The 243,949-nt window shown below is 38.6% G+C and overlaps 1 protein-coding gene, 1 long non-coding RNA gene and 1 pseudogene across 4 annotated transcripts; 1 reads left to right on the plus strand and 2 right to left on the minus strand.

The window, feature by feature from the left end:
* Positions 1-39,362: 39,362 nt before the first annotated feature.
* LOC709160 (heterogeneous nuclear ribonucleoprotein A1-like) lies at positions 39,363-40,333 on the minus strand (annotated as a pseudogene).
* A 23,757-nt stretch (positions 40,334-64,090) lies between these two features.
* On the plus strand, positions 64,091-236,686 carry ADAM23 (ADAM metallopeptidase domain 23). Of its 3 annotated transcripts, none has more exons than XM_015110784.3 (26): positions 64,091-64,612; positions 65,836-66,053; positions 101,656-101,732; positions 146,468-146,531; positions 158,532-158,614; positions 159,787-159,850; positions 163,817-163,889; positions 164,664-164,737; positions 166,777-166,842; positions 174,109-174,180; positions 176,605-176,768; positions 177,777-177,861; positions 178,851-178,941; positions 181,328-181,376; positions 183,539-183,638; positions 187,042-187,113; positions 187,706-187,795; positions 189,092-189,172; positions 202,585-202,635; positions 203,353-203,416; positions 204,662-204,767; positions 207,839-207,958; positions 209,940-210,108; positions 211,256-211,367; positions 221,309-221,399; positions 233,141-236,686. In XM_015110784.3, exons 1-26 carry the CDS (start codon positions 64,399-64,401, stop codon positions 233,187-233,189), a joined length of 2,499 nt encoding a protein of 832 aa, XP_014966270.2. In that variant the 5' UTR covers positions 64,091-64,398; the 3' UTR covers positions 233,190-236,686. The 3 variants fall into 3 exon arrangements, with proteins under 3 accessions (XP_014966270.2, XP_001106619.4, XP_014966269.2); XM_001106619.5 differs by lacking the exon at positions 221,309-221,399 and adding an exon at positions 225,438-225,528; XM_015110783.3 differs by lacking the exon at positions 221,309-221,399.
* On the minus strand, positions 180,954-182,152 carry LOC144333324 (uncharacterized). Its single transcript, XR_013401902.1, has 2 exons — positions 182,061-182,152; positions 180,954-181,138 (listed from the first exon to the last, which is right to left on the minus strand). It is a non-coding gene; the product is annotated as an uncharacterized LOC144333324 (long non-coding RNA).
* Positions 236,687-243,949: the final 7,263 nt, after the last annotated feature.

A 243,949-nucleotide genomic window follows, 5' to 3' on the forward strand; every position in this document is an offset into this window, starting at 1 on the left:
AAGATGTGGAGAGTAATTCAGACTTAAGGACAAGCAAGTGCAAAGGTCCTGGATGGGAAAAAGTCTCCAGATGGATTGGAAAAGGATCCATAGATGTAAGATTTTCCTTCCATTCTCATAAGCAAATGACATAATCTTCAGGTATGACTAAGACTACCACATAGTCATGCTAAGGATTAAATAAGGCCCAGTTATTAAATAAGTTTGTAGTATATTTCAAAATTAGGTAGTGTGATGACTGGAGTTTTGTTCTTGCTTGAGATTGATTTGGCTCTTCAGGGATTTTTTTCATGGTTCCATACAAATTTTTGAATTGTTTTATCTATTTTTGCAAAAAAGGTCATTGGAATTTTAATAGGGATTGCATTGAATCTATAGGTTGCTCTGGGTAGCATGGACTTTTTAAGAATATTAATTCTTCCAATGCATGAACATGAGATATCTTTCCATTTATTTTTGTCTTCAATTTATTTAATCAATGTTCAACTCTGTCAATTTTTACTTCATATGTTTTGGTGGTCTCTTATTAGTTACGTAGCTGTTTATAATTGTTACCTTTTGCTGTATCAAACCTTTTATTATAATATCCTTCTTTGTCTCTTGTAAACTTTTTTTTACTTAAAATTTATTTTGTATGATATTAGCATATCCTCCATTGCTCTCTTCTGGTTACTATTTTCATGGAATATTATTTTCTATCATTCCATTTTCAACCTATTTGTGTCTTTGGATCTAAAATGAGTATCTTGTAGATAGTACATAGTTGGATCATTTTTTTAAATGCATTCTTTCAATCTCTGTCTTTGGAGAGTTTAATTCATTTACATTTAAAGTAATTACTGACTAGAAGAGTCTGACATCTATCAATTAGTTGTTTTCTATTTGTCATATACATTTTTGTTCCTCATGTCTTCTTTTGTGTTTAGTTGACTTTTTGTAGTGAAATGTTTACATTTCTTTCTCTTTTCCTTTTGTGTATGTTCTATAGCTATTTCCTTTTGGTTATCAAGGGGATTACATTTAACATCCTCAAGGCATATCACTCAAATTTAAATTTATTCCAGTTTAACCTCAATAATATACAAAATTTTTACTCTTTTATATCTGTATCCTTATTCTTTTTGTTGTTGATGTCACAAAATTATACCTTTAAACAATTACAATACATTGTATTATAAAAATAAATACTTTCAAAAATGCATGTCTTAAATTATGTAGAAAACAAAATTTGGAGTTTCAAACCAAAGTTACAATAATTATAAGTTTTAGATTAATAATTGCTTTTAAAATGTATTAATCTCTTAAATCATACAGAAAACAAAAAGTAGAATTACAAGCCATTGTTACAATAATACTAGCTTCTATAATGCTCATGTACTTACCTCAACTAAGACCTTTAGTTCTTCATATGGCTTCAAGTTACCATCTAGTGTTCCTTCATTTCATCCTGTAGGACTCCCTGGAGCATTTCTTGTAGGGCAGGTCTAGTGGTAATAAACTCCTTCTGATTTTGTTTATCTGAAATGTCTTAATTTCTTCCTCACTTTTGAAGGAGAGTTTTGCCAGATACAAGAGTCTTGGTTGACAGTTTTTTTTCTCTCAGCACTTAATATATCAGCCCACTTCTGCTGGCCTCTAGAGTTTCTCATGAGAAATCTGCTGAAAATCTTATTGAGGATTCCTTGTATATAAAAGTTGCTTCTCTCTTGCTGCTTTCTCTTTATTTTTGGCTTTCAGCAGTTTGATTGTAATGTGTCTCAATGTGGGTATCTTCGAGTCAATCCTACTTGGAATCAGTTTAGCTTCTTGAATGTTTATATTTATGTCTTTCATTACTTTTGGAAAGTTCTTGGCCATTATTTTTTCAAATAGTCTCTCTTCTCCTTCTCTCTGTTCTCCTTCTGTGACTCACACAATGTGTATATTGGTTAGCTTGATTGTATTGCACAGGTCCCTTAGGCTCTGTTAATTTTTCCTCAATCTTATTTCTTTGTGTTACTCAGTCAGTAATTTCTATTGTCCTATCTTCAAGTTTGTTGAGTTTGTTGATCCTTTCTTCTGTCTGCTCAAATATTCAAATCTGCATTTGAATCTTTCTAGTGAATGTTTCATTTCAGTTATTGTACTCTTCAATTCCAGAATTTCTTTGCAGTTTGTGTTTAGGTTTTCTATCACATTGTTGATATTTCCATTTTGTTTTTATACCATTTTCTTGACTTTCTCCATGTCTTCTTTTAGTTCTTTGAGTATCTTTAAGACAGTTGTTTTAAAGTCTTTGTCTAGTAGATCTGCCATCAGGTATTTTCTAAGAACAGTTTCTGTTGGTTTATTTTTTTCTTTTGAATGAGCCATGCATTCCTGTTTCTTTATAAGCCTTGTGATTTTTTTGTGGAAAACTGACATTTTAATCTAATAGTATGTTAACTCTAGAAATCAGATTCTCTCCTTTCCTCAAAATTTGCTGTTTTTTTGTTTTGTTCTTGTTTGTTTTTTGTTGAATGTTATCTCTGTGCCAAGGATCAGACTGAAGCGTGAACTTAAGGGTATTCATAGGCCCTTTCTGAACCTGGGCCTTTCCCTGAGCGTGTACAGTGACGTTCTAATTTCCCTTATATATCCAGCTGCTTTTGAATGTCCTAGTCTTAAGTGCCTGGCTCCTAAAAAAAAGGAAAAAAAGAAAAATAAAGTGGCAGTGTTGTTGTTGAAATGGCAGCCCCTTAGTGCCCTGGAAGTCACTTCAGTCATGGGAGACAGGATTGCAATAATGGGGGGAGATGCACAAACAATGGCCACCTGCCTGTTTCTCTGCATCTCGGTGATCAGAAGCAGCAATCAGCAGGTAGAGCACAGACTCATGATATTTGGAAGACATGATCCTTTTTGCTCATCCTGGCTTCTGCAGCTTACATACAGGCTCTCCAGGAACATGTACACAGCTGTCTGCTGTGGGACTACACAGTGGGGGATGGGTAGCTGTTGTTATTATAAGAGCTGAAATTGACCAAAATTAACCTCAATTTACCATCCATGCCTTTTCCTAGAAGTTACAAGCCTTTAATAGATGTCAGAGTTCAAAAAATCTTATATCACACAAATTCTGCCAGTGCCATTGTTACTAGTTGAGGAGACAGATTTATGGTGCTTCCTACGGTGCTATCTTCCCAGAATCTTCTCTTCTCTCTCCTTCTCTCCTCTTAAGAATTACTACAAATTCAAATTTATAAAAGCAGAGCAAACATGGTGGCACATGCCACCTGTAATTGTCATTAGGCTGAGGTGGAAGGATTGCTTGAGCCCAGAAGTTCAAGACTAGCCCAGGCAACATAGTGAAACCCTGTTTCAAAGGAAACAAAACAAAAAAACCAAATTAATAAAAGCAAGTCGAGCATTGTGGCTCACATCTGTAATCCCAGCATTTTGGGAGACCAAGGTGGGTGGATTGTTTGAGGTCAGGAGTTTGAGACCAGCCTGGCCAACATGGTGAAACCCCGTCTCTACTAAAAATAGAAAAATTGGCTGGGCATCATGATGCATGCCTATAATTCCAGCTACTCAGGAGCCTGAGGCAGGAGAATCACTTGAGCCCAGGAGGCAGAGGTTGCAGTGAGCTGAGATCTCACCATTGCACTCCAGCCTGGGTGACAAAGGGAAACTCTTCCCCCGACCAAAAAAAAAAAAAAAAAAAAAAAAAAAAAAACTCAAAAAACCCCCAAATTCATAAAAGCAGAGTACAATGTTCTTTTTAAACTTAATTTTTTATTTTGGGTCTTACTATGTTGCCCAGACTTGTCTTGAACTTCTGGCCTCAAGTGATTCTCCTGCCTTGGCTTCCGAAAGTATTGGGATTACAGGCATAAGTCATCACACCCAACTATCAGTGTTCACTTGAATTGGTAATGGCTTTTATTGTTATGCTCATATTCATTCATATAATAATATTTATTAACATGTATGAAAAATCACCATAGGTTTTTCATTTGTTTGATTTTTTTCTTGTTGTAATCTTGATTATTCTTCTCAAACTCTTTTTTCTGCTGAAAATTAGAAATGAGTGGGATAGAAGGATTGTTGTAAAAATGTTTGATAAGTGCCAATATAGCCCATAAATCAATGGCTGGATTGATATGGAAAAGCTTTAGGGTGATGTGGGGTAGAAAAATCATGTAGAGGTTTAAGCTGCTATTTGAGTCTCCCACCACTTGGGAGAAGGCTAATCTGGCAAGAATTGTGGTTCCTGGGACTAGAGATGGAGTAGGGACTCCCAACCCAATTCAGTGGTAAGTTTGAAATCAGAGAAGGGCATAAAGCTGAAAACAGTTGTACAGTAGTACTGACATTGAAGGTGTTGTAAGGCAAGCTCTAGGGGCAGCTGAAGGGAGCTGGAGGCAGCAAGGACAGCCAGTTTTGAAACAGGAGTCATAGCTTCTGTGGTCTCACATTCTTTGCGTAGCAGTCAGAAGCTTTGGCTAGGCTGGATACTGCGAGTGTATTAAGAGTAGAACCAGACAGTATTACTTGCTTTCTTATTCTCCTTTAAAACTATCTGGGCTATCAGCTTCCCCTGCTCTGTCTCCATGCCTTTGCTTAATTGTATGCAGAAAGTCAAGTTATTGTGATCAAACTAGCTGACATAAGGGTAGGTAGACTTCCTTGTGTGTTCTTTGCTAACCTCACCATCTGACAGTCAGCATGCTGTCAACTCTCCATTATCCGGACTGCTGAACCACTGCAATTGAGCAATCATAAATCCTGAAATATCCCCATAGAGTAAGACTTTGGATATCCTGGTCAACCTCTGGAGAAGCAAGACTAAAGACAGGCTACTTCCTTGATCCTGGGTGTCCATATGCAACTGTATTTAGCATAGAAAGTCTTGGAGTTTGCTAGTTTTCTCCTGGAAACACAGCTGCAGTCTCTCCACTCTTAATTTTGAATGTTGTGCTTAGAGCAGAACCACCTGTCTCTGTATCTGTATTTTCTTTCCAAAGAGCTGAGTGATTGCCTAGAACAGCTGTGGGTATTTGTGTTTTATTTTTATAAACCCTAAGCAACTGAGTGAAAAGCAAAGCCGATTATGTCATTGAGTCCTTTAATATGTATGAACAGGAAAGCAGAAAACTGAGTTAGCCATAGCAAATACAAGGTTTACAAAGAAGAAGAAACACTGAATTTTGCTGGGGAATCAATGAACAAGAGGCAAAATGTTTGCATTTTGGGGAAAGACTTTTTATTTTATCTTCATTCAGATAAATGATCTTTACACGACGTCTTTTTAAATCCTGCAAACACTGAATTTATCACAAGATGTAAGAGAAGTATAGTGGAGAACATGCTACATAGAAGTCTGGCAAAGAGAGTCAGGTTTTTATGTGCACCAACCCCTACACATTTGTTTGTTCCTCTTTGCTCTGTTTAAAATAACTTCCTCTTTGTCTTTGAATTGTATAGCGTTTAAATGCCACTGTAAAGTTAAGCCTCCACTCTGAAAACTTATTTGTGCTATCAAAACATTGTCAAGAATCTAGATATCGCAAGAACAGAAAACCAAACACCGCATGTTCTCACTCATAGGTGGGAACTGAACAATGAGATCACTTGGACTCCGGAAGGGGAACATCACACACCGGGGCCTATCATGGGGAGGGGGGAGGGGGGAGGGGGGAGGGATTGCATTGGGAGTTATACCTGATGTAAATGACGAGTTGATGGGTGCTGACGAGTTGATGGGTGCAGCACACCAACATGGCACAAGTATACATATGTAACAAACCTGCACGTTATGCACATGTACCCTAGAACTTAAAGTATAATAATTAAAAAAAAAAAAAAAGAATCTAGATAGCTAGAGCCAGATTTCTGGCATTTATGCCAAATGCCAGAGGATCTTTGGCTACTGACTATCACTGGAGAGTCTTTAGGTCAGTGTAAGTGAGAAGATCACCTTATTTAGTATTGTGTAGCAACTTACTTGGAATTACAAGTCTTTTGGATCCTTGAGGGCTACATTTTGGTGGTGGTGTTGTTGTCGGTGGTGGTGGTGGTAACATTTCAATAAGTCAACCAAGTGGAATTTCTAATCTTAATATGGCAACCCATAGAATCCTTCTACCTAAAAAATTGTCACAAAATTTAGGGTATTTTATTCTCTTCTTTTCCTTACTTCCCTTCTTATTTTAAGGTGAATCCAGTTTATCTCAGTTGCATTTTTTTCTCCTTCAATATAAAAATGCTATAAAATTATTATTTCTAAAACTTTGGAAAATATAGAAAAACTAAAAATAAGAACAATCCTATTCCCAAGGGCAGGTGTTGAGAGTGTCTCTCTCAATCCTGGCCCAGGTTTGTTTTTATTTTTGTTTTGTTTCATAATTGTGACCATATTGTATGTATGATTTTGTTTTTGTGAAAATTAGCACTGTCATAGGATTTCTCCAATATTATTAAAATTATGTAAACAATTCTTACTCTTCCTGTTTCATTTCTTCTCTTCCCTTCCCTTCTCTTCTTTAAAAGTGTTTATTGCCTTCCCTCTTTCCTTAATCAAATACCATTAAGAAGACTTCTGCTTTTGGACAAGACAGAATAATAAGAACGGGGTTTTTCCTCTAGCGTATTAGGAGGTGGTGGTGTGAGTTCAAGCACGTCATGGCAATTAGAGTTCATGAGACATAATACCAAAGAAGAGAGGTCTGCACAGAGAGAAGGCTCTGGAGATCTGAAGAGCATCCCCTTTGAGTTTTCATCTGAGAACTGAACAGCATGTGTGTGTGTCAAGAAACTACTCAAGTTTTCTAAGAGGAAGAATCACTGGGGTTCACATAGGGCTTGGAAGAGTTTGTATTCCCACATGCCAGAGTGGATAGAACTCATAATTTGTGAATGTTAGATAGTATATTCAGAAGGATAATGTCTCAACAGTGGGGTGAAATTAATCCTAGGTTAAAAGCTGCTCGGATCCTGGGTAAAACAAGTATAAAAGCAGGTCTCAAAGGATCAAACTGTTTCCAAGTAATTTAATTCCAAGAACAAAGCTCAAGAATATTTACAGAAATATAGAAAAAATCCAGTACCTAACAAGATAAAATTAATGATGTCTGGGATCCAATAAAAATATTACCAAATATGCTAAGCAGCAGGAAATATGAGCCATAATGAAAAAAAGCAATCAATAGAAAGAGACTCAGTAGTAATATAGATGACAGAATTAAATAACATTAAAACAGATACTGTAATTATATTTCTTATGGTCAAGAAGGTAGATTATATCCTGAGTATGTTAAAAAGGGACATGAAAGATATTTTTTAACTGTATTTTTTAAACTGTTGTTTAACTATAAATCAAACTTCTAGAGATAAAAATATAATACCTGAAAGAAAAAATACATTGGATGGAATTAACAGCAGATTAGTCACTTTAGAAGGAAAGATTAATGAACATAAAGGCAGAGCAATAGAAACTATTCAAAAGGAAGCAAACTAAAAAGACCAATAAAAGTGAATACAGCCTCAGGGAGTTTAGGGCAAGTTTAAGCAGCCTAATACACACATAATGGGAGTTCCCAAAGGAAGTAAGTGGGAACAGGAAAAAAAATAATGGCTAAAACTTTTCCAAGTCTAATGAAACCTCTAAACCACACAGATTCAAGTAGCTCAGTCAATGCCAAGTATGAGAGACATGAAGAAAACTATGCTAAGTCACATCATAATCAAATTGGTTAAAACTAGTAATAAAGAGAAAAACAATAAAAGCAACCAGAGAAAAAGGACACATATGGAAAAAAGAATGAAGATTAGAATTATCACAGACTACTAACCAGAAACAATGCATGTTACAAGACAGTGTACAAACATCTTTAAAATACTTAAAGAAAAAAACTGTCAACTTAGCATTCTCCAGCCAGCAAAAATATGTGTCACACAGTAAAGGTGTATTGAACATATGGTTACCATGACATATCAATTTTATTCCTAGGTTTGTATTCACACAAAACTTGTACACAAATGTTCATAGCATTCCTAATGATTAAAAAGTGAAAACAATTCAAATGTTCATCAAGTAATAAATGAATAAGTAAAATATGGTACACCCATACAATGGAAAATTACTTGGCAATAAGAAGAAATGAAGTACTGATACATGCAACATGGATGAACCCTGGAAAAGTTATGGTAAGTGAAAAAAACAGTAAAAGATGACTGACTATTTTATGATTCCCCTTATGTGAAATATCCAGAAAGCAAGTCTGTAGTGACACAAAGTAGACTAACAGTTGTTTAGGGCTGGAGGTGGGAGGAGAAAATGGAAAGTGACAGATAAAACAAGTTAGGATTTCTTTATGGAGAACAGAAATGTGGCAATGGATGCATAATCTTGTGTATATCCTAAAAATATTGAAATATACATTTTAAAAGGGTGAATTGTATGGTATTTGAATTATATCTCAATAAAACCATTAAAATGATGATAAAGGTGAAATATTTTTTCAGATATAAAAAGCTGAAAGATTAATCAGCAAAAGACCTGAACTAAAATATTAAAGGAAGTTTTCAGGTAGAAGGAAGATGATACCACATGGAAATCTGAATCTACACAATGGGATAAAGAACACCAGAAATGATAAATAATGTGGGTAAATATAAATATCCTTTTCTTTTTTCTTTTTTGGAAGACAGGGTCTCACTTTTTCACCTAGGCTGGAGTGCAGTGGCACCGTATCAGCTAACGGCAACCTCTGCCTGCTGGGCTCAAGTAATCCTCCCACCTCAGCCTCCCAAGTAACTGGGACTACAGGCATGCACCATCACATCCAACTAATTTTTGTAATTTTTTTTTTGTAGAGTAAAGGTTTTGCCATTTTTCCCAGGCTGGTCTCAAACTCGTGAGCTCAAACAATCAGCCGGCCTCAGCCTCCCTAAATTCTGGGATTACAGGCGTGAGTCACAGCACCCAGCTTCCTTTTCTTTTTATTTAAAATATTTCTTTTTCCTTTTTCTTTTTTTTAAATTTTGAGATAGAGTTTCACTCTCGTTGCCCAGGCTGGAGTGCAATGGTGTAATCTCGGCTCCACAACCTCCACCTCCTGGGTTCCAGTGATTCTCCTGCCACAGCCTGCTGAGTAGCTGGGGTTATAGGCATGTGCCACTATGCCCAGCTAATAGTGTATTTTTAGTAGACCCAGAGTTTCTCCATATTGGTCAGGCTGGTCTCGAACTCCCAACCTCAGGTGATCCTCCCACCTTGGCCTCCCAAAGTGCTGGGATTACAGGCATGAGCCACCACACCTGGCCTTAAAATATTTCTTTAAAATATGACTGACTAAAGCAAAAAAAGTATGATGGACTTTATAACAATACAAAAGTAAAACGTGTAAAAACAAGACCAAGACCAGAATGGGAAGAGCTGGAACTTTACTATTGTAGCGTTTTAATGTTATACATAACATGGTATAATATTAGGTGTAAATATTTAGATGTAAAATCTAAAGCAACCACTACAAAAACCATACTAGAAGTTATAGCTAGTAAGCCAACAAGGGATATAAACTAGAATCATAATTAATCCAAAAAAGGAAGTAAAAGAGGCAAAAGGGGACAAAGAATAGGTGGGACTACTAGAAAAGCAACAAAGAAGGTAGATTTAAACAGTCACATCAACGATCACATTAAATGTAAATGTTCTAAATTCTCTAATTAAATGCAGATAGTCTACTTTTTTTTTTTAAAGCAAGACCACACTACATTCATGCATTGCTTAACAACAAGGATGCATTCTAACAAATGCCTCATTAGGCTATTTCCTCATTGTGTGAACATCACAGTGTGTACTTACACAAACCTAGATAGTATAGCCTTCTATATACCTAGGTTATATGATATAGCCTATTGCTCCTAGGCTACAAACCTGTATAACATGTTACTGTACTGAATACTATAGGCAAGTATAGCACAATGATAATTATTTGCATATTTAAACATAGAAAAGGTACAGTAAAAATGGAGTTTTATAATCTTATAGAACCACCATTGGTTCCATATATAGCCCATCATTAACTGAAACATTGCTATTTGATACATGACTTTATATGCTGCCTACAAGAAACTCACTTTAAATATAGAGACACAAGTAGGTTTGTGATGGCCTCTTATTGGGTTGACTTGGATTGACTTAACTAAATTTCCTGTAATTCCCCTTCCTGTATATACCCTATTAGAGTAGACCACAGGAAAGATTCTTATGGGCTATTTGAAGGGTAGAAGCAAGACAGCAGCCATTTGGTTGCTCACACACATTGTCTTTTATCTGCTAACTCACCACATTTATCCTGAAGCAGGGCTTCACCTGCAGTTGCTCTGCATTCTCCTGAATCATTCAGCTTCTCTGATTTCTTGGCCAGCTCTGTGTTGAAGAACCTAGCTTCTGCAGGACATCCATACCATCAAGAAACTTCAGAAACTAGTAAAAGAAGAGCAAACTATACAAAAAGGAAGCAGGAGAAAGGATATAATAAGAAAATAAATGAAATAGAAAATAAGCAAATGGTATAGAAAAATCAGTGCAACTAAAAGCTGGTTTTATAAGAATATTAATAAAGCAAATAAATCTCAAACCCAACTGATCAGAAGAAAATAGAGAAGGTAATAATAAAAAAAAGAAAATAGAAAAGATATAAATTACCATAAGCATGGGTGAGAGAGTTGACATCACTATAGGTCATACAGATAAGAGAATAATATATAAATATTGTGAGTAATTTTATGACAATAAATTCCACTTACGTGAAATAGACAGATTCCTTGATAGACTCAAACTAGCCAAACTCACTCATGAAGAAACAGATAACCAGAGCAGTCCTCTATCCATTAAAAAAATTGAATTTGTGGTTAAAAGCCTTGCTATAAAGAAAACTGCAGTGTTAGCTGCTTTACTAGTCAGGTCTACTAATAATTCAAGAAAGAAATAACACTAATTCTTCATGAACTCTTCCAGAAAACTGTAGAGGAGGAACTACATGACAACTTATTCTGAGGCCAACATTACTTTGACACCAAAATTAGACAAAGACATTGCAAGAAAAGAAAAGTTCAGACAAATACACCTCATGAACATAGATGCAAAAATTTTTAACAAATTTTAGTAAATTGAATCCAACAATACATGAAAGGACAATATGTCATAATGAAGTGGGACTTATCCATAGAATGGAAGATTGGCTGAATGGTTTCAAAAAAAAATCCAAGTTATTTATCTTATTAACTAAAAGAGGAAAACCATGGATCATCTCAACTGACAATAAAATGTGTTTGGAAAAATCCATCATCTGTTCCTGATTTTTTAAAAAAAACTGTCAGCAAACTCAGAACAGAAGGGAATTCACTCAACCTACAGGTCATTTCCAAAAACCTATAGCTAACATCATACTTAATGGTAAAAGACTGGATACTTTTTCCCTAAGATGAGGATCACATAAAAAATATATGTTCTTACTACTTCTATTCAATATTATAGTAGAGATTCTTCTTGCCAGTGAAATAAGGCAAGAAAAGGAGCTAAATTTGTCTTTATTCATAGAAGAAATGATCCTTTATGTAGAAAAAAAGTACAAAATATATTTTAAAGGCTATTTAAACTAGTCTGTGAGTTTAGTAAGATCAATTCATAATATTATACGATGAAATCATTTGTTTTTTTTACCAATAATGAATAATCACACATTGAAATTTAAGAATACCACTTATAATAGCAATTAAATATATGAAATGCTTAGTAATAAATTGAACCAAGGATGTGCATGGATTGTAAACTGAAAATTATAAAGCATTACAGAGAGAAATTCAAGGAGATTTAACTAAATGGAGACCTATGCCATGTTCATGAATTAAAAGACTAAGTACTATTAAGATGCCAAGTTTCCCTAAGCTGTAATCCCAATCAGAATTCCAACAAGATTTTTAAAAAAGTAATTGACAATCTAACTTTCAAATTTATATGGAAATACAAAGAACCTGAAATAACCAAAAACTTTGTAAAATAACAGGAAAGTTTGGGGACTGATTTCAAGACTTATTATAAAGATACAGTAATCCAGGCAGTGTAGTATCACCATAAATTTAAAAAACTAAACCAACGAAACAATATAGAGAGCCTGAAAATAGACCCATACATATATATGGTCAATTGATTTTTGACAAAGTTGCCAAGGAAATTCAGTGGGGGAAAGGAGAGTCTTTCAACAAAATGGCACTAGAAAAATAATATAAAGTAGGGCATGGTGGCTCATGCCTGTAATCCCAGCACTTTGGGAGGCTGAGGCAGGCAAATCGCTTGGGCTTAAGAGTTCAAGACTAGCCCAGGCAACATGGCGAAAACCCATCTCTACAAAAAAATACAAAAATTAGCCGAGCATGGTGGCACACTCCTGTAGTCCCAGCTACTTGGAAGGCTGAGGTGGAAGGGTCAATTGAGCCCTGGAGGAGGAGGTTGCATTGAGCTAAGATCATGCCACTGCACTCCAGCCTGGGTGACAGAGCAAGTCCCTGTCTAAACAAAACAAAACAAAACAGTTGCATGGATACCAAAATAAACCTCATCCCTTATGTCATATCATACAGGAAAATAAAGCTGAAATTGATCATATCCCTAAATAAAACAATAACATTTTTAGAATAAAACATAAGAGAAAACCTTGGTGATCTGTTTTTGTTGAAGTTTTTAAAACATAGCATACAAAGCAAGGAATAAAAAAGGAAAGTTAATTATTTGAACTTCACCACAAAATTAAAACACTTTGTGCATCACAGGCATTGTAAGAATGTGCAAGGGCAAACCACAGAATGAGAGAATATCTTTCTGAAAGATACCTGACAAAAGATTACAGTATAAAAAGAACTGTTACAACTTAAGAATATGAAGACCAAAAAAAAAAAAAAAAAAGAAAAAAGAAAGAAAGAAAAAAGCCTGTGAAAAATGGGCCAAACGCATAAAAGTTGATATAAGAATGGCAGATAGGCCCATGGAAAGATGCTTTATAGCCTTACTTACGAGGGAAATGCAAATGAAAACCACCTCACACCCACTAGAATGGCTAACGTTATAAAACCTGGTAAAATTACAAAGTACTGGGAGGGATGTGGATTAACTGGAACTCTCCTATATCGCTGGTGTAAAATGGCACGATGTGCTGGGGAGACATTTTGTTGGTTTCTTAAGAATTTAAGCCTGTACCTACCATACAACCCAGTCGTTGTCCTCTATGCATTGATCCAAGACAAAATAAACTTATGTTCACAAAATAAAAGCCTATGTAGTGAATGTTGATAGCAGCTTTATTTATAATAGATAAAAACTACAAGCAATGGCCAGGTACGGTGGCTCACGCCTGTAATCCCAGCACTTTGGGAGGCCGAGGTGGGCGGATCATCTGAGGTCAGGGGTTTGAGACCAACCTGGCCAACATGGTGAAACCCTGTCTCTACTAAAAATACAAAATTAGCCAGGTGTGGTGGTGCATGCCTGTAATCCCAGCTACTCAGGAGGCCGAGGTGGGAGAATCACATGTAACTGGGAGGAAGAGGTTGCAGTGAGCCGAGATCACACTATTGCACTCCAGCCTGGGTGATAAGAGTGAAACTCCATTTCAAAACAAACAAACAAACAACAACAACAAAAACCCACAAACAACCCAAATGCCCTTCAGTGGGTGAATAGATCAACACGCTGTGATTCATCCATGCAATGGAATACTTTTCAGCAATATAAACGGATGGACTGTTGATCCACGTAACAGAATGGATGACTCCCAAAATAATTATGCTGCATGAAAGAAGCCGAAGATGAGTGCATACAGTGTGATCCCATTATATAAAATGCAAACTAATCTATGGTGAGAGATAGCAGATCAGTGGTTGCCTGGGAACACAGAGGATTATTGTGGAGGGGGGCAGGAAGGAGAGATTACAAAAGGGCATAGGAAGCTATTTGAGGTGGATGATATATTAATTATCTTGACGGTGGTTATGATTTTATGGGTATATACATATGTCAAAACTCAACATATCGTTCACTTAAATATGTATAGTTTGCTGTATATCCATTATACCCCCATAAAGCTGTAAAACAAAAGCCATTAGGCAGATCCAAACAAGCAGTGTATAGAGGCAGGTTCAAATTAGAGTTTTGGGTGAGAGAAGGAGGGGGATGTAGAAAGATTGGACATTTACAGGATGATTCACAGAAGAGGAGCCAGGTTTTTCACTGTTGGAGTTGAGTACAATTACAGAAAAATAAAAGGAGACCAGAATGAACTTTGTGTTTTAGACTTTGTGGTATCAGTGTGAACCTCATGGTTTTTATGTGTGCAGATACAGAAATACAGAGAGATTTGATGTGTGTATACATTCATATACATCCTAACTGTATTCACAGAAAGGGACTGGGAATAGTCATGCCCCAGCTATGGTAAGCACATCTAGCATCTAGATTTTGACTTGTTAATATCACTTTTCAATGAAAGGAAGGAGCGCTTCTTGGAGAAACATCAGATTCCAGGGCTGAGGCAGGGAATGTACAAGATGAACCTGAATATGCTTCTGTGCTAGGAAGCAAAGAAATTCTCAAATAATAATGAGGAGATAACAAAAGTTCTCAGAAGCCAGTTTAAAGAGGCTTTCATTGGCCACATCTGGTGATTTGAGCATCAAGATAAATAATGACAGTCACAGATTCTAATCTACTGAATAAAACACAAATATGTGGCTCCACACTGATAAAAGAAATAAATGAATAAATAAATGGGAAGGCAAGAGAAGTCTCCCTTACAGTAGAAAGCCAACTAATAAATGTAGAAAGATTGATGATATCAGAAAAATCTCCATTTGACAACTATCACAGCAATAATTAACATTAATGGATACCCAAACTAGTCAGTGAAAGTAGGGTTTAAATGAAATTTTACAGTCTCAAATTATCTCTCCAGAAAAATTTGCTAATTACAAAAGGGGAAAAACATGATTTTCTAGTTTTAGAAGCCTGGCAGACACTGTCTTGACCAAGAAAAGTTACCACCACCCGTAATGAGACTTTTATAGGTGCAAGATGGACCACCCCTCACCTCCAAAATTGGTTAAGATTTGAGACTGATGATGATACACACACACACACACACACACACACTCACACACACACACACACACCCCAAGAGGATAAAAAGAGATGTATTTATTACTCATATACTGAGGCTTCTGGGAAGAGTAGGGCAGGCTCCCAAACAAGTCTGGAAATGGCTGAGAAAGCACAGAGGGTGACTGGTTTTGATATTTTTATTGTGGTTAATGGGCTCTGGCTGGGGTGAAGGTTACCAGTTATGAGACAGGGCTCATGTACTTTGAACCTGCCATCAGCATCAAGCAACGAATCACCCGGGCTTTCTTATCAGCTTGCCAGGATGTAGGGCAGAAGAGAAAGAAAGAGGAGTGGGGCTTGAAAGCTGTCAGCAGTCACACGTAAAAGATAGAATCTGACTAGAAACAAACAGATGCCATGCTCCATCCAATCGTTGCAATGAAAAGAATACAACATCTGTGATATCCCAGCCAAAAATGTATTACCTGGGTCTAATTATGAGAAACATCAAACAAATCCACTGTATAGACAAGAATTAACATAGCAGGCCTGCGGCTGCTATCCTTAGAAAGGCCTCCTTGCAAGGTTGCCAGTGATTGGTATCCGGGAACTTGGATTTAAGGAGTGTTCCCATCACACAGTGAGTGGCTCACTCTGTCTAAACTGCTTGTACAAAGAATGTGGATTGTGTTGAATTCTGCTTTCCTTTGGGGAGTCTGGAATTTTGGTACTTGCTGGACAGACAGTGCCTCTGTGACCAGTCGCAATAAAAACCTTGAGCACTGAATTTCTTTTTTTCTTTCTTTCTTTCTTTTTTTTTTTTTGGAGACAGAGTCTTGCTCTGTCGCCCAGGCTGGAGTGTAGTGGCACGATCTCGGCTCACTGCAAGCTCTGCCTCCCGGGTTCACGCCGTTCTCCTGCCTCAGCCTCCCGATTAGCTGGGACTACAGGTGCCTGTCACCAAACCTGGCTAATATTTTTTTTGTATTTTCAGTAAAGTTGGGGTTTCACCGTGTTAGCCCAGATGGTCTCGATCTCCTGACCGTGTTATCCTCCCGCCTTGGCCTCCCAAAGTGCTGGGATTACAGGCGTGAGCCACCGCGCCCGGCCAGCACTGAATTTCTAATAAGCTTCCTGGTAGGTAATGTTTCACATGTGTTATCAGAGCTCATTGCTGGGGAAATTAACACATCCTGTATGATTCCACTGGGGAGGACTCTTGGGAGCTTGCCTGGTTTTCTCTGGATTTTGCCCATCGTGCCTTTTCCCTTTGCTAATTTTGCTTTTTATTCTTTGGCTTTTTGTGGCCATCTGCTGAGTCCTGTGAGTCCTCCTAGCAAATCATCAAACCTGGGGTGATCTTGGGGAACCCAACACAACCACATTGAAAAATATTCTACTAAGTGATTGTCCTATAATCTTTAAAAAATGTCGAGGTCATGAAAAAGAGTCATAACAGCTGTAAACAATGTGAGATCTTGAACTGCATTCTTTTCTGTAAAGGATGTTTCTGGACAGTTGGCTAAACTTGAATGGCATCTCTGGATGATGGGTCCGTGAAAGTTCTTTATGCCAACCTTGCAAGTTTTTGGTAAGTTTAGAACTGTTTCAAAATAAGATATGTATTTTTTTCTTTTCTTTTTTCAGGACAGGGTCTCATTCTGTCACCCAGGTTGGAGTTCAGTGGCAAGATCTCAGCTCACTGCAGCCTCAACCTCCCTGGCTCAAGCAATCCTATCACCTCAACCTCCGAGTAAGTAGCTAGGACTACAGGTGTGCACCACCATGCCACACTTGCCACACTTTGTTGTTGTTGTTGTTGTTGTTGTAGAGACAAAGTTTTGCTGTGTGGCCCAGGCTGGTCTTGTACTCCTGAACTCAAGTGATAAGTGATCCACCCACCTCGGCCTCCCAAAGTGCTGGGATTACAGGCATGAGCCATTATGCCCGGACCTAAAGTATGTATTTTTTCCAAACTCTGAAAGCATTTTTTTATAGGCTGCATAATATTCTACTGCATGAGTGTCTATCATAGTTTCTTTAGCCTAGTGGTTTTCAACCCTGGCTACACATGAAAGCCACTTGGAGACTTTTTATACATATATGCCTAGGTCTCAGTCCTAGAGATTTTGATTCAGTTGTTCTGATATGAGGATTGGGCATCATTATTGTGAAAATATAGCAACCCAAGTGATTTTAATATAGAACCAGAAATGAAAATCAGTAGGCTAAGAAAAACTGTACTAGTAACCAATCTCTTAATGTTGATTATTTAGGTTGTTTCTAGCCATAGTATGTCAATAAAAATATTTGTGCATTGTGCATTTCCCTTATTTTGTATTATGTTCTTGGTACTAACCTCAGAGGTCAAAGGGTATGAATATTTTTAAGGCTGCTATTGGTATTTTTTCAAATCGATTTTAAAAGCAAATTATCCGGTGTCTATTCTATTGTATGTAGATAGAACATTCTCCATTTTAAATGTCTTTGTTAGTATGATAGAAAAAAGGTGTAATATTATTCTAATTTGCATTTTTAAACTTTTTTTAGAGGGTTAAGTATTTCCAAATTTTGTTGTGCATTAGCGTTTCCTCTTTGGGAAATAATTGTTATATTCTTTTATGTATTAGGAAGGTAGTCTTTCTCAGATAGTTTTATGTAAGAGCTTTATCATATATAAGTGCAATATTTCCCCAGTTTGTGGTTTGACTTTTAATTTTGGTCATTTTACTCTTTAAGAGAAAGAATATTTTCTTGGGAATGAGAAAATATGCTGCAGTAGCAAGAAGAGTTGGCAAACTCAAGGCTTGTTCTATATCTGGAAGAAGTTCCTAAGACAGAGGAGGAAAAAATACTGCAAGCTGTGGCCAAGAAGTTCTGTGTTTTGTATTCCTAAGGTGTTTTGAGGGTTGAGGAATATGTATCAAACCCAATAGGGTTTATTTTATTCTTATTCATAGGACTACGCGCCCCATTTTAAGTACCACCTTAGAGAGAACAACACATGTGAGAGTTATTTTTCTCCTTGGTCATAGAATATTTGGAAAATCAGATACTAAATTAGTTGTAGCACAGCCCTGAAAATAAAAACTTGCTAAAAAAAAATGAGTTCACACAAAAAGTGTAGTGTAGGTTGGCAAAAACAGATAGAAACAAACAGATCATACTGTCTATTATGGAGAAGATATTCTGGGCTAACCCCACTCACAATCACTGCAGTATTCAGTGTAATAGGGCAAGAAGTCTTATCACAAAATGTTATTTCAGAAAAGAAGATAAGTGAATCACACATAGACCTGAGAAATCTAGGCTAGTCTGCAAGAAACCATTCACCCCTTCAGGGTTAGTGGAAGGCTTCCGCCACGTGGGGGAGCTCAAATCTCACGTCCCTCAGCTATTACTCCACCCACAAAGTAGTTGATTACTAATACTGGATTGGTCAAGTCCAAGAACATGGTTTAGGTCACTGTGCTTGGGCCTGGAACTTTCTCTGTGCTAAAGGAAAGGTTAAATATGGTTTCTAGTGGCAAAATTTCTTTTTTAGCTCATTTTGTAGGTTTTCTCCCCCCCTTTATTGGCTTTTTAGGGAAACTGGTTTCCTATTCAACCGGATGATGAAACACTTTGAGGGCTTTGCTGAGACCTTTGTGCCCTGCTGCCTCCTGGAAGGTCTTGGGGGGCAATGGATGGTTTCTAAGAAGAAGAAAAACTTTTCCTTATTTCCTTGCTTTAATTGCAATTTGATTAGAATTGCCTTTTCTTTCCATTAGAGCCAAACAATAAGGATGACTGCAGGCCAGGTAACATCCTCCGGGTAATGAGACAGAACTGATTGTAGTAGATTAGGAATTAATTTCAAGGGCAAAGGAAGGCTCATCTCAAAACAGACAGAACTTCACTGTCGACAATTTTGGACTGGTGGTGCTAGCATTGATGGACAAGAAGGACAATCCCAGGGTTTTGTTTTCCTTCTTATCTCCTTTTGTTCCACCTGGACTGAGATGAATCCTGATAATGGCAGAGATTTTTGAGCACTAAATCGATTCAATAAATCAGAGTTATAAAATTCATCACTAAACAAATGAAGATCTGTAAAAGCCATTTCTTTCTTTCTTCTCTTTCTTCCTTTCTTTTTGTTCATTCATGCTTCTTTTCCTTTTGGAGGTGGTTGCATTTAAGATTTATCAATAATTGCTTTTCCTATTTAAAATTGATTTTTAACTATATAAATGATTCCCGAATACTTTCTCCTTCCAAAAAACTGGACACCTACAGCTAAAGCTACCATTAAGTCCTCTTTGAGCACTATCCAACTACCCTGATGCCATATCCCAGGCATTATGATAGAGTAGTAAGGGAGGGTTGGAGCCAGATTGCTTAGACTCAAATTAAACTAATTAAACCCTGTGCAACTTTAGGCAAGTTACTTCACCTGACTATGCCTGAGTTTTCTTATCTGGAGAATGGATATTAATGCCTACCTCATAGAGTGATTTTAAGGATTAAATGTAATAATATTTGTAAAGCGCTTAAATACCATATGGCATATAGAAGCACTTAATAAATATTAGCTATTGTTATTCTACTTCCTACTTGTAATATATATTTCTTCCCATAGATCATGCAGTGAGCTATGATCTCACCACTGCAGTCCAGCCTGGGCAACAGATTGAGCTGCTGTCTCAAAAAAATAAAATAAAATAAAATAAAAATAAAAATAAAAATAAAAAAGGAAAGAAAAAAAAAGAAAAAGAAAAAAGAGAGAGAGAGAGAGTGATATGGTTTGGCTGTGTCCCCTCCCAAATCTCACCTTGAGTTCCCACCTGTTGTGGGAGGGACTTAGTGGGAGGTAACTGAATCATGGGGGCGGGTCTTTCCCATGCTATTTTCATGATAGTGAATAAGTCTCATGAGATCTGATGGTTTTAAAAGGTGGAATTTCCCTGCACACTCTCTCTCTCTCTTTGCCTGCCGCCATCCATGTAAGACGTGACTCGCTCCCCCTTACCTTCCATCATGATTGTGAGGCCTCCCAAGCCACATGGAACTGTGGGTCCATTAAGCCTCTTCTTCTGTATAAATTACCCAGTCTCGGGTATGTTTTTATCAGCAGTGTGAGAGCAGACTAATACAGAGAGAGTGAGAGAGACAGGGAATCCTTAGGGGGAAATGGATATGGAACAACAGGAGTAAAGAGTTAGATTGTGTTGCTGAAGAAAAAGAGGTCAAGAGATAACCAATATTAAGAGTTTTCAGAATATCATTTTAGTATCATCTGTTTGTGTGTTTGACAAAATGGTGTTGTATGCATATTATTCTACAGCTTGCCTTTTTCAATTAGCAATGAGGTTCTGAGATTTACACATGTTGATACAAACAGATCTAATATATTCCTTTTAACTATTATTGCTACTAATACTTGTCTGTTACAAACAGTGCTGCCTGGAACCTTTGAATAAGTGTCTGCAAAGTGAATATGTGCCAGAGTTTCTCTCAAATAGAAATCTATATGTGGAACTGCTGGGTTGTAGGCTATGTGCAAATTGCTTGAACCAATTTATATTCCCACAGCAGTATCTGAGAGTGCCCAGTTCCTGAAAACCTTGCAAAGACTCATAAATAAAATTAAACCTTTGTGCCAATCTAAGGGAGAGAAACAGTATGTCATTCTTTTACTTTGCATTTCCCTGATTTCTAGTGAGATTGAGCATCTTTTCATGTTTATTGGCCATTTGCATTTTCTCTTTTGTGAATCATCTGTTTATAATCTCTATTCAGATTTCTATTATGTTGTCTGATATTTTCTTATTAATCTATGAGATGATCTTTTGTTAGGTATGCTGTATATACTTTCTCCTAATCAGCTTTGCTTAGCTTTCAGCTTTTTTTTCATGGAGTCTTTGGTCATACAGGCCTAAATATTAGTGCAATCAAGTTGATTGGTCTAGTTTCTCATTTTTGGGGGCTTGTTTTTCATTTTGCTTTTTGATTCTTATTTAAGAAATCCTCTTTACCACATATTTGTAAGAATATTCATTTATATTGATCTAAATACATCTCTTTCTATACACACACACACATACATATTTTAAGTGGACCCTTTCTATGCACGAATTTGTCATCTTGGAAAATATAAAGGCTTCTGGTGCCAGATCACTCTGGCTATAGATATCATATTTGCTGAGAGGCAGAAGAAAAACTACAGATGAAGAAGAAAGATTCAAAATCTGATAGATGATCAGAAAAGTATTGCTTGGGCTTTGGAAGTGGTGAGTCTGAAACATGAAGGCAAACGGGACCAGCTTTAAGAATAGACTTTTTTTCTTGAGGTTAAGTGGAAAGAGAACATACTGGGAAGGATGACATCAATCAGACAAGTGACATAAGCCTACATGTTGTAGAGAAGGAATGAGATTACTTTAGGAATAGGTAAAAATATGTGGGAAAAGATGTGAATCTACCCGAAAGAGATAGGGAATCTTAAATTAACTGGGAGTGGTAATGTGTGCCTGCAGTCCTAGCTACTCAGGGGCTGAGCAGGGAGGGTTGCTTGACCCCAGGAGTTGGAGGCTGCAATGAGCTATGATTGCTCCAGTCTGGGCGACAGAGCAAGAATGTGTGAGAGAGAAAGAGAAAGAGAGATAGGGCATCCTTGGGGAAGGGGGGAATAGATACGGAACAACAGGAGTAAAGAGGTTGTGTTGCTGTAGAAAAAAAGGTCAAGAAAGCAGTATTTCTGTTGGTCTGAACAGAAGCTAGAAAACACAGAAGAAGACGTGTTGTTTTTTTCCTGCACCGCTAAAGACTTGGGAAACATCACCAACAGTAACTCCACTTCAGAAATGTGTTGATGGAAGGATGCTCCAGCTGGCATAAGTGTGGAGGCAGAGGGAAAATCTAACCTAGGGAGGAGGATTGTTAGGATGAAACATTTCCAAGGTGTAAAACAGTAGCTTCTTCAGCATAAACGACATCGTCAGACTTAAAACAAACAAACAAACCATCAACCCAGCCAACCGTGGTATCTGGTGGGAGTTAGAGAAATAGAGAGAAGCAGGAAATTGGGTCTAGGGGAAATATAAGGTCCAGAACATAGGGTGCTTGGAGATGCCTCTTCTAAATAGGCAGAGCACTGTTGCAAGAAGGCAGAGCCTGCACTCTTGGGGCTCCAGCTCAGTTTATATGTTGTGCTGCATTTGGGCACCAGGAATATGAAGATAAATATAAAAGCAAATGAAGAAGTTTTTAAAATGCAGAATGAACACAAATAGGAAGAAAAGAACCTAAGAAATTCCTGGGGATTGGTGAGACCCTCAATGCAAATTTCTGAATTGTGCAAGAAGAAGCACCAGTGTGTATAGGAGTGATAGACTTTTCAATGAAATCTGGAATTTAGTATCACAATTAATCTCCTGATCACGTTCCTTCTAACTGGGTTTAAGATCATGAGAGTTGACAAACAGGGACCCTGGACAACTGCATGGATTGATTGACATCCTGCAATCCTGTTTTGTCTCATTCCTCCTCTTCTTTGAATATCAGTGTATTAGAATCTTACAGTGAATATGTGTTTGTACATCATTCATTCCTTAGCTGACATACCTGCTACCTTTGATTAGATAATTTTTGTGTCTTTGAAAGTGGGGCTATGATGTTCTTCAATTTCTGACCCCTGATCTACAGATTTTTCTATAGCTACACCCTTCTTTATCTTCTTTCTATACTTCCCCATCAAGTGGTGTGTGTATATCTTTAAAATTTTCTTCTCTGCTCCAAACTTAAAAGACATAGCTGTGGAAAAAACCCCAAAGCTAAACATTTTCATGGGCCAGAAATGGAAACACTCAGTGGTAAGCTGGACTGCAGTATAGGCCTGCTGGGCTGTAGGTCCAGAAATAGGCAAAGTGAGGAGGGTGACTCCTACAGGGCAATGAAAACCAAAGTGGTGCACATGTGGTGGGGCACCAGAGCCAGCATCACTGTGTAAAACCAAAGGCTAGGTGGGCCTGCCTGACCATGAAAGGAGGTTGAAACCACTCTGATCACTGCTTGAAGCTGTGGCTTTATAAAGCTGAATCTCTGTAGGGAACGGGAGGAAATAGAGCAAGCCAAGCAGCAGGATCTATTTGGCTCAGTAACTAGATCTACAACAGTCCCATCACTCTGGGCTAGGAGCACCATATCTCCAAAGCAAGACCTGTTTCTGGATTTGCATGCTAAAGTTCTCCCTAGGGGCTGAGTGGAGGCAATTGCAAAACTTATACATAAGGAGAGGAGACCAGAGAGCAAGTAAACAAATACAACAAAAACAGCTCCACCCAAGATGAGTCTACTAACCCAAATATAAATAGTTCCATTAGGAAAACTACTACCAAAAAAGACAGTAACAAAATCGTCAATCAAGAGAATAATCCACTCCTAATGAAATACAAAACAATATACAACTATCAAGTGATTTAAAAATTGTGTTTCAGGTCTTTAAGGAGATAAAGAAGAACAAGAAGTGATTATTTGGACCTAGCAACAAAAGTTATATGTCAATGAATAATATTTTAAAAATTTACTGGGGAAATGGAAAAAAACTGAAATCTCTCAAGCCCTTATTGTATACTTAGATTTGACTGGCTAATTCTCATTCATTCAATCAATCAATTCTACTTGAGATGTGTAATGTGCCAAGTGCCGTTCTAGGTGTTTGGCATACATCAGTGAAAAACACAAAGAATCTCATGGCTCTTGAGCTTATATTCTAGCAAGGGTGCACAGTGAACAAATATACATAATTAAATCATCTAGCATTACGTTTCTAAAAGTGATAGTGCTGCAGGGGAAAAAAGAAAAGAAACAGGGTAAGAGAAGTGGGGAGCTCTGGAGTGGGTGGGTTGCAAATAAAAGTCTTATTTTATTCATTTAAACAGGTTCTACAACATGCACTGGAGCCTGTCAGGAGGGTGGGGAGAGAGAGTATTAGGAAAAAGAGCTAATGCGCTAATGCATGCTGGGCTTAATACCTAGGTGATAGGTTGATAGGTGCAGCAAATCACCATGACACACGTTTACCCATGTAACAAATCTGCACATCCTACACATGTACCCCTGAACTTAAAATAAAATTAGAAAAAAAAACCAGGTTCTAAAGAACCTGTATCTAATAAAACGTTAAGCCTGATTTAAGTTACTATATATATATTAAAGCAAAACATTTCATTTAAAAATGAATTCCATATTTTCATTCATCATGTAGGCTGTATTTAGCCCGAATTAGTGTCGTTTTCATGTTTTTCTGCTTTTCAGTTGAGAGGAAGTTTGTTGAAATCATTTTTGCTTTCAGAAGAATATGTGCATGGCTCACTAATGTATGCTTGTGTTTTTCTTAGCTTGGTAGATTCATAGCAAGGCAGGACTTGTCAGGCAAGCCATAGTGCTTGGAGCTGAAGGGAACCAATTACCACAAGACAGTGTCCTGAGAAATGGCCATCAAAGCTGGAAGTCCACCCGAGCCAGCAATCTGAGGAGACATGGTAGAGAGCGAAGGTCCACATGGAAGCCCCAGGATGGGCAAAAAATATCAAGAGATTTGGAAATAAAGAACGGAAATGTCAATGAAGAGTTCAACTCTTTGTTGTGACCGGTGGTTGACACAGCCCCCAGGAGATCCTGAGAACATGTGCCCAAGGTGGTCAGGCTACAGCTTGGTTTTGTACATTTTAGGGAGATACAAGACATTGATCAATGTGTGCAAGATGTACATTGGTTCAGTCCCAAAAGGCAGGACAACTCAAAGCAGGGGCTTCCAGGTCATAGGTAGATTCAAAAATTTTCTGATTGGCAATTGGTTGGAAGAGTTAAATTATTGTCTGAAGACCTAGAATCAATGGAAGGCAATGTCTGGGTTAAGATAAAGGGTTGTGGAGACCAGGGTTCCCATTATGCTGATAGCATCAATAGAAGGGAACAGACTGTGAATGTTTCTTATCAGACTTAAAGAGTCTGTTCTGTCAGTCTTAAGGTCTCTGTGTTGATGTTAATGCTGCTCAGCTATGCCTGAATTCCAAAAGAGCGGAGAGTATGATGAGGCATGTCTGACCCCCACTTCCCATGATGGTCTGAACTGATTTTTTAGGTTAACTTTGGAATGACCTTGGCTGAGAGGAGGGGTCCATTTAGATGGTTTGGGGGCTTAGAATTTTATTTTAGATTAAAAGAAGCCAGAAAGTGGGAGAGAGAAAGAGAAAAAGCCATCTGTGACTGCTATTTACAGGGTCCTGTGGCCTGGGGTTTTGGTAGGGAAAAAAAGAGCTTTGCCCTGACCTGGATGTGTATATTCCCTTCTTGTTTAAAAAATAATACATAATCATCTTTCTGATGCAACTTGAAAGCAAGAATTTAAAAAAAAATCCACAAAAGGATTGCTCTAAGCATGGTCAGAAAAAGATGAATTCTACAAGGAAGGTGGATGCTTCAATTCTCTTGAGGCTGCTGCTTCTCCTGCTAGATCTTGATCAATAACGCTACCTGATGGGCAAAGCTGGGGCCAGTGGAATATACACATACTTCTGATATGATTTGAGGAGCAGCCAATGTCATCTCTGTCCCCAAAATTGCATCTCTGTCACTTTCCATCTTGCCTGAAATTCCAATTCATGTAGATTAAGATTTTTTCTTTAGAATATCACATTAAAATGCAATTGTGTCACATAAGAATTCATCTACAAATTAATTTGGCAAACAAAGAACAGAATCTAGAGACCAAGACATTGATCAAGAAAAAATTGGGGAAAGAGAATGGAAAAAAGAGACAAAAGTAAAACCAGAGCGAGCAGCCCAGAAGATGTCCCTTCCTGGGGAATTGTGACGAAGCCTTTTGGGACCCCAGGAGGATGTAGAAAATTATCCAAAGGGGGCATATAGGGAAATCTTACTAATACTTATTTCTGAACTGAACATTTATAGAAACTTTTTTAAAAATGTGGCATCAGTTTATAAACATTATTTTATTTTGTTATTTCTAGGTATTAAAAATATGTACTATGGAAATAAAGATAGAGTAGGCCTTAGAGATCCAGGAAGGACTATCGTATTTAACTTTACAACTTGCAAGAGAAGGTGCCAAGATCTTTGTTAGCATAACTTTAATTCCAGCTGGTCATAGAATGTTCCACGGCTTGGAAGTATTTCTGGGACAGATTCAGCATTTAAATAAAAGGAAACTTACAGATCAGATAATCACTAGGGGGTATGGATGTTGGGAGGTTGGGAGTGATCAGGGAATGGGGATGATGAGTTTTTTCTGAGATTTTAGGCTGAAGTGCCCAGTAGCCAGTTTGGAAGACCTTAGCCTCAGGTAGAACCATGAGTCAGCAAAACATATAAATAGTAGACCAGTTAGGAATCAGATGATGGCCATTTCCTGAGGAATGATAGATGACTTAGTGTACTTTCAGCTAACGCATTCTTTGGAGTTCACAAAATGGTGAAATGTCAACTTAAGAAATTGTTTAAGTAAATATCCATAAGTACTTGAAAATCATTAACTTTTTTTTTTTTTTTTTTTTTTTTTAGACAAGGTCTCCCTCTGTTGCCCAGGCTAGAGTGCAGTGGTGCAATCATGGCTTACTGCAACCTCTGCTTCCCGGGCTCAAGAGATCCTCCTGCCTCAGCCTCCTGAGTAGCTGGGACTACAGGTGTGTGCCACTATGCCTGGCTAATTTTTGTATTTTTTGTAGAGATGGAGTCTCACTGTGTTGCTCAGGCTGATCTGGAACTCTTGGGCTCAACCAATCCACCCATCTTGGCCTCCCAAAGTGCTGGGATTACAGATGTGAGCCATCATGCCTGGCCACATTTTTTAAATGTAAAAATTACTACTTTTTTTTTTTTTTAATGGCATGTTTCCTTGACTTGGTCTGCTTATTGTCCATTACCCTGATTAAAGGTGGCTATGCAGGTGGAATTGGGAACTGGGTACCCAGAGTTGGCAGCTCATGGATACCTCAGCATTTATCCTCTTCCTTTTGTCTTTGTTGGGAGGAAAAGACTTCCTCTACCCTCTTACGTTCAATAACAGGGGCCTGCAAATTAAACTGACAAAAGACAGACAAACAAGAGGAAAAGGCTTGTTATTCATATACATATAGAACTAACAAAAGAAGTAGCTAGCTTGATAAATAATTGAAGTTTACATACCCCAGTAGGAAAAAGGGAGGTGGTAGAAAATACTTCTATGAAAAGAACAAATAGATTTCTTTAGGAAAGAAAATTGGGTTTTAGGAGAACAAGTAGGAGATAAGAAAGTTTATGATCACGTTTGTTCATGCAGGAATTCTTTTGTCTTCTTCATGGCCGTGAAACTCCTCCAGAGAGGAGGAGGTAGATGTACTCTCAGTTTTCTTCTTGGGAGTAGACTTGCTCTAAAGAAGGAGTATATGGAAGCCTCTTTTCCCACAAGTTGCTGCTTCTAGTAATGTAAGGGAAGCTCCTAGAAGGCTTCTTTCCACATCTGTTAAATCTCAAATATCTTCAGCTTAAAATAATTTTCATACCAACTGTGGGGTTCCAAGTGCATCCCCATATCCCTTTTATATCTTAGACTAATCCATAGCAACATCAACATTCCTCCATGTCTTAAAAATTTTTAAACGTCTTTATGTCAGAAAACTTTCAGTTTTAATCATAGAAAACCCAACTCAAAGAGATTTTAAGTATAAGGGAGAATTTCTTGATTCACCTACCTGGAAAGTTCAAGAGTAGATGTTACCAAGCTCTCTTTCTTTAGTTATCAGCTTTGCTTTCTTCTATATTGGCTTTTTTCTCAGGCAAAATCCCTCTTATGGTGGGAAGATGGGAAGGAAGCCCCTCTCTCAGTTGCTCTAGCAAATGTGTAGAATTAGCTTCAGTGTGTTTAAGTGAATAATAGACCCATCAATGGACCAATTACTGTGGCCAGCGTGGTTCCAACTAGCTAAGCCCAGGTTATATGCCCACCCCTGGACCACACTGTGGGCTCAACTCTTCTGAAGCTCACATATTGAAAGTAGGAGAAAGATGAGTTCTGAAAAAAGTTCACTTACCAGAAGAAGGTAAAATGGATTTTAGTGGCCAACACCAACAGAAGCTTTTTATAGTTTTTTTATTTTTATTTTTATTTTTAATGTTTGGTCTATAGTTAAATAGTGTCCTTAGGATTTATGTAAAGTTAGTATTTATTGGATGTTGGAGATGCAATATGATTCAGGCCGTGTGAGGCTATAGACCTGTCTGGGATTTTCTCCACAGCTAATGGGTAAGTACAAGAGCCTCCCAAAAGAAAACAATGGATAAGACTCCAAAAGATGAGCAAAACTGAATTGAAGGAAAATAAGTTCCATACGTCTAATACACAGCATGGTGACTAGGTGACTATAGTTAAAAATACTGTTATTTTATACTTGAAGTTTGTTTAGGAGTAGATCTTAAATGTTCTCACTACAAACAAAAAATCTATGCGAAGTGATGAGCATGTTAATTAGCTTGATTGTGGTAGTCATTTCTCAATTAGATACATATCAAAACATCGCATATACTGTAAATATATGTGTATATATATAATTTTTATTTGTCAGTTATACCTCAGTATAACTGGAAAAAAACAGGTGTGTTCCCTGAACACCTACCCACTGCCCTCCCAAAAAACCCAAACTGAATTGAAGGAAATTATATTTACAGTCTCTCCTAACAATAGTCTTCCTAATTATTATTGGGTGTGGTTTGAATGATGACAGTGTTACTGGAAAGGGGTCCAGATGCAGACCCCAAGAGAGGGTTCTTGGATTTCACGCAAGAAAGAATTCAGAGCAAGTTGACAGAGTAAAGTGAAAGCAAGTTTATTAAGAAAGCAAAGGAATAAAAGAATAGCTACTCCATAGACAGAGCAGCCCCGAGGGCTGCTGATTGCCCCTCCCCCCACTTTTTTTTTGAGATGGAGTCTGGCTCTGCTGCCCAGGCTGAAGTGCGGTGGCCTGATTTCGGCTCACTGCCAACTCCACCCCCCTGGTTCACACCATTCTCCTGCCTCAGCCTCCTGAGTAGCTGGGACTACAGGGGCGTGCCACCATGTTCGGGTAATTTTTTTTTTCTTTTTCTTTTTTTTTTTTTTTTTAGTAGAGACAGGGTTTCACAGTGTTAGCCTGGATGGTCTCAATCTCCTGACCTTGTGATCTGCCCACCTCAGCCTCCCAAAGTGCTGGGATTACAGGCGTGAGCCACCGCGCCTGGCCCTGGTTGCCCATTTTTATGGTTATTTCTTGATGATATGCTAAACAAGGTCCTAAATTGGGCCTCTAACCCAATCTCATAATTTACCCGGGTACCCCACCACTTACCCCAAATCGGCCAATCAGTGCTGCAGTCTATTTCCTTTGGGGCGGGGGGGTGGGCAGTTTCCTTCAGTATCATCCCCAACATGGTTCGTCCTAAAGATGTTACCGGACCCCACCACTCACTTTAGTCCCTTCAGTGGTTCACCAGAAAGAGGTTACTAGACCCACCACTCACCCAAGTTAGCCTTTCGGTCGGGGGTTTCCTTAGTATTGTTGCTTCATGTCCACACCGACCCATGGGGTCTGGCAACATCCTTCTGATGACAAGGAGGTGACAATACTAAGGAAACCCCCGAGCCAAAGGCTAACTTGGGTGAGTGGTGGGGTCTGGTAACAATAGGAGGGAGAAACTGAACTGGGCAGGAATTGTGAAAAGTACTGTGCCACGGGCAGGGACATATTAGGTTTCTGCAAAAGTAATTGCGATTTTTTTCCATTAAAAGTAATGGCAAAAACTGCAACTACTTTTGCACAAATCTAATTCTTCATATAACTGTTATCAAAGTTGAGTCCTGGAACTTGGTATCATGAAATCAATAAAGTTTCTTAAGTATCCATCAGTCAAACTAGGCTCTGACTTCCTCGTGTTATCCTAGTAACCTCAGGGTGTTTATTAAGGAAGGTGTCAGGAGAAGTAACACAATTAACAGGACTTTTCTGTACTGTGTAAACTGGTTCTCAGTAAGTGTGTGTTTTTTGTCTTGATCTGTCACTTTCTTAAGGAGATGGTATTATTCCCCTTAGATTTCTGCACATGGAAGGTGATTGATGAGACAAATGGATTCCTCTAATAGTAAAAAGACTCATTATCACACCTCTCTCTCATCACCGATTGACTATATTTCTGGACATCCTCCCTTTGGTTGAGTTATAGCCAATGTTAATTGGGATGACTCATATTTTACTCTTAGTATTTACCAGTGACTTTTCTACCTGACATACGGCAACTGTAGTTTGACTTAAACACAAAGGGCCATTCCAAATAATAACAGATAAATCCAGAATGCATGTTTGACTCCAGTTCAGGTCATTATAACTTTTTCATTTCTTTCTTTTTTATTATTATTATACTTTAAGTTCTAGGGTACACGTGCACAATGTGCAGCCTTGTTACACATGTATACCTACATGTGCCATGTTGGTTTGCTGCACCCATTAACTCGTCATTTACATTGGGTATTTCCCCTAATGCTATCCCTCCCGCAACCCCCCACTCCCTGATAGGCCCCAGTGTGTTATGTTCCCCTCCCTGTGTCCTAGTGTTCTCATTGTTCAGTCCCCACCTATGAGTGAGAACATGTGGTGTTTGGTTTTCTGTCCTTGTGATAGTTTGCTCAGAATGATGGTGTCCAGCTTCATCCATGTCCCTGCAAAGGACATGAACTCATCCTTTTTTATGGCTGCACAGTATTCCATGGTGTATATGTGCCACATTTTCTTAATCCAGTCTATCATTGATGGACATTTGGGTTGGTTCTAAGTCTTTGCTATTGTGAATAGTGCCACAATAAACATACATGTGCATGTGTCTTTATAGTAGCATGATTTATACTCCTCTGGGTATATGCCCAGTAATGGGATGGCTGGGTCAAATGGCATTTCTAGTTCTAGATCCTTGAGGAATCGCCACACTGTCTTCCACAATGGTTGAACCAATTTACACTCCCACCAACAGTGTAAAAGTGTTCCTATTTCTCCACATCCTCTCCAGCATCTGTTGTTTCCTGACTTTTTAATGATTGTCATTCTAACTGGCATGAGATGGCATCACATTGTGGTTTTGATTTGCATTTCTCTAATGACCAGTGATGATGAGCCTTTTTTTTTGTATGTCTGTTGGCTGCATAAATGTCTTCTTTTGAGAAGTATCTCTTCATATCCTTCGCCCACTTTTTGATGGAGTTGTTTGATTTTTTTCTTGTAAATTTGTTTAAGTTCTGCGTAGATTCTGGATAATAGCCCTTTGTCAGATGGGTAGATTGCAAAACTTTTCTCCCATTCTGTAGGTTGCCTGTTCACTCTGATGGTAGTTTCTTTTGCTGTGCAGTAGTTCTTTAGTTTAATTAGATCCCATTTGTCTATTTTGGCTTTTGTTGCCGTTGCTTTTGGTGTTTTAGTCATGAAGTCCTTGCCCATGCCTATGTCCTGAATGGTATTGCCTAGGTTTTCTTCTAGGGTTTTTATGGTTTCAGGTCTAACATTTAAGTCTTTAATCCACCTTGAATTAATTTTTGTATTAGGTGTAAGGAAGGGATCCAGTTTCAGCTTTCTACATATGGCTAGCCAGTTTTCCCAGCATCATTTATTAAATAGGGAATTCTTTCTCCATTTCTTTTTATCAGGTTTGTCAAAGATCAGATGGTTGTAGATGTGTGGTGTTATTTCTGAGAGCTCTGTTCTGTTCCATTGGTCTATATCTCTGTTTTGGTACCAGTACCATGCTGTTTTGGTTACTGTAGCCTTGTAGTATAGTTTGAAGTCAGGTAGCATGATGCTTTGTTTTTTTTCTTGCTTAGGATTGTCTTTCCAATGTGGGCTCTATTTTGGTTCCATATGAACTTTAAAGTAGTTTTTTTCAATTCTGTGAAGAAAGTCATTGGTAGCTTGATGGGGATGGCATTGAATCTATAAATTACCTTGGGCAGTATGGCCATTTTCACGATATTTATTCCTCCTATCCATGAGCATGGAATGTTTTTCCATTTGTTTGTGTCCTCTTTTATTTTGTTGAGCAGTGATTTGTATTCTCCTTGAAGAGGTCCTTCACATCCCTTGTAAGTTGGATTCCTAGGTATTTTATTCTCTTTGTAGCAATTATGAATGGTGAATGGGAGTTCACTAATGATTTGACTCTCTGTCAGTCTGTTATGGGTGTATAAGAATGCTTGTGATTTTCACACATTGGTTTTGTATCCTGAGACTTTGCTGAAGTTGCTTATCAGCTTAAGGAGATTTTGGGCTGAGACGATGGGGTTTTCTAAATGTATAATCATGTCATCTGATTATACTAAATGTATAATCATGTCACAGGGGCAATGTGACTTCTTCTTTTCCTGATTCAATACCCTTTATTTCTTTCTCTTGCCTGATTGCTGTGGCCAGAACTTCCAACACTATGTTGAATAGGAGTGGTGAGAGAGGGCATCCTTGTCTTGTGCTGGTTTTCATAGGGAATGCTTCCAGTTTTTGCCCATTCAGTATGATATTGGCTGTGGGTTTTTCATAAATAGCTTTTATTATTTTGAGATACGTTCCATCAATACCCAGTTTCTTGAGAGTTTTTAGCATGAAGGGCTGTTGAATTTTGTTGAAGGCCTTTTCTGCATCTATTGAGATAATCAAGTGGTTTCTTTCATTGGTTCTGTTTATGTGAAGGACTACGTTTATTAATTCGTGTATGTTGAACCAGACTTGCATCCCAGGGATGAAGCCGACTTGATCGTGGTGGATAAGCTTTCTTGATCGTGGTGGATGTGCTGCTGGATTTGGTTTGCCGATATTTTATTGAGGATTTTTGCATCGATGTTCATCAGGCACATTGATCTAAAATTCTCTTTTTTTTGTTGTGTCTTTGCCAGGCTTTGGTATCAGGATGATGCTGGCCTCATAAAATGAGTTAGGGAGGATTCCCTATTTTCTATTGATTGGAATGGTTTCAGAAGGAATGGTAGCAGCTCCTCTTTGTACCTCTGGTAGAATTAGGCTATGAATCCATCTGGTCTTGGACTTTTTTTGGTTGGCAGGCTATTAATTATTGGCTCAATTTCAGAGCCTGTTATTGGTCTATTCAGAAATTCCACTTCTTCCTGGTTTAGTCTTGGGAGACTGTATATGTCCAGGAATTCATCCATTTCTTCTAGATTTTCTAGTTCATTTGTGTAGAGGTGTGTATAGTATTCTCTATGGTAGTTTGTATTTCTGTGGGATTGGTGGTGATATCCCATTATAATATTTTATTGTGCCTATTTGATTCTTCTCTCTTTTCTTCTTTACTAGCAGTCTATCAATTTTGTTGATCTTTTCAAAAAACCAGCTCCTGGATTCATTGATTTTTTGAAGGATTTTTTTTGTGTCTCTAACTCTTTCAGTTCTGCTCTGATCTCAGTTATTTCTTGCCTTCTACTAGCTTTTGAATTTGTTTGCTCTTGCTTCTCTGGTTCTTTTAACTGTGATGTTAGGGTGTTGATTTTAGATCTTTCCAGCTTTCTCTTGTGGGAATTTGATGCTATAAATTTCCCTCTACACACTGCTTTATATGTACCCCAGAGATTCTGGTATGTTGTGTCTTTGTTCTCATTGGTTTCAAAGAACATCTTTATTTCTGCCTTCATTTCATTATTTACCCAGCAGGTTGTTCAGTTTCCATGTAGTTGAGTGATTTTGAGTGAGTTTCTTAATCCTGGGTTCTAATTTGATTGCACTGTGGTCTGAGAGACAGTTTGTTGTGATTTCTGTTCTTTTACGTTTGCTGAGGAGTGCTTTACTTCCAATTATGTTGTCAAGTTTGCAATACGTGCTATGTAGTGCTGAGAAAAATGTATATTCTGTTGATTTGGTATGAAGAGTTCTGTAGATGTTTATTAGGTCCACTTGGTGCAGAGCTGAGTTCAAGTCCTGGATATCCTTGTTAACCTCTGTCTCATTGATCTGTCTAATATTGACAGTGGGATGTTAAAGTCTCCCATTATTATTGTGTGGGAGTCTAAGTCTCTTTGTAGGTCTCTAAGGACTTGCTTTATGAATCTGGGTGCTCCTGTATTGAGTGCATATATATTTAGGATAGTTAGCTCTTCTTGTTGAATTGATCCCTTTACCATTATGTAATGGCCTTCTTTGTCTCTTTTGATCTTTGGTGGTTTAAAGTCTGTTTTATCAGAGACTAGGATTGCAACCCCTGCTTTTTTTTGCTTTCCATTTGCTTGATACATCTTCCTCTATCCCTTTATTTTGAGCCTATGTGTGTCTTTGCACATGAGATGGGTCTCCTGAATACAGCCCACTGATGGGCCTTGACTCTTTATCCAATTTGCCAGTCTATGTCTTTTAATTGGGGCATTTAGCCCATTTATATTTAAGGTTAATATTGTTATGTGTAAATTTGATCCTGTCATTATGATGTTAGCTGGTTATTTTGCCCATTAATTGATGCAGTTTCTTCATAGCATGGATGATCTTTACAATTTGGCATGTTTTTGCAGTGACTGGTACCGGTTTTTCCTTTCCATGTTTAGTGCTTCCTTCAGGAGCTCCTATAAGACAGGTCTGGTGGTGACAAAATCTCTCAGCATTTGCTTGTCTGTAAAGGATTTTATTTCTCCTTCACTTATGAAGCTTAGTTTGGCTGGATATGAAATTCTGGGTTGAAAATTCTTTTCTTTAAGAGTGTTGAATATTGGCCCCCACTCTCTTCTGGCTTGTAGAGTTTCTGCTGAGAGATCTGCTATTAGTCTGATGGGCTTCCCTTTGTGGGCAACCCGACCTTTCTCTCTGGCTGCCCTTAACATTTTTTCCTTTATTTCAACCTTGGTGAATCTGACAATTATGTGTCTTGGGGTTGCTTTTCTTGGGGAGTATCTTTGTGGTGTTCTATGTATTTCCTGAATTTGAATGTTGGCCTGCCTTGCTAGTTTGGGGAAGTTCTCCTGGGTAATATCCTGAAGAGTGTTTTCCAACTTGGTTTCGTTCTCCTCATCACTTTCAGGTACACCAATCAAATGTAGATTTGGTCTTTACACATAGTCCTATATTTCTTGGAGGACTTGTTCATTCTTTTTGCTCTTTTTTCTCTAAACTTCTCACTTTATTTCATTAATTTCATCTTCAATCACTGATACCCTTTCTTCCACTTGATTGAATCAGCTACTGAAGCTTGTGCATGTGTCACGTAGTTCTCGTGCCATGGTTTTCAGCTCCATCAGGTCATTTAAGGTGTTCTCTACTCTGTTTATTCAGTTAGCCAATCATCTAATCTTTTTTCAAGGTTTTTAGCTTCCTTGAGATGGGTTCAAACTTCCTCCATTAGCTCGGAGAAGTTTGTTATTACCGACCTTCTGAAGCCTACTTCTGTCAACTCGTCAAAGTCATTCTCTGTCCAGCTTTGTTCTGTTGCTGGCGAGGAGCTACAATGCTTTGGGGGAGAAGAGGTACTCTGATTTTTTGAATTTTCAGCTTTTCTGCTCTGATTTCTCCCCATCTTTGTGGTTTTATCTACCTTTGGTCTTTGATGTTGGTGACCTATAGATGGGATTTTGGTGTGGATGTCCTTTCTGTTGATGTTGATGCTATTCCTTTCTGTTTGTTATTTTTCCTTCTAACAGTCAGGTCCCTCAGCTGCAGGTCTGTTGGAGTTTGCTGGAGGTTCACTCCAGACCCTGCCTGGGTATCACCAGCGGAGGCTGTAGAACAGAAAATATTGCAGAACAGAAAATATTGCAGAACAGAAAATATTGCTGCCTGATCCTTCCTCTGGAAGCTTTGTCACAGAGGGGCACCCACCTGTATGAGGTGTCAGTCGACCCCTACTGGGAGGTGTCTCCCAGTTAGGCTACCTGGGGGTCAGGGACCCACTTGAGGAGGCGATCTGTCCGTTCTCAGAGCTCAAACACTGTGCTGAGAGAACCACTGCTCTCTTCAGAGCTGTCAGACAGAGACGTTTGAGTCTGCAGAAGTTTCTGCTGTCTTTTGTTCAGCTATGCCCTGCCCCCAGAGGTGGAGCCTATAGAGGCAGCAAGCCTTGCTGCTCTGCGGTGGGCTCTGCCCAGTTTGAGCTTCCCAGCCACTTTGTTTACCTACTCAAGCCTCAGCAATGGCGGATGCCCCTCCCCCTGCCGGCTGCTGCCTTGCAGGTCAATCTCAGACTGCTGTGCTAACAGTGAGCAAGGCTCCATGGGCGTGGGACCTGCTGAACCAGGCACGGGATATAATCTCCTGGTGTGCCGTTTTCTAAGATGGTTGGAAAAGCGCAGCACTTGAGTGGGAGTGTCCCATTTTTCCAGGTACAGTCTGTCATGACTTCCCTTGGCTAGGAAAGGGAAATCCCCTGACCCCTTGCACTTCCCAGGTGAGGCAACACCCTGCCCTGCTTCGGCTTACCCTCTGTGGGCTGCACCCACTCTCCAACCAGACCCAGTGAGATGAACCAGGTACCTCAGTTGGAAATGCAGAAATCATCCGTCTTCTGGATCGATCACACTGGGAGCTACAGACTAGAGCTGTTCCTATTCGGCCATCTTGGAACAGCTCTCTCTCTTTTTTTTTTTTTTGAAATGGACTCTCACTCTGTTGCCCAGGCTGGAGTGCAGTGGCACCATCTTGGCTTACCACAATCTCTGCTTCCTGGGTTCAAGCGATTCTCCTGCCTCAGCCTGCCAAGCTGGGATTACAGGCCTGCACCACAATGCCTGGCTAATTTTTTTTTTTTTTTTTTGTATTTTTTAGTAGAGTTGGGGTTTTACCATGTTTGCCAGGCTGGTCTCAAACCCCTGACCTCAAGTGATCTGCCTGCCTCAGTCTCCCAAAATGCTGGACCACACTCAGCCACTTTTTAATTTATTTCTGATTGCCATAATACTTCTAAGCCAATACTGACTGAGACCTCTTCTGTACCAGCCATGGTCCTGGGAACTACAGATAGAAAGATGATTAAGAATATGGTATTTGCTCACTGTGATAAGTCCAATAAAGGATTCACATATGTAACCCAAATGTCTCCAAGAAGTTTCTGGCTTCTGGATGTGATGATTTCAACTGTTTTTCCCTATATGCATGTTAATTAATAGCATCACTCACCTTACCTTCTCACCTTACCTCAATCTTTCTTCTCTCTGTGAATCTACAAAAATGGGAGTTTATTTCTCATATAGTTTATGTCAACAGCCTATGTCTGCCAGCCTTCTGTTTCGGCAGCTTCCCTCATTGTCCCTCATTAATTATTATTAACGATTGTCCACATTGTCCACATTGATAGTGCCTAACTCTCTATTACTGTACTTGGAGTGTGTACCCAGGGGAACTAACCTGTTTGCCATCTTTGGTGTTCACTCCTTTCTCTGGTTTGTTGGTTACATTTTTTTTGGCTCCACTCTTCAGTAGGGATTGGGACAACGGATGAGAGTGAGGTGGAAGAGAAAAAAGGTATCTTTCTGGCAGAATTGCTTAGGCTCATGATGATAAGGTTTTTTTTAACTTTTTTTTTTTTTCTGATAATCTTGCTTTTTAGCCCCATAGTATATAGGGAACCAGGTGGATGGATGAGTGTGGCTTAAGTTGAGCCTCATTTGAACTCAGAACAAATGTTTCCATCTAGTCAACACTTATCCTCAGGCCTGGCTCACTGTGGCACACTCCTCTCTGGAGTCTGGCTTATGGTGGCCCTCTTCCCAAGCCCACTGGACATGCCTATATATTTCTGAGCCTTGGTTGTGGATAGGTTCAAACTCATTGCCATGGAGTCCTCAGGAGTCATGTAAATAAGTATGTTTTGATCATCTTTGCTGTTAACAAGTCTCTCTAAAACCTAGTGGCTTAAAATAAGCATCATTTTATTATCTCTCATAGTTTCATGGGTTGACTCAGGTGGGCAGTTCTGCTTGTTTCACTTGGAGTCTCTCATGTGGTTGCCGTCAGTTGGTGACTGTGGTTAGAGTCATCTGGGCTTTACTGGGATCACTGTGCCTGTTCATTCTCTAAGCAGACTCAAGACCTCTTCTGTTCTTATGACCACTCCATATGGCCTCTGTCGCAGAACTTCTTACGCGGCAGCTTAGGGTTTCTCAAAGCCAGCATTCCAAGATGCAGGAAACAAAATCAGTACATCCTTTTAAAGACTAGGCTTAGAAATAGTGTAGCATTACTTCTGCTTTATTCTACTGGTTAACTCAAGTCACAACCCAGCCCAGATTCAATGTGGGAGGGCTTTATGCAAGGATATGAATACCAAGTGCCATGGTACGATGGATGGCCATCCTTAGAGACTAGCCACCACAGTCCATCCTGTGTTTCTCAATGATGTATGTCCTTCCTCCATGCAAAATACATTTTTCTCCCTTCCAAGGCCATTAAAGTCTACTTATATCATGACATTAGGTTTGAGCTTTAAATCCAGGATCATGTCACCTCAATCATATCTAGGCAAGCTTAAGGTTTCTTGGGTTTGGCTTAAGGTTTCTAAGGTTCTTGGGTTCGGCTACCGTGAACCTGAAGATTGATGAAGTAAAAAGACAAAGAATCTGCTTCCCACCCAACAGACAAATACAATGGCTAGGCAGTGATGAAAAATTGAAATAGAAATCCCATTCATGAAAGGGAAAATAGGAAGCATAGAGCAGTCGCTTGTTCATAGCAATTCTGAAATTAAGTTGAGAAAATGTTGCCAATTCTTTGACCAAATTCATTTCTACTCCCTAGAGTGGTCCTCTGTGGCTCTTGGTTCCACCACTTGGGCTTTTGTTTTCACCCTCTGAGTCATCTTTCCTTTTGCATAAGAAATGGCCTATATTTACAGCTGAGTAGCTTCCTCAGCTTTCTATCAATATAAACTTAGTGCCCAGTGACTTCTTTTCATTTTTTTAAAGACATTTATTCAGCATCATTATCAGACTATTACATTTAGCAATCAATCACATGGGTGCAAAAAAAAAAAAAAATCTACATTAAAATCCTTTGTTGGAATGCTTTACACTTTCCACAGAACAGAAACTAAAATAACCTGTTCTACAATTAGTTACAAATACAGTCCTCGAGTTTTTTGCCCATACACATGAGTATTTGTCTAAACCATGTCTTCTTTGTAGCAGCTAGACCATGCCACCACTGTGCTTGGCTGAGTTCACAAATCTGTTGTAACCTGTAGCTTCCCTGTCACTTCTCTGGCTCTCCTCTTCTGCTAAGCTTTGTTTCCTAATTAAAATCTTCTGCCACTGCCATAGTTACTGCTGCTACTGGAACAGCCATAGCCACCTTGGTTTCATGGTTTGGCTAAGTATTGGTCATCACCACCACAGGGGCCAGAGCTTCTGCCTCCAATCCTTCCTTCATGGGTCCAAAATTTGAAGACTGATTGTTGTAATTGCCAAAGTCATTGTAGCTTCCACCACCTCCAAAATTGCTTCCATCATTACCAAATCCATTATAGCCATCCCCACTGCCACCATATCCACCACCACCATGGCTGCCACCAAAGCCACCACAACCATTGAAGTTTCCTCCATGACCAAAGTTGTCATTCCCACTGAAACCACCTCCACAACCACCACCAAAGTTTCCAGAACCACTTCGACCTCTTTGGCTAGATGAAGCACTAGCCATCTCTTCCTTTGACAGGGCTTTCCTAACTTCACAGCTGTGGTCATTCACAGTACAGGTATTTCTGAATGACAATCTTATCCACAGAGTCATCGTCGTCAAAGGTTACAAAGGCAAAGTCCCTTTTCATGCCACTGCCTTGGTCAGTCCTGATTTCAATCACTTCAATTTTTCCATCTGTTCAAAATAATCTCTAAGGTGATGTTCTTCAGTATCTTCTTTAATGCCACCAACAAATATCTTTTTCACAGTAAGTGGGCACCTGGTCTTTGAGAATCTTCTCTTGAGACAGCTCTCTTTGGTTCCACACTCTTCCATCCACCTTGTGTGGCCTTGCATTCATGGCTGCATCCACCTCCTCCACAGTGGCATATGTGACAAATCCAAAGCCCCTGGCGTGCTTGGTGTTTGGATTTCTCATGACCACACAGTCTCTGAGCATTCTCCATTGCTCAAAATGGCTCCTCAGGCTCTCACCAGTTGTTTCAAAGCTCAGCCCTCCAATGAAGAGCTTCCTCAGCTGTTCGGGCTCTTTGGGAGACTCTGATTTAGACATGACAGCAGGAAGAAGAGAGACTTTAATGATGCTTCTTTGGTGGCATCCACGGGCGGAAAGGAGCAAGCCGATGAACATATCTCAGACTTCTTTTCATTTTAAACTATGTTTGCGTCTTTTAGTCCAAGCTGATGGTACCTTATGAGTACAGATTTCTTAAACTGTGCAAGTGTCCTATAAATCTTACAGGGTCACTTGATTAGACAGAAGCCACATGCACAATTGTTTTTGAGACAGACCCCCCTACCTTGGCCTGGGAATCAGGGTACTGTGGAACAACGTCTTAATATTCTCAGGAGCTCTATTGTCTGGGTGAGATTGTGTATAAGACATGCCATTTAAGGTTCTTAGAAGTCTTTCTGTGTAGATAAAAGAGTCTATGAGGAATATCCTCAACACTTCCTAAGGTCTCAACAAATTAGCCACCTCACTGATGCAAAATTACTCTTGGGATCATGTTTTGCCAGAAGGGTCCTGGATTTGGTCTTTGCTCTCAGGTCATCTCTTCCAGGATCTTTTGCTGCCTGGAGGAGCTAGAAAAGAGAAAGTTTTATTTTTGAATCCAGAAAGCCCTAAATTCTGTATATTTCTCCTAATTTTGGTTAAAAACTGAAGAATTACTTTTTTAGTTCATTTTGCTCCTCTTGTATGTTAACACAGGCAGCCAAAAGAAACCAGTTGGTGCTTTCGATACAGTCGTATGTGTGGGGGGTTGGTTCCAGGAACACTGCAGATACCAGAATTTGAGGATGCTCAAGTCTCTTATATAAAATGGTATAATATTTGCATATAAACTATGCACATCCTTCCGTATACTTTAAAACATCTCTAGATTACTTATAATACCAGATACAATGTAAATGCTATGTAAATAGTTGTTGTACTGCATTTTAAAAATTTGTATTATTTTTATTGCTGTACTATTATTATTTATTTGAATATTTTCCATCCGTGGTTGGTTGAACCAACGGATGAGGAACCCATGGAGGCAGAACCCATGGATACGGAGAAGTTGACCACATTCTGACTGAAAATCTCCTAGCCAGAGCTATCTGTTTATGACATATTCTTCTTGTCTTCATGCTACAGGAGATAGTTTTGCTAATTGGTCTGCACATAATTCAGGTCATGTTCTCCAGTTTCCAATAGCAATTTCTTCGGTGTCCTTCAAGCCTTCCCTATTCATCTCCTCAAGGAGCTTTCCAGCTTCTGCCTGCCACTGAATTGCAAAGCCCATGCCATATGTTTTAGGGTTTTGTTATGGCAATACCCTACTTCTGTGAATCAAATTCTGTTTTGGTTGTGTATTGCTGTCTAACCAACTACCTTAAAACTTAGTGAGTGCTTTAAACAATAACCAGTTTATTAGCTCTCATTGCTCTGTGGTTGACTGGGCACAGCCATGAAGTTCTACTGGTTTAACTGGGGTCTTTCTTGTGGCTGCAGTCAGATATTGGCTGTGGTGGAGGTCACCTGGTGGCTGCAACTGGGCTCCCGAGACAGCTAGGTCTCTATCCTTCTCCATATGGCCTCTCTGTGTGGTCGTTCTAGTCACGCAGCTGTACTTCCTTCTTTCTTTCTTGAGACAGAATCTCACTCTGTCGCCCAGGCCCAGGCTGGAGTGCAGTGGCACGATCTCAGCTCCCTGCAGCTTCCACCTCCCAGGTTCAGGCGATTTTTGTGCCTTAGCCTCCCGAGTAGCTGGGATTGCAGGCATGTGCCACCATGCCCGGCTAATTTTTGTATTTTTAGTAGAGACATAGTTTCACCATGTTGGCCAGGCTGGTCTCGAACCCCTGACCTCAAGTGATCCACCTGCCTCAGCCGCCCAGAGTGCTGGGATTGCAGGCATGAGCCACTGCGCCCGCCGTAGTTACATGGCTGTACTTACACTGTGGCTCTGGACTCCACAAATTGGATGTTCCAAGAGGGAGGAAGAAGCAGCAGCCAGTTCTTTTAAAGGCTGAAATTGGTGCTCTGCCACTTCGAACACACTTGATTGGGAATCTTAAGTCAGTGTAGGAGAGAACCACACGAGGGCATGGATACCACGAGGTATGAAATTTGGTGTCCATCTTAGGAGACTAGTTACCACACAGTATACGTGGCTAGATATTTGCAATTTGAAGTCAGTAGGAATGGAGAAGTTTTCCTTAATTATGGATACAATTGTATTAGAGGATCTGCTGCGGTTCAGCTAGGAACATACCTACATACATTCAGGTATGTTTATGGATGTATGTGTGTGTGTGTGTGTGTGTGTAGACAGATATTAAAAATTTTGAAAATGCATGCAGTCATTGCCTAATAACAGATAATTTACAAAAAATACTTTGCTATGTGAGTTAATATGGAGGAAAATGGGAAAGACAAGAAACAGCCTGGAAGTGAAGGAATTCCTCATCTAAACCAAAGATTGCTACAGTATAGTAGTGTGACCTTGGACAAGTTCCAGCCTCTCTGGCTCTTAGTTTTCTTATCTTATGAACCCTTTCCTGTTTAAAATTCTTGGACACTAATCACATGTTTTGCTCTTTCTCATATTTCAAGATTGAGCTGAAGTGCTACCTCTTCTGTGATGTCTTACTCCATATCTAAATCCAATCACTTCCTAGGCAGAGTGATGTGATGTTCTCAGATTGATGGCCACCAAGTTAGCAAAAACGTTTTAAATGTTTCACCACATCTAGAGAACAAGGGATTTCTAAAATCAAACAGTAATTTGAATTATTTATCTGTGGGCTGAAAACATAGATTTGTCATTTTTTAAGCTTCTGCTTTTCATCATGGACATAACATAGGTGAAGTTCTCTATGTGGATGGCTGTTTCAACAGTTGTTTAAATAGATGTAATTATGGTCGTAGGGTAGACTAACTGCTGAAACAAAGAACCTCAACATTTCAGTGGTTTAATATAATAAAAGTTTAGTTTTTGCTCATGTAATAGTTCAATATGAGCATTTGTGGACAAGCAGTTCCTGGGTAGCTCTCCTCTGTTATTTCTTCACAGTTTTTCTTTTTCTTTTTTTTTTAAATGTCATTGAGGACTTCTCCATTCAACTGGCAGGTGAAGCAAGAGAGACAGGATTGCACATGGAGGTTCTTCTGGTCCAGGTCCAGAAGTGATGTCTCTCTCCTGCTGGCATTCCATTGGCCAGAACATAGCCGTGTGACTGACTGCTCATAACTTCAGGGGAGGCTGGGAAATGTAGTTTACCTGTGTGCCCAGGAAAGAGAGCAATTAGACATTGGTGAGCAGCTAGCATCCTCTGCCACAATATCCTTTCTTCTGTTCTTCATATTTTACTCCACAGCCTTTTGACATATATTCACCTGTATACACATTCTATTTTTCACTTTAATATTAGAGAATTTAGAAAATATAGAAAGGTAAAGAGAAGAAACCAATAATTGCCCATAATAACTCAGTGTTATTTGGTTATTTTGGGAATATTCTGGTTGAAATTATAATTTTATATCACTTTGTATTCTATTTTTAATCATCTAATAGTGCAAGAGAAGTACTTTCCTATGTCAACAAAACTCTCCATAAATGATGTCTAAAAAGCTTTATAAAATTCCATCACATGATAATTTACTGTATGAGTAGAAAGAATAGAGAGAAATGTTTGGACAGGTTTCAAAAGATCTAGTGTATCAATGAATCCCTGTGTTAACGGTAGAGCAACTCAGTGTTATACCCTCAGGGTGGGATGAGGGGAAGGAGACTTCTTGATACTTTCTCTGATACACTGCATGCTCCATTAGAAAAAAATCTTAGTTTCAAATGGATAATTCATTATCAGCTAAAATGCTGCTTCAGATTAATTTCTTCTTTTCACTGTCAGCACATTAAAGCACAAAGTGATTGGCAGATTATATTCCAAAAAAATGGAAGAGATTAATTTCGCCATTTGAATTATTTTGCATTTTGATAGCCTTCTTGGTTTTTTTTTTCTGTTTCTTTTCACCCGTAAGCAGTCAGAATTGTCATAAACATGGAGCTGCTTATGTTCCAGCCCACTAGAAGTAGTGTCGGACAGTAACAGGGCTTCCTGATGCTCACACTATCAGATTTATGAAGCGGAAGAAAGATATTCCAGTAACAGGGCAAATTCACTTCCAGGGAGGAAATGCCAAGCAACCATATTGCTAGTTAACGTCAACATGGATCAGCAGAAAGAAATTCTCCCTGATTATATGCTAAAGGCTGTGTCCTTTTTTGGTAAACTCTCCACATCTGTCACTTCTTGACAAATGAATCTTAGTAAAACACGTTGAACATGAAAAAGACAATAAGGGGACATTGTATTTTTATTGTCTTTATGTCTGTTAAACAGTCTCTTGTTTCCAGAGATGCTTTAAATTTAAAAATTGACATAGCTGTGAGTTGTTGGAATAGAAAGAAAAGTCAGAGTGCCGAAAATGTCAAAGTTTAACTGCTGTTCTCAAGTCTAACAGTGACTGCAAGCTAGATTATGAAAATCGAGTTGAATGGGGTCTTTTTCAGCTACAATGAGACTGTTTTAACCTCACTGATGTTTTTGCCAAAGAGTTCTTTCTCGGATAATAATTAGGTCCTCCTCCAACTTAGCTTTCCTTAATCTTCTACTTCGAAAATTCTACCAAAATAAGCCTGAGTTAAATTTTGAACTAAAAAACACGGAATTTTATTGTTGTTATCATCATAAGATCAATACATTTTCATTGTTTGAAATTGAAAAATGCAGAAAAGTAGAAAGGAGAATGAGAATTGCTCAATCTTATTATCCAAAAACAACCACAGTTATTATTTTGGAGTTTTCCTTTCTAAATATATATTTTACAAATGTTAAATGTTGTAGTCATGCTATATATACAATTATGCATCTTAATTTGCTTACTGTTATAAGCATTTACTATCTCATTACAGATCCCATAAATATGATTTTACTAAAATATTTTATGATTATACAACTAAGGCAGTATTACTGTAGAAAATTTAGAAAATATAGAAAGGTAGGCTGAGCACGGTGGCTCATGCCTGTAATCCCAGCACTTTGGGAGGCCGAGATGGGTGGAATTACCTGAGGTCAGGAGTTCGAGACCAGCCTGGCCAACATGGTGAAACCCCGTCACTACTAAAAATACAAAAAAATTAGCTGGGTACACCTGCCTGTAGTTCCAACTACTTGGGAGGCTGAGGAGGGAGAATCACTTGAACCTCGGAGATGGAGGTTGCAGTGAGCTGAAGTTGTGCCATTGCACTCCAGCCTGGGTGACAAGAGCAAAACTCTGTCTCAAAAAAAAAAGAAAAAAGAAAAGGAAAGGCAAAGAAAAGAAACTAAGAAACCAATAATTGTCGATAATGCTATCACTCAGTGATTATTTGGTTATTTTTGGAATATTGATGTGTATATATATTTTTTAAATGGTTGAAATTATAATTTATATACCACTTTGTATTCTATTTTCAATCTCCTAATAGCACAAGAGAAGTACTTTCCTATGTCACCAACACTCTTCATAAATGATGCCAATAAAACTTTATAAAATTCCATCACACAATTTATCTAATGCCGTATTGTAGTGCAAAATAATGCTATAATAAATATCTTTAGGTATAAATTTTTATTTTCAAGTCCAAGAGTATGAAAACATTTAGGTTTATAGTTCACATTTCCAGAATAGTGGCACCTGTTTGTGTTTCTACCAGCAATGAACGTGTGCCTGTCTGACACTGTCACCTGCATTTTATTATGTTTTTTAAAAATCCATGCAAATGACACATGAGTATTAACATCAAGTTTCTCTGATCAAGCTGATTCTGAATAGTCAGTACACTATTCTGAGGACTTCGGCTATTTGAATCCTGCACCTTCCATTCCCTGGGGTTAGAAGGAGCCTGTGTGTTCATGTATGTCTTTCTTTTTTCTCTTGAGACGGACTCCGGCTCTGTTGCCCAGGCTGGAGTGTAGTAACGCGATCTTGGCTCAATCCAACCTCCACTTCCTGGATTTAAGCAATCCTCCTGCCTCAGCCTCTCGAGTAGCTGGGATTACAGGCACTCCCCACCATGCCTGGCTTATTTTTTGTATTTTTAGTAGGGTCAATGTTTCACCATGTTGGCCAGGCTGGTCTCGAACTCTTTGACCTCAGGTGATTCACTCACCTCGGCCTCCCAAAGTGCTGGGATTACAGGCATGAGCCACCGTGCCAGCCCATGTCTATCTTTCAATAAAGATTTTTGAGTGCTAGAACCCTCTGCTAGATTCTAGGGAAAGAAAGACAAATAAGCTCTGGTCACTGGATTTAAGGCAGAGTTTTTGAGCTGATGTGCATAGGCACATGGTTGTGCTAAGACACTGAGTTTCTTGGCCTTTGAAGCACCTAGGTAAGGACTGAGGTGGTTAGAACCACTGGGCTGGTCACTTCTGTCAGAGAGTGAGTGGACTTTGTTGTTTACCCCAGAGATTCATAGAAGTATTGTCATTCTCTATGCGGGCCCTGATGTGACAAAGGAGGGAAACACTGTCTCCCGATCATCTGGATGTTCTTCTAGGTCTTTGTCTTTCTCAGAACCACAGATTTATGGGCAAGAACAAATATTTTGTGAGTCAACTAGTCTTTCTTCATTGCCCTCCAACACACACACATGCCACGCTGCTGATGGTGGTGAGGGCACAATCACATTCTCTATGACCTACATACAACCTGGTAAAATACAATATTTCTTACTATGGGCTTAATTAAGCTCTTTGAAAGGCTGCAGGACTACCTTGGGCAAGATTAAAGGCACTACCTTTTATTTATTTATTTTTTAAATTTTTTTATTATTATACTTTAAGTTCTAGGGTACATGTACACAATGTGCAGGTTTGTTACATATGTATACATGTGCCATGTTGGTGTGCTGCACCAATTAACTCATCGTTTACATTAGTTATATCTCCTAATGCTATCCCTCCCCGTTTCCCCCACCCCATGACATGCCCTGGTGTATGATATTCCCCATCCTGTGTCCAAGTGTTCTCATTGTTCAGTTCCCACCTATGAGTGAGAACATGTGGTGTTCGGTTTTCTGTCCTTGTGATAGTTTGCTCAGAATGATGGTGTCCAGCTTCATCCATGTCCCTACAAAGGACATGAACTCATCCTTTTTTTTATGGCTGCATAGTATTCCATGGTGTATATGTGCCACATTTTCTTAATCCAGTCTATCATTGATGGACATTTGAGTTGGTTCCAAGTCTTTGCTATTGTGAATAGTGTGACAATAAACATACGTGTGCATGTGTCTTTATAGCAGCATGATTTATAATCCTTTGGGTATATACCCAGTAATTGGATGGCTGGGTCAAATGGTATTTCTAGTTCTAGATCCTTGAGGAGTCACCACACTGTCTTCCACAATGGTTGAACTAGTTTGTAGTTCTGCTAACAGTGTAAAAGTGTTCCTACTTCCCCACATCTTCTCCAGCATCTGTTGTTTCCTGACTTTTTAATGATTGCCATTCTAACTGGTATGAGATGGTATCTCATTGTGGTTTTGATTTGCATCTCTCTGATGGCCAGTGATGATGAGCATTTTTTCATGTGTCTGTTGGCTGCATAAAAGTCTTCTTTTGAGAAGTGTCTGTTCGTATCCTTCACCCACTTTTTAATGGGGTTGTTTGATTTTTTCTTGTAAGTTTGCTTAAGTTCTTTGTAGATTCTGGATATTAGCCCTTAGACAGATGGGTAGATTGCAAAATTTTTTTTCTCATTCTGTAGGTTGCCTGTTCACTCTGATGGTAGTTTCTTTTGCTGTAAAGCCACTACCTTTTAGTTGTAATGATTTGTGGGATTTCAGACTCTCCATAGCTGGGAAGGAACATGGTGAATTGCATTTTTCAGAGGGCACAATAAATAACTCCTCAGTTCCCTAACTAGGTTCTATAGAAGTTAAAAGACAGGTGGAGGCCAAAATATCACTCTTACTGATGGAGGACTTCTATTCTCTGTGGGTATCTCAATCCCAGTAGGAGAAAGGAAATTCCAGGTAGGAGAAAAGAAAGCTGATGTAAGCATGCCCAGTTTATTATTCTCAAATTTACCCATCAGCTAAATCACTTCTGTATACCAGAGACAGGGACAGTACAGGGACAGAGAAAAGCAGGAGTAGACTGCAGTAGACTTCCACCTCCTTGGAAAGAAGCATCAGGAATGGAAGAATCATTTCCTGCCAACAATATGTTAGAGCAGAAGGTACAAACTGGGAGATTTAAATAGGTAACCGTGGGCCAGACCATAGACACACTAAAAATGAAAGGCAGTAGAGACTTACTGTAGATACTTGAGAAGGGGCAAGATGAAGACAATTTAAAGAAAAGCATAAAACAGCAATAGATAAATTCAAAAAGATAGAGAGCAAAAACAGACTGCATGTATTAGCAAAGGTAAGAGTAAAGGTAAAGGCTTAGGCATTGTTTCTAGAGGACATTTCAGGAACAAAAAGGAAATACATACAAAGAGTAGGGTTATTCTGTGTTGATCCATAGGACAGAATTATATAATCTAAAGTGGAAGTTGTGCCAATATGAGCTTTGGTTCAGTGCAGGGAGAGCTTAGGATTAGAGCTGCTGAAATTCATATTGGGCTATTAGACAGGTTTTTCAAGAGCAGAAGTCACTATGATGAGCCAGGTCTGGTCCACTTTCATGTTTTCTTTGACTTCAGGCAGTATTTAAAAACAGTAGAATGAGTAAATGCTGAAACATTTTAAAGTTATTCAAAGTCTAGATTTCAAGTTTCTCTTGAAAAATGGGAAAATCTAGTAGCACTGGGCCCATTTGCCTGAAGATGACAATTGAATAGAGCTGTGTAAGGGTGGCCTGATGTAGAAAGGCATGTGTTTTCTTGTTTGCCACAGTCTTCACCATTCCTTATTGCCTGGTACTTTTACTTTTTAAATGACCTGCCTAGTCCCTATAGGAATTCAACTTTTCAACCCTTGTTTTACAGGGAGTCTCCTCCGTTGGGAGGGAGGATGAATTCAGTGACTCTTGACTCAGAGCTTCTGTAACTATATAACCTTAGGCCATTTTATCTAACTTTATCTATTCTTAAATATGACCATGTTTCTTTTGTGATATGCTGTGTTTATTATACACATTTTATTCTAGTAATATTTCTTCTTGCTTGGGAACAACCATGTGAGGTTTTTTATCAGGCAATAAATGCAAAAATGGCCAACAGAAGCTGCAGACAGGCCTGATCCCAGGCCAAATGGAACATGTCCAAATTTGTTGGAGGCATTGTTTCTCTGACTCAGCACTCCCCTCGCTGGGAAGGAAGGGTCCTTTGGGTACTTAGGAGTTTTGTTATTCTAGTTTGTTCTCATTAGCCACAACTTAACATGACCTCACATCACCCTCCATGGCTCCTGGTTGGCCTATTGAACTGCTTGGCATGGCTTAATTGATGAGAAGTGATCCCAAAGCCATTGGAGATGAGTGTATTCCCCATAGTCAGCCAAGGAAATCTGAGCCACAAGAGAGTAGGTAAGTCATATGGTTCTAGAGAATGCTAGGAAGAGATGCAGAGGATGGTGAGGAGACAGGAGCAATGGAGGAGGGCATGGACGGCCAAGGGGGATGGTGGTAGGGAAGGGGAGGTACTGATAGGGGTGGGACAGAACAAAGTGTGAGTGCATTGCAGAGTGGGTGCAGGATGAACTTTGTCAACAAGGGATTCTGATCACTGTTGTACTAGACTGGAGGTGGGTTACTTTTGTGTTTGCCTCACCTTGTTGACTGAGCATGGCTTGTATCTCATTTCTTTATAGTGATTGACAGCCAATAAAACATAAGAACCTTTGCTATTATGTTACAGCAACAAGGGGCCTTAGATGCTCCTTTATGCCATAAAGAATATGTATGTTAATAGTGATAAAACCAGTACAATATAACCTAGATATATGCAGTGCTTTGCTTCACAGGATGAAAGTTAGACTTACAAATGTTGCTGCATCTCTGGGAAATGTTCCAGAATAGGATATGCATCCTTGGATATCACCAGATTACAGCCTATGATCTGCCCGAAGGCTCATATTACAATAAAGCATAGTTTTCTTCTATGACATAAACATCATCAAAGATTACAGACATATGCCACACCTATTTCCATTTAATAATTTATAGTAACTAGCAAACAACATTTAACTAAATATAAATTCCCAAATATAATAATGATCATTTTGCAGTATGTTGCATTTTACCAAGTGCTTCCACATAAACCACTTTTTGAACTCCTCATAAGACTGATCCTGGACCCTTCGGTCCTGAGTTGCCTGGTCCTGCCACTGCACTTCACTGCCTTTCTGCTGCTCTCAGCAGTTCTCAAGTTTTGCTGAAATGCATTTCTTGTAAATTCTTTAATAAAACAAATCATCATAAAATGGATTGTGAATTCCCAAAAGAACAATGTTATAATGGAGGGTTGCTTTCTTGACTTAGAACATGAAATCTCATAACAAATAACAAAGATTTACTACCAATATTTCTTTTTAAAAGATAATAAAATTAAGTTCCATAAAGAGGAAAGGAGTATATATACATGTTGATTATGCAGTGGCTCAAATATGTTGTAAAGTTTATATAAAACCCAGAAAAGCTCTAGCTCTAATGATTTATTTAAAGTGAGTATGTTTGCTAAAATGTGTTCTGCTAAATATGCAAGATAGACCTACATATCTTAATGTAACAGTGATTTAATTCAATAATGATAAAGTTTCAGGTTTTATATCATAACTAACCTTTAAGAAACTGCCACTTGGGTAGTTTTAGTTTGTGTTAAAGATGAATATCTACAATTATATGGTATTATAATGAAAAGTTTACTTTTTTTCATATACTTCAACCAAAATAACAAGTTAAATGCATGAGCAGATATGAAAATCCACCAGTCTTGTAATGAGACACTCAAGAAAGCAACTTGCAAAAATTTAAAATGTAAAAGAATCCACTCTGGCCGGGCGCGGTGGCTCAAGCCTGTAATCCCAGCACTTTGGGAGGCCGAGACGGGCGGATCACGAGGTCAGGAGATCGAGACCACCCTGGTGAACACGGTGAAACCTCGTCTCTACTAAAAAATACAAAAAACTAGCCGGGCGAGGTGGCGGGCGCCTGTGGTCCCAGCTACTCGGGAGGCTGAGGCAGGAGAATGGCGTAAGCCCGGGAGGCGGAGCTTGCAGTGAGCCGAGATCGCCACTGCACTCCAGCCTAGGCGACAGAGCGAGACTCCGTCTCAAAAAAAAAAAAAAAAAAAAAAAAGAATCCAGTCTTTTCACTATCCTTTTTCTTTTGCAAAATAGTTATTTTCATGAACATATATTATTTGTATTATTATATAATGGTTATTAATATTCAAAATCAATCAATACTTTAAAAAAACTATTAAAATATAACCATCAATAAAATATTTAGTAATCATTTTCTTGTCATTTTAGACTTCAAAAAACCTTTGGGCTATTGTTTTTATAATCTGAATTTTTTAGGGCAAAACAGAAAGTTGGTGCCTTTGTGGCAGGTTCTCTGGGAAGCAAACTTTGAGATGGAGTTTCACATACAAGATGCTTTCTAGGGAATGGCCTTGGGAAGGAAGGAGGCAGGGGGAGAAGCTAGCTGATCTAAGAGCTATTTGACACACCCCACAGGGAGCTCTGGGGTGAGAATGGCCATCAGAGTTGTGTTGCACTGGGGCAACATTACGGTCACCAGAGAAAATGCCGCACATTTGAATTCCAAATTCAAATTTTGAATGAGGTTTACTTAGAGTAAAAATCATTTATCGTTTATGTGAAATTCAAATTTAAATGGGCATCCTGTAATTTTATATGCTAAATCTAGTAAGCCTACTCAATATGGCTGGGCCTTTATATCCTCACCTCAACTGGTTATTAGCTGTGGCTCATTCCAGAAATGGTATGACCCTGGGGCATCATTGCTCTCTGCTACTGAAATAACCCCATACAAAGGCTGAGAGCTGAGGGCTGTCTGCTGACAACACTCCCCACAGCTGTGTCAATGAGCCTTCCTTTAGGGGCATCTGAGCAGCTCAACTTCATGTTCATCACACCATCCTGGTGCTGTTGTTTTTAATAAGTTTCTCTAGCAACCAGAAATATTAGCAACCAGAAATATTTAAAAAATCATTTAATTAACCTTATTACTATAATTAAAGTAGAGACTATTCTTTTTCAAAACTAGTCTCTGTAATGTTCAAATACTAGATACATAAATAAATACATAAAACAGCCATTGTCCAATCCTTGCATTGTTGTGTCTTTCAGGGACTCTTTATTGGTAAGGACTAGAAGGATCACACATCTGAGTTTGTCTGAGATATTTTTAGTTTATGTATCTTATCCTTGTCACTGCAAAAGCGTCATGGTTAGGTAAATAATTTATCTGCTCTTCCTAGCCAGAACCTTCTTAGTGCCGCTCACTGCAGTAGATGTTATCCTCAACTTTTGTAGAATGGGAAACAGCAGCTGAGCTTTATATCCCATTGTATCCAGTTAAAAAAACAGTCCCATTGCACTCCAGCCTGGGGACCCAGAGTGAAACTCCGTCTCAAAAAACCCCAAAAAACAAAAAAACAGTCCCCAGTAAGGACTTCGCCCTAACTGAGCCAATCAGTTGTGGCTGGAAGATGAAGTGCCACTGTGAGTGGTTCAGCTTGTATCAGGCTCCTGACCCTAAATGAATGAGCTGTGATGGGTGGGTTGGGGGAGGACCTGGGGAACAAGGTTATGAGGGATAGACATGGACATGGGGACTTACTTTCTTATTTTTATTTTTTACTTGGTGAAAATAATGTTTATTATGTACATTATCTTGTATCACCAGACATCTAGACATTCTTTTTCAGCTATACTTAGAAAACTGTTTCACACAGATTAAATTACTACCCACTAGAGCTAACGATAAGGAAAAAATTAAAGTGGGATGTTCACAAATAATGTGTAAGTCTGTTATGGGAAGATCATACTTAATTAAAGGAAACAACACATGTAAAGCTATTCGCAGTAATCAGGAAAACAGTAAGTGTTTAATATGTCAGCTAATTATTATTATATTTAAAGAACTTCTGAGCTGATAATTTTGAGAGTTCACCTGAGTATATCTATGACTTTTCCATTCAGTATTTAAGGAGAAAAACCTGGGCCTACTTGTGATCTCTGAGCAGGGCGGGTTCCCCAAGAGAGGTCCACTACAAATTAATTCAGTACTATGTGCAGTATTGCTTGTTATGTGCTCACAGTATCTCTCTCAAATTTCAAATGCTACCCCTTCATTAAAATAGTTCAGGATTTGGATTGTTATGTTCACCTTATCTACACTGCTCATGATTATAAAGCCCTAGATAATATTCTCTCTCATTCTTTATCTTGCCAGATGGTACAATTCGTATCTTTTTAGATTTTCATCTGGCAGCAGCTTGTCGTTTAGAATGATTTTTCCTGGATTGCATCCAATTCTTTTATATGGCTTGTACATCAGAGTTTGGTGTAATTTTGATATTTTCTATTTTGTTACCAATGTTGTAATGTTGGCATTTTTTAGATGAAGTTGTTTTATCCCATTCAAGGAATAGTCAATATTAACTCCACAGTCTGTTTCCCATATTAGAGCTGACTGTGTGTGTGTGTTTGTGTGTGTGTGTGTGTGTGTGTGTTAGTGCCAGTTGTAATTTGGATAATAATCTATGTGTGCAGTGATGTTTCAAGGTGGGAATAATGGCTATTTAGATATGTAAATAGTTTAGACTACTTTTTCCAAAACTTACTTGTTATTAAAATTCTTTTATCAGCTTTTCCTTATGTCCTAAAACCTCAGAAAATCTGTTTATAGTTCATCCCAGTTCACCCAAACATTTGAAACCTGGAAGAACTTAATGTTTTTTTTGCATGACTGGGCATTTTAACATACAATCTTTTAGGTAATTTATCAAAATAGCAAATAAAAAGTCTTAGATCTAGAGAATCCTAGAGTTTATCTTTTCCTTCTGGAGAAGTGACTATTAGTCTCTCTCATTTGATGCCTGTCTTTAAGCCATGTCCAAACCCATGTCATGAACAGTCAAATCCCATGACAATCCAACAGAAATAATACAGATAGTTCAGCATTGGCCTATGCACTGGAATGCACTAAATGACATTAGGTGTACGAAAGCATGTTGTGTGGTTTAAGGAGCCATACAAATGTTAGCTGTTTTTTTCCTTAGGACAACAGCAGAATAAAAGTATTTAATTACTTCTATTCAGGACCTAAACTTTTACGATTATGTCTTTAGAAATCTAAACATCTTAATATGACAAAAGCTAATGTTATCTGATATGGGGAGGTGGTTAATAAATGTTGCTATTATAATTGATCCTATTAAATTTAATGGGTAGCTATATTGGTTAATTTAAACTTTAGAAAAAAGTAAATTATCTGGTAAGTGGAGATCTTGGTCTTCTCTTGCAGAGAGGTATTCCAATGTAAGAAACAAATTAGGTTTTGTTTTGGAATTATACAAATAACTGTATAGAATAGCTGCATTCAAAAATCTTTAATGTGAAGTTAGGAACATAATTCAGAACAGTTCTGTGTGGGGATGAATGTGTCAATGTTTTGTTTTGTTTTTGTTTGTAGACAGAGTCTCACTCTGTTACCCAGGCTGGAGTGCAGTTGTGCAATCTCGGCTTACCGCAGCCTCTGCCTCCTGGGTTCAAGTGATTCTTCTCCCTCAGCCTCCTGAGTAACTGGGATTACAGGTGCACACCAACACGCCTGGCTAATTTTTGTATTTTTAGTAGAGATGAGGTCTCACCATTTTGGCCAAGCTGGTCTCAAACTCCTGACCTCAAATAATCCACTCATCTCGGCCTCCCAAAGTGCTGGGATTACAGGTGTGAGCCACCGCACCTGTCTGTGTCAGTGGTTTTGAACAGATAAAAATAAAGTGTAAAGTTGGTGTATAGCCAAGAACCATGGTTTCAAATGTTGTATTTCCTTTGAAGACACTGTTTCAGGTGGTTTGCTTTGAGGCTGCAGTCAAATAGATTAGACAACATCAGTGTGTGTGTGTGTTTTTAACTCTAATTTTAAATGAAATTTATCACTAATGAAATGTGGAATTGGTAGAAGATTGAATTTTGCAGTTTTTTATGTGATTTTTATTATTACACTTGATAGATTGATAGTATTTGTGAGTCATTATGGTACGGTTGGGAGTTTATTCTTCAGAGCCAGGCATACACGGATTTCTGACCCAGCCCGGCTTGTTAGACTTTGGACAAGTTATTTACCTTCTCCAAGCCTCAGTTCTCTCATGAGTAAAATTGAGAGTAACATTAGTAGCTCCCTCATAAAGTTGTAAAGGGACTAAGTGACATCATCCAGCTAAAACATTTAACATAGCATCTGGCACACAGTAGGTGCTAGATAAATGATTCCTTTTCTTTCTCTGCCTTCTTCTTGTTATTTTATTTTGATTATTTCCTGCATTCTTTTGTGTTTCTCACCAAATTTGGTACTACCTAAAATAGGATTTAAGAAGCTGCAGTTGTTGAGTTTGTAAGCCATAATAAGGGTAATATAAGAAACTCATCTGATAAAAAAATTGTTCCTTGGAAATCACCTTGAGATCTTTTGTATTTGAGATACAAAAGACAAGAGAAGTAGGAGAAAGACAGGTATTTTATTTGGGTGGATTACCTCCAAACGTGGGAACTTTCCTTGCATACTGAGCTTTCTTCATGCTGCAGAATAAGACTATTTTATCCTGCCAAGTTGTGGAACTGGGCTTACAGGAATCAGTGATGTAGGGACCCAGACCTCACAGCTGTATCCTTCTTCTCTTTACAAAGCAGTGTCATGTGGAGTCACGTGGAAGACTGGAAGTGGATTACATGGCAGACTGACTGGGATTTTTCTGAGTCAAAACACTTTTTTAAACAAACCTGGTACTAAACACTATGGAAAGTACTGGAAAGCCAGAAAAAGGTTTGAATGTTAGTCCCAGCTCTGCACAAACTGTTGTGTGACCTTGGGAAACGAGCTGAAACTCTGAGCCTTTGTTTCTGTAATTGCACAACAATGAGTTTGGACTCCTAGATGATCTCGGAGGTAACTTCTGGCTCAAATGTTTTCTAATTCTATATATATATTTTTAGGTCCTCCAGCAATTATATTAAACTTGTTTTCTATCTTTCTTTATCCAAGGTTAACTTGTGATAAAAGTAGAAATAGGAAAGAAAACCTTGGGAACAGCACAGGATTCCAATTCAGGGTTTGAATTCCAGTTCTGATGCTGAGCAGCTATGTTACCTCAAGGAAATCTTTTTACCTAGTGTATCTTGACTGTGGTTGCACATTTTATTAATCTGGGAGGATTTTTAAAAACACTGATGTTGAGCCCTAGTCTTGAACATCCTAAACACTCAGGGATTAGTAGACTATCAAAGCTCTCTAGGTGCAAAATAAATTAACAATGAGATATCACCTCACGTCTGTTAGGATGGCTACTATCAAAAAGACAGGAGATAAATGTTGGTTAGGGTGTGGAGAAAGGGAACTCTTGTACACTATCGGTGAGAATGTATTATGTTGGTGTAAAAGTAATTGTGTTTTTTGACATTACGTTTAATGGCACCATTACTTTTTTTGTTGTTTTTTTTTGAGACGGAGTCTCGCTCTGTCGGCCGGGCTGGAGTGCAGTGGCGCCACCTCTGCTCACTGCAAGCTCCGCCTCCCAGGTTCACGCCATTCTCCTGCCTCAGCCTCCCGAGTAGCTGGGACTACAGGCGCCCGCCACCACGCCCGGCTAATTTTTTGTTTTTTTAGTAGAGACGGAGTTTCAGCGTGTTAGCCAGGATGGTCTCGATCTCCGTCCACCTTGGCCTCCCAAAGTGCTGGGATTATAGGCCTGAGCCACCGCGCCCGGCCGGCATCATTATTTTTAATGGCACTTTGGCACCAATCACATAGATTAGTGCAGCCATTGTGGAATACAGCATGGAAGTTCCTAAAGAAATTAAAAAGAGAACAACCAGCCGGGCCCAGTGGCTCACGCCTGTAATCCCAGCACTTTGGGAGACTGAGACGGGCTGATCACCTGAGGTCGGGAGTTCAAGACCAACCTGACCAACATGGAGAAACACTGTCTCTACTAAAAATAGAAATTAGCAGGATGTAGTGGCACATGCCGGTAATCCTAGCTACTTGGGAGGCTGAGACAGGAGAATCACTTGAACCTGGGAGGCAGAGGTTGCAGTGAGCCAAGATCGTGCCATTGCACTCCAACCTGGGCAACAAGAGCAAAACTCCATCTCAAAAAAAAAAAAAAAGGAGAAAAAAAGGACAACCATATGACCCAGCAATACCTCTTCTGGTTATATACCCAAACAAAGTGAAGTCATCATCTTGTAGTAATATCTGCACTCTCCCGTGGTCATTGCAGCATTATTCACAATAGCTGAGATATAGAAACAACTGAGGTGTCTGTAAGTGGATGAATGGATAAAGAAATTATAATTGTGTATGCATGTAATTTTTTTCTTTCTTAATTGCTGCACAACAGATGCATGTATTTCAGGGTACATGTGATTATTTAATACATTCATATAATTTGCAAAGATCAAATCAGTTATACAACGAAATTTTTATCAGAGTTAAAAAGCAAGGTGATCCTGCCATTTGTGACAACACGGATGAATCTGAAGGTCATTATGCTAAATAAAATAAGTCAGACACAGAAAGAAAAATACTGTGTGATCTTGCTGATACGTGGGATCTAAAAAAAAAAAGTTGAATATATGGAATCAAAGACTAGAACTGTAGCTACCAAGGGTGGAGGGCAGCAGAGGGCAGGATGGGAGGGTGACTTAGGGGAGATGTCATCAAAGGGTACAGAGTTGTAGTTATGTAGGATGACTAAGCCTAGAGAGCTAATGTACAGCATGAGGACTATTGCTATTCATATTGTATTGTATACTAGAAATTTGCTATGAGAGTAGATTTTAGGCTTCTGCTACACATACAGGAATGGGTAGCTATGTGAGTGATGAATATGTCAATCTGCTTGACTGTAGTAATCATTTTACTATGTATATTAAAGCATCACATTGTACACCTACAATGTATAAAAGTTTTTGTAAAAAAGCTCTCTAGGTGATTTGAATGTGCAGGGATTGAGGACCCCTACAAAGAGCTGTGAGTCTTAGCATTCTTACCTCTTAGCTGGGAGAGCTCCTAAAAACAATAACGGTAACTGCCCTCTCTGTGTCACAATGTTGAGGATCACGTAAAATAATATAGATGAAAGCACTCTGCAGTGTGTAAGTGCACAGAATAATTAAAGCAGGCGTTGTTAAAGGACTTAGCCATTGCTATTAGGCAAGCGGAAGGGATTACATTAGCATATTAATTCTGTTTGCTGGGGTTCTAACCTTTTCATATGAAATTCAGCTGCTGTAGTTTAGCCCCCACCCCCACCCCGAGTAGGATGTGGTAATTTACTTCTATGGAAACTCCTAGCGCTGCTCTGTGACCCAGTGAGGACTTAATGATTACGTGTTGACTCAGTGATTACTCCTAATAAACACAATTCTTCCAAGTTTTGCAGAGCACATATTATCACCACGAATCACAAAGACATGCTCGTGTAACCCTTTGTGCCCAGCTTATAAACACACAAAACTGTTGGATAAACAAGCCTAATGTTTTAGAGTGGGGGAAAAATTAACTGTTTTCAAATTTATCTTATACTATCTGAATTCCTAATTAAACTCTGTTTAACATAATTTCCTTTAAGAACTTAATTTTAGGTTTCTTAAGTGGTTATCTTTCTTCGGATATTTTCATGCTTGACATTGTAACACATTTTTGTCTGTTCAACTACTCCCCTAGAAATGTCTGTTGCCATTATTCCTTTGGTATTGAATACTTCTTCTTTTCCCAGTAGTGTTGAAATTAGTCACACGGTGACTTTTGAAATTGTCCCACTTTGGCCTGGTCTTCAGAATGAGCAGTGGTGTAATTAACACAGACCTGCAGACTTGCAGATTTATTTTCATGAACTTGAAGGTTGCCTATAACATGAGGTGTGGCTCTGTGTCAGGAGTGTGTATTCCCTGCCGCGTGGCCACTCTACAGGATTGAGTTTGAGGAACACAGGCAGATCCCAGTGTTGACAGGCTCTGAGAAGGACTAGAGTGCATGTGTTACTCCATTCTCTGACCACTCATGCTGTAGCATCCATTCAGCATCCCCTACTCACAAGAAAATATAGCTTGGAAAACAAAAGAAATGTCTAGAATCTCTTTGACATCTGTATTTTTTTGGTGAATGATTTCTGACTTTTCTCCCATTATCTACATCTGAGAATTGGCTCCAAAAGAAGAAACACTTCTTTCCTAAGGAATCCCTTCAAATGATGACCATCTTTTGAGAATTTAGTGACTACTTACTGATTAAACAAATATCTAAATTACAATGGGGAGCAATCTTTTCTAGAATTAGAACCCTCTATATTGTGGCACATGCTTCCTTCCCTTTTTCTGCTTATGTGCATAGGACATAATACAGTTGATGAAAAAAATTTAACCTTAAATATATATATTTAATTAATATATATTGATAGATATTATATATACACCTTAAATATATATTATATATTTAATTAATTTATTTAATTTAATATATATTAAGGTATATATAATATATTAATATATTTTATTATATACTAATATATATTAATATATGATATAGAATAATATATAAATATATAATAATATATAATATATAATTATATATATTTAAGGTGTATATATGGTATATATTTAAGGTATATTTAAGGTAAATATATATATACATATATGTATGTAGAGAGAGAGAGAGAGATTTTAAAATGGCTAGCTGACCAACCAGGTCCTGTAGGCTGCATGGTTTTCACATCCTTAAAGGTTTGTAAAGAAAAAAAAATGCAGCAGAGACCATATGGCCCACAAAGCCCAAAATGTTTATCATCTGGCCTTGTACAGAAAATGTTTGCTGACTCCTGAACCACGTGGCAAGTACCAATAATGAAGCCCACTCACTTTTTACTTTCATGAAGAAATGCATTGTCTTTTCTCCTTTGAAGTATCCACTTCCACCGGTAAAATCAGTTTTCATAGCTATTTTGAAAGGAGGCTGAGAAACCTTCTCTAGCTGGCTCTGTAACACAGGCTGTCCCAGCGAGCTCCTGGGTATAAGCAGCTCTTGAGCCAGAGCTGCTGTTTGAGGCTTGTTCGTGCCCTTGCTGTCACTCCCCAGATCTCTCTTAGTATCAGCACCATCCACTAATTTGCTGCACACCTTCTTTGACCTTGGCTTTTTGGGCAAATGCTTATTCCATTCCAATTGCTCTTGTGAGTCTGCTTTGCTACCTTCCCCTGCTTTTTTACTTTTTTTTTTTTTTTTTAACCTTCTGGACCTCTCTTCTGTCATCCCCTTCTACTTTCTCCCCCAGCATCTCAGCCCTCTTGAGGCCAATGCCTCCCACATCTAATATTTCTATTTCTGTCCTTTGCTTGCTCCCGTCCAGACCCAGTTTTCTCACTGGTTGCAAAGTGGGTCCAGTTCTAGCACTGGAAACAGATTTTGGCAAATAGAGACCTTCTGATCTCCTCCCTCACAAGACCAATGGACCATTTTTGTGGACAGTATGATGACCCTTCCTGGGTATTGCTCATATGCACCCTTCATGGTGCTTACCTAGTGTCCATATTGCCTGGCATAATTTCCTTCCCATGGACCTTCTGGCCACCTGCCTTCACGTATGACTGCAGCATTTCTCCATGTCTGCCACTTTGACTAGATCACTCCAATGGTCCTCTGATGGCCTTAGGGTCCAACACACATTTGTAACCAGGGCCATAATAGCACTGAAGCTTCTGGTATATTTCTTTATTCTAGTCCAGCTTGCTGAATCCCTCCCTTTCCTACCTGTGAGTGCCTCTCTATGAATGCTGATTCGATTCCAGCTCTGGAGTCAGAGATGACCAAGATACAGCCTTGCTCTCGGTATTTTTTGATAGAAGAAAGATGTTATGCACATACATGAATACAGAGCAAAGCAGTAGGTGGTAAGTGATTAAGCAAGTCACTAAATGTTATGAAAGCACAGAGTGGAATATTTAGAAGTAAACTCTATAACAATAAAAATTCTGAACTACCTAATAAGAATATTACTAACTCTATCAAGTTGACCAATTAAATTATTTAATCAGTTAATATCTGATTCTGTTTTTAACCTTCCCTTAAATATATGGTTTAAAGACTAAACTTCCAGTAAATTTTTTCTAAGTAATGTACTATTTCTCCGACTCATTATTTCATTTACTGATACCTTATCTTGACTCTAGCAATGTCTGTAACCATTAAAGTTCTATAAATAAATGCAGTCTTTTGATTGTAGTATATAAAACAACATCCCTCTTTGTAAATACCCCAACCCCTTATTAGAAACTATATTGAGGCCAGGTGCGGTTGATCACGCCTGTAATTCCAGCACTTTGGGAAGCTGAGGTGGGTGAATCATCTGAGGGCAGGAGTTTGAGCCCAGCCTGGCCAACACGGTGAAACCCCATCTCTACTAAAAATACAAAAATTAGCCAGGTGTGGTGGCACGTGCCTGTAATCCCAGCTAATCCCAGCTACTCAGGAGGCTGAGGCAGGAGAATCGCTTGAACTTGGGAAGCAGAGGTTGCACTGAGCTGAGATGGCACTACTGCATTCCAGCCTGGGTAACAGAGCAAGATACCATCTCAAAAATAAAAAAAAAAAAAAGAAGAAGAAGAAACTATATTGAATCCTCATTCAATACCCCAAGTGCATGAAATAATGTGTTGTAACTGGTGGGTGTGTTTGGTTAGTCCAGGCTGGCTGGTAGGTTTATTTATTGGAACAGACTTTAAGAGGTTGTCACTCAATTGCAAGAGATACCTTTCAAGTAACTTGCATCTGGGTGCTTTGCACCTTTCATTTCCCTCTCCCTTCTCATTGCTTGTGCATCTCCTTTCTGGCTTGCTTTCTGTCAGGCTCTTTTTCACAATGTATGTTGTGTCAAATATAAAATCGGAAAACCTAGCCAGAGCATGCTTGACTTGAGGGAGACACCCCTAAGAACACTGACCTGTAGTGGGCACTCTAGGGGGGCTAGAGTGTTCACTAGCCTGCCCCAAGTGTGAGTTCTGCTTGTGTGTACTACCCATTTCTTTATTCATTTAGTATATATTTTCCAAGTGATTTCTCTGTGCCTCAGACACTGTGTGAGGTCCTAGGGACACCATGGTGTGCAGAAGGGAAAACTGTTTTTGCCTTCACATGGGGGAGGTAGCATCAATTACAAATTTACAGGAATAAATATGTGATAATAATATCCTAGCTCAACATAGAAAGGAAGTTATCTCAGTATTTACCTAACAGTTCTGTAATGTGTGTGTGTGCGTGCGTATATGACTTTCTTTTTTCTCTTTGTTAAGTGTGAGTGGAGAAGATGGCTAACACTGAGTTCTGTCATGGCCATGGCACTTTATACCCACATTCTTTCTTTTAATCATGGAATTCTCCACCCCAGCCCTCACCCCATGGATGTCGGAGTAAGACAACATTGTTATGACTCGGATTGTCATTGGGAGGGTGAATAAATGAATGCTTAAATTATGAGAATTTGGGGACAGAAATATGCCACAGACTCTTATTTGAAGCCATCAGATTTAGTGGCTGCGAACCCACCGAAGTTGGGGATTTACAGTTTTTACAGTAACGACAGAAAATGTCCCCTTTCCTCTGCAGCAGTCAGGACTGGATCTCAACAGAAATGTGTCCTACTAAATGCGTGCCCACCCCCTTGGTTGACAAACAACGGATTTCCCAAGATAGCTGCCACACACTCTGTTTCTAATCTCTGTATTGCTTCCCAGCCAGAATGTCTAAGTCCTTCCCGAATATGCCCAGTCATACTTTCTGAACTTTTGAGCAAACACCGTCAGGCTTCTTGTGCTTTCCTCAAAGACACCAGGCATGGGCAGGGAGGGCACAGGCCTGGGCGGAGCGCCCTTGCGCGGGGGATTCCTGCCACTCCGCACCAGCCTACGGTGCAAACGCGCTTCTCAGCCGCAGTCCCACTCGCTGCTGGCAATCTGAATGAGGAGCCGTGCTATTTTTACCTCCCCGGCTTCAATCCTTTATATTTACATGCAGGAAGCAAATAAATAAGGGATTGAGAAGGGAATGCATGGCCTTAGTTTATCCAGATCAGGAAGGGGTTGGAATAGGAGGGAGTATGTGAAGTCTGGGGTGGTGGAAAAGGCATGTGGACTTCGGCTGGTTGTTTTCTCCCGATCATCCCTGTCTCTGGCCTGGAAGCCCCCGCACTCTCTTTCTGCCCCTCTGGCTTATCCGTGACTGCCAGCTCCCCCTCCACCGCCCCCATCTTTTGAGGTACCACCCGTCACCTCTGATGTTGCTTGGGCTGCTGCATCACTCTGCTGCTTTCCCCCCTTCCCCGCCCCCCAACAAAGCATGCGCAGTGCGTTCCGGGCCAGGCAACAGCAGCAGCACAGCATCCAGCAGCAGCATCAGCACCCGAAGCCCCGCTCGGGCGCGCTCTCGGGGGGCGGGGCGCACGCCCGCTCCGCGCGTCCCCGCGCCGCTCGCTCCCGCGCGCCGCCTCAGCATCCTCAGGCCCGGCGGCAGCCCCCGCAGTCGCTGAAGCGGCCGCGCCCGCCGGGGGAGGGAGTAGCCGCTGGGGAGGCTCCAAGTTGGCGGAGCGGCGAGGACCCCTGGACTCCTCTGCGTCCCGCCCCGGGAGTGGCTGCGAGGCTAGGCGAGCCGGGAAAGGGGGCGCCGCCCAGCCCCGAGCCCCGAGCCCCGAGCCCCCTGCCCCCTGCCCCCTGCCCGCCGCGGCACCATGCGCGCCGAGCCGGCGTGACCGGCTCCGCCCGCAGCCGCCCCGCAGCTAGCCCGGCGCTCTCGCTGGCCACACGGAGCGGCGCCCGGGAGCTATGAGCCATGAAGCCGCCCGGCAGCAGCTCCCGGCGGCCGCCCCTGGCGGGCTGCAGCCTTGCCGGCGCTTCCTGCGGCCCCAAACGCGGCCCCGCCGGCTTGGTGCCTGCCTGCGCCCCGGCCCGCACGCCGCCCTGCCGCCTGCTCCTCGTCCTTCTCCTGCTGCCTCCGCTCGCCGCCTCGTACCGGCCCCGCGCCTGGGGGGCTGCTGCGCCCAGCGGTGGGTATGGCCCCGTGCCCTTTGCGTTGGCTTTCCCGCGGGGCCCTGCAGAGGAAAACGAAGGGCGCGCGGGTCCGTGCGCTCCAGTCTTGTTCCCGGCTCGGCCTTTCCTTCCCTCCCTGCGTGTCTTTCCACCCTTCTCGTTCCCAAACCCCCATTCATCCCAGTTCACTTTTGGAAGTCCATTTCTGTTGCATTCGCTAAAAACCCATTCCAATTTTTGTTGGTTCCACTGGGAGGTGTTTAGTGGATCCTGGGTCCCTCAGCGATCTCTGTGCAACTTGCGGAGGGGAAACCAGTGGATGGGAAATACAGCGAGGGAGCAAGTTGATACTTGCGTGGTGGAGCCTTAATGTGAATGCGGGGAGGTTGTAGTGATAATAGTGGCTATGGGCTGTTTCCTCAAATTTCCTACCCGGCATATTCAGTGCGGTTGGAATTAAGGTGGGGGAGGCACACTTCAGGGACCAAAGAATTAAGGTGCTGAAGACATACTTCGTGCACGACCTTTGGTTCTGATTTCTCAAAGTGCTTGTCATTATAAGGAACAATTAATATAATACCATGTTCAATACATTGATGATTGGAAATCACTGAAAGCAGAAAGCTGGCTTTGGCAGGAAAATAAAAAGAAATTGGAAAGCTGCCAGCATCTGTATCCCTACATAGCAAAGTATGTTTGCTCATCTCAAAGTTAAAAGAGAAGGGAATTGCCCATTTTGTTAAAAGAGTCAATTAACATTCGGTATCCATGAATTCAGTACTCAAGTTATCTTAGGAGCGTTCTTAGCTCTCGGATGGGATGCCACTAGGCAGAGTAGAGTTGTGCTTCTGTGCACTCAGAGAAGGGGTGGAGATCGGGGGCAGGACCCCTGAACATGTTCATTTAATGACTCTTCTTCCCTCAAGTTCATTCTACCCCCTCCCCCCCAACACTTAGAAGTGTGGATCTGAGTCTGACTAGAAATGTATATATAAGACATAAAACAAATAGTGCACAGTTGTATAAACTTTATTGGCTATTTATTAACCTCTCCAGGCCATTTTATTGTTGAAATAACTTGCTTTACTGTAGCTGTACTTCTTAACTGCTTATAAATGAAAACTTTGTGTTTGCAGTTAAAGGAAAAATGCATTTTAGTGCTTATGTATTTATGGGGTAAATATATGTGTGTTTGTGTATGTTTGTGTTTCCTGCTCCCCCAACCCGCTACCTCCACCAGCTCCGCGTTGGAATGAAACTGCAGAAAAAAATTTGGGAGTCCTGGCAGAGGAAGACAATACATTGCAACAGAATAGCAGCAGTAATATCAGTTACAGTAATGCAATGCAGAAAGAAATCACACTGCCTTCAAGACTCATATATTACATCAACCAAGACTCGGAAAGCCCTTACCACGTTCTTGACACAAAGGCAAGACACCAGCAAAAACATAATAAGGTAGGCAGGAGGCTGGCTATGCGAAAGTAGCTATCATGAAGAGTTTTCCTTTGATTTGATTTTCTGCCAGAATCTGATTTCACAAATTTTACTGCAGCATTTTATTAAGAAAGCAATTAATATTATGATAGGGGAGAAACTGGAACGAATTAACTTGGGATCTAGTGGGATAGGACTGTTGTTTCTCTTCTCTGACTAAATTGGAACTAGAATTTTCTGATACCTGAAATGATATCCATGTATCTTTCAGGTACATTGGGCACTGAACAGTGGTTAAGTGAATGTGTTTATGATTCTGACTTGTTTCTGTGAGGCTTTATGTAAGGGTGCAGTATTCTGCCTTGATACGAAACTGCCTCCCATGATATAAAAACTGCTTTCAATCTGCACATATAAGATTGCTTCAAGAAGCTATTTGGCTGCACTGTCTCCATCAGTTTTTCCACTTAGAAACTCAATGTTTAAACAGTCTGTTTCTTTAATTGATCAGTAGGAGGAAAAAAATTTTTTTCTGTTGTATTTTCAATAGGTAAACAATTTGACATTTAAAAAGATTACGGTGACTAGACACAAATATTTGCATAATATGAAGAACAATTTTGGTTGGCATAGTTCTTCAGTACCTAATTTGTATTGATTATGAGCGGTTGCTTTACTTTCAGGTTAGTTCAGAAAGTGGGACTCATATTTACAAAGGTGTCAGTAGAAGACAAGTATGTTTAATATCCAAAGAGTTTAAGGGATCTTTTTCCCTGGTTACTATTCTTTACTTGAATTAATATTATTTTGAACCCCGAGCTGATTTACACAATGGATTATCGGTGCCTCTGTCGTTTATCTGGAGCAGAAAATAGAGTCTGTATGTTAAATGTTTCCTTTTGACCTGTACTTGTTCAGGTGAGAACAACAGTTAACAGTTAACTGTCTAAACATCTAGAATTTAAGAAAGTATCTGCAGTTTACATCATTGTTTTTATTAGTTTTCTAAAATATAGGTGAGTGGTAACAGTATTTATTCCCATTTTACAAATGGGGAGCTAGAAATTTAAGGCTTTTGGGTGATTTTCCTATGTTATAAAGCAGCTAATATAAAATTCAGGTGACCTGAATGTTTAATGTTTACTATTTTTTACAAGTTAGGTCTTTAAGAAAGTGCTTCCTTCACCTTGAGTATTACTGGAGAGGTGAACTTTCTTTCACATTCTTTTGAAGTGGCTGCTACCCACCATGAGATAAATGTGTCTCTGATCTCAGCCAGCCCTTTTCTCCATAAGCTCCTATATAACTTAATGGGCTGACTAATAGGTCATGTCTAACTCATTTGCAATTAAAGGAAAAATGCATTTTAGAGCATATGTTTTTATGGGGTAAATACATTTTATTGATAGGAGAAATACATTATGGGGTAAATACATTTATTGATGGGAGAAATGGGTGTTGTCTTTAAAGAAGAGAAATCCAGGGCCCTTTTGATAAAATGCATTGAGGCTTTTATAGCTTTCCTTATAAATGGGGCCTTTTAGAGTTGAGTGGTTAGTTCTCAAACTCCAGCACCTTTGCTTAGGGTGCTGGCGAAAGGAAAAACAGCTGCCTCGAGGCCTGTTTCAAAGAATGCTCAAGCCCTCCTCAGCGGAGACTTGAAATTTCAATGGAACTTTTTAATAATTCAGATGTTTGAGGCTATGACTAATGCTTGCCTTATAGTTTAACCTTATGTGGCTGCTTTCTTTGGTGGGACGTGATTTGACTGTAATATACCTGACTTCCCGTGATAATAAGGTTTGTTAAACCTGTACCCACCACTTGCCTAGAGGAATAGACTTCTCACTGTGGATCACCTGCTTGACCTTGGAATGATTCTATGTCTCATCCTCCCCCCTACCCTCAATTGTAGTTGGGTTTCTTTTATACTGTACTTTGAAAAGAATGTTTCTACAGAAATCATATTTGAAAGCATTTTTCTTATTAGTTTAACTCTATAAACATTTGTTTTACCTTTGTCATGTGCAAAGCGGTATGCTAAGTATTCAAAGATAAGAGATAAAGGTTAAAAGGATGAAAAGACATGATCTATCCTCCAGGAGACAGGAAAATGAGATAAGCAAGATTCTAAAAGTGCTCCTGTACAGGTATAGACAGTGTTGTTTGGTGGGTGCCCTGAAATTACCCTTTGTGTTCTGTGCTCTCCCTTTTACTTCTGTTAAGCATCTCTTGAAGTAGTTGATAAAAAGTGTTCCATCTGCTTGCTGCTGTATCTTGGGATGACTTGCTTAATAACAGTGATGAGAGACACTTGCCAGTTCTGCTGCTTTAGAAATGTTTCAGTAAGAAAGTATAGAATTTCATTTCTGCTTTCATGTAAAGAAGTTTTTATTTTAATATCTGTGTTATGTACCTTTTTTTCCCTCCCCTGATTTCATTGCACTGAAGCACATTTTAATGAAAGCCTTAGAAATGCTGAATCACTGTGCCTTTCTCATGGATCCCTAGACTGGGGGTAGAGGTGGAAATGGAAATTCCCAAATATGGGTTGCAAGGCCAAGCTCCACATTTATGTCTGAAGAAATTTCATAAATGTTCAGCGTTGATCAATCTTTATTACTTTATAGCTGTGAAAGTTAACATGTTTATTAACTCTTCCAGAATTGGTGAGTGTAAAAGCAGATTGTGCAAACCACCTCTTTGCATGCTAATGTTTCTGAATGCCTTAATGTTTCTTTGTCAAAGAATGTTGAAAAATCTTTTTTTATCTCCATAGAGTGATGTATAGCCAGTTGTCCAAACTGTGCCATTTTTTAAAGTAGAAGTGGACACTGCTAATAATTATGCCAGGATAGTAGGCATAAACCAAGGTAGTCCAGAGCAGGCAGGGAGTTTTGACACCTTGGATCTAAATGCTATATTCCTTGATTTTTGGTGCTTACCCCAATTCAAGATTCTTTAAAGACAGTTTTATTTGCTGATGATTTATTATAAATTCTTTCTTACTAGCTAGGAAGTCAGATTCCTGCCATGTAGCAGTATTAGGGTCTGAAATGGAAAAATTTAATTTTGCTTTATGTGATACTGTGAAATGTATTTGGTAATTATCCTGTTTCCTGGTACACAGCTTCGAAGACCCTTGGAATCTCCAGAGTGATGAGTGTCTTTCATATGCCAATGAGATGATGGGTGGCTGGGTGTCTCTAGATAGCTTCAGGATGGGAGCTGGTCACCAGAAAGACCAGCACATTATTAGAGGTTTAGGATTTGCGCCCCACAACCCCAAAGAGAGGTAGAAGGTTGAGTTGATCACCAGTAGCCAGTGATTTAATCAGTCATACCTACGTAAGGAAGCATCCATAAACATGCAAAAGACTGGGTTCCGGAAACTTTCGGATAGCTGAACATGTGAAACTTCCTGGAGGGTGGAGTTCCTGGGGACGGCATTGAAGATCCTTGCCCTATGTGTCTCTTCCATCTGGCTGTTCATCTGTATTCTTTGTAATATCTGTTATGTAAATGGTAAGTGTAAGTAAAGTATTTCCTGAGTTCTGTGAACTGCTCTAGCAAATTAATTTAAAGGGATTCTGACTACCCCAATTTATAGCTGATCTTTCAGGAGCACAGGCCTCCATATGGGGCTTGAGATTGGCATCTGAAGTGGGCATCTGTAGGCTTGTGGGACTAGGCCTTCAACCAGTGGATCTGACGCTATCTCCAGGCTAAGTGTCAGAATTGAATTGGAGGACACCGAGGTGGTATGTGATGGAGAATCTGCAGAATTACTTGGTGTGTGGGGAAAACCCTCCCATACATCAGACGTCAGAAGTGTTGGGTTGAGTGTTGTGTGAGACTAGAGAAGGAAAAAACATTGCTTTTTCTTATATCTCTTATTTTGTTATCAGGATCGATCTTTTTCACTTGTAGAGACTTTTATGGGCATAAATGGAATTGTATGATTACTAAATGTAAGCATTTTATTAACCATTAATGTAACATATTAATAAAATGGACTATACATTTTAAAAGCGGGAGGAACACTTTGGATTCATTCATTCATTCTGAGATAATCATATGTGGTCTGTTCCTAGGAAAGTTAAGGAAGCTTTTCCTGAAACTTTAGTCGAAAACTACTCGTCCTGCTGGGCGTGGTGGCTTGCGCCTGTAATCCCGGCACTCTGGGAGGCCAAGACAGATGGATCACCTGAGGTCAGGAGTTTGAGACCAGCCTGATCAATATGGTGAAACCCCATCTCTACTAAAAATACAAAAATTAGCTGGGCGCAGTGGTGCACACCTGTAATCCCAGCTACTTGGGAGGCTGAGGCACGAGAATCTCTCAATACTGGAGACGGAGGTTGTGGTGAGTGCCACTGCACTCCACCCTGGGTGACAGAATGAGACTCTGTCTCAAAAAACAAACAAACAAACCACCCCCCTACCAAAAAACAAAAACAAAACAAGAAAAACAACAAAAAAAAAACCCTACTTGTCCTGTATCATGTTCCCTTAGGATTCTCTTCTCTTCTGGTTGGGAAGGGATTGTGGAGATGCACGATGCATAGCACTGGGCCTTGGGGAAAGCTGACTTTAGTTGACATGTGTGTGGCTCAGTCTTTTGTTGCTTTCTCTATTACCTACCACCCCAGGTTGAAGAGAGAATAGAGAGAAGTTTAAATGAATTTAGATCTCGGTGATCATTTTTATTTCCTTCTCTTAGAACAGGACTGGTTCCACATTTCTTGACTTTCCAGAAACCAGTCGTCCCATTGTTGTTGGTATGGGACAACAGAAAGAGAAACATGGGATGAAGAGTCCCACCTGTCTCTGCCATGAGATGTTGGCACACTTTTTTACAAATCTGGAACCTATATTTTTATGACCTTTATTATAAGGAATTAATTTAAAAAATCAATAGAAAGTTTTATACTGTGGAACATGGGGAAAAGATTTCCCTTCTGGAAGTTTCTTTAGCAAGTCCAGACTTTATCTAAAGAGCTGCCTTTAAACAGCCTTCTCAAGTTTTCCAGGTCTTCCTAAGCAGTCGTTAAAAATTGTAATATATAGAATTCAGGCTTGTAATGATTTTACTTGTAATGCTTGGCATGTAGTAGGCCTTCTGTTGAATTAATTGATGATTGAACACTCATATGTTAGAGTATAGTGGTTCCCATGGAATTCATGTTATAATCAAACTGAAATTCAAAAGGACCCTCAAAATACTCTTCAGTATTTTTGGCACTGTGCCAGATCAGTAGGAGAGAGAATTTTGGTCTTGAGTTTTTAGCACTGCATAAGTCACACTAACTATATGCTTACACTACCTAAAGTAGCAAAAAATACCTATATCAACAATTCTTAAATAATGTCTCTCACTGCTCCTCATCATCAATGTGATAATCAAGAGCTGACTATCTGGTAGTTATTGTTATGGTAGAGCAAGATGTATCTTTCTACTCAAATAGTTTCCAATAAATCAGATTTACACATGGTAGGTGTTCAGTTTTGTTTGATTCAGCAAACATTTATTGAGTACTTCTTTTGAATCAGGTGCTGTGCTAGACTGTGGGGAAAATGAAGAAGACTAACACTTTGTCCCTATCTTTGCTCACTGGTAGAGTGTCAGAATCGAGGTGGCCGCTGACGTGTGGTTTATGTTAGTGCAGTTACTAGTGGAAGGAACAGAAGGCTGTAGGCATCCAAAGGAGAGAATAACCTTTGCCTAGGGAAGTCAAAGAAAACCTCGTAAGGGAGGAAACAATTGAGCTGGCCCTAAAGAGCAATTAGGAGTTAAGTGAAGAGGGTGGAGAAAGGTGGAGAAAGGAAGAGCCACAGAATCGGCAGAGGAGAGGCTCCAGGTGCAAAGGCCTGACTTGCTTGGGTAGTAGCAGGTTATTTGGGTGGTGAGTGCAAGAAGGGGAAACTCAAGTATAGGAAACTTCAAAGACAGGGTCTCGCTCTGTCACCCAGGCTGTAGTGCAATGGCACGACCTTGGCTCACTGCAATCTCTGCCTCTCAGGTTCAAGCAATTCTCCCACTTCAGCCTCCCTGACTAATTTTTGTGTTTCAAGTAGAGATGGGGTTTCACCATGTTGGCCAGGTTGGTCTTGAACTCCTGACCTCAAGTGATCTGCCCACTTTGGCCTCCCAAAGTTCTGGGATTACAGGCGTAAGCCACTGTGCCTGGCCTAGTGTAACATTTGTAATCAATTTTTAAATATCCTACTTAGTTCCTCTAGGAACCCAGTGACATAGGCATTTATAGATGTAGCAGTTGAGATTTATAGTTAGTATCTTCAGTAAGGACAAATAGCTAGTAAGTGGCAGAGAGAGTCAGGATTTGAACCCAGTTCTTCCCTTTGTAGAGCTCATGCTGGAGAAAGGTAGGGTGTTTTGGGAGTGGCAGAAAGTGAAGGTGGAAGATTGTGAAGACTGTAAAGATATGAGGGCTCTGGATTTATTCCATACCAAATTGTAAGTCCTGGGAAGTCAAGAGGTGAGCGCATATTGATTGAGCATAGATGAGTGCCCGTTATGTGACTCCCCAGTGAGCTTTACTTCTAGTAGGAAGAGACAGACCATAAACATGCCCAGAGCAGCAATGACAACCACACGAAGATTTTAGGTATTGACAAGTGCTTGCAGAAGATAAAAAGGCATGATATGATAGAGAGTGATGGGTGTGATGGTTTCTCTTGAAGAATCAGAAGGTTGGGCTTATGGCCCTGGGTGGGAGTAATTCACCTAGGGAGTAACCCACCTACAGGTAAGATGTGGCTCCTCTTCAGATAGAATGACGCATGCTATTTACTGCAGTGCCCTCATTCTTTGTTGCTAACACTAACCCTTCTGCATTTCTGGCCCCTGTGGGCATTTGAGTTTGGGCCCTTGTCTTTGATTCTTCTCTTCCATAAAGTCTAGACCATTTTTGGACATTTCATTCTGGTTTGGTCTAACTGCGACTGTGCGTTCCAGCAGCCTACAGCTGAGCTGTGCTGTTGAAAGTCTTGCTTTAGTGTGTGTCCCTAAATAATGCTTTCTGCTCACGGGTTGACTCATTCCTGCTAACTATGTAACTACTAGTGTCATTCTGTCTTCACTTATTCTCAGGCTTTGTTAACAGGGTGGATCACTGTCCTTCTCTTTACAGTTGGTCAAAAAATAACCCAGGAGGCCAGGTGCAGTGGCTCACACCTGTCATCCAAGCATTTTGGGAGGCTGAGGTGGGAGGGTCACTTCAGGCTAGGAGTTTGAGAGCAACTCAGGCAACATAGCCAGACCCCGTGTCTACAGTAAGTAGTGGTGATCTCCAGGGTTGGTGGCATCACCCAGTGTGAAGGTAAATCATGCAGGAAGAGAGCTCTCCTTCTGCCTTCCTCATCTTTCTCAGCCATACCCCTCTGTTTTCCCAGCCATCTAAGAGTGAACCTTGGGAGTCATCTTTGACTCCTCTCTCTCCTGCCTATAAATAGTTGCCGATTAAGTCTTGACGTGTCTCCCATGACTCCATCCCTCCCCCCTTCTCTGCATTGTGTTCTTGTCATCGCCTCTGGTCTCTCTCTGTCAATCCATCAGCCCCACTGCTGACAGATTCATCTTCATGGAACACTTACTTCATCATGTGACTCCCTTTATCCACATTCAACAAGCATAATTTCAGCTACATGAATTTTCCTTGTGGAGCAAGGGAGAGGATGTAAAATTCTCTTGAGAAGAACTGCTGCTTTCCTTCTTACACTACACATTTGCTGTTGCCTTCTCCTTTCAGCATTTTTCCAGGCCTGTTTACCCAAAGGTCAGTCCTTAGCAGGAGATAATTTTGGATGATTCTATTCATTTTTGTCCAAACCCTGGGGCTAGTTATAAAAAACCCCTGTGACCAGTGGCAAGAACCGAATCTATCAGGAATGTATTCTTAGGCTTTCAAGTCCAAATTCTGTTAAATTCCTGCTTCAGAACATCATGTCATCTCCATTTCTAAGATCTGAGTAATTAATTGCTTCTACAGTATGAGTTTTCTAAATGAAAATATTTTATTCCCATCAAGAATGTATACAATTATAAGGCTTTATTCATACCAAGTATTCAGTTCACAGTTGATATGGCGCCCTTTAACCTTATGAAAGACTCTTTCATTCATATAATTCATTCATTCAGAATCTACTGAGTGAATTTTCAGTTTTATAAGGGAGTCTTTGTATTTAGAATTTGTATAAATTCAGTATGATTTTAATTAAATTTAATGGTAGAAATGCTATTATAAAAAGGCTAGATCCAGTATGTTTTACTCAGAATAATGAGAAATTAAAAACAATCATGTTAATTCATGGCCAATTTGAATAAAACTTTTGCTTTCTATAAAGTGATATGAGAGGTTCATTCTCCATCACAGGGCACCCCAGCCTGGGACAGATGTGAACCTGTGAATTAGCACAATGTTTCAAATAAAGTTTTGTTATATGGGCGTCCTCTCTGGCTAAAGAATAGAGAGAGGCTAATTTCCTCATCTGGAACATTACACATTGATAAATTCAAGCCCTGTGTATTGTGAAAGATGTTTGTTACCAAGTTTCTACCTTAAGATCTAAGTGTTCTGTAAGCCTTTTATTTAGAAATGTAAAGGATGGAAATTCAAACAAGTCTCCTCTGCTGATAGACACTAATTACAGAGTAGTTAAGTTTAAACAGACCAACGAACTGAAGTGTAAATAGAACTTTTGTATGAGTCCGTTCTCACACTGCTCTAAAGAACTACCTGAGACTGGGCAATTTATGAGGAAAGGCGATTTAATGAACACATAGTTCTACAGGTCGTACTGGAAACATGGCTAGGAGGCCTCAGGAAACTTACAGTTCTGGTGGAAGGGGAAGAGGGAGCAAGCAAGTCTTACCATGGCATAGCAGGGGAGAGAGAGAGGGAGAGATTAAGAGAGAGAGAGAGAGGAGTGCCATCAGCCCTCGTGAGAACTCACTCACTATAATGAGAACAGCATGGGGGAAATCCGTCCCCAAGATCCAGTCATCTCCCACCTGGTCCCTCCCCCAACACTAAGGATTACAATTCAACATGAGATTTGGGTGGGGACACAGAACCAAACCATAACATTCCACCCCAGCCCCTCCCAAATCTCATGTTCTCACATTTCAAAACCAATCATACCTTCCAACAGTTCCCCTGAAGTCTTAACTCATTCCAGTGTTAAAAGTTCAAGTCGCGAGTCTCATCTGAGACAAGGCAAGTCCCTTCTACGTATGAGTCCGTAAAATAAAAAACAAGTTAGTTACTTCCAAGATACAGTGGTGGTACAGGCAGTGGGTAAATCCTCCCATTCCAAAAGGGATACATTGGCCAAAATAAAGGGGCCACAGGCTCCATGCAAGTTTGAAACCTAGCAGGACAGTCACTAAATCTTAAAGCTCTGAAATAATTGCCTTTCTCACATCACGTAAATGTCTCACATCCAGGGCACACTGATGCAGGGGGTGGGCTCCCATACCCTTGGGCACCTCTGCCTTTATAGCTCTGCAAGGTACAGCCTCTGTGGCTGCTTTCATGGGCTGGCATTGAGTGCCTGTGGCTTTTCTGGGTGCACGGTGCAGGCTGTCAATGGATCTACCATTCCGAGGTCTAGAGGACGGTGACCCTCTTCTCACAGCTCCAGTAGGCAGTGCCCCAGTGGGGACTATGTATGGAAGCTCCAATCCAAAATTTCCCCTGTGCACTGCCCTCATCGAGGTTCTCCATGAGGGCTCTGCCCTTGCAGCAGATTTCTGCCTGGATATCCAGGTGTTTCGTACATCCTCTGAAATCTAGGCAGATGTTCCCAAGCCTCTACTTTTACCTTCTGCATACATGTGGGCCCAATACCACATGGAAGCCACCAAGGGTTGGAGCTTGGACCCTCTGAAACAAGAGCTTGAGCTGTATCTTGGCTCTTTTTAGCCATGGCTGGAGCTGGAGTAGATGGGACACAGAGCACCATGTCCTGAGGCTGCACAGAGCAGTGGGGCCCAGGCCTGGCCCAATAAACCATTTTTCCCTTCTAGGCCTCTAGACCTATGATGGAGGGGCTGCCATGAAGTTCTCTGAAATGCCTTGGGGGCATTTCCATTCACCTCCTCTTAGGCAAGCTTCTGCAGCAGGCTTGAATTTCTCCCCAGAAAATGGGTTTTTGTTTTCCACCATAGGGTCAGGCTGCAAATTTTCCAAACGTGTACACACTGCTTCTCTTTTAAATATAAGTTCCAGTTTCAGACCATCTCTTCATTCACGCACATGAGCACATACTTTTAGAAGCAGCCAGGCCACATCTTGAATGCTTTGCTGCTTTGAAATTTCTTCCACTGGATACCCTAAATCATCTCTCAAGTTCTGTGTTCCACAGATCTCCGGAGCAGGGCACTACGCCTCCAGACCCTTTGCTAAAGCATAGCAAGAGTTATCTTTACTCCAGTTCCCAGTAAGTTCCTCATTTCCATTTCAGATCACCTCGGCCTGGACTTCACTGTCCATATCACTATCAGCATTTTGGTTAAAATCATTCAACAGGTCTGTATGAAGTTCCAGACTTTCCCACATTTTCCTGTCTCCTTCTGAGCCCTCCAAACTGTTCCAACTTCTGCTTGTTACCCAGTTCCAAAGGTGCTTCCACATTTTCAGATATCTTTATAACAGTGCTCCACTCCTGGTACCAATTTTCTGTATTAGTTTGTTCTCACACTGCTATAAAGAACTACCTGAGACTAGGTAATTTATGAAGAAAAGAGGTTTAATTGACTCACAGTTCCATAGGCTATACAGGAAGTATGACTGGGAGGTCTTAGGAAACTTATCATGGCAGAAGGCAAAGGGGAAGCACGCACTCCTTACCATGGTGGAGCAAGAGAGAGAGAGCAAGCAAGGAGGGAAATGCCATATACTTAAACCATCGGCTCTCATGAGAACTCACTCACTATCATGAGAACAGCATGGGGGAAATCCGCCCCCATGATCCAGTCACCTCCCACCAGGACCCTCCTCTAAAACTGGGAATTACAATTCTACATGAGATTTGCATAGGGACACAGAGCCAAATCGTATCAACCCTCGACTGGTGACTATGAGAGCAGCCTGGGGGAAAACCACCCCCAAGATCCAGTTACTTCCCACCAGGACCCTCCCTCAACACTGGAGATTACAATTCAATGTGATATTTGCATGCAGGCACAGAGCCAACCATGTAAACCTTGGACCAGTGATTATGTTGTTCTTGAGCTTCGATCTGTAATTATATAGCTGGGCACACTCACTTTTGCTTATCTGCATGGCTGTGATAATCCTGCCACATTAAAAAAAAAATCTTAGATGGTAGTGAGAACAAGGTAGTCACATACTCCTGGACCACCTCTTTGTGCCCTCAGTGGGGCTGAAGATTAAATTTAGATGCAGTCAAATCCAGTCACAGCTAGAGACATCATAAAGAACATTCCAGAGCCATGGAGATAGAGGTTTTTGAGTATCTGTTTAATTCTAGTGCCTGTTTTAGAACCTGCTTTCCCTTAGTGTGGTTATTTAAGAATTTACTGCATCAAGTTGTAGTCTGGATTGCTTTATCGGGTGCTTTGTGCTGTCTTTTAATTGTAAGCAGGCCTGCTAATACCATATACTATAATAGCTGTATTGCAGATGGGCTCCATTAACGATGTGAATCAATCAGTGCTTAGGAGAGTCCTCTCTCCCCATGGTTATCCTCGCTTTTTATGTTTTCAGATGAGTAGAATGCATGAAATCAGCTTCAGCTCAACTCTCCAATGCATTGGTAATCAATATAATACATAACCTTCCTATGGAACCTTATTGAGGCACTTTCATATCTATAATCTCACATGGTCCTCGCAGCGTAACTGCCAAGATGGTTATTATTTCTGTGTTCTGAATGAGGAAATGCAACCAGAGAGTGAGTCAAAAGCTCAAACAAGTCAGGTCAGTTTGCTGTAGGTCTTAAGAATTATTAGCGTGACCAAAATGACCAGGACTGCGGTTTATAGACTTCCGATCTCCGGTTCTTTTTTCACATGTCTGTGGGTTGAATGGGGAAGTTTCTGTCCTTTGTAGGCACCTTTCTTCTTGATGATAAAGACCTGTGAACTAACTGCAGCTGGACTATATGCATGTGCACACACCTCCCTTGGCCTTCCTCTGTGACCAGCTGGTTTTCTCATCTTTTTTTTCTTCCCTAAATGAGTAATCCAGATAAATAACCTTGTTGAAACTACTAGCATTTGTAGAATATTTTGCTTATCTGCTTACCTTTCCTTCTTTAATTTTCATTTTCTACTAGCAGTTTTTCCTTCTTTCTTGTATCCTGAACAAAGTGGTCATGTTTGGTGTTTCCAAATAATATGTCAGACATTTGAACCATTCTAGAAGTAGATTTTCTTTTTTTTTTTTTTTTGAAAAATATTCTAATATAGAAGTATGCTGCTTGAAGAAGTAGGTCTTCAAAATAAACTGAATTTAATTAGAACTGGTTAATATAGCCTTTATTTTTTACTAATTAAAGAAATGATATACACCCAATTTAAACTTTTTGTCAGCATGTGAAATGCAGTATAGCCAGTGTTTCTACACTGACATCATATTTTGGTGCAAAGCAAGGAAACTGGCATTTTAATGATCCAGTGTAGCCATTTATTTGTGGGATAAATATGATTGTGCTGCTAGGCTCTATAGAATGTTGGAAATCCCTTTGACTTCTCTCTTCTGGAGGAAGAATGGTTGGAGGTCAAGTTTCTGGAGGTCTGACAGATCGGCTGTTGCCAACTATCTGGAACTGGACAAGTTACTTTGCCCCTCTAAACCCCAGCTTCCTTATCAATCACATGGACATAATAATAGTGCCCATCCTAGAGACTGTGGCTGGCCTACATTGCATCCCCCATGTAAAGTGGTTTGCACAGTGCCTGGCATACAGGAGGTACACAGGAAATGTTACCGATGAATGAATGACCAGAGGCTTAGGGAATCCAAGTTGTGAACTGCTCTTTCGTGAATAAAGTATTTCTTTTATTAAAAAAGAAAGGAGATTTAAGGGTAATTGTGAGATAGTCGTGGAGAGGGGTGATTTTCAGGGTCTTCCTGGTTGTATGGCTGCAGATGAGCTTGATTGGTCTACCTCAGACAGAAGTGAACACCTAAGTAGGAGAGACTACATTAGGATGCACGTGATGTCTCAGAGACTGCAAGCCCTGGACCACATTGAGGCAGTTGTACCGTAGGAGTGTAAAGAAGTTTTCCGTAAACCTTTGCCTATAATCAGGGCACTCTAGGTCAGGCTTGGGTATTAGGCGTTTTAGTGGATTGTCAAGGTGAACCGTTTGCTTCTTGGAGCTAATTGCCAAGATGGGTATGGTATGGCCCCAAATACTTATACTATAAATAGCACATGTTCAGATGATAATTTCCCCAAGAAATATTCCAATTAGATATCCACCTGCCTCTCCTCCCTTCCCCCCAACTCCCCAGACGAAACCAAACCTAAGAAATACTTTCATCTGCCTTTGGTAGTTTTCTGGCTTTGGAATGAAATGGAACAATCATAAAACCATGACAAATAGTATAGGACATAGACCTCCCAACCCAGAAGAAATTTAACAGCGTAGAAATATCAGACATAAATTCTGTTTTTATTTGGACACTAGGATAATTGAATATGTTATGACAAGGAGATAAGATTTTGGTCTTCGCATCTTATCAGTCTTAACCAAGAAGAGTTAGTACACTGATTCCCCTCTTCTTATAAATTACGGCTAAAATTATGAGAGTTAGTAAATTTGGTAATTACTGTAGATAGCCTTGTGTAATGTAATGGACTTTCATCTCTGCAGAACGTTTAGACTGTAGTTAGAAGCATTTATCACTGTTGGGCTGCATAAGTACTGTCACTTGTTCCCTTCAGAACCAGTGTGATACTGAGATGATGCCGTCTTATTATTTTTGGCTTTGCAGTGGTTTGTTAAACAGTTTTTGGAAATGGTTAATTATTATTCTTTTTTTTTTTTTTTTTTTTGAGACGGAGTCTCACGCTGTTGCCCAGGCTGGAGTGCAGTGGCGCGATCTCGGCTCACTGCAAGCTCCGCCTCCCGGGTTCCCGCCATTCTCCTGCCTCAGCCTCCTGAGTAGCTGGGACTACAGGCGCCCGCCACCGCGCCCGGCTAATTTTTTGTATTTTTAGTAGAGACGGGGTTTCACTGTGGTCTCGATCTCCTGACCTTGTGATCCGCCCGCCTCGGCCTCCCAAAGTGCTGGGATTACAGGCTTGAGCCACCGCGCCCGGCCTTAATTATTATTCTTTACCCTTCTAATTAACTATAACTATATCCTTATTTATTCTTTTATTTGGGACATTAATACTTTTAAGACCTACTAATGCATTTTAGGATTATTACCCAAATAGAATATTTATGAATTATCTTGTCTGCCATCAGATCTTAAATTTGTTTTTCCATATAGTTTTTCAGAGTTCTTGGACTTCTATATTTTCACACCATAATGTGTTAAACATGTATTAACTTATTTGTATGAAGCACTTGTTTGTGATGTAATCATTTGAGACTCTCTATTCTTTCACAGGAAGCATAATCTCTTCCTTGATACACAGACCTACATATCCAACTATTTAACTTATATCTCCACTTGGATGTCTTATAGGCAACTCAAACTCAACATACCCAAAATGGAACTCTTGATTGTGCTGTCTGCTGCCCTAGCCCGTCCCTCCCAGATCCTTCCCATCTGGTTAAATGGAACATCACCTTCCAGTTGCTTAGACCAAAAACCTTTTCCCTTCTCTTCCTTGCAAGCATCATGCCAAGCCATCAAGTCTTGTGTTCCCTTAAAAAACTATCCGGAGATCCAACCACTTCTTCTTTGCTGCCAACCTGTTCTAACCCACTATCTCTCACATGCACCATTAGAGTGTCTTCTTCTCTTCTCCCTGATTTTGTTCCGCTCCTATCACTTTGGTTCTCCTCTGTTTCACACGTATCAGGCAGAGTGATCCTTTTAAATTCTGATTGGATCATTTCACTCTTGGCTCAACCTCCAGGGATTTCCCATTAACTCAGAATGACTTTTTTTTTCCCAGCTCCAATCATAATATGGTCACTGAAGAAAATTAGACTACTGTTAGTTGTTATAGTTGGTTGACAGGAAGTGCTCTTTATGTTTGTGTATTTAAACACATGCCCTAGAAAGACTAATGAGATATAAAAAGCTAGGCACTTGTAATTCTATTTTTAGTTTTTGGAGGAACCTCTGTAGCATTTTCCATGGTGGTTGCACCGTTTTATAATCTCCCCGATGGTGCACAAGGGTTCCAATTCTCCACATCCTTACCAGCACTGGTTATTTTCTGTTACTTATTTTTAAAAAAATATTAGCCACTCTAAGGAGTATGGAGTGGTATCTTTGTGGTTTGGTTTGCGTTTCCCTAATGATTAGTGATGTTGAACATCTTTTCATGTGTTTATTGGCCATTTTTACATTTTATTTGGAGAAGTGTCTATTTAATTATTTGCTCATTTTCTAATCCAGCTGTTTGGGTTTTTTTTTTTTTTTTTTTTTTTTGGTTGTTGCTGTTGAGTTCTAGGAGTTCTTTATATACTCTGGATGTCAATCCCTTACCAGAGATATGATTTACAAATATTTTCTCCCATTCTGTGGGTTGGCTTTTCATTCTGTGGATAGTGTCCTTTCACCATGTTGGTCAGGCTGGTCTTGAACTCCTGACCTCAAGTGATACACCCGCCTTGGCCTCCAAAAGTGCATGATTACAGGCATGAGCCACCGCATCTGGCCTGAGGTAGTTTCCTTCTATCTGCTTTTGCTATTTTATCTCACAACTTTCTTTAAAGGGGAGACCAGACTATGAGTAGAATAATTGACTGGCTGTGCATTAGAAAGCCAATTTTGGGTGAGACACTTATATCTGTAGATTTAAATTTCCTAATTTTAAAAATAAGGAGGTTGAATTAGATTTGGGAATCTCAAACTTTAGTGTGAGTTGGAACCACTTGAGGAAGTTGTTGAAAAGATTTTGAGTTTGTAGGTCTGTACAGGGTCTAGTGGTTTGCATTTTTATAAGTCTCAGGTGATTTTGATATGGATGTATTTGTTCTCTAGAACCCCGTATGGCTCTAAAATTCTGTGAAATATCCTCCAATAAAAGGCATTTGGGTATTTATTAGAGGACACGAAATGAGGGTATAGGCCATTGAATTAGGGATTGTTCGTTATTCCAAGCCATGGTTGCATTTGTGGACAAGCTGCCTCCTGAGATTTGGGCATGTTGGATGGAGAGTAGGAATTATGAAGTGAGGCATTTATTGTTTGAAAATGAAAAGAGTAGCTGGCTTCAGGAGTGACTGATGTGAGATGATTCAGGGACAAAAGAGCTTTTGCAAAATAGAAGCAGAGGAGAGGGGCTAAGGAACAGTGGTCAGAAGAGAGACTGCTGGGGGGATCACACTGCCTCCTTGATTTATCACTAGGAAGTCCATAGAGTCATGTTTTACCACCAGGAAGTCCAGAAACAAAGACAGTCTCTGGTCTGGGAATTCCAAACAGGAGTGCTGGGAGCCTAGAGCAAAGGAATGTTACTGGAGGTGAAAAACTGATGACCAATTTGCATACACATGCATACTTACACCTGTAAAATTAGTGTAAATATGTTGTATGAAATTAGTGGTTACTCTGATATATTTACTTACATGGTCTAAGAATTCAGAGTTCATAAAAATATAATATGAAAAGTGAAAATTTCTCTTCCAGCACGCCCCAAAGGCTGTTACATTTCTGTTTTTAGTTCTCACAACATTAAATAATTTATCTCCACCCTATTTTTAGATCCTTCAACCTAAGTACTATCTTTCGTCTGCCTGCTTTGAAAGGCAAAGCCTGTATCACACTGTGGTGTTCTTCCCCTTTGCGCCCTACCACTTTGATTTTTATTCTTTACTTATTTTGAATTTGCTGTGGTTTTAGCAGTCATTTTACATTTGAAAAGGACTTGGAACAGCGGGACTTAGGGTTAGAATTTAGAATTCTGTGTTCAGTTGTTGTCTTCGGCCTCTGGGGAGAAAAGTAAACTTGGAGACTCAGCAAGAACAGTTGGAACCCAAGTACCCCCATTTGAGGATTTGCCGGGAGCTCCTGCTTGGCATACAAAGCCTCAGAAAGTTGATGGTGAGGGATGAAGAGACATTTTGTGGAGGAAAAATTGCGTATTTCCTGCTCTGTTATTTTTTTTTTAAAGTTAAGAAGGGGCCAGAGGGTGAAGAGTCTATACAGATTTTGTTGTGGTTTGATCAGGAAGCCACTGATGGGTTTTAAACAAGGAAATAGCATTACCTGATTTATATTTTACTAAGATCATTATGGCAGCTCTCTGGAAGATGAACAGAACTGGGCAAGAGTGGCCCAGGGAGACCAGTTGGGAGGGGCTTGCATTTGTCCAGGCAGTGATGGTGTGGACTGCACTGGGTGATAAGCAGAGGAATTGCAGGGATGCAAGTAGATTTGGGATATATTTTGGATTATTGTAGGCTAGAAAAGGAGAGGAATTATAGTAGATTCCCCTAAAGATGTCCACATCCTGATCTCCAACACCTATGAATATGTTCTCTTACATGGCAGAAGACACTTTGTAGATATGACTAAATTGAGGCTGTTGAGATGGGAGCATATCCTGGATTATTTGTGTGGGCCCAGTGTAATCACAAAGGCCCTGATACACTCAGAGAGAAGGAGATATAATGTTGGAAACAGAGGTTTGAGTGATGTGAGGAGGGGCCCACAAGCCAAGGGATACAGACAGCGTTTAGAAGGTGGAAAAGATTAGGAAACAGGCTCTTCCCTAGAACCTCCAGATGGAGCCAGCCCTGCCAACACCTTAACTTTAAACTCTAGACTTTGATTTTGGGCTTTTGTCCTCCAGAAGTGTAAGATAATAATTTGTGTTGTTGTAAGCCCTGACATCCAGGGAAATTTGTTAGGATAGCAGCAGGAAATAATGCAGAAGTCAAAAATGACTACTATGCTTTATCCTGGGGAATAGTGCTACTGTGTCCCAATGTGGGGCCGAAAAGGAAGATTTAGGAGGCTGACAGGAAACTGAGCCTGTTCAGCTCAGGAGGACTGTTGGTCATCTCTGTGCATGTGTTAATAACCTCGTTGTCCCAGGGCTCAGGGATAAGTCAGGATGAGATGGAAATGTGGGAGCCTTCACCAGGCAAATGGTATGTAGAGACCCGGGGGTTTCACCCACGGAGAGATTGTATTACGTGAATTGTGGAAAAACAGCTTAGTAATTTCCGTCAGAGGCCACATAGAGACCTGTTCCCTCTCCTTGCTTGCTGTCTAAATTATAGTTGTTTTCTTTTGAGTCATCAAATGACATTTCAAAAGATAATATGAAGCTGCCACTTTGGGAGAAAGAAAGCAATATTAAGCAGCTTTTTCAAAGATCAAATTTTTGGACTCTGTAGATAGTTGCAGTATTTCTTCCGTTATTATTTTTTGAAGGATACATATGAGCTCATTTGACAGATTTAAACCTGTAGTTTAATTTGGAGGGAAGGCTTCTATGGCTATATGTTTTTAAAAATCTAGTTCTTTTCAGTTGGAGTATATTTAACTGTTGAAAGAACGAAACTTCCCATTTTTGTTTGCATCAGTTACTTCTTACTGTTTTGTTTCAAGGGCCTTGGTGACAGCTGAAAATAAGCTTTGAAAATAAAGTTGAATTTTGACCGGGCACGTTAGCTCACGCCTGTAATCCCAGCACTTTGGGAAGGCAAGGCGGGTGGATCACCTGAGGTCAGGAGTTTGAGACCAGCCTGGCCAACATGGCAAAACCCCATCTCTACTAAAAGTACAAAAGTTAGCTGGGCATGCCTATAGTCCCAGCTACTCGGGAGGCTGAGACAGGATAATCTTTTGAACCCAGGAGGCAGACATTGCAGTGAGCCAAGATCGCACAACTGCACTCCAGCCTGAGTGACAGAGCGAGACTGTCTCAAATAAATAAATAAATAAGAAAAGAAAGTTGAATTTTGTGTTGAGGCAACACATCTAGAGGAAGCTATACATACATCTTCTGTACATAGAGAGCAGCGGTTCTCAACCATTTTGCTCCCTGCTGCCAACGCTTCCCCATAGGACATTTGGCAGTGTCTGGAGATATTTTTGGTTGTCAGAACTGAGTGGGGGAGGCTACTGGAATCTAGTGAGTAGAGGCTAGTAATGCTGCCAAATGTACCACAGGGCACAGGGCAGTCCCCTAAAATCAAAGAAGTATTTAGCCTAACGTGTCAGTAGTGCTAAGGTAGAGAAACCCTGCAATAGAACTTATAAACTGATAAGTTTTGTTTCTTTCTGTTCTCTTTCTGTCACTCAGCATGGTTTCCTGCATTGCATCTAGTTGCTTGGTGAGCCAGCCAGGTTAGCTTTTTTCTGCCCTAAGTACTACAACATTTTCTTTCTTTGTTTTTCTTTGAGATGGGTTTTTGCTCTTTTACCCAGGCTGGAGTGCAGTGGTGTGATCATTGCTCGCTGTAGCCTTGAACTTGTGGGCTTAAGCAATCCTCACACCTCGGCCTCCTGTGTAGCTAGTACTATAGGCTCGCAGCACCATGCCTGGCTATTTTTTCTACTTTTTGTAGAGACACGGTCTTACGGTGTTGCCCAGGCTGGCCTCAAACTCCTTGCCTTAATTCATCCTCTGGCCTCAGAACCCAAAGTATTGAGATTACAGGTGTGAGCCACTTCTGGCCTACATTCTTGCAGATTCTATACTTTTTATTTTGTGGGAAATTGGCTAATTTAGTATTCACTGGAATAGGAAGCAGAAAGAAAAGAGTTTGCTTGAAGTCTTCATTTAAATGGATTTAAAAATTTTCTTTTTGCCAAGATAAAAGTGTTAAATTTATTATAGTCGTCTACTTTTGGAAAAAATTAATGTACTATAAGTAGCTTTTATTTTGAGCTCTTAATCAAGTATTAATAACATTATATTTTCTCTAATTGTGACTAACTGAATATTGCCGAGATATAGTTATTTGCTTATTTCAGGTAATTAAAAACACCATCTGAAATAACTGTAATTGAAAGAATATAAAATTGTAAAAATTGCTCTGTTTGTTTTTTATTCTTTGGCACTATTACAGTATTTTGAAGCATTGTGAATTTTTTAAAAATTCAAGAAAAGTCTCCTTGCTGTCATTTGATGACTTAAGTAGCAGCCCAGAGAACAGATGTAGGAATGAAGTGATTTATACAATGCTTCAGAATCTTTTTGTTCCTGAATTTCACAAAATAAACTTCATGAAATTGGTAAGAGATTTTGAGAAACCCTACATTATTTAGTAGGATGTGGGATATACTTTTATTTCTGTGACTTAAAATGAGGCCTCTAAGATGGGAAATATAGTTAGTAAATAAAAATAATTAAGTTTATGCCTCTAAAAATTCCTAAAATGAGATACTGTATATGACAATGTATATGATGATGTATGCCTAAAAGTAGTGACATGTTTGAAATATTAGAAGCACTAGAGATATTATGACTTCCAGAATATGGAAATGGACTTTTAGAAAATCAAAGATAAGCATTATGTTGTTTCTTAGGAATGTTTAAGATATATACATTCATGCATGTGATCCATGTGGTTTGTTAGGGAGCTGCGTCTTCATTTGCTGATCATTCTTTTGAAATTTTAACATGTATATATAAGACATGAAAGTGACGCTCTTGGACTTGAATTCTTTTTGGGAAGCTTATAGTGCATAGTATCTCTTGGTTTTCAAAGTGACACTGTTCTAATTGAAAATGTTGATTTTAAAACCCAATGAGTATATTGCTTTACAATTGACTTCTGTAATTTTTTTTCTGTTATCTTAGGTTTCATATTTAAACTCTAGCTCTGTCAGATAGTAAGTTATCCATGGAATTATATACCCTCCTTTGTTCATTTACTAGAATTTTTTTGTCCCCAGTATGCCCTCATTTATTGACTCAATAATATGCCTACTCATTTACTCACTTGTCCATTACTTTGAAATTTAATCACTCAGTAAACATTAAAGGATATATCTTTAATTAGTGTATTAGTCTGTTCTCAAATTTCTATAAGGAAATACCTGAGACTGGGTAATGTGTAAAGAAAAGACGTTTAATTGGCTCATGGCTCTCCACACTTTTCAACAACTAAGTCTCATGACAACTCACTACTGCGATGACAGCTCCAAGGAGGGTGGCTCTGCAGGCTGTACAGAAGGCATGGCAGCATCTGCTTCTGGGGAGGCCTCAGGAAACGTTTACTCATGGCAGAAGGCAAAGCGGAAGCAGGTGTCTTACATGGCAGGAGTAGGACCAAGAGAGGGGGGAAATGCGACACACTCTTAAACAGCCAGCTGTCATGAGAACTCGCTATTGTAACAACAACTCCAAGGGATTCGAGTGTTAAACCATGGGAAACAACTTACATGATCAAATCACCTCCCACCAGTCCCCACCTTCGACACTGGGGATTATAAATGAACATGAGATTTGGGTGGGGACACAGATCCAAATCATAAAATTCCACCCTGGCTCCTCCCAAATCTCATGTCCTTTTCACATTGCAAAATCCAATCGTGCCTTCTCAACAGTCCCCCAGAGTCTTAACTCATTCCAGCATTAACTCAAAAGTCCAAAGTCCAAAGTCTTTTCTGAGATAAGGCTAGTCCCTTCTGCCTATGCACCTATAAAATCGAAACCAAGTTAGTTACTCCCAAATTACAATAGAGATACAGGCATTTGGTAAATACTTCCATTCTAAAAGGGAGAAATCAACCCAAAGGAAAGGGCTTATAGGCCCCATGCAAGTCTGAAACCCACCTAAGCAGTCATTAAACCTTAAAGTTCTAAAATAATCTTTTTTGACTCCATGTCTCACATGCAGGGCACACTGTTGTGAGGTGTGGCTACCAAGGCCTTGGCAGCCCTGCCTCTGTGGCTTTGCAGGGTTCAGCCCCCAAGGCTGCTCTTAAGGGCTGGCACTGAGTGCCTGTGGCTTTGCAGGCACAGGGTGAGAGCTGCTGGTGGATGTACGATTTTGACGTCTTCAGGATGGTGAAGGTGTCCTGCTCACAGCTCAACTAGGCAGTACCCCAGTGGGGGCTCTGTGTGGGGGCTCCACCCCACATTTCCCCTCTGTGCTGCCCTATTAGAGGTTCTCCATGAGGGCTCCGCCCCTGAAGCAGGCTTCTGCCTGCACATCCAGGCTTTTCCATATATCCCCTTGAAATCTAGGCAGAGGTTCCCAAGCCTCAACTCTTGTACTCTGTGCACCTGCAGGCTTAATGCCACATGGAAACTGCCAAGGTTCATGGCTTTCACCCTCTGAAGCAGCGGCCTGAGCTGTACCTGGGCCTCTTTTAACCATGACTGGCCAGAGCTAGAGTGCCTGGGAAGCAGGGAGCAGTGTCCCGAGGCAGACAGCAGGGCCCTGGGCTTGGCCAATGAAACAATTCTTCCCTCCTAGGCCTCTGGGCCTGTGATGGGCTGCTGTGAGAATCTAAAATGCCTTGAAGGCTTTTTTTTCCCATTGTCTTGGCTATCAGCACTTGACTCCTTTTTACTTATGCAAATTTCTGCAGTCTGCTTGAATTCTTCTCCTGAAAATGGGCTTTTCTTTTTTCACCACATGGCCAGGCTGCAAATTTTCCTAACCTTTATGTTCTGCCTCTCTTTTAAACCTAAGTTCGAGTTTCAGTTCATTTCTTGACTTACGCATATGAGCATAGATTGTTTGAAGCAGCCACATCTTGAACACCGCTGCTTAAAAATTTCTTCTACTAGATATCCTAAATCATCTCTCTCAAGTTCAAAGTTCCATTTATCCCTGGGGCAGGGGCATAGTCCAGCCAAGCTCTTTGCCAAGGTGTAACAAAAGTGACCTTTTCTCTAGTTCCCAATAAGTTCCTCTTCTCCATCTGAGTTCTCATCAGCCTGGCCATCTCTGTTCGTGTCACTATGAGCAGTTTGGTCATAATCGTTCAACTAGTCTCTAGGAAGTTCCAAATGTTCCTCCATCTTCCTGTCTTCTTCTGAGCCCTCCAAACTTTTCCAGCCTCTGCCTGTTACCCAGTTCCATGGCTGCTTCCACATTTTCAAATATCTTTATAGCAATACTTCACTCTTGGTACCAATTTTCTGTATTAGTCCATTCTCACATTGCAATAAAAAAATACCTGAGACTAGTTGATTGATAAAGAAAAGAGGTTTAATTGCCTCATGGTTCTGTAGGCTGTACAAGAACCATTACAGCATCTGCTTCTGGAGAGGCCTCAGGGAGCTTTTACCCATGGTGGAAGGCAATGTGGGAGCAGGCATTCACATGGCCAGAACAGGAGAAAGAGAGAGGGGAGGAGGTGCTACACACTTTTAAACAACCAAATCTCATGACAGCTCACTACCATGATGACACCTCCAAGGGGTATAGTGTTAAACCACGAGAAACCGTCCTCCTGATCAAAATCCTCATGATCACCCCCTACTAGACCCCACCTCCAACATTGGGGATTACAACTGAACATGAGATTTGGGTGGGGACACAGGTCCAAACCATATCAATTAGCTTAAAGGATTTATTCTTTATATTTAACTGTCTATTCCACAACTCCACTTGGGCATGTAATGTGCATATCAAGCTTAGATTCAGAGTCCTGAATTCCTACCACCACCTTCTTCTCCTGCAATCTTCCCCATCTTAATAAATTGCTTGCTCCTTCTGGTTACTCAGGCCAGACATTTTAGAGTTTTCTTGTCACCTCTATTTCATTTATAATCCACGTCTAATCTGTAAGTGAGTCCTACTGACTTTGCCTTCACTATCTTCCCAGAATCTGACCAAGTCTCATCAACTCCACTGTTATTCCCCAAGTCAAACCCCTATCACCTCCTACCTGGATTATTATTGCAACAGCCTCTTAAGCCACTCTGCTTCTCCCTTGCACCCTGACCACTTTAGTGCATTGTCCACACAGTAGCTTCTGGTGAACTTTAAAAAATGGAAACCTGATCATATCATTCCTCACTCAGAATTCTCAGCACATTACTATTTCATTCAGAATAAAAGGTGAAGTTCTTACAGTGGCCCACAAGGTGCTACACAACTGACCCCTTACTGGTTCTGTGACTCTTGCCTGCACAACTCCTCTAGTCTCCCTCCACTTGACCCACACTGGCCTTTTTATTGTTATTCTTCAAATAGACCAAGAGTGTCTCTGCCTCAGGGCTTTTACAACTAGCTGTTCCCTCTGCCTGGGATTCTCTTTCCTTAGGTATTTACCTGACTTGTACCCACACCTAGTCTTTGCTCAGATATCACCTCTTCAAAGACTCCTTCTTTGACCATCCTATTTTTTTGTTCTGCAAACTCCCTAACTTATTTTGACTCTTATCTACTTTAATCTTTTTACCTATGTCACTCATCATTATCTAACTTACTTTATATTTACTTGTTGGTCGTATTAGCCATCCCCCGCAAAACACGTACCCTAAAATTAAACCCTGGAAGGCCAGGGCTTCTGCTCGAAATGTGGTAGACACACATGATTATTTGCTTAATGAGTAAATGATTTCATGTATGATGTAGAAGCCAACAAGGCAATATGTAATCTGAGGAAATAGACATATTCCTCAGATATATAATAGATATATTCTATTTTTATTTTGTATGTCTTCAAGGCTCCATGCAATTTCTAGGTTCACATTTAGAAACAAAAATGGAGTTTTAATAGGCCTAAAACATTACATGGACATGGTGAGACCTGTCATTTGTGTACGAAAATAGGAGATTCTGCATAGTGGTCAGTATTCTAAATGTTGGTTTTAAAAATTGTGCAAATACAGGTTGAGTGGTTGATATTTTCCAGAGCTCTGTGGAAGTTCAATATTAGAGAACATGAGGTCGTCTATGAATATTAGCTTTTCTACATCTAGCTTTGGGTAAAGTATGTGTACTACAAATACTTGTTTTGAGTAAAATTGTGAAACAGGACAATTGTGGGCCTCTATGTCAAGGAACAGGCCTTAATCATGTTACTTAGGAAGTCTACTGGCACCTGCATTTTTGTAAAATGGAGAAATCCATTTTTGGCATGACTCCCAATTTGAAAGTTACTCTTTTCATCCAAAGGGGTAGAATGCAACCCATCCATAGTCATAGACAAGGTCAGAATTCAGTGCAAAGGACAGAGCCAGACATGGCTAAGGACTGGAGAACACTGAACTTTTCCTAATCTGTAGTTGTAGTTCTCTGTAGATAAAAGGGATCTCTGCCCCAGTAATATGCAACTTGCCGAGGGTTGTCAAGGAAAGCAAAGACCACTTAGGAATATCATTGTCAAACAGCTGTATATTTAACATGAACTTTGAGCAATCTCATAAGCAGAGCCCGAAAAATTCTACAGATGGAAATATCAGCTCTGGTATAGAGATCCCAACACAAATCACTGGGTAGAAACAGTATGAAACCTACCAGCAAGGATCAGTGAATTGAGGTATGTCAAGAGAAGAGAGCTCTGGCCTGGACAGATCTGCTCAGCCTTCTTTGATTACACGTTTTCAGTAATTTATTGATGAGGGAGAATTGGAGGTTAATATTTGAATCTACTCTATATCATTTATGGTTTGCTAGATACAACAATGCTCAAATGAACTGTATAATTACTATACCATAATTTTCATTTTGTATTTCAGAATTACTCATTCTTAACTAATCCTTATGTAGTCATCATAAAGACCCAAGTTAAAGAACCTTCTGTTGCCTTAGATTGATATTTGCGTTGACATGAGTCCACTGGGCCGTTCCAGTCAAAATTTCAAGGACCAGAGTAGGCAGTCCAGGGAAGTAGGACTCTTTAGGAGGGTTGCCTCACATGAGGCTTTTTTTTTCTTTTAGAATAGTATTCTCATTATGTAAGCAAATTAAAAAAAAAAAACTGCCATGTAATGAGTCACAGACACTAAGCATGGTGCTTGGTGTCTTGCTTTCCAGAATCTATATTTTATTTCCATTCTTTTATTTAAATTATTTAGTGGGTGTTCAATAATTCTGGCTAGAAAGACAAAGTATGTTCTTGCTTTATGACACAAGCGTTAGCAGAGAGAGAAGTGTTCCTTGGAGTTCTGCAGTTTGGTGATGTAGGAATTGACGAGGAAAAAGAACAAAGGTGAATCACACCTCAGCTACTAGATTAATGCACCACATTAAATGTTACTATTCAGGAAGGCAGCCGAAAGAAACCGCTTCCATGGTAACTGTTGTCATAGTTGTATTTTTACTCATCTCTCAAAAAATATATGAAAGTGAAATAATACTGCTGTAGTGATACTTGTGCTGCTTTACCCATTTTAAATAGCAAGTGCTCCAAAGGCTTGTAATTCAGTCTTTCTCCTTAGTTGGCATTGCCAGTTAATATCCAGCAAACATTAATCACTAACGGTAAATGTATAGAAGACATTTCATATACCTGTCCAAGGATGCTTTGTCAGTGAAAGTGTGTTGTTACAAAGTCCTCCAGGATTGCTAAATAATCACTAGGGAAAATCTTAGTTTGACCTTCCCCACACCCACCATAAGATTAAATGTACCTTCTCTTCTTTGGCTGGCCATGAAGATTTTAAAAAGAAATATTTAGTGTGGCTAATGTGATTCACTGGAATACGTATTTAGATTACCAGTGCCTACTTCCTCTTTCTCTTCAGCATCCATCTTTTGTATATTTAAGAGTACCTTGGCCGGGCGCAGTGGCTCACACCTGTAATCCCAGTACTTTGGGAGGCCGAGGCAGGTGGATCACTTGAGGTCAGGAGTTCAAGACTAGCCTGGCCAATATGGTGAAACCCTGTCTTTACTAGAAAAAAAAAATAACAAAAATTGGCTGGGTGTATTGGTGCACACCTGTAGTCCCAGCTACTTGGGAGGCTGAGGCATGAGAATCGCTTGAACCCGGGAGGCGGAGGTTGCAGTGCTGAGATCATGTCACTGCACTCCAGCCTGGATGACAAAGAGAGACTCCATCTCAGGAAAAAAAAAAAAAAAAAAAAAAGGAGTACCTCAAACTGAGGTACATAAGAAAAGAGAGGAAGATGAATTTGGAATCTCTTTAAGACTGATTTATTTAGAAAAGAGCTCTTGTATAAGATTTGGTCAGAAGTTAAAATTCACAAATCCATAAATCCAAGCTTTCCTTTTTTCTGTCTCATCAGATTGCATAATCGAATATTGGCTAGGTTTCTTTTACGGTAGACGTTCCATCTTTTTCGGCTAGGTTGGCACAGAGAACAAAGATAAACAGTGATCTGCTTCCGTTAGTGGGAGATGTTCACCGTGGGTTGTGAGAAGAGTGTATTTTGTTGATGCTTTGGTCTTGTTTCTGTAATAGCCTTCAAAGGGTATGACTTAAGCTTCCTAATTTAGGACCAAAAGATAGATTGATTAACAAAATACATTAGCATTTTTGGGCATGTATGTCCTCCCCCTACTTGTCATTCTTGTGAAATTCTTTATTTTATGATAAACTGTCATGTTTAACTCACACCACAATCCACATTGCAGTATAACAGCCCAGAATGGAAGGCATCCTGTGTTTTACTTTAAAAGCATGTTTCTTAAGCATTTATTTGTTAGCAAATACTTATTAACACTTTATAATTTCGTTCTATTAAATAAATCCTGGAAGAGCTGTCTGAATTCTATCTTTAAATGAGGAGAAAGTCTTCCTCATAAGCCATTCTCAGCTCTCCCCAGCCCCCAGCAGACTCACTCCACAAATTCAAATACACTTATTACCCTTACTCCAAATTTAGTAATTAATCATGCTTATATTGTATGTGGTAGCTTTACAAATAATATTTATGCCAGGTGTGGTGGCTCACACCTGTAATCCCAGCATTTTGGGAGGCTAAGATGGGAAGATTGCTTGAGGCCAGGAGTTCAAGACCAGCTGGGGCAACACAGTGGGACCCATCTCTAAAATAATAATAACAATAACGATTCTTATTATTTAATTGACATATTTTTCACTCTTTGCAGTTACTCATTTTATTTCCTTAACCATATTATAATCTTTTCGATTTAAGTGTTAATTCTCGGCCAGGCACGGTAGCTCACACCTGGAATCCCAGCACTTTTTGGGAGATCAAGGGGGGTGAATTATTGAGCCTACGAGTTTGTGACAGCCTGGACAACATGGTGAGACCCCATCTCTATAAAAAATAAATAAAAATATTAGCTGGGAATAGTGGCACATGCCTGTGGTCCCATCTATTTGGGAGGCTGAGGTGGGAGGATTGGTTCAGCTAGGAGGTCAAGGCTGCAGTGAGTTGCGATTGCACCACTGCACACCAGCTTGGGCAACAGAGCGAGACCCTGTCTCAAAAAAAAACAAAAACAAACAAACAAAAAAACAAAAACAAAACTAACTCTCCTATACATCTGCTCTAGTATCTTACCTAAGTTCGGTATTTAATACAGATTTGTTGATGGTAAGCCCATAATACTATCAATTGGAACATGGTAGAAGAAAACATGATAATATTTTTCTCCTTCAAAGTACCTATTTAAATGCATCGTGGCAAGAATGTTCAGCAAATTACCCTAATTTGCAGGACTGCCTTCATGTAACATTTGCAGCTGTTTCACTTCTCAGGAAAATGATTCATATTATTTTGAAGACATGACAACTTGAACAAGGTCAAAGCATAATACATAATGATAATTAGCAATAAAAGTATAAAGTTTGCAAATTTTGCTGAGTATAAATGCACATTGGAATTTGCTAGATGGTGGCTAACTATCCTGGGAGGGAACTTTAGGGTGGAGTTGATTGATACTCTTCCAAAATGTTACTATATTCTTTTTTCTCTTTTTCCTAATTTACTGTCTCCTTCCTAAATGATTGAGCTCTTTCAGTGTGGCTGAGCTACATTGGCCACATTATTATTACTGCTATTTTCTTTGAGACTGGGTCTCGTTCTGTCACCCAGACTGAAGTGCAGTGGCATGATCTTGGCTCACTGCAGCCTCAAACACCTGGGCTCAGGTGATTCACCTGCCCCAGCCTCCTGAGTAGCTGGGACTAGAGGCATGAACCACCACGCCTGGCTAATTTTTGTATTTTTTTGTAGAGACAGGGTTTCACCATGTTGCCTAACCTGGTCTCAAACTCCTGGTTTCAAGCGATCCTCCTGCCTTGGCCTCCCAAAGTGTTGAGATTATGGTGTGAGCCACTGAGCCCAGCCGTCAGTTGCATTATTGTATTATTTAATCCTCGCAAATATCATGTTGTTAAGCCGCTATTATTTGTATTTTAATGACCAGAAAACATTGAGGCTTGCGGATGTAAGGACTTCTGGCATAAATATGGCACTTTTTTGTCATTTAACTAAAACTGACACCTCATATTTCTTCCTTTGATGTGTGACTTTGGACAATAACATTACTTAATCTATCTGTGCCCTTTAAAAATGCTTCTCTTCTATAAAAGGGTAATACAAATGTCTGCTCTACCAACTGCATGGGGTGCTGTGTTCTAGATAGACATGACAGTACTTTGAGATGATTAAAATATAAGAAATATGAGGCATTATTATTTTTATCCTAACACAAACCTGTGCAATCACCAATGTATCAATTTAGAATGAGGGATTAGAACCAAATTATAATTAAACATGGTCTGTTGATATTTTCTTTTGGACTTCAAAACTTTTAAGATATATTTACATATTTGGATTTTTGCATTATACAGAAAAAAGATCCACAAGCTGGACTTTTATGTTTCTCCAGCTACAGTATAGGTCCAAACTAGTCCTCTTTAGAAGAACCTCTGTGATTAAAAAAAAGTGACTTCTTTTCCTCAAACTTATTTCAATTTAAAGTTGACATTTTCTTCTCATTGATATTTAATTATCTGGGGTGCTGGATTCTGTGCCTACTGTTTTCATATAAAAAGAAAAACATACCAAACAGCCATGCTGATGAAAGTCTTCCTGGTGAAGTGGACTCTTGTCCTGAGCAGCTCAACCCATTATGACAAAGGCGGGGTCCCTCTAGCATCAGATTAGCGGGTTTTCCTCCTCCCATCTTGTTAGTTGGTGAATTTTCAAATCTGTCTTCTCTGAAACATTATAAAATGTCCTGAATTTCAAAAAAAGATGATTTTTATATTCTCTGACCTTTCTCCACCATATTTCTAGATAATGGAGTAGAAACTCTTGAAGGGTCTATTGAAAAACTGTAAAGGTAAGGGAAAGAACCATATGCAACAAGATAAAGAAAATAAAACACTTCCTGAAAAGGTTGTGGTTACACACACACACTTACACACCTGCCACACATATACAATGTAGATGCTATATTCAGTGTTTTAACAGACATAGAATAAACGTTGTTTTTTCTATGTTAGAATAAACAGAAGACAGGCATCTGCTTACTGCCTTTTGCTCTCTCTAATGCCCTGTTTCCTGAAGCCCAGACCTGTAGCCCTCTTCTTTACGAACTTGAGTGTCAGTCATTCCATTGGTGTTTGCTCAGGCCTGCTTGATACCCTAAAGGGCTTCTTACCTCTGTTTGTAAAACATTTTCTTGTCTATTGATATTCCTCTTTTGGCCATGTTTCCTTCATTACTTAAATGAATATCTCCCTAAATAAACTTAGTATATCTTAAGATCAGGAAACCACTTCGAAATGCTGTTATGTTTTCCACACCACCTGTAGTTTAGAGCAGGGGTCCCCACCTTCCAGGTCACAGAGTGATAACAGTCTGTGGCTAGTTTGGAACCGGGCCACACAGCAGGAGGTGAGTGGCAGGTGAGTGAGCATTACTGCCTGAGCTCCACCTCCTGTCAGATCAGCAGTGGCATTAGATTCTCATAGGAGCACGATCCCTATTGTGAACTGCGTGTGCGATGGATCTAGGTTGCATACTCCTTATGAGAATCTAATGCCTGATGATCTAAGGTGGAACAGTTTCATCCTGAAACCATCCCCCACTCCACCCCATCCATGGAAAAATTATCTTCCATGAAACTGGACCCTGGTGTCAAAAAGGTTGGGGACCACTGGTTTAGAGCATACTAAAGTAAAATATATGTCTCAGAAGATGTGATCATCCATAGCATAGACACCCAGTTACCCAAGTTGCTCATTTTCTACTAAATTTTATAGTTTAGTAGAAATTCAGCCTTATAATATTTTTTGAGTTCTGGGAAAGTGTTATTTCCCATTTTCAGTTCCAGTTATGGGTATGCTCTACAGAACTCACAAATTCTTGCCAAATAGTGAAGAACACTGTTTGAACACCTATTATGTGTGAAACATAGTTGCATGAAAACATGTATATCCTGCACATGGCTGCTTTTTATTTTTATGATTAGATATAGAGTTATTTTTCTTCTTGTTTTTATGTCTATATTAGCTACTCTAGAATATAAGTCCCAAGAAAACATAGCCTATTTAATGCACCCTACACAGAGCTGGGCATGGATGATTGCTTAATGTCATAACATCGCTTGATGATAAGGTGCAAAACAAGTCTTAGCTGAAGAACCCAACAGCCTTCTTGAAGTCATTTAATATTATACCATTAGATGCCATCTACTAGAAAGAAAAAATACAAACAAAAGCACATTACGAAGACGTGTAAATTGTTCTCCAGTGAAGGAGGTTTGTGTATATAATTGAGTTTAATTGTTTTTGTTTTTAGAGCTCCTGTAATTTCCCTGTGCCAGATTCTGAGTTAAAAGAAAAATACTAAAGTGGTTAGGCAACAGCTGTTCTCAGTCCTTCAGGGTGGTAATTCTGAGCCCAGGGACGTGCTCATTCTTGTTGTGAAATGATGTTCTTTGTCTATAAAACCCTGCATTCTTCCACAGTGCTATTATAGTGAATGTCCTTATAAAAGCAAGGCTGTTTAACAGATATCCTGAAAGAGAAAATAACTGATTTTGACCTAATATGTGGTTCATGAACTTTTCTCTGAAGCATTCCTAGGATCTGATTTGTATTACTGAACACATTTCTAAACCTCACTGCATAGTTCCTTTGTAAAAGAAGAACAATACTGTAGGTAGTATTTGTATTTTTAGTAGATTTCAGTGATGCTGGTCAGGTAATTAACTCTAAAATCTGTTAAATCAACCAAAAATGATATGACTGTATATTATAAGACTTTGTACTCATCCCAGCCATTCTTCTAACTTTTCTACCATTTGGAAGAAGCAAGCCAATATTCTGTAAAAAAAAAAAAAAAAAAAAAATATATATATATATATATATAAAACAACAATGTGGTTTATAAAATAATGATGAGAACTCACTTTACATGGTTTGAAAACATATTTTAAATGGGCATATATAAAAACTGTATAATATTTTGTTAAAGAAAAAGTGACAAATTGAAATGGAATACATAGCATCCAGAAGTTAAACACTATTTTAATTGTGCCTAAGACAATTAAATAAAATGATAGGGAAAAGTAACACTTGTCAGGTATTTATTTTGGTATAGAGAAGAATCTGTACTGTATAGACACTTGTAGAATGTATAGCAATGGAAAGAGAAACAGAATGTAAGAAAACTAACATACATCAGTATATTTAAATGACTTAAAATGGATATAAATATATTAGATGAAACTAATTCCATTTGATACATTCACAAGGAAGATGAATATGGTGAGGAAATCTTAAATCATTTTATAGAAAATGTGCTTCCTCTTAGAATTAAAATATTAAAACATTCTTACAAATAAAGGTAATAAAATCAAATTCTTTTTTTTTCCAGTGGATAAACAGATACTTTGTTGCTGGCATAATAAATTGCTTCAGTTCTGGAGAGTAATCTGTTAAGATGTTTAAATCATGATGATGTTGATGATGATAATGATAATGATGATGGCATGTGCCAGAAATGGTGCTGAGTGAGCTTGAGGGAATGGTCATTTAGGGGAAGGCTCATTGTCTTGGCCACATGTTCTTGTTTGTGATCATAAATGTCACTGATCATGTCACGTGAAGCTTGCCGGTCTCCATCCCACCTTTTCAGATTCATTGTTTGACATTTCATCTGAAAACCATTTTCCTACAGGCCATATTCATTTTTTAAAAATTTAAAAAGCCTATTTTTCTCACGTTCATTTTGACTCGATTTTTGTAAATGTTTTCCTCCCTGCCCCGAGTGTCTTTTCTTTCCCTGACACATGGATTCTTATTCATCTTTTGAGTTTTTGTTCAAATAGCACCTTGTTAGTGGATCCTTTCTGTACCCCTCTGTGCCTGGGTGGGGTTCAGCTGTGGTCCCTGTCCTGTGGCCCATTAGGCAAGCTGAGGCTGACAGTTCTACCTGCCCCTCTGGAGACCATCACTTCTTTGAGGGCAGAAGCTGTGTCCCAGCTATCTTTACATGCAAAGCAGGACTTAATATGTTTGTGTGGAATGATTGAATGCAAAAGCAAAGGAAAACCCAGTATGATTGACTAGCTCTTTGATTAAATTCTATTAAACTGAAGCTAGTCACATTGACTTGGTATAAACCTATTTTAGCATTTATCAAATTGTATAACTCCTGCAGTTCTATAAAATGAAGGTACTACATTTACCACCAGATTACCTTATTTTGCAACAGAGTGTTGTCAGTGTTTGTACTTGTCGCATCACCTATTTGCTATGAAGTACGCTTTTTACTGGGTCACTGTCAAGTTCTTCTTAGTGTTTATAAAGATGTTCAAGGAGGTATATTTAATGAACTCATCTCTACTATATAATATTCTTAAGAGAAACTATACTAAGGATTTATCTTATTCTTAGGAATTAAATTTTACATACTTAAAGCTTTTTGGATCCAGAGCTGAAAAATCTCTCCTTGTACAAATTATTCATCAATATAAATATCTTTATGCAAAAATTAATGCTTCAAGGTACAGAATGAATTTAAAGACAGTGGATATTTGTATTGAATAGAGGTTCTGTTGTGGATAACAGAGACCACACTTGACAGAAGTTTCTTTCTTTCTCTCTCTCTCTCTCATAGTTGTATGGATACAGGAAGCCCACAAGTATGGTGACCCTGTTCTAGAAGGTTGTTTGGAATTCGACTTGGCGTCCTATGGCATTAAGGATTTAGGAGCCTTCTTTCTCATTGTTTTGTATTTAAAATTTAATATTTGTTAGTTTCCTTTTTGCATTGTATGGATTATTATTGAGTGACTATCTGATTTGGCAATGTGCTTGACTGAAAGTGTAAGTCATGGTTTATTTATAGTGTTTTATGGGTTTGGTATGACAAAAAGGTCTTGACAATGAATATTTGGTGAATTACTTGGAAGGTCAGATATGCTGGGGAAGAGTCATTAACCTAGACCTGTTTGCAAGACCCCTGTCATATGTGTTGTGGAGCTCACCACCTAGGGGAAGGATGGGAAAGGGAGAGACAGGGAGGAACAAATAAAGTGCTTCCAAAGCCCTGAGCATGAAGATTGTGTGAAGGAAGACTTCCTTCCACTGCAGGTGGGACGCCTTTGAAGGATTAGGAGAGTTTCAGTCATCAAAAATACAGGGGAAGGCAAAGAGGAGCATGGGGTAGCACTGGGGGAAAGGTGGGAATAGAAAGTACTGGGAGGGGGATGCTTGGTATGTTCATGCTGGCATCCAGTTACCATGCATGGAGCACTTCACAGATGATTTGTAGCACCCACTGTGCCTTAGGAATGCAATTCTGGAGGAAGGACATTTGTGAGTTAAAGGAAGTATGCTATAGGTGTTTCATTTAGCCTTGTTCTGATAGTGTGATAAAGGAGAGGTTTATGTTAGCTAATACTTTGACAAAACTTCATTGATTTGTTAATTTGCAATATTCAAGATGCTTCTGTGAGCTGTAATAATCTTTAACACCTAGTAAATAGGATTCATGTTTAGATGGAATTATCTTTGTATTTTGAATTAAGACAAAATAATGACAATATTTGTAAACATTTGACTCTTAAAGGGGGACATAAGCTCTCAGTATTCACAAAAGGCCAGGTTCTAAGTGCTTTCTGAAGTTAGAAGGTTGTACTTTCCTATTTTACTGTCATATTCTGCTGATGCATCGTTTAGAGAAAGTTCCAGAGAAAGTTCTAATTCCTGCTGAAGAGCAGAGCACTGACATGATTTTTCACTTAGGTGTGCAGAAAGAATTGGTTAGCTTTATGCACAAAACAGGCTGAAATCAAGCTTTAATTAGTCAGACTTTTGCATAATTCATCATGGTCACTTTGGAAGTCCAGCAGAATATGCTGTTGGTTTTTATCTTAGTGGTTTCATTTTCAAGGATGGGTTGTCTTATTAGCTCTTTGCTACCCAGATATTTAGATTTTCCTAGCAAAACCATGATATTGTACCTAGTCTCCTAAAGAAATGAATTGCTGTATGAAGATACATAAGGAAATGAACTGATACATAAAAGTTATTCCTCTTAAATATCATTCTTGATAATAATCTGTCTTAAAGACAGGAAAGTAAGTTAAGATTCTTCTGTCTTTTTGAATCCATAGGCTGTCCATCTGGCCCAGGCAAGCTTCCAGATTGAAGCCTTCGGCTCCAAATTCATTCTTGACCTCATACTGAACAAGTGAGTATTTAGACATAATCCTCTTAAGTAGCAGGTGCAATAAAGCTTTGTTTTTATAATATTGGTTTAGTCAAAATAATGTCTGTTGTTTAACAACTATTTTCTAGCAGATTATGTATTTTAGACACGTAAAGTATAAAATTCTGAACGGTGAATTATGTTTTTTTTCTGAAATAAAAGACATTTAACATGTTAAGCATCTCAAACACAGCACTTACATATTACAATTCTAAATGGAAAAAATATTTGAAGTAATACCAGTTAATTAAATGTTAACTATAATCATCACTATATATAAGAAGCAATAATAAATGTACTGATTCAAGTATAATTTGACTACAGTCTAGAAATTTCTTCCATTTACTCTTTATAATACAATTCACATGACTTCTGTGGGAAGAACAGAGTAAGTGATGACTTGCAAATACCTATTTTGAGAAGATTCTTTGATTTAGAATTTGCTCTAATATGGTTTCTTAGAAATTTTGGTCCTGATGAAAATTTACCCGATTGTCTCTGAGCATGTGTTTGTTGATATTTAAATGCTGTTTCCTAAGTTGGAATCAGTTGTACAGATGTCTTTGTACAAAGTGTGAACAAGAGCTGTTGACTTAACTAAGGCTCTTCAGCCTCAAATAGATCTAGCACTGAGCCTTTCTTTGGTGAAAGAGATTTTCTATATGGTTTTCTTGAGTTACAGAAATTATAGTCAGTATTTTAAGCTTTTGTCAGTATTTTGATCAGGACTGCATCTTTGCAAGAAAAATACCTGTTAATGCTATCAAATACTATAATGTAAGTGACCACAACCAATATTTGAGAAATTGCAAAGGATCAAAAAGAACAACTATTAAATTTCTTGTATGCCAAATTCTGTGAGCTCTGCAGAAAAAAATGCAAAGTCAGCTTGGGTGTTACTTACTCAAGTGTTATTGCAGCTTTAAGTCAGAATGAATCAGCATAACTCAGAATTGCCTGTGAAAAGGTATTGCAGGTTTTCCTCTTTGGTTGAATTCCGTTTTACCATGCTGTGTCAGCGGTTTGCCTGCCTAAGAGACTTGTCTTGCCAAATCTTACACTATGTTGAGTGGCAAGATAGAGCTAATTTTAGTGTAAGTCCTCAATTCCTTTAACTCTTACTGCGGTGGAGACCATCATTTCAAACTGTAGCAAGAGGATCACAACCAACACTGTTGTGTGTTTTGAGCAATAAAATATCTCAGCCATAGCAGAGCCTCCTAGTCAATTAGCACATGGCAGAGAAAGGGTCATATGGGATGGCCAGGGTACTTAGAGGTCTGGAAATGTGCCAGAAGTTATCAGTAACACTTAGCATGCAAAGGAATCAAGTTGAGCACCTATTATGAGCAGTCTCTGACTTGAGGAATTTAGAGTCTACTTGGGTTGACTCTAAAGGTTGATAGACAAATACATAATTTTAGAAGAGTATGAAATATGCTGGAGGTTAAAATGGAATGTTATGGTAGCACCAAGGAGAGGCAGCTCTCAGGCTGGAGGAGTGTGAAAAGGCATCTTGGGAAAGGTGATGCTTGAGCTAAATCTTGAAGTGTGTTCTAGGCAGGCATGTGAGATAGTATGTCTAAAGAGGCAAGGCCACGTTGGACTATGGCATGTTAGGGGAGCATGAGCCTTTTGTTGAGCTTCCTCAGAAATGACAAGGTTGAGACGAGGGAGATGAGTTGGGAGAGGTAAGCCTAGGGACAGCTCAGCTCATGGAAGTTCTGGTATTTCACATGTAAGTGCTGGGCCATTATCCCCTAGACTGAAAAATCAAGTCAGGGGAATAAACAGAGGTCCTGTTCCCAGGAAGTGCTAAGAGGCATGGAGAGGGAATACTTTCAATAAATCTGCAGTTGATAAAAATTATTAGGATTGCTCCATATGGATAACAAGAGGATAGTTAAAGCTAACAGAGGTACCTTGATTGGTTGGTTGGATGGAGGGTGATGTCTAGCTAAAATGGGCAGTACCAGGGAACAAACAGGTTGAATGGTGAAGGGAAGAGAATGTGGCATCAGAAGAGACATGATTGATTTGAGGGGCTTTGGGACATACATGAGGCCATGTCTAGGAGGTAGCTGGATATAACCTCAGGGGAGAGATGAGAGCTAGAGATTGTAGACTTGGGAGGTATTTTTATATAAATGTTAATGACCAACATGGCTGTGAATGAGGTTACCCAGGGAGGGTGGGTAGAGCAGGAGAGAGAAGCTGAGAAGACAGGTAAGAGGAGGGGAGAAAGCTGAGAAGACAGATAAGAGGAGGGGAGAAGATGAAGAACCCATGAAGGAGATTGAGAAGGAGTGATTGGAGAAATAGGACAATCAGGAGAATGATTAAACAGAGTTTCAAAATGGGAAGGTATGATTTACAGTGTCATCTGCAGTAGAGTGATCTACTGGCACATGCTGTAGAATAATCTAATGAGGTAAGAGGCAAAATTTGCTCTTTGGATTTGCCATTTGAGCAGTCACCGGTGGTCAGAAAGCAGCAGTTTCAGTGAAGCTCTGAGGTGGAGGGAATGAGAGGGGACAGAAACCAGGTTACAGTAGGCTGGGAGTTAATGAAAGGAGACGATGTGGAGGCAGCAAATATCCATTGAGGAGGTTTGGATGAGAAGAAAAGAGAGCAGAAGACACTGGGGTCAAGGCAGGGCTTTTTAGTGATGACAGAGCAAGTTAACAGAGCAAGTTGGTAGACTGAGAGATGGAACTGATAAGAGTGGGAGGTTGAAGATGCAGAAAGGAGAGAGGAGATAATCTATAGGGCAACAGCTGGTTAGAGACTGAAGGGAATTAGATCAAAGCACAAAGGCAGAACTTAGTTTTGAACCAGGAAAGACAGGTTGTCCTGCACTGGTATGAAGCTGTAGGGTGTGTGCAGGTGGAGACTGACTTGCAGATGAGGGGATGGAGTTGAAGAAACACATTTCTGAAGTTTTTTACTGTAGGGATTGGGATGGAGAGGGAGGTTGGGTTGGGCCTTGAGGAAAATGACAAAATTGTTGGGACGAATGAGCGATGAAGCCCATCAAGGTCAAATTCAAGAATGTTTGAGCAACCTTCATTAGAAATCATGTGCTGTGTGTTAGTCTTTGTGTATTTCTTTCTGGTGGTGTTTTTTACGTTTTATTTTTATTATTTTTAAAAATCGGAGTGGTTTTTCACTGCGGAGTGTGAATGAAGGAGGCAGACTGTAGTGTGGACCCAGGGCTCAGTCTCTGTGGTAGCACAGAAGAACAACAGTGGAGGCAAAGCTCTTTGAATACTCATGAATAACTTGGATAGTTAAGTATCAGGATCCAGTCTGGGTTAGAAGGGACATGAGGTCAAGAGGAGGCTATGAACTAGGGACAGATGGAGGTCTCTGAAGGGAAAACTAGCTGCAGTGAGAGAGAGGCCGTGAGAGCTGCACTTGTGTGCTGTATGGTTTGGCTGTGTCCCTACCCAAATCTTATTTTGAATTGTAGCTTTCATGATCCGCATGTGTCATGGGAGGGTCCCGGTGGGAGGTAACTGAATCATGGGGACAGGTTTTTCCCCTGCTGTTCTTGTGATAGTGAATAAAGTCTCACAAGATCTGATGGTTTTATAAAGGACAGTTACCCTGCACATGCTCTCTTGCCTGCTGCCATGTAAGACATGACTTTGCTCCTCCTTCACCTTCCACCATAATTGTTAGGCATCCCCATCCATGTGGAACTATGAATCCATTAAAGCTTTTTTTCTTTATAAATTACCTAGTCTCAGGTATGTCTTTATGAGAGACATGAGAATGGACTAATGTAATACATCCCTCATGCTGTCCTGAGCTTTCTGAGTGCAACCTGAGTGTGCAAGGCTGACATGATGAACTGGAGACGAGGGAACTGTATTAGAACATGAGATGCATTGCTGGGGGTGGGCTCTAGTTTAGATGACTTCTGTCTGGGATTAACCAAAAAGTCTGATATGTATTAGAATAAAGGCAGAGAGTCAAGAGAATGTTTAAGTCTGTAATAGAGGACCCAAAAGAGCTTCTGAGGAAAGAGGGACCTCATTTCCACTATAGGATGATCATTGCTATATTACAGGCAAAGGTGTTAAGTTATCAGAGGAGGGAAAGGTGTCTGGTAAGTATGTGGGCTCAGGGTGTGGAGGTGTGAGCACATAAAGATGTTACCATAAGTTAATCCAGGTGGTGACCATAGAATCTGCAGGGTTAGTGACCTCATCAGGCCCAGAAGCTCAGCTTGTGAGGACTAACCCGACAGGAGTTCCTGAGAGGAGAGCCTGGTTTGCATCTGGCTTGCAGAGGCATCTCATGGCAGTGCTGTGTTTTAGTTTTGTTTTTGTTTTTGTTTTTGTTTTTTTTGAGACAGAGTCTGGCTCTATCGCCCAGGCTGGAGTGCAGTGGCGCAATCTCGGCTCACTGCAAGCTCCGCCTCCCGGGTTCACGCCATTCTCCTGCCTCAGCCTCCTGAGCAGCTGGGACTACAGGCGCCTGCCACCACGGCTGGCTAGGTTTTTGTATTTTTAGTAGAGACAGGCTTTTACCGTGTTAGCCAGGATGGTCTCGATCTCCTGACCTCATGATCCACCTGCCTTGGCCTCCCAAAGTGCTGGGATAGCAGGGGTGAGCCACCACGCCTGGCCCCAGTGCTGTGTGTTTTATTCATTTGTTCAGCAAATGTTGAGTGAGCATCTGCTATGTGCCTCTGGCTATTGTAGGTGCTGATATTGCTGAGAATAAGATAGACAAGACTTGTGCCTTCCCTTTTAGAGCTTCATTCCAGAGGAGGAGGCAGACAGTGGACCACCACATAAAGACATATGGGATGGAGAGGGACTGAAGGTGTGGTGTCCAGCATGATTTAGATGGTCAGAAGAAGCAAGAAGGCCTGTCCGAGGAGGGAACCTGAGCTGAGCCCTGGTTGTCAAAGAGGAGACACCACACGTTGCTGGAAGGCTGAGGGTTCTGCACAGCTGGGACAGCAAGACAGCCAGAGCTGAGGAAGATGTGTGATGTTCAAGAAGGGCAGAGGACATTATGACCAGAGTGCAGTGCAGGGCAGGGGATAGTGGGAGAACGAGGAGACGAGATCAGAGAGGAAGCAGCTCTGTAGCCAAGCGATGAAGGACTGTGGTCCATGGTGAGGAGTGTGGGTGAAAAGCCATTGGATGGCAGTAAGCGTGGAAGAGACATTGTCAGATTTCTATTTTATTTAGCCCCAGAGGTCCTAGTTACGGCCTTAGAGGTCCTTTAATTACACTCCTCTCAGGGTGCTCCTCTTTAAAATTTTTGTTTAGTGTTTCCTCTAAAACAGCCGTTATTCCAAGTTACAGAAGGTTTTGAAAAGATCACTAGGGTAACGTTCTTGTCTTTCTTTTTTTTTTTTTTAATGTCAAACAAGCATTTTAGGTATTTTTAATTTTGATTTTTACTATCCACTTTATTGAGGTATGATTGATACTAGATCAACAATTCTTGATCCTGGGAAATCTCAGAAGGTCTGAGGATTGATTGTCTCTTCTCTGTGTGTGATTAGAATTATGCCAAAGCCTATATTACCCATATATTTGCTGGTGTTTTCAGCAAATGTTTACTGAGAATAACCGTGATCAGAGCGGCATACTGGTTGAAAGCATGGGTAACTCTTTGATCTTGGGCAAGCTGCTTAACTTCTTCCTTTTCTTCATTTTTTCCTCTTCCACCTATTCCTCCTCTACTTCCTCTTCCTCCTCTTCCTCCTCCTCCTTCTCTTCCTCCTCTTCCTCTTTTTCCTCCTCCCCCTCCTCTTCTACCACCTCCACCATGACCACCACCACCTATCACAAAACTCATTTTTCTAAAGTTTACCATTCAGTGTTTTAAAATTGTATTCACAAAGTTTTGCAGTTATCACCACAAACTAATTCTAGAACATTTTCATCACCCCCAAGAAACCCTGTACCCATTAGCAGCCACTCCCCATTCCCTTCTCCCTTAAGCCCCTGGTGACCACTAACCTACATTCTGTCTCCATGTATTCGCCTATTCTGGACGTTTCATACAATGTGTACCCTTTTGTGACTGGCCTCTTTTACTTAGCATAATGTTTCGAGGTTCATCCATGTTGTAGCTGAGTAATATACCATCGTATGGATATATTCTAAGCTTCTTAAGCTTTAGTTTCCTTCTGAAGCTGTAGGTTTTTGCAAGGATTAGATGAGATAACATGTGGTGCTTACACATGTTCGTTAACAAGGAATTTTATTACCTCAGTGAGGCAGTCACTGCGCTGAGATGTTGGGGGATTCTGCATTGAGGAGAAGAGTCATTGATCTCATGGAGCTTATGATCTGGTGAGAGCAGCTCAGGTCGTAAGAAATGCTGCTCGTCTTCCCTTTGGCTTCAGTCAGTCTTTTTCTGACTTTAGTAAGTGAGAAGGGAGGGGTGCACTATGTAATCTTTCTCTCTTCAAAGTGGGCTGAAGAAAAAAAAAGGAGACAATTTGGCAGGCCCTGGGTTGATACGTGCTTGAGGTAGTGGGCCCTGGGGATTCAGATAACATATACTTCCATTGAGTTGAAAGCGTGCTTGCGAGACACTTGGTACTTGTCCAGTTTTCCCAGAGCTGCTCACCAGACATCCATTAGAGAACGTGATGTGACTTGCAGGCTGTTGCATATATGTGGATATTTAAGTTTCCAGGCCATCTGACTGGTCTGAGGTGAACACCCAGGCCCTCAGCATGCTGTCCTGTTTGTTGTGCAGTGAAATCCCTGTGCTGCTTTTGGCCCCTGCCCAATACAGAGAGGAAAGAATTCTTAGGATGCATCAAGGGTAATGCCTTCTTGGTTAAAAAGGCAGCATTATGTTCCTTCTTAATAGAACACTACTCCAGCGAGAGAGTGTGGGGATGTGACACGTCTTTGTACGTTCATCTTGAATGATGCCCAGGGAGAACTCTGGGTGAAATCGATGTAAGACATCCACATTGGGTGACTGACTCCCAAAACTGAGGAGTAGACCCAAAACTTGGAGAGTAAGGTAGTTTTGAATTTAGGAAAAAAATCTTTGTTCTGATTTTCTGGGAATCAGAGGTGTTTGATTTAAGATGAATATCTAGAAAATGCTAATTTAAAGAAATACATGCATGCAGTAATTTGCTTGTTAAAAGCAGTTCACGCTGCGCTTTGGAAAGAAGCAGACAGCCACACTGATGTAGTTTCAGTTAGCTTAAATACAGAGCCCAACCTTCTTGCTGACTGGCATGGTTAATTCATTCTTCATTCAGTCAACAAACATTTATTGAGCTTCTCATTTGCGTAAGACACTGTGCTGAGCAACATGGGGGAATTCAGAGCAGTGTAAAAGAATTTCTCCTCTTCAAGAGCCTGTGGTAGAGAAATGAGATTACAGTGTATACGAACAGTGTTAACACGTGATAGGAAGTGACTTGAGAGACTTGGTGATGAGGGGAGGCTTTCTGGGGAAGGTGGGATTACCTGGGAGTCCTACGGGATGCTGCCTTGGTTTTGGGTCCCCTGGTAGCAGACCCTGAGGCAAGGAGGAGGGAGCTAGGAAAGGGTGAGTTCTCAAGCTGTTTACTCCTCTGGGCAGCTGGGATTCTCACTGAGAGCTCTGGGAGTCTGTGGGCTCATGCCAGCCTAGAGGCAGGGAGCTGGAGTTTTGTCCACCAACTGTCAGGCTGTTCTGAGGTCTGATTCTCGGGGCAGTAACTGTTTACGACCTCCTCCTGGGTAGAATACAAAGCCTTCCGGTCCAGGGTCTCAGGCACTTCCAGTCAGCTGCCTTCAGTGTGTGGGAGTGAATGCCAAGGGCATAGTGGCAGGGCCCAGCGGAGCCCACAGCAGGTGCTTTAGACTTTGAAAGGCGTGGGAGGGAGAAAGATGCAGGCTCCACAGGAAGTGGCAGGCAGAGGTGTGGGAGCCCAAAAGCACCAAACTCCTGGTGTGAGTCAGGACTGATGAGGCCCCCTTTCTTAAAGAACTTGAATTACCAAGCTGGGAACAAAAGGCAAACTGCCTGTTGGGAGTCCCTGGATCCTAAGGGAGATACTTAGCTATGTTTGGCTAAATGTTTTTTTTCAGCTCTGCGGATTTGGAGATTGAACTTAAATATGGTTGTAAGAAGGAACATATGGAGAAGAAACAGGCCTCCTGCCTCATTTTTCCCTTGTGGTCGAGTGAGACCAGGACAGGAGTCAGGAGCTGTGGCTGGGGACAGCTTGAGGCAGCTTGACCCATACCAGCCTGAGCTGTGGTGTCGCTGTCTTACGTCTTGGTTTCTGAGTTTTCGTGACTCCTGAATCCAGACTGGCAGGTCCTGTGTGTCACTGCTGGCCTTTTTCTCTCCGACTAGCAGCCCATCGTGCTCACTGCTGACATTTCTCTTACATATCTGAGAGAGGGACAGGGAAGGCACCGGCCCTAGGAATTTGGAGTCAAGACTTCCAATCTCAGCTCTGCTGCAGAGAGCTGGTCACACACTCTGGGCCTTAGTCCGAAGGAATTAGGGGAGATGATGTGAACATTGCTTTCCGTTTCAGGAGTCTCGGGGTTTTGATGATGTTAACTCGAAGGTTAAGTGCTTTACTTCCCAGTTTCAAGAGATCTGCCGAAGGAAGGCTTTCTATTATGGTGATAGACACTGTGCCAAGATCTTTACCTGTAGCCTTCTATTTAAGTTCCTTTGATAACCCTGCAAGGAAGATGTGATTATCCCCATTTTACTGCTGAGTAACATGCGGCCTGGTGAGATTCAGTCACATGCAGGCACTCCAGCACGGGCTGCCTGCTTGGAGTCTCCTTCACCATGGCTGCTGTGGTCACAGTACTGGACTACCAATTTGCAAGTGAGCTGAACCTAATTCTAATGATTGCATATCTGTTCACATTAAGTGAGAAAAACAGTGGAACTATTTTGGTCAATTTGTAACCATATAAGGACAACACAGAAGGTCCCACATAGGATTGAAAATAATGCTGTTTGTTGAGTAGAACCATCTGTTATGCTCTGAATTGTGTGTCTCCCCCTCCCCATTCATACGCTGAAGTTCTAACCCCTAGTACCTAAGAATGTAACTGTATTTGGAATAAAGTCTTTAAAAAGGTAATTAAGTTAAAATGAAATCTTTTGGGTGGTCCTTAATTGAATATGACTATTGTCATGAAAAGAGAAGGTTTGGACACAGACACTAGTGTGTTGGAGGAAAAACCATGTGAAGACACAGTGAGATGGACGGCGGCTGTCTGCAAGCCAAGGAGGGAGCCCTGAGAATGAAACCAGCCCTGCTGACACCTTGATCTTGGACTTCCAGCCTTCTGAACTGTGAGGAAATACATTTCTGTTGGTTAAGCTACCAGTCTGTGGTACTTTGTGGCATCCTTAGCAAACTAATACACCATCCTAATTCACTTATTGCTTACATATTGCAGTGAGACATTCAGTATTAAGTGCTGCTTGTTAATGCGTAAAACTTTGTCCCTTATACTATGATTTTCAAGTGCTGTTTTGAGAGATTGTGGTTTCTTTTGCATTTAGGTACTTTAGGAAGATTGGAACTGTTTTGGTAGTTTTGGAAAAGTATGTGATGATAAAGAATCTTAAGAGGCAGGGATTCCCAAAGTTGCTGTAAATATTGATTGCCACTGTGCTGTGTGCAATATGATGTAGTTGAATATTGCATTTTATATGTTCTAGAGGCCCGATAGTATTCTAAGCTTTCTAGCACTGGTAGGAATGAGTTGCTATGGATTTTTCTTTCCTGAAGCCATCCTTTCCTGTCTAGTTCTAAACATTTTAATTCTAGAGTGTCAGGTAACTGTTTTTGTTGCCATATTTTCTCCGATCAGGGTGATCAGATGTTTCTGGTCTGAGTCAGCCTGTATTGAATGCCTTGGGTATTACTTGCTTTTGATGACTCATCTTTATGCTGGTAGATCAGGTCCTGAAAATCTTGAAAACATGTAAAATAAAAGAAATATCGTCTAAATTTTAGTAGATTCTGATTCTATTTATTTGGGGTGTCTATGCATCCTACTTTCAAAATGGTTTGAGAATGACTTGCACAATTAGACATAATAACAAGATTATTAAAAATAAAGTCACAACCAAACCATTGATACTTATATACTGATTCTTGATTTTCATAGATGAACAAAATCTAGCATAACTCTTGAGTGGTGAAATTCAATGGATGTTTGCCCTCTGCCTGCCCCTACCCCTGCTTGCCTATTGACAATAATCATTGTGAGTGACTGGCACCCAGGGAAATTAAGCACCAGGCTAGAGAAATGAGGAGGGCCACAGGAACCAGGTTTAGATTTTCTAGGTTCTGGGAGATGAGGAAACTGGGATTGTCCAGAAAAGAGGACCCTGTGGCTACAGTCTTTAGCAGGAGAATAAAAAGTATGGCAACTAAGAATTTCTGGCAAAATCAAAAGAATTTAATTGTTGATGGGATCATATTACACTGTTTATCTTATCTAGGATATAAAAGACACCTCTAGTGAGTCAGGAGACTATTTCTTGACTGGTGGATAAAAGGAGACCCTTTGTGGGTATCCACCCCAATGCAGAATGTGGGCAAATAAAACCTGAACTTGACTCATTTTTCAAGCACTTCTTGGACTTTCGAAGACAAAGACAAATAATGTATAAAAATTCCAGCAGAAGTTAATTGTGACAAAAAATTGAAAAGCACAGAGAATTAGATGTGACCAAGCATCTGAGATAAGTTTATTGCAGTAGTTACTGAATTTAGATCTTACTTTTCTGGCAGTTGGATTGTGTAATTTTCATTATCTGATTCAAGAATTTTATCTGTCTAGAGATATGTGTCCTTGTCAAAGAGGAATTTATCCCTAATACCTGATGTAGTAGGACATTCAGTAGAATAATGGTTAATATGTGCACCCATGGTTTTGCAAATGACTAGAAGTGTTTCTTAAATGGATTTCTCATATTGACTCTCTGTATTAGCCAAGTGCATGAAGTTCTTTCTAACCTCTGAGTTGATTGATAGATTTCCATTGACAGAAGCCGTTGATGAATTATTCCAAGCACTTTTATTTCAAAAATGTTTATGAGTGCCTGCTAAGTGCCAGGCACTGTCAAAGTTAACCTAGAAAAGTCCTTCCCTCATGAAGCTTATAGAACGGAGGAGGAAAGACAAATCTGTAGGCATTTAATGATAATCTGAGAAGTACTGTGATGGGGAAAATACAGGATGTTTTTATCCCACATAGGAGGGGTACCTAACCCGGATTAGAGGTGGAAATGGATAGCGAGCTAAACGTTTATGGAGCTAAATGTCTAAACTCAGGTCTAAAGTATGGTTAAGAGGTAGTCAGAAAAGGTTTGAAGGGAAAGAGAATGTGGAGGCCTGAAGGTAAGCAAGAAACTTGGGACATGAAGTGAGAGAAAATGGAGACTTTGAGAGGTGAACAGAACCACACAGCTAGTAAGTAAGAGAGCCAAGATCAGACCTAGGAATGCCCATTGTCAAAACCTTGGAAAGTCGATACATTATCTAATTCGTTTGTACTGTTATAACAAAATGCCATGGACTGGGCAATATATAAACAATAGAAATTTACTTCTGATGGTTCTGGAGGCTGGGAAATCCAAGACCAAGGCTTGATATCTGGTGAAGGATCTCTGCTTGCAAGATTGTGCCTTGTTGCTGTGTCCTCACATGGCAGAAGAGCCATATGGAAGGGCCAGGCAATTCTCCAAAGGCTTTTTTGTAAGGGCATTAATCTCATTGATGATCTGATTAATATCATTAATCTCATTGATAATGCAGAGCCCTCATGGCCTGATCACCCTGCAAAGACCCCACCTCTTCATAGGTGGAGTTTTAAGTTTCCACATGAATTTTGGAGGGACCTATACATTCAAACCATAGCAGACATTTTTCAGTGATAAAGAAGTCTGACTGAAAATGTGTTTGAAAAGCTCTACAAAGGTGAACCTTAGAGAAATAAAAAACTTTATATCATTTTTGTCTTAACCTTGCTTTATTTTGAATACTACTACATATTGTATTTTAATATTAAATATTTTGAATACTAAATATTTAATATTATTAAATATTAAATGTTTTGAATACTACTAAATACAAAATAAAGTACAAAATACTACTTTATTTTGAATTCATTGCCTAAATCCAGCCCCAAACAATAACTTATTAAATTTTCCTCTTGATTCTCTATAGATTTATATAAAGTAAGGGCTTGACATCACATGAAATGGCTCGTTAAGACTCTTGATGATCATCTGTTGCCAATGAGAATTGTGTTATTTAGAACCATTTTTTGGATGATTCATACACTAGAATCGCATCATCTAGAGTCATTTCTCCTAATCTTTTAAAATTAATTGTAAATTAGAATCCCCAAATAAGAATCCTGACTATGGTTTATTATGGGCTGTTTGTAAAAGTACTCTCTTTAACATATTCGTTCTAATTCTTCTTCCTTGATGATATCCATGAGCCTTAATATAATATTTAGGTTGTGTTTAAAAACAAAATAATCTATAATGGCTTTTTATTTATTTATTTTTTTGAGACGGAGTTTCGCTCTTGTCACCCAGGCTGCAGTGCAATGGCGTGATCTCGGCTCACTGCAACCTCCACCTCCCAGGTTCAAGCAATTCTCTGGCCTCAGCCTCCCAGGTAGCTGGGATTACAGGCACCTACCACCATGCCCAGCTAATTTTTGTATTTTTAGTAGAGATGGGGTTTCACCATGTTGGCCAGGCTGTTCTTGAACTCCTGACCTCAGGTGATCCACCTGCCTTGGCCTCCCAAGTGCTGGGATTACAGGTGTGAGCCACCATGCCTAGCCTTTGTTGGCTTTTTAAATGAAGCAATTTCTACAAAAAGTTTCAAGTCCTTTAATATAATTACAAATATATATGTCCATTTTACAGGAATATCTTTCAAATAAGAAGGTGGAAATCTCTAACACATTGTAAAGTGCACATTTCATTTCTTCCTCCTTTATTTTTTGCCCAAGTGAATTCACACATCCAATAAATCAGACTAAACTACGTATGACCAGAAGGATCTCACAGCATAAGAATAGATATATCTCTTGTAAATCCCTAGGATTTCTTGTTTTTCTTAAATGTCCCCCTCTCAACTTTATTGAGGTATAATGGACAAATAAAAATTATGCATATTTAAGGTATACAAGGTGATGTTTTAATTTTTGTATACATTGTGAAATGATCACCACACTCAAGCTAATTAACATATCCATCACCTCACGTAGTTATCTTTTTTCTCTTTTTGTGCTGAGAATATGTAAGATCTCCCTTTGCAAATTTCAGTTATACAATACAGTGTAATTAATTATAGTCACCATACTGTATACTACATCCCCAGAACTTACTCATCCTGCATAATGGAAACTGAAACCCTTTGACCTACCAAGAAATTCTTAGAAACGTACTAGTGTCTGAGACTCTTCCTTATTACTGTTCTTATTTATTCATTAAGAACTGAGCTAATACTTGACCCTAAGAAAATGTTTGCTCTTTAGAGCTGTTCAGTGGTAAAGGGTTTCTTTATATGATTGCTAGCATTTGCCCTCCCTGCACACTGTGCTAGCTCATAGGAAAAAAGAATAAGATGCGGTTCGTTTAAGGAGCCCATAATTTAGGGTGGGATCAGGGAAAACTACACAGAGGAGGAGATGGTTGAGCTGTTTTGAAGGATGAGTAATTTGAGGGTGAGTAGTTCAGTACTTTTGGGTGTGATGAAGGACAATAACTTTTTGAGCATCCATTTATTTTAGCTGGCCCTTCAATGGTTGATATCGAATGTTTACTGGATAAATAGAAGTGATGGATTGTTGATACAACTTAGCTATTTTACATCTTTTTTTCTCACTAATATCTCAACCTGACACAGCTTTAACAGCCAGAAGTTTTGTAAGTTGCAAAAATGAATACTACTGATATTTTAGCTGAGGTTAAAAATGTACATGTGATCTTACTCCTTTGAGAGGTTTAGTTAATTCTGTTGCTGTGAAACCACTAATGTTCTCATGTCTGAATGTAAACATCTAGTGACAACAGTGCTTTTAGAAGTAAATAATATGTCTGTCTTCATGCAGCTTTGAATTCCTGGGTTCTTTGTATGCGTTTGATTCAGTGAACTATGAAAAAATGAGCAAACTGCAAGACACCGTGAGGTATTTTCCATAAAAGCAGTTTGAGACAAAGTTTCCAGGTTGGTGGATTAAAGGAATCAAACTGTTCCTGCACCCAGCACTGTGAACAACACCTGTACTAAATTTTTCTTGTTTTGAGTCTATCTCTTCTCAAGATAATGCTGTTTGGAAGTGTTTTTATATTATTAAAAGATTGCATGACTTGTTTGAAAATTTATTTTTGCTGGTTATTTTTTATGCAGAAAATTCTTTCTTCTTATAAGGCCCAGAATATAAGGCTAACTTAATGCCTGATTGTGTTGATCAGACACTAATATCAGTGTAGAAGATCTCGTACTCGTTGTTGCATCAGATCTGTTGTCATGTAGCCACACCATATAGGAAGCAAAAGAAAACCAGTGTTTTTGTCTCTTTCTTTGAAGGCAACTTCCTGGTAAGTAATGATTTAATTGTATGACTCTCAAAGTACAAAAATAACACAGTTCCTTAGATGTTACTCCACATGTGTGTAGCATAGGCATTTCAGGTAGTTAGCCATGATAATGGATATTACGTTCATGACAAATGGGTGCTCAAAAGTAACTTTTAGGAGGGAAACAAAACCTTGTATATTAGTAAGATTTATCTCTATCTCAGCGGTGAATGATACAGGGTCTGTAATCAAAATGTTTTCATTAGTATAATTTGACTACTAGCTCTATAAGTAATATCTTTCACAGAGTAGCATGGATGCCCATTTCCTCTCCTTTCTGCACAATCCTGAGGGTTAGTCTTGCTCTTCCTCTGACCTTGGCATCAAGGGACCTCCAGGAACCTGAGAGTGTGTGTCTTTGAGCTGTATCTACTGCCATCTGCTCCCACCTGTGCAAGGGATCCCTGGTTAGCTGGGAGATACTTTCCTGCCAGCATTTTTATCCACTGTTGATGAATCACCCTCTCATCTGCCACCTCTGGTAGGGCTTTGAGTGTCACAACCTCATGCTTTTAATTATTTATTTTTTTAGTAGAAGATAATGGTTTTCTTACTGTTGAAGAAAGCATAGTTCAACTTCTTTTTTGAAAGTTGGGTTTCAGTGTTTTTCTGTGTTTAAAGTCAAAATATTAAAGAAGGCTAAGGGGTGAGCTACTCACTGTTTTTTTTTTTTTTTGGCTTGGTTAAGTGTGTAATGGTTGAATTGAGGGATTTATACAGGCTACTGAATTGAAAAGAGCTTTGATTGTGACACCTCAGTGAAAACGATTACATGTATATTTGTGTATTTGTTTTCTGTTTCCAAGAACAACTTGTAGCTTTTTTAAAAATGAGCTTCCTTTTTATCATTACCTGTTGGAGTTAGATAAATTTTTAAACATCCTGCAATATAACTCCCTAGGTGATTTTCGAATCTCTTCTTATCCCCGTTGAGAGCTCTTCTGGTGTATTCCTGAACACTTCCAGCCTCCGGTAGCTGATTCTTAAACTATGCCGACTGCTATCAAGTACTTTTTTCCCTGTCATTCTGTAATGTTTTATCCCCTGGTTTCGGTTTTTGCGCTTAAAAGCAACTCACTCATGGAGACTGAGCATTAGGCTACTTCATTCAGTTATCAGCACCTCCTGGAAATTGGTTCCTGACACTGCTGTTGTCCCAAAGATAACAGCCAAAGTTCTGTTCATATGTGTTTACCTAGAATACAAAGTAAGAATACAGATCATTTTCCAAGAAAAGAGTGGAAAGTTATAAAAAGAACTTTTCTAAGGCATGAAAAATACTATATTTTAAGCACATAAGAAGCTATTTATAGTTTCTTCCTGCCAGTGTCCAGTACTATTAAACAGTAGGAGATTTTTATAGTCTGAAAAAGGATACTTTGAGTCTATAAGAGCTTTCTGCAAGGTGATAGCAATCTCAGGTTTAATTCTGCCAGATTTTTGCTGTCTCAATATGTTTTACAAATGAATTGAAGTTAATATTGTCTATTAAGAGAGAAGTTAATACCTACCCATTATTAAATATAAAACCAATGTGTTAAATATAATTTAGTTTTATTTCTAAAATTTCATTGAAATGTAATAAAATATTTTACCATTCTGGTTAGAATTGAAATGCAGCAACACAAATATGTTTTTAGTATCTTCTTTACAGAAAAGATTAGGTTATTGTAAAAATCAAATTTGATGCCAAAAATTAATTTGTATCTGATTGCATTGGGAAGAATAATGTCAAAAATGCACTAACTTCCTTTGCCTTGATTTGGGGAATGATGGTGGTGTATAAAAAATGATATAGAAACCATCAGTATGCAATACCACAATTTTGTGATTATTATTATTTCTTGTTATTCTTAACACATCTGTCATCCAAATCTAATTGAAAACTCTTTTTATGTGCACACAGCAGGCACTTGTGTATAAGGGCATGCTGTTTAAACTGGCTCTTTGGCCATAGTCTTTGTTCAAAACAGGTTACCTTTTGATAATTTTACCTAAATACACTTTATAATAACTGTAGTTATTTTCTCCTGTGTTACCTGTGAGCCAGCAGAAACTTTTCTTCTGTGTTTATGGATTTAAAAGAGTTTTTTGTTTGTTTTTTGTTTTGTGATTATGACATGCAGCTTATTGCCTCTTTCATATGTAGTACAAATGTTGGCCAAAAATTGGTATTTTTCCATCGACTTTGAAGAACTGTAGAAAAGAAGTCGAACAAGTGTAAATCGTATGTTTTGGTGATTCTAAGTGATACTCTTTGGGTTTCCAATGAACTTCAGGTACAGAGGGCTATTGTTAATTGTCTTTCTCATTTATGCCATGTTATATCATTGATCTGAGCAAAGCCCCAATATTGTTTAATGTTTTCATTATCTTTATCTCTCTCCAGTCCCCATCTTATTTTTCCTGCCCATATCCTAATGAGGCAACCAACCTGATGTGTTTTACATGATCTTTTTATTATATGTGTTCTTAAAAATTATAGTTTGTGGACATGTAATTTTATTGAATAAAAATAGTGTTATGCTATAGATCTCTACTCAATACAATGTTTAAAGGTCTGTGTGTAAACCTGTGTATATTTTTATATCTAACTGTGGTAGAGTACCCTATATTATGTCTCTAACTGCTTCATCCCCCAGGGGAGATATGTAGATTTCCCGTGGCTCTTCACAACCACAAGCCCTAGTATAATGTATATGTATAAATCAGGATGGATAGAGCCTTTTTATACATATACATATACACTGGCTGTATAGGCCAATGGGCTCTATCCATCCTGATTTATACATGTACATTATAATAGGTTTTGTGGTTGTGTTGCTGGTTTATTGGGCCAGTGTATACTTAATTTGATGAAGTACTTCAGTGTCGTGCTCTAGAAGAGCTGCACTGATCTCCTCTTGAGAAAAGCATGATGTTCACTAGAATGTTCAAATTTCATATTTGCTTTTGGGATGAACTAAAGGACTTTTTTTTTTCCCCTAGGCATAGTTGCTCTCTGTATGTTGGAAAGCTAATTGCTTATTTTTACTGATTAATGATTTCACAAATGTAAGATTAAGCCTTATTAAGTGAAGCAGCATCTCCTTTAGTATAAATTAGTTCCCTTGGGACTGCATTAATTTGGTCAGGCCACGGTGATCCTTAGGGGAATGGAGTTTTGCTCTTCTCCAGCACTGTGTTGTCCAGTGTTGTCTGGTGGTAATTTGAAAAGTTAGCATAATTAAAAAGGAAGAGTGTATTTACAGGATTAGATCCATATTTATTTAAAGCTAAGTGTCATACCATGTACCAAAAGAGACCTTGGAACATGTGGAATAAGAGTACAGGTTTGAATGGATGATTTCTTATAGTGGACAAGAAGGTACTTGTCTGAAAGTTAAAGGAGAGGAGAAATGAAGTGAGAAAAGGGAGGGAAAAAGAAATACTTTGACTGTCAGCTCCTAAAAGTGGGCCTGACACAAGGTAGAGGGTCAGTCAATGTTTGTATAATAAGTGAATTAATAGTGTGGTATGGTAGATGTTTCAGATTTATAGCTAAATATTTTGACTTTCGTTTTGATTCCGCCACCAGAGGGAAATCGTGAGACCACTCTGAGCCTCAGTTTATGAAAATGTAAACTGAGATTGATGGAAAGGCTAAATGAGGTGCAGTATGTGAAGGGACTGGCATGTGTAATAGGCATTTAACGGGTGTTTCATTCCTTCGGCAAAGTATACCTTCTATTACATGACCAGTAATAATCAGTTTCTTCTGCAGATATTCTGTCATAAGTCACTTCTAGTTTTGGCCTTTTTGATGGCTGCTGTAAGGATTTGTGAACAGTCTCTTATTTCCTATTTTGCTATTCATAGAAGCATTTAATTGAAAATATAGTAAGGTTTTACTTAAAGGCCACTCAGAGTTATCATGGCTTCACTAACAGTTGTCTATGCTGCAACTATGTAAATTTTGACCTAATTTTTTCCCCATCACCTAAAACCTATAAAAGACTATTTTGAAAGGTCTTATATTGTAAAGCCTCATTTATACAGGCTTCTGGGAATGGATTTTTACACATTAAGTGGGTTTTCCAGGTAACTCAAATTTATTCCTTGATGTAACTTTTATATTTCCTTGGTATATCTTTGATATATTCCTTGATATATTCATGATCTGTTTCTTGATATAACTTTATATAACTTTGATATATCTTTAATACAACTTTTAAAAAAGGTGCCATTTAAAAATCCTCTATAATATGTTAAAATACATTTTTTCTTGGATAGAATATATTAAGATGTAATTTTACTTTTTTAATATGCAAAATTATTGTTTTGCCTGTTTAATCAGCAATATGATAGACTTTGTGACTGTTTTCTTGTTGTATAGGTTATCATCTTTTCCCCGAGTGAACCTGTTGTATCAGCCCAGCTCTTAACTAATTTGTTCCTTTTTAATGTGTTAGAGCCAGAATAAGAAATAACCAAAATTGGTAGCATTTTATGTAAGTCATGGGTTAGTAACCTTGAATAAAGACTTGAGGTCTTCTCTGGCCAAGTGTAAGAGATGCCCTGCCTTGAAAATAGTGCCTTTGAAGACTCAACTTTGTATCCTAGATGCTGGCCATGTTCCAGGTGCTTAAGAGTATCATGAATCTGAAATCTGGAAAACAAAGGGCTTTATTTCACTTTTTAGCAAAATAACTTTAGAAATGTAGCTATTAATTTGATACATACTTTGTAGAGTTACAGAGTTTGTACCAAATTCCACCATCTACAGGTGAAGACCCAGAAATTTAGTAGTGGACTCTTTTGTCCAGAGTCCCCTTGGGATATGTTGAACCCTAGAACCCAGGACTCTGGACTTTCAGCCCATAGCTCTTGTCATTCTCCTTTACTAATAGGGACAGTATTCCCTGTAGGGCTCTTATGTGTGTAAGCTATAGACTATGTGTGTAGAATTATTAAATGTACCCTCTGTACCTAAATATTTCAGAATATTTAAATAGTAAAGATTAAGTAGAAAGAAGAGTAACTATGTCAAAACGTTAATGAAGATTCTGGGACTGAGAATATGTTTTGAGGTCTTCAATACCAAATTTGATTGCTATAAGACTTCCTCTCCGGACTTTGGTAAGAGCCAAGTGACTTACAGGGGAAGAAGGGATATCAAACCTGTTAGCTATAGAATTTGCCAGGAGGTATGTATTTGCAAACTAAAGCTTCTAAAATCGTAGTTTAGATTTGGTTTTCACCTCCAGAATTATCAGCAAAAGGATAAAAATTTTAGCTCAAAGTTAACAGGGCCTAGAATCCAGGCAAAATAACACTAATAATCAACTTAATCACTAATAATCTACACATTTCCAGTGTGTGTTGTAGTATCCAAAGTGCCTTATATGAACTAACTCATTTAGTTCTCACAGCAACAGGGGAGATAGTTACTATTTGTATTAGTCTGTTCTAACATGACTATGAAGAAATTCCTGAAACTGAGTAAGGGTTTATGGAAAAAAGAGGTTTAACTGGCTCTTGGTTCTGCAGCCTCTACAGGAAGCATGGCTGGGGAGGCCTCAGGAAACTTACAGTCATAGCGAAAGGTGAGGGGAAGCAGGCATGTCTTACATGACCAGAGTAGGAGGAAAAGCGAGAAGGGGGACGTGCCACACACTTTTACACAACCAGATCTTGTGATAACTCACTCACTGTCATGAAAACAGCACTAAAGGGTAAATCCTCCCCCATGATCCAGTCACTCTCCACCAGGCCCCACCTTCAACATTGGGAATTACATGAGATTTGGGCAGGGACACAGACTGAAACCATATTACTGTTATTATCCCTGTTTGCAGATGATGAAACTGAGACATGGAAGAGTTAGATCCATGGAGGAGTTAGATCTTGAATGTTAAGTTTGCACATCTTGTCGATTTGATCTGCATTCTGGCTCTGGATCTCCACTTACTCTCTAAAGAGGCACCCCCATCTAGCTGCAAGTGCAAAGGATATCCACATTTTCACTGGGCTTTCTCCTCTTCTTTAGAGAGAGAGAGTGTGGGATTTTTGTGGGTGACACATATTTACATTAGTTCTTGGAAAGGTCCAGCCTTTTTTAGTTGTGTGTTGACACTTTATAGAATGGATCATCACATTAAGAAGGGTTAGATTTAAAGTCTCGAGTTCTCAGACAAGACAAAATAATTTATTTCCTGTTAAATTAACATATGCCTCATAGAGGCTACCAGGTTTCATGAAATTTCTTACCAAGATTCTGGACAAGCCTTTTGTTTTTTCCTCACCACGACAATTTCTGCAAACAAAAGGTGGTCTTTTTCTACATGATTATTCTTTGTCATATTTAAGCAACTTTTGCAGAGGAAAAGGCTTATGGGTGGGGATTCATTACCATGTGCTGACCCTGGACCCTGTAGGATGGTGGGAAAATAAAGTGGAAGCGAAGCAGAATAGGGATGCAAAAAGTAGTAACTTCAGCTGAAAAGTGAAATGTAGTGGGCTAAGCCTTTGCTCTCAAGGTTCACCAAGTGGCTGATGTTTTGCTAGGTAAAGGAAAACTTCAGTTTAGGAGTTTTTCTCTAGGCCTTCTCCACCTACTCACACTACAGGCTGTCATGGACCTTAACATTCCTAGGTTCCCACTCTTTGGCTTTTATTCTTTCAAGCATTTCGTCAATTATAGCTTGAAATCTATATTTGCATATCAAGGTAAACAGAGTACCTTCATTTGGATTTTATCTTCTAGATTGCAGATCTAGTCTGTTTATTTTTATGGGTGTTTGCTCTTTGAAGGATAAAGCCTGTAATGCTTTATCATCATTTGGATTTTTTTCTTAACTTCTCTGCTGTTAACAAAACAGTCTAATTCTTTAAGCAGGTGTGTAGTCATGTCCCTTAGTTTTGTCTAAGTAAAATGAGAAAAATCTTGTTTTCCAATCAATTATACTTGCATTTTGACATGAAACAGCAGGCATTTGTCAAAATTAATTGTTAGGTAAGCCTAGAAGTATAAGTGAAAAAAGACTGGGATGGCTGAAATCGTTTTTTAAAATGGAAAAAGGTGCTCAGAGGATCTGAAAAACGTTATGGGATTGGATTGTACCTTACCTTGCAATAAAAGGAGATTCACATCTATTTTAAGGACTCTCGCTTTTCAACATTCACATAGTGAGATATAAATGCAGGGCTATTTTTTTTAACTATAAGAAAGTATATTTAAAATTTGACCGTTGAGAAAACCATGATATCCCATATGACGAGTTGCAGTCAGACGCTTGCATGGTAGGTGATATGATTTGGATCTGTGGCCCCACCAAATGTCATGTCGAATTGTAATCCCCAGTTTTGGAGGTGGGGCCTGGTGGGAGGTGATTGGAGCAAGGGGGCAGACTTCTCATGCATGGTTTAACACTGTATCCCCCTGGGTACTGTCCTCACAATAGTGAGTGAGTTCTAATGAAATCTGGTTGTTTACAAGTGTGTAACACTGCCCACCTTGCTTTCTCTTCCTCCTGCTTTGGCCATGTGAAATGCCAGCCCCCCCCTCCTTCACCTTCCACTGTGATTGTAGGTTTTCTGAGGCCTTCCCAGAAGCTGAGCAGATGCCACCATGCTTCCTCTATAGCCTGCAGAACGGTGAACCAATTAAACCACTTTTCTTTATAAATTACCCAGGCTCAGGTATTTCTTTATAGCAATGCGAGAAAGCACGAATACAGTAGGATTTATTGTATGGCTTTTTCCCAGGTGCTTCTCAAAAAACATACTTTTCTTAATGAGATTTTGTCTGAATGTCCACTGTTGTGTGTTTTTAAGGCATAGTCTAATGCTTTTGTTTGGTCTCACTGATACAAAAATGCAAACTTGCCTTTTAAGTTTATAGGTGTCTTTAAGCTTTTCAGGAGTCTTTTATTTCCTGATAGACTTTATTTTAGCCCCTAAATTTGTAGGCTGGTATTCGATAGTGATTGTAGAGCACAGATCTACAGATCAGTGGTTCCATGCAGACTGCTTGGGCTTCCCTCATTTCTAGGACTATCTTCCAGTGGAGGTAAGGGTATAATGAAATGAAGAAGAGACAAATAGTTTTTCTCCTTTCTAAATAAATTGCCTAGTTCACTTTATGTCACTTTACTGACAGGTCTTAGAAAAGGCTAGGCCAGGCACAGTGGCTCACACGTGTAATCCCAGCACTATGGGAGGCCGAGGTGGGCAGATCACCTGAGGTCAGGAATTCGAGACCAGCCTGGCCAACATGGGGAAACTCCGTCTCTACTAAAAATACAAAAATTAGCCAGGCGTGGTGGTTCACGCCTGTAGTAGCAGGTACTCAGGAGGCTGAGGCAGGAGAATTGCTTGAACTCGGGAAGCAGAGGCTGTGGTGAGCCAAGATCATGCCACTGCACTCCAGCCTGGGTGACAGACTGAGACTCTGTCTCCAAAAAAAAAAAAAAAAAAAAAAGGGGGGGGGGTGGAGAAAAAGAAAAAAGAAAAGGAAGGGGCTCAGTAAAGCCCCCTGCTTTTCAAATATCACCTAATTAAGCTAACAATAGCATGCATTGAGTACCTACTAAGTTCCAGGTGCTGAAATAGGCATTTTGTATTTGAGTAGTGAAGACCTTGTCTTATTTCTGAGACGTCATCAACAACATAAGACTTGTAACAAAAGCATCTTGGATAATTTTCTCAATTTTTCTCTCTGAGATCACTGGCAAAATTTAGTCCAAAACCAAGGATTCATTAAAATGGCAGCTTGTCATGATGAAGCAGTGAATATCCCAAGTTACTTGTTCATCCTCAATAGTGATCTGTTGTCACCAAACCATCATATAAAAGGAAGATAGCAATAGATGTTTATATTAGTTTCTTTTTCATTGTCAGAAGTCTTTATACTTTTGAGACATACAAGAATAGTTGTTAAATCAAAAGCAATTTTTTTTGTAAAGAGATAATGTTTTTGGAAAAGTGACACTGCTCATTATAAAATGTCAAGTCGATACAAAAAGAATACAAAGAAAAAGTGAAAAACAGATTCGTTTTCAGAAGTAACCATTATTAATATTGTTAAACCTAATTCAGAGAACTCTGTATGTATACTGATAGAAGGCTTGATAGTTTACACATATGAGATTATTCTATAATGATATTTTAAATCTAAATGATTAAATTTAATAAAATTTGAATACAATATTGTTTATTTTTCACGGGGAGATTATTTGTATTTTTCTTTTTTCTTTTTTTTTTTTTTTTGAAGATGGAGTCTTGCTCTGTCACCCAGGCTGGAGTGCAGTGGCTTGATCTTGGCTCACTGCAACCTCTGCGTCCTGAGTTCTAGCGATTCTCCTGCCTTAGCCTCTTGAGTAGCTGTGACTATAGGCATACGTCACCATGCCCAGCTAATTTTTGTATTTTTAGTAGCAATGGGGTTTCACAATGTTGGTCAGGCTTGTCTGGAACTCCTGATCTCAGGTGATCCGCCAGCCTCGGTGTCCCAAAGTGCTGGGATTACAGGTGCCACCGTGCCCAGCCTGTATTTTCTTTACCTCTGTATTTTTGACATTGTAATTAACTTGTATTATTTTCATAGTTAAAATTATATAATAAAAAATAAACTAATAAGTTTTATATAATAAAGACAAGTATCAGTAGTGGCTATGTGACACATGAGTGATTCCTTCTCTCCTCCTGAGCCCGTGGCTTTAACATTACCTAATAGTTGTGGGAGTCTTTCCTTTGGATCCCAGACTTGACCTCAGAATCTTTATCAACATAGTTTTGTAGATAGTCAGAGCCAATTGACTGCAGTTAGTCTTGAGTTGAGATTCATTTCCTAGACTTGTTCTCTTTAGTTCCTTCCTAGTTTTTGCTTTCTAATTATGCATCATAGTTATGAAGTGCATATACTGTGCGTGAAGTCACATTAAGAGGAATTACACGTGGAGGACCTCATGGTCTGTGATTCTAATTATGAGCACCTTCTTTTGGGGCTTAATAAATATTAAATTTAAAAGAAAAACAAGTGAAATGAAAGGAATTGGTGAAGATCAGATGAATACTGTATTTCTTCATAACAAAAGATATTACTTGCTAAAAAAATCCTACTAAAGTTATGAAGAACTTTGTTTGGAGTCATTTAAAAAGAAATGCCTAAGATTGTATATTTAAGAGGAGAAGAAATTTATATACTAAGAATTCTTTCACTTTTCTTCATTCTTACCTGTTATAATATTCTTTTTACATTGCCAAGAGTTATTAAATTTGCATTTTGTTTAGTAACCACAATAAATATCAATTCTTTACTTAAAATAACTGGGCCCATCATGGGTCTTTTTAGCATGGTTTCTCCATACTTCCTGGATTGTGTGTGTTTTGCTTGACTGGAATTAATTAAAAAGCAGATTGTCCAAGAAAGACTTTTGAGTGTTGTATTTCATGAGTTCTTCAACAGTTGGAAAATGTTTGAAGAATAACTTGGCTGGACATGAAATTTTGAATCATACTTTCCCTGGGACTTTATAGAAATGGCTCCACTGAAGCTGGAGATTTACTCAGGGGGTGTGAGGCCACCTAGGTTTTCCTTTTAGAGAGCTTGCTTTTTCAGCCTTAGATGGTCGTATGATTTTTCTTTATCAGTAACTTCCAGGTGTACTAACACTGTTTATGTTCATTGTTTTACCAATTTTTCCAGGAACGTGGTCTATTTTTTTGAGCTGCAAATTTAAGTCTTTCTGTGATTTTAGGAAAGTTCTGTTCTGTTCTGTTCTATTTTTACCTATTTTTTCTCTTCCATGTGTTTTATTTAGGAGTACCAACAAGGTGTATCTTTTATCTTTTTTTGTCTGTCATCTCTATACCATTTTATCATTGATTCCTGACTATATTTTCATTGTTTTTCCTTTTTCTAATTTGGTTTGCACCCTGGTACTATTTATTTTTTATTTCATTTTTTTCTCTCCTGAGCTTTGCCAGCTAGCTGCTTTTTCATGTTCTTTTATGATGTCTTTTTGAACTCCTTTTACAAAAGAGGTTCTTTCTATAATTTCTTTGAGATCAGAGTATTTAAACGTTTCATCTGTTTTCTTATGATACATGTCCTTCACCTCCCCTGCGCTTTGCTACTTTCCTTCTTTCTTTTCTTCCTGGTTATCTGTATTATATTCTTTCTCATTATGATTCTTCCATGCATGGGGACAGCTATTTGCTGAAGCAGAGTGTGGGGAGGAGAGCCAGTGGGGACAGGGAGGGAAGAGTGAGCCAGGGTTCCACAGCTTGTTTGGAGTTTGTTGTTTTGATCACTCTTCACCAGTCTGTTGTTCCCTGCCTTGGAGGGGTGTATCCCTCCCTAGGGGCATGATCAGGTCAGTGGAGCTCTTAGCAGAACCTCCTTGGAGCCCTGTGTGGCAGGCAGGCTTTTGAACTTTCACATTTCTTCACTTCACCTATGGGAGGTCCTCTGACCTGTTGAAATTCTGGGGATGCATGTGTTGGCTTAGACTTCTCAATATTTAACTTTGCAGTTTTTAGCAGCTTGAAATTGGAGTCATTTCTTTCTATAGGGAATGTGTAGTAGTTTTTTCTTCTTCTTTTTTATTCCTTTGTTGCTATTTATGAGGAACTTATCTGTGCACGGGATCCAAATAAGGAAAAATTAATGATAGTCTAAGACAGAAAATGAGAGGGAAGGAAACATTTTCATTCCGTGGAAGTATTTTGACTGTTACATATTTCTGTTAGGTATGTTACAGTGTCAGTGGCCTTGGATGACGAGGTAACAGTGAGGTTCTGTTAGCTAGGAACATTCACTGAGTTATTCAACACTAGGTGGAGATGACTGGGATTTGGAATATTTAGAAGCTAGTGTCAATGACACATATAGTGAAATGTAGGTAACTATAGGAAATGGTATAATGCTTAGAATTCACATAAAAGAGATAAAAGAACTGATATCCATATGCTTATTTAATGAGATTATGGGTTTAAAAATTAGAATTATTTTCAATTTTCTGAACAAGCTCCTTAATATCCTCTTAAAGGATGAACAAATTTAAATTCTTCTCTAGTTAAGAATTGTAAGAATGATCATGCATGAGGTACAGAAAAAAGGAAAAAAGCCTCATTATGCTATTCACTCATCATTTCTGACTTTGAATTGCAGTTTAGTGTGGATATTTAAATTGTTAGCTATTTCAAAAATGTCCTCTGGTTTTAGATACTATAGTCAGCTGAAAAGGCTACTGAGTGCCGTTACATGGCCTCAAGATTTAAAAACTTTTGTGTCAGAATGGAGCAATTTTTAATACTGACTGACCTTCTGAGCATGCATGTGAAGACATTCCTAGAATAACCCTTTTCAGAATTATTGGATGTTCTAAATAGTCTAACACTGTAATGTATTGTCTTTGATGAAAAAATAGAAACTCTGAAAAAGACTTTATGTTTTTGAGCAAAAAGCATCTGGAAGTGCCTTGAACTATATAACATGAGTGCACAGACATACCTAGTTTTGTATTCTTCCCTTAATTGTGCTTAGCAGATATTGTACTCCTAACAAGTTGAAGGTTTTTGGGAATCATATATTGAGCAAGTCTATTGGCACAACTTTTCCAACAGCGCATGCTCACTTCACTGTCTCTGTGTTGTATTTTAGTAATTCTCACAGTATTTCAGACTTTTTCATTATTATTTAAATTATGATGATGACCTGTGATCAGTGATGTTTGATGTTACTATTATAGTTGTTTTGGGGGTGCCACAGACTGTACCCGTAGAATCCAGTGAACTTTATGGATAAATGTGTATGTCCTGGCTTCTCCACCAACTGACCATTCCCCTTTTCTCTCCCCCTCTGGCCTCCCTATTCCATGAAACACAACAATTTTTGAAATTAGGTCAGTTAACAACCTTATACTGGCCTCTGAGTGTTTAAGCGAAAGGAAGAGTCACATGTCTCTCACTTAAAATTAAAAACTAGGAATTATTAAGCATAGTTTCAAGGCATGTTGAAAGCTGAGACAGGCTGAAACCGAGGCCTCTTGAGCCAGTTAGCCAAGTTGTGAATGCAAAGGAGAAGTTTCTGAAGGAAATTAAATGTGCTGTTCCAGTGAACACAGGAATGATGAGAAAGTGAAACAGCCTTGTTGCTGATATGGAGAAAGTTTTAATGTTCTGGATAGAAGATCAAACCAGCCAAAACATTCCATTAAGTGAAAGCCGAATCCAAAGCATAACTCTTCTCAATTTTATGAAGACAGAAGATGAAAAAGCTGCCGAAGAAAAGTTTGAAGCTAGCAGAATTTGGTTCATGAGATATAAGGAAAGAAGCTGTTTCCATAACATAAAAGTGCAAGGTAAAGCAGCAGGTGCTGATGTAGAAGCTGCAGCGAGTTCTCCAGAACATCTAGCTAAGATAATTAATAAAAGTGGCTACACTAAACAACAGATTTTCAATGTAGATGAAACAGCCTTCCTATTGGAAGAAGACTCCATCTACGACTTCCATAACTAGAGAGGAGAAGTCAAAACCTGGCTTTGAAGCTGCAGAGAACAGGCTGACTCTTGTTTGGTGATAATGCAGCTTGTGACTTTAGGTAAGCCAGTGCTCATTTAGCATTCTGAAAATCCTAGAGCCCTTAAGAATTATGCAAAATCTATTCTGCCTGTGCTCCATAAATGGAACAACAAAGCCTGGGCGCCAGCACATCTGTGTACAAGATGGTTTACTGAATTTTTTAAACACACTTTTGAGACCTATGACATAGGACAAAAAAAGATTCCTTTTAAAAATATTACTGCTCATTGACAATGCACCTGGCCACCCAAGAGTGCTGATGGAGATGTACGAGATTAGTGTGTTTTTATGCCTGGTAACACAACATCCATTCTGAAGCCCATGAATCAAGGAGTAATTTCAACTTTCAAGTCTTACTATTTCAGAAATACATTTTGTATTACATTTTGTAAGGTGATAGTTGCCATAGATTGTGATTACTCTAATGGGTCTGGGCAAAGTAAATAGAAAAACTTCTGGAAAGGATTCACCATTCTGGATTCCATTAAGAACATTCCTAATTAATGGAAGGAGGTAAAAATATAAACATTTACGGGAGTTTGGAATAAGTTGGTTTCAACCCTCATGGATGACTTTGAGGGGTTCAAGAGTTCAGTGGAGGAAGTCACTGCAGATGTGGTAGAAATAGTAAGAGAGGTAGAATTAGAAGTGGAGCCTGCAGATGTGACTGAACTGCTGCAGTTCAGTTCATGAGATAAGACTTGAATGGATGAAGAGTTAAGTAGTTTCATCAGATGGAATCTGCTGCTGGTGAAGTTGCTGTGAACATTGTTGAAACGACAGCAAAGGATTTAGAATATTACATAAACTTGGTTGGGCAGAGTTTGAGAGGATTAACTCCAATTTTGAAAGAAGTTCTACTGTGGGTAAAATGCTGTCACACAGCATCACATGCTACAGAGAAATCTTTCATGAAGGGTCAGTCAATGAGACAAACTGCATTGTTGTCTTATTTAAATAAATTGGCACAGCCACTCTAGCCTTCAGCAACCACTGATCACTCAGTTCAGTAGCCATCAACATCAAGACCCTCCACTGGCAAAAAGATTACTACTTGCTGAAGGCTCAGGTGATTGTTAGCGTTTCTTAGCAATAAAATGTTTTTGGATATAATGCTATTGCATGCATAATAGACTACAGTATAGTGTAAACCTACCTCTTATGTACACTGGGAAACCAAAAAATTGTGTAACTTGCTTTATTGTGATCCTTGCTTTCTCACGGTAGTCTGGAACAGATCCTGCAGTATCCCCAAGGTATGCCTGTATCTCAGTATAGTCGGGATCATAAGCTTTGCTTTTCTTTAGATTCATTGTTGGTGTTATCATCCATGAATTTCACCTTCCAGTGCACAGACATCTCTTAATACAGTAGGAGAATATGGGAGTCAGAAAAGGAAGACATTTATTGTCATTATGAACTCAGAAATATGTTTTCTAGTGATCATCAAAACAACTGAGATTGACATTATCCAGCCATGGCAGTTTTGATGATTGAAAACAAGGTCTGTTTTTTAAAAATCAAATACAAGTTTGCAGATTCTTCCAGAGAAGGGCATGGGATAATTTCCCTTGCCATTTTATTTTGAAACCAGCTTTGTTATGGTTGCATGCTCCATGGGATTTGCTCCGTGTTGTGCCACACACAGTCTTTGCTCCTCTGTGTCCTTCCATAGAAAAAAACAGTGTGGGAAAGGATTTGGTTTGTCTCACACTTTAATCTTCTGCTCCTGTACTCTCTGGTCTGAGAGTTCACTATTTTGGTAATAAAGTCAGATATAGTTCAAATCCTGTCTGGTCTATTATTTCGTGACATTTTTGAACTTTTCCATACTTTGGCATCCTCCAAGAACTTCTTTTTCCTTTCTAAGTTTTACTCTTTTAATAGAAATGGACTCCTACATGAACACTGGAGTCTAAAAGTGGCCTAATAGGCTTGCTATTTTTAGAGAAGGAGAAAGTTGCCTTTTGTTCTCTCTGTGCTTTTCGCCTCCCACATGTTCTTCAGAGTTTTTTTTTTCCCCCATTCTGGTCTTAGTAGTGACAGCTTTCTAATTCCAGAGGCTCTTTCCTGGGTCTGTTTCTGGCTCAATTTGTCTCATACTCAATATTTTTAATGTTAGAATTGGACTGGGGTCTTCTGTTTCTATTATCTGTAAACATTTTAGGTTTCTTTTCCTCTAATTTATGAAAATTATGAAATATACACATAAAGGAGTGGAAAATAAATTCACCCAGTTTAAAGAAGAGCAATAAAATGGGCATTCCTATATACCCACCATCCGGGTTGAGAAATAGAACATTGCTTGTGTCTCAGAAGCTCTCTGTGTTCCTCTCAGTCATGTCCCCCACCCCTACTCCTACCCAAGGTAACCTCTCATCCTGAAGCTTACATGGAAGATTTGGGCATTTTTATTAAAAAAAAAAAAGAAAGAAAGAAAAAGCCAAGTAGTGTTAAAAAAATAGTAGCAGTAGAATTTTCAGGAAAAAATAAAGATAATGTAGATGCATTTTTTTTTCTAACATTCCACAAAAGAATAATTTGTTTAGGATTGAGGAGAGAATTAATGCTTGTCTTAGTTTGCTCAGGCTGCTATAGCAAAATTTCATCAACTGGGAAGCTTAAACAACATTTATTTCTCACAGTTTTGGAGGCTAGGAAGTCTAAGATCAAGGCACCTCGAGAATTAGTTGCTGGCAAAGACCCTCTTCCTGACTTATAGCCACCTTCTTGCTGTGTCTTCATATGGTAGAGAGAGAGAGGGAGAGACAAAGTTCTTTGGTCTCTTCTTAAAAAAAAGTACTAATTTCATCACGAGGACTTCACCCCTTTGCCTTCATCTAAACCTAATTACCTCCCAAAAGCCCCATCTCCTAGTACCATCACACTGGGGGTTAGGGCTTCAATATATGAATTTTGGGAGGGCACAGACATTGACTCTTGAAGGATTTCAGCTATTCATGCTGTGTCACTGAAATTAAAACTAGTGTAAAAAGTTCACATACATATAATGCAAATATTCAGTGAGCTGGCACCCAACCCACCCTTGTTTGATAAGGAATAATTGGAAATTTTCTATTTTGGCCTAGGAGTTTGAGGGCAGACAACTTCTTCTGACCTCATTTCCTCCGGATCTTTGTGGACATATACCAGCAGCATTTCCTTGTCTTACTATTTGTTATAACTTGCTAAAATAAAAAAATCACACACACACACACACACACACACACACACAAAACATACACCTAAACACACATATGCACTTTCTTTGTAAAGCTCTGTTTGAAATAATACTAAAGATGACTGTTGCTGAAGTAATCTTGCAATCATGTCTGCTCTCATCCTTTGTTCTTCTTTCAGCCACACATTCCCAGTCTTCATGGGCTGACTGCCTGGGATTGACTTTTGCCTTCACAGATACTGATCTACAAAAGATAAGAGACAGAAAGTAGCCTGAGTCTCAGTTTTCTTGCTGAGAAAGAAAGCAAGTGTGTGCTATCTCAGACCCCTCATTGCTTACGCGGAGGCTGAGCCCTGCCTCTAGGACCCTCAGGTTCCTGTGGATTCCTGTCTTGAGTATGATGTGCCATCTTGTTTTTTTCCGAGCTTCTTGACTTGTTGACTCTTCATCAACAATCATTAGAATGCCTACTCTGTCTAGGCAGCTATACCAAGAACTGTGGATGCAATGTGGTGCCTGTCCTTTTTATGGGATGGTTATTTGGAAGAGTCTTGTTTGCTTATCTAGTGTCCACAGGCTGGTATGATCTCTAGCCTTTATAGGCATTTCTCTTGACCCAGAATTTTGACTCTACTAGACCACAAGCTTCTGGGTTTTTCCTGGAGTGGCCACTTCATTTTTCTACCCCTGTCATGAGTTACCAATCTTGGTGTGGCTTTCCTGGATGTGAATCAGTTCATTTAGGACTTTTCTCCTATCTTCTATAGTCCTAACCATTCTGGTTCCTGGAACTGATACTGATAGTAAATTCGCCATAATGGATGACATACAGTTAATGCTAGCATTTCTACCAGGGTTCTAAAAATGTCTGGTTTTAAGATTAAATTAAAAATAGTCCCTCTGAAAGACCTAAATAGAATAGTTTCTCTCTTTTTCTGTGTCAGTCTCTTTGGGATTTGGCTGCTTCTGGAATCTTATAAAGGTTTTGCTTTTGATCCAAACACTGCAAGGCACTTTGTGAATGTGAGTAAGATAGGCTACATGGACTGAAAATTTAAGACCATTTAATGAAAGTTGTCTGGCTGTAGGAAAAATGCTCATTTTTACAAATTGTCTTAAAGCCTTGATTTATAGATCTGTTGTTCTGCATTTTTCTACTACCACTGATTTGATTTTATTACTGGTACATTATATTTAATTAGGATAGAAGGAATATGTGTGCTTATAATTATTTAAAATGATTTCAAGACATATATTTAGAGAATCTAGTGCAAATGGTTAATAACAGTTAAAAGATAAAAATTCAGTTTTAGTATTGTGCAAAATGTCTAGACTCTATAATTAGCCTGGAGTAGATTAAATTATGCACCTCTAATCACTATTTTATACATGTCTTTCAAAGTGACATCAGTTGTCATCAGATTTGCTTATTATAAGATTTTGCTGGATGAGTACTTATATTTTCAGTATATTTGTTTTTTAGTGTCTTTATGATTAAAAACATGTTAGCATGACTCAAGTTTTTTTGAATTTGTTTTAGTTACAGTTAAGTGATAGTTTTGTAATGTGTTGTCTGATTTTGAAAAGACCACTTAAATAGGTTGGTGTTAATGCAACTGAGGCTTTAGCAGATCTTGATCATTAGCTCTCAGATTAATTTCTATGTAAAGGAATTTTGTTATCAATCTAATCTGTAGAAAGAGTGTATCACTTTACATCTTGGTAATTGAGGTACAGTCTTTTAGTTGAGGTACATAGAAATACGTAGAATTAGAAGAAAAATTCAGCAGCTCCTTACAGCATATAAGCAATATGAATGGAACTGTTCTTTCAGCACCTTCTGAAAGAGATGGGCCTGAAGTCATCCCAGTATGCAATAGCTGATTATTTGACAAAGCATGTATCAAATTGATGAAATTATCAAATAGATGTGTGTGTTAATAGTCCTCAACTTCCAGTTTATCATAGGTGTATAATTAGGGTAGGAGATGATGACAGTCATACTCATATTCACTCTTTTAGACTTAGAAGTTTCCTTAGAGACCCTATAATTCAACATTCTTGGTTTTTGTAAGGGAGAAGACTAGTCTTACAATGTTAGTTACTTCTCTGAGACCTCAGAGATGGTCAGCTCCTGGGTGCCTGTTTAGTGCAGGCATTCCCCTGTGACTGGGGATATGACAGTGAGCACAGTGAAAAAGGGCCAGTTAGCACTTTCGTAAACCACACTGAATCTGAAAGTTCACACTAGCTGAAAGAATTCTCCTTTCCAAAGAAGTTACAAATGACTGGTAGTTTTTCCAATAAATTCTGTAATTTTCAGAGGTATCTTAGCTTGTTATTATTTTTAAATGGTACATAATTCAGAAGAATGAAAATTCTGTTAGAGAAATTAGTTGTACTTTAGGTAAATCATGACTTTTTTTAAACATTGGAAGTCCCAATGAGTAATTTTTGTGATGCCATGAAATGTGCTCAGAAGGTGGGCTTATTTGAAGGTCCTTTTTCTAAATGGCAATTTAAAAAAATAGGTGCCATTTTGTATGATAATCGTCTTGTACCCACATGAAGAAAGCATTAAAAATTCTCTGTTCTCTTCCTATTCTTGCTAGGTTATGTTCTTATCTACCATAATGGTTTGAGATTACTGTAGAAGCATGTTTCTAATTGCTGCATTGTGACAATTACTTAAGCATATCTACTATTTAAGAAGAACCAGCCTGATAAGGTGGCTCATGCTTCTAATACCAGCACTTTGGGAAGCCAAGGAGAGAGGATTACTTGAGCCTAGCAGTTGGAGACCAGCCTGGGGAGGATAGTGAGACTCCATCTCTACAAAAAAAATAAAAAAGATGAGCCACGCATGGTGGCACATGCCCTTTGTCCCCAGCTACTCGGGAGGCCATGGTGGGAGAATTGCTTGAACCTGGGAGGTTGAGGCTGCTGTGAGTCATGCTATTTCCACTGCCTTCTAGCCTGGGTAACAGAGCAAGAGCCTGTCTCAAAAAATAAAAAATAAAAAGGACCAAGATTATCATCTCTAAACATTCCTGTGTTATATGTATGAAGGTTACCATGATTGCACAGAATATTGTTTTCTGTATAGTACAGAGAAATCAAGGGTGACAACTTCAGATGCCTTTTACTTTACAGGGCTGTGCAGACGTGCCCTTGGTCTGTCTCTTGGGGATTTGCTCTACAGAGGCCCCCTGTCTCAGTTCAGCCAGTAGATATGTTCCAGGCTCAGGTTTTGGTGATGCAGTAGAAATCAAGAGTTGGGCTTCTAGGTAGGACAAAAAGAGAGAAGGAGAGCACACAAAAGACAATAGTAGTTGTTCTACAAAAATCTTACTCTTCCTTTATTAAAGCAGTGTAAAATTGCAAAGTACACATTAGCATTTACATAATAAATTTTAGGACAAACATATATAATTTACAGTGAAATAATTTAAAGAAATGGCAACATTTAGGTAAAAACCTTTATCTTTGTTATTCATTGCTTTAATTTTCATATTTTTGTTTTTTTCTCTCACTCAGTCTCTTTGGCCGTTAATTGAATGAGTGGAGGACAGTTAAGGCCACATGTTTTCATATGCGGAGAGGCTGCTCCTTAATGTCTTTGCTGGTTTCTTGCCTTCTCTCCTGCTGCTAACATTAATTACTTTGCTGATGGCTCTAATTGACCCAGTAAAAGAATCTTATCTGTGTTCAGCCCTTCCCAGGCCCTGAAGTCTTTCCAGCTTCTGCTTGCTTTCAGTCTTTATAAATAGCCTTTCAAGTTCTGAGTTCTGGTCCTAGAGTTCCCTTTCCTTTGAAAGTCCTAGGCCGGGCCTGGTGGCTCACGCCTGTAATCCCAGCGCTTTGGGAGGCCGAGGCGGGTGGATCACGAGGTCAGGAGATGGAGACCATCCTGGCTAACACGGTGAAACCCCGTCTCTACTAAAAATACAAAAAATTAGCCGGACGCGGTGGCGGGCGCCTGTAGTCCCAGCTACTCTGGAGGCTGAGGCAGGAGAATGGCGTGAACTCGGGAGGCGGAGCTTGCAGGGAGCCGAGGTCGCGCCACTGCACTCCAGCCTGGGTGACAGAGAGAGACTCCGTCTCAAAAAAAAAAAAAAAAAAAAAAAAGACAAGAAAGTCCTACCCCTTGCTTAAGCCTGTGGATCACTGTTTCTAAACCCACCTTTTCAATACTGTTGCCCCATATCACTGATGCCCCAGCTCAACTGGACTTTTAGCTCTTCCCTGAATATGCCTCTTTGCCTTTTCCTGTTTTCATGGATTTGTACACAGTGGCCCCTGTCTATAGGATCTTCTCTTTCCTGCCAATATTTCCCTGTCCAAATTGTATCATAGAGACTGCCTAAGCCCTGCTTCTTCACTAAAGGGTTCCCTGATCATATTAATTGAAATTAATTTTCTCCTTGAGGGCTGCTTGATGCTTTGTTTGTTATTTATGGTCGTAGGCTAAATGCTGCCTTGGCGTATTTTAGCAATGAGATTATAATCACCTTGAGGGTGAGAGGCATTTTGTTTCTCTTTTTGTCTTCATCTACTCCCACCAGCGGATGTTCAGCGAACATCCGTCTCATTGAGTTTAGGGGATGTAGGGAAAGCCTGGCCAGCTGCTGCTCCCTGTGTGGTAGGTGGTGGTATTGTGAATGTCTGTGGTTCCCGGCATTTCCTGGACCCGAACTTAATCCTTAATTAAATAATTCCTTTATTAAAGGAGCTATGCTTCTTTTCCCTTAAAAATGTAGCTTGTATTATGGTTTCTTCTTAAAATGGCAGTATACATTCATTGTAAAAATTTTAGGTAATACAGTTAAGCAAAAGAAAGAAAATAAAAACTATTGAAAGTTCTGCAGGAAACAGTAGCCCAGTGCTATATTTGGTATACACCTTTTCAGACATTTTTCTGTATGTGAATGTGTACATATAAACATACTCCTAAAAAGTTGCCAAGCATAGTATTCTTTTACTTTTCTTCTCATTGAATGATGTTGTGAACATCTTTCAAAGTGTCTGTGAAAGCACTAGAAAGCTGCTGTCACCTACATCATGCATGTTATTGTTTTTGTCTAGCCATTTCCTCAGGAAACCCTTATGAGTGGAACTTGTGGAATAAAGGGTGAACATGCTTTCAGGGCTTTTGATACCTATTGCCAAATTGCCCTCTGCTTGCCAGTTTTCCTACATCCTTGCCAGCAGTGGCTACTGTCATTCATTTTTATTTTCTAAAGTGATGGGGGAAAATGATCTCTTTCATGATTTTAATTTACAGGTATTTTATTGCTAGTGCAGCTGTAGGTTGGTATGTGATTGATCACCATGAATATTTCTTTTGTTTTTTTTCACGAGTTACATGTTGTATACATATTTCTTCATGTTTATTTAAATCCAAGTTTATTAATAGGTTATATATGTATGTAAATATGTATGTATATTCATATACATATATCTCTGTATACATTATACATATATAAATAAATCCAACTATATTTGCACACATATAAAATTTGTTGTTAGTAGAAATTTTTCCACCTAGATTATTTTTAGATTTTTTTGTTGGTTGTACATGTAGAAATGTATTTTGTTTTTGCATATTTATCTTGTAACCAGCCACCTTACTAACTGTTATTATTTCTGATAGTTTTTCTCTTGGTTTCTTTTTTATTCTTTTGGCTATTTTATATATACCTAGGAAGAATAGAACACCATATAAACAGATGTGCAGTTTTTCTGTATAGAATGAAAAATGAAAAAAGAATGAAAAAAGTTAAAAATGAAAAGAGTTATTTTCCTAGAATGTGGCAAAAACTGGACTTGGAAGAGAGTAGTTTCTTCTGTACAAGGTTACCAGAAGGCGAGGGTGATCATGGATCCTCTTCTGTTCTCTGCAATTTCACTATGTGTGATGCTTGCTTTGTAGTTATGTTAATAAATATTGGATGTATCAGAAAAGAAGCTGGATTAGCAATATTCACCAACTATGTTCATTATTAGCTTTGAAATTTGTTCATCATAGCATTTCAGTGATGTGTAACTATGTACAGAAGATATGCCTTTTTAATTTGGATCCAGTTTTCCTTATGTTTAATTTTTTTTTTGGGGGGGTTTTATGACATACAGGGGTAAAACTACATTGTGAAAGTAACCATGATTCTGTCATAAAGGAATCTCAAAATTACTGGAAACTTGGAAAGACACTGGTAGCCACAACTAGTAATGTGTTATCCACTTCATATGGTCGGGCTTTAAGTTAAGGGGAAGAAATGAAACATCTTTCATTTTTTATTTAAAGATTTTTCTTCTGATACCACCCCGCTCAGAAGGGAACTCTCACTGGCTTTTATCGGCTGATCAAGCCAGCTGAGTGAGGGTTCTCAGCTTTTATATCACCTCAAGTCTCCTAACTCCTCCTTTCTCCACTCTACAATTGGCTTGCAGGCCTGCCTATGTTTCTTGTCCTTATTATACTAGGGTTTTCTAAACTTCATTATGGTTAATGGGACCATTACCTGAGATGCAGGAGTACTTACACATTTACATTTCCACTGCAATTTCTCATGTGGTTTAGAGGAGCTCATTAAATTTCTCTTGTTACCCAAAGAAAAACCTCTATACCCTATTCATGCTAGGAATATTCTCTGCCTGCAGTTCTGTTCCTATGAAATATGCCCACACTTGCCAGCCCTTGCCTGGCATGCCATCTTTGTCTGACTTAACACAAAGCCTCTATGCAACCTATAATTATTTTCACCCACTTAATATATCATTGCTATATGCTTAAATCCCAGCCTCTCCATGTTCTTGATCTTTTAACGTAGCTTAAAAGTCTTACTGTATTGTTTACACTCAAAGGAGTATATATTTTTTAGCTGAAACAACTTTTGGTATAAAAACTATTTTGGGTGGTATGAGTCTAAATTTTTAAAACTTTAGGAAAGTAATGGTTGAAAAATTGTTATACTTTTAAAGTCTTCTGTTACAAAAAGAAAAAAGAAAAGCAATATAAGCGCAAGCATAATCATAGGTTACAAGCTTATGTTTATATGAATATATTGAGTTTAAATTCTGTGTCTGTCTTCATTACCACTTACAGTAATTATCTAGTGAATTTAAAATATCTTACGTGTATAAAAGGACAAAACAGAGAAGCTTCTAATGGAAAGAGGGAGCGGGCGCGGTGCTTCACTGTGGCTTCATGGAGCCTTGGGCATAACAATGTCACTATGCTCGAGGCTTCATGAAGTTGAGGATCTCCACAGTGACAGCATTGGTTGTCATTAAATGAATACAATGTGGACCTGGAAGGAAGGGGTGGTAGGAGACTTCTTGGATGAATGTCAGGGCTCATTTGGGTGTGATTAGGATTCCCAATACTGAGAAGTTACGCACTGTCAAGCAGAAGATAATCAGATGACTGACTTTGCATGAGAAATATGAGCATCTATGGTACTCCTTTTCTAGATATCATTTAATTTTTCTACTGTTTGTTTAACTTCTGTTCCAGTCCCAATTTGAACACATATGGAAGTAACTTACATGTTTTACTACTGAGAATTGAATTAGGGTATTTGTGCTACTGTTTACTTAGGAACAAAGACGTATGGCAAGGTGCATGACTGGTCACCACCTGACAAGTTCAGTGTCTTGCAGTGAATGTGATCTCATAGCTTCCTGACTTCTCCATCTTATACTGCTGAGTCCTCTTGCCCAGATCTGGCTACTGATGTTGTGCACTGAGAGAGCCTAAAGCACCTACTCAAGGCTTTCCTAAAACAGTGGTTGTATTAGTCCATTTTCACACTGCTGATAAAGACATACCTAAGACTGGGTAATTTATAAAGAAAAAGAGGTTTAATGGACTCACAGTTCCACCTGGCTGGGGAATCCTCACAATCATGGTGGAAGGAGAAAGGTACATCTTACATGGTGGCAGACAAGAGAGAATGTGAGCCAACTGAAAGGGGTTTCCCCTTATAAAACATCAGATCTTGTGAGACTTATTCACTACCATGAGAACAGTATCGGGGAACTGCCTCCCATGATTCAGTGATCTCCCACTGGGTTCCCCCCACAACATGTGGGAATTATGGGAACTACAATTCAAGATGAGATTTGGGTGGGGACACAGCCAAACCATATCAGTGGCTGTGTGAAACATGATGACAGAACCCAAAAGCAACTGGAGGAGAAGACATACTCACAGACTGCTTGCTTACTAGAATCTCAGCTTTTGAGTATTTTCTACATTGTAGACCAGCCTGACCTTCCATGTAGAACTCGAAGTGTATACCTTAAATTTGGCCTTTTGGTGCCTTTTGGTAGGGTGACCATATGCCCCAGTTTTCCTAGGACAGTCCTTCCTGGTTTATGTGTGTGTGTTGTCCTGGCACAATGATTAATATGCCTCTTTTCTTTTCCAGAAATGCCCCAGTTTGGATGATAAATTATATGGCCATCCAGTTGCTAGGTTTTGGTGCTTGCTGCTGTTCTTCTAGACTTTTTTTTACCTAGTTCTGCTGGTGAAGAAATGCTGTGTGGGCCTCTGGGTTCCTTCAGACAAGCTTGTTCTCAGCAGCTCACTCAATTTCCTAGTTAGAATTAAACTGAGTGCTTAATACAAAATTTCAGAGAATATAGATTTTAGAACTAGAAAGGAATTCTAGTTCATACACTTTTTACAATGAAGTAAATGATTTTAAGTCATGTAGAGAAAATGATTTCCTTTGTGGTCCAATGTATGTCTTTTCTAGTAGTCTTCCTCATAGCCCAAGGCCTGGTTGGCCACGTTGTTTTGTTCTGAGCAATTGTTTTCTTTGATCAGCCCACCCCTAAACTTCCCTGACCAGAATTGCTCCAAAGAGAAGCATTTTTGTTTGTTTGTTTTGTTTTTTTTCTGAAATAGAGTCTTGCTCTGTCGCCTAGGCTGGAATGCAGTGGCGTGATCTCGGCTCACTGCAACCTCTGCCTCATGGGTTCAAGCAGTTCTCCTGCCTCAGCCTCCTGAGTAGCTGGAATTACAGATGCGCACCACCACACCCAGCTAATTTTTGTATTTTTAATAGAAATAGGGTTTTAGCATGTTGGCCAGGCTGGTCTCAAACTCCTGACCCTGTGATCCACCTGCTTCAGCCTCCCAAAGTGCTGGGATTATAGGCATGAGCCACCGTACCCAGCCGGTTCTTTGTTTAAATTAAGGGGTTAAAGTTATTTTCCAAAAAACCTGGAATCTACCCTTCTTGGTTAATAGCTTTCATAGGTACTAGGGAATCTTGGTACCTAACTTTTCCAATTATTAGAATTCTTGGCTTCTCCATATGGAACTTCTTTGTAATGGAAGATACAAACTTTTGGGAGTTTTGACCATATGGCTATTTATGTGTCTACTTACATTAGAAACATGAATCTCATGTTTAAGGATTCCAACAAATACACACACATACACACGTCTATACACATACACACAAAACCTTCCTGAGGTAAATCTCTTTTTGTGAATTTCCAATTCCTAAATATAATAGCAGCTCTGTTTGTGTATTTCCTGATAATTGTGGAATTCTTTGAACATAGATTTCTAAAATATAGATTTGTGATAAATCCTGAAATTAGGATAGTTTAGACAGTGTTTCAGTGACAAACATGAAATCTGAGACTTCAACACTATAATATGTTATCTCTTCCCCACACTGTGATCTAGGGCAAGTTGAGCAGCTCTTTTAGGCAGCTCTTCTCCAACTCATGATGAAAGGGTCTAGGCTGCATTCATATTTCAGTTATGCCATCTGGAGTATGTGGCTCCCAGGGTTGCCATGAAAGAGAGGGCTTAGATAATCCTGCAGGGATTTTAGTGGTCACAGTAGAAGGGCAGACATTACTTCCTTCATCTCTCATTAGCCATGATCCATTGTCTTGGCCCTAACCTAACTGCTGCAGAAGCTGCAAAATGTGGTCTTATCAGGATGCCAGGAAGGGGAAAATGAAATAGCATTTGGTGGACACACAGCATTATTTCTGCCACAGTTCCTTCATTGACCTGATTCTTGGCTCATTTGTCATGTTTCAATAGTTTTATATTCTCCTGCTCTTACATGTTCTTCATATTTTGAGTAAAATCATATTTAGTCTGATTCTAGAGTCACTACTTTGGTGGCGCAGATTCACCATGAAGGTGCAGAGTGAGTGGGTTCAAGAGTTTCCTTGTTCTAGTTCTTCCACTCTCTTTCACTGGCTTTCAACTTCCATCCTACGTTTATCCATTTACTTATAAAGGTCACTCCTCTTTCAACAGATAACCTGCGTGAGAAGCATGGGAGTAGCCACAGAATACAGCTTTTCTGTAGCTTCAGTAATTGAAAAAAGATGTTTATTTTAGAACTTAGGATGTTCAGAGTTTGCCCACAAGTTATTATCGTCTTCAGAACCAAACATCCAATTGGCTGATCAACAGAGTTAAATGCCAGTTTATGTTTGGGTCCACAATTGCTAAACAGATGAGTATTAGCATTTCAGAACATTCTGTTTCCAACAGGAAATTGTATTAGGACTACAGAGAGCAGAGGTGGAGGAAAGGACAACTCATCTTCAGGCATATGGAGATGTAGATTACCTTTTCCTTCTCGGCTGGGTGGGGCTGGAGACACACCACTGCACAATCAACTGTTCCCTTCTCCCTTTTCAGTGTTTTTTGTCCATCATCAAAAATTACATTTCAATATTATTTCAAAACGTTTATAATTAATTAGGTTACATTTCAGTTGATGTAATTCACTCTCAAGGAAATTACAAAATAATATTTTTGAGTGAGGTGATCAGTCTTGCATGTTTGTGCTGATTTTGCTTAGTTTCAATTTGAGAGTTGCATTCTTCATCCTGTTTCCAAGCCCATATAGCAGGTGTTGGTAGAAGTTTGCTCATTCAGCAGATATTGATTAAGGGCCTGCTATGCATTAGGCATTATGCCAGGTGCTAGGGATACTGTGATGAGTGGAAGAATTAGTTTCAAGGGAGGCTAGCTGTGGTCAGACAGAAGGAAAGGATGGAGTAAATGGGGATGTGTGCTATTTATAGGAAGTAGAAGAGTGGACTGGCATGGTGAGGAGGGGCATATGGTGGTGTATTTGTCTCAGTGTTTGCCATAGACCTCCTGAAAAGTAGCTGTTTTTCTTCTTTAAGATTCTAAAATGCCAGAGATACTAGAAATAGGTATGTTCATGAGAAAAAGAGACCCTTAAAAAGAGGGAAATAGGATAATTAAAGTGACTATCCGATTTGAGAATTCATGGTTAGAATGCAGTTCTCTGCCCCTGTAATTACAGGCAAAATTAAAATAACGTGGTTTCCAACTCTTAGACATGCTCCAATGATTGTATAGTTGAAAATCATAAATTACCTGTAGAGAGACACAGTTAGAATGCAGTTAGGGAGACCTCTCTGCCTCCTGGTATTGCAGAAGCTTTCCACAGAAGAATGGTACCATCACCAGCTCTGTCTGTATATCACAGTGCTGGTAGCCAACTTAATTAACTAGCAGTGAAAGAAGTTTCTGCACCCTGTGAGATATTCCCCATGTATACAGAGTTCAGTAATTGTCATTACTTTTGCTATCTGAGGTTTTTAAAAGGGAATGAGTAGACATACCACAATTTAGTTTCAAGAGTGGAATTATCCTTCAATACACATTTGATTTGTGATTTTAATGGGAAGCATGTCTAAAGTTTAAGCATTGACTTCCTTTCTGTGTTGGAAAGGTTGTCCATTAGCAGACACAGGGCACTATGCTGGACATACCCAGGAGGCCCCCAGTTACTCTGTTGACTGGTGCTTTACGCCCCTTTCCAGCCCTCTTCACTGAATCATTTTTAGAATGCATCAGATGCAGCTCTCAAAGTGATGCAAAATCATTGAGTCCTCCCATTCTTCAGCTAAAGAAGTAGTGTCATGGTTTCCTAACAAGAAAACCTACTATGAGGCAAGATTATAGAAAATCAGAATAGCAGAGTAGGGCAGGAGCTGAGGAATCTTCTGCTTTAGCCCTTCATTTTTACATAAGAAGAAATAAAGACCCAAGTTTAGGGCATACAGCTGACTCAGAGTGGGACCTACTCCTCTCCTTCAGTTCCCATTAGGATTAAATGAGTTAATACCATTATAGTCCTTATAATAGTACCTGTGCCATAGTAAGTGGTCAGCAAATGCGAGTTATCACTTGTCATTATTCCTAGTGGTAGAGCCCAAACAGGAACCTAGATGCCCTAATGATGCAGTGCTCTTCAGGAGGCACATATTTTATATTTCCACGTTGTAGAGGGAGAAATATGTTTTAAGAAGTTGAGTTAAAATAGTGACCACCACAGTGCCCATTTATGTGTACCTACTCAGCATACTAGTACTTAGTCTGTACTGAGTAAGTACTAGGCTAAGTACTGCATTTCTTAGCCCAGTACTGCATAGTCTGAGCTAAGTACTGCATATTCATGGTTTCCTTTAATCCTCACAGTGTTCTATGAGATTCACATTCTTGACCATCCCCATTTGACATACAAGTTGGGGAACTTGCCCAGGGTCACACCACTAATATGGGGCTGAACTAGGTTGTTTTTTTTTTTTGAGACCTCTACCTCCCAGAGTGCTGGGATTACAGGTGTGAGCCACCATGCCCAGCCTTGTTTTATGTATTTTTAATAGTCGAAAAAAATCAAAAGAAGGATAATATTCCATGACACATAAAAATTATGTGAAATTCCAATTTCAGTGTCCATACAGTTTTGTTGGAATACAGCCATGCTCATTTGTTTACATATTGCCCGTGGCTGCTTTTGAAATATAATGGCTGAGCTGAGTAGTGTAGTGGAGACCGCATGGCCCACAAAACCTGAAATATCTACTCCCTGGCCTTTATAGAAAACACTTGCTGACTTTTGCTTTACACTCTTCCTTGGTGATTACATTTTATGACATTCCAGCGGTTTAGGGCATAATTGTGGAGTTTTTATAGGATCTGTCTTCTCGTGTTACTTGCCTTATGGTTTGTTCCATATTAATTAACATATGAATCAGATCCTGAATAGTGTGTATAAAAAGAGTTCACCGTTAGATTGTCTATGTCTTGTCTTTTTTTCCCTATAGATTGGGGAGTAATTTATTCCTGGATACTGTGTGAGACTCTTGATGATAACCTGTTTTTGTTTCTGTACTAACCATGGATTGCAGCTGTTTGTGATTTGCATGCCCCTCACATTCATTTATTGAGCCGATTGTTTTTAAACCTCCAAGTGTCTTAGATGCAGAAATCACTCTATTTTCTTTCCTTTGTAGTGGTTTGTTGTCTTCGGATTATGTGGAGATTCACTACGAAAATGGGAAACCACAGTACTCTAAGGTACGGTTACTGGCGTCGGCAAGTTCTGTAGTGTAAGTGTACCAGTCATAGAGTTGATCAGTGCACACTGCATTGTTTTGATGTCTGTCTTGGTAAAATCACCTGTGCTCTTTTTCAATGATACTATTTTTAGTGAGGAGAAATTTATTAAAATGTACAAATGTTTGAGATAACATTAGGTATTCAGGACAAAAAATGTTTATTGTTTTTATTATACATACAGTACCTTTTGTGATAGTATAAAGAGCTATTCAGTTCCGTATCAGCACCTGAAAGTAGTCAGTAAAGAAGGACGAGGCTCATGGCCATCGAATCTGGATTAGAAGACTGGATGGGCTGTTAGAATGATTCTTTAGTGCAAATGACTTTGCTGCCCAAGAAGGGCAGGGGAAGTGAAATGTAGGTGTAGTACTTTTTCTCTAACCGTCATAACAATTCTGTGAGGTCAATGTTATTATTCCTGCTGTACTACGGAAGAAATTAAGGCAGAGAGAGGGCAAATAAGCCTGCTTAAGGCCATGGAACATTGAATATGAGGGTACTTGGGTATCTGATTCCTTCATTTGGAGATGAAATTTCTTGTCTTCAGGAAGGATTAATAAACAGCAAGTGAATTTGGATTAAAGCAAGAGAGAGAGAGAGAGAGAGAGAGATGGTTTGTATGTAAGAAACAGTGACCTCCATCAGTCAGGGTGAAGTTCCTCAGAATGGCTACAGAAAGAAACTCTGACTTTTAGGGAGTCAACAAGTGCCATTGAACCTGAGCAGTGTCCCCGGTGTCCCGGATACTGGGGCACAGGAAAGGAAACAAAGTGGGGAAACATCACTAGATTTGTTGTTTTTTTGTTTGTTTGTTTCCTAGATTGTTAACACATGTCAACATAAAAGTAGCACCTTTCCCATGTGTGGACTTGCGCAATATAGGTAACTGGGATTTTCAGTGTGATGGCTTCTCAGCAAATATTTATAGGCGCCCTTCATTATAAATACTGCCCAGGAGGCCCTGGCATGTCTCAGGATTTATAACATTCCAATTTGTAATAGGACGTGTTTTCCAGCCTTTGGTTTTGTGCCACAGATTAAGAACTTTCATGTATCATTAGTTGTCAGTTCTTGCCTTAGGTTGCACTTGGGGGTTGTTGAGTCTCCCTAAAAGTTAACGCTGTGGAAAGTGAGCAGAAAAGCTAAATCAAGCGCGGGAACGAGCTTCCTGGCATTTGTACAAACTGAAGCTTCTGTCAGCTGTGCCAGGGCCCTGAGCACTGCGGATGCTGAATCATGAGCCTGGAGTAGACAAGATTGCAGGGAACTTTATAGACTCAGCAAATGAGCCACCTTTGCAGGACACAGAAACCTGATCCAAACTTTTCACTAAGGCACTAAGTTAGTTTTTTTGTTTTTGTTTTTTTAAAGAAACAGAATAACTAATTGGCCTCCAGAGGTCATTTGAGGTCCCAAAAGGAGACTTTATAATTAATAAGATATTCCAAATCTGTTATCAATTGTAACTAAAATTAAAACAAAAGGTATTTCAACTCTAGCAAAAGAAATTGTATTCACTGCAGTTTGTTTTTGTGTTCACTGCTTTTCTCTCTTTCATGACCCATTTTCTCCAAATAGCTCATATGCCCAAACTTATGTGCTTCATAGATAATGAATTAAGTCTGTTTTTTATGTGTCTGTATTGATATGGTGCACAGTATTTTATGTCAAGATTTTTAAAATGTAGCAAAATTTTAAATATTTTAGCATGTATTAAGTAATCTTCTAAACCTTTAATTTTTAAAAACTTCATATTATTTCTAATTCATTTGTTATAATTTGTTTAAAAATGCCATGGTGATAGACATTTTGACTGTTTCCAATCTTTCACTATACGAATAACTTCAAGGGAAGGGCCTTCCAGATACATTTTGAATACATCCCTTATAATTGCTTCAGCGTTAATTCTGAGAAAGGAATTTTCTGGGTCAAAGAGTTGGTACAATTTTTTAACACTCTTCACATATATTAACAATTTTTCTTTCTGAAAGTTTGTATAAATTCATATTCCCACCACCATTACATATATATATATATATATATATATGCATTTGTAAATAAACTTCATGAAGATTGTCTTTTATGCTGTTTCAGAAAATCTTTGTCCAGAGTACCAGAAAAGGAAATTAATATGTAAGAATGACTAGGTTAAACTTACTTTCACATAATGCAGCCTTTTTTCCCCCAAATATCTCAAATTGTTTATTTATTTATTTATTTATTTTTTGAGATGGAGTTTTGCTCTTATTGCCCAGGCTAGAGTGCAGTGGCGCAATCTTGGCTCGCTGCAACATCCACCTTCTGGTTTCAAGCGATTCTCCTGCCTCAGCCTCCCAAGTTGCTGAGATTACAGGCGCCTGCCACCACGCCTGACTAATTTTTTTGTATTTTTAGCAGAGACAGGGTTTCACCATGTTGGTCAGGCTGGTCTCAAACTGCTGACCTCGTGATTCACCGGCCTCGGCCTCCCAAAGTGCTGGGATTACAGGCGTGAGCCACCATGCCCGGCTCAAAGATCTCAAATTGTTTAGAGAAAAGCACATGCACACATTGTACACACACACGTAGACACACAGTATTATCCACATAACTAAAGAACAGTCTTATTTGGCTGTGAAGTTAAATATGAAGGTGGATATTGACAGTATCCCAGGAATTAGTTGCAACCGCACTTTGAAAAGAGGGTTGCCTAGGTTCTCCCATGTCACCACTACCAAGCCCCTCCCTCATTCTTACTTCTCACTAAGAAAAGATTAATGTCTTGGCTTTTACTTTTATTGCATGCATGTGGGTTAAAAGTGTTTCTTTCCATGTGAAGCAAATATAGGAGCTGGAGAGGTAAAAAAGAAGCATGTAATATGAATGCTGGGCATCAATCTGTGAATAAGGAAGAACTTTTGTTCTGCGCTTGATGGAGCAATAGCCTTTGTTTAAGTTCCTACAGTGCTTTGCACATAATATATAATACAACTATTTTGTTGATTTTTTTTACAACTTTAAAGGTAATTTATTTACTTTTCTTATTTTATTAACAAATTTATTGGGATATAACTTATATATCATAAAGCATATAATTGTTTTTAGTATATCTACAGACTTGTGCATCCATCAACATAATCTAATTTTAGAATATTTTCATCGTTCCATAAAGAAACCTTACACCACCTGTTAACAGTTGCAGTCTCTCTTTTACCAACTGTAGATAACCACTAATCTATTAATACTTCCTATCTCAATAGATTTGCCTATTCTGGACATAAATGAAATCGTATAATAGGTGGGCCTTTGTGACTAGTTTCCTTTTTTGTCCCTAGCTTTAATGAGGTATGATTGAAAAATAGAAATTGCATATATTTAAGGTATATAACTTAAACTATATATATAGGAATTGTATGTATTATACAAAACATCATGTTGATATGTTTATACATTGTGAAATGGTCACCACACTCGAGCTAATGAACATACCCATCACCTCACATAGTTATCTCTTTTTTTGTAGTGAGAACATTTAAGATTCACCCTCTTAGCATATTTCAAGTACTATATATTTGTTGACCAACTTTGCTGATGAGCCTATTTAAATAAGTTAATTTTTAGCATTTCAGTTATTATAAAAGAGTAAGCATCAATATAACACTATGAAAGTACTTTTCAAAATTAACATATTTCTGTTAGGTCTTTTTTGGTGAGCTGCTAATACATATTTGTAAGTGCTTACTAATACTTTGATTTCTCTTCTGCTTATGAAAGGAACTGCTACCTGACCAGCAGTCATGATGAATAAATAGATGAAATGCCTCCATCCCAACTTCCCTCTACCTTATTACTATCATTATTAGGTGGGGAAAGCGTCTTTTCCTAGGTCTATTTTCTCACCTTGGCTTCTTCCTATTCCCTTGCTCATTCTTGCTCAGGGAAGGAAGAGCAGTTTGCTGGGAAAGTATGTCTGTGCAGCCAATTCCTCCCTCCCCTGTTTTTTTTTTTTTATAGGATCCACCTTCCTACAGGAAGAATACATTCTTTCCACCTTTCTCTTCTCTGAATTGTTCTGTGGCCACCCCCGTGTGTGTGTGGGGGGGGGGTTGAGTTGTCCCACATTGTCTCTGCCTGGATGGGTAAGGCTAGCTAACTCCTGGGTGCAGCATTAGCAGGCCTATTAGATTCTCAACTAATCCTCTCCTCCAGTATAGCTCTATAATAAATGAAGGTGACATTTTTATGTTTCATTTCTATGTCACTCTCTCATTTAGTTTTAAACTTGGGTGGGCACCAATTCATACCCACGAGGATGGCTGTAATAAAAATGATGGACAATAACCAGTGCTGTCGAGACTGTGGAGAGATTGGAACCCTCATACACAGGTTGTGGGAATGTAAAATGTTGTGTGGCTGCTTGGCAGAACAGTTTGGCAGTTCCTCAAAAAGTTCAACAAAGAATTACCGTATCATGCAGCAGTTCTACTCCCAGGCATATACTCAAGTGAATTAAATATATATGTCCACAAAGAAACTTGTACAGAAATGCTCATAGCATTATTCGTAGTAGCCAAAAGGTGGAAACACCCTAAATGTCCTTCAGTTGATGAAGGAATAAAGGAAATGTGGCATATTCACATAGTGGAATTACTATTCAGTCATAAAAGGAATGAAGTACTGATACATACTACACCATAGATAAACCTTGTAAACATGCTAAGTAAAACAAGCCATATACGAAGGGGTGCATATGATATGCTTCTGTTCATTTGAAATGTCCAGAATAGGCAAATTCATAGGAACTGAAAGTAGGTTCATGATTGCCAGGGCCTGGTGGAGTGCAGGGGAGGAGAAATGGGGATTGATTGCTAATGAGTACAGGACTTTTCTTCTGAGGTGATGAGACTATTCTGAAACTAGATAGTAGGGATAGTTATACAACTCTGTGAATATGCTAAGAAAAACACTGAATTGCATACTTAAAAAGGTAAACTTTTTCTAAACAACCTTTATGATATCTAAACAATAACAAAAAACCCAGGTGGGGAATAAGAGTTTATTTACCCACCCTCTTCATCAAACAAGAATCCTTTAAGATTGGTCTTGTCACATATGCTCATGAATAAGCCATTCCTGTTCATTCATTAAACAAATATGGTTTTACCATATAGCATAATGTCCTTCAGGTCCACCCATATTTGGCAAATGCCAGGATCTCCTTTTTTAAGGCTGAATGCTATTCCATTGTATGCACGTGTGTTTGTGTATGTGTGTGTGTGTGTGTGTGTGTTGAAATAAGCCAGACACAGAAAGGAGAATGTTCTGTGACCTCATTTATGTGTAGAATCTAAAAAAGTCAAATATATATTTAAGTTGGTGCAAAAGCAGTTGCAGTGTTTGCCATTGAAAGTAATGTCAAAAACCACAAATACTTCTGCACCAACCTAATAGAAACACAACAGTGGTTAGCAGGTGCAGGAGGTGGAGGGGTGGGAGTGAGGTAGTGGGTTGGAGAGATGTAGGTCAGATGGTACAAAGTTGCAGTTATGTAGGCTGTAAGTCTCAAGATGGAATGAATAGCATGAGGCCTATGGTCAGTCATATTGTATGATGGGAATTTGCTAACAGAGTAGATTTTAGATGCTCAAGCCACACGCTTACACAAAAGGTAACTGTGAGGTAGAAATAAGACATGTTAATTTGATTGACTATAGTAATAATTTCACTATGTATATCAAAATATCATGTTGTATATTTTAGATATATACACCTTTTTTTTTTGAGATAGTATCTCACTCTGTTATTCAGGCTAGAGTGCAGTGGCACGATCTTAGCTCACTACAACCTCTGTTTCCTGGGTTCAAGTGATTCTCCTGTCTCATCCTCCCGAGTAGCTGGGATTAGAGGCATGTGCCACGACGCCTGGCTAATTTTCATATTTTTAGTAGAGATGGGGTGTCACCATGTTGGCCAGGCTGGTCTCGAACTCCTGACCTCAAGTGATCCACCCACCTCGGCCTCCCAAAGTGCTGGGATTACAGGCGTGAGCCACTGTGCCCGGCCTGATATATATAACTTTTAAAAAACAAAAAAGCAGAAAAAATGTTGATTTAGCTTGTACCGTGACCTAGTTTAGGTCATAGTTGCTGTTCTAGGTACTAGATATGTATCAGTGAACCAAACAGATAAAAATTCCTGCCCTTGTGGGTCCTGTGTTCTCTTCTCACCTTTATTCTTTTCTTTATCAGTATAACTACATCACCCTTTTAGAATGTTCTTTGTGCTTTCCTTATCAAATCATCATCACAGGTCAGCTCAAGCTCCCTTCTAGGAGTGAAGGCTTTTTGGCAGCAGGAGAGCTTGGATTATGGTCTGTGGAGTAGGCCTCTGTGCGCATGGCTCCTGGCTGGGAGGTAGGGTTGATGCAGAGTGGAGGAGATTGGAGGAGTGCGTGTTCTGAAGACCTTGTCTAGTGTGTGAGTAAGGGAGGGTGGGCCCTGCAGAAGTCAATCAGAGTCTGGCCGAGGTGCTCTGTTGGAGCCAGGAGTGTTTTCAGACACACAGGTCTGCCTGTCTTCCATTTTCTGAGTGTTTCCCCACTTCTTTCTGCTTCCTTTCCTTTATTTTTCTCATTCCCTTTTCCTTTAGTAATATTTTAATGAAATTTTCAGACTATTTTTTAAATCTATTTTCCCTTCTTTTTTACTGCCTCTCAACTTGCCATAATTCAGTTTAAAAAAATCATGTTTGTGTTGTTTCTAACCAAAGAGTTAGATAACTTAAAGTTTGTATTTCCACTCCTATACTAAAAATGACTCTTTTACTTGTGTATACACTAGAATTTTTTCCCTAGTCTTTGAATTAATTAATAGCCAGTTTTTTAAAAACTTTCTTACCACTGCATAAATAATAAACAATTTAAGCAATAGCAAGGAAAACAAAACTATCCACACTAAATCACTTAAATTAGATCCAGGATTATCAGTTATTTGAATTTTGAGTATAAAGTTGAAATTATTATTAATCATTCAAAATATTGCCCTTCCTGGCAACATTCGGAGTATATTATAGAATATGTAAGGAGCCCGGGGTTAAAATATGCCCCAAGAAATCAAGATAGCAGATGACACTAGCTCCTCACAAAGCTATTTTAAGTTGGAATAGTATAATTTATATGAACTATTAAAAATTTACATAGCATTGGGACAGCCATACTGTTCTAATACTTTATTAAACTACTGCAAGAACATTTTCCCTATTAAATTTAATGAAGGTAAATAATTAAACAAATTATTTAATAATTTAACAAATTAATAATTTATGTGTTGGGGTCTCAAGTTCCCCAATTCTCCAAAATTATTATTTTTATTTCCTTATTCTGCAGTAGTCAAAATCAGGTATACATGTCCCATTATAGATATCTTTTTTCTATTTCTCATTTGTTATCAGCTCACTGATTATTAAAATAGTTTAGCATATCCTAGTAGTTGATAAGCTTGAAAAATTTAAAGATATGTATATAGAATAATCATTTGAGTATAATGTCAGTAGTTTTTATTATTATATTCAGAACCTAGATATCATAATATACACATTTTCTAGTTAAGGGCTGTGTAGTTTCTTTTCAAATGTTTATCCTGACCTGCAGGAATAGATTGAAAATATCAGTGTGTGGTCACTATGAATGTCCAGGTTTTTGGGAGTTTCATAAGCAATAAAGAACTGGCTGATGGAACTTTACCATGCAGATAAAATAGTTAGACACAAAGGTAGGGTAATTTTAAAAACCAAATTGAAACTATTGGTTCTGTTTCCACTGAAATGAGTAGAATCAAACACTTCCTGTTGTTATTACTATTATTATTATCATCATTATTATTTTTTATAGAGGCAGGGTCTTATTACATTGCCCAGACTGGTCTCAAACTCCTCCTGGGCTGAAGCAATCCTTCCTCCTTGGCCTCCCCAAGTGCTAGGATTACAGGCATGAGCCATGATGCCTGTCCAGTTCCTGTTATTAGATTAGTAACACCAGGGAACCGGATTTTTTTTCCCCTACAAGTTGTTATCACTAGAGTCACAAAGTTATTATCCCCAGCCGTTTCTGGTTAGGAAGTGTTTTTATAAGATGGACATGGCTTCAATGTGTCAGTATATGAAGAGGAAGCCTGGTAGGTTCCAATGGGATTCTGACCTTGGAAACCTTGTGGAGCAGAGTTATTATTTGAGCATGATCTGGCTTGTGGAGTGTTCAGCTGTGTGCAAGTAGCAGGCTGAGAAAGGTAGGGAGCATACTAGGATTTTTAATTTCCTGTGACTAGCCAATAACTTCCACTTATCAGATGCTCCGTTTTTGTTGAATTTAATTAACTGGCAGTTTTGGATCTGAAAATGCTGATGTCTATAGGGGTGCACAGAGACTTGTGTCATGGGCTGAATTGAGCCCATTTTGGTTCTCCTTTCTGCCATTTGCCACGTCACAGGTCTGTGACCCACTCCTAGGTGGTCAGGGCCAGCCCTCTTTAATTGTCTCAAGTCTTCCTGACTGGAGAAAGAATCATGGACTTGAGAACCTGAAGATGTGGGAATCAGTTTGTCCTTTTGTTATTTTTAGAAGAGCCTTTTGTACTTTGTTTCTGTCCCCATATGGGTATATGGAGACAGCAGTCACTGTGAGGTAATGGTTGGTGAAGATGGCCAGATTCCTGGGTGGTAGGCACCCCTGGAGCTGACTGTCCAAAGTCATGATTGCCAGTGCCCTCTAGAAGTGGGCTGCCTGTACTGGCCCACTACTGTTATGCTTGGCACCCAAGATGGATTGCTCCTTCTCTCTCAGGATTTATTTTATATGATATAACTCAAGATGTTACTTTGCCGTGGTCTGAAGTGTTACCAAATAATATTTGTCCATAATACTTTTTAAAAACTTGGTATAAATTTAGTAATAAAAATCTCAGAAAATCCTCTAATACCACTACTACTGATATTAAATTGGAAGCTACCAAATTGCTTATAATGCTTAATATAACTACACAATGTGGCTATTAAAACTTTCTTATGATGATTGGATATTGCCTGAAGTCTCATGTAAGGTTCAAAAAATGCAGTGATTCAAGGCCGGACACGATGGCGCATGCCTGTAATCCCAGCTACTCAGGAGGCTGAAGCACAATAATTGCTTGCATCTGGGAGGTGGAGGTTGCAGTGAGCTGAGATCATGCCACCGCACTCCAGCCTGGGCGACAGAGTGAGACTGTCTTTAAAAAAGAAAATAAAAGAAAAGCAGCCCTTTACTGTACACACACACATACATACAGTTGATCCTTGAACTGCACGGGTCCACTTATATGTAGACTTTTTTCAAGCAAACACAGTATTCGTGGGATGCAAAACCTGTGTGTATGTAGGGCTAGCTTTTCATATGTGTGGGTTTCACAGGGCCGACTGTGAGACTTGAGTATGTGCAGATTTGGGAGTATGTAGGGGTTCTGGAACCAATCCCTGACCGTCTAAATATATATTTATCTCTTTTTTCTCCCAATAACCCACCTAAAGAACAGTTAGGGAATAAAAAAGGATATGAACCCACCAAGACAAAGACAGGAGAAGAGAAAACAAGCAGGTGAGACGTAGCTATAAAATTTCAGGAGGTGGAAGGTGGATGAGGGTTGACTCTTACCTTTGAGCTTTTCATGCTCTGCTAAGTTCGTTTGGGGGGAAACCAAGAAGAAACAAGTCAACTTATGTCACTTATCCCAGAAAGGCAGAAATAAAAGCATCTGAAAAAAGAAAAACTGGTTGAAAGTAGATGTAGAGTAGTTAAGTCCCCAATTTACTGCCTGCCCCGTGCAGCCAGATAACCAGATAAGAAGTCGGGGACTTCCCTAGTCTGGTAGGAGCTCATGTATGGAGAAAAATGGAAAGGAGGGAATTCTCAGCTATATTTTATAAATAATAAATATTATTTTTATTATAAATATTCTTTTTATAAATAATAAAAATTATTGTTATTTATAAAAAATAGCTGCCCAGATCTGAAGTGCATAGTTTTCTTGATTAAAAGGCATCACAGCAGGAGGCTGAGGCAGGAGAATCACTTGGACCTGGAAGGCGGAGGTTGCAGTGAGCCGAGGTCACACCATTGCACTCTAGCTTGGGCAACAGGGTGAGACTCCGTCTCCAAAAAAAAAAAAAAAAGTGTCACAGAGTACCCAGTACAACAAAGGAGCAAAAATGCTTTAAAAAAAAAAATGGAGCAAGAAAGAAAATACAATAATTATTAGTGTCAGAGCTGTGAACAGTATTTGTGTACACATAAACAATATAGATTTAACTAAAACTGGTGATATGCATTAGAATGTATTGGGGATGAGAGAGATTTTCAAGATCCTGTATTAGGTAGATAATTTCTAACATGGAATTAGTCAGAACATAAAAATATAAACTTTCAAAAATATGTAGCCAAACACCAGAAGAAACAGCTTAAAACATTAAAAATGGTTGCCTTGGAGGTGGAGGGGAAAGAGGGACAAAGGAAACTGCTGTGTTTTTTTTTTTTTTTTTAATTTTTTTATTATACTTTTAGGGTACATGTGCACAACGTGTAAATTTGTTACATATGTATACATGTGCCATGTTGGTGTGCTGCACCAATTAACTCGTCATTTACATTAGGTATATCTCCTAATGCTATCCCACCCCCCTTCCCCCACCACACGACAGACCCCGGTGTGTGATGTTCCCCTTCCTGTGTCCAAGTGTTCTCATTGTTCAATTCCCACCTATGAGTGAGAACATGCGGTGTTTGGTTTTCTGTTCTTGAGATAGTTTGCTGAGAATGATGGTTTCCAGCTGCATCCATGTCTCTACAAAGGACATGAATTCATCCTTTTTTATGGCTGCATAGTATTCCATGGTGTATATGTGCCACGTTTTCTTAATCCAGTCTGTCATTGATGGACATTTGGGTTGGTTTCAAGTCTTTGCTATTGTGAATAGTGCCACAGTAAACATACATGTGCATGTGTCTTTATAGCAACATGATTTATAATCCTTTGGGTATTATATATATTACCCAGTAATGAGATGGCTGGGTCAAATGGTATTTCTAGTTCTAGATCCTTGAGGAATCGCCACCCTGTCTTCCACAATGGTTGAACTAGTTTACAGTCCCACCAACAGTGTAAAAGTGTTCCTGTTTCTCCACATCCTCTCCAGCACCTGTTGTTTCCTGACTTTTTAATGATTGCCATTCTAACTGGTGTGAGATGGTATCTCATTGTGGTTTTGATTTGCATTTCTCTGATGACCAGTGATGATGAACATTTTTTCATGTGTCCGTTGGCTGCATAAATGTCTTCTTTTGAGAGGCGTCTGTTCATATCCTTCGCCTACTTTTTGATGGGGTTGTTTTGATGGGACAAAGGCGAAAAGTTTCAAGATTTGATGGGGTTCCTTTGAGGGACAAAGGAAACTGCTATGTTTTTTTAAAAAAATAAAATTTGTAGTTATTATGTGACTTTGAAAACTACATTCATGTATTGTTTCTAAAATGTTTTAAAAGTTAATTTTTAAAGGTAAGAAAACAAGATATTGTATAGTTTTCCATCAAAAATGATTATAAACAAACTTTTGGAGTCTCTCTTCAGTCAAGTGGAAGTCCTTGTTCCGTAACAACATCGGAGAAGTACCTGTAGTCCTATAATACATACTTAAGAAATGTATGTTTTATTAATTACCTTGGTGTCATTGTTTTTTAAAGCCTTTTCTCCTTCATTCAATTTAATATACACATGCTTGTTATAAAAAAGTTGAAAAATTGCCTAGTCTTATTTGCAACTTTAAGAGGAGTTTCTAGGGTTGTTAATACAGTGCACATATATGCCCATCCTTGCATTTCTTTTTGCTTTATGGAAGCACCCAAAGAATTAATCATGATGCATAAAATACAACCAATCAACGAAACCTTCTGCTTTCCAGGGCGGAGAGCACTGTTACTACCATGGAAGCATTAGAGGCGTCAAAGACTCCAAGGTGGCTCTGTCAACCTGCAATGGACTTCAGTAAGTGGGAATGTCATTGGCATTTTATTCATTGACCCTTTCCAGTTTTCCTTTTATGGATATATATATTTTATATTTATATATTATATATATACTAAATATATATATATATATATTTATTTATTTATTTTAGTGACTCTTCTGTGCCAGTGCTGTGTTAGGGACTGCATATGGAGTGGTGCACAAGGAGGGCAATGTCCCTGTCCTCTTGAACACTTAGTGTTTGTAGGAGATTCAGAGATTAATCAAATGATTACATAGGTGAATGTTTAATTACCATTGTGCTAAGAGCTGTAAAGGGGAAGATAGGAGCTTGTGGAGTGGCAAAACCTAGTCCAGGAAGGTTTCCCAGTGGCATATTCCGGAGGCATGTCAGTTAGACCTACAGCTAGACTTGAGAGTCAGTAGCCCTTAGATCTAAGAAACTTAGACCTAACAGTAAGTTGGAGTTAGCCAGGCAAGGGTGGGTGACAAAGAGAGGAGTTCTCACATTGACCTAGGTGTGGGCTCTAACAAAACCATGTGTTGGCACCTTTTAGACCTGAACACAGTAGCACCTCATATAAAGACTTAGTTTTGGCCATGTGATGACAAAGAATCTTGAAACTTTTTGCCCTTTTATAAAAAACCTTATGTCCCTGAAAATTAAATGTAATTTGTGTGACATAGAGTCATACTGCTTGATGGCAATTTAGAATTTGTAAGCATGAAGATACCACTGTTTGCTTCTTCAGAAACAGATGGTTTTAGATTATTCTCATATTAAAGAACCTGTTTTCTTACAGATGATATTGAATTTGCATAACTAGAAGTTTGTATAGTTGTACATGGTTCTGGAATAATTACTTTAGAGACTGCCACTGAGTGAATAGTCATATCCCAGAGTAGTTTTCCAATCTATTTGTTGAATTTCAAACATCAGTTATATCAGGTGTAATTTGCATGTATTTGATGTATACTTTTATAATTTTTATAGCCTCCATGCTGCCTAATAGAGTGCTGGGGCCACAGTGGGACTCCATGCAGATATGTGAATTAAACTTGTGACAGTGTAAAGGGATTTGTTCAGTTATACTCTTTATTTTGAAGACACAATAATGAAGCTCACTTGCTATTTCTTGCCATTTCCTGTGTTTGTTTGTTCCTTCCTTGTGTGGTTTCTTTTGTGCTAGTGGCATGTTTGAAGATGATACCTTCGTGTATATGATAGAGCCACTGGAGCTGGTTCATGATGAGGTGAGTCTATGCCATCAGTTGCCTGATGGCGTTCTACTCCTCCAGCATCTTTGCCTTTGAGCAGAAAAGAGAAAAGAATGTAGATTTCAAAGTGCCTTTGTACGTGTTACCTTATTTCAAACTTAGAGTGGTACCCTCAGTTTTGAAGTTTAAGTCGCACATGCCAGGCCCAAGTACCAGTAAGGGATAATAAGAGGCATCAAACTTAGGTTTTCTGAAGCAAATCCTAGTCCTTCCCAGTCTATGAAAAGAGCGGGGAGAATATTTTGTTTTATACCAGCCAGCCTCCTTGCTTTAAACTAGCTTTCATAGAAGTCATTATACAAAAAAGATACTTGCACACACACACGTTTATAACAGCACAATTTGCAATTGCAAAAATATGGAACCAGCCTAAATGCCCATCAGTCAGCAAGTAGATAAAGAAAATGTGAGAGAGGGATACACACACACACACACACACACACACACACACCATGGAATACTACTCAGCCATAAGAAGGAATGAAATAATGGCATTCACAGCAACCTAGATGGAATTGGAGAGTATTACTGTAGGGAATTGGAGACTATTACTGTAAGTGAAGTAACTCAGGAGTGGAAAACCAAACATTGTATGTTCTCACTCATATGTGGGAGCTAGGCTGTGAGGACACAAAGGCATAAGAATGATACATTGTACTTTGGGGCGTTGGGGGAAAATGGAGGGTGGCGAGGGATAAAACACATTTGGGTACAGTGTACCCTACTTGGCTGTTGGGTGCATCAAAATCTCAGAAATCACCACTAAAGAACTTATTCATGTAACCCAACACCACCTGTTCCCCAAAAACCTATTGAAATTAGAAAAAAATAGCTTTCATTCTTAACTGTCATCTTTAGAAAATTGTATGACTATAAGAATGTTCTTAACTTTTATGAACCTGAAAATCTTTAGTGGGGAAATCTGTGAGCTGAACTATGATTACATTATAGAATACTTAGTTTTCTTTACAGATAGGGAGGAAAATAATGTTTAGAGTCATGCATAAACCAGTGATTTAGACAAGAAATCACATGCTCTAATAGTGTTGCTTGCTAATAGAATGCAGTCAAATTTAAAATTTTATGTATATTCAGTAAATATTGTATTAAGGGCTTACTACAAGCTGGGTATTATTTTAGGTTCTGGGGATACTTTGCTGATAAAATAGACAGAGACTGAGCCAAATGGGGCTTACACTCTATAGGGGCAGATAGGGATACACAGAATGAATAAGTAATTACATGTGGTATGTTAGATAGTGATACATGGTAAGGAGAAAAAGTGAAGCCAGGAAGGTGGAAAGTTAAATTTTTATATATACACGGTTCAGGGAAGGCCACCAAGAGAAGACAAGTGGTGAATGAAGAACTTAGGGAAATTAGAGAGCTGGAAGAACATTCTAGGAGATGAGCAAATACAAAGGCCTTGAGGCAGGAGTGTGCCTAGGGTGTTCGAGGAACTTTGAGGAACCTGACAGGGTTGGAGAGGAGTGACAAGGGGAAGAATAGGAGGAGATTAAGGTACTGAGAGTACGGAAGTCAGATCAGTGAAAAGAACTGAGGTGGTAAAATAATATTTTGTGACTGACAGAGTCAGAATATTGCAATATTTGATGGGGAACAGAAAACATTTTTTATCTTTAGGGATTTCAAATTTAGATAAAATTGGGCCGGGTGCGGTGGCTCACACCTATAATCCTAGCACTTTGGGAGGCCAAGGCGGCAGATCACAAGGTCAGGAGTTCGAGACCAGCCTGGCCAATGTAGTGAAACCCTGTCCCCACTAAAAATACAAAAATTAACTGGGTGTGGTGACAGGCGCCTGTAATCCCAGCTAATCAGGAGGCTGAGGCAGAAGAATCGCTTGAACCTGGTAGGCAGAGGTTGCAGCGAGCCGAGATCGTGCCATTGCACTCCAGCCTGGGCAACAGAGCAAGACTACATCTCAATAAATAAATAAATAAATAAATAAATAAATAAATAAATAGTGAAACAGCTAATAGTCATGTAGGCTACTGATAATAAAAGCTAAACAGACAAACTTTTATTGTCTTGGTTGTGGCAGTGTTTGTGTGAATATGGGGTAAATTTCAAAGTTGAAACAGAAAAGTTTTAAAGGGTTGGTGTGTGAGTAAACCTCTGTCATTTTTCAACTAGTAACTATAAAAATTATCAGATACTGAAGACAGCCCACTTAGATAAAGACATTTTGATTAAGTAACATGATATTTTTCTCACTCCAGTAAGGAAAGATAATCTGTGTACAGCAAAATTATTCAACTCATTCAGCAAAAACTCTGACTTTGATTTCTGGCTTTAATGATTAATGGCCCTGGTACCCTAAAAAAATCCACAAAGAACAAAACACAGAATCCCACATAATAACTATTTATGCTTCGAGTTTTTTAAATGTATAAAATGAGATAATTTTTTAATGCATTCATAGTGGGGTGATTTTGTAGATTTGATGAATTAATAAATGTAGGTGACAATGTCTATTAAACTGTCATAAGGATTTATAATAATAAAAATATAAAAAAGGATTTATAAATATAAATGTTGTTATAATGTTTAAAGCATTAGTTTTATGTTGATCATATTTGCTTATGATCATAGTATTCAGGGCCTGATTGTTACATGCAAATCGCCTTCTCTTTGCCTTCCTTCCTACTGCCTACCTTTTGTTTATGTAATGATTTGTCCTCATCCACACTATGGGTAGAAGAAAGGAATAGTGCTTGAAACTTTAAATTAGTCCGTTTTTAAAATTGTGTTGCTGATCCCATTGTTAATTTCATTACTGCCTTTTCACCTTTTACCAGAATTTAGAGCTTACTGTAATTAATTTTAGATATTTTGATGTTTAATTTGTTATTATTGATTTTAGTACGCTTTGCGATAAATCAAGTAATATGCATGGAATATTTCTAATGAGAATTCATGTTATCTCTCAAGTAATAAACGAATAGCAAAACTGTTATAAGTCTTATGTAACCTATTAAGTTTCTTTTTTATAACTTTTTCTGGTTATAAAACTAATATAGGAAATTTGGAAAAGCAAAACAAATACTTAAATAGTAATTATCCATTATCCTGTCCCCTGCAAAGATAACTTCTTGTCATATTTCAGAGTATGTTCTTCCAGTTTTCAATGATATAGTCCCATATATTTTAAAAAACAAATTGGACCATTATTTTATAATACAATTTTAAGACAAGGATATATCTCTCTGAGCCTCAATATCTTTGTTTGTAAAACAGGGATAAACCATGCACTATATGGGATCTTTGTCAGGACTAAATTAAGTAATGCGTACATTAACAGTACCTGGTACATACTATGCACTCAGTAATGGAAGCTAATAGTAATAAGAATAATGGTAATAGACATTCCTAAAAGCATAATTTCTAGGGCAAAAAAATATAAATGTTTTCACGTTTGTTGATAGACCTTGCTGAATTTCTCTCTCAAACTATGCTACCAGTTTCCTCTCGCCAGCAAGGTGTGAGAATGCTTTTGGCCTTGCAATGGTAATTAACTATGGATATCGTAATTTTTAAACTTCACCAGTTTTATGGCAAAAGTTGGTGCTTCATTTAAAAAAAATTGCATGTTGAAGGAATATGAAAGCATTCGGCATGTTTTTACATATTTATTGGCTTTTTGTGTTTCTTATGAATTTCCCATTTATAGCTTTGAAGAAAGCTAAGATTTAAGAGTAACCAAATAACACCATGCTTTTATCTAAACTTGGGCAGTTAGATGATACTCTTTTATGTAAAATTAAGATTTCAATAAGACATACTTTACACTTTTGATAGCTAAAAACTGACATATAAATATTCCCATTTTAGAAGGACGTTAGAGAAAGTTCTAACACTGTTTCATAGAGGCTTGTTCACATCTTGCTTTCTAAATTGCCTACAATTGTTGTGTTTCAGAAAAGCACAGGTCGACCACATATTATCCAGAAAACCTTGGCGGGACAGTATTCTAAGCAAATGAAGAATCTCAGTAAGTTTTAATTAAAATAGCGGTTATATTTTATGTAGTAGGAGCTGTTACTTGGTGGAGCTCAGTAGATATGCAGGCTTGTTGGAAGTGGAATTGGTCTGATATCTGGGGTGAATATCGTGGATCAGCACTGGAATGAACGGTGGCTCTCAGATAAAGAGGCATGGAGAGTCATTTCCAATGCAAAGACTAAAACATGAAGGCTGTGAGTAAAGCTGCCTTGGGAACCAGAAAGTGTGGCCAAATTTAGTAGAGTCATTTACAGTGAGGTTCATCCTGAAATTTTCCTGGCAGTTTGCTGCTCTTGAGCCAGCTTGGATTGCCTCCCTCTCAAGCTCTGCTCCAGACACATCTTTAGTGTGCTAATGTTGGCAGGAGCTTCTTTTGGATTGTTGGGGCATGTGATTTTATTTCTGTATATTACTGCTGGAAGTTTTTAATAATTTATGCAAAAGCTAATGCCATATATTATTTTGAATGCTAAAATGAATTAGACATAGTAGAATTCTCTCAAATTTTCAGATATTGTCAAGTGGTTATATGTCAAATATGCATTTTTTAATGAATCTTGAACATTATGTTTTCTTGATGTTTGGGGCAAAATTACATTTGAACCATCTTCATGGTCATGAGAGTGAAATATGATCAGTGTGCTTTTTTTTCACCTTAGTTTGACATATATTATCAGTGCCACTGTTTCTTCATGCAGTGTTTTAAAACATACTCCTATTGAAATAAGCATAAAATTTTGATACTAATTTTTCCATTCCACAGCTATGGAAAGAGGTGACCAGTGGCCCTTTCTATCTGAATTACAGTGGTTGAAAAGAAGGAAGAGAGCAGTGAATGTGAGTGTGGCATTGAGCCTTGGGTGGCGCTGTTTTACTCAGTGAAGTCATGTGCTTATCATCACACAGTATCTAAGTGTACCTAAAACAGTTTAGATTTTGGAGACTGTTGTTTAAAAATGAAAACAATAAACCAAAAAACCCAATGATTTGAGCCTTCTCAGCACACTGCTTTTTATTGATCTCTTTCTGTTAGTGATTCAAACTGATGACAGTAGTCTCTGAACCCTGATGTCATCTAAAGAATGTGTTGTTTTAGCTCTGTTTTCAAGGTGTTTTCTGATGATAATTGCAGTACGTTTTATTTTCTGTTTAAAGTACAGCAGACTTTTCTTTCTATATGGCTTATATAGTGTCATATAAAACATTTCTGTTAATAAAAAATGTAGGGAGAGGAGTTAGGTTTTGAAATGTTGGCTAATCATGCTTATTTATATTACTTTCAGATTAAAAATTCTGTTACACCAAACTTTAAAACTGTATGTGTTTTTCAGAACACAATGAATTTATTTGACTATTAGCAATATAACAGTTTCTAAATAAAAATCATATAACTGTATAATCAACTACTGTTATATACTTCACATGTATTGATAAACGTATGGGGGCTTTGTAACTGAAATTATGTTTCTGGTCTTTTCATAATAGGCTAGAAAGCTGTAATGATGGGGACTGTTTAGTAATAACATGGTGAATGCTATGTAACTGAGAATTAATTCCACAGCTTATACATATCATGGTAGTTTACTAGATAACTTAATGAGTAATTATAGTAGAAATCACACATTTTAGATAATGTTTTGCTGAGTGTATTTTTTTGTGAAAAAAAAATAGACCACCAGCCGTCAAAAACTTAGTTCCAGGTTAAATTGTCCTCCCTTTCATGAAACTCCTATTATGATAATTATGGATACATTTATTATATATTATATAAGTTATTATAAGAGTTCTTTTAGCTAATTCATAAAGATGTGGTTGGTAATAATAAGTTTTACAATGGCTGCTGTTCTTTCACTACAGTCCACTCCATCAAATATAAAGTGATCAATGACTATGTACATAAAGAAAAAAGAGCCACCATTGTAATTTTCCACCTATGAAAAAGAAAAGTCCAAATGAAGGCTAAAATACTTACTCTTAAAGGATTATCTAGTTAATTTAGAAGACTTTAGAATGTAGTAATTGCCAATATTTGTTCCTTTGAGAAGTTGAGCAGTTAAGAATTAGTGTATTATTTTTAGAATTTCACTCTAGTAAGTTAATATTTCTATTTAACTACATTGATACCTGTATCAGCTATACCTGGAAGTAATTATAACTTATGCTGTTCTTATTAAATGAGTTTTACATAGATTTTCATTGACATTTTAAGTAAGTATGAAAATCTTATCACATGTTAATGTGAAATTGAGATTTATTTATTTTAACAGAATTATGCTATAATTGTGCTCTAGAATATTTTTACATATAAAAACCATATACAAACAACATGGACTGTTTTCTTTTTTTTTTTTTTGAGACGGAGTCTTGCTCTGTCGCCCAGGCTGGAGTGCAGTGGCGCGATCTTGGCTCACTGCAAGCTCTGCCTCCCGGGTTTACGCCATTCTCCTGCCTCAGTCTCCCGAGTAGCTGGGACTACAGGCGCCCGCCACCACGCCCGGCTAATTTTTTGTATTTTTAGTAGAGATGGGGTTTCACCGTGGTCTCGATCTCCTGACCTTGTGATCCGCCCGCCTCGGCCTCCCAAAGTGCTGGGATTACAGGCGTGAGCCACCGCGCCCGGCCGTACATGGACTGTTTTCTATGTTGATAAGTAAGTACCTTAATAATAATATAATATAGTTATTTTCTAAATAATTATATACCCATATTTTATGATCACTTTTTAAAATTTGCCTGACCAACATTCTTCTAAGGTGTTTATAAAGTAGGCAGCAGAGAGTTGTTCTGAAACTGAGTCTTATCTACAACTTAACAGTGAGCGCTAGAGAGATTTTATGTCAGTTACCATTCTGACCATCTATTTTTATTTTCCATAGCCATCACGTGGTATATTTGAAGAAATGAAATATTTGGAACTTATGATTGTTAATGATCACAAAACGGTAAGAATATAGAGTCAGTGGGTGTTAGACCAGATAGCTTACTTAAGAAAGAATACATTTTACTTTATATTTAATCATTACTTTTTACTTATTAACCCCAAGATATTTAGACATGTTGAATGACTTGATTTATTTCTTGGTGTTTGGAGACTCCGAGTTTTACAGAATTTTCATAACTCTAAACTTTCCTTATGTTTAATAATTGTAATTAATAGATTTAACTATCTGGCATATTTTGTCTTCATTTAAAATTCTTATTCTCTACTTTTCTTCATCTATGTATTTGGTCATTGCTTTCTAATTTTATTCCATGCTTTTGTCCTGCTAGTATGTTATTTTTTCTTATTAGTTAATTATGATTATGGTAGATATAATTGTAGGAGGTAAACATATAAAATAAAGGTGTATCTAAAGTGAGTATCTTTGATGACTTATCATCTTTAAATATTGGAAAGATGAATAATCTCGTGTTAACTTCTGTGGAAGTAAAATGTGATGGAATATGTCATTTCAGTAACACTTAAAAGATATATGAAAAACATTCATTGTTCCTCATTTTCCCCTCTTGAAGATATAATAGAAACTCTGTTAACTATACTTAACCATTTCCTATATAAAATTACTTGCCTGAAGCCCAGAAGAGTCTTGGTCAGTAGGCTACATACTAGTACACCCAATCCTAGTGGTGTGCTGGTAAATTTTAACACCTAGCTCTCTTGATTTATAATGTTTGCTGATATCTGTGGTGTAAATATTGCCACCATAGCTGATTTCAAGCTATCAAAGTGAGATCACTGATAAGGAGTTAGGAGAGGATGTATCTAGTTGGCTGTTGTGATCTGATGGGAGCTGGCTCCAGCAACCACTGCCACATTCCCCAGACTGTTTAGGCCAGTTGTAATCTCTGTTGTAGTTATGTGATTGAACTTTAAAAGTTGTATACACTAAGGCAAAAAGTACTTGTTTTTATCAAAACAAAGTTGCACTTCTGAAAAGACTATATAGATGAGAATCTTTTAAAAATGCATAGAAATCAGGTATTGGTGACAAACTTATGATAGATTGGAACAAAAATTGAAATTGCTTTGCAAGTATCTTTAAGTCCTTGTTTTACTTTAAGGAAACCAAAATTAGATTAGTACATGATATGATAAGGTTGTGCTTCATGCTAAAATGATGTGAAATTCTAATTAGCAGACCCTAATCAGAGAAGGCCTTGAAATTATAAATTTAAAAAAATAGTGACTTAATTTATATTTAAACTTTTAAGTTCCTACTTTAATGGATGTTTTCCATTAACTATCAGTTTAATTGTGTTGAATATAAAGTTTTTCAATAGAATACCTCTGACTTTTGTATGCACATTTATTTTCTATTCCAGTTGCCTTTAAACATATTGCTTGAGATGTTAGTAAGAAGCAAAATTTATCAGAACACGTATAATTTAAGAGAGGTCCTTTTTGGTAGAAAGGAAAGCCAGATGCGTAGGCAGTCATTTTAGACAATAAAGGCTAAAATATGAGTTTCTGAAGGACTTTAATTTGCTTGAAACCCCAAGATAGTTTTTTTATCTGAATTATTTTTGTCAATTGGAACATTGAGATTTTTTTCCCAGCTGATTCTCAATCTTGAGCATTGTGGCATGTTGTGAAATTATGGCTTTTGAAGCCTAAACTTTTTTCAACATTCATTATATAAATACTTTTAGAGTAGTGGAAATAATAATTAAGATATATACAATGTCTTTGAATACACAAAGTACATTTTCAAATAGCTGTTAATCTGTAGAATCTGTTCTCAAACCTTTACTTGCAATTCCAAATCTCTTGTTCTACCATAATATATCAGGAAAGTACATGAAGCTATCAATCAAAAGAGCAAATCTCAGTAACTGTGCAAAATAGGAAACAGTTACTATTAACTGTTAATTACAATTAAACAGTTAGAGTTTTTTGGTAATTGTTAAAACAACATATTATTTGAATTTAGTTTTTAACCCTTCTCAATGGTAAACATTTAAATAACCTTATTCTTATGAATAATAAAATAGCACACTTCTTTTTTTTCTTTTTTTTTTTTTTTTGAGACGGAGTCTCGCTGTGTCGCCCAGGCTGGAGTGCAGTGGCCAGATCTCAGCTCACTGCAAGCTCCGCCTCCCGGGTTCACGCCATTCTCCTGCCTCAGCCTCCCGAGTAGCTGGGACTACAGGCGCCTGCCACCTCGCCCGGCTAGTTTTTTGTATTTTTTAGTAGAGACAGAGTTTCACCGTGTTAGCCAGGATGGTCTCGATCTCCTGACCTCGTGATCCGCCCGTCTCGGCCTCCCAAAGTGCTGGGATTACAGGCTTGAGCCACTGCGCCCGGCCTCACACTTCTTAAAATACTATTTTATATGTAGAAAATTTCTACACACTATGTCACATGTTCTGTGATAAAGTTCCTTATTTAGGCTATCACATCTTTTAAGGGTAAATTTTGATCATTCATTTTATTATTGTTAGTATTATTATTATTGTTACTATTTTGAGATAGGTTCTCACTCTGTCACCCAGGCTGGAGTGCAGTGGTCCAATCGCAGCTCAGCGCAACCTGCGCCTCCCCAGCTCAAGTGATCCTCCCATTTCAGCCTCCCAAGTAGCTGGGACTATAGGCGCATATGACCATGCCTGGTTATTTTTTGTATTTTTTTTTTTTTTTTTGTAGAAACTGGGTTTCACCATATTGCTTAGGCTGGTGTTGAACTCCTGGACTCAAGCAATCCCTCTGCTTCAACCTCCGAAAGTGCTGGGATTGCTGGCATGAACCACCATGCCTGGCCTATTATTATTATTAAAATGGGTGAGAAGTAGGCTTGATATGGTCATCTATTTTTGAAACAAGAAAAAAGAATTGTAATTTGTACTGATAAATTTAGAGGGAATAGATGTTTAAAAAGAATAAAAAGGCTGCTTGTGGTGGCTCACACCTATAATTGCAGGTGGACTTTGGGAGTCCAAGGCAGGTGGATCACTTGAGGTAAGGAGTTCGAGACCAGCCTGGCAATAGTGAAACCCCATCTCTACTTAAAAAAAAAAAAAAATATATATATATATATATATGTATTTATATATATATATATATATATATATATATATATAAATATATATATAAAAAATTAGCTGGATGTGGTGGTGTGTACCTGTAATCCCAGCTACTCGGGAGGCTGAGACAGGAGAATTGCTTGAACCTGAGAGGTGGAGGTTGCACTGAGTCAAGATTGTGCCACCGCACTCCAGCCTGGGCGACAGAGTGAGACTCCGTCTCAAGAAAAAGGAAAGCTTTTATTTTTAAGTGGTAATAATGCCTAAAATGGAAATTACCTAAGATTTCTAGTAATTAAAGAAATAGTACTTCTTGGCAGATAGAACTAAATATATTCCTTTTGAAGCTTTAAGACAAAGTTACATTCTAATCCATAATAGTCCCAAATACACATGTCATTTTATAAGAATTTTTTTTTGAGAGCTGAAAAAAATGTTTTTGAGGTATGCTTTCTATGAGATGAAGGTTGTTTTTAAATTTGATTGCCACTTGGTAGTATATCAGAACTTATGGGATCAAAGTACTTAAATTCATATGTTGAAAGTCAAACCAAACTAAAATAATTAATACATATGTTTCTGAATATTTGGAGATTTGCTGCTGGGCTTTAGGATAATCATTTTACTGAGAGTACTTATCTTACAATCTTTATACTGTATGATCCAGAATAGTTATTTTGATAATTCTCACCTTCGAGTTGAAAATCAAATTCTAATTAATTTTTTTTCAAAAGACAGTTTTCTTAAGGATTGCATGTGTTCAGGAAGGAAAAGCAAATTTTCCAGTTTAAATAAAGATTGTTTTAAACTGATCAGAAAATGTGAAAGTAAGTTTTATCATAAATGGTGATTGCATATTTTTCTTTATATGCAAAATTAGTTCTAATTCACGCAGGAAATAGAAACATTCTGCCTACACTTGCATTGAAGCTTATCCCTTTAATTCAGAGTGATTTAACATTGGCTGTCTGAAAAAAAATGCAGATATCTTATTTTTAATAGGTGTCACATTATCAGTGGCTTTCCATTAGAAAAGAAAAATCCCTCAATTTGGTAAAAAGCATCTTAGTACCTGGCTGGTAGAACCTCATTTGCAAGCCCATTATAGCCTTGATAAGAGTCTGCAAACATGTCTTTGAGCCGCTTAAGTTAAAAATAAATATTAAAAACCTTATTCTAATAGAAAATTAGTTGAGATTTTTAAAGTGCATGAAAAGCAAATGATTTGCTACCGTTTTTTGCTACGTTCTTAACTGTGCATCAATAAATGTAAATATGTGAGGATAATTTAAATATTTTTCAATTTAAACCTCACTTGGTTTTCCTTACTTAAAAACCATTACATTTTGTAAACACCTAACAAATGTTGAGTTCTCATTAATAATCATGATTTGTTAGGAATATACATGAACTGTTTAATAGGAATTGTTAACTGAACCAGCTTACCTCCTCTCTCAACCTAGAGACTAGAAGGATTTAAATTCTAGCTGTGTGATCTTGAGTAAATTATTTGGGGTTAGCAAATAGTTGTTTCAGGAGAAACACTTGCAGTTTCTACTAAACCCTAGGTGTCCAATTAAATGGCACTTCAAGTTAACAAATCTAGTGGTCATTGTTCTGTCCTTGTCTTACTCTCTCAGCGGTATTGGACACAGTTGATTACCCTCTTTTTTTGAAAATTTTGTTTCATCTCTTGGCTTCTATGACACAGTGGCTCTCTCACCTCACTGGCTATTTCTAACAAATCTTTAAAATCTGACATCTTGAATTATGTGAGTGCCCCAGGGCTTGGTTCAGGGCTGTCTTCTGTTTCTTTACTGTCTACCTAAGTAACAACTTCCAGTCTCAAGTCTTTAAGTGGGATCGTGACTTTAAATTCGTTACTCCCTACTTTTAGCTCTAGCCCTCTAAATTCTGTGCTCGTGTATAGAACTGCCTGTTTGACATCTCTACTTCAGTATCGATTTGAATAGAACTTCTGAATCAGAACTCTTAGTTGCCTAGTCCTAAACTTCTCTTCTCTTAGTCTTTCTTCTTATTGTAAGTGGCACCACAATCCCCCATCTATTTAAGTTCAAGTTCACAACCTAAAAATTATCTTTTAATTCTCTTTCTTCACCTTCCACATCCTATACATCATCCAGTTGTGGGAGCTCTACCCTTATAGTGGTTCTTGAATTCACTAACTTCTCTCTACAGTTGTTTAGCCTCCATTATCTCTTACCTGGACTATTGCAGTAGCTTCCCAACAGGTATCTCTGCTTCCATTCTTGGCACTCTCTAATTTACTTAACAATGGCAGGTAAAATAATTTTTCTAAAAAGAAAATCAGAGGATTGAAAATTACAAATATGAAATAAATTTAAAACATTACACTTTGATAGACTTTTAAAAGACCTCATTTTATTAATTTTTAAAACTTGAAATGTTTTAAAACTTGTCATGTTTTCCATGATCATTATACTATAAAAAGAAATCTCAATAAAATAGCAAATACTCAGAAGCAAAATAAAATTCATTTTAATAGGTGGATAACACCACTGCATTAGAAGGATATATATCAACTAATATTTTTTCTTTCAATCCACAATTCAGTGGAACTAGAACATTTTCATCACCCCAGAGGAACTTAATGTTAATATTTTTGCTTTTACTCTTAAGTGTATCTTGGAAAATTTTCAGCTTGTGGAATTTGCTAGGTAACTTAAAATGCTGAGCTATCTATAGAAACTTCTTTACGCCAAGTTTACAGAATGTGTTAAATGCCTGAATAATTTTAGATTGATAGGATGTTTTATGACCCAGTTGTATGCACACATTTACAGTTTACTTTAAAAGAACACAAATACAGACAATTTGGGTCAGATTATGATGTACAGTAGCAGCAGTAACATGAACAGTAATAGTAATATTATACCAACAGTTATGTATTAATGAATGCTATAATACTAATAGCAGAATATTTATTTAGCATTTATTATGGGTAATCGTTTCGTTGTTATAAAAAATAAACATTAGATACGTAAACATTGAGATATGTATATTCTTTGTTTAAAAAACATAGAGAAAGAATGAAATGAAGGGAATCTGACAAAGTTACAGGGTGCGAATGGGCAAATAAAAGAATTTTCTAATGTAGAAATATTTTGAATCTTTATGAAAGATGCATTATTTTCATAATTATAATTGAAGATAAATGTCAAAGACTTGTGCAAACCGGAATCAGTGGTTTTAAGTAGGTTTTTTTTTCCTTAGTGTTGTAGAAACAACAGTAGCCTCATGGACCAGTAGAGGGCATGATCTTCCTATGGTAGACTTCAGTTTTCAAATGTCATCTTAAAGACATACTAAGCAAAGTGTACTACTCCTTGCTTAAATCGTAGCCCTCCAGATGTCATTGTAGAATTACTCTATTAATTTACTTTTCTTTATTTCTTAAATAAACATAAACAATCATAAACTCTCAGCACACTTCATTTTTACTTTTTGTCTTCTCTTTGTGTTGACTTTGAGCAGTCAAAAGCAAATAGCTTCATTTGGAGGAGGCATTCCTCTGAAAGGATACACTAAATGCCTGGCAAATGCTGTCCATATCATGGACAGTATCTAAAGTGCTGAACAAAGACATTTTCTTGATCTGTGCGTGGCCTTGAATTTAAAGTGAGAAAAGTGGGTTAAGCCGTTTGTGTGAGCTACAAAATGTTATTTCAATGAAAACAAAAGGATTGAATTTGTAGATGTTAAGACGAAATTAAAAACTTACTTTTTTAGGTATAAAGCTTCTCATATTGATTTCTATAGGCCCTTACTATTATTCAGAACATGATAGGTTTTGTTGTTTTTGTTTTTGTTTTTTTTGAAAAAAATGTTGTAAAGACACGGATCTCACTGTGTTGCTTAGGCTGGTCTCAAACCCCTGGCCTCAAGCAATCCTCCAGCCTCCACCTGCCAAAGTGTTGGGATTACAGTTGTGAGCCATGCTGCCCAGCTAACATCATGTTTTAGATAGTCAAAGTTTTGCCACCTAACAGAGAAATAACACCACCAAATCCAATATACTGCAAACTAAATTATATATTTTTAAATCAATATTTCTACTATTGCTGAGATATTTCTGCTTTTACAGAATTTTGAAATTTATTATTCACTTATGATTTGGCAGTGACTGGTATATATTTCCCCCCTAGTATAAGAAGCATCGCTCTTCTCATGCACATACCAACAACTTTGCAAAGTCCGTGGTCAACCTTGTGGATTCTGTAAGTATCCCAGTTTTCTTGAATTTGTGTGCCAAGATGGAATGGTTTATCTCTGTTTGCTTACTTGTACTTTTGGTATTTCTTGAGCAAATTTAAAAATACAATCCTGAAACTCATCTGGCTAAGGAATTATAGGATGGTCCACTTGACAGAGTAGTGCTCTGAGAGTTTCAGATGACTGAGTTATTCCCGGAATCCCAAAGGTACATTAGTGTTGCTTCTAAGTCATGTCTGTACATTATTGCCCCCAACCTATGGAGGACAAAAACAGTGGAGAAATAGCTACCAAAATCTATTTGCTATTATACTTGGCAAATGAGACTTTTTAAAGAAACAATTGGGCTTTTCTTAAATATATGGTGGTAACAATGGATTGAGACGGAGTATGTTTGGAGAATATAGGTAATACAAAAAAAAATTTTTTTAAGGACACAAATATATTTTCTTAGTGTTCCCATTGATGTGATGTTTCACACTTGATTTCTAGATGATGGAAATAAGTGCAGTCCCCAAATACAACTAATTTGGAATAATAAAGTATAATAACAAAGACTTCTAACTGTACAAATCTTTAATATTGATATGTTTTCCTCCTTATTTTGTGAATTACAGAAAATGGTTAAGGTTTTCTTCCTTTTTCCTGTCTTAGGTTAGAACTCTATAGATATGAACATTATACATTATGTTCCAATGAATAATTCAGTTGACTAGTCAGAAATTAAATATAGAATACTACTTCATATGTTGTAATATAAAGTGCTATTTTGCTCAGCTAAATATATTTTTATCTGGTATTTTATTGTGTGTTCCCTCTTAAATGGGGGAAAAAACCCACCATTTTTTATAAATTGCCAAATATCTAAATGATATTTATTTACTCCAAAGAGCTGCCTTCTTTTCTGCCTTTTAAGCAGTCCACAAACCTCCAATCATGTAAATACTCATAACACACATATGTTATGTACCTGGTGGGCACAGCTGCACAAAAGTATAACATGAGTGGATGTACATCGAGTATCTCATATAGAGTTAGGATTGTACCTCAGAGCCAATTTACACCCCATTTATTAATTTTCTTTAATTTCAGCTCTTGTCTGTCTTCTCAGAGGAAAACCACAAGTGAATATGGAAAAGAGAATCTTAAACACATCTTTTCCCCTGCAAAAGCTGTTTACTTGGTAGCATCTCTGAATTAGTTGTTTCAAGATGATTGAATAGAATCATGTCATGCAAAGTGTAGTTTTTATTTTGGGTGACCACATAAGGTTCTGAAACTGACCATTGATTTTTAAAAGACATTACATTTAACCTGTTTTTGTTGTAAAGTCATTATATAATAGCTTCAATTTGATTTAGGCATAATGGTGTTCCCCTTCTTCAGTGTGTTCAAAGATCATCCATCTTTTTTTTTTTTTTTTTTTTAAGACGGAGTCTTGCTCTGTCCCCCAGGCTGGAGTGCAGTGGCACGATCTTGGCTCACTGCAAGCTCTGCCTCCCAGGTTCACACCAATCTCCTGCCTCAGCGTCCGGAGTAGCTGGGACTACAGGCGCCCGCCACCACACCTGGCTAATTGTTTTGTATTTTTTAGTAGAGACGGGGTTTCACCGTGTTAGCCAGAATGGTCTCGATCTCCTGACCTTGTGATCCGCCTGTCTTGGCCTCCCAAAGTGCTGGGATTACAGGCGTGAGCCACCAAGCCCGGCCCATTGTTTTCTTAATTAGTTTGAAAATAGGGCAAAATGACAGCATTCATTGAAGTGGCTTAATTGTGTGAATTGTTTAGCTACTGGGCCAAAAGTAGAAACAGAGCAGGAAGGGAACAATTTAAATATTGTGGGTGATGCCACCCTGTGGTGAGGATGAGATGAGTGATAGGGATCTGCTTTTTTTTAGCTTGAGATCATTGAGTCTCTCTCTCAATCTCTCCCAGTGCTATTTTACTTTTCATATAATATGACCTCCAAGGGCATGCCAGCTATATTGTTTGGTGCTTATCTGGAGATTTAGTGATCCATGCCAATCCAGCAGGAATAAATGGTTGCACTGCACTTACTCAGAACTGGTATATCAGGCTCCAACCTGTTACCTGATATGAGATTTGAAAGGGTGATTTTATGAACGATGTTTTAAATTTATGTCCTGGCTTTAGAATCCTTACTGTCTCTCCCTAGGATGGTGAATGTATTGCTCTGGGATCAAAATAACCCTGTAGGAGAGTTGAAACCAAATTGTGTGATTGTTCTTTCTTTATTTTTGCTCTTGGAAAAAAGAAAGGAAAAGAAGATTCTATATATCGGGCTAATGATGACCCCATGTTCTCCTCTCACCTCCCCCTTCCTGTCCTTCCACTGACTCTGACTCACTGATCGTGCATGTTTGACCCAGTGTTTTCCTCCTGCACCTGTCCTGTTGTATACCCTCAGATTTACAAGGAGCAGCTCAACACCAGGGTTGTCCTGGTGGCTGTAGAGACATGGACTGAGAGGGATCAGATTGACATCACCACCAACCCTGTACAGATGCTCCATGAGTTCTCAAAATACCGGCAGCGCATTAGGCAGCATGCTGATGCTGTGCACCTCATCTCGTATGTACTCATTTCAGCCTTTATTGTAGTCTTTGGTCTGACATTTGTCCTTATCCCTTTTTTGGTTCAGTTAAGTTAAATATCAGAAAATAGTGACTTGAACAAGATTGCTGTGGGTTCCTTTGTCTGTTAGATAAGAAGCATGGAGTTAGGATATCCGGTGCTGGGGTGCTGATGGTTCTGTAGTCATAATATCTACCTTTAGAGCCCATAACTTCCATCCTGAAGGTCAGCTCACAGTCTAGGATGCCTGCTGGCCCTCCAGCCTTCATTACTGGCAGCGGGCATGACATGTCGGGAGAAGGACAAAAGGGTACTCCTTCCAGCCGAGCTGACTGCTGTAAAGCAAGTTTCCTGAAAGCTTGCACATGTCTGTTTCATGAACAAATCATTTGCTAGGTGGCAGTCACATGGGCCACACCTAGCTACAAGAGAGGCTAGCAAATGTAGTCCTTTTAGATGAACCATTCAGTTGAGTTTCTACTACCAAGGAAAAGGGGTTCCATACTTTCTTTTTAATATAATAAGCTATTCTCTTCCTCAATCATGGCAAAGCTATTTTCAGATAGTCCTCTAAGGTTCTGTCCTGGAATGAAACCAACCAAACTACTCCTTCTTTTTCTCCCACCGTTACCCTTTACTTCCTGTTTTTTCAATCTTTAATCAGCAATTTTTAATAATCAGCAATATTAATTCCCTTTAATCACTATTAGATATTCGCTACTAGAAAAAAGTCAAGAGCTGTGTCTGTTTATCTTGGTGTTTTTAATTCCTGTGCTAGTACATGATGCTTAGTAGGTACTTGGTGCTTGCTCAATTGAAATTATTTAACATAACAAATTTAAAGGTAATTATGTCATAAATTTTAAGGTATTTGGAATACAGTTTTTGATTTCTTGGAGGAGGATGTTTTGGGGGTGTTCCGTGTAGGAGGGTAGACATATTTTGGGAGAGTATGAAATGATGGTCCACCACGTTGGTTTTCTCATAGCACTGCTTTTTCTTAAGGCGGGTGACATTTCACTATAAGAGAAGCAGTCTGAGTTACTTTGGAGGTGTCTGTTCTCGCACAAGAGGAGTTGGTGTGAATGAGGTAAATTTTACCAATTAAAGTAGAGCTTCATCTTTGTTCTCTTTTTTCCCTATGGCCCAGTTTACATCCTTTCTTGTGCTTGTTTAGAATGATGACATGGCAAATGTAGCATGAGTGGCTTATGTTATTAATAAATAGAACCCAATGTGGTCCTTTTGGTTCATAGTGATGTATTTTGGTATCATAATGACAATTTTTCCTATATATCAGGCAAATGCAGCTGAAGATTGGCCTAGAGACTTTTAGGCCTCTATAGATGAAGATGTTAAGTTCTTATAAGCTTATTAATCCTTCCTTGACTTTTTTTTGTTATAATGCTCCTCTGTCCATGTTAAATTTAACTCATTAAAATCAAAGGATTTCTGATATCAGTACTGTAGCTTTTTTTCTCCCTATGTATATGTTTTCATTTTCATGTCTTCTACCTACCTATCTGTAGAATGAACTCAAACACCTACTTCCTTAATCTCATTGTTTCGATTTTAATACTTTCAGTTTTATAAAGGAAATTCTTAATTGGTAACAGCACCAAAAAAGCATACCCAACTATATCTAAACTCTTGTCAATACTGGAATATATTATACCAGGTTATCTCAGTAGCCTACAATTAGCCTGGAATAATATTGGAGTATATTATAACAGGTTATCCCAGTAGCCCATTTAGTGGGTACCTCTCTTGACATATTTTAGTAAGTTGAATTTATTCTTAGTTTGGTATAAGTTGAATTGGAGCACAGCCTTTTGTGACTTGTATTTTATGTTTCAATGTGAGAGCTTCAAATTCTGAGAGATATCACATAGTAAGAGGGGCTTTCTGCTTCTTGGGCCCAGTTGTAAAGAGGAGGGGCGAAGTAGCATATGCCATCTTTAGATACTGACAGGCTCTTCTTAGGGAACTGAGAAGATTTGTGGTAACAATTAAGAAATAATAACTAGCTTTGTGCACTCTCTCAAATGTCTCCCACACACTTTCAACTCTGAAAAACAGTATGGTCTTCCAATGGCAGTGGCACAAGTATTATCGCAGAGCCTGGCTCAAAACCTTGGAATCCAATGGGAACCTTCTAGCAGAAAGCCAAGTATGTACATTGACCTTCTTACTCACTTTCATGTGCCATTCTGTCTGTATAATGCATGTCCAGTCAGTAAATAAATATTTTTCATTCCAGTCATTATAGTTTAATTGTAGGATATCTCCTTCCTCTAAAATATTTAGAAAATAAGCAACTTAAGGTAATTTTTAATTTGTTTAGGTTGTAAAAATTTCCCTTTCAAAATGCATAAAATCATACACAGTTTCTCTGGGAATGAGTCAGCTCTTTCTCACACTGCAGAATGCGGGGATGGGAGCAGGGAATACTCTCACGCTCGGGGTTCTAGCAGCTGAGCAGACACACAAGGTGCTAGATTAAGCTCCATCACAAGCTTAATAAGTTCACATTTGGATTGGGAAATAGCTTAGATCTAGAGTCAAAGAGAGCTCATCTTTAAACTCTAATGAAAGTTACCCACCTAGTCCCATCAGAAAAGTTGGAGAAAAAGGCTTTGCAAGGGAAGACCCTGCCCCAGGGCTTTTTAAGCCTGGAAACAGGCGCTAGAGGATAGGATTCTCCTCTAGTGGGCCAGGCAGGTCCAAAAAGGAGAGCAAATAGGGCCACACATCCCACCCGTAAAAAACATAGCTGGTGACTCTTAGGTATGACTTTTTCATTAATCAGATGAGAGGTAGATAGAAAAAGCTAATTTTCTAGTGGGCAAAGGGTCTAGGGCTCACAGTAATTTGAAGGGTCCATGAAAAATGTTAATTTCTTTTAAAATCAGAATAAAATTCAACCCAGATTGTATTTATCTTTATACCAACGCAGTGGTAAAATATAATTTTTAATACATTTTTGTGGCAGCGGACAACGACCTAATGCAATCCTGTGAAAAGAGAGACCAATGTGTTCACTCATATTATTCACTTAACTAGAAATTAGGTGAAAGTCCCTTCATATTTTTTGAAAATATGAGACACTGGGAGTAAAGGTCTCGCTTGTCACCCCAACCTCCCCAGAGAAGAAAAGGACAAAATCTACCTTAATATTATTCTGTATTTTATATTCTTTTTTCATTAATGCATAATATTGTGGAAAATTGAAACAAATTATATATACACAGGCTTCTCAATTCCCTTTATGGGTACATTAAGATAGTCATCACAAGTGTCTGGTGGCATTTCACAAACCTCTGCAAACTTCCATTGACTATCTTGCTCAGACTGTTTGCTTTCCCAGGAAACACCTAGTACACATTAAAGGAAGTGTTGAGAGTTTCACCATCTGGCATATTCACCCTAAAACCAGAAAGGTGTATGACCAGGTTTATGCCCTTGTTTAGAAATCTTGGATCTGGAAAGAGGCCAGTGCTAGAGTCAGCTGAGAGGTGTTACTGAGTTGCATGGTGAAATGGGGTGAGAAGTAGAGTTCATTACTAATGCCTGCCATAGTTCCCTCCTTCCTAAAATTCTTTATTTCTTTGTGACTTGTTTGTTTAGGTAGCTATTTCATTGGTTCTAAACTGAGTTTTAAAAATCCATTTGGAAGCCTATCTTTGCATATACCTCTCTCTATATATACATCGATATATATCACTCTCTCTGTCGAGATATATACATATATATAGAGAGAGTGAGAGATGTATAGAAAGGAGAAATAGGAAAAAATTAATGAAGAGCAGAGCCCATCACAATATCAGTATGTCAGTCTCTGGTATCGAAGTTAAGTTATAAATGTTTTTAAGTGATTATGTACACTTCTGTTTTAGATTGCTCTCTTTTACTAAACCTTTTAGCATAGTGTTCATTCAGGTCTCTTGTTCATCCTCACATAAACTCTTACAAATTGAATTCTCTTCTCTACGAGCATTCTCTGTTAGAAAACTTCAGTGATGATCCGTTGTGTTTGTACAACACAGCTTTATAATTCACAGAGAGCACATAGGTACACCATCTAGTGTGAACCCCACAACCACTCTGGAAGATAGACAAACAGGTGTTATTCCCATTTTAGAGGCAGAAACACTGAGACCCAGGAAATGCTAAGTTACTTGCCTGTGGGACTCTCTCATATGACAGAACTTGGGCTAGAATTCAGGCTTTCCGATTTGTAGACCAGCGTACTTTTCACTAAACGTCGGAACTAGGAACCGAATTGAGTTGTCAGAGTTACAAAAATAATGAAGAGAGGCACAGTTTTATTTCTTGCCAGCTGTTTTCTTAGGAAGTAACCTATAATTCTGGAAAGGATAAGGAAATATTGATTTAAAAGAAATAAATTTTGTTCTGTAAGACTTCACATTCCTTGTCTATTTGACTGACATGGAATTGGTAATAAAGAATTATTATAGGAGTTATAATACCAATTAAATATGTGACTTTCTTTGTTTCCTTTTTCTTCTGTTGCTTTTATTGTTTTATTGGACCAGAATGTGACTGCACAGAATCCTGGGGCGGCTGCATCATGGAAGAAACAGGGTAAATTTTCATTATGCGTGCATTTGATATATGCCTTTTGTAAAATTGCTGCGTAGAATTAGAAACAAGGTCTCTCGGGTATTGGTCTTTCAGGCTAAGCACAATATAAAATCAATAATTAGTTGTCTGATATTTTTAAACTGAAAGAGCTAATTCACTTTATATTTTAATTTTTTATTTAAGGTTGGTGATAAAAGTAAAATGTATTAACTTGTACTTCTTATTAACCCTTAAAGGAAGCACATGATTAAAGGCTTCTAAGTTTAGTGGAGGCATTAATTTTTTAGTACACTTAGATTAAAAGCTGGTTGTCTACCTGAAGCGGTCAGTGAAATCAATTTAGTCATCAATTTACATTTTAAAGAACTCATAAATATATATGTTTACAGTAATAAAAATTATACTATACTGTTTATAAATCAATAAAACTTTTTAAAAATTAAGACAGACTCACCGTGTCTAAATCAGGTAGTCTTCTAGTGATCGACATTTGAACATTCCCTCACTTTTCTTTTGTGAATACTTTGGGAACTAGAGCAGCTTCCCCAGAGCTGCTGTTGATTCAATGAACCAAGGCCTGGAAATATTGCCCTCTTTCCCAGGGACCCCTGCCTCATGGGAGCCACTGCCCCCAGGCCCCCTAAGCCATAACCTACTCCTAGTAGAGGGGAGAGGTTTACTCACCTGTGTGCCTCTTTTGCTTTCTTTGCCATGCCAGACACCTGCTCAACACACCAACCATTTCTGGTCCTACCTGCATTCCTCTGAGCCCTGGTTGCTCAAGGCCCTGACCTACTTGGACAGAGTCCCATTGTTTCCTTCTACCAGCCCTCCTAGGAGTCCAACTCCTGGGGAGGAGTGTGGGCATGAAGGTTTGCACAGTAGGCCATTATCCCTGCTACTTTAGAATGCATTTCTAGAAATAGAGTTTAAACGTGAAACCCTTAGCTTCCACGGTTCCCTTACTATTACTCCATAGCTTAGTAATTTATGGCTTAACCAGGCTTTTCTGAGGACTGCTATAAGAAGGTAACACTTATAATATTGGCTCTATAGGGAGATGTCTTCTGTCTTCTAAATTAATCTCTGGGTTTTTTTATAGTGTCTCTTCATAATATATATGAAATATATAAAATATTTTAAATGAGATATAAGAAAATGTTTTAAAGTAAATATATATTTTCCCAAGAATATATTTCTATATAGTTTTTCTAAGAGGTTCCTATCAAAAGTGGCAGGTTTTACCTACTTCTGTAAACTACCTTCATACATCAGAATGCATAAAATTATTGAATTGCTTCCTAGAATAAGTGGCCTGTCACTCGCAAGTTCAAGCACTGTTACAATCACACACTGTATTCCTGAGGAATAGGTGTGTGTGTGTGTGTGTGTGTGTGCGTGATTCAGTTTAACCGTAACCATGTGTATAATATTCCCCTGTGTTCTTACATAGAGGTATTATATTTGATTAAGTAATTCACAGAGAAGCTCATTTTCTATTCCTGATTAATAATGAATATCACCAAATAGATTTGAAATTGAGAACAAAGAGCTATTATTCATGGGAGCATACCCTAATTCTATTGTCACTGTGCATATACATACTAAAAACATATGTACATATACATGTATGATCTAATACAGCTCTTTAGGGTTTCCTTGTTTACCTAAATTGCATTGTTGGCCTGCATGATACAGTCTTTAATAAACTGGCCCTCACAACTCTCTCCTCCAATGTAAAATCTAGTAAGTTCATGAGCTCCTTTTATTCAGAACAGAGGCAAAAAAAAAAAAAAAAAAAAAATGCTTGACTTTAATGCGATATAGCAAAGAAAAATGAACAAACTTTAAAATACAGCCTATTTGAAGAAGTTTTGTAATGAGCTTTTTAAAAACCATTTCAAGCCTGGTCACAAAAGGGCTTGACTGCTGAGGAGGTTGTAACATAGCCCTCAAATCTTTGATTTTCTTTGAATTTCCATCTCTGCAAACTCCACCACATATACTTAAGTGGCAATTTGAACATAAATGCCTTGTCAAAATTTGTGTAGATTCATTTGGATCCAAAGTGAACATTTTGTTCCAATTTAGGGGTTTTAATTTTCTTCTCTGATGATTGCTTTTGGTAAATTATTTACATAGCGGATTCTTTGTCTCCTCAGGGTGTCCCATTCTCGAAAATTTTCAAAGTGCAGCGTTTTGGAGTATAGAGACTTTTTACAGAGAGGGGGTGGAGCCTGCCTTTTCAACAGGCCAACAAAGGTTAGTAACTTAGAAAGTTTACTAAGAAAGTATATTATTTCTCCAGTGTTTTATAATGGAACAGTGCTGGATATCAGATGCCTGTCTTGGAAAGCAGGTTTCTTGTCAGTCAGATTAATGTTTAGTTATAAAAGTCCTTATCATGTTAAAGATTGAGTCCTGTTTAAGTTAATGACAAAACCATGGATTCAGTGTTCTTGGTCTCTGGTTTTTCAGTGCTAGCTAGAACTCAAAAATCCTCCCTTCCAAAAAGCAAACAATCCTTCAATTAAAATATCTTTGAGATTTTCTTGTTAAGGTTTTCACCCTGCTGCTAAGAGATGGTGGGTTAAATTAAGATAAAATATTATTTTAATCAATTTCTCTGATAAAAATTCCATTTCTCCTTGACATTCTTTCTAGGGACAAGTATTAGTCCATTTTCACACTGCTATAAAGATACTACCTCAGACTGGGTAATTTACAGACAAAAGAATTTTAATTGACTCACAGTTCTACATGGCTAGGGAGGCCTCGGGAAACCTACAATCATGGTAGAAGGTAAAGGGGAAGCAGTCACCTTCTTCACAAGGTGGCAGGAGAGAGAGAAAGAGCTTGAGGAAGTGCCATACTTTAAAACCATCAGCTCTAGTGAGACTCACTCACTATCATGAGAACTGTATGGGGGAAACCACCTCCATGATTCAGTCACCTCCTGTCAGGTAGATTCCTCCCTCAACAGTGGAGATTAGAACTCAAGGTGGGATTTGAGTGGGGACCCAGAGCCAAACCATGTCAGGGCCTAACTGATTTCTTGACTTTTTTGAGTGGTTTGTCCTCCTGGGACATTAGTTCCTTGTAAATATCAGCCAGACAAAAAATCACCCAAGGTATTTATGGTTACCATAAATACACGTATGTGTTTATAATGCATTGTCTCTTTACCTGGGGAGGGCCACATTGTCAATTGGCATTTCATCAAACTTTGTCTATATAGTGTCACACTCCTTTATTCACGTATTCTTAATTCAGAAAATGGAAAATTTTCAGAAGTGTTTTTTATGTTTGTGGAAAACACATTTGACAGTAAAACTTGTTCTAAACTGAAAAATATTTATACCTCATAAGGTAAATATTCATAAGTCTTGCTGCAGAAATATTAACGGATTATAGTATATGTCCCAAGCCCCTCAGGACTATTACATAGAATATGGTAAATGCATCATACTTCTCTAAACTTCAGCAAAGCTGGAAGTCTCAAACTCACTGGCTTCAAAGCTTTTGCATAAATCGGGGCTGTAGACCTGCAGTAGCATGTTTGGAAACGAAGCCGCTCAGCAGGCAAAAGATAGGATCAATGCTAATTAGCAGATGGTATAGAAATTCTAACATGGCAAATTTCGTATTTCTTTTTAAGATACTACTTCATGAGTCAAATATAGCTCATTGCTGTGCAAAATGTTTAATACTGTGCAAATTGAGAGAGCAGCGAAATAATGTTAACCTTTTTTTTTAAATCAGTAACTAATGTGGTAACTGACAGGATAATTTATTCCTAAACCCATAATTCAGCAACACTACGTAGTCAGGAGATGGTAGCTTGATGCCCGACATGTGTGTAAAATCTCAGTACGGCTGTGGAAAAAGAAACAGGACTTTTAAAGTGACCTTACATCGTTAAAGTCAGTTGCCTGCCTTTCATAACATTGATCTCAATGCAACGGAAATCCAAAAGCTTCAAAGTGTTCAAAATGGATGAAATAAGTAATAATGAACTAATGTGAGCTGCTGGCATTTTTGAATTGCACGGTACATGGCTAATTTTACCCACCTTGCAGCTTGCCAGCTAATTATAAGCATCATGCCTGAGGAAACAACTCTCACTTGTTTGGAAAGGTTAAGGTTTCTAGCATATGCGTAAGGATCTGTCAGTGGATTTCTGAAATTGTCTGTGAGTTAGGAGAAAATTATTCCAATAAGTTGGAAATGAAATAAAAATAACTATAAATTGTCTGTTTTAAAAGTTAGTAAATACGGAATTATGTCTTTTTAAACTACCTAGTACAATGGTTAATAAACAACTGTGGATTCCGGTGGAATAGTTTATATGTATGTATCAAAGAAGTGACTTTTTCCCCCAAGCATTTTGAATGTATGTATATGCATGTGTTGTGTGTGTATTATTTTTACACTATATCTGTGCATATTTTCTGTGCTTTGGGAATCTTCCCCACTGCCATGTTTTCCACATGGTTAGATAGTGACCCATCTCAGGATGGAGGCAGCGTCCTAAGAAGGAAAGAACGGGAGCCTGGTATAAAGTGCAGGCCATGTTCTAGTCAGTCCTTCCCTTTTCCAATGTCTCCTGCCTCCTGATCAAAATAACACAGAGATATGCAATGCTCATTTTACTCATAGGACATTTCCTCGAGGGGAGTCCCACCCAAGTAGCCTGGAAACCTTTACTTTTCATAATAGTTTTGCCTTCCTGGAAGTGGAAGGAGGATCAGTTCTTTCTCAGGTGAATTTAGTGGAAGGCAACCCTTCCTTGAGGTGTGTTCAGCTGCTGCGGATGGAGTCAGTTTCTGCCTGTCATATTCAGGGCTCAGACCATTTGGGTTGTAATGTGCTGCTCCAGCCTTCCTTTAAGGTGTGATGATTATGCCCAGAGAAATCCTGTCCCCCTCCCCACCACCCCTGGAATGGGAAGTAGGCATGCTTCTCATAAACAGTCAACTACCTTTACGGTTGCTCTATAATATAGTTTATCTGGCAAGCAAGGTCATGGCACCAGTAGACTAGATTATTCTAGAAATTGTACTCTTCTATTGCCCTAGGAATGACTGAGAGATTTCTATGTATCCATACATGTGTCTTATGCTTTCAGACACTTGGGATTTCTTTCCAGTGGAATGATGGGCTTGGATTTCTAGCAACATTTTTTCCCCTATGTTTACTTGCGTTTACTTGATTGTACATACCACGTTTGGCTATGACTGAAGCATATTTATCTTTTTGACAGTTTTTATGGCTTCTCAGCTGTCTTGAGACAAGTCAGCAAATTAGATATCCGTGATTCTTATTAGCAATGCATTTTAGCTCCATTAGCAAATATGAAAAGTGATCTATTCCTCTTGACAGCTTATCTCCATAAAAAGTAACTCTAATGCTAGAGGTCATCTCTGGAGCCCACGGCCAGAGAATCCCCCAAGAGATATCGCCCCATTTCAGATATATTTTTTAAGTGCTATTAATAAATGAACAGTATTTCCCATAGTCATCATTTATAAAATGCCATAACAACAGATCATAGAAGAATATCACATGATAGCTGATTATACGGCCCTTGTATGTGACCTGGTTGATGTGCTGATTTTCTGTGATAAATTGAAAAATTTTTCCCTTCTCTCCCTAATCTCTTTAGCTATTTGAGCCCACGGAATGTGGAAACGGATATGTGGAAGCTGGGGAGGAGTGTGATTGTGGTTTTCATGTGGTAGGTATAAGAAACCTTCTATACTTACAGCACAGATCTTGCTTGGTGCAAACAGATATAGCATTCGTGAGAGGCCAGCTCATTGATTGTGGTCTTGCTGCCTTTCTTTCTCATCTCTCTGATTAGTGCTTAATTCAGCTCAGGCACGTTAGAATTAGTCATGTCCTTATGGCCTTGTCTGAGCAAACCTAATGGATTCTTCTGATTGAATTCCCTACCTCTTAAAAATTTATAGCTCATATTCATCTAAGTTTTACCAAATCATAAAACATTCTTTCTGTGTTGTGTATTATTTTTATCTTTATAAAATAGATTGGGCATTAGAATGTAGTGGAGCTAACTGGAGGAGAATTGCCTGCTAAAAATTAAGCTTTCTCTTTGGTATTGAAATCCTTTCATAGAAAATCTTACTTTGCTAAGAAGTATTGCAGGAAGGAATCTATCCTTGTTTAAAGTAATTAATTATTTCCCAGAGTATTTGCTTACTATTGTATAAATGTACTCATTTGGAATATGCATGCCACGTGTGGAGAGAAAATGACTGACCAGCTGGTAAGGCTCTTCGCTTACTCACGTGAAGTGTTTTCTCTAGGAATGCTATGGGTTGTGCTGTAAGAAATGTTCCCTCTCCAACGGGGCTCACTGCAGCGACGGGCCCTGCTGTAACAACACCTCATGTCTTGTGAGTGTTCTGACAGTTTCATCTTTCTTTTAACTGACAGATTAGCCAGATATCTCAGTGTGTACACTGAGCATTTGTATAGCTTGTCACAAATTTCTTGGGTACAGTGTACATATTAGCCTGGCAGTTTTATAGAATCGATAAATCTCAAATTCTGTGAGCCGCAACATTTATCTCTACTATTATTCACTACCAACCGTCTTATCCTGCAATGCCTCATTAAGAAAATATACCTAAACTGCTTCCAAAAGAGTTGCCCTACTAACACAGATGAAATCCATATTAAATTGTTAAATAGAGGAGGGACAATTTCTGTGGTCTTTTTAATAATATGACCTACTTATAACATTTTTCTTCAAAACGTACCCTAATTTATTTTAGACCTGAACATAAAAGCTAGTGCTCATATTTTCCCATTGGGTTTAAAATCCCCTGTAAAGGCAAGAAAGTGAGATAGGAAAGTAACATCTGAATGCATACTCATATGTGTATATACACAGTTTTTGTGTGTGTGGGCATACACAGTCTTCCATCCACAGAGACCACCAGTTATTTTTGAAAAGTCATTGTCATCTTCCCTTTTCTCATATATATAACCTCTAATATTCCTTATAACCATAGAATTACATAATTTTATGATTTTTTTCAATATTAGAGGGTATTATGCTTTATGGTATTTAGAAGATCCTAGCTTAGTTTCTCCTTGCTTCGTGTCCCCAACTAGATTATAAATTGCTTGAGGGTAATGGGCTCTTTCCTTCACCTTTTACCCACACCCTCCTCAAATAAAATGCTTTGTATACAATAGGCATTCCCTGGTATTACTAAAGGTAATTCATATGAATTTATTAAAATTTGATTGTCTATGTGTAGCAAAGGCAAGTTTAATATCTATGCTAATAGGTAATTCAATGAAGGTTGGGTATATATGTGAATTTTTCAGAGCGATCTTAAATGTTTATCTTGTAGTGTTTTGCTATTTTGTCTTAAGCCAAACCAGAATTTCTTCTTTAGGTGATTTCCATCACATTGTTTTCTGAAAATAGTACTCTGAGACAGTGGATTTTGAAATCTGAACATTTAAAGCTTTGGTTGATGATTCATCTTTAGTATAGACGGTAGCATCTGGGCCTTGTTTCTATTCTGCAGTAGGATATTCTGTCTTGCTAATTCTTAAAAAGAGTTTGGTGTTAGTTATGTGAGAGTATAGGCATTGTTGGTGAGTCTAAGAATGTTATAATAACTCTCTGAAATATTACATAATCCTAACTCTTAATATTGAATTTTGATTTGCAGTTTCAGCCACGAGGGTATGAATGCCGGGATGCTGTGAACGAGTGTGATATTACTGAATATTGTACTGGAGACTCTGGCCAGGTATGGCGCACTGAATTTTCGGTAATACATTTTACTTGTAAGTGCAGGTTGAGTATTCCTTATCCACAATGTTTGGGGCCAGAAGTGTTTCAGATTTAAAATTTTTGGATTTTGGAATATTTGCATATTCATAATGAGGTATCTTGGGGATAGGACTCAAATCTAAAGAAGAAAGTCTTTGATGTTTCATATACACTTTATACACATTGCCTGAAGGTAATTTTATGTAATATTTTTAAGTAATTTTGTGCATTAAACAAAGTTTGTGTACATTGAATCCTCAGAAAGCAAAGATACCACTATCTCAGCCACCCATGTGGACAATCATTGGTTGTTCAGCATCACCATGATTCCTGAATCTAAGTGCTACCAATACACAATTATTCTCCTGTACTTATTCACACCTAATTACTTAACAGTAAAAAAAAATTGGACATACCATTAAGACATTGAAAAAATAATGTGTTCAGGGTAATCAAACAGCACAGTAGCATCACCCAAATAACTGTATCAGCTGTTGAAAAACAGCAACAATGAAAATGGCAGGCTTTCAGTCACCACTTAGGATGCTGTGTTTTAAACCTTTGAAAAAGTTACTGTATGCTGTATTTTACTTTTTTTTTTTTTTTTTTTAAGAAACATCAGAAGCAGTGGAGGGACCAGGAAGTGGGTCCTCTAGGGATAAGGGGGCATTCTGCTGGATGGATTTTTAAAATGGTTCCTCCAGAGTCATCTGCCTCATTAACAGAGTTTTTGCTTAGAAGTCTCTCTTTGATTTTATTAGATTGGTACAAAAGTAATTGCGGTTTTTGCCATTGCTTTTGATGGCAAAAACCATAATTACTTTTGCACCAACCTAATATAAACTGGCATGATTTCTTGTTCTGTTATGAATGCACACTGGCTCTAATTCTTCACGAAGCCCATCACACACTTTCACCATACATCCATAGGCACTTCTGCAGTGTTAATGATGTCATCTTCATCATGTCAACACTCAAAACGTTTCAGATTTTGGAGCATTTCTGATCTTGGATTTTTGTTTTAGGAAGCTCACTCAACCTGACTCAACCTGTACATATTTTAAAGCTTTCAGTATAGATTGCACATGTGAATATTCTTTGTTTCCTTTGTTTTATGTTTGATTTTGCTTGGTTTGTGGTTATTTCTAGCTCTTTACCATACCTTCATTTTAGGAAAGTTTGGTGTGGTTCTCTTTTTTTGTGTGTGTGGGGTAGGGGCCTAAATCTTTTTTTCTTCCTAATTTCTCCTTCATAACTAGTTCTCTTTATATGATTTGTATCCAACTAATTGATTTTTCTTTTCTGGTCCTTACATCTTAAACAGTACGTTCACACTGATGAAGCACTAATGTGCTGTTTTGAAACATTTTAAAGCCACGAAACCAGTTATTAGACATTTGGATGGATGCCCAATGTAGAAAATAAGGAACAAGCAGCACTACTCTGGCTGAAGTGGGATTGGGAGCAGAAGTCCACCTTTCTTAATTCTCCGTTGCCACGTCTGTTGCACACATGTAGCCCTGGCTTCATGGCCTGTGTGGTTTGGCATGATCTTCTTCCCATTAAAATTATTGCCACATAATTAATATTGCCCTCTAAAATTCCTTCTTTGTATAATGTTTATGTTTTTAATTTACCTATTATTTTATGTGTTTAATTTATACACATTATGTCTTTATTTGTCATTCAAGTGAATATTTGTTGAGGGCCTACTGTGTGATAAGCACTGCTCTAAATACTGGGACATGGCCTTACTTTCATGGAACCTACATTCTGCTGGGTATAGAAAGGCAAGTAAATAAACAAAAATGTCAGATGGTGATAAGTACAAAGCATAAAATAAGGTGAAGTGGAAAGAGTATAGGGTAGGATGTGATAGATAGGGTGATCAAATATTTCTTCCTGGAGGAGATGGCATGGAAGCAGAGACACAAATAAGAAGGAGCTCATCAGTAAATAATGAGTACAGAAGCTTAGCTTCTCCATGAAATGGAATGAAAGCAAGGATAGCTGGAGAACAGTGGAAACATTTCAAAAAGGAAGTCAAGAATCAGGGCAGGTAGGGACATGTAGGCCATGGAAAGAATTTTAGATTTCATTCTACCTTCATTTTAATTCTGACATTATTTTAAAAGCATTTCCCCATGCTATTATACAGTTTTTATAGGTAATTCTTTTCACGATTGTATGAGAGTCTGTCGTGTGGATTTATCAGTTGATTTATACCCAATGTGGGTATCTAGATTTTGGCAGTTTATTATTAGTAGTATAGAAGTGAACATTTTTGTGCATTTTTACGAGAGTGTTTCTTGTTCAGGGTTAGCTCCTCAGGACAAGTTCCTAAAAGTGGGAGTTACCTGTTGCTAGGCATTGTGCTTTCCAAGAGGCTCCCAATAGAGTACACTTGGCAGTCAAAATATCACTTTTATTATTGAAAATGGCCAAGTTGAAGGCTGTAGCTTAATGTGAGGGCTAAAAAGTTATCTTTAAGATCCCGGTTCAGGCTGTAGCAACAGGTTACTGACAAAATTGGGTCCAGAAGGACAATGTATGGCACGGGGCAGCAATGGACAATGCATAGTTTATGTGGGTAGGCTTGCTTCTAAAAGAATGGCAGAACTGAGGCAGAATGCCTAGTTCTTCTTCCCAAGCTTATCATTGGTCAATCACTCCACCTCCCAATGATGGAAGTGAGTAAAGAGGAGGGGAGCTGGGGTTACACTAAGTTCCTTAATCAGAAGGAAAAATGAGGAGAGGGAAAGAAGGGTTCTAATTAACATTTTTGTAAAGGTGTTGATATATATTATTTGAAGCTCAATTCAAATGGATGCTGTTAAATAGATTGTACCGTGAAATATGTTCAGGCCATGTTTTCATTATTTTTATGCATATCTGTTTCTTACGTTTCATTAAATAGGTTTTTTTTGCAATTTTCTGTAATACAAAGTATGAGAATTGTAGGTTCTGTGTTTAATGACAAGTGTATTGACAATCCTGATACACTGTTTCACTGAGTTATATTTTTAGCTTTGTAGAATACTACTATTTTTATATTTACCATATATGGTTTTAGTTCTGTGTAGTGAGCCCTTTTTTTTGGCCGGGCGCGGTGGCTCAAACTTGTAATCCCAGCACTTTGGGAGGCCGAGACGGCGGATCACGAGGTCAGGAGATCGAGACCATCCTGGCTAACACGGTGAAACCCCGTCTCTACTAAAAACTACAAAAAACTAGCCGGGCGTGGTAACGGGCGCCTGTGGTCCCAGCTACTCGGGAGGCTGAGGCAGGAGAATGGCGGGAACCCAGGAGGCGGAGCTTGCAGTGAGCCGAGATCGCGCCACTGCACCCCAGCCTGGGCGACAGAGCGAGACTCCGTCTCAAAAAAAAAAAAAAAGAAGTATAGTTTTTTCATTTCAATTTTTAACTCTTTAAGTGCCATAGAATTTACTAGAAATAAGACTTTTATGATGAGAACTCTTTGTTTAACCTAATATTCTATTGTCTAAGTAAAACATTTTTTTCTTTTTATAGCATGTGTCTAAGCTGAAAATTACACTGTTAAATTAATTTCACAGTAGCACATTAAAATAGAATATTTTTGCTAATATTTTTCTAGCATGATCAGGATGAACCTAAAATAGAGGTAGAGGGACTTAAAACCCCCCAAAAATCTTCTTTTTCTCCTTAAGAAATAATGAGCCTTGATTTTAATTAATACCACTAATAATTAAGAAAATGGAATCTCTGCAACTCTGAGAATCAGTATTTACAGGCAACATTAAGACTTTATCTCTTTTACCTCATAATGTATTTATCTTAATTTTTATATTAGCATTTTTATATTGCCTCAGAGCTACTTATTAAACTTACAATTTATAATAGAATAAACAATACTTAAGAGAAATCCTTGACAAACAATACTGGTAGATGTAATACAGATATTTGAAAGATAGGAGAAATATTTTTTGTTAGTGCTGTGAAATATGTCATCTGGGTGGGTAGTATAACATAATTTAAAGTAAACACTTCTAAATGCTATTGCACTATTGAAGCCTGTCTGCCTCGAGTGAACCATCCTGTATAGCATAATGTACAAGGAAGGTTCTAGAATGACATTTAGAGACTGAATCCAATGCTCTGCTCATAAGCAGAATAAAGTGCACAGATTTATGGTTCTCCTGTTTTAAATGTGCGCAGAGAACATAGAACGTTCCCTAATTTCTCTGGTTAAACATTCCTGTGATAAGCAACTGTCTTTTATTAGCCTAAACTAAAACCAAATAGATTAGAAATCTGACATGTGGCTGTGCCAATTTAGAATAAGGGCATTTTTTTTCATTAGTGAAGAATTGTACAAGGTTTTTTCTAACTGAAACATCACAAAAGTAAAATCTGACAAATTAATTTTAGATCCTGATGTGCTTATTCTAATAGCAATATTGCTTTTGCATTACTGTTGACTGAGGTTGTGTTAGTTTTATTCATTTTTTAACATTACAATTTATTTATTTTTCTGTAAGTTATTGGGGTGCAGGTGGTATTTGGTTACATGAGTAAGTTCTTTCATAGTGATTTGTGAGATTTTGGTGCATTCATCACCTGAGCAGTATACACTGCACCATATTTGTAGTCTTTTATCCCTTGCCCCTCTCCCCGCTTCCCCCTAAGTCCCCAAAGTCTGTTGTATCATTATTATGTCTTTGCATTATTACTTAGCTCCCACATATCCGTGAGAACATATGATGCTTGGTTTTCCATTCCTGAATGATACCTCTTAGAATTAATAGTCTCCATTCTCAGCCAGGTCACTGCAAATGCTGTGAATCCATTCCTTTTTATGACTATGTAGTATTCCATCATATATATATATGTGTATACACACACACACACGCTACAGTTTCTTTATCCACTCGTTGATTGATGGGCGTTTGGGTTAGTTGATGGTCATTTGAGTTGGTTCCATGGTTTTGCAGTTGCGAATTGTGCTGCTATAAACATGCGTGCACAAGTATCTTTTTTGAATAACAAAGTCTTTTCCTCTGGGTAGATACCCAGTAGTGGGATTGATGGATCAAATGGTAGATCTACTTTTAGCTCTTTAAGGAATCTCCACACTGTTTTCCATAATGGTGGTACTCGTTTACATTCCCACCAGCAGTGTAGAAGTGTTCCCTGTTCACCGCATCCACACCAACGTCTACTGTTTTGTTTTGTTTTTTTTATTATGGCCATTCCTGCAAGAGTAAGGTAGTATTGCATTGTGGTTTTGATTTGCATTTCCCTGACCATTAGTGATGTTGAGCATCTTTTCATATGTTTGTTGGCCATTTGTGTGTCTTCTTTTGAGAATTGTCTATTCATGTCCTTAGCCCACTTTTTGATGAGATTTTTTTTTCTTATTGATTTGTTTGAGTTCATTGTAGATTCTGTATATTATTTCTTTGTCAGATGTATAGATTGTGAAGGTTTTCTCCCACTCTTTGGGTTGTCTGTTTATTCTGCTGACTTTTCCTTTTGCCATGCAAAAGCTCTTTAGTTTAATTAGGTCCCAGCTGTTTATTGTTGTTTTTATTGCATTTGCTTTTGGGTTCTTGGTCATGAAATCCTGGCCTATAAGCCAATGTCTGGAAAGGTTTTTCAGTGTTTTCTTCTAGAACCTTTATAGTTTCCCGTCTTAGGTTTAAGTCCTTAATCCATCTTGAGTTGATTTTTCTGTAAGGTGAGAGATGAGGATCCAGTTTCATTCTCCTACATGCCGCTAGCCATTTATTCCGGCACCGTTTATTGAAAAGGGTGTCCTTTCCCCCACTTTATGTTTTGTTTGCTTTGTCAAAGATCAGTTGGCTGTAAGTATTTGGATTTATTTCTGGGTTCTATATGCCATTGGTCTGTACGCCTATTTTTATACCAGCACCACGCTGTTTTGGTGACTGTGGCCTTATAATTTGAAATCAGGTAATGTGATGCCTCCAGATTTGTTCTTTTTGCTTAGTCTTGCTTTGGCTTTGTGGGCTCTTTTTGGTTCTATATTAATATTAGAATTGTTTTTGCTAATTCTGTGAAGAATGATGGTGGTATTCTGATGGGGATTGTGTTGAATTTGTAGATTGCTTTTGGCATTATGCTTATCTTCAAATATTGATTCTACCCATCCATGAGCATGGGATGTGTTTCCATTTGTTTGTGTCATCCATGATTTCTTTCAGCAGTGTTTTAGTGTAGAGGTTTTTTGACCCTTTGTTGGGTATATTCCTAAGTTTTTTTTTTTTTTTTTTTTTTTTTTTTTGCAGCTATTATAAAAGGGGTTGAGTTCTTAATTTGATTCTCTGCTTGATCACTGTTGTTGTATAGAAGAGCTACTGATTTGTGTACATTAATCTTGTATCTGGAAACTTTGCTGGATTCCTTTTATCAGTTCTAGGAGCTTTCTAGAGGAGTCCTTAGGGTTTTCAAGGTAAACAATCATATCATCAGCAAACAGTGACAGTCTGACTTCCTCTTTACCAACTTGGAGGCCCTTTCTTTCTTTCTCTTGTCTGATTGCTATGGCTAGGACTTCCAGTACTATGTTGAAGAGGAGTGGTGAGAGTGGGCATCCTTGTTTTGTTCCAGTTTTCAGAGGGAATGCTTTCAGCTTTTCCCCATTCAGTATTATGTTGACTGTGGGTTTGTCATAGATGGCTTTTATTACATTGAGGTATATCCCTTGTATGCTGATTTTGCTGAGAGTTCTAATCATAAAGGGATGCTGGATTTTGTCAAAATGCTTTTTCTGCACCTATTGAGATGATCATGTGATTTTTGTTTTAAATTCTGTTTATGTGGTGTATTGCATTTATTGACTTGTTTATGTTAATCCATTCCTGCATCCCTGGTATGAAACCCACTTGATCATGGTGGATTATCTTTTTGATATGTTGTTGGATTCAGTTAGCTAGTATTTTGCTAAGGATTTTAGCATCTGTGTTCATCAAGGATATCAGTGTGTAGTTCTCTTTTTTGTTTATGTCCTTTTCCTGGTTTTGGTATTAGGTTGATGCTGGCTTCATAGAATGAATTAGGGAGGATTCCTTCTTTCTCTGTCTTGTGAATAGTGTCAAAAGGTTGGTACCAATTCTTCTTTGAATGTCTGGTAGAATTCTGCTGTGAATCCATCTGGTCCTAGACCTTTTTTGGTTGGTAATTTTTAAATTATCATTTCAATCTCACTGCTTGTTATTGGTCTGTTCAGGGTATCTAATTCTTCCTGATTTAAGCTAGGAGGGTTTTATTGTTCCAGGAATTTATCCATTCCTTCTAGGTTTTCTAGTGTATGTGTGTAAAGGTGTTCATAGTAGCTTCAATGATCTTTTGTATTTCAGTGGTATCAGTTGTAATATCTCCTGTTTTATTTCTTAGTGAGGTTTTTTTTGGATTTTGTCTCTTCTTTTCTTGGTTAATCTTGCCAATGGTCTTATCAATTTTATTTATCTTTTCAAAGAACCAGCTTTTTGTTTCATTTATCTTAGGCATTTTGTTGTTGTTGTTTCAATTTCATTTAGTTCTTCACTGATCTTGGCTATTTTCTTTATTCTGCTGGGTTTGGGTTTGGTTTGTTCTTGTTTGTCTAGTTCCTTGAGGTATGAGATTAGATTGTCTGTACTCTCTCAGACTTTTTGATGTAGGCATTTAGGGCTATGAACTTTCCTGTATTTGCTGTATCCCAGAGGTTTTGATAGGTTGTGGCATCATTGTCATTTAGTTCGAAGAATGTTTTAATTTCCATCTTGGTTTTGTTTTTGATCCAATGCTCATTTGGGAACAGGTTATTTAATCTCCTTTGCATGGTTTTGAAGTTTCCTTTTTGAAGGTATTTGCATGGTTTTGAAGGTTCATTTTGGAGTCGATTTCCAGTTTTATTCCATTGTGATCTGAAAGAGTGCTTGATGTAATTTCAGTTTTCTTAAATTTATTGAGGCTTGTTTTATGGCCTGTCACATGGTCTATCTTAGAGAAAGTTCCATGCACTGTTGAATAGAATGTGTATTCTGCAGTTGTTGGATGAAATGTTCTGTATACATCTGTTAAGTCCATTTGTTCCAAGTAATAGTTTAAATCCATTGTTTCTTTGTTGACTTTCTGTCTTGATGACCTGTCTAGTGCTGTCAGTGGAGTATTGAAGTCCCCCACTATTATTGTGTTGCTGTCTATGTCATTTCTTATTTCTTTCTTTGTTTCTTTTTCTTTTCTTTTTTTTTTTTTTTTTTTTTTGAGACAGAGTTTCCTTCTTGTTGCCCAGGCTGGAGTGCAATGGCGTGATCTCAGCTCACTGCAACCTCCGCCTCCCAGGTTCAAGTGATTCTCCTGCCTCAGCCTCCCAAGTAGCTGGGATTATAGGCAGGTGCCACCATGCCAGGCTAATTTTTGTATTTTTCGTAGAGACAGAGTTTCACTGTGTTGGTCAGGCTGGTCTCGAACTCCTGACCTCAGGTGATCCACCTGCATTGGCCTCCCAAAGTGCTGGGATTACAGGCATGAGCCACAATGCCTGGCCAACATTTCTTAGGTCTATTAGTAATTGTTTTATAAATGTGGAAGCTCCAGTGTTAGGTGCATATACGTTTAGGATTGTGACATTTTCCTGTTGGACAAGGCCTTTTACCATTATATACTGTCCCTCTTTGTCTCTTTTAACCACTGTTGCTTTAAAGTTTGTTTTGTCTGATATAAGAATAGCTACTCCTGCTTGCTTTTGGTGTCCATTTGCATGGAATGCCTTTTCTACCCCTTTACATTAAGTTTATGTGAGTGTTTATGTGTCAGGTGAGTCTCCTCCTAAAGGAGCAGATGGTTGGTGAGTTCTTATCCATTCTGTGCTTCTGTATCTTTTAAGTGGAACATTTAGGCCATTACATTCAATGTTAGTATTGAAATGTGAGGTACCATTACTTTCATCATGCTCTTTATTGTCTGTGTGCTTTGGTTTTGTTTTTTGTTTTTGCTTTAACTTGTATTTTTGTTTTATAGACCCTGTGTGATTTATGCTTTAAAGAGGTTCTGTTTTGATGTTTTTCCAGGATTTGTTTCAAGATTTAGAGCTCCTTTTAGCAGTTCTTGTAGTGGTGGTTTGGTAATGGAAAATTCTCTCAGCATTTGTTTGTCTGAGAACGATTGTATCTTTCTTTCATATATGATGCTTAGTTTCGCTGGATACAAAATTCTTGGCTGATAACTGTTTTGTTTGAGGAGGCTGAAGATAGGTCGCCAATCCCTTTTAGCTTGTAGAGTTTCTGCTGAGAAATCTGCTGTTAATATGATAGGTTTTCCTTTATAGTTTACCTGGTGCTTCTGTCTCACAGCTCTTAAGATTCTTTCCTTTGTCTTTACTCCGGATAACCTGATGACAATGTGCCTAGGTGGTGATCTTTTTGCGATGAATTTCTCAGGTGTTCTTTGTGCTTCTTGTATTTGCATGTCTAGGTCTCTCACAAGGCCAGGGAAGTTTTCCTTGATTATTCCCTTGAATATGTTTTCCAAGCTTTTAGAATTCTCTTCTTCCTCAAGTATACCAATTATTCTTTGGTGTGGTTGTTTAACATAATCCCAGACTTCTTGGAGGCTTTGTTCATATTTTCTTATTCTTTTTTCTTTTTCTTTGTTGGACTGGGTTAATTCAAAGACTTTGTCTTCAAACTCTGAATTTCTTTCTTCTACTTGTTCATTTCTATTGCTAGGACTTTCCAGAGCATTTCACATTTCTATAAATGTGTCCAAAGTTTCCTGAATTTTTTATTGTTTTTTCTTTAAGCTACTATTTCCATGAATATTTCTCACTTCACTTCTTGTATCATTGTTTGGATTTCCTTGCTTTGGGCTTTGCCTTTCTCTGGTCTCTCCCTGATTAGCTTAATAACTAACCTCCTGAAATTCTTTTTCAGGTAAATCAGGGATTTCTTCTTGGTTTGGATCCCTTGCTGATGAACTAGTATGATTTTTTGGGGGGTATTGAAGAGCCTTGTTTTTGTCCTATTACCAGAGTTGTTTTTTTGGTTCCTTCTCATTTGGGTAGGCTCTGTCAGAGGGAAAGTCTGGGGTGAAGGCTGTTGTTCAGATTCTTTTGTCCCACGGGTGTTGTACTGTCCCCTCCTTTCCTATGGATATGGCTTCCTGTGAGCTGAATCGCAGTGATTGTTCTCCCTCTTCTGGGTCTAGCCACCCAGTGAGTCTACGCAGCTCCTGGCTGGTACTAGGGGTTGTCTGCACAGAGTTCTGTGATGTAAACCATCTGCGAGTCTCTCAGCTGTGGATACCAGCGCCTGTTCCAATGGAGGTGGCAGAGGGTGCAATGGACTCCATGAGGGTCCTTAGCTTTGGTGGTCTAATGATCTATTTTTGTGCTTGTTGGCCTCCTGCCACAAGGTCACGCTTTCCGGAAAGTATCAGCTGTAGTAGTGTGGAGAGGGATTGGCGGTGGGCAGGGCCCTAAAACTCCCAAGATTGTATACCCTTTGTCTTCCACTATAATCACCTCTTCAGTTTGTGTGGGAGCTGCGTGAGGCCTGTGACTGCTGGCTTTCCCCCACTTTCCTGACAACCTGCATGACTCAGCAGAGGCAGCCATAATCCTCCTAGGTAGGGATCTGGGAATCTCACCCCCATCCCCCACAGCAACCACAGCAAGACCCGCCCAAGGAGAGTCTGAGCTCAGACACACCTAGTTCTGCCCCCACCCGATGGTCCCAGCTTCAAGAAAAAAGGGCTTTAGTTCTCCCCCGGCCTGTGAGGTCTGCACACCCAATTGGTGCCCTCCCCGGAGTGATGGCCAGGAGGCTTCTCGCCCAGTTCAAATTGTTACAAAGTTCAGCTAGAGAATTCCTGCTCCCTGTGGAGTTTTACTCCTGCTCCTCTGGCCACCCTCCCGACGGATCCCTGTGGTGTCTGGCAAGAATGGGCTGCTCGGGGACCTAGTGAACTCCCGAGCCTTTCTGCTGCTTCCTCTACCTCTGTATTTGGCTCGGCTCTCTAACTTGACTCAGCTCTAGGTAAAGTCAGAAACCTCTCCTGCAAACAGACCTTCAGCTTCTCCAGTGGGGGTGTGTGTTCCCCCTTCCGCAGTTGGGGCACTCACAGTATTTGGGTGTCTCCTGGGTCCTGCAGGAGCAGTCTGCTTCCTTCAGAGGGTCTGTAGGTCCTCTTGGGATTGCTGGTTTGTTCTTGCAGTCGATCTGGAGCTAAAGTTCACACTGCAGGCCTCCGCATGCTGCTCTGTCCAGAGCTGCAATCTAGTCCTGCCTCCTGTCCACCATGATCCCTATCACTGGTTGCATTAGTTTTAGAGTGAGTGAATAATTAATGATAGTTGATTAATGAGATAGTGATTGCATTTTGAGTGACTCTGGATGGATGAAAGAAACCACAGGGATTTCTGTTTTTGTGTAGTTGTGTATTTCTGCTTTTTAGTGCTAATCCCTTGAATACTCACCAGATTGAAAAGCTGTGGCGAATGAAACTTGTATGAGAGTCAGTTATTCTTTAGAAAGGTGTAGAACCAAAGCATTTGCCTTGGAATGTTCGTTAGGAAATTACTGCTTCTTAGGAATGCTAAATCAGTTCTGTTATCTTTCTGTGGTGAACTTGGTAAGTGGCTCAATATGTGCAGCATAGAATAACATAGTTGTATCTGGTTATTGGGCCATGCGTTTATGTTCTCTGGCAGTTCACAGTACTTGCACACCTGCCACATGCCTGGTGGTGGTGTAGGTAATAGGGCAGCAGTAGGAAACAAAACATAGAATCCTGCCTGCATAGAGCTCATATTATGATGGGGCAACAATGAACAAACAAGTAAGTAAAACATGAATTGTCAGTTGGTGATAAGTGCTTTGGAGAAGAAAAAAAAAAAGGTCTGCTACAGTGTTTAAAACAAATACAAAAAGAAAAAGAAAAAAACTTGTAGACTTCTCTAATAATAATAATAAAAAAAGAAGCCCTTAAAGCCCTTATCCTAAATTGGCACAGCCCCAGAGAGTGCCAGCATGGGAGGGGCTGCAGCTTTGAAGAGCATGGGTTCTCCGAAGGCCTCTTTGGGATGATGATATTTGAACAAAGCTCTAACAAAGGTGAGGGAATGAGCCATGCAGAAATCTGGAGTGACAACGGGAAAGCAAAGGCAAAGGCTGTGGGTGGCAGCATGCCTGTCGTGTCCACATGGAGTCACATCAGCCATGAGTGAGCAGAAAATGATGTCACAGAGATGACAGGATGAGAGAGTGTAGGAGCAAATCATGTTGAGCTTGTAAGGTTGTTGAGTAAGTTGGGAAACAGAAGATCGATGTGATTTGGTATTTACCTTTTTAAAGAGATCACTCTGATAGCAATGTAAACTCTAAGGTGACTAGGGTAGAAGCAAGGGACTCAGGTGGAAGGCTATTACAGTAATCCAGGTGAGAGATGGTGGTGCCTTGGACAGGGTATGAGCAGTAGGGGTGGAGAAAAGGGGTCAGATTGGCATTATATTTTGAAGATAGAACTAGCAGGATTTATGGACAGACTAGATGGAGGGAGAGTGAGAGAGGAGAGTAATAGAAGATGACTATGGCCTTTGGCTTGAACAATTGGAAGGATGGAACATCATTTACTGAGAAGGTGAAGACTGAGGGAGGACCTCGGTGCATACTGCTGTTTCTTATTTATTTGCCATGCCTGCATATTTTTTTCTTTTTGTATTTGTTTTAAACACTGTAGCAGACCTTTTTACATTCTCTTAAATGTGGTCAATAAAATGTACAGAGAGTAACTTTGGGGGGAAATGAAGTATTTCTTTTAAAAATGATTTGATACATAGACCTATAAAAAGAAATAACCATCACATCACAGACTGTTCTAGTAACATGTCTGTAGTTTGAAGAGGTCAGAACTATTAATATAATGGAGATATAGCACTTACTTTGCGTTGAAAGGCAAAGTATTTCTTCTGTTTCACTAAAGTAGCCTATAGGTAAAATGTCATGATGTCAAATGCAGATTTGACATTTTCAGAGAGCTGAGCAAGTTCTTGTAAATTAGTTTCTTGAATGTGTCCCTTCCTATGTACCAAGCTGATTCATTTCCTTCATTGTCCATTTTAATCTCTTCTACTTTTAACTCTGTAGGCAAGTGAATGTGACTTGTTATTCTGGTCCACCTCACCATAAACAGAAGAAACATAAAATGTATGCACTATGTGGCCCTTATTTACTTATTTTACCAATAATAGCATAAATAATGGGATTAATAATCTAAGGAGTTGCATGTGTTTTTCTCAATGTTTCTAGTTATGTATATCCACCATGCTTGCATTATATATAGTATACACATTATCTGAAGGTACCTAGCATGCTGAATATTAACTAAAAAGATAATATTTTGCAGTGCCCACCAAATCTTCATAAGCAAGACGGATATGCATGCAATCAAAATCAGGTATGCTGGGCTATAAATTTTAAGTGTAATTTAAAAAGGATTCGTTGGAAAGTTTTTTTCCTTTTTTGATCAATATTAATATAACTTCGAAGGGAATTTTACTCAAGTAAATGATTATAGTGGGATTCTAATTTAGAGTTGCTTCATGTGATGCCAAATATTAAATATATTTACCTCTGGTGACAAATTGCCCAGATTAAGAGAGAGAAAAAAAAAAAGAATGTAATGGCTGAAGAACTGGGAGTCTCATTTATTGAGTTGTGACCATTTTTCAGTAATTTCAACCTGCCTGGTGTGGGAAAGAAAATATGACAATCTGTCATGAGTTTTTTTGTTCCCTGAAGCCATATTATAACCTACAGGTAAGTATCATGATATCAAATGCAGATTTGATGTTTTCTAACCATCCATACACAAAAGAACCTAAAAATCATTTTGGTTCTTTCACAGAAATATACCAGTTTTTGTTTACTGTAAAATTTCAAATTTTAGATGTTTAGTTTACATTTAGAGAGCTGTACAATGAGTTCTGTTTAGAGTTTTAAATTTTTAACTGTTATTCTGAAGATGTTTGTGATTCTTATTGGTCACTATAAAAATATTAGAGTATGAAATGAAAAAACTTTATCCAAGTGAACCAGAAGGAGACATTGTAGTAAAAATGTTGGGGAAAACAAACTGACTGTGTGTGCCTCACATGTGTGTTCCTGTCCCCAGGGCCGCTGCTACAATGGCGAGTGCAAGACTAGAGACAACCAGTGTCAGTACATCTGGGGAACAAGTAGGTCGCATCTCCTTGCTTGGTGGTTACACATACCATTTTCTTTTATAGTGTTCTTCTCTGCCAGTCTTGCTGAGATGCACAGCTTGGAGTGATGTTTTTAAAAAAATCTAGAAAGGATGAGAATAAAGAGAACTGTGAATCTTAGTCACAAAAACTATAGAAAACAACTGCTTAAGTTGGGCACTTGTCAGAACTGAGCAGTGCCATTTAGTGGCTGTGGCTTTCAGAGAAGGGGGTGTTGCATTCATTTGCAAAGATTGGGTTGAGTACAGTGTGATTATCCAGCCACTTGTGTGATTTATTTTGTACCTTGGTTTTAACATTTGACCCCCTTTTTTCCATTAACACACACAAGTTAGCTTTCTGGGTTTTACTCCGGGAAAATACCAGACTTTTTTTTTAAATTTTGTCATTTACTGTCTCACTTCAAAGTGAAGAGATGCATGTACTTCCTGAGATGCAGACAGGTACATGGCTATGATTCTTAGTACATTCCCTAAAAGTTCATGTGCATATCCTCTTCCTGACATTTACATTGCCTCTATAATAATATCAGTTCATGAGGGCCAGATGGGGGGAAGAATGAGAAATGAGTCTGCCTTTCTAGCCAAGGCCGGGTTCACCCCAAAGGAAAAGAAAGCACACAAAAGGAGAACAGGGCTCCGGCACGAGTGATTTTAGAGTTTGGCAAATACCATTTCTTTGACTGATTTACATTCAGTGCTTTAGTTTTGACAGAGAAAAGATAATGGAGACATTTGTATTTTGAAAGGTTTAATTATCAAAACTCAGGTGCCGACATAAAACCTCAATGGGCTACAACTTTGTAATTAATTTCCTAATATTGATATAAAACAAGATTAAGAATGTTAGTTGCCTGTGTGTCACTTCACCAATTCCTGCTGATAGTCATTCGCACCTTCCATCCTCAAACTCACCAACAAGCATTGGAGAGAAATTTGTGTCTCAGGCTAAAACCAGTGTTGTGTTGGAACTTTTTCGTATTAGCTTGCAAGAGCCAATTGTTAAATTTTTAGGAATTTTGCAAGCCCATGGACATCACATTGAGTGTGAAATCAGCCATGGAGAATTTATGCCATGGAAACTTGCAAATGCTACAAATCAGGATGTTCTTTTTCCTTGTTCTGGAGAATCAGGTGTTAAACACTTACTGGCACATTACTGGTTATGGATAACAAAGAAGATGAGAATTAATTTTCTTCTCTTGCCTATCTCCAAAAGAGGCTGCAGGGTCTGACAAGTTCTGCTATGAAAAACTGAATACAGAAGGCACTGAGAAGGGAAACTGTGGGAAGGATGGAGACCGGTGGATTCAGTGCAGCAAACAGTGAGTGGTCAGCTCTGAGGGCATCATCACTGGACTTGGAACCCCTTATTATGCAAGTGCAAAATGAGCACAAAATAAATGCTAATGATTTTTTTCTAAGTGTTCACCTATTCCAAAATTTAAAGTATTTGTTTGTAATAGATATTATTATATCTAGAGGCAAATGGCTACAGATTAAACTGTTACTATGCTACAGAGTCATGCCATTTCCACAGAATTCAGAAAATTTCTCAGGTGCCATATTTTACTTCATTTTTGTTCTGATGAGATACTTTGCCAGAGCATTACAAATTAATACTAGCTTTTAATTTTCTACTTTTACTAGAATATATGGCCTATGAACGTAGTAGTATACATGTAGTTTAAAAGCAAACTATGTAGACCATATATATTTTTGCGACGAAAGTGAAATCTTACTATTTTTTTTATCATTTCACAAGTGTAGTAACATTTGATTTATTCAGATATCTAATATTTACACCAGAGATTTTTTTTCCTTTCCAAAAAGCATCTAGTTAGTACATATTAAAGGCATCTTTACTCAGGAAATGAGATACTTTCAGAGCACATTGATATTTCTTTCTGTCTGTCTTTTTTTTTTTTTTTTTTTTAAATTGAGACTGAGTCTTGCTCTATCGCCCAGGCTGGAGTGCAATGGCATGATCTCAGCTCACTGCAACCTCCTCCTCCTGGGTTCAAATGATTCTCATGCCTCAGCCTCCTTAGTAGCTGGGATTACAGGCACCTGCCACCACGCCCGGCTACTTTTTGTATTTTTAGTAGAGATGGGGTTTCACCATGTTGGCCAGGCTGGTCTCAAACTCCTGACCTCAAGTGATCCACCCTCCTCAGCCTCTCAGTGCTGGGATTACAGGCTTGAGCCACCATGCCCAGCCTGCTATTTCTTTGATTAGTTGAGGAAAGTTAGAATTCTCATTAATTAGGTTATTAAGGTTAATTCAATTACTGTGGAACAATGAAATCATCCCTTCTAAAGCAATGAAAATTCTCCTAATTTTGAAGCAGAGCAAGAATTTAAGGGAAGCTTTATTCTCAGTTAATGATCTCTGTTATATTTTACGAAACTTTGCAATTCCATGTAGTCTTTGATGATGAATGAGGCCATAGTAGGCAACAAATCTTTGACTATAATTTTTTAAAAATTAAACCAAAATAATAGAGAACAGAGCTTCTTATCTGATGTCTCATGAGTGAAGCACAGATGTTCCAAGATGTTGATCCTCAGTCCTTGAGGTGACAGGGAATAGGAGCAAGGGGAGCCTGAAGTAGTCAAAATCCATGGGATTGGACACCTTGAATTTGATTAGCTTTATTCATTCACTCCATGTCCTAGAGAATCTGATTATCTCTCTCTGTTTCATGACCTCAAAAAGTTTGAGAGGCATTGGATTAGATTATTGTAAAAGATAGCTTTTTAGTATCTGGTAATAGAATACCCAATCCCCAATAAGGTAAGGGAAATTAATGTGTTCGAAACTTGAAAAAATTGTGAAATATATGGCCAGACACGATGGCTCCTGCTTGTAATCCCAGCACTTAGGGTAGCCGAGGCGAGTAGATCGCTTGAGTCCAGGAGTTCAAGACCAGTCTGGACAACATAGTGAGACCTCATCTTTGTTTTTAAAAAATTGTTAAATGTATAAACATAAAAATAAACAACACATAAATATACATTTTACCAAATAATTATGAAGTGAACTCCCATGTCACTCCTACGTGGGTCAAGAAATAGAACATTGCAGCATCATCCCAGAAATAGTGCAGATACCTTCATCCTGACTTTTCTTTAGAGTTTTACTGCCTAAGTTTTCATCCCTAATGCTTCATGTGTTATTTTGTATTTTGTTTCTCAGTTTCTCAAGTCCAGCATTTTAAGAGTTTTCTGTGGTGTGTATAGCTGTCTGTTGTTCATTTTTATTATTTATTTATTTCACTTTTATAAATGTACAAATAAATGGATATACTATACTTTAGTTCTCCATTCTGTGTTGATGAACATTTAGATTGTTTTCATTTTTTGGCTATTAGGCATCATGCTGCTATGAATATTCTTGTATATGTAACCTAGTGCACATTTGTACCTCTTTCTGTAAGGCCTGTACATAAGTAGAAAATTTGCTAACTCATAGGGGATGTTATCAGTGTTACCAAATGATGTCAGACTGTTTTCTAAAATGGCTGAACTAGTAAATTCTACCATCAGTATTATGTATATAAGAATTTTGTTATGCCATATTTCACCAACACTTGGTATTATCAGACTTTTTGCTTTTATCTGTTCTGGTGGGTGTGACCTGATACATTAGCATGGTTTTAATTTGCATTTCCCCAGATTACAAGTGGAATTTAGCACATTTTTGTACATTTGTTGGACATGGATTTCCTTTTTTTGTGACGTGCCACTTTAATTCTTTGCCCATTTTTTAGGAGTCATTGTTTACTTAACAGACTAGAGGTAGAGGTCCTTATGGTGCATGAATTTAACAAGGTCACCAAAGACCCAGATAATTTCTGCCCCTCCATCCTGCAACCCTTAGCGTGTTGGCTTTTTGTCCTTATGCTTTGTGAACTCATGATTGTGAAGAGGATGCAAAAGCTATACATTCAAAGCTAGGAAGTAGGGATAGGAGCAAGAGGTCTTCTCCTTGTCAGTCTCTAACCTTTTATCCCAAAAACAAAATCCTCCCAGTCACTCCCTAGCCAGCTTTTACTCACGTCTTCACAGCCCAGGGGCCACTTTTAACTCTAAGAAGAGGAGAAGGGGGAATGGATAGGAAAGTGGGTGTCGAGAATGGGAGTACCAAGAATAGATGAGACAGCAGTCATGATCCATCTTTCAGGGCTGGGCACTTTGCTGTTCCAAACAAAACTGTGATCCTCTTAGCAAAGAAGGAGGGGGTTATCACCTACCAATGATATATGATCAAATGTTTTTGTTTAGAAAGAAAGAGAATATTTTAAAAATTTGAATAAATGTGGACCGAATCGTTTGGATTTTTTAAGCTTGATTCCTCTTGTCTGGTCTGTTTGTTTTCTTTACACATGTTCAGTGATGTGTTCTGTGGATTCTTACTCTGTACCAATCTTACTCGAGCTCCACGTATTGGTCAACTTCAGGGTGAGATCATTCCAACTTCCTTCTACCATCAAGGCCGGGTGATTGACTGCAGGTAACATATTAAATGTTGGAAGACCTCATAAGCCATGAGAATTACACATTTCAGAAAATCAAATTTCAAAAAAATCAGAAATCAAAGATTCTAGTTTTTACAAGAGGAAAGTTAACTTAGATTTTATTATCACCTTTCATGTTGACAGTCACTTAAAAAAAACAAAGTTGTATATTGACTTGCAGCTTACATTTGCTCAAAGTTATACTAGTTAGTAGTAATATACCCTTCTTTGTCATCATAATTTTAAGAGCGGAATTATGGTGTTCATTCTAACCCATTATTAAAGTTTTAAGCATTAGAGTATGTCACTATTTGAACACTGTATGTGTTTTTTTTTTTTTATGACTGAAAAGAAAAAGAATTTAAGCTACAGTTTATGTAGTTTATGTCTGGTTTGGAAGATGGCTTAACAAATACCTAATCACATATAGAAAATATTTATTAAAATAGTAGGTAACCTATAAGCAAACATTTGATATCCAGTTGTCTGTGAGTACAAGGCATGTAGATACGAGGCTTATTTTTGTTTATCCAGGGAGTCATATTATATTCCAAATAGGTATTGTTTCCTTCAAAGTAGTCATAATTCTAAGATACTAGTTTCTTACTCAATGTTGTTGCTAAAACACTTTTGGCCTTCTGCCTACAGAATTGCCTTCAGCGTCTGCAAACTTTTAGTATCCTTAGAGTACCATATCTTCACCTTAAGTGAGATAATACAAGATATGGGATGATCCAAAAGTAATTTTAGGAAATTTATTGGGTACTAAATTGGATAATGCTGTCTCGGTCAAATGGTTACTTCTTTCCTGGCTTTTAAATGGCTCTGAAGACAATTCTAACAGGGTCTTGGACAGTGAGAGCCCTCCTGGAATAAATTTGTAGTCTCTAAAGCTAGTTACTTTGATGTATACAAGCTTTATTTGAATGTGTGTTTTCATGCCTTTAGATAAAATAGCCTTGTTAAATTATATTGTTGTATATACTAAACTAGCATATTTGTTAAATATTCAGCAAGATATTCTGTTAGTGACTATAGCATTATCATTCAAATTCAAATTATTCCCAACTTTGAAATTTTAGAAGTAAGCACTAAAACACATGAAATAATCTTATGAAACCACTGTCATATATGTGGTCTGCCATTGACTGAAATTTTTTACACAATGGTAAGTACTTGCCTATCTAAACATATCTAAACATAGAAAAGTCATACTGCCCCTTTTCTCTATTTACATATGTTTAGATAGGCAAGTACTTACCATTGTTTTATAACTGTCCACAGTATGCAGTACAGTAACATACTATACAGGAGTTTAGCCCAGCAGCAATAGACGAGACCATCTAGCAGTGTCAGTGTATAGTAGGCTATACCATCCAGGTTTGTGTAAGCTCATTTTATGACATTTGCACAAAGACGAAATTGACTAATGACACATTTCTTAGAATGTTATCCCCATCATTACGCTAGGCATGTCTGTAAATATCAATAGGAAATAACTGGTTTGTTTATTTTTTTCAATTATGGATAGTCAGATCTTCTGAAGTAAGAATAATATTTTTCAAAATATTTTTTATTTGCTGTTTTTGTTCATCATCTGCTTTTTTTTTTACTATGCTACATCTGAAAGCCTTGGAGAGCTACTAATATATTTGCTTCTTTTGTTCTCATACAGATACTTCTCCTTTAGTCTTAATGTTGGGTCTTGAAAACAAGTGAAGATTTAGAATATACTTTGTGCAAATGACATTTTTCTTGTTGATGTGTTTTCTAATAATGATTATGAGTTTCTTTTTCATGCTCTTTTATTAAGGAAAGGTAGGGAAAGGGGAAGAAGAAGAGGAGTAAGAAAATGCTAGGAGAAATCCACATCCACTGACAGCCTCTTCAGTTTCATGAAGAGCAAGTCTCATTCGTGTTGATGTTATATTTCTAAGTGTGGTGCGACTGGTTAAATGGATATCTTTCTTGTTTTAGTGGTGCTCATGTAGTTTTAGATGATGATACGGATGTGGGCTATGTAGAAGATGGAACACCATGTGGCCCGTCTATGATGTGTTTAGATCGGAAGTGCCTACAAATTCAAGCCCTAAATATGAGCAGCTGTCCACTTGATTCCAAGGGTAAAGTCTGTTCGGGCCATGGGGTAAGTAGGTATCAATGTGACAGCTGGAACCTTCATGGTCTGGCATGGTCACAGTGGCTGGACTTTCAGCCATTCTCCTAGCCAACATGGTGAAACACCATCTCTACTAAAAATACAAAAAATAGCTGGGTGTGGTGGTGGGCACCTGTAGTCCCAGCTACTGGGGAGGCTGAGGCAGAAGAATCGCTTGAACCCGGGAGGCGAAGGTTGCAGTGAGCCGAGATCAAGCCACTGCACTCCAGCCTGGGCGACAGAGCAAGACTCCATCTCAACAATAATAACAACAACGACGACGAAAAGGCCACATTCAGCCTTGTTAATCGCAATCATGGCATTAGAATATTTCAGATTAAAAAGCTTCCTTGTTTGATTTTATCATCTCTAGTAATCTGTCCCTGAATGTATTTCTCAGGGAGATAAGGGTTTAAACATTCCTGTGTCTAGTTTGCTGATTGTTATTTATTTCATCTAGATTACAGTTCCATTCCAGCATGCTGGCGGGTCCCTGGAGAAAGAGGGAGGAGACAAAGATCACTCTGGGGTCCTCAGCTTGGCTGACTGAGAAAAGAGGGTTACCAGGGTCTAGGGGTGTTGGGATGGGGTTGGGGGGAATGCTTGTTGGGCAGGGAAGGTGCCGCCAAGTGAGTTTGGTGTTGGACATGGTGATAGTGAGGTCATACAAGGCATTGGTGATTTATGTCTCCTGGCCTTTTATCTCCAGCAATGCTTTTGAGCCCACTATCTATTAATTTATTGAATGAAGTATATATGTTTTTAAAGTGTGTTCCTAGAAACAGCTACTTCTGAACAAAGTAGGAAAAAGTATCTTATCAGACATTTGTATACTTAAGTAATATCATGATTCAGTTTAAGAATAACATGAATAATTCAATTTAATTTGAGAATAATAAATAATTGAAGAATTTCTTCCTTTTAATCTTTTTCTTTAATTAATGGAAAAAATGTTACACAATATGATCTATGCATTATTACTTCATGTCTAGTGATCACAACCATGGGAAACTTTAAAAAGAAATTCCAAATAGCTTTTAAAGCTTCCTCCCTGCCCCCATGTCTCTTTTACATCTATCACCATTATTCTACAAAATACAGTGAAAATGCTGTATCTGTTCCTTTTTCTTCACAGGTGTGTAGTAATGAAGCCACCTGCATTTGTGATTTCACCTGGGCAGGGACAGATTGCAGTATCCGGGATCCAGTCAGGAACCTTCACCCCCCCAAGGATGAAGGACCTAAGGGTTTGTGTGATTTTGGTTTCAATTCATGGAATACTGAATTCATCGACACTGTTCCAATGCATCAATATAACATTCTCATCGACTTAAGAGGAGACACATAAGGATATCTCTTTTTGCCTTTGAAGTATATAATTTATGTTACTGCAGAATTAAGGATTCTGTTATATCATATTTTTAAAATGTGTTTGAATTACTTCTTAGTCCAGAACTGAGACTGGAAAGAAGTAAATATACACATTTTCTTTAATACAGTATTCTTTTTCTCTTTCAACCTTATTCTCTTTCCATAGTCACAAATTATTTTGTAGTTTGTCTAAGCTATGCCATTTTTCTAATAGATCAAATCTTTTTGGCTGACATGAGACTCTGGTTACTTTTCAGTGTCGGAATCTCCCCAGAAGGAAGTTGTCACCTTCCAAGCTCTTTTTGAACACTCTCTTGACTAGGAAGGAGTTGGAATTCTTCACAGAACTTTCATTCTTCAAAGAAAATGTGAAAGATCTGGACCTTTGTTTTAATCAGTCATTAAGAGGAGATAAATTAGAATTTGGGGATTAGAAAGAGACTCAGGGGCCACTTAGGACCACTCTCTATTTTTGCAGATGAGAAGGCCCAGACCCTGAGGTCAGGTCACTTACTGTAGTCACTGAGGTAGTGAGAGACAAGGCTGGGACCAGGACCCAAGTCCCAAGTGCCTGATCTCAGACTCTTGTTCTCTGCCCATCCGTTATATCATCTTTTTTTTTTTTTTTTTTTTTTTGACAGGATCTTGCTCTGTCACCCAGGTAAGAGTGCAGTGGCACAATCATGGCTCACTGAAGCCTCAAACTGTAAGGCCCAAGAATCCTGCCACCATGCCCGGCTAATTTTTTTATTTTTTGTAGAGACAGGGTGTTGCTATGTTGCCCAGGCTGGTCTTGAACTCCTGGCCTCAAGTGATCCTTCCGCCTTGGCCTGTCAAAGTGCTGGGATTATAGGTGTGAACCACTGCGCCCGCCCCTCTTACATCATCTTTTTTTTTTTTTTTTTTTTTTTTGGAGACAAAGTCTCGCTCTGTTGCCCAGGCTGGAATACAGTGGTGTGATCTTGGCTCACTGCAACCTCTTGCCGCCCGGGTTCAAGCCATTCTCCTGCCTCAGCCTCCTGAGTAGCTGGGATTACAGGCACCTGCCACTGCACCTGGCTAATTTTTGTATTTTTAGTGGAGACAGGGTTTTACCATCTTGGCCAGGCTGATCTTGAACTCATGACCTCGTGATCCACCCACCTCGGCTGGGATTACAGGTGTGAGCTACCGTGCCCGGCCTCTTACATAATCTTATAATGTAGTCTGTGTTATCAGGAGTATGGTAATCATTTTTCATTATTCTCCCGATTCCCAACCCCTCATACAATTTTCAAAGATCTAGAAAAACCATCAGTCACAAACAGGCTTACTACAGCATCTGTTACATTGTACCTGAGAAGCCAAGGAAATACTAGAACCAGTTTTTATATACAGGGATGACATTGTACATCAGCTTCTTTATCATGGTACTGCTAACAGTTTTTTTTGTACGTAACTGCCATGCTTTTCTCTGACAGGTTGGAAAATGCATATAGGATTAGTACCATTTTGATCCGCTTAGTTTTGGATGAAAATTTATTGAAACTCTCTGAACGTCAGTATCGTTTATGTGGGAAAAGATGATTTCAGATGCAGATAAAACTCTGTAGTCCTCAATTCCTGAAGAGATTTAGGCTGATTCAGACGCATGTGAATTGTTCAGTAATAGTGGGTGTGTTAAAACACATTTTATGCATTTGCTTAATATGCCCATGATATTAAAATTCTGTAAGAATCATAATCACACCCTCACAGTCTATTTCTGTTCTCTTCCTTCTATTTCTAAAAGGGAACGTATTCCACTTTTACACTTAGTCTTTTGTTACTTTAAAACTAGAACAAAAAATTCTTGGATCCACCTTCTGAAGTTAGATTTAGAGAAGATTTAAGCTGTAACAAGAGGAGCCAAGGTTCATTCTTTCCAGATTTTCTCTCCACAGTGTGTCTGTGATTTTTTTTTTAAGATCTAGATGCTGTTTCCTCAAGTGATGTATAAAGATGCCTCAAAGAGTCTAAGAGCTAAATTTACTTAGACTCTGCCTTTTTTCTTTAAGTAGGGTACAGGATTATTAATTGTCTAGTTCTATAATATCTATTCCCTGTTCCTTCACCCACCCATGCCTAAAAATCTTTGGAGGCATTCAGTAAAGAAAGCCACGTTCTAGAGAAAGAGTACTCATAGCTGCCTTTTGTTTTGTTTTGCTTTGCTCTCTCCATTTAATGTGGTAGCATCCCACACTATCTTTAAAAAAAAAAAAAAAAAAAACTTTTTTGATCCTTCAAGGAATACATAACTTAGTGAAGAAAAATTTGAAAATACAGAAAATATTAAAACTCAGAGGTGCTCAAGATAAGCATTATTGGGCCTGGTGCAGTGGTTCATGCCTGTAATCCCAGGACTTTGGGAGGCCGAGGGCAGGTGGATCACCTAAGGTCAGGAGTTTGAGACCAGCCTGGCCAACATGGTGAAACCCCGTCTCTACTGAAAACACAAAAATTAGCCGGTAATGATGGCATGTGCCTGTAATCCCAGCTACTTGGGAAGCTGAGGCGTGAGAATTGAGCTTGAACCCAGAAGGTAGAGGTTGCAGTGAGCCAAGATTGTGCCACTATACTCCAGCCTGGGTGACAGAGTGAGACATTGAGTCCCCTACTCATCCCCCCCAAAAAGAGGCCAGGCAGGGTGGCTTACACCTGTTATCCCAGCACTTTGGGAGGCCCAGGCAGGTGGATCACCTGGGGTCAGGAGTTTGAGACCAGCCTGGCCAACATGGTGAAACCCCATCTCTAGTAAAAATACAAAGATTAGCTGGGTGTGGTGGTGCATGCCTGTAATCCCAGCTACTCGGGAGGCTGAGGTAGGAGAATTGCTTGAACCCAGGACGGGGAGGTTACAGTGAGCCAAGATCGTGCCATTGTACTCCAGCCTGGGTAACAGAGAGAGATTCCATCTCAAAAAAAGAAAAAGAGATAAGCATTCTGGTATGCTTCTTTCCTGTTGCATGTTTTCTTTTTCCATTCTTAATGAAGACAGTGTAGTCACTGTAAAGGTATTCATTGGTTCTAAAATTATTAAAAACCTTATGAATCTCTAATAATTTTGATTAAATTGAAAATAAGTCAGCCGGGCGCGGTGGCTCAAGCCTGTAATCCCAGCACTTTGGGAGGCCGAGACGGGCGGATCACGAGGTCAGGAGATCGAGACCATCCTGGGTAACACAGTGAAACCCCGTCTCTACTAAAAAAATACAAAAACTTAGCCGGGCGAGGTGGCAGGTGCCTGTAGTCCCAGCTACTCGGGAGGCTGAGGCAGGAGAATGGCGTGAACCCGGGAGGCGGAGCTTGCAGTGAGCTGAGATCGCGCCACTGCACTCCAGCCTGGGTGACAGAGCGAGACTCCGTCTCAAAAAAAAAAAAAAAAAAAAATAAGTCATTAAATGAAATAAATGACCTAGTTATTTTTACAAATGTTTAGATTTCCAGAAAAATCAAGCAATTTTAGTACAAGTAAATAATAGCTTTTATCTATAATAGCTATCTGTATCTTTTTAACCTCTTTTAAAAACTCTATTAATCTACTGGTAAAACAGAAACTAAAAAACTTTGTTGTAGATTATATTGTTTTGTTTTTGATTGTCAGGTTAAAAGAAGATTCCAAGTGATAAATTATGTGCTTTTCTTTTTATTCAGTTAGCAAATATTTATTGACTGTCTACTATTTAAAAGATAACGTATCCTTGGCATACAGACACTTCATAAATATTACACTCTTTCAAAATACGTAAAGGAAATGAGATGCGACATGCTAGTGCCGCTTTTCAGTTTGTCCATATTCATTTGTTTTGTTGCCTTGCTGAAGAGTAATAGGTAATGGACTCAAGTTATTAAAACAATCAGTGTTTTATTGACTGTAGGCTCAGCAGTGTGTGGGACACTAAGATTTTTCTCAAAAACTGCATATTGTGACTGGGCGCGGTGGCTCACACCTGTAATCCCAGCACTTTGGGAGGCCGAGGCAGGCAGATCATGAGGTGAGGAGATCGAGAGCATCCTAGCTAACACGGTGAAACCCTGTCTCTACTAAAAATACAAAAAATTAGCCGGGCAAGGTGGCGGGCGCCTGTAGTCCCAGCTACTTGGGAGCCTGAGGCAGGAGAATGGTGTGAACCCAGGAGGCGGAGCTTGTGGTGAGCCGAGATCACGCCACTGCCCTCCAGCCTGGGCAACAGAGTGAGACACTGTCTCAGAAAACAAAAACAAAAACAAAAAACTGCATGTTGTGTCTTTTTTCTCATGATCCAACTGGTTTGATTGGCGCCTGCCTGATTGAGCACAGTGTTTGGGCCCTCCCCAAATGCTTGCCGTTTATAATGGGCACCACCCACAGTGGCCAATCATATCCATAGATGAAGGTTTTCTGTATAGGTGCAGTAAGAGTATTAAAAATACTTAGTTTTATTTAATTTCAATGTGCTTCCATTATATAGAGAAAAAAATTCAAGAAGCATAATGAAAATATGGCCTTTTAAAAAATCATGAACATGGACATAAAAGATAAATTGTACCCGACTGCCCTTTGGATCAAGACCAAATTAGTAAAAATGAAGGTGAATATTATGACTCCATCTTCATTGATTTGAGAATGTCAGAAATGAACTGACGTGTTTTGGGTATTTATTTTAACTGTAAGTTCCTGGAAGAATAGGAAATTCAACCTCTCCTGTGTGGGGACTGAAAGCATACCTGAAAGCATTGCCACTGGAGTCACCCTGTACTTGCTCCAGTTGTCCGCTATGGACCCATAATTTAAGGCCTGCTAGATTATTCACGCCAACTTCTCAAACCAAACTATTGAAAGACAAGAAATAGGATCTCAAAGCACAACCCATGTGAGCAAGGATTTTTTTAAAAGGATTTTTGTCATGTTACTTTATTTTTTCTACATTGTTGTTTATTTCACATACAAAAACCCTGTCTTAATTTTATTTTTAATTTTTTATATTTTTAAAGCCTAGTCCTTCTCTCAACTTATTTCCACTGAAATCATTATAGAAAATTATTTTGCTTTGTTCTACAAGGACAGAATGTATTTTAACTCTGTTTAAAAGACCTAGAATTCTCTCCTGTTACAGGGAGATCCACATCAAGTACCCTAATTGTTGTCTGTATATAGACACCTTCTCAAGGTGCTTACTGTAGAATACAGTGGATATTTTCTCATGTGATAGTTTACATCACCATTGTAAGAAGGAAGAGAAACTGGGACATAGCTGATGTTTTCAGTGGTATGTGTGGGCAGAGATATTATTCCTGGGAAGCTTTGGTCAGACCTTTTTATCACAACCACACTCATCAAATCAGAGATAAAAAGGGCCTTAGAAACAATTCAGTCTAGACCCCTTGTTTTACAAATAAAAAACTAAGTTTTCAGGGTTAACAGTGAGTGAGTGGCAGAGCCAAGAATATAGCATAATCACCTTATCTTGAGCCAAATGCTTTTTTCTGTTATTTCACACTGCTGTTTTGAAGTTGAATAATGAGGCTAGGCACAGTGGCTCATGCCTGTGATCCCGATCACAACACTTTAAGGAGGCTGAGGTGGGCGAATTGCTTGAGCCCAGGAATTCCAGACCAGCCTGAGAAACATGGAAAAACCCCATCTATACAAAAAAATAAAAAAATTAGCTCGGTGTGGTGGCATGTACCTGTAGTCCTAGGTACTTGGGAGGCTGAAGAGGGAGGATCACCTAATCCCATGAGGCAGAGGTTGCAGTGAGCCAAGATCACACCACTGCACTCCAGCCTGAGCAAGAGAGTAAGACCCTTCTCAAAAACAAACAAACAAACAAAAAAGCTGAATGTTAAGTTATTCTACTAGTTCTTATAGCATAATAGCTAGTAGAAAGCGAAACAGTAACTAGGTAGTAATCAGGCTTATTAGCTGATCCATTACTTGTCAATGGTGCTTTTTATGGAATTAGATAAGAAAGGAAGTATTGTATTATTAGCATTTAGTATTTTTAAAACAATAGTTTTGAAATCTTGCTTTCTAAAGTATTAACCTTGAGGAATATTTAGTGTTTACATTTACCTTTTGCAATATATCCTTTTGGTGACTATCTTTGTCAGTGCACAAATCTTTGATTTTATAATTTAGATGATTAGATATGAGAAGTTATCCTTATCATATATGATTATGCTTATGTATAATTATGTGCTACTTGGATTTTTTTTTCAAATAACAATGGCCTTATCAATAACCCAAGGATATATTAAGTTTAAAAAATTTTTAATACCTGTGAATTTATTTTGTTTCAGTTCAGAAAAACTATTTTCATTGACAGCATAAACTGAAATATATCCTTACATGAAATTATTTATTTTGCAACCTTTTAGACATTTGTCCATGTGTCTAAAAATGAACTTGTTTTTTTCTTTTTTGGAAAAGAGTAAGGAGATCTGATTGTACGTATAATGTATTGAAATATGGAGCTACATACCAATATTATACACTAGTACATAAAGAGTTTATTTAGTATTTACTTTTCTAGTCTTGAATTGTAGTGGAATAATAAATCCCTGAAGAAAGAACTTTGGTCCATGGAATACAAATGATGACTCTGATGCCTCCTGCCTGTGAAGTATTAAAAGATACAGGATTTTAACCCCCTTTGGAATCACGTGGGAAAATAATGCACCTTCTTATTTGAGAAACTCTCTAAAAATAAGGGGGAAAAAACCCACTCAATTTCAAAACAGCACATTTTCAAAATGTCTGTAGCATGACTTGTCTATAAAGGAATTCTACATATAAAGTAGAAAATCTTAAGAAAAGGATAAAATTTATAGTTTTTGATATTTTATACTTACCAAAAATTCTATCTTTTAGCACAAGTAAACCTAGATAGCAGGGACCAAGACTAAAATTAAACCAACAAGTAATGGAAATAAGCAAGTAAACAAAAATGAAAACATTCTGCTAGGTAATAAACAGATTCCACAAACACGTTATACTGAAAAGTAAGTGTATCAAAGAGTTAGGGAGCAAAGTTAAATTCATAATACAAGGATTGTGTTGTCAGCTAGAAGCTGTAAGAGTTCCATCTCCAGGTTTGGTAGGATGAGAAGGAAAATAAGATATATCATCGTGTGTCCAGTATAGTTCCTTGAACAACAACAACAAAAAAGATAGTAGGTAATGAATGAGTGAATTAATGAATAAATTACAGAATAGATAAATTAGTATAGAAGTAGAATTTTTTTCCATGAGATGATAAATTCTTTGTAGCTATGAAAAGTAGCTGCAACCTTCATTTTCAAATATGTCCCCTGTAAAAATCCACCCACTCGTGAGCTACTCAGTTAATTTATGTCGAGGTGATGCACAAGTTCCTACTTGCCACAACAAAGTTCAGCGCTCTCTAAAGGAAGAGAACAAAAGCAAAGCAGGATAGACAAAAAGAAAATCTTCACATCTTTAAGAGATAACCATGTTCAGTACAGTGACAAAGAATCAAATGGCACTTTACATGTATTTGCAGGATACTGTGTAACTCAAAGTAGTGGAAGGGAGAGAGAACAGGGAGGGTAGGGATGCTTTTGAGAAAGCTTTTTTTCCCACTTTTATCTTGCTTTAGCGTTAAGAGTACTTATCAGTTAAGAATGTAGAGATAATTATTCTTTCTCATTGGAGATTACAGACTGTATCTGTTCATCTTGAACATCCTTTTGAAGCCTCTGTAGAAATGTCTTGTTCCTCTGGTTGTATTTCTAAAACCTACATGATTTTGTCTTGTTTCTGCAGTGAGAAATTATATCCATAGCAAAGACAAAAGCCTTTTTAAATTATTTTTATTTATCTTTCATATAGTTCTTACAATTTCTAAAAAATTAACATTCATTTAGTATCACAGTTTATGGGAGAGGGTTTTTTTCTATTATTTAGCATACGTGGCTTATATAAAAATTGCAGAAGTCATAGGACTGTCATGTATTGCAGCTCTGAGAACCAATGCCTAAAACTTAAGCAAAAAAAAAAAAAAAAAAGTTATGGCCAGGCACAGTGGCTCACACCTGTAGTCCCAGCATTTTGGGAGGCCGAGGCGGGCAGACCACGAGGTCAGGAGTTTGAGACCAGCCTGGCCAATGTGGTGAAACCCTGTCTCTAAAAATACAAAAATTAGCCAGGCGTGGTGGGGCGCACCTGTAGTCCCAGCTGCTTGGGAGGCTGAGGCAGAAGAATTGCTTGAACCCAGGAGGCAGAGATTGCAGTGATGCAGTGAGCTGAGATCGTGCCACTGCACTCCAGCCTGGGTGACAGAGCAAGACTCCATCTCAAAAAAAAAGTTATAAAATATGTATTTTTAGTATTCTGAAAGCAAGGGTTTTCTAAGGTCTTTTTAAAAATGAGGCTTCATATTTGGAATGCCTTTCAATCCCAGTATTTGCCTCCATAACTTGAAAATCAGAGTAGTTCAGGTGATTTTGAGTTCTAACATATTGTCATAGTGGGGAAACATTGCTGCCACCTTCAGTGTTGGTCTTCTTCCCTTAGCCTTCAACACTCTCAGGGGACTTTTCTGTTCTCTGTTGTGTCCCCATCTTTTTTGTTTGCTTGTTTTTTTAAGAATCCAGGTTGTGCTTAGTCAATGATAAAACTAGACTTTCTCCCTTACATTATTATCTTGTGATAAGATGAAGCAGTATACAGTTGCTTAACAGGGTTAGAAATCCAAGATTCTCTCTCTCCCTCTGGGAGAATATTTAACTGAAAATGTCAGTGAGCCCAATTGTAAGCCTTAAAAAATGGTGGCTTTGAGTCGTGGATCTTTGTTTTGTTTCACTGTCTCAGAGCACACAATACACGTAAAGGGCAGCCTTGTTGAAGCCAATCTCTGTTTTCATGGAAAAGGTGATCTGAATTTGATTTCTATAGAAATACGAGATAAAGTGCATGTATGTCCACACACTTGTGTGCACACAGGCACAGACATACAACTGCAAACAATGTGTCTTCCAACTTTAACACCAGACTTCATTTTGCCTTTGAAGGGGGAACCTTGGGGACCCCCACTCATTCCATGCCCATTTTCCAGGATAGGAAAGCTGTACACAGAAGCAGTGACATAAAGTTATTCAGAGTCTCACTCTGGTAGTCATCTACCACTTGGTGGTCTGAAGCAATTCATATGGTTTCCCAGAGACCCTAACTTTCTATCACAGCATAGTTTATCCACTTGAGACTACTACTAAACAAAAAACAAAATGTCCAAATACTATGACAGAAATCCAAACATTGCAGACTTATTTGAAATATACTTTTCAGTAACTTCCCAGGTAAACATGTATTTACTTTTAAAGCTATTCTGTCTTGAATTTCTAAGGATCTTCACAAAACTGAATGATATATTCTGAATTTTGAAAAGATGTAGCTTCTTAGGCATATTTTACAGTTTGAGAATTTTCTAAACAATTACCACTGGCTTATTACTTTTGTAATTAAAATACAGATTTGCTGTTATGCAATTTAAATTACTTTTTAATTTTACCTCACATCTGGTAGGAACTATAACAGATTGAATTATTTGTGTGTTTATAAATATGTATAAGATAATTATGTTTTTCAAAATTAGGATGTGCGGAGTTTGAAGGTAAATTCACAGTTATCCTCAAATATCTTCAATGTGTATGTAGATCTTAATTTCAAATCTTATAGCAAAAAAATTTCAATATTTAGCCAACTTTCAAAGCATGTCCTGAATAGATTATTTTGTATGTTAGTGAAATTAGTGTGTCATTTCCTTTGTTAAAAAATCTCCGTTTTCCCTCCACACAGTGAATATGGCCACAAGCAGGCTAATAGGGGCCGTGGCGGGCACCATTCTGGCCCTGGGGGTGATTTTTGGAGGCACAGGGTGGGGAATAGAGTAAGCATCCTTGCCAGTTTCAGAGTGTTTCTGTGTGGTGCCTGGTGTGTGAGGCGATGCCTGTACCTGACCCCATGTCTCGTCCTGTTGACCGTGTTTCCTGTGGTAGTGCACCTTGTGGTGTGACTTGGATATTGCTTGTGTCCTGTGGTTTTCTTTTGTCCTGTAGAACCTTCTCCTGTCTGGAACAATGTGGGGCATAACATAACACTGGGTGTGCTTCCGATATCTTCACAATTAAGGCAAGAGTCCCAACACTTCCATTGCTCCTCCACTTTGTAAAAGTAATTTTAAAATACAGACTTTTTTTTTAACCATTTATTGGCAAAGATACTTTTATGTGTGTGTTTTCTTAGGATTCTTGTAATAAAGTTAATCTGTGCCAGTCAAATAAACTTACATATATAACTAGAAATTATCAACAGTTATAGCACCTTTTAAAGGTGATAAAAATGATAACTACTAATGTTTTCTTCATGTATTTAGAATGACATAGGAGGCTGCAGCTTAACTTTTTAAAAAGGAGATATTTAGCATACTGCCTTCCTATTTTTCCTGTAAAATAGGTTAATAATTCAAAATTGAAGTCTACATAAATATTTGGAAGCAAGGAGCATTAAGAATGAAAAAATATTTAATCCAAACCTGTATAACCATAAGTGAACAGCTGCAAATCACCTGGTGGGTTGGTCTTAAAAGTAGCCAGGGTATAAATAAATATATTGTGTGCCACTTGCCCATTAAGCTGTCACAGAAATACAGTTCTCCTGATGCTTTGATTTAGGGTGCTCTGTACTTGATCCACATCCTCAGAATAGCTGTCAGTTCTCCATGGGACACTGCTTCCTAAGATTGCTAATCTGTAGATTAAAATATTATCATGATTTTTTTCTTCTCTCTCTAATTAGAAAAAGAATATTTAAGAATGGCAGACATAACCCTTTACACAGTCTTTTCTATCTACTCTGGTGGTGGTGACACTTCAAAGTGGCCCAGGAATGAATTATTAGTATCTTCAGGAATCACTAGATATCTTTTACTCAGCCACCCCAAATCATGGGCTTATTGTGAATATCAGACAAGTTTTTCTTTAGTTCCATTGGTTAAAACAAATGGGTGCTCCTCTTACGTACTGGAATTGGGAGACCCAGGCACCAAAATAGCATTAAGAGGGAAGCAGGTTCATAGGTCACACCTTGTGTTGAAGATGACATGAGTCTTCTTTCTCCTGGATTCAGGGACTTTGACCAGACTTTGATCTTCCAACTCACAACTCATCGCTATGGACTGTGAAGCTGGTTAGCACAGGGGAAGCTAGAAATACTAGAAAAGAGATTTTGTTTCTCCTTGTGTGTTAGAAAACAAAGACCATAACAGGGATAAAAATATTTAGAGACAAGAACTTTGTCCTGTAAAATTTCCCCTTGGATCTGTTGACTGGGTTATATACAGAAGAAACATTCCTCTTTCAGGGCCAGCTCCATGCATGCATTTATGTGAAATTCCTCCTTGACAAATGTTAGTTTTCTGAAAATCATCCCAAATGCATTTTTTAACATTATACATTGGCTGTAACTTTGGTGTCCTTAAATGTACTAATAGAAAGGATGAATTTAATAATCCTTCCTTTAAGTCTTAGAGATAGGTAAAATCAAAGAGGCCTTTCTTGTAACATATAGTCCTTGTTATCAGCATTTGTTTTCATCAGTCATTTCCAGTTTTGTTCGTTTGTGACTATTTCTAATTGTGACAGGTAAGTCTGTGTAAGTGTATATATATTTTTTCTAAAGATAGATTTGTTATTCCTAGTTTATGAGCACTAGTTGTCTCTTAGCTTACTGATTTTTTTCCCTTCAAATTCCAAGTTTTAGCATAATTGCTCAAGGAGTAAATATAGTTTTTAAAAAATAATGTAGTACAATATAGATTGTCTTAACATTTCTTAGTTTAACTGACAGAGTAATGTTCATTCAGTCACTAAGAATTCCATGGGCAGTTTTTTGTTTTTGTTTTTTTAATTTCTACTCCTTAGTTTATAAGTCAGGAATCATTTTTCATGAGTTATGTATTGATTCTAATCCTAACCTATGTTTTCTGAAGCTAACTAAGTGTAAATCATATCCAAAGCATAGAGTATGTACATGGTTATATATTTTTTAATGTTTGTTTTGAAATTTGATTCTCTGTTGAAATGTGGGGAGGAAATACATGTAAATGGAATAAAGTTTCATTAAAACAGAAGTTAGCAAACTTTCTGTAAAGGGCCAGATGGTAAATAGTTTTAGCTTTCAGCCTACAGGGTTGTCTGTCACAACTTCTCAACAATGCTGTCTTAGCATGAAAGCGGCCATAAACAATATGTAAATGAATGCGCATGGCTGGGTTCTGATAAAACTTTTTTGCAAAAACAGACAGTGGGGCTAGATTTGGTCTGTGGGCTCTAGTTTGCTGATCCTTGACTTATAGGATATGTTTTAGAGTCAAACAAATCTGTGTTCACATCTTGCCACTATCACTCACTAACTTCTAGAAGCCTCTGTTTCCTCATCCATTAAACAAGGATAGTCATAGTTCCTACCTCATATGATTTTTGTGAAGATCAAATGAGATACTATATGTCAAGTGCTCAGAACTGTGTCCAGCACATAGTAAGTGCACAATACAGTAGCTAAATTATTTTTATGGCTCTCATTATTATTATTATTGATGTATCTCTAAAGGCAACTGGGATTCGTTCTCTAGATGGTCATTGGTTAGTCTTAAGAGCATGTCACAAGCCCAGGAGCCTGAAGAGACCTGCACCCCTGAGACTGTATTGCAGCTGTTCTCTACCTGCCCGCCAAGCCCTGGGTGGTCTCTGAGTAAAAACACGTTATGCATATGCAATTTGAGTGCCGCCAAAAGTGACATCCATTTATGTACACAGTTGAGGGCACTGATGTGAGCAGAAAAGAGAATTTTTTACACAGAAATGAATGTATACACAAAACTCAGGGATTTTAGAGAAACTGGCAACATTGGCTTTGTGATTCTTGGAGCAGGGATAGATAGGACTGAAAGTATTTTGTTGTTAGGGGACATTGTACCTGCATATTAGCATCCTGAAGGATGGGATATTTAAAGTAATTATTATACTAGGTTTAAAGTTGCTTAGATTTTAAAATGCTGAGCTTAAGGAGAGTGAGTGAGTGAGTGGACAGGAGTTACTAGAATATGGATTAGCTCTTACCCTTAGCAATTGATAGAAATGCCACCTTGTCTTTTCTTTCTTACTGTCCTTTGGCTCTCTGCTTTTTTATATCTCTAAGCCTCAAAGTTCTGTTAATAACAGTGGGAACTTTAAAGCTATTCTCAGTTGAATCTAAGGAATCTTTTTACCATTTCCCCAAAGTTACCCAAATGAGATTTATGCTTCCTTATATCTTGCCTTTGGAACCCCATTTTGGTCTTTACCACTGTAAGGACCGTGAAGAAGTGTATCTTTGAGAGCAAGGCTTCAAAAGTCAGATCTGTAGTGATGACTTCCTTCTGACTGCTAAATTTTAACTGTCTCCAAGTGGGGAATTAAAAAGTTAGCATTCCGACCACTTTTAGGTGCTTTTTGGAAGGGCATTGTAGCAGAATGTGTTTCCTTTCCTCCATGCCCCCATTTGTCAATCAGATGGAGCTAATCTGAATGCAATGGTGTTCTCTATGTGCTTTTACTTATTTGACACATGATACTTGGAAAAGGGAAGAGAAGAAGGATGTGTAAAGACAGTAAGTGGGGCCTATTTGCTTCCAATTCTGTGAAAGGTGAATTTAATGGAACTGAATTATCAGTGGTACAGAAACTTTAGATTTAAAGGCATGTAAATCCAAGTAACGCTCACCATGGCATCTAAAGTGCAATTAAGCTAAGTAAATAAAGGCAATTTTAAATGTTTAGCCGTCTTTTACACAGGATATTTACTTCCTGAAACTGCTTAACTGCCTTTCCCTTGTGGTAATGAAAGTGGTTGGTTCATATGACTCTCTTCCCATGATCCTTTGTCACAGGTCCTAGTGCCACCAATCTCATAATAGGCTCCATCGCTGGTGCCATCCTGGTAGCAGCTATTGTCCTTGGGGGCACAGGCTGGGGATTTAAGTAAGCAATGCCGCATGTCTTCTTCTCAGTGGCTCTGGCACTTCTCTTTTCTGCTTACATAACCAAGTTTTGAGTTCCTGCTACAAGAGCTTAGGTTCTATCAGTCAAACTGCAAAATGTAAGTCTTTTTATTCAGAAATGGGTTAGAAGTGAAGAAACACGGACCCTTAACTGTCATTTTTCAGGCAAGTGGGAAATGTAGAAGGAATTCATATACACTGATTTTTAAGGAGAACAAAGAAGTTCTTCAGTAGAAGACAGTCCAGCTTATAAGACCAGGCACTCTGAGATACATTCATTTCTACACAGGACATCGAGGAAACCATGTAGTTGGAAATAAGTGGATGTAAATTGCTTGTATCTGTTTAAAACTTGTTTGTAGTCCACTGATATTTTGAAATTTTCACCACCTGAGTAATCACGCAATCATTACATGTATTTTTCGTATGTAACATAGTATATGTAGCTTTGTGATTTGAAAAGCTTTATAGTTTAATAAAAACAGATTTTAAAAGTATTTGTGTAATCCTCAACCAACTGAATTGGTTTTAAATCAGAATTTGAAAAATATGGCTTTGTGACACTTAATATTTTTAATGAAGGACTAAACATTGACCTGATAGGTAGGCCTGGTGTGTTTTGTTAGTGACCTTTTAGTTTGGATTGCACACTGCTTACTGAACTAAGATTGTTTAAATAGGCACACTGGGTATTCACAAATAAACTTTAATTGTGATCAAAATTTTGAAACGTGATTTATCCAGGCTGGGATTTCTACACTCCAGAATCATTGTATAATTGCTTTTTATACCTTTTCATGCTATAGTGGCTTGATGATTATGATTTGTAGGTAAGGCCTCCTATGCCTTCTGTGATCAATTAAGTTTGAGCCAGATTTACAGAAACAAATTTAAGTGGGAAATAAGACCATTACCCAAATTCAAAACCCACTTTGCCTCTATCTGGTTACTCAAAAGAGGAAGTTTTTGCCCTGAACTATCTGAATAATTGCCTTAATTATAAACTTTATATGTTTTATATTTGGGATTTTGGATTCAATATGTTTCAGCCAGCTAAAGTGTTATTTTTAGAAGCTGATTAAAGAAACCAAAGATGATTTAAATACATTCAACATTTTCTGCTAATTTGTTATCATATTAAGAATTAATGAGTAAGCCTACAGTTTTTGAGTGCCTTTAACTTGAAATAGTATTATAAAATTATACATCTTTTCTCTTAGTATATTTATAGAGTTGAACTTGTTTAGTGAAATAGTTTTGGCATCAGTTTCTTTTCAAAAACACACACATAAAATGGACAACTCATGTTTACATTTATTGTTTTGGTATTAATAAAATATTGCCCACATAGTAAGTCATGCATGTGGCATCTAGTAAGAAATATATTTTCGTTTGGGCGGACCTAATTCAAGCAAAATTTTTCTTAGTGTTCCACTGCTACAAAAGTCATTGAACATTATAGTACTGTCATACTCTTATTTTATAGTGCTTCCTTGAACTTTTTCATAAGTATGCCTCAAGAAAAATAAATTTGGATCATGCCCAGGCTTATGCCTCATTTGGCATTAAGAAATCCCGGTTTCAAAGGCCTGGAAAACAGTCTATTACACATCTTTGCCATCTAGCCACATGCAATGCCAAATTTATCATTGCAGTGTTTGGAGAGAAGAGCACACTATTCTGTAGCAGGACCTCAAAACAGTGGCCTGGCCTAGCTCACAGCTTGAATTGCATGTTTCTTTGGGGAAAAATGGAAAAGCCTTTATCACTGTGTATATAAGTGGATTAGGCCCTGTAAAGATTATTTATATCTGAGAGAGAGAGAGAGATCTCATTATCACAAGAGCAGAAAACAAAAGGTGGGGGATCAACACTTGGTGAGATGAGAAACAGCTGTTGTTGACTGTTCCCTGGTTGTTGCTGTGTAGGGACCTACCTGTACTGCTGAGCTAAGCCAAAGCCCCTTCCTGTGCCCTATAACTCTAATAATCACTTTCAGGGAGAATTGTGTGGAAAGCCACACAATAGGGTGAGGTATTTCATGCCCTGAAGCAAAGAAAACGATGAAGAATAATTCCAGAACATGTAACTTTAGGAGTTTAAATTTGGAGAATGTGCTACTCCTAGGTGTTGCTACGTGAGGATCTTAATTTGCTTTAGATTTTAGTAGTAGCTGTGTGGTTTGTGTTCAGCTTTAAATAACACTTCTACCTCGTAATAAAAGGCTTTTGGTGCTGAATGATAATGTTTAGATTTTCCCACCACTTGGACAGTTCTGGAGATTACTAGTCTGGAGACAATTCATAAGTATAATTATTTGCTATTTGAACTGAAAGTCTTTGAGCCCAATGTAAATGTTTAATAAGAGATTCCTTTAGAATCAGAAGTTGAAAATAGTTTGTACAAAAGATTGTTCTAAATATTGCTATTGGGAATGCCTCCTGATATCAGGTTTTTATTTCTAGAAGAAAAGTTGGTAAGGTAACCTGAACAATTTGAGGGCGTGTCAACTTTTTGATTAAAGAAAAGTATAGTAACTGCTCAGGGAAAATACTAAGTTTTCCTAATGTCACATTTCTATAGGTGTACTAGTGAGCAGTTTAGATGTAGAAGTATCATACTATACGTGACCTGCCTAAGTGTAAATGAGAAATACAGCTATGCTCTAAGCCATGACCTTGTCTGCCATTCTTTAAAGTTCTTTCCTTAAACCATTGTTTCCTCCGAAATAGGTGGTAAAAAGCATGAAAATGTGTGAATGTGTGCACATTTATGTGTGTGAAGTGATAATAAAGATGTATCAAGATTATTATAATCTGAAAATAATACAGATTTAAATTACATACTTCCTTTTAGTAGAGTAGTTGAGTCAGAGAGCTTTGGTTAATGCAAGCAAGATTTCCACAAGCAAGGTTGTGGATTTCCTGAAGAATTTTTAAATGCTTTATTTGGTAGATTTTTAAAAAATATTCTGATTTTTAAAAAATACTGTGTAATATTATGGGTAGTAACTTTACTTAATTTCTTTTCTTTTCTTTTTTTGAGGTGGAGTTTTGCTTTTATTGCCCAGGCTGGAGTGCAATGGTGTGACCTCGGTTCACTGCAACCTCTGCCTCCTGGGTTCAGGCAATTCTCCTGCCTCAGCCTCCTGAGCAGCTGGGATTACAGGCATGCGCCACCACACCCAGCTAATTTTGTATTTTTAGTAGAGATGGGGTTTCTCCATGTTGGCCAGGCAGGTCTGGAACTCCCGACCTCAGGTGATCCGCCCGCCTCGGCCTCCCAAAGTGCTGGCATTACAGGCGTAAGCCACTGCGCCCGGCTAACTTTGCTTAATTTCATACTCTAGAAGTATGAGGTTACTAAGGGTATGATTAGTCTATAGAGTCCCAGGTATTGAGGGTCTTAGGATTTTCCCTATGAAATCCTGTGAAAAACGAACATAGGCATGTGGTACACCAATTTGCTCTACTTCTGTATCTGCATTTGTTTTCATTCACCCCGTGCTCCTGTTCTTCCCCATCACCCACACACACAGAATAAAGTTATGAGCTGTGGTGCAGAGGATTGCAAAACTCTATCCTAGTTGACTCATGGAGACTCATGATACCTACCCAGCATGAATAATAATACTGCTTGATTCGACTGTTAGAGCTGTTGCTTTTGCTGGACATTAGAAAAAGCTGGACCATTTTAGTAGCATCTTCCCTAAAGCTTAGGAAAGGTGAAAAGTGTATGAAAAGAGAATTTTATATCTCCATTTAAAAGTGAACAGGATTGCCTTCAGTGCCTTAGACATTGCTATTTATCTGATATTCCCTAAATTTGAATGTAGGGTTTTAGATGTGAGCAAAGTCATTTATACACACATTAGTAGGTGATGGTGGTAGGAAATGAGAAACTCTAGGTGAAGGTAGGAAAAGAAATGAAGGTAGTAGTAACATGGTTTGTTGAAAATTGAAATCAAAAGGACTACAGGATGAACACAGAGTTCTTCCAATGATACTGTAACGCCTCAGTCTGTGGAACCCCATCACCACATCTTACTCTCCCACTACTTGCCCTGTCCATGGGATTCAGTGGCAAAGTGGATTTCAACAGTGGCCGTACTGGCCTGGCATAGCTACTCCTTACATTAAAGTGTTAATTCTGTGTAAGTATCATACGTGGTTCCTTCTCTCTGAGAACTTATTTGTGTTAAAAGCTCTTGCTGAGCCTAACTCTGGATTTAAGAGATTCTGTCTGGCCTGTGTTCCATTTTATTGGACATGTTAAAGAAAAGGTATTTATGTTCTCACACAAAATGGAATTTAGAGAGGTATATCTAGACTATTACCAGCAAAGTTAAGAGTTATCTGAGGCCGGGCACGGTGGCTCATGCCTGTAATCCCAGCACTTTGGGGGGCCGAGGTGAACGGATCGCCTGATGACAGGAGTTCGAGACCAGCCTGGCCAACATGGTGAAACCCCATCTCTACTTAAAAGACAAAAAGTAACCGGGCATGGTGGTGCACACTTGTAATCCCAGCTACTCGGGAGACTGAGACAGAATCCCTTGAACCCGGGAGATGGAGGTTGCAGTGAGCCGAGACCACACCATTGCACTCCAGCCTGGGTGACAAGAGCGAAAAACTCTGTCTCAAAAAAAAAAAAAAAAAAAAAAAAAAAAGTTATCTGAATTCAAGTCAGATAAAATTTGAAAGGAACTTAATATTGCTAATTATATTTTCTCAAAAGAGTAAACACCATTTTTTGTGGGGGCCTTTTGATTTTTATAGGATTAGGAAATGGAATTAAATTTGGCTAGTCTTTCCATGAGGAGGATAGCCAGACTGCTGCTTTTTTGAATTCCATGATTATATCCCTGTCCAAAATGAGAAGCCTAATTCCCTTAATGCCTGGGACTCTTGGGTTAGGCACTTTCTCTTTCATGGTGCCAGACAGGCCAGGAAGATCAGTGCATTTCCCTGCCCCAGCACCCCAGGGAAGTGAGCTCAGTGTATGGTGGCCTAGGAGGGGTTGGGCTAGGGGCACTTCATCAGGGGGTGACTCAGCATAGAATGATAAGAATGTGCTAACCATGGATAAATATATGCCCTTGAAAGAAGGTCTAAAGGCTTTACAGCTTTGAAATGGTTATTGTTACGCAGAGAGTCTTGCTTTAATTTTGTGTAGATGTTTATGTGTATAATGTATATTGTAGACAAAAGTCCAGATTATTTCAGAAGTAGTAAAAATTGATGAAACCTGTGACAATGTAAGCTTTATGGATTATGCTGGTGTTTTATAATGATCCAGAAATACCTTACAGGTTATGAGAAAGTTAATTACCTTCAGAATCCTAGTGAGCAGAGGGTATTCAGAAGAAACCGTTATGGAAGAAAGATAGCAAGGACCTGCCCACAGTAGTTGTACTTTCACATTAAAATTGAACTGCAAGAATATTTTTTTCATAGAGAAAATTCAGACCGTTCTCAACATAGAGTGGCCATGGTGGTTTTACAATTGATGTGTGAGGCACCTTCACAGCCCACTTGCCTCCGGAGTGTTCATCTCTGTCCTCATCGTGGGGTTTCTTCCCTTGTAACTGAGCTCACCTTCTCCCTGCTGGGACATCAGTGGAAGAGCTAAAGTCCTGGAATGCCCCATTGGTGTTCAGAGTCCATTTTCATCCAGAAAGATACAGGTCTGCAGGATGGCTCGGCCCCTCGGTCTGACCTGGGAACCCAGTGATCCTATAGAGCAATATTTCTGTAAAAAGGTGCAACCTGAGCTTCAAAAACCAACTTTTAAAAAGAGCACAAGCTTTTGGACACCAGCGGTTGTCTGTGTGCCAGGATGAAATGGAAATGTCCTATCTCTATTTAGAAGTGGACTGCATTGCTGTTATGACCTTGGACATGGCTACTTATGGGTCATTCCCGAATTTGAGTAAAGGAATTTAGATGTGGGCAATATAGTCATTTACATGCACAGTGCTAGTTTGGTTTGCCCTTTCCTCTACATTTGGATTTACTGAGGAAACTTTAACATTTATCTTGAGTTCTAACAATACATAGCTTACAAGATTGGGGCCTCTTGTCCTTCAGGGTCACTTCACAAGGTCAGGCAGTCTCAGTTTTTCCTCCCTGACTCACAGAGTATGGCTCCTTAAACCTCTGCCTTCCAGGGATATGAACATAGGTGGCAGATGGAGACCCTGTGGTCTGCAGCAAACTAACTTGGTGGAGGATGCGTTATGGGATACTTGCCTTTTGGTCTCACACTGGTTTCTTAGGCAGCATCACCAGTGCCCGCTTCCAAGAATGTTGACTTAAAAGAGGGCTGGGTGGGAATGATGAAGAAAAATAAGCAGCATTGTTGCAGATAGTGTTGGCTGCAATGGTTGCCTGCTAGGCCAATGAGTCACACACTTAGGTCACTCATGAAGATGTTTTAATGTAAACTTTTAAAAAGAAAAGACAAGTTTTCTTTAAAGACTTTTATGTTGATATTTCAAAAGAGAAGCATCAAAGTGACCATCTTGGGGAAAATAAGAACTTTGCAGGATGCCTTTATACTTATTTTGAGCTTTGGTTTTGTTTTTATTTTGAATTACTTGTTGGGGAGGAGGAATATATTGCAATGGCTTTGATACTTAGGGCCTGTAAGGGTATCCAAGCTGGCCCTGAGTCAGTGGGCAGGAGAATGAGGGCTCTGGGGACTCCTCAGTCTCCAGTTTTGCATGATGCCTCGGTGGCAGCAGCATTGCACCCGCCCAGTATGCAGACTAAATGCATGAGCCCCTTGCTTGATGCCCCACATAAAGCCAGACCATGGGGAGGTTGCAACCAACTTTTATTGTTGCCTTGTAGTGTCTTGCTGGTTCTTTCTTTTCTCTTTAAACATAGGAGCCACTTTTTAGGAGACTGGACATTGTGAGCAAAGCATTTTAACTTGCCAATTTTCAACTAAGCTAAATTCTGCATTTGCTTAACTAACCTGAACCTGTGTCCACTCTCCTTTGAGTGCACCGTCTTATTGTGCACTCTGTTTTCCAACTTTCTAGATATGAAAAATGCTTGTTCTATAGTAGGGTAAGAGCTCACACACCCAAGGCAGCAAGATAACTGAATAGAGCAAGGCTTTTTTGCCACTTTGGCAAAGGCCAGTCCACTGCTGTAGAACTGGTATAAGCCTGAAGGGAAGTAGCTACGAGACTTTCCATTTTTCTTAATTATCCCAATAGGCCGCTTCACGGAAGAGGCCTCCCTGTAATAATTTTCACCTAATGAATTAGCAGTGTGATTATTTCTGAAAGAAGACAAATTGGGCCGCAGAGTCTTCTTGTGATTTAAAATGAACAACTCAAAGTTTCTTTTGGTCTTCATCAAAGGACATACTCTAGGGGGTATGTTATGAAGACATTCAAAAATGTTAGCTGTTCTATCTTTCAATTTCAAGTTATTCCGGAGACTGCCTCCATGTGAGTTAATTACTTTGCTCTGGAACTAGCATTATTGTCATTATCATCACCATTCTCTCATCATCATCTGATTAATATTGTGGATTTTCCCCCTCTGCTTGCATCTTCTTTTGACGCACTCTGGAAGAAATGTCAAGAAGAGAAGGTTTGATCCTACTCAGCAAGGCCCCATCTGAATCAGCTGCGCTGGATGGACACCACCTTGCACTGTTGGATTCTGGGTATGACATACTCGCAGCAGTGTTGCCGGAACTATTAAGTTTGCAAACAAAACCTTTGGGTGGTAATGACTACGGAGCTAAAGTTGGGGTGACAAGGATGGGGTAAAAGAAAACTGTCTCTTTTGGAAATAATCTCAAAGAACCCCTTTCACCACCTGTCAATAAAGGGGGAGGGGGCAAAAGACCATGCTATAAAAAGAACTGTTCCAGAATCTTTTTTTTTCCCTAACGGACGAAGGAACAACACACACACAAAAATTAAGTGCAATAAAGGAATCATTAAAAAACATAGTAAATGATTTTTTTTCCCTCAGCCTGCTGGCACTTAATATCTTCTAAATGATTTGGCATGATTTTTTTTTCTTTACTACCGATGACAAACTCCAGTGGCATGAAGATCTAATTTTCGAAAGGGTAAAAACTGCATGGCATATATACAACAAGCTAGCAAGCCAATTCTCAGCAAAACCTGCAACAGAATTCCTAAGGTGAAGATGACAGATGAACACACAGAAGCTGCCTGGGCCTCTTCACTTAAACACGTCCCCACACCCCATCCTCTCGGAGCCCCACTACTTACCCCCCACCTCCCACCCTCTATAATCCCCACTCCCCACTGGAGACCAGACCAGGGCAGAACTCCACGGACCTTGCTCTTGTTGATTCACTTTCCCCATTGTGTTTTCTCCTGGACTGAGCATCCTTTGGAAATGGGAGCTGGAATTTGAACAATGATGCTATTGTATAGTTGTTTTATAAATGTAAATATGGAAATAAGAGATTTTGACACATCATTTCCACTTGTCTGTATTGAGATATTTTCCTTGTAAAGGGTCTCTGTAAACTTGAGTTTATTTTTTGCTCCCCATCTTTTTTGTTTCTTGTCTCTCTTTCTCTGTCTCTGTCCTTCTCTCATAATATGTTATACAATGACTCTTGGGCTTGCTTAAAAAGACAGATGTAGCCACAGATGCAGGGAGTTTGGGCACAAAACAAGTGCAGTTTAAAGTTGGTGTGCATTAAACCAAAAATAAACAAAAGGGGGGGACACAAACAACAAAATAACCCATATCAAAGACACAAAATTAAGTAAGTGGAAATATATGTACTAAGTCTCAAAAATTTTTTGATGTCATTATAAACCTATGTATATAATGTAAGAAAGTAGACACCCTTTCAAATTAATCACAAAAGTGCCAAGCTCATGATTTTGGTTTTCGGTGTTGACAATTTTCTTTCCCTGTCTTTAATGTGAAAGGAGGATAAACTTAAAGCCTTAAATAAAAAAAAAAAATTTAAATGTTAAAAGCTTGGAAAAAATTAAACTTTCCATTTTATTTGTGTTTGTTAGCATCAATATTTCATCCATGCTTATTTTCCTGCCTCAAAATATATATGGTAGAACCCTATTGGAAAAGTGGTAATGGGAATAGAAGGAGCAGTTACCTTTGTATCCACGTTGTTAACATAGGCTTTTATGCTGTGCCATGCTTTCAAGAAACCTTGTTTGACCTCCGGCATTTTACTGATCAGTGGACCATTGCACTGGATTGTAATGGGATTCTACTATATACAAATCCACATTCTTCTTCTCCCTCTAGCCAGATTTGCAGATGTAATCTGGGCTTTCCAAGTCCCTCTGAGTTTCCTTCACTTTTACTGATTTTTTTCTTCTAAATATGGTCAAGATAGCTTCTGTCACATGTTAAATAAATAAGCTAAAGAAATTCGGTCCCAGCTTTGTTTTAATGTACAAACCTGTATGTGATCACTTCAGTGAGCATCCATCTATAGATGGGCTTTAGTAAAGACTGTCCCAAAGAGCCCCTACTTCTCTAATGCCCTTTTTTTTTTTTTTTTTTTTTTTTTAAGGAAAAGGACATGCAGTTTTACTCGTCACTTCTTTATGACACCAAATCCATTGCTAGATTTAGCTCTTGGTCCCTTTTCAGCAAGATTCATGTTATCAGTCTTACAACTTTGATTTTGGAAAGTTGGAATGCACTGCTTAACACAGTGGATTTTTTCCCCCCGAGGTGTCTATCACTGGGGAAGTACCACAGTCATAGAGCAGAAACTTTAATTTCTATTTTCTACAATAGACCATCACCAAACATCTTACTATGTTGTTGCTTTCTGAGTAATAGGTGCTATACAGGTAGGCGGGCTTTCTCTAGGACTAGCTGTACATTTATATTGTAATAACAGGGCTATCTACAAGGCCTCTCAGCCTTACTCCTGGCTTCATAGGACACAGGTAGCATCCCTCTAGTTAGCGGCAATGGCTCTTTCAGCTCGGAGGAAGCTTGGAGGAAACTCAGATTACTTGGTATCTTTTCCTGTTGCTGCATTGCTTAGTGTTTCCTTGTTGCTGGTTCCTACTCTCTAGTAGATACTAAGCTGCTGCGAAGTACACCATACACATTTCACTGAGATTCCAGAGGCACCATGGTGACTTAACAGAAATAAAATCGTGGTGGTTACAAAACAATTTAAATCTCTATTGTTAACTTTTAAGCATTTCACAAACAACATTGTAAATGTGCGATGTTATGTTTTAAATCAGACCACAGTGGTCCCCAAATATTATGTACATATGGCAAATGTCAGTGTAACTTTTTGTTACACTGGCAATTTCATAGGTAATCGAACCTATGCTCCAATGTTAAAGTATTTGTGTATATGTAAAATACACAAGCTTTAAGCTATGTGTGTATGAATATGAAAGATAATGCAACCATATCAATCGTAAAAATGGATTATAATTATTTTTGATGGTATTAGGTTATGTAGTTTCAAACTCTTTGCTGTATTTTCTTTTGCACATGCCATTCATTTGCTAATTTTTGTGGTGTGGAGATTCCTTTTTATTAATTTGAGCCCAAAGCACAAGTGTATCACTGTTTAATGTTACCCAACAAGAGTTAGTGTTAAGTGATGATCAAGTTCCCATTTCACCTGCTCTACTTTTGCTGCGTTAATTAATGACACCTGGATGAGGAGACATGCGCTAACTTCATTGCTCATCTGGGATAGTGCATGAGCCCATTAGAGCTACTCCTACTAGATAACTGAGCAGTACACATAAGTGCATGTTATGAAACATGAATCACATAGAGCTGTGGAGTTTTACCAAGTGGTGTGTGTGGTTTTTGTTTTTTACTATGCAACGATGGGAAATGCACAAACTTTTCAAAGACTAGTGTCTGAAGAACTTTACAAACAATACTTGAATCCTTTCTTTAAAGTTATCCCATCATGTTTTATAGTCATTGTTGCTTCCATTGTTAATTTCCATTTTTAAGTGCTTTGTAATTTTTTTAACTGCACTACCTGAAGTTTTGTTTGAAATTAATAAACTCATTCATATCTTGTTGGCTGCCTATGAATGGAGATTCAGTAGTCATTGTATGCATCTTTAAGTCAAATGTGTATTAAAAGTTTCATTAACATAGAATGTCGTAGCTTTATACTTTAATCAGTTCTTTTAAACCCCTTTTCTGTGTCGTCTTACATTGCTGATTAAATGGCTGTGTGCCTGATATCATCAGAGTTTTAGCATGGATCCAAAGGCTCACTGAAAATTTAAGCAGTCAGTGGCACAAAACAAAATCTCTGATTATTGATAAATATATGCCTGATTAGGATTCAGTTTCATTGGATTCATTGGACTCTTTTGCTTCTTATAAATCAGAAAAAACCTACCTTAGGATCGATTATAGGTTTTTTTGTTTTTAGTGTCTCCCTTCTGAGTTTTAAGAATGGATAGCTAGTAATCACATCCACACTTTGAACCTGGTACCAAATGTATGATCAAGCAACAAAGAAAATAGAAGGAAATCTGGTTATATAAATTGTACTGTAGGCCGGGCGCGGTGGCTCAAGCCTGTAATCCTAGCACTTTGGGAGGCCGAGATGGGCGGATCACGAGGTCAGGAGATCGAGACCATCCTGGCTAACACGGTGAAACTCCATCGCTACTAAAAAATACAAAAAAAACTAGCCGGGCAAGTTGGCGGGCGCCTGTAGTCCCAGTTACTCCGGAGGCTGAGGCAGGGGAATGGCCTAAACCCGGGAGGCCGAGCTTACAGTGAGCTGAGATCCGGCCACTGCACTCCAGCCTGGGCAACAGAGCGAGACTCCGTCTCAAAATAAATAAATAAATAAATTGTACTATGAAAAACATTCTAAGGAAGGCATTTCTTCACAGCTCCCATGGAATTGGTCACCAAATTATATCCTTTCTTCAAGAATGTCTTCAATATGTCTCCTCTCCATCCCATTGCCATGCCTTGATTTGGCCTTAACAGACACATATCTCACATGTATCTACAGCACTGACACACAGTTGCTAATCTGACCACATCACTCCTTTGATTAAGCATTGCAGGGCTTTTCATTTCCTGTAAGTTAAGGCTCAAACTTAATAACACAACGTAAATTCCTGCCCACCTCTCATGATCTCAAACCTGTTTCTTTTTGTAGCCTCATTGACTCATCCTCTTGTAGTTGCCTTAAAGGCCCCCTAGAGGAACCTCTTGTACTCAAGGCCCAACTATCTTATTTAAATGTTACATCCGTTACCCATAATTCTTTTGTTTCCATGTCATTTCATGTAATAAATATAGAAACACTTTAAAATAGCATGAATATTATACTTAAAATTAGAAAGCTTATTAGAGTATTTGAGTGTTGTTTATGTTTGACTTTAAATGATTTGTTTTTGTGTGTGTTTTCCTTTAAGTCATTCTGTTTTTGAGGATGACATTGAAATGAGTTCTACTCCATGCTTCCTTGGTAACTGGTTGAGAAAGGTGACCCAGAAACTCCCTAGATAATAGAGCAGCAAACCTAGAGTTAAAATTTGATGTGAATAAATAGATAATCCATATGCTTATGCTGGAATTCCCAAGTAACTTTTAAAATTTAAAATAAGTGCCCTTTAGTTTAATGTGCAAAGGTTAGGGAGTTCCACTCACTAATTTATTCATTCAGCATATTTATTATGTCTCTATGCTATGCCAGGAACTCCTAGGAACTGAAGGAACAAAAGAAAATTCTTGGCTTAAAGTTGCTCACAATTTAGCAGGAAGAGACATGTTTAAAAATTTTTTTTCTAGACCCAAGGTGATGAGTAAACTAAGCTACTCTTGTGCTGGGAGTAAAAAGAAGAGCAGTGATGGGTAGGTGGGTGAGGGATGCAGAAGCCTTTCTAAAAGAAGTGAGTTTGGAACTATATTGAAACGTGACAAGAATTCACCAGTCTAATAAAATGGGAAACATACTCAAGGTACAGGAAGCAACAAGTGCAAGACCCAGGAGGAGGCGCCCAGACCCTTGGGTAAGTAGAGCTAAACGTCCCATCCGTTCAGCCTCAGTTTCCTCCCACCTCAGTTCTCTCCTTTCTTCCTATCTTTCTACAAACTCTTGATCTGTAAGAATCCTACAGTAGTCAGGCTCTAAGGACACATGATGAGCTCAATCTTGTGAGCCAGATGCAACGTGCAGTACTATGTGGCAAGTGCCATAATAAACACAAGTATAAGGTGCTTCAGAAGAAGAGAAGAGCAAGGCTTTGTCCCTGATCTTGGGGTCAAGTAGAGTTTCACAGAAGAGGTGGCAGTTGAGCAAGAGGCTGTGCCTGTGCACTTGGGCCTAGTACTGTGATCCCTTATTGTGAGTGAGATTTAACCAGGGCTTGCTCATTTTGGTGGTGGGGCTAGGGGAGTCCATTCATAAATGCCTTGCAAGCACAACAATGCGTAATGCTCAGAATTGTCCTCACCAGATCTCTGAGTGTCTTTTGTTTGTGTGAAGATTATGATCTCTATTAAAACCTTACATTTTTAGACAGTTTTCCACTGATGTGCTCATGATGGATCAGTCTTAAGTGCTTGAGGCTGTCAGTAATGACAAAGAGGGCTTCTTGACCTGGCCTGTGAGCCTCTAATATTTTCTTAGCATAAAAATTCCTAGCTAATCTCAGTCTGGAGTGATGGGATGGGTAAGAAGAACAATAAAAGGTTTTAAAGCATCATTTAGTGTATCCTTCCACTAATTAGGGGTCAACATTTTCTAAGTGTAGTTGAGCTTCTGGTGAACCAAAATTAACATTTGCCTATCTGCTAAACTTTGGAGAGAAGGTTATCATTCCTCAAACTTTTCAGAAGCCCATCCACAGGTCTGGCTCCTTGACTAGAACAAGTTTTTGGCCATGTATGTGACTTCTGGAGAGAAATGAAATGCCTTGATTCTTCTTCACGTGAAAACAGATTTCCTGCTGATGCTCCTTTGGCAGTTGATTGCTTGTGCACACACGTGTCCTGGTGTGATTGTAAGGACTGTACTTGTGGCCCTATGGAGTCCATCCTTAGGAGAACATTTGTCTGACTGTGATGATCATTGAAAGCCAAATTCGCCCAGTAAATCAATTGGTCCTACAAAAACAAAGCAAAACAAAACAAAATCTGAATGATCAAGAGTATATGAAGAGTTCTTCAGATCTCTTTGGAGCTTTAAATAGCTTCCAGCCTTCAGGAGGTAAATGAGGTTGCAGCAGAGGTTCTTGCTTCTTTAGGCCCAGAACTCAGAGTAAGGACAGAAAAAGGTAACTTGGATTATAAATGACATCAGGGAGGCCTCTTTTCCAGCAACAGACACAACCTTGTAGAGCCATTGTAACTCCTGTAGAGATAGCAAGTGGATTGCATGCAGTAGCTTTAAACTGCTTTTCCTATATAGATGAAGTGGCTACAAACCAAAGGTCATAAATGCTAAAGTCTACAGGAGCCAGTCAGTTACTAAAATGAGCCGAACAGGGCAATGGAGGAGATGAGAGGGCTGAGGGAGGCTGAGCTGAGTTGGAGACCATACAACTTGTCCTGAAGGGAGCAGTCTCTACTCAGCTCTAGAAAATTGTACTATGAGGGAAAGTGGGCCAGTCATTGCCCATTCCATTTATTTTTCTAGAGAAGTCAGAAATCTAGGCCCTTATATAAAATTTCCTTTCTAAAAAATTATATTTTTTCTAAAAAATTATATTTTTTAAACACTGTGGATCAAGATGGTGAAAACAGAACCTGTCTTCACATAGGATTGGGTCTACTGGCACCTAGTGGGGTAGCTTCTACATAAGATAATAGGGCATTTTTATGTCTGCCCTCTGATAGCTCCAATGAGTATGCAGACATGGCCTTGCTTCCAGTGAGGGTTACAGGGTGCCCTGTGAAGGCTTGGGCAGACGTCCTCATGAATTGCCACTTACAGTGTTGACTTAACTATTGTTTTGTGTGGATAGGAAGCAGTCACTGAAAGCCACCAGTATCAAAGAGAGTGTGCCTAAACATACTTTCTTATGGTGGTGCTTTGTGTAATAACTAAGCTTACTCAGATATGCTAATTTATGGGAGATGAACTAAACCTACATTGGCAAATTGAGGCTCATTCCTCAATGCTCATTGAGGCTTTGTCTCAGTGTTCACTAAGGCAGTGTAGTGGCTGCCTGGATCCTGAGCCAGTGATTAGAGAAAATGCTGTGGTTGATTTTGGTTGTCTGCTACCTGGCAACCGGAAGTACCTGACTAGGTCCGCATAAATCTTAAAATGGTGTTCCTTTCTGTCTTTGATTCTCAAGGATATTTGCAGATAGGGATGAATCAGTAGAGCTAACTAATCCAGAGGCCCCACATAGTATACTGGATTCAGGGAAATAAAGGATTCTTGAACAAAGAAATACAGAAGCTGAAAAATCCAGCAGGAAGGAACAACTGTTTTTTTTTTTTGAATTATTGTTGTTTTCTGATAATTATGAAATCCTACATGTTTATTGGAGCAAATTTGAAAAACTGAAAAATTTAAAGAAGAAAATTGAAATCATTATCATCACCACTTTATAATCTCCATTAAAAGTATGTTAATTTCTTGAACTCATCATTTTCTTGGTTTTTCACATGAACACAAAAGCAACCTACAAAGTAGGCAGCCAGTGGTTCTTGCAGGATTTGTGTTGACTCCCTTGCTCGTGTGTGTGTGTGTGTGTGTGTGTGTGTGCGCGTGCACATGCGCACACGCGTGCCATGTGCCATGTTCTGCTGGCTTCAAAAAAGGATGGGACAGTATCTTCAGGGCAAAGATGTACTTTCTAGCCTCTTGGTTTTTGGCTTAATCTGTTTATACTACTAGGAAGACTGCTCTTGCCCACCACGGCCCAGTCAAATTCTTGTGCATCCCCAAGTGTCACTTCAAATATGTACTACCCCTTCATGAAGTCTTTCCTGATCTTTTTAAAGCTTTCTAGAGAGCTTTAAAAAGCTCTCTACAGAGAACATGGGAGCTCCAGTTAGTGGTAGAGCTGGGATGAAATCCCAGGTATTTTAGGCTCCAGAGCCCATCCTCTAATTACATCAGTTTATTGCCCTTCTTTTATTCCCATTTTATTGATTGATTGATTGATTGATTGAGACAGGGTCTCACTCTGGCACCCAGGCTTCAGTGCAGTGGCTTGATCATAACTAACTGCAGTCTCAAATTCCTGGGCTCAAGGGATCCTGCCACCTCAGCTTCCCAAGTAGCTGGGACTACAGAGCACACCACTGTGTTATAGCCAATTATAGTTGAAAAAACTCACAATTGGAGAGGTTTAGCACCTTTTTTGAAATCACCATTCTAGTAAGTGCCAGGGTCATAATCATGCCACCGGCAGTCTGAATTCGAATCCTTTTCTGGACCCAAGAGAACATGGAAAATAGCACTTATGACACCAAAACATGCACAGTAGGGGAGGAGCAGTAGATCCTCAGAGAGAATCTCTTGCTGCCTACTTTTATGAGCTGATTCTGCTGGAACCATTATTTATTGTCACCACCAGGAGATCTGTTTTGGAAAACCTTAACTCTCTAAATGTAAATTCTAGCCTTTTGTTAGAACAAGAGAGAGTGGGTGTGTGTGCACAAGACCCAAGGAAGGCTGAAAATTTATTCGTAGGCCACTCCACTTGAGAGGGAATATGTTAAGCAGCTTGAAATGTCTCTAGGGATCATTGCAAGAAGAAATGGGATTTTTTCTGTTACCTCTGATGAGTGAAAAAGTTTTCTGTTACAAAACCGATGAGTGAAAAGTCACAGGAATGCCACTTTCAATCTCATATTAAAAAGAACTTCATGCAGTCAACAAGTAGTAAAGATACTTACCAAGTAAAAGACTTTGCTGCACCTGGTGGGTCAGAAAATATTATACCCAGATGTCCTACCAGACATTACAGCTTGGTAAAAGGGCTAAGGAATAGGGGAAGAATTTCATTTATGATGAAAGTGTCACTCTTGGTAAGGAAAATACAAATAAATAATTATGAAAAGTCAACAGAGGAACCACCTCGATATTCCCACTCTAGGGGTGCAGGGAGGAGAGCAAAGAAATTCTATGGAGGAGGTAACATTTGAACAATTGGTATACTACAGGTATAAGGAAATGGAGAGAAAAATGTTGCAACTTGAGCTAGGTAGGATACGCAAGTTCAGCTGATGTAACGATGACCAAAATAACCAGAGGTTTAAAGAAGAGTGAAGATTTCCTCTCCAGGATGAGCAGTCCAGAGCTGGTAGGGAGGCCCCACACACCTGCTGGCTTCTTGCTGTGCAATCCTTTGCACCAGCCTTCACCTCATGGAACGAATGAGCTGTTCCAGCTCCCCTCAGCCTGTCTACCTTCCAGGAATCAGGAGGGAAAGGAGGAGACACAGGAGGCCTACCAGTTCCTCTGGATACCAATCTGGCAGTTGAGAATATCACTTTTTATCACATGGATTGCTTAGAACTTAGTAACATAAGCACATCTAGTGCAAAGAGGCTAGAAAATGTAATGGGGAGGAAGGGGTATTCCTAAAGAAAAAAAGTTTAGAAAGGGGCATTGAGAGACAGCTAGCAGCCTGCCACTGAGCTTAAAGAAAAGTGCCAATGTGAGATTGTGAGAGTGGAAGGGGGTAAATGGATAGGTGCCATGATGGGCGGAATGAAGGAGTTAAATGGTGTTTATTTCTCTATCCATTGGGAGTGTCAGGGAAAGATGGGCATCTGCAGTTGGCCCTTTTGGGGAATCTGTTGAAGAAAACTGCCTTCCTCAAAGTAGACTGCACCCAATGACTATCAACGTGGGGGTCTCAAGGCCAAGCCCTGTTACCCCAACTCAGGACATCTGTGAAAAGACATCCCAGCTCCAAAAGCTCTTCCTTTGCCAACAAATTTCCTGCATGGAAATTCATCTCCCTCCACCCAATCCTGCCTCCTTCCTTCTTTTCCACAGCTGTAGAAAAGCACTCCCAATCAACACTGCCTGCTAATCTCTGCCCCAGAGACTGCTTCCTGGGAAACTCCATCTGGAACAATCACCAGTTTGTTTTTAATCACCAAATAGTGTATAAAGGGGGAAGGAAGGAAGTGAGGAGTGAGCTACTGTACCTTTGAGTAAGGTTGTAGAGATCCTGAACAGTAGTGTGGACTTGTTTCTGCAGGCAATTGTGAGCAGGTTTCTGAGGATCAGAGTAATGGAAGCTATCTAGTCACATGTAAGATGGACTGTGGGTAAGAGAGGCAAGAGGTGCACAAAACAGTTAGGATGCCAAGGCCATACCACAGGTCCGAGATAATGAACAACTGACACAGGGCTCTGGCAATGCGAAATGAAGAAGGGAAAGATCATATGAGTAGAATCGACAGAACTGT

Source organism: Macaca mulatta, chromosome 12 (assembly GCF_049350105.2).
Source record: "Macaca mulatta isolate MMU2019108-1 chromosome 12, T2T-MMU8v2.0, whole genome shotgun sequence".
Lineage (NCBI taxonomy): Eukaryota > Metazoa > Chordata > Mammalia > Primates > Cercopithecidae > Macaca > Macaca mulatta.

Coding starts and splice junctions, on each gene's coding strand:
- ADAM23 (XM_015110783.3), top strand. CDS start 64,399: ATGAAGCCGCCCGGCAGCAGCTCCCGGCGGCCGCCCCTGGCGGGCTGC. Junction 187,114..187,705: donor GTGATTGTGGTTTTCATGTG/GTAGGTATAAGA, acceptor TGTTTTCTCTAG/GAATGCTATGGGTTGTGCTG. Junction 210,109..211,255: donor AAGTCTGTTCGGGCCATGGG/GTAAGTAGGTAT, acceptor TTTTCTTCACAG/GTGTGTAGTAATGAAGCCAC.